The sequence below is a fragment of the Carcharodon carcharias genome, chromosome 13 (genome assembly GCF_017639515.1).
Source record: "Carcharodon carcharias isolate sCarCar2 chromosome 13, sCarCar2.pri, whole genome shotgun sequence".
Taxonomy (NCBI): Eukaryota; Metazoa; Chordata; class Chondrichthyes; order Lamniformes; family Lamnidae; genus Carcharodon; species Carcharodon carcharias.
The window spans coordinates 54,946,759-55,235,116 of NC_054479.1; the positions used below are offsets into that span (position 1 = coordinate 54,946,759).

The 288,358-nt window shown below is 42.6% G+C and overlaps 3 protein-coding genes across 5 annotated transcripts; 2 read left to right on the forward strand and 1 right to left on the reverse strand.

Moving 5' to 3' along the window:
* The first annotated feature begins 2,374 nt into the window (after positions 1 to 2,374).
* LOC121285832 (paxillin-like) lies at positions 2,375 to 175,467 on the forward strand. 3 transcript variants are annotated; one of them, XM_041202703.1, is made up of 13 exons: positions 2,375 to 2,491; positions 132,674 to 132,900; positions 138,965 to 139,015; positions 142,191 to 142,288; positions 143,603 to 143,742; positions 145,756 to 145,957; positions 148,628 to 148,763; positions 151,836 to 152,099; positions 160,393 to 160,575; positions 161,329 to 161,502; positions 163,989 to 164,070; positions 170,312 to 170,460; positions 173,612 to 175,467. In XM_041202703.1, exons 1-13 carry the CDS (start codon positions 2,479 to 2,481, stop codon positions 173,876 to 173,878), a joined length of 1,986 nt encoding a protein of 661 aa, XP_041058637.1. In that variant the 5' UTR covers positions 2,375 to 2,478; the 3' UTR covers positions 173,879 to 175,467. The 3 variants fall into 3 exon arrangements, with proteins under 3 accessions (XP_041058637.1, XP_041058638.1, XP_041058639.1); XM_041202704.1 differs by lacking the exons at positions 2,375 to 2,491; positions 151,836 to 152,099 and adding exons at positions 2,934 to 2,998; positions 22,346 to 22,419; XM_041202705.1 differs by lacking the exon at positions 2,375 to 2,491 and adding an exon at positions 121,768 to 121,914.
* Positions 175,468 to 190,164: 14,697 nt separating this feature from the next.
* rplp0 (ribosomal protein, large, P0) lies at positions 190,165 to 203,764 on the forward strand. The gene is made up of 8 exons (XM_041203219.1): positions 190,165 to 190,211; positions 192,878 to 192,982; positions 196,725 to 196,900; positions 197,008 to 197,095; positions 197,496 to 197,642; positions 199,116 to 199,301; positions 199,672 to 199,812; positions 203,563 to 203,764. The coding sequence occupies exons 2-8, from the start codon at positions 192,929 to 192,931 to the stop codon at positions 203,704 to 203,706; spliced, it is 936 nt and encodes a 311-aa protein (XP_041059153.1). The 5' UTR covers positions 190,165 to 190,211; positions 192,878 to 192,928; the 3' UTR covers positions 203,707 to 203,764.
* A 56,943-nt stretch (positions 203,765 to 260,707) lies between these two features.
* LOC121286045 lies at positions 260,708 to 269,818 on the reverse strand. The gene is made up of 5 exons (XM_041203062.1): positions 269,320 to 269,818; positions 266,586 to 266,702; positions 263,613 to 263,662; positions 262,283 to 262,417; positions 260,708 to 261,936 (listed from the first exon to the last, which is right to left on the reverse strand). The coding sequence occupies exons 1-5, from the start codon at positions 269,816 to 269,818 to the stop codon at positions 261,805 to 261,807; spliced, it is 933 nt and encodes a 310-aa protein (XP_041058996.1). The 3' UTR covers positions 260,708 to 261,804.
* Between the last annotated feature and the right edge of the window lie 18,540 nt (positions 269,819 to 288,358).

Here is a 288,358-nt window from a genome sequence, read left to right on the forward strand (position 1 = left end):
TACTTGCTCCTGCCCTCCCTCCCCCTGTTGCCTCCCCTTCCAACCCCCTTGCTCCCTCCCCTCCCGCTCGCCTGCCTGGGTGCCCCTCGCTCCCTCCCCCAGCCCCTTGCTCCCTCCTCTCCTGCACCCCACCCCCTCGCCTCCCATCCCCTTTGGTCCCATCCCTCCAATTATCCCTCCCAACCCCAAACTACCCCACTCGCATTGTATCCTCCCCTCCCTTCACACCCCACTTGTTCCCACCCTCCCCTCCCCTCCCCCACTCCCTCACTGTCTCGCTCCATCCACTCCTGCCTCACTCTCCCTCTGCCCTCCTGCTGCCTGCTCGCTCTCTCTCCCCCTCACCCCCTCTCCTTCCACTCTCACAACCTCCTGCCTCCCCTTGTTCCCTCCCACAACCTCCCTCCCACTCCCATTGCATCCTCCTCTCCTGCTCCCCCCATTCATCTCTCTATCCAGCTCCCCCCTCACCTCCTCCTTTCCAGCCTCCCCTCACTTTCTCCCCTCCCAACTGCCCCTCAATCCCTCCCCTCCTGTCTGCCCACCCACTCCTACGCTTGCCCTACGCCTCCCCTCCCTCACCCTCTACCCTCCCCTCCTGCAAACCTACCTTTCCCTTCAACTCCTGCACCTCCTCCCCCTCCTGCACCCCCTACCCCTCTGCTCCTGCAACACCTACTTCTTTCCTGCATCCCCTGCTTCACCTCTTAACACTCTCCTTCACCCCCTACCCTCTCCTTCACCCCTACGTCCCTCCTTCATCCCCTACCCTCCTCCTTCACCCCTACACGCTTATTCATCCCAACCCCTCCTTCTTCATCCCCACCCCTCCTTCTTCATCACCTACCCCCTTCCTTCACACCCTACTCCCTTCTCCTGCACCGCTAACTCCACACCCCTACCCCTCCCAGGCCCCTATCCCTCCCACGCCCCTACCCTCCTGCATCTCCAATCCCACTGCTGTACCTTCTACCCCCCCCACTTTCCATGCCCCCCAACCCCCCATCTCACGTGCCCCCTGTACCCCCACCTCCCGCGGCTCCCCCCACTCCCCTTCCCCATCCGATCCCCCTCCCCTCCCCCTCCCAGCCCCCTCTCTTCTCCCTTCCCCTCCCCCCCTCCCAGCCCCCTCTCTTCTCCCCTTCCCCTCCCCCCTCCCAGCCCCCTCTCTTCTCCCCTTCCCCTCCCCCCTCCCAGCCCCCTCTCTTCTCCCGTTCCCCTCCCCCCTCCCAGCCCCTTCTCTTCTCCCCTCTGATCCCTCTTCTCTCTGATCCCCTCCCTCCCCTCTGATCCCCCTTACCCCTCTGTTCGACCCCTTCCCCCTCCGATCCTCCTCCCCATTCTGATCCTCCCTCCCTGCCTCTGATTCCCCCTCCCCACTCGATCCCCCTTCCCGCCCTACTCTGATGCCCATCCCTCTCCGATTCCCCTCCCTGTCATCCCCCTCTGATCCCTCCCTCCCCCCGATCCCCCCTCCCTCCCCCTCATCCCCCCTCCCCCCGATCCCCCCTCCCTCCCCCGATCCCCCTCCCTCCCCCTGATCCCCCCCTCCCTCCCTCCTCCTGATCCCCCCTCCCTCCCCCCGCCCCCGATCACCCCTCCCTCCCCCTGATCTCCCCTCCCTCCTCCTGATCCCTCCTCCCTCCCCCTGCCCCTGATCCCCCCTCCCTCCCCTGCCCCCTGATCCCCCTCCCTCCCCCGATCCCCCTGATCCCCCTCCCCCTGATTCCCCCCGATCCCCCTCCCTCCCTCCCCCTGATCCCCCTCCCTCCCTCCCTCCCCCTGATCCCCCTCCCTCCCTCCCCGATCCCCCCCCCCTCCTGATCCCCCCTCCCTCCCTCCCCCTGATCCCCCCTCCCTCCCTCCCCCTGATCCCCCCTCCCTCCCTCCCTCCCCCTGATCCCCCCTCCCTCCCTCCCTCCCCCTGATCCCCCCTCCCTCCCCCTGATCCCCCCTCCCTCCCTCCCCCTGATCCCCCTCCCTCCCTCCTCCCCCGATCCCCCTCCCTCCCCCTGATCCCCCCTCCCTCCCTCCCCCTGATCCCCCCTCCCTCCCTCCCCCTGATCCCCCCCCCCGATCCCTCCCTCCCCCTGATCCCCCTCCCTCCCTCCCCCGATCCCCCTCCCTCCCCCTGATTCCCCCTCCCACCGTCCCCCTGATCCCCCCCCCCCCTCCCCCTGATCCCCCCCTCCCCTCCCCCTGATCCCCCTCCCACCTGATCCCCCCTCCCCCTGGAACCCAACACCCCGAAACCCATCCCCCCCTCCCCCTCCCCTCATGGTTTCCCCCACGTCAAGCATTTGTTGAGCGCGCGCCCTGATATGTTCCTTGTGGGCGCGCATGTGCGTTCCCGCGAGTCCCGCCCCCCCCCACCCCTCCAACCTACCGCCACCTCCTCCTCCTTCCCCCCTCCCCTCACTTGGCTGCTGCCAGTTGGACCGCGTCGGGCTCAGCAGCTCGCGCCTTCGGAGCCCGAACATGGATGACTTGGGTAAGTGAGGCCGGCGGAGAGAGTGGGGGCCTTTCCCCCTCCCCTACCCCCCAGCACTGAGCTGGGCCAGGCCAGGCCGCACAGCTAGCCCGGGCTGGCAGTGCCGGCCACGCCATCTCCCGGCGCCCGGACGGCACGAGAACCGGAGGAGGCTGGCGTGCGGTCTGATGGCGACGGCAACCTCTCGTCCCCGGCCGGACAGGCAGGCGGGCTCCGTCCTCCTTCCCCGTCTCTTGGACATAGGGCTTAGTCCCTCCCTCCTTATCCCGGAGCAGAGCCGCTGGAAGTTTGTTGGGTGGATTTGAAAAGTTTCCTGTTTGTTTGGGATTTCTGGAGCTGAAAGGATTGTTTGTCGCACAGACCGGACTCCCGGCAACAAACTTTCTCAGTCACAGGCATCAATGATCCAATCGGCAGATCATGGTTAATTGGAACCTGATTATCCCGCCACAGGGTCATGGAGTGGCCTGGGCATCGGGACCGTTGGGGCCTGGATACTTGTGCAATGTGGGTACTGGGGATCTGTGTGGTATAGACACTGGAGGTGTGTGGGGCATGGGCATATTTGGGGTATGGGCACTGGAGGTCTGTGCAGTGTGGGCACCATAGATCTGGGGTGTGTGAGTAGGAGCGATCTGTGCGGTATGGACAATGAGATCTGTAAGGAATGGACAGGTGGAATCTGCAGGATACAGCCATCAGGGATCCGAGAGGTATGGACAACAGCCAGCAGAAGTTTGAGGAGATTGGAAAACAGGAATCAGGGACACATTGGGGCATAGGGAGTATGGATCAAGGATCTGTGGGATCAGGGAATTGGGATGTATGGAGAATTGAGAATAAGGATTTGGGAAGTTATTGCTGAAAAAAGAGACATGCCGTCAAAGCTTTTCATCTTGTACTTATCAGGGAAAACATAAGAATGCCAGCTTTCAAAGAGAACAACAATTTTCTTTCAGCATCACTCAAGTCCTGTACTACCAAGCAATGAATTGGGAGTTGTGTGGGCATGGGGAATAGGGTTCTTTTTGGGGACACTGGAAATAAGGATCTGGGATATCTATGGTATGGGGTTAAAGAGGTTAAATGTCTGTGAGGACAAGAGGAATAATAAAGGGATATGCGATTGGGGGAGGTTGGGAGGGTTGCATGGGAAATAACAGTGCCAGGGATCTGTGGGGGCGTGCGAAATGATTACCTCATTAGCCTTCCATGTGGGATATGATTACAAATGGTAAAATTGACTGTCTGCTAGGTTTGTAGGGAATAACAATTTGTTTTGTTTCTTATGGCGTCACAGGGAAGAAGAATGATTTGATTGCTTGTCCATTGGAATAACAATTTGATTAACTTTTCAGAGGGATCATAGGGACTACTGGTTCAATTCTGCATTTTAGCTGGGGTGGCAGAGATCATAAGAAATAGAGATCGAAAAAATTACTTACTAGTAATAGTTGCTAGCTGGGCTGCAGGAAATGATGATTCAATTGATCTCTCATTGAATCATGAAGTGTAGTAACCTGATTTGCTATCTGTAGAGAATAGTACTTTGATTTTACATCTTTGTTAAGAGAGAATGCATGCTATGCAAAACTGTTTCTAGTTTTTGAAGATATAAGCCCTTGCAGTTTAACCTGTATCCATGCCTACTAGTATTGTTTTTCATAATCTCATTTAGATTAAAAAAGGGTGTTGGCTGATTCCCTAATGTGTTTAGTTCTCCATTCAGCAAGGCAGTATGTGTTTAGGAATTCACTGTTGCCTGTATCAGGGTGTACTGCATGTTTGTTTTAATATTTCTGTGTAATCTACCATGGTGATTATTCCATGTCTCCAGGCATCAAATACATTGCTATCACATACCAGTCATTCCCTTTGCCTCCAGTAAGGAGAAAGAGAGAGAGTTTGAAGATTACAACAGATAATTTTAGAGTCCAGCCAGGAAAAGGAAATCAAATTTTAGGTTATTCCCTACACCACCAAAACCATGTAACAATCAAGTCAGACAACATAAAAACACGTCAGTGGGATTTAAGAGAGCAGTCTTGAGTACACAGAATGCCTTTTTTAACAGCATGCCATGTAAGAAGAACCCCTTGATATTCTTAGCACAACAAAGAGCAGAATATTGTACAGTTAAAAGTTGTATTAACAGTTGTATTGATCAAGCTGTCCAGACTAACAAGTCGTTGAATGTTCTGAGCTCACTAATGACTTATCCAGGACACAGCGCCTGAATGATCCCAAGAGTCATTTACTGAGATCCACATTGTACTGTAAAGAGAAGCTGACCTAGCCTTTGTTGGAATTTATAACCTTTTCAGAAATGTGTTGTTTTTCCATTACCTTACCCATAGCCTGGAGGGATTAAGTTAACAGGAATGAGGCAAATGCATCTGAATTTGAGGTATGGATGTGTTTTCTGTGCCTACTATTTGATAACTTCCATAGTTTCCTTCCCTTATAGCAGTGATGTCCAGATTACAGGCTTTATCTGGTTCTTGGTTCCTGTGTCTGACCCAATTTTATTTGGAGTTGTTGTCAAACAGGTCTTGAGGGTGTTCTTGTCCCAAATTAAAAACATTGTGTATCTCTTATTGGAAATATTTTAATTTCAACAAGAACAATATTGCACATAGGCAGCAATTGTATAATCATATCATGATTTGTCGAGCTATGGGGAAGGAACAGCAATGTCTGACTAATTGGAAAGCCCTTCAAAGGACTGGCACGGACATGATGGGCCAAATGACTTCCTGTGCTGTTATGATTCTGTGATATTTCCTACATTACAATAGTGACTCCATTTCAAAGTACTCTGAAGCGCTTTGAGACATCCATCCGCTGGTTGTGAAAAGTGCTATATAAATGCAAATCTGGATGAGAGGGATGCATAATGTATAAGCATAGTTCATGGCATGGAGGATGCACCCATTATATTAGGAAAGTGAAGAAATAGGAGATAGACTACAGTGGTGGGATAAAATCATCAAACATTATAATATAGAAACATACCATTTGGCCCATCAAGTCTGTCCCATTTTTACCATATCATTCACCTAGTGTAACCTCATTCTTCAGCCTGTTTCTCATACCCTAACTGCTGTCTTAGGTCTAACCACATCCCTAACCCTGACTACCCCACTACCTGTACCTGGACATAACCTAAAACCCTCACTTTAAAATACCCTCATCCATGATCCTTATCATGACTATAACCTAAACCTGATGGACTCTCTTTCAAGGTGTATGCCTCAACCACCAACACTTAATGCTAAATTCACAACACTCAAATAAATGGCACGCATTGAGCAAACAAGCTGAATATGATGAAGAAGAAAACCCATCTCACTATCATAACCTAAGCTGAGAATGAAGAAGAAAAACTGCCCAAAAAAAGATAATGACAAGTAAAACAAGACAAAAAGTTATAAAAAGCATGAGGCAAACAAAAGTGACAGGCATCAGTGAAACAAAATATCGCAAGGAATGAGGAAACACTGTGGGATTTTAGCTACAAGATTGGGTTGGAGAAGCTAGGGTTGTTCTCTTGGAGCAAAGGAAATTGAGGGCAGATTTGGTTGAGGTATACACAATTATGACAGGGTTGGGGCAAGTAGGAAAGGCAAAAATTCTCATTAGCTGATGGTAAAAGGACTAGGGGGCACAGATTTAAGGTTTTGAGCAAGACATCAAGAAGGATGTGAGAAAGAACTTTTCCACGCAGCGAGTGGTAATGATCTGGAACTCGCTGCCCACCAGGGTGGTTGAAGCAGAAACGATTGATGATTTCAAAAGGGAATTGGATAGGCACTTGAAGGAAGTAAACTTGCAGGGCTATGGGACAGAGCAGGGGAATGGGACTGACTGCAGTGCTCCATGGATAGCTGATGTAGAAACTTGATGGGCTGAATGGCCTCCTTTCTGTGCCATAAATGACCCTATGGGAAGAGGGGACAACTACAATGCTGCCTGTATCTCTACTGTGGCCACATTTAGTAATCTAAGAACGTAGTGGGGTTTCTTCAATTTCTGGTTTGTAGCAACTGACTGGCTTTCGTGGCCACTTCAGAATGTACTAAGGTTTAACAGAGAACGTTGTGGCGATGGACCAGTGTAGTGGCTTAAGAATAGGAGAGGGATAGACCAGCATAGAGCCATACAGGAGGAATAGAGGTTAAACCAGTGTAAAGGAGATGGGTTAAATAGGGAAAGGGATGGAGAACAGTTTACCCGAGTCCAATGATCATGTGAGTGCATTAGTACAATTTTAAAATGTTACTATTGAACTGAGGAATTGAGGATTCTACGCAGTGGCACAGATGAGCCTAGTGAGCCATTACTGCACAGCAGAATGTGCAGGAAGAGTTGCTCAAAATATTTACAAAGCATCTCCCACCAATCTATTTTTGTGACTTCAGTACAAGGAACAGAAATCAAAATGTCCTGGTCTGAAGATTGATTTCTGGGTGCAGCAGATACCATTCTGTATATAGCAGAAACATTTGCAGTGACAGCTATATACTCTTTTCCACTATTTATAAAAAAAGAATATTCCCTCGCCAGTTCACTTAGTAACCATTTTCCACTTACAGATTGGACACTTGCATCTCTCCTCACTGATACCGTGGAAACATGCAGACAGCTCTTCGATTTCTGACCATGGTTTCCTGCACTGGAACTCACTGAACGTAAATTGCTCTTTGTAGATTATAGAGTGTGCTTCACTCACTCCGTTGGTGCTTGAAGGAGAAATTTACATGTGGATGTATAGGGACTTTCCAATTAAAAATTAACATAGAAATACTGAGAATTAGGGGGAAAGCACAGCTGAAAATGATTTTAAGCGGAACAATGTGAAAAAATCGAGTAAACGGAAAGGCCATGGATGATGGTTCCACTTTCAAAGTGGTTGGTTACTTGGAAATTAACAGTTAGCATCTTTTAGCCTTTTTACTCTCATTTACCACGTGTGGTGTGTTAAAATGGCAGTTTCTACTAAAACAGCCTCCAGTGACGAGATTAAGCTCATTTAGACATCAGTAGAAGAGGTAATCCTGAGGATGGGGTGCCTTTGGCTAAATCTGGATGGAATGCAAGGAAGGGTTTAGTTCCTACTCCTGGGACCCCAGTGGCGGAACATAAATTGAAACTGAATAGAAGAAAGAATTTGCATTTATATAGCACCTTCCATGAGCTCAACAAGATCTCTATACATCGTCATGTCCTAAAGTGCTTTATAGCAAATGAAGTACTTTTGTAATGCAGTCACTAATGTTAAGTAGGAAAATATGGTAGTCGATTTGCACACACTGTGCTCCAAACAGCAATGAAGTAAATGACCAGAGCAGGAATAAATATTGACATGGACATAGATTTTTTTTTTGAATAATACTATTGGGACTTTTACGTCCACCTGAGAGAACAGACAAGAGCTTGGTTTAACATTTTATCTGAAAGGCAGCATCTCTGACAGTACAGCACTCCAGTACTGCACTGAAATGCCAGCCTCAGTTATGTGCTCAAGTCACTGGAGTATAGCTTAAAGCTTCTGACTCCGAGGTGCGAGTATTGCCACTCAGCCAATGTAAAGAAGAGATTGTTGATTCCTACTGCTGGCTGTAGATTGCAATGTGCAGGAAGATTTGTTTGAAAAGCTAGTAATTTACTTTTAACTGCAGGTTCCATTGAATGTGCTTTTATATTTTGTGGGTGCCTATCAGAACCCTTTACTGAAAAGCTCAAGACATAGCTCTGAGCCTCTGGTGCATGTAAACATAGATGAGGAAGAGCTAATCCAAGTGCAGAAACCACTGTGGCCTGTGCTTTAGTGCTTTGTTGTTTAACACCAGATCTAGCACACTTGTAACAGCTGTTCTGTTTAATCTGTGTTAGTGCACCAAAGTAAAGCTTTATTAGTAGAGATTGGCAACTATTAGCGCTATCGATCAGCATACTGGAGCTTGTGGCTGGCTGTTCGCAGTACAGGACTCAATCATTGTAGGTGTCCATAAGGCATTTGTTAATTTCATATAGGGAGAGACTTCATTGTCCTGATGAGTTTGGCAGTATGTCTGTGAACTGCTTCATGGCCCATTTTGGGATGTTAATGTTTAGGATCTGTCTTGGTTTGGCATCTCTAAAAGAATTAAGCTTAAATGTTTATTCAACAACCTTCATAAGTCATTAAACCAATGCTTTAGACTAGGTTCAAGTACATCAACAATTATATCAGTGCAACTGGGAAATTGGTGATGCATTGTCAGGAAACTTGACAGTAAAAATCTGCCAGTGTTCTTGGTACTGTGCATGTGTTTGTGTGTCTGTCTAGCATTTTGTTATTGTCGTTGCAGTTTTGCAACAATTACACCTTAACTGTTTCAGTGTTGCATTTATTACTGCTCTATGCACATTTTGCATTTTTCAAGCAATGAATATTTGAAATAAAACAGAAAATGCTGTAAATGCTCAACAAGTCTGATGGCATTTGTGGAGAGCAAACTGAGTTAACTTTCTGTTCCATGACCTTTCACCTGAATATTTGAATATTGGTTCAAGGTGTGCATGAGACCACAGAGAATTTCTTGATTCTCAGTTTGCCCTCTAATTAAACTATTTTAAGAATGCACTTTTGAGTGAAGCTGTTCTCTTGCTCTCCGCCCCTCTAATTTCTCTGTTCTGTACTTCACACTTTTCGATCTTTATAATATAGAAAAACCTTTATCTCCGGCTAGCAAATGCAAGTAGGTGCTTGCCTCACCTTGTTTGTTGTTCGTGTTGCGTTCGGTTATAATTTGATTTTTCCCTCTAACTTTTATTTGATGAATGATATAATTCCGCTTCTTATGGTAAGTCATTGCTGGAGTTCTATCTTACATTTGTTTGATGCTCTGAAATGGTAATAGATATTCTGATTGGTTTTCAGCAGAGGAAACTGACTGTGAAAGATGACTATTATGTTAGAGAGTCTCTAAAGAGCAGAAAATTGTCCATGATATTGGAAAGAGAAACATTGGATTCTATGCAGTTGTGTTGGGTGTAAATCCTTTTGACTGACTACCACACCACTCAACCCCTTCAACCCACCAGTCTATCCAATCTTTCCTCATAGCTAAAATTATCTTTTTCTGGCAACATCTTTGTAAATCTTTGTTGTACCTGCTGTGGCTTAGCTTGTGTTTTATATAGTTCTAGCATAACCTCCCTGCTCTCATGTTTTGTGCCTTGGCTAATAAAGGTAAGCATCCTCACATACTTTCTTAGCCACTTCATCTACCTGTCCTGCTACCTTCAAGGGTCTGACAGCATGTGCTGCAAGATCTCTCTGTTCTTCTACACTTCTCAGTATGCCACCATTTATTTTGTGTTCCCTTGGTTTGTTTGTCCTCCCCAAATATATGACATCACACTGCACCTGGTTGAATTCAATTTGCCACTTTTCTGCCCACTTGACCACTCCATTGATACCTGCCTGTTGTCTGCAACTTCCTTCCACACTATGGATCACACAACCAATTTTGTATCATTTGCAAACTTTTTATTCATGCCTCCTAAATTTAAGTCTTAATCATTGATATATAACATAAAAGCATGGGACCTAGTACTAAGAGTCCTGTGCAACCACACTTCAATCAGGCTTCTGGTCACTAAAACACTCATCGACCATGACCTATTTTTCCAGTCACTAGGCCAATTTTGGATCCAACTTTCTTTCTTCCTTTGGATCCCATGGACTCTTAACTGTTTTGTCATGTAGGACCTTGTCAAAAGCTTTGCTAAAATCGATATGGACTACATTAAATACACTACCCTTATTGAGCCTCCTTGTTACCATTTGAAAAAATTCGGTCAAGTTAGTCAGAGGCAATATTTTCTTAACAAAGCCATGCTGACTGCCCATGATAAATCTATACCTTTCTAAATGCCAGTTTATATGGTCCATCAGATTTCTTTCCGAATGATTTGCCCACTATTGAGGTTAGGCTGATCGACCTGTAATTATTTGGTCTGTCCCTTCCTCCCTCTTATAATGGTACAGCGTCAGCAGTCCTCCAATTCCTCCATCATCATGCCTGTAGTCAGAATTGAAAAATGTCGGCCAGAACCTCTGCTATTTCCTCTCTTGCTTTTCTTAGAAGTCTGGGATCAATTTCATCCAGGCCTGGCAATTTATCCACTTTGAAAAACGCTAAACAGCTTAATATTTCCCCTCTCCCTATGCTTATACAATCCAATATTTCACATTTCTCTTCCTTAGCTACAATGTCTGCATTGTCTCCCTTCACTTTTGTGAAAACAGATGCAAAGTATTTAATAAGAACCAAGTCTTCTGTCTCCAAAACAAGTCACCTTTCTCTTGGTTTCTAATTGACGCTGTCTTCCCTTAGTTATCCTCTTTCCCTTTCTGCATTTATAAAACATCTTTAGCTTTTCCTTGATTTACTTGCCAATATTTTTTCATGCCCTTGTTCCTTTTTAAATTCACCTCAGTACTTTCCAAACACCCAGCCTCTTTTCAGTTCGAACTATTGGCAGCTGAAATAAGCTTCCTTTTTTCTGCCTTGCCCTGCTCTGTGTGCTCTTTGACACCTGGGAAGAGGTCTGGATTTGGGGGTTCCACCCTGTTTTTCGGAACATGTTTGTTCTGAAGCCTCACTATGTCCTTCTTGAATACATCCCACTGCTGTGGCACTAATTTACTTTCAAGTAGCTGTTTACGGTCCACTTTTACTAAATTCTGCCTCGGTTTAGTAAAATTGGCTTTTTCCCAATTTAAAACCTTTACTCTTCGTCTATCTTTGTCCTTTTCCATAAGTACTCTATCTATCTGAATTATAATTACTACCACCAAAGTGTTCTTCCACTGTGACCCCTTGCGCAGCTTCATTTCCTAAATCTAAATCCAGAATTGTCCCTTCTTATGTTGGGTTCCTTCATACTGGTAAAATAAGTGCTCCTGAATGCATTTTAATGGCCCAAAACGTCCAATCAGATTTGGAATCCTGACATCTGACTCTGATTAGACAGAAAACTACCATCTTTCTGCATATGTTGAAAAGACTCTGACTTCTGATGAAGGGTCCTGTAGAACTTGGTCAGTGAAGGAATCCCCATTGAGGGCAGTGAAAAGAATCTGCGCAGAAGCCACGTCCCCTTTTTATGGCACCAGCTGCTGTATTCTGGTAAATGTTTTAAGGTCCCCAAGCTTCTCAGTTTGTGAGTGAATGAGTGTCTCTGAGTGGGTAGGGTGGCAGCTAGGTACAGTGGTAGCTGAGTGAGGTGGGTGTGGTTAGGCTGGGGAATAGTCATGTCTGGTTGTGGGGGTCAGTGGGGTAATTGGGTGTTCGGGGCTAGTCAGGTGGAGTCGAAGGGTTGGGCGGTTGGTGTTGAACAGGGAGTCATGTGTATCAGTTGTATAGTTACCCAGGAATTAGACTAGGATTTTTCCGTCTAATGTTTCCTGGGTAACTATCCAGGTAAGTAAGTCAAAACTGTATGAAATCTCCGACTCCAGCCCAGAATCTGAGACTTTATTGGAGGGTCCTGGAGAGCAGGGGAATTGCCCAATGAAGTTCAAATTTCCTGGGCAATTCCCACAGTTATTGCATCAGGACTTTTGCAGGGTCCTCAAGCACATCTTGGTACATTACCTATACCTTCCTTCTACACTGATTTTATCCCAGTTAATGTTCGGGTATTTGAAATGCCCTATGATCACTGCGCTATTGTTTCTCAGCTTACAAATTTGCTCTACTACCTCCCTCTGACTGTTTTGAGGTCTAATATATACTCCTAGCAATGTAACTACTTTCTTTTGTTCCTCAGTTCAACCCATATGGCCTCCCTTATTTGATGATCCTTCAAGCATAGCATTCCTCCTCACAGCTGTGATTGCTTCTTCAAGCAATATTGCAACGGAACCCCCCTCCCCCACCCCCCCAAGCCGCTCCTGTCTAATCCGTTTGAAAACCCAGTAACTTGGAATATGAGCTGCCATTTTGGTTCTTCTTTAAGCCAAGTTTCTGTAATAACTATGATATCAAACTTCCATGTCTCTCTCTGTGTCGTCAGCTCATCTGCTTCTTTCACTAAACTCCTTGCATTGAAGTGTATGCCACCAAACGCTGAACAACTTCTTTGTTGTCTATTTTCCAGCCTTTGTTTCCTCAGCCTTCTAATTTACTAATTTCCTGCCTTCCATTTCCAGCTTTGCTTACCTCCCTTCTGAATCTATGCTCAGATTCCCACCCCCTGCCAAGCTAATTTAAACTTTTCCCCAACAGCCCTAGCAAACCTCCCTGCCACTTTATTGGTTTCAGTCCTACAGAGATGCTACCTATTCTCCTTCTGCAGGTCCCATTTCCTCCAGAACAGGTCCCAATATCCCAAGAATCTAAAGCCCTTCCTCCCACCCCACCTCTCCAGCCAAGCATTGATCTGCAACATTCATCTGTTTCTGTACTCACTTGTATGTGGCACTGGGAGTAATGCAGTGATTACTACTTTTGAGGTCCTTTGTTTCATTTCTTTCTTAGCTCCCTAAAATCTACCTGCAAGACCACGTCTTTCTTTCTACTTAAGTCACTGGACTATGATTGTTCAGCCACCTGCCCCGTGAGAATGCTCTGTAGCTGCTTAGTGACATCCTTGACCCTGTCAGCAGGGAAGCAATATACCTTCCTGGCTGCAAAACACTTGTTTGTTCCCCTAACCATTGAAACTCCTATAACTTCTGCTTTTCTGACTTTGCTCCTCCTTTACCTGCAGAACTGAGCCATTGATGGTACTGTGGATTTGCCTCTGGCTGTACTCTGACTTGTCCCTGATCTGGACTGACCTGCTTACCAATCACCTTGTGCTACCTTATGTCTATGCTCTCTAGTTGAAGACTGTTTATTTTAAAGAAATAAATTACATACTATTTATTCAGCCAATTTGCTAACCCTCAGAGCTGTTCCCTGTCTGAAGCCTTCTCTCTTGTGTTCTTTACATTCCTGCTGCTTCTGCTCTTGCCACTTCTGCTAAGGCCCACCCTCTGCCTTGGGCCTCCTCTCCCACTCTATTTATGTTCCTGCTGCCCCTGTTCAGGTCCATATTCTGCTTGAAATTAAGACAGTAAGTATTGACAGGATATTTTCTTAATTCTTGACTATGATTCCTCCCCCTAAAGGGAGATGTCCTCACCTGATAGCTGCACACATGTGCTTCCAGATGGGACACTGAAAAGCGAAAATCCTCCCTAGCCTGGGGAGAATAAAGTCACCGATAGTTCCTCACTGCCATTTTGGTTGCGTTCAACCTACTTTTGAATTGATTCATTGGATGTGAGCATTGCTGGATAGGCCAGCATTCATTGCCCATCCCTAATTGCGCTCAAGAAGGTGGTGGTGAACCGCCTCCTTGAACTGTTGCAGTCCATATGTTGTAGCAACACCCTCAGTGCTGTTAGGGAGGGAGTTCCAGGAGTTCCCAGCAACTGTGAAGGAATGGCAGTATAGTTCCAAGACAGGATGGTGTATTACTTGAAGGGGAACTTGCAGGTTGTGCCATTTCCATGCATCTGCTGCCCTTGTCCTTCTGGGGGTGTGGGGGGTGGCGGGGTGGAGAAGATCACAGGTTTGGAAAGTGCTGCAAAAGGAACCTTGGTGAGTTGCTGATGTGCGTGTTGTAAGTAGTACACACTGCTGCCACTATGTGTTGGTATTGGAGGGACTGAACATTTATTGAGGTGGATGGAGTGCCAATCAAGCAGTCTGCTTTGTTCTAGATGATGTTGGGCTTCTGGAGTGTTGTTGCAGCTGCATTCATCCAGGCTAGTAGAGAGTATTCCATCTCAATGCTGACTTGTGCCTGGTAGATGGGAGACAGGCTTTGGGGAATCAGGAGATGAGTTCGTCTCTGTCGAATTCCCAGCCTCTGACTTGCTCTTGTAGCCACGGTATTTATATGATTGGTCCAGTTCAGTTTCTGGTCAATGATAACCCCCTAGGATGCTGATGGTGGGGGATTCACCAATGGTAATGCTCTCTTGATGGAGATGACTGTTGCCTGGCACTTGTGTGGCATGAATGTTACTTGCCACTTATAAGCCCAAGCCTGAATATTGTCCAGGTCTTGCTGCATATCGACACGGACTGCTTTAACATCTGAAGAGTTGCGAAAGATGTTGATTATTGTGTAATTATCTGCGAACATCCCCACTTCTGACCTTAGTACACATTAGTGATGAAAGATGGAACTTTCTGATCTGCAAGGATCAGTACCATGGTTGCTGTATGTCACTCGTTTGACTCTGCATGTTTGAGGCATTGATAAGAAATCCATTTGACTCTGTTGCTATAATCCTGACAAAAAAACATGCAAATAACCAAGCCTCTATTCCTGGTCCTTTGCATCAAAATGATGAGTGTTGGCCAACTGCTCCTCACCCTCCTCAGCTGATGCTGAGCTTCACTTTTTCAAATATTAACACTCAGTATCATAGAACTCTTGGTTGACTGGGGCCCTACCTTATTACAAAAATTTTCAAAATGTGCTGTCCATGTTTCAGGGTTTAATCATATCTCCTAAATAGGGAGGAGATAAAGTTTTTGGTGTTTCAAAGGTTAGTCATCAGCATCATCACAGAAACAGGAACATAAACCAATTGGTATTCCTAGAATTATTCACATAAGTCCTACCTAAAGGGTCAATGATCATATTCACATTCCATGGATTGCAGATATGTCATAATAAAGGAGAAAATAATGATGTCTGTCTGCTGGGGTTATTTGTGTGAAACAAGCACAAGGAGAAATACTTTGAACTTGACCTTAAGAAACTTTTGCCCCAGTGGTATGAGTACTCTTAAAAATTTCATTGGAAATTCATCTTTCTTCTTTTTCCTTCTTTATTTCTCACACCCTCGCTCTCTCTTTCCCCCCTCTCTCAGAATCTTTACAGTGCAGATGGAGGTCATTCAGCCCTTTTAAATACCTCGATTGAACCTGCCTCTACCATCCCCTCAGGATGTTTGTTCCAGACTCCAAACACCCCCTGTGTGAAAACATTTTTCCTCACATCACTTTTCCTCCTTTTGCCAATTATTTTGACTCTGTGCCCTCTAGTTCTTGATGCTGTCTTGTGTGGGAACAGTTTCTCACTATTTACCCTGTCCATACCCCTCAGGATCTCTCCCACTTTATCTCCATCTCTTGCCTTGTCCCTCTCTTGCCCCCTCACTCTTGTAAGGAACGTATCTCTTTATTTCTGTTGGACTGTTGTAAAGAACATATCTTTCTATTTTCTGTTGGATTGTGGATTAAAATTACAATGGCTGCAGCTTGAAAGACATGTCCACTGGAACAGGATGAGAGATATATACAATGGAAGACCACCTCGTGTCATCAACAAGGACTGAAAGGAATTTGGAAGACAAGGATCAAACTCAATCCATCAAATCCTGTACTCTGGAATTGATGCTATTGAACTGTTTTATCCCATCCATAAAATCCATCTTTTTGTGTGTCTTATGTGTCTTGTATATGTGTGTATACGGATTTAAGAAGGAGTAGAGTTTAGGTTATAGTTAGAAATGAGCAGTTCATATTTCTTTCTTTTGTCACTAGTTAATGAAAGTTTGTTCAATAAACAGTTGTTTACTTATGAAGTTTACAAACCTGATGCTCATATTCTGTTAACCTAAATCAAACAGTTAGGTAGAATTGGGGCAATCTGGTGGTCTGATCCAACTTTTTCACATTTGTTGCAGCTCTGTGAACAGTGGGGCTTGATATTACAGCACACTTTCCCCAGTGAGTCATGATGCTCTCTTGCCCCCTGCCAACCTCGTCCCCACTGGCTTCCCCGGCCCCCCCAACCCCCTTGCCCATGCGCTTCCCCGCCCGCTCTCTTCCCCTCCCTCAGCACTCCGCCATCTTCTCCCATCACCTCTCCCCATCTCTCTCTCTCTCTCTCTCTCTTCCCCCTCAATAATTTAAGTGGAAATGGATCTTTAGTTGTTTCCCTAACAAAATGCTGTATGTGTATTTGGATGGGAGGGCTGCATCCTGTCTTGGAAGCTCCCTATTCAGCTGTTAATGAAGTGACATTACTCTGAACTTAGATTGACCATGTCTCCTAATTAGGATGACATTGCCTGTATTCATACTTGATCATTGTCTTCCCATTCTGACCCAGATGGTATTGTTCCGTAGTGTCCAATTCTGGATTCTTTTGCCATCTGCTTTTGTATTGATGAAGTCAAAGTAAATAACATGAATCAAATCCAGATTGTTGAAGAGTGGAAAGTATGTTGGGAAGTGTTAGATTTCTAACTCAATGCTGAAATGTAAATTTCAGGGACAATTGTAAGTGACTCTTATGTTTATGCATTAGCATCCTATTCTAAAAGGATGCTGATCCCTAATCATAGGATTGGCATTTAGAGATAGATTTGATAAATTTGTTGTATCAGCTTATTTTCTTTGCCACTAAACTCAACATGGCACACCTTTGGAAGGCTTTGACTTGTAAATCAATGATGGTTAATTCTGTTCTCTGTTTTGGTTAGTATAGCTTGATGATGTGCAACTCTGTAAAGATATTGTTTCCCTTGAAACAAAACGGAAATTGGGTTGGATACTAATTTCCAGTTAAATAAATTTATAAGTCTGATTTTGAAGCTCATCACTTCACCTGTTAAGTTAATTAATGTTGTGGCACAATGAAATCATCCATTCCATAAAGGCAACATTGACTTTAAGCCTCAATTCACTAAGCTAGATTTAAACAGGAGTTTTGCCCTACAAAGTTTGGCAGATCATGATTCTTTTGTCTCCTTGAGTTATTTGGACATGCTATCAAAATGGAAACCAGCTAATTTAATGTTTGTAAATAAAAATATCTTCCCTTTCGTTTACATGTTTTTTAAACTTACGGAATTTGTGAAGTGAAATGCAATGTTGATCATCAATCAGTGTGAATGAAATGAATCTGATATGTTAATATAATTACTGGAGATTCCTAAAATGAATCAAAATTAGACTTCAGAAAAGAAGCGCTGGGAGTATCTGTATTTTAGTCCATTGTGTAATCCAGACCTAATTTGAGATGCATTGTGTTAACTGTACCATTCTGGATCTACAATTCAGTTTATGAATTATTTGTTTCAAAAAATTAGTAATTTTATTATATAGCTGCCAGGGCAGGCACATTGTAATTTCAATCACAAGACTCTTAATAAATTGTGCCACAGATTGAGTTAGATGAATGCTTACTGTACGGGGCTCTATAATCACTGATATAAACCTCACTGTATTCAATCACACGTATGCATCCTGTGTATTACAAACCACGTACTTTGGCAACCTTTTTTTTCCAGCATATCAATGGCTGTTACACTCAGGAAGGCCTTAATTCATCTGGGTGATCTAGATTCAGCTGTAATTAACTTGAATATTCTATAACTAAAGAAATCTTTTTGAACAGTTACTAATATTTATGTCAGTAACATCTAATGTCATTTGTTATGTTATATTCTGGTACATAAGTGTACTTAAATGGGGCTGTTGGACTACTAAGCAGCTCATGTTCAATACACAGAATAGCACCACCATTATTCACTTCCTATCTCTCGTTAATTTTTGCTATGCCTTTAAACATTGAATGAAAGCAGGCTTCAACTTGGATATTTTCCACTTGTTGAGAACAGCCATTGATTGTTGTGGAGAGATTAACAGCTTTTTGTTTTCAGATCATGATGTCGCTCTGTTCACTGCTAGTTGGAATTGTCTGGACATCTAAGAATTCTATGACTTTAAAGCTATTTTTAAACTAGAGCACAGTGTAGCCATTAGATCATAAATCTCCTTCCTCGAGGTCAGAACTGCCCTTATTAAATCTTAAAAGCCCCTCATGTTGCTGTTTATAGGTTCTTTTAAGTATTTTAGACTGCTGTGTGACACTACGATTAAGAGATTAAAAAATGGCTAACTGCCTGCTTAACTGCCTGCATGTACTCAGTCCCAGCAAGTGGAAATATTAACTTTGAAGCTTTTTGTTATTCTCTGTTGATAAAATAATAAAGATTAATTAATAACATTGAATACTTGTTCACAGGTCCATTTGGTCCATCTCTCTCTCTTGCCTAGCAGTTATAAGTGGGGATTTCTCTTCAAGGTCAAATGGGAAAGTATTTTGCAGAGATGTAAACTACTTGCCCTTGTAATCTTCATTACTAAACTGTTCAAAGAAGGGTGATTTAAAAATTGTGTATAGTGTCAAAGTTGGTTGACGCTTGGTAAGCTTAATGTCCAATGTATTGCTGTGATATCACGGTTATAACAAGTGAAGAGGGCACTCAGCGCATACCTCCCACGGTGTGTTAACTCAGCATTATTAATAATTATGCAGCTCTTTCTTGAGGCTTTACCCTGCCTTGTTGATGCTCTGTAACTATAAAGCTGAAAAAAAGAAATATTTTTATTCAGAGCTTCCATCTCACTGAGGAGGCTTCAGGCCAATCCACATCCAACAACCTGCTCTGAAAACTCAGCTCACGTTTTGACAGCTCTGCCAAATCCACCACAGCAGCCGAGACACTCAACAACGTTCTGAAACAATCAACAACATTCTAAATAAAACAACCCAGAACATTCTTAAAGAAAAAAAGTAATTTCTCTCTATCTTCTAATGCTAATGGATATTTTAAAAAGTTCCAGGATCTGGATCTGGTTCCTCATCTTTGCCAAAAACTAATCAGCCCTTCCTTGACCCATACCCTATCTATACCAAGTTTTGTTGAAATCCATCCATTGGTTTTTGAGATCTGTTGATGACCAAACAGACTAGCAAACAGGAGTGAAAACCTTATCTTCTCTCGTCTTCCAGTAAGTTAACCTCTCCGCCCATCTCTACCCCAGAGCTCTCCAACATAGTACAGCTGAGTGACTTTTATGTTAGTGATAGATTGTAAGGTCCTTTTAAGGACGCATGTATAATCTGCAAGTCCTCTGCTAAGCAAGTGTTATAACCTGTGGTATTTGTTGCTAGGAATGTTGCTTTCTTCTGGGTTTGTGGAGCAGGCATGTGGAGTCTTGCACCACTAAGGAATTCAGCTGGGCTGCTGTGGGGTTAGGTTGTTTTCTGATATGAAACAGTGGAATGAAGTACCTAGGCCAGGTGATGCTTGTGGAGTGAATAAAATTGGAAACTTGACTGACAGAAACGGGTCAGAATGTTGGAGGAAAAAGAGACCTGAGAGACAGCTCTGAACTGAAAAAAGGGTGATTGTTTTTTCTAATTTCTCTGTATTTAGCATTCCATAACAGCACTTGGCTTGTCGTGTATTGAGAATAAAAAAACCCTAGTGCAATCTGTACGCTTTGAGATGTGAGAGATTTCATATTTGTGCCTGTTCTTTTCTAATGTTTTCCCATTATAACTTCAGCACCCTTCTCCACCTTAAAAAAAATGGAAGGAATGACCTGGAATTAACTTGAACCTTGGTTGTCATCTTGCTGATATAGATTTAACTTTTTTTCCACTAATTGCTCATTTGGACTACTACCTGTACTGCAAAATAAGTCGCTTTCCTTGCTACAATTGGCATTAAGTAAAATACGTAGATTTTAGTGTGTAAAAATGCCTGAAGATGAAAATTTTGCCACACTTATTATAGTAATTAACAGTTGAATGTAGAGGACAAATGCAGTGTATATGTGATCTTGTTGTAATCGCCTAAACATATTTCTTCAGTGTCTAGGGTGTAAACCACAAGTATTTTTATTACCTGATGACTGGGGAAAGCTCTGCTTGTCTTGGCTTCCAGTATGGTACATTGCACAATGGATTCCAGATCAGCTGCACATTTGCAAGTTTCTGCTTGCGTGTTGTTTAAAACTAGGGACTTGCAGCTTTGCTTTCTAGCTGCAGATTTTTGCTGGTGACACAGAATGTTTGTCCAGGTCAGCAATGTGAAAGCTCCTCCACCTGTCTGTGGGCAGAAAGAAAGACAGTCAGCTCACCTGGGCCAGAATGCAGCAGTTAGTATTTGTGGTGGTTCTCTGTGCTGCTGGAGGCAGTAGGGACACCTCGTTAACCTTACAGTGCTGCTGTTAGAATCAAGATGGCCAGTGTCAGCAGTATTTTGAGGTAAATGCAGCGTTCAGCTTACAGCATGAAATGAAAAAAAAACTTGTTGTTTTAGTCATCAAACCTATTCAAATTATAGCCAGTAATAGAAATCCCATGGCACTTTACTTCTGATTGGGTCTAATTAGATCAAAGGTAATTATCGATGAGGGAGGCCATTCAGCCCGTCTTAACCCATTCAACTAGACAAAGCTGCAGTCTCTCTCAAGTGCAGCATCCAGCTGTCGTTTTTATGACTCCCAAGGTTTTTTCCTCCACTGGGAAATGCATTCCAAATATTGATTAGCATTTGTGCCAAGAACTTCTCGACACCAGTCTTAAGTTTTCCTTTTTCTTAACTTGAGCCTCTGCACCCATGTTTTTCTGTCAAAGTTCACTTGAAATATATTAATATTTTCTGTATCAATATATTATATACCTGTCTGAGTTTTCCTCTAAACATCATTTGCTGATACCAGGGATCTTTTTACCTCTTGCCCACATTATAGCAAGGAAATGAATATTTTGTGTCATAGCAGCTAAAACTGGACACAGTATAGTGTTCTATAACGTACTTTCTTTTTTAACATACAGCCACATTTCCTAGGTTAGCAGTTATACTTCTTGAATTAATGTAAATTTGAAAATGTTTGATTTGTACTCCTCCCACTCCTGTACTTTCCTCTTGGTGAGTGCATTGTAATACCGGATTTATACTGTAACATATATCTTCTGCTGAATTACGGTGGAATGATCAGGTTTACACTGCAAATGTTGTGACTTCTGACTTCTAGATGACCCAGCTGCAGGGTTCTCTCCAAACGTTGCAGGCATAGAATGTAGTCATGCTTTTAAGTGTCAATGCCACTGTAAAAGGAGTGGTACTGAAATTACTTTCTGTGCTGAGATAGATGCTCGGCTGGAGCACCTGGGCTATCATATTGTAACCTGTCTAAGAGACCTTTACAATCAGTCCTCTGCATGGTTGTGCATTAGAGAGTACAGATGATAGTTTGTGCTCCACTAGATTCAAATATTGCCATTTATGTACCTGGGTCTTTGTGATGATAAATGTTGCCAATATTTTTAGTTTTTTCTAAACACTGTGGTGTTCTGGTGAAGAACCCTGGCAGCTGCCTGGTCTTGTTTGATGCTCCTTGATGTACTGAGATTGCATGTGTTAAAAGCTGAACAATACAGACCTGTTATGATTCACTATCATGATAACTGATTTATGAGCTGTTATATTCAGGAATCTGCCCAAACTACTGAGTCAGGATGGCTGCATACAGCAGGAAACCACTTTAAACTCTGAATAACACTGAAAAGAGAAACACCAAGCCACAGGCCAAACCACTTCTGGTATAGAATTTCATTGTAATAGTCCCTCGTCACAGAGAATTTAACACACTCTTGGGGTCTGGTATGATGAAGAGTAGTATTGGCAGTCTGTGTTACAGAACTGTGGGTCCTTGATAAATTAAACTCTGATTTTGTAAGAAGGGGGGAAAATGGCAATTCTATGTTGCAAGCAAAGTGCTAATTCATGAGGTTTGGGATGATTGGCGTGCTTTACTGCTTGTGGGTGATGCTGACTCTTGCTCGTCTAAGGTATCAGCAGCATTGCCTAAATTGTCAGCATGAATAATGGTAACTGTATCCTGCAGCAGACAGTGTGCTGATCAGTGCACAAACAAGAGGATCATTGTTTAAAAAAATAACTTGTGTGCTTGATTTTCCCAGGGATGTCAGGCAAAGCTGTGAGAATCTCCTTACCTATTTGCACAACTGGGCCCTGCAGCTGAATAGTGCACAAGGTTGGGCCATTGGTGTTTAACCTGCTCGTTTCTTTGAAAGCTGAATGTGGATCACAGGAAGCATTTCACAACATTTTCCTTCCTCCTTTTCCCCCAATTGTCGTGGAAAGAAACAACAAATCCAAACAGGACACATTGACAAACATAAAAGTTTAGAGGAACCTTTAATACAAGTTGTCTGTTTTATATTACTGCATGCACTTTCTAATAACTAGAGACAAAGTAACACAACTCACCATTTAGATTGTTAAGGAATCATGTAACCATTTAATTTACAGCACAGGAGGACACTCAAGCCTAATGTGCTGATGCCAGCTTTTTGTTGCAGCTGTCTGTTCTAATCTTATCTCCCTGCCCTCTTACTTTATCTCCTTTGTGTTCCTCGACCCCTCTGCAGCATTTGACATAGTTGACCACGCCAACTTCCTCCAGCTCTCATGTGGTTCCACTCTTTGTCTGAAAGTAGCCAACAGATACTTCTTCCAGAGTTCCCCAGTGATCTATCCTTAACCCCTCTTCTTAATCTATATATTGCCTATATTCACAGGCTTGAGGTCAGTTTTTTTATGTATGCTGATGACACCCAGCTCTATCTCTTTATCATTTCCTTTCATCCTGGTCTGTTCGGTCATTCTGTTTGTCGATCTGGCAGGAAATAGTGATTTAATCAAACATTACATCAGCTCAATAACGGAAAGACCCAAACCACCTTTTTTTTAATCTCATGTAAACTCTCTTCTTTTGCCATTGAAGTGTAAGGTTTTGGGTAAGAGATGCACAGAGATCTGAGGAAGAATTATTTTATGTGGCAAGTGGTAATGATCTGGAACACTCTGCCTACAAAGATGGGGTAAGCAGAGATGATCAATGATTTCAAAAGGAAATTGGGTGGGAAATTGAGGGAAATGAACTCGCAGGGTTACAGGGATAGATTGGAGTAATGCAATTGACTGGATTGCTCTACGGAGAGCCAGCACGGACTTGATAGGTTGTATGGCCTCTTCCTGTGCCATATTGGCCTATGACTTTATTCCATCCTCTTCCTTAGCCACTCATCTATGTTGAACTAGACTATGTGAAAGCTTGGCATCCTGTTGAATTCACAGATTAGCTTCAATCCCCATCACAAGACCACTTGCAACATAGAATCACATAATAAAACAGCATAGAAGAAAGCCACTCAGCCCATTGAATCTCCACCATCTCTTTCAAAGAGCAATCCAGTTACTCCCACTTCCCTGTTCTTTCCCTATATCCCTGCAATATTTTCCTCCACATAATTACTTAATTCCGCCTAAAGGCCACTATTGAACCTGTATCTGCCAATCTATCAGTCCATTCCAAATTCTAACCATTCGTTGCATAAAAACATTTTTCTTCATGTTTCCTCTGATTCTTTTTCCAAATAGTTTGAATCTGCCCTCTGGTTTTCGACCGTTCAGCCACTGGAAATACTTTGTCTTTGCTTACTCTACCTAAATCCTTCATGCTTTTAAACACCTCTATTAAATCTCCTCTTAGCCTTTGCTGTTCTAAGAAGAACAACCCCAGCTTGTCTAGTCTGCTCACATAACTGTAACCCTGGAATCCTTCTGGTAAATCTCTTTGGTACCCCCTCCAAAGCCTTTACGTTCTTCCTAAAGTATGGTGTCCAGAATTGGGCACAATACCCCAGCTGGGGGGAGAGCTGGTGTTTTATATAGATTTAGCATCACTTCCTGACTTTTCTATTCTATGCTCCTATTTATAAAACCCAGGATCCAATATGCTTTATTAACTACTTTTTTTAACCTGTATCATATAATTAGGGCTAAATTAAACTAACACAGGGCGAAGAAGAATTCAAGTGTAGGGAGATTTAGAAATCCAAAGAGTAAAATTGAGACATTAGAATAGTGTAGCAATATGGGTAAAGGCAGGCAGACTGGGACAGGAAGGGGGATATGAATGGAAATAGTGCATCAGTGAGTAAGGTTCATGCAGAGAATATTAGTAAAAAATAAAATTAAAAACTCTTTATCTGAATGCACAAAGCATCCATAATATGTTAAATGAACTATTGGTGCAAGTAAAGATAAGTAGTTTATATTAGATCTAATTGTCTTTACAGAGACATGGTTACAAAGTGACCAAGGTTGGGAGAAAAATATTCCAGGGTACACAACATTGCGCGAAGACAGACAGAATGGAAAAGGGTGAGGGGTGCCCCTGATAGGGAAGGATGACACAAGGACATTAATGAGAAAGGGTCTTGGCTCATAAATTCAGGAAGTAGAATCAATTTGGTTGGAGAGACAGTCAGAAAATGCTGGTGGGTGTAGTTTATAGCCCCCCCAACAATAGTTATACTGTTGAACAGAGCATTAAACAAGAAATTATTGGAGCTTGTCATAAAGGCAATGTGGGGGAGATGGTAGTTAGTGGAAATGTCACTGGATTAGTAATCCAGCGGCCCAGACTAATGCTCTGGGTGCATATGTTGAAAATCCACCAAGGTGGTTGGTGGAATTTAAATTCAATTAATAAATCTGGTATATAAAACCGTAATGGTGACCATGATAACTATCGTCAATTGTTGTAAAAACCTATCTGGGAAATCTGATGTCCTTACCTACTTCCATGTAACTCCAGATCCATGGTAATGTGGTTGACTTTTAACTGCTATCTGAAATGACCCAGCGAGTTACTCAGTTCAGAGGCAGTTAGGGATGGGCAACAAATGCTGGCCTCGCCAGTGATGTCCATGAAAGAATGTAGAAAAAATAATAATTGTGGGGGCTTTAAGCTTCATATAGACTGGACATGTAAAATTGGCAAAGGTGGTCTGAGAGGTGAGTTTGTAAGAATGCTTGTGACAGTTTCCTAGAGTAATATGTTGTGGAATCAAGTAAGGATAAAGCTATTTTAGATCCAGTATTCTGCAATGAGACAGGGTTAATTAGTAAAAGATCTTCTGGGAAATACTGATCATGATACAATTGAATTCCATATTAAATTTGAAAGTGACATACTCCAATCACACAAGAATCTTAAACTTAAACAAAGCCAATTACATAGGTAATAGGGGAGAACTGGCTAAGGTTGATTGGGTAAATAAACTAAAAAGTAAGGCGGTAAGTGAACAGTGTGAAACATTTAAAGAAACAACTCAAAAATGTTCAACAAAAGTACATTCCATTACAAATTCACAAACTAAAAAAGATCCATTCTTTTACTAAGATTAATAATTAGCCATAGTCCACAAAGGACCATGGGCATTTCTCCTCATTAGAGGGAGACAATTGGTTATATATAGCTTGAGACGTACCAATCCGCAAGCATGGTTGAAGGCCAGGAAGCAGGTCTTCATGAACTACCACAGTCGGTACAGGAATTGAACCTGCATGGTTGGCGCCATTCAGCATCACATTCTAGCCATCTAGCCAACTGCGCTTACCGTCTCTGCCCGAGCTAAGGTGGTTAAGAATAGCATTAGATTAAAAGAAAAGGCTTATAATGTTGCAAAGAATAATAGTCTGAGGATTGGGAGTGTTTTAGAAACCAGCAAAGGGCCGCCAAAAAGTTATTTAAAAAATAGAATGAGAGTAAATTAGTCAGGAATATAAAATCAGATTGTAAGAGCTTTTACAAGTGTATATAAAAAGGAGTGGGGCAGCTAAAATAAACATTGGCCGCTTGGAGACAGGAGACATGGGGAATGAGGAAATGGCAGAGACATTGGACACATATTTTGTGTCTGTCTTCACAGTAGAAGACATACCAGAATTAGAGGGTAACCTGGGGGGATAATAAGAGTGAGGAATTGAGGTAATTAATATCAGTAGAGAAGAAGTACTGGAGAAACTAAAAGGACTAAAATCCGACAAATCCTCAGGTAGTCTACATTCTGGGGTTCTAAAGCAGATAGCTGCCAAGATAGTGGATGTGTAAAATTCCCTAGATTCTATCTCGCCCAGTGGATTGGAAGTTAGCAAATGTAACACTGCTATTCAAGGAAGGAGGGAGAGGGAAAGTGGGAACCACAGGTCATGTGGGAATGCAAGCTGTAAGGAGGACACACCAAGTGGCTGGAAAGAGATAGAGACAGGTTAAGTGAGTGGACAACAAAGTGGCAGCTGGAATATAATATGGGGAGGTGTGAGGATATTCACTTTGGTCATAAGAATGGAAGAGCAGAATATTGTTATAATGCATGAAACTTGTAAATGTTTATGTTTAGAGGGACTTGGGTGCACTCATTCAGAAGCACAAAATTTGCATGCAGGTACAGCAAGCAATTAGGAAGGCAAATGGCATGTTGGCCTTTATTGCACCAAGGAATTGGAGTACAAAAATAAAAAAGCCTTGCTACAATTGAACATGGGCTTTGGTGAGACCAGACCTGGAATACTGGGTGCAATTTTGGCCTCCATATTTAAGGAAGGACATACGTATTGGAGGCAGTAAAGTGACAGCTCACTAGATTAGTCCCTGGGATGAGAGGGTTGTCCTATGATGAGAGGTTGAGTAAATTGGGTCTATATTTTCTGGAGTTTAAAAGACTGCGAGGTGACCTCATTGAAACATACACGATTCTGCGGGGGCTTGACAGAGTAGCCTCTGCGAGATCATCTTCCCCTGGTTAGGGAATCTAGGACATGGGCACAGTCTCAGGATAAGAGTCCAATCATTTAGGACTCAGATCAGGATAAATTTCTTATTGTGGAGTATTTTAAACCAACATTCAACACAGGGTCTTTTGTTCAAACATTGAGCAGCCATTATTTTTTACACCAGTGGGAAGACAATCTCTACTGGTAAACCAGGAGACATCTTCAACAAAGCAGAGTTTCAACCTGCTTATATACTATTCTAATTGCGTTACAATCCACAGTACCGCCTACAACAGAACTGATACCATTAAGAAGGACTGGAATTTAGGACATCACAACAATGACACAGGATAACCCCCAACATGTAATCTAATTCAGAAATGGAGAAGGCAATTGTCATAATCAAATCGCCCCAGACAGCATCCGTTCACCCCTGTCGAGGAAGGAAAGAAATCCTCCATGCAAACACCAGCCTTGGAGTCAGGGACAGCTCACCTTGGTAGGCTTCATTGTTTTCAGTTGTAGAATTAACATCAGCACTAGTGTCTGTCCAGGATAGACTTGCAGGATCAAAGTGGGTGCTATGTACCAATCTTGCAATACCAGCAGGTTGTCCGCGGGGGATGTGTCTGTGATATTGTTTCTTGAAACAAACTGTGTGACTCTCACTTCTGCAATAAAGTCACTTTGTTGCTTTTACACCTAATTAGCATTCAAGAATCATCTTAATCCCATAATTGCTTGTAAGCCCACTTCATTTCTTCACTCAGAGGGCTGTGAATCTTTGAAATTCCGTACCCCAGATGGTTGAGGATGCTTCACCATTGAATATAGTCAAGGCCGAGATAAAGATACTTGCGGTCTGTCAAGGAATCAAGGGATACGGAGTTGAGGCAGAAGATCATCTGTGATTGCCTTGAATGGTATGGCCTATTGAAGACCTCTTCTCTCCCCCCCCCCCCCCCCCAAAAACAAGTCATTATATTATAAACAGCACTGGTCCTAGTACAGAATCTTAGGGAACTCCATTGTACACCTCCCTCAAGTCTGAAAAACAGGCTTTCATGTTGCATTGGAAAGCAGTTCAGAGACCAGGCTAGTACAGAGTTGCAGATTGTCTTAGGAAAGGTTGGACAGGCTAGGCTTGTATCTGCTGGAATTTAGAAGAGTAAGAGGCAACTTTAAGAAACTGAGGGGTCTTGATAGGGTGGATGTGGAGAGGATGTGCTCTTGTGGGAGAATCTAGAACTAGGGGTCGCTGTTTAAAAATAATCACCCTTTTAAAATGGAGATGAGGCAAAATTTTTTTCTGAGGTTTCGTGAGTCTTTGGTACTCTCTTCCTCAAAAGATGGTGGAAGCAGAGTCTTTGAATATTTTTAAGGTACAGGTGGATAGATCCTTGTCTGTTAAGCAAAGGGGTTACCAGGGGTAGGTGATATGCAGATTTGAGGTTACTCAAATCAGCCATGATCTTATTAAATGATTCGAGGGGCCAAATTGTTCGTATGTTCATAACTCAATTTTCTGTCACCTAGCCAATTTTGTATTAATGCTGTTACTGTCTCTTTTATTGCATGGACTTTAGTTTATTTTATTCAGCCAGCATTTATTACCCATAGTTCATAATTTAAGAGTCATTCACATTGCTGGAGTTACACGGGGATGGCAGATTTTCTTCCCTAAAGGATATTGTGAGCCAGATGGGTTTTTACAATGGTTTCATGGTCACCATTAGACTTTTAATCCCAGATTTTTATTGGATTCAAATTCCACCATCTGCTGTGAGCATTACCCTAGATTTCTAGGTCCAGCGACAATACCACTACGCCATCGCCTCCCTTGCTAACAAGACTTAACGGACTGGATTTTGTGGTAGTAATGATAGCAAAACTATCAGTGTGCAGATGCCATAACTCCTCCAAAAACTTACAGCAACTTCTGGAGTCCACACATTTGAAATTCAGAAGTTGCTGCCTGTAGTTATGTGCTTCTCCAGAGGGTGCGCTGTTAAGGGCCCAGATTGCAATCAATTAGAAATCATTGAACTGACGAGAACTTGCGCTCTGTCTTGCTGTAAAAGCTCTTGAAAAAGTTACATCATTTTAAATGAGTTGTAACTAGGAGTTTGACAGTATACCAAGTTCGTGATTACTGTTAAGGCATTCTCACTGATCTTGAAAGAATTTTATTTTTGTTGAATGTCAAAAAAATTCTCCATTATGCTAAATTCCATATATTTTTTTTTTAAAAGTTTGTTAGCTTCCACTTTAAATGATTGGGACATACACTAGGAATTATTTCACTGTCTGTAAAATTTAGAAATTAAAATTAATGGTTAGGGTTCTGAGGTTTTTACTTCCTGGTTTGCTGTCAATGGGAATACCTCGATATGATTGGTTGCTTACTCTACCTGATGACATCATGGTAGCTGGACACCTGGAGACCCTTTTGCCTTGGCACCAGATTAAAACTGATGTCAGGAACTGGGAAGTCCACACCAGAGATCCCTAGATCTTGTGGGCAGCTTTCTTTGAGAAGCGACAATGGTGTTGCTTCACCGGTGACCACAAAATTAAACCGGCACATATGCATATGAACTGCACTGCCCTAACCCACCTTCTCTGTTACCTCATCTTAATCAAATCAGTCTAACATGATTTGACCGTAACGCATCCATGCTGGTGCTCAGTTGTTAGCCCAAGTGGCTGTTAATTTTCTTCTGCATTATTGTTTCTAAAAGCTTCCCGACCACTGGCTTTTAAACTGACTGCCCTGTAGTTGCCGTTCTTCCCTTTTTTGAAAAAGCTGTGACCTTGGCAATCTTCCATTTGTTGGTACCACCTCTATTTCTAAGGAGCACTTCTGCAATTTCTAACTTTCCTTCACTAACCAATATGGGATGAATCGCACCTGGACCAGGTAACTTATCTACCTTAAGTACTGCTAGCCTTCCTTGTATCTCCATTTTTAATCTCATCCAGTATCCCAGCAACTTCCTTGTTTAATCATTTCTTGGCAAAATCTGCTTTTTGAACAGTGTTTACTTAGGAAATACTGTTTGTGATGTGCTGGGGCAGTGGAGGGGAGCTTCAACAGCAGAGAGGTCTTAGCTGCAAAATATGGCCTGTGTTTTCTTAAGACTGCAAGTCACAAATGCAAGGTCACCATACTCAACAAATTTGCAGATCAGAATTTCCACATTACTTTGAAAAACAGTCAAATCATTTCTGACCTGTTTTAGGGTTAATGGAAAAAGTGCAGAACAACATTCACCATGATGAGAATTTGCTTTTGTCTGTAACGTCCGCTGAATGCATTTTATGCAATATAAACACTCAATGTGGCTTTCATGCCACATTTCACCAACTTCTGACTGCTTTTACTTTTCTCATTCTTTTTAAAGGAATGGCTTTGCACTGCTTGGTGTTGGGTGATAGCAAATTTGCAATTCAGACACTGAGAATTTGCCAAGGGACATATGTGTTTTTTACATGTTGAAAATAGCGTGGTATTCCTATTTCAGCATGGCTTCTGACCCAAGGAGTGTGTGAAATACAGACAGATTGGTTGAATATATCATACCTATGAGTCCAGTTCATTCCTGGTGCAGATAAGAGCCTGATTATTAAGACCTATTAAGGACCTGATTTGTGGAAAAACTTTTAAGGGAGTACCATTGTGAGGAAAAATTAAGTACAACCGGGGAATGGTTAGATAGTGCAGTGATTAGATATTAGTCTTTCATTTCTGGCTTCAAATATTGTCTGGGGCTGAAGACATGCAAGTCCCTTTCTGTAGGTTGAAAGGATCTAATATAAAACATAGTAGGATAATTTACACTCTGTTTCTGGCAAACATGGATCCAAATCACAAAACTTCCCCTAACTGGCATTTCATTGTCATTTAGTCAGAGAGCAGACTGGATTGCTGGAGTGGGTAATCCAATACACTAACTCAATACTGGGTGCAGTATGATTGGGGCTGGGGCAGAGTAGGTTAGGTGGCTTTAGGAACGCTTGATGATAATAAACATGGGAAGTGGGAAAGTTTTCCAATTTGTGCCTAATGAGAGAGTCTTACTTGTGCTGTCAGACTAACATAGCCAAGAGCTTCATGCAGTTCTGACATGGTTCATTGCTCTTGCTGTTTGATGCCAATTCCATTGTTTGAAATTGTCTTGTAGTACACCAGACTGCATCCGGCCTGCTCAGTATAGTTTGTATTGGTTGTTAATTTTGCACTGCCAATTATTTCTTTTTAAACATGCCAACCAACATCACAACCATTAATTTATCAATGGTGTGCTCACTTCTGTGAATTAATGAAACAGTACACATTGGCTATTGATGGCCACACTTGAAAACAGATCCAAAACTGATATAAAATAACACACTAGGCAGTGATTTTGGGTCGTTCATGCTGCCCTTACCCTTAAGATTATGCTGTTAGGCATATTAATGGTTGTAACTGAGAGCCTGATGTGCAATCAAATTGGGGTATACCCCTCGGCAGTGTGCGCTGAACACTGCCTCAATAAAGCACTTTTACTCGATCAATGAAATTTCTACTTCCTTCACCAGCTGTCATTGTGGGTCCTTTGACATTGTTGAGCCAGCACTAAATATTCTTTGTAAGGGGCATTACAGCTGGCAGAGTGATAATATTTGCTCCCCCATTAGTTTTGACGAGTTAAAGCCAGGTCCTAAGGTGAAAAGATAGTGTGCTAACCAGTGCACCAATCACAGTTACTGTTTTATTTACACCTAAATATTCATTTCTGTGTTATTAATTCAGTGTACAATGATTGTGTAATTAGTTCCCAGGTATCAGTTGTTACCTCTGCATTACTGACTTCTGTGTATCTATCAAGCCGTTTTTATGTAATTAGCTCTTAAGTCTCTATTAAGCCATTTTTATTTTGCTGCTGGGTGAGGTTGGATTCTGGGACACCAGCATCTACTGCTTGCTATTATGTTTGTACTAAAAGTGGCTCCCTTTTTCCTGGAGGTAGGATTGCAAACTTACAAAGAATTTGGTTGTCAATTCTGCTGCAGATTAAGAGAGCTGGGTTAAGTAATGTAACATTAAAGAGTTGGCTGACTTAAAGACATCAAAATCAGACCTCACCAAGTGCTGGCATAAAAGCAGCTTTTACCTTGTTCTTTGTAATGAGATCCTGGGTGGGGGTTGCGCTCAATGTATAACTGACTTCCAGTATCTATTACTCTGTGTCTTTAATTAGCTCCAGGGTATTTATTACTCTGTTGCTGTATGAGAAGCTCTAGTATATCTTTTATTCTGTCATTATGATTCGTTTTTGGATATTTGTTGCCCTGCCTCTGCAGTAAGGGGAGGTGGTGGCATAGTGGTAATGTCACTGGACTAGTGATCCAGAGGCCCAGGCTAATACTCTGGGGACATGGATTCAAATATTGCCACGGCAGCTGGAAGAATTTAAATTCAGTTATTAAGAATCTGGAATTGAAAGCTATTATCATGAAACCATCATTTTTTGACATAGAGACCAGGAAAGGAAGTCCTTATTTGACTCATGTGACGCCAGATCCACAGCAATGTGGTTGACTCTTAACTGCCCTCTAAAATAGCCTGTCAGGCCACTCAGTTCAAGGGCAGTTAGGGATGGCTAACAAATGCTGGCTTTGCTAGTGACGTGTACATCCCATGACTTAGACTTAGAGACTTTCCCGCGTCTAATGACACATGAGGCAGGCAAAGCATGTACTTATGCCTGTTTCCATAGCTAGTTTCACCTGGAGCGGGTCGCTCACCTGTCTCCAGAGGCTATAGCTTGAGTGTGCCGCTATGCATCAAGCAGGGCTGACCTGGAGACTCTCCCAGGCTTACTGCCTGCCATAGACTTATTGGAAGGATTTACTGATTGACAATCAACCTGTTCAGCCATGTTTTAAACTCACCTTCTGTGGCCATCAACCATCAGAGTGGGAATTAAATCTGAAGCTTCTGAGGCAGGGACGGTACCCACAGAGGCACCAAACCTCTTCCCATCCTATTTGAAATTATTAAAAAATTAGTTCCTGGATGTCTATTGCTGAGCATATACTTCATCTCTGATGTGCGCTTACAAAGGGAAGCCGAGCTGTGCACTTCTCACTTTTAAATTTGAGACTCTAAATGAAAGTCCATTGCAGTTTCATACATTTGATGACATCTGTCTTTGGAATACCACCTCTTTCTTGTCATTCTGACTTCATTTATTTTGGGGAACATGTGGTGAAAATCATAGGTGAGGCCAGGCTTGGGCATGGTGGAGCTTGCATTTGCACTGAGAGTGGCAGAAGCTTGCTTCAAATAGGATTATGAATCAAGATTATTGAGTGTATCAGTTTTATAGAATGGATCTCTGCCCCCCCACCCCCCATGTCTCTGGGCAGAGATATGCTATTAGAAAGTTGGAACAAAATTGAAGGATGCACCAAATGAGCTAAATGGCTTCCCTTCCACTTCTTAGTGAGTTAAAATTTAAGTGCTTCAGTAAGCTCTGCAGCATTATATTATATTACGTTATATTCAGGAAATTGTTCTGATCAGTTTGCATGTCCAGGCCTGACAAGTCATCCATTCCATGAATTATAGCTCGGTGTCATGTGGGGGTGGCAGGGCATGTTGAGCTGAACAGAAACATTTTCTGTCTGAAGCTGAAAGCTTGAATATTCCACCCCTGTGGCTTTGCTGTTCTGTGGAGTCTCTTAGCAAAGAAGTGCTGCTGTTTATATTTGTGTTCCAGTTATTTCTAAGGGAATGCAGTGAAGGAATGCACTGAATTAAGTTTATGTTGCACTTGAATCGCGTCTGGTCATTTTAAAATGATTTTGATAGTTCTTTTGAAGTACTACATTATATATTTACTGTCAAAGTGTGAATTTAATAGGAAGTTTTTGGGTGCAAAGTTCATGAGCTGTCAAAAACCAGGGGTTTCTTAGTTTACACCATCAGACAGGATTGTGCTTGACGTTTTGTGGAAATGGCCATTGTCATTATTTGTAACAGAGGAGTTATTTATTAGAACATTCATACTGGGGTAAACTGGAGCATCTCAAAGGTTGTTTTCATCGAAACCCTGGGGCAGTGTTTCAGAAATACAATCTAGTCTGCGTGAAAGACAGACATACTGCACATTAGCAGAGGCAAGTGAACACAGTACAAAAGAACCATTCTTTGTGGTTTCCTGATGCTAAATTCATAGATAAAATGAGAGGGTATAGATTACACTGCAAATCTGAAGATTTTGTTTGATTTAAAACATTGTATTTTCAGGTTTTCCATCTTCACTGTGCTCTAATAGTTGCAATTGTCTCACCTGGTGATTCTTTAACTTCTTGATCTTCTCTCAGAGACGAATTTTTACTTGCTGTTTTGGGAGGAGGTGTTTGTCTCACTTAAGTGACTAAAAGCGAATTTGTTGTTTCTGATTCAGGAGCCAGAGAAGAGGTTTAAAAATTAAAACCTTGTTGTGAACGGAGAGTTTGCGTACATGCTTCAACCTTTCAGGATGCATGAGTCAGTTGTGCAAGCCTGCATGTGTATTCCAGGTGTACATAGAGTGTACGTACGAGTCACTGTGTGTGTTCCTGCCCTGTAGTGTAGAGGATCAATGTGAGGTTGCTGAGTGAGCGAGTTACGGTGCTCTAGCCATGTGTGCGTGATTCAGCCTATCGACCTGCTATAAGTGGGAGGCCATTAGTCAAAATGAAGGAAACAGTGCAGTGATTTGTCTCTTCCAGTGGTTATAATCATGTTTTCTTTGGAAAATATAGCCCTGTATTTAATCACAGTGGAGTTGAATTTACTTTAGAAAATGTCCAGTTTCTGCAACTTTTCAAGAAGTAACCTTGTTTAAGTGGGTAGAGAAAGGGGTTTGTTAGAACCCACTGAAATGTGTCAGATATGTGCTGGTTACTCTGTGGGTTGGTAGCTTGGAAAACTGGTACAAGTTTTTGAGGAAGTACAAGAGTTTATCTGAGCTAGGATGCCTTTTTCATTTCTGTATTAATCATAACCTCTGATATTTCTAAAGACTCTAAAGTCAGTTTGAATTGTTAATTTAAGAACCAGTTTTGGGGGTGAGGTGTGGTGGTAATTGTACACGGGAACAGTTGCAATTTTGCTTTTAGTGAACACTTTAATGTGTGACCTGAATCACCTATTGATTGATGACTTCAGTATTTGGGGGACTATCAGTGTACTAATTTTGTCAATGCACTGCTGTCCTTACTCTATATTGAATGAGGAATAATAGATTATAGAATGCTACAGCATATAAGAATGCCATTAGTTCCCCCATGCCTCAGCTAGCTATTAGGAGAGCTGTCTAATTAATCCCATCCTTTGGTCTTTCCTCACAGCCCTGTATTTGTTTTCCCTTCAAGTATTTATCTAATTTCCATTTGAAAGTTATGGTTGAATCTGCTTCCACCACCCTTTCAGACAGTGCATTCCAGATCATAACAACTTGCGGAGTGAAAATAAATTCCCTCATGCCGCTTCTGGTTCTTTGCCAATCACCTTAAATCTATTTTTTCTGGTTACTGACTCTTCTGCCACTGAAAACAAGTTCTTATTATTTACTCCATCAAAACCATTCATGTTTTTGAACAGATCTCTTAGCTTTCCTTGTTCTACAGATAACAAACCCAGCTTTTCCATTCTCTCCGCATAACTGAAGTTCCTTATCCCTGAAAACATTTGAGGAGATCAATTCTGTACTCCCCCAGAGCCATGACACCTCCCTTGAAGTGTGGTGCCCAGAATTGAACACATTACTCCAGTTGAGGCCTAATTAGTGTTTTATAAAGATCTAGCAAAACTTAGCTTTTATACTCTATGCTTTTATTAATAAAGTCAAGGATCCTATATATTTTTAACAGCCCTCCCAACTTGGCCTGCCACCTTCAAAGACCTACAGGTTTCTCTTTCAACACATTAAAACCGTACCATTTAGTTCATATTGCCTCCCCTCATTCTTCCTACCACAGTGCATCACTTTACACCTCTCTGCATTAAATTTCATCTGCTGTTTCACCAGTCTATGTCCTGCTGGAAAATGTTCCTACCTGCTTCATTGCACAGTAAAGAAAAGACTTCCATTTTAAAGCACCTTTTACAACTTTGGGACCGGTATTCAAAATATACAGGGGTGGCAGGCGAATTCACACTTGTAAGCCCCCAAAAATCCCTGGAAAATTCAATCACAGGGACGGCCATTTAGAGAAAAGTCATCCTTCCCCACCCCGTACATGGAAGTGACAGAATTTGTGAGGAGCTGCTCCTCCAATCACAGACTGTTTCTCTCCCATGCTTGCTGCTGATAGGCTCACTAGGCGGGGGAGGCTGCCTGGCTGGGTGGTGGGAAGCTCACCAGCACCTTCTCAAGGGCATCTAGGGAAGGGCAGTAAATGATGGCCCAGCCTGTGAAGCCCACATCTCGTGAATGAATTTAAAAAAGGCCACAAGGGAGCGACAGCCTGCCGGGGGGAGAGGCCATGAGGGAGCAGCTGCCTTAAGGGGGGATGGGGAGAGGCCATGAGAGAGCAGCTGCTTGCTGGTGGGGAGAGGCCATGAGAGAGCGACTGCTTGCTGGTGGGGAGAGGCCATGAGTGAGTGGCTGCCTGCTGAGGGGACGGAGGCTGTGAGGGAGTGGCTGCCTGCCAGTGGGTAGGGGAGCACTAGAGGCTGCGAGGGAGCAGCTGCCTGTCGAAGGGGCAGAGGCTGCGAGAGAGTGGCTGCCCACTGTGGGGGGGTAGAGGTCATGGGGAAGTGGCTGCCTGCCAATGGAACAGCGGCTGTGAGGGAACGGCTGCCTACCAGAGAGGGACCGTGATGGAATAGCTGCCTGTGGAGAGTGGAAGAGAGGCTGTGAGAAAGCGACTACCTGCTGGGGGGGTGGGTGTTGTGGGGGAAGAGAGAATGCCTGCGGGTGGTGAGAGTGGTTACAGAACACTTTCTCCATCTGCAGAAGCAGTGAGCAGGAAAATTCCACCTCTCCTTACATCGCCATTTTAGGACCACAAGGGGTACTTGCATCCTCAATCTGTCAACTTGAACTGGAGCTGTGCATCATTCAGGCAATGCCAGGACAAGGTTTTGTGGGTCACATTTGCCAGGAGTCTGTTGAGCCTTCAAACTGGAGAAGGATACCTACTATATTAAAGGAGCCAAATAACTTCCGAAGAAATCTCTCCTCAAGTGATTCTTTGGACGTTGTATTATTTTCTTTTTGTATCTGTGTTATAAGCAACTTGCAGTTTTATAGTGCTTTTTATGACTTAAGGATATCTCAAAGTGCTTTACAGTTAATGGAAATACTTTGAAAGTGTAGTCATTGTTGTAGTAAAGAAAATGTAATGAGGTGCATGATAGGACTGGGAAGCATAATCTAAAAATTGGAACTAGATCTTTCAGGAGCGAGGTGGTGGAAATTTGGAAACATCTTCCGCAAGCAGCAATTGAAGCTAGATAAATATCAATGCTAGATTAATTGTTAAATTAAAATCTGAGTTTGAGATCTGAGACGCAGTACAAAGGGGAGCAATTGCCTGGTTAAAATCTTCCAGCTTTGTGCATCTGCGATGAAAACGCATTAGTTTTGACCTCATCAGTCCACGGAAGGCATGTTTAGGGTGATTGATGGCTTTTTGTTTGTAGAAATGTGTGTCAGTTATTTTGGAAAGACCTTTTGTTGCTAACTTGTGTCTGTTGTCTTGTGCCAATTTAAATACTGTCGTGTCTATAAAATTAATGCTTTCTATGCGTGATGTGGCTTTGAGTTCAATGGAGGGTATCGACCATTGAGGATATTGATGAATTCTCCTAATTCTGCTTCTGTGAGAAAAAAAAACTATCCCAAATGTCAACACAAATGCAGAACTACTAATAATAAAGGAGTGAAAATGAAAAAGGAACCTCTGAAAACCAAAAATTAGAACTTGAGCAAATCTTGAGTCCTTGGGGGGTAGAACCATAGAAAAGTTAATAGCTCAGAAAGAGGCCATTCAGCCCTCATGTCTGCACTGGCAGAAAAATAAAAAACTGGCCACCAATTCTAATGCGATGCGAGGAACAAAAATGTTTTGACCCCAGCTTGGGACATCCTAGAGCGTTTTAGAACCAATGAAGTACTTTTATTTAAAGTATAGCCACTGTTATGATATAAGAAAGGCTGCAGCTAATTTGTGCATAGCAAGCTGTTACAAATAGCAACATGATAATGACAAAATAATCTTCTTTGTGATATTGATTAAAGGATAAATATTGGCCAGGACACAGAGAGAATTCCCTTGTTCTTTGAAAAAATGTATGTCCTTTTATGTCCATCATAGAGAGCAGATGGGGCCTCAGTTTAACATCTCACCTGAAAGGTGGCAGCTCATGCAAGGCAGAACTCCCTCAGCTCTGCGTTGGATTGTCACCTTAAATTTGTGTGTTCGAGGCCTGGATTGGGACTTGAATCTGAAATCAGAGGTAAATGCGCCACTAACTGAGCCAAGGCTGATACTATAAATGTCACAACTCACTACACTAAGGTTTTGTGTTATCTGCACATTTTGAGATTATGCCGTGTATATTCAAGTCCTGATCATTTTTGCATATCAATAGGATTAGTAGTCCTAATGCTAACCTTTGGGTAATGCCACTATATACTTCCTAGTATTCTGACAAATATCCATTCTGTTTTCTGCCCCTCAGCCAATTTTGTGTCCATTCTACTGCCATTTATGCCAAGGGCTTTAATTTTACTGAAAATCTATCATCTGGTATTTTGTCAAATGCCTTTTGAAAGTCCATTTATCCAACATCAACTGCGCTGCCATCATCAACCGTCTGTTACTTTATTAAAGAACTCAATCAATTTAGTTAAGCATGATTTGCATTTAAGAAATTCATGCTGACTTTTATTTGTGAACCCATACATTTTTAAATGTCAGTTCATTTTGTCCTGAATTATTGTCTCTAAAAGTTTCCCCACCACCAGAATTAGACCGGCCTTGCTGGGTTAACCCCTCTTCCATTTTTAAATAGGTTAACATTTACAATCCTCCAGTACTCTGTCACCACTCCCATAACCTTTATTAATACATTGGCAGCATCCTCTTCTGTAGTGAAGACAGCTTCACGGTACTCATTTAATACCTCGGCTATGCCCTCTGCCTCCACAAGATGATCTCCTTTTTGGTCCCTTATTGGCTCCATCCATCCTTTCACTACTTTTTTTACTTTGAGTTCCCTTTTATGTTAATCTATTCTCATACTCTATCTTCACCCCACCTATTCTCTTTTTTTGGAGCTGCACTGTACTTGCTACTCTATAATGAACTTTATAATTGTCATAAACTAATTTTACTGGTTCATTTTTATCTATATCTTCAGTCAGCCAGGAGCTCAAGCTTTGGATGCCTCTTCCCCCCCCACCCCCCGCCGCTTCTGCATAGCTATGTATCCATTCATTGTCCGAGTTATGTTCACTTAGGAGTCCCTTCATTGTTCAATTAGTGATTTGCGAATCTGGTTTTGATTCCAATCCACATGAGCGAATTCCTTTACAACTCACTGAAGTTAACCCTCCTCCAGTGAAGTTTTTTTTTAAGCTTTCCATAACTGTTCTAGACCTGATAATATTAGTGTTGCCCAAATGCGCTCACACTGAAACCTGCTCTACTATCTCCACCTCATTCCCCAGAACTAGATCCAGTACTGCTTCCTTCCTTGTTATGCTGAAAACACACTTGTCAAAAATGCTGTTTTATACACATCTCAGGAATCCTACCCCCACTTTGCTCCTTAGACTGTTACTGTCCTTGTCTATGTTGGGATAATTGAAGTCTTCCATTATCACAAAAAGAAACACTTGCTTTTATATAGCACTTTTGCCGACCACTGATATCTTTAAGCGCTTAACAGCCAGCAAAGTGCTTTCTGAAGTGCAGTCACGATTTTAATGTGTGAGGAAATAGAGATAGTTTAAGTAAGTTGTATTTGTTGGTGTTAGGAATGGAGTTCTAGCTTTAAAGTTTAATTTTGATTTGTATTTCTGTATTTGTGGGTTAAGAAAAGATTAAGTTGAGTTTTAGTTTCACTTTAAAAGATGCCCGCATTTCTAATGAGAGTTTTATGACTGTTGCAGCTAAGTTAAACAAACAAGAGTAGAGAAACTGGGCTGTTGCCTAGCAACAAGTGTCCAGAGAGGCAGGCCCCTCTCACAGACACGCACAGAAGAAACTAGAAACAGCTATTTGAGTTCAGTTGGCTTTGAACATAGAAACATAGAAAATAGGAGCAGGAGTAGGCCATTCGGCCCTTCGAGCCTGGTCCGCCATTCATTATGACCTTAGCTGATCATCCAACTCAATGGCCTGCACCTGCTTTCTCCCCATATCCTTTGATCCCTTTCGCCCCAAGAGCTATATCTAACTCCTCCTTGAAAACATACAGTTTTTTGGCCTCAACTACTTTCTGCGGTAGTGAATTCCACAGGTTCACCACTCCCTGGGTGAAGAAAGTTCTCCTCATCTCAGTCCTAAATGGTCTACCCAGTATCCTCAGACTGTGACCCCTGGTACTGGACTCCCCCACCATTGGGAACATCCTCCCTGCATCTACCCTGTCTTGTCCTATTAGAATTTTATAGGTTTCTATGAGATCCCCCCTCATTCTTCTGAACTCCAGCGAATATAATCCTAACCGACTCAATCTCTCCTCATATGTCAGTCTCGCCATCCCAGGAATCAGTCTGGTAAACCTTCGCTGCACTCCCTCAATAGCAAGAGCATCCTTCCTCAGAAAAGAAGACCAAAACTGCACACAATATTCCAAGTGTGTTCTCACCAAGTCTCTGTATGATTGCAGCAAGACATCCCTGTTCCTGTACTCGAATCCTCTCTCTATGAAGGCCAACATACCATTTGCCTTCTTTACCGCCTGCTGCACCTGCATGCTTATCTTCAGCGACTGGTGTATAAGGACACCCAGGTCTTGTTGCACATTCCCCTCTCTTAACTTATAGCCATTCAGGTAATCTGCCTTCCTGTTTTTGCTACCAAAATGGATAACCTCACATTTATCCGCATTACATTGCATCTGCCATGCATTTGCCCACTCACTCAGCCTGTCCAAATTACCCTGAAGCATTTCTGCATCCTCCTCACAGCTTACCCTCCCACCCAGCTTTGTGTCATCTGCAAATTTGAGGATATTACATTTAGCTCCCTAATCTAAATCATTAACATATATATTGTGAATAGCTGGAGTCCCAGCACTGATCCCTGTGGTACCCCACTAGTCACTGCCTGCCATTCAGAAAAAGACCCGTTTATTCCTACTCATTGTTTCCTTTCTGCCAACCAGTTTTCTATCCATCTCAATACACTACCCTCAATCCCATGTGCTTTAATTTTACATGCTAATCTCTTATGTGGGACTTTGTCGAATGCCTTCTGAAAGACCAAATGAACCACATACACTGGCTCCCCCTCATCAACTCTACCAGTTACATTCTCTCAAAATTCCAGTAGATTTGTCAAGCATGATTTCCCTTTCGTAAATCCAGGCCAACTCTGTCTGATTCTGCCATCGTTTTCCAAGTGCTCAGCTATTAAATCTTTTATAATGGACTCTAGAATTTTCCCCACTACCGACGTCAAGCTGACTGATCTATAATTCCCTGTTTTCTCTCTACCTCCCTTTTTAAATAGCGGGGTTACATGAGCTACCCTCCAATCTGTAGGAACTGTTCCAGAGTCTATAGAATCTCCGAAGATGACCACCAATGCATCCACTATTTCTAGGGCCACTTCCTTAAGTACTCTGGGATATAGATTATCAGGCCCCGGGGATTGATCGGCCTTCAATCCCGGCAATTTCTCCAGCACCGTTTCCCTACTAATATTGATTTCTTTCAGTTTCTCCCTCTCACTAAACCCTGTGTTCCCCAACATTTCTGGTATATTATTTGTATCCTCCTTTGAAAGTAGCTGCCAGGAGAGACTGGAGCAAAGGGGACAGATAGCCCCAAGCTAAAGAAAAGACCCCAAAACCCAGGGGCGTGAAACAGGAGAAAGTCCCAAGCAGACCTACTAGTCAAAGGGAAGGACAGGGACCTGGAAAAGATCTGTTAAGTGAAGTTAAGAGTGAGGGACTGAGGGAGAGGCCCCAAGCTTCAGATTTAAAGAGACAAAAGCTCCAGAAAGCAGATTTAAAGTGAGAACAGCTTGCAAGAGGCCAGAGGGTCCAAAGAGACAACTGAAGGTCTGTAACTCTTAGCATTGGGCATGTGAAGCAGTGGTGTACTGTCGACAGCTGAGTTGGTGAGAGAGAGTGCATTGGAAGAAAGCTTGAATGCATGTACTGACCCAGGGGAGAGGAACATTGGAAGAAGAGTTCGAACCCTTGCGGAAGGCGCCTGAGAGAAACCATCGATTTGGGAGAAAATTCCAAACAGCCATTTGAGAGTGGAGATTGGAAACCCTTGTGTGAAAGAGAGTTCCATGATTAGGGCCTGAATAGAGGTTAATTACTATTTGAAGCTTAACTAATGGTGAGTCAAGTCAGCTCTATTTAAGAAAGGGACTACCTGGAAGCACGCTACAGTGTGCTTGCACACAAACAGGAGAGCGAGCACATCCTGAGTGGGGCACAGCCAGAGTGGGTATTAGGAATTTGGTGCAAAACAGGAATTCGATGCATAGGGGACGTGGTGCTCTTTGCAATTTTTTCCTTGCTATCCAATTTCTTAAATCTTCAGAGCGTGCCGCAGCAGTAGAGGCTACAAGGGAAAGAAGTCACTGGTAAGTAGTGGGTAAGGTATTTATTACTTTAATCGCTTATAGTTTTAGGTCTTTTAGTGGTTTAAAGTTTGTATACTCTATAGTAACAAGGATCAGGAAAGAATGGCCCTAGAGTAATTGACTTAAAAGGTTTAATTTGAAGGGATAAGTCATGGCATGACCGCTCAAAGCCATGGGTGCTCCTTATGGGAAGCCGGGGACATTTCCAGTGCCCGGGGCCAGCATGTGTGCAGGAAGTGTGCCCAGCTGCAGCTCCCGGAAGCTCGGGTTTCAGAGCTGGAATGGCAGCTGGGGACACTGTGGAGCATCCGCGAGTCTGTGAGTATTGTGGATAGCACGTTTAGAGAGGTGCTCACACCGCAGATGAAGGGATTTAAGGAAGGAAAGGAATGGGTGACCACCAAGCACTCCAAGAGAAGCAGGCAGGTTAGTTCAGGAGTCTCCTGGGGTCCCGCTCGCAAACCGGTATTCCGTTTTGGAGGCTGATGAGGGCGCTGGTTCATCCAGGGAGTGCGGACAGAGCCAAGCTTCTGGCACCATATGCAGCCTGTCTATACAGGAGGGGAGGAAGGGAGGAAGAGCAATTGTAATAGGGGATTCTATAGTCAGGGGAACAGATAGGTGCTACTGTGGCCGTCAACCTTACTCCAGGATGGTTTGTTGCCTAACAAAAACAAAATTACCAGGAAAAACTCAGCAGGTCTGGCAGCATCAGCAGGGAAGAGCACAGTTGACGTTTTGAGTCCTCATGACCCATCAACAGAACTAAGTAAAAATAGGAAAGGGATGAAATATAATCTGGTTTAAGGGGGGGTGGTTAGGACAAGAAGAGCTAGGTGAAGGGCCAGTGATAGGTGGAGATAACCAAAAGATGTCACAGACAAAAGGACAGAGAGGTGTTGAAGGTGGTGGTATTATCTAAAGGAATGTATTAATTAAGGGTAGACAGCAGGACAGACAAGGTACAAGTAGCTCTAGTGGGGGTGGGGTGGGGTGAAGGAATCTAAAAAGACTAAAAGGTAGAGATAAAACAATGGATGGAAATACATTTAAAAATAATGGAAATAGGTGGGAAAAGAAAAATCTATATAAATTATTGGAAAAAACAAAAAGGAGGGGGAAAAACAGAAAGGGGGTGAGGATGGAGGAGAGAGTTCATGATCTAAAATTGTTGAACTCAGTATTCAGTCCGGAAGGCTGTAAAGTGCCTAGTCGGAAGATGAGGTGCTGTTCCTCCAGTTTGCGTTGAGCTTCACTGGAACAATGCAGCAAGCCAAGGACGGACATGTGGCCAAGAGAGCAGGGTGGAGTGTTGAAATGGCAAGCGATAGGGAGGTCTGGGTAATGCTTGCAGACAGACGGAAGGTGTTCTGCAAAGCGGTCACTCAGTCTGCGCTTGGCTTCTCCAATGTAGAGGAAACTGCATTGGGAGCAACGAATGCAGTAGACTAAGTTGAGGGAAGTGCAGTGAAACGCTGCTTCACTTGAAAGGAGTGTTTGGGCCCTTGGACGGTGAGGAGAGGGGAAGTGAAGGGGCAGATGTTGCATCTTCTGCGGTTGCGTGGGAAGGTGCCATGGGAGGGGGTTGAGGAGTAGGGGGTGATGGAGGAATGGACGGAGGGAACAATGTTACGGAGGGAACAATCCCTGTGAAATGCCGCCGGGTGGGTTTGTTTGTTGCCTCCCTGGTGCAGGGTCCGGGATGTCACTGAACGGCTGCAGGGCATCCTGAAGGGGGAGGGTGATAAGGCAGAGGTCATGGTACATGTTGGTATCAATGACATGGGTAGAAAGAGGGATGAGGTCTTGCATCAAGAATTCAGGGAGTTAGGCAGTAGACTAAAAAGCAAGACCTCTCGGGTTGTAATCTCTGGATTACACCCAGTGCCACGTGCTAGCGAGCTCAGAAATAGGAAAATAGCACAGATGAATATGTGGCTTAAGAGTTGGTGCAGGAGGGAGGGTTTTAGATTCCTGGATCATTGGGACCGTTTCTGGGGAAGGTGGGACCTGTACAAGCAGGACAGTCTATATCTGAACCAGAGCAGGACTAACATCCTTGCGGGCGTGTTTGCTAGTGCTGTTGGGAGGAGTTTAAACTAATTTGGGAAGGGGAGGGGGCACAATGTTAGCAGAATAGGAACACATCATAATACAGTAAAACAATCAAGTCAGCTGCAATAAGCTTCAAGAGAGTAAGGCAAGGCTGGATGGCCTCTACTTTAATGCCAAGAGTATTACGGATAAAACGGATGAGTTAAGGGTGAGGATTGACATGTGGAATTGTGAGATAGTAGCCATCACTGAGATGCGGTTGAGGGAAGGGCAGGATTGGCAACTCAGCATTCCGGGATATAGAATCTTCAGGTGGGACAGGGGAGGGGGGTAAAAGAGGAGGAGGCGTTGCATTATTGTTACTGCAGTAAGAAGAGATGATATCTTGGAGGGGGCATCAAATGAAGCTTTGTGGGTAGAGCTTAGGAATAAAAAAGGAGCAACAACATTATTAGGTGTTTATTATAGACCCCCAGATAGTCAGCGGGAAATTGAGGAGCAAATATGTGCACAATTTGTGGGGGTGTGTAAAAACAATAATAATAGGGTAATTATATTAGGTGATTTCAACTTTCCCAACATTAATTGGGATAGACATAGTGTTAAGGGCTTGGATGGAGTGGATTTCTTGGAATGTGTACAGGAGAACTTTTTAGGTCAGTATGTAGAGGGTCCAACAAGGGATGGTGCTTTGCTGGACTTAATTCTGGGGAATGAAGCCGGACAGGTGGCTGAGGTGGTGGACGAGCATTTTAGTGATAGCAACCACAACATGGTACAGTTTAAGTTTGTTATGAACAAAGAAATCGACAATTTGCAAAAAAAAATGTTTTGGATTGGGGGAGAGTGGAATTTAGTAAAATAAGGCAGGATCTGGCCAGGGTAGACTGGGAACAGTTATTTGTGGGGAAATCTACAGAGGAACAGTGGGAGTTGTTCAAAAAGGAAATGGGGAGGGTACAGGCTCAACATGTTCCCTCGAGGGTGATATGAAGGAGTAACAAGCTCGGAGAACCATGGATGATGAGAGATATTCAGGTTACGATGAGAAGGAAAAGAGTGGCTTTTAGCAGGTACAAGGGAAGCAAATCAGCAGAGGCATTAGTGGAGTATAGACAGAGCAGGGTGGAGCTTAAGAAAGCAATTAGGAGAGCAAAGAGGGGATATGAGAAGGCTCTGGCTGGTAAAAGTAGGGAAAATCCCAAGATATTCTATAAGTATATTAGTGGGAAGAGGATAACCAGGGAAAGAGTAGGGCCCCATAAAGTACCAAGGGGACAATCTATGGGTGGAGCCAGAGGACATCGCTAGAGTGTTGAAAGAATACTTCATGTCCATCTTCACCCAAGAGAATGAGGATGAAGGTATTGAACTCGGAGAGAGACTGCAAGGTTCTTAAGCAAATTGATATAGGGAGTGACAAGGTATTGGAGGTGTTGGCAGGCTTAAAAATGGACAAATCTCCAAGTCTGGATAATTTGTGTCCCAGACTGCTAAGGGAGGCAAGGGAGGAGATAGCAAGGGCTCTGACCCAAATTTTTAATTCCTCTCTGGCCACGGGGGAGGTGCCAGAGGACTGGAGAACAACTAATGTGGTTCTGCTATTTAAGGAGGGTTGTAGAGATAAGCTAGGGAACTACAGGCCAGTGAGTCTCATGTCAGTGGTAGGGAAACTGTTGGAGAAATTTCTGAAGGAGAATATCTATCTCCACTTGGAGAGGCAAGGTTTGATCAGGGATAGTCAGCATGGCTTTGTCAGAGGGAGGTCATGCCTAACAAATTTGATTGAATTTTTTGAAGAGGTGACCAGGTGTGTAGTTGAGGGTAGTGCAGTTGATGTAGTTTATATGGATTTCAGCAAAGCCTTTGACAAGGTCCCACATGGGAGACTTATAAAGAAGGCAAAGGCACATGGGATACAGGGTAATTTGATAAGGTGGATTCAAAATTGGCTTAGTTGTAGGAGACAGAGGGTGATGGCAGAAGGATGCTTTAGTGACTGGAAGCCAGTGTCCAGTGGTGTACCACAGGGATCTGTGCTGGGTCCCCTATTATTTGTCATTTATATAAACGACATAGATGACTATGTGGGGGGTAGGATTAGTAAGTTTGTGGATGACACAAAGATTGGCCGGGTGGTTAACATTGAGGTTGAGTGTCTTGGGCTACAGGAAGATATAGACGGGATGGTCAAATGGGCAGATAAGTGACAGATGGAATTTAACCCTGAAAAGTGTGAGGTGGTACACTGGAAGGAGTAATTTGACAAGGAAGTATTCAATGAACGGCATGACACTAGGAAGTTCTGAGGCACAAAGGGACTTTGGCGTGTGTGTCCATAGATCTCTGAAGGCAGAGGGGCATGTTAGTGGGGTTGTGAAAAAGGCATATGGGACACTTGCCTTTATCAATTGAGGCATAGATTACTAAAGTAGGGAGGTCATGTTGGAATTGTATAGAACCTTGGTGAGGCCACAGCTGGAGTAGTGTGTGCAGTTCTGGCCACCACATTATAGGAAGGATGTGATTGCACTGGAGGGGGTGCAGAGGAGATTCACCAGGATGTTGCCTGGGATGAAACAATTAACTTATGAAGAGAGATTGGGTAGACTTGAGTTGTTTTCGTTGGAGCAGAGAAGACTGAGGGGTGACCTAATCGAGGTATAGAAGATTGTGGGGCATGGACAGAGTGGATAGGGAGCAACTGTTCCCCTTAGTTGAAGGGTCAGTCACAAGGGGGCATAAGTTCATGGTGAGGGGCAGGAGGTTTAGGGGGGATGTGAGGAAAAACTTTTTTACTCAGAGGGTGGTGACGGTCTGGAATGCACTGCCTGGGAGCGTGGTGGAGGCGGGTTGCCTCACATCCTGGATGAGCAGTTGGCAAATCATAACATTCAAGGAAATGGGCCAAGTGCTGGTAAATGGGATTAGGTAGGTAGGTCAGGTGTTTCTCACGTGTTGGTGCAGACTTGATGGGCCGAAGGGCCTCTTCTGCACTGTGATTCTCTGATACTGGTTGGCTCATAGTGTGACAAGTGTCTGGGGAGAGTTGAGGAGAGATCAGCGGCATCTGTCACTTGCTTTCATAGTGTGGCGTGCCTGACCACAAGTTGTCAATTGGTTTACGTGGACTGTACTTACTGTGATCATTAGAGTATAAGATAGCTTTTCTAACTTGTATTATCCTTACAAATCTGTATATATCTGTAAAGGTATAGTTGTGGGTGAAGGAGTATTGTAATATAGTTCACTTTTTTGTCATTTGATAAATGTTTTATGCCTTTGTTAAAAGTTCATTAGCTGACTTTGGTGACTGTTCAGTAGCCCCTTTCCATGTATCTAAATAAACAAATAAATATTAGGTAAAAACAAAAAAACTGCGGATGCTGGAAATCCAAAACAAAAACAAAAACAGAATTACCTGGAAAAACTTAGCAGGTCTGGCAGCATCGGCGGAGAAGAAAAGAGTTGACGTTTCGAGTCCTCATGACCCTTCAACAGAACTTGAGTTCGAGACCAAGAAAGAGTTGAAATATAAGCTGGTTTAAGGTGTGTGTGTGTGGGGGGCGGAGAGAGAGAGAGAGAGAGAGGTGGAGTGGGGGTGTGGTTGTAGGGACAAACAAGCAGTGAAAGAAGCAGATCATCAAAAGATGTCAACAACAATAATACAAAAGAACACATAGGTGTTAAAGGTAAAGTTGGTGATATTATCTAAACGAATGTGCTAATTAAGAATGGATGGTAGGGCACTCAAGGTCTAGCTCTAGTGGGGGTGGGGAGAGCATAAAAGATGTAAAAAAAAATTAAAATAAATAATTTTTTTTCTTTTTTTTTCTTTTTCTCTTTTTATAATGGAAATAGGTGGGAAAAGGAAAATCTATATAATTTATTGGAAAAAAAAGAGAAAAGGAAGGGGGAAACAGAAAGGGGGTGGGGATGGGGGAGGGAGCTCACAACCTAAAGTTGTTGAATTCAATATTCAGTCCGGATGGCTGTAAAGTGCCTAGTCGGAAGATGAGGTGTTGTTCCTCCAGTTTGCGTTGGGCTTCGCTGGAACAATGCAGCAAGCCAAGGACAGACATGTGGGCAAGAGAGCAGGGTGGAGTGTTAAAATGGCAAGCGACAGGGAGGTTTGGGTCATTCTTGCGGACAGACTGCAGGTGTTCTGCAAAGCGGTCGCCCAGTTTACGTTTGGTCTCTCCAATGTAGAGGAGACCACATTGGGAGCAACGAATGCAGTAGACTAAGTTGGGGGAAATGCAAGTGAAATGCTGCTTCACTTGAAAGGAGTGTTTGGGTCCTTGGACGGTGAGGAGAGAGGAAGTGAAAGGGCAGGTATTGCATCTTTTGCGTGGGCATGGGGTGGTGCCATAGGAGGGGGTTGAGGAGTAGGGGGTGATGGAGGAGTGGACCAGGGTGTCCCGGAGGGAGCGATCCCTACGGAATGCCGATAGGGGGGGGTGAAGGGAAGATGTGTTTGGTGGCATCATGTTGGAGTTGGCGGAAATGGCGGAGGATGATCCTTTGAATGCGGAGGCTGGTGGGGTGATAAGTGAGGACAAGGGTGCCCCTATCATGTTTCTGGGAGGAAGGAGAAGGCGTGAGGGCGGATGTGCGGGAGATGGGCCGGACACGGTTGAGGGCCCTGTCAACGACCATGGGTGGAAAACCTCGGTTAAGGAAGAAGGAGGACATGTCAGAGGAACTGTTTTTGAAGGTAGCATCATCGGAACAGATGCGACGCAGGCGAAGGAACTGAGAGAATGGGATGGAGTCCTTACAGGAAGCGGGGTGCGAGGAGCTGTAGTCGAGATAGCTGTGGGAGTCGGTGGGTTTGTAATGGATATTGGTGGACAGTCTATCACCAGAGATTGAGACAGAGAGGTCAAGGAAGGGAAGTGTCAGAGATGGACCACGTGAAAATGATGGAGGGGTGGAGATTGGAAGCAAAATTAATAAATTTTTCCAAGTCCTGACGAGAGCATGAAGCGGCACCGAAATAATCATCGATGTACCAGAGAAAGAGTTGTGGAAGGGGGCCGGAGTAGGACTGGAACACGGAATGTTCCACATACCCCATAAAGAGACAGGCATAGCTGGGGCCTGTCTCTTTATGGGGTATGTGGAACATTCCTTGTTCCAGTCCTACTCCGGCCCCCTTCCACAACTCTTTCTCCGGTACATTGATGATTACTTAGGTGCCGCTTCATGCTCTCGTCGGGACTTGGAAAAATTTTATTAATTTTGCTTCCAATCTCCACCCCTCCATCATTTTCACGTGGTCCATCTCTGACACTTCCCTTCCCTTCCTTGACCTCTCTGTCTCAATCTCTGGTGATAGACTGTCCACCAATATCCATTACAAACCCACCGAATCCCACAGCTATCTCGACTACAGCTCCTCGCACCCCGCTTCCTGTAAGGACTCCATCCCATTCTCTCAGTTCCTTCGCCTGCGTCGTATCTGTTCCGATGATGCTACCTTCAAAAACAGTTCCTCTGACATGTCCTCCTTCTTCCTTAACCGAGGTTTTCCACCCACGGTCGTTGACAGGGCCCTCAACCGTGTCCGGCCCATCTCCCACGCATCCGCCCTCACGCCTTCTCCTCCCTCCCAGAAACATGATAGGGTCCCCCTTGTCCTCACTTATCACCCCACCAGCCTCCGCATTCAAAGGATCATCCTCCGCCATTTCCGCCAACTCCAGCATGATGCCACCACCAAACACATCTTCCCTTCACCCCCCCCTATCGGCATTCCATAGGGATCGCTCCCTCCGGGACACCCTGGTCCACTCCTCCATCACCCCCTACTCCTCAACCCCCTCCTATGGCACCACCCCATGCCCACACAAAAGATGCAATACCTGCCCCTTCACTTCCTCTCTCCTCACCATCCAAGGACCCAAACACTCCTTTCAAGTGAAGCAGCATTTCACTTGCATTTCCCCCAACTTAGTCTACTGCATTCGTTGCTCCCAATGTGGTCTCCTCTACATTGGAGAGACCAAACGTAAACTGGGCGACCGCTTTGCAGAACACCTGCAGTCTGTCCGCAAGAATGACCCAAACCTCCCTGTCGCTTGCCATTTTAACATTCCACCCTGCTCTCTTGCCCACATGTCTGTCCTTGGCTTGCTGCATTGTTCCAGCGAAGCCCAACGCAAACTGGAGGAACAACACCTCATCTTCCGACTAGGCACTTTACAGCCATCCGGACTGAATATTGAATTTGAATTCAACAACTTTAGGTCGTAAGCTCCCTCCCCCATCCCCACCCCCTTTCTGTTTCCCCCTTCCTTTTCTCTTTTTTTTCCAATAAATTATATAGATTTTCCTTTTCCCACCTATTTCCATTATAAAAAGAGAAAAAGAAAAAAAAAAATTATTTATTTATTTTAATTTTTTTTACATCTTTTATGCTCTCCCCACCCCCACTAGAGCTATACCTTGAGTGCCCTACCATCCATTCTTAATTAGCACATTCATTTAGATAATATCACCAACTTTAACTTTAACACCTATGTGTTCTTTTGTATTATTGTTGTTGACATCTTTTGATGATCTGCTTCTTTCACTGCTTGTTTGTCCCTACAACCACACCCCCACTCCACCTCTCTCTCTCTCTCTTTCTCTCCGCCCCCCACACACACACCTTAAACCAGCTTATATTTCAACTCTTTCTTGGACTCGAACTCAAGTTCTGTTGAAGGGTCATGAGGACTCGAAACGTCAACTCTTTTCTTCTCCGCCGATGCTGCCAGACCTGCTGAGTTTTTCCAGGTAATTCTGTTTTTGTTTTTGTTTTGAAATAAATATTAGGATCTATCAAACTGGGTTCCACCCTGGGATCAGGCTTGTCCAGCGGTAACCTCGGCTGGGGATCATAACAAATGTAAGATGTAATGTTACTTTAAAATTACTGCATCTGTTTATAATTTGCCAGCAGAAATGCTCTTCTATCTCCTTGGTGATCTAAAGCATACACTCAATAGCATAATAACTCCTTTATTGTTCTTTGATTTTAGCCAATAGAATTCTGTCTTTGACCCTTTAACTACATCATCCCTTTTCAGTGCTATAATAGTTTCATTGATCAGTGCCGCCATCCCTCGCCCTTGACCTTCTTACCCTTTCCTTCCTTTCCTGGATACCTTAACCTTATAGCCAGGAATATTAAGTTCTCAACCTCTGTTTCTTTGAGCCAGGTTTCTGCTCTTGCCACTACATCATAGTCCCATGTGTTGACTTGTGCCTGCAGCTGACCAACCTTTTTTACCATGCCCTGTGCAATTACATATGTGTATTCCACACACTGCCTCACATCTGCCCCCTGTCTTCCCCTCCCATTTCTGAATTATTTGCCTCTTCCAGCTCTCTTGTTTCTCCTTACCATTGTTTTATCCTGGTGCTGTACCCCTCCCAGAGAAAGAACTCCAAATTGCTCAGTCTTCATTGTCCTCCTGCCAAAATTCAGGTCCAAAGCTGTTCATGTATCACAACCGTGCTGAACATGCAGCCTGTGTGTGTTTATGACATTGATCTCCAATCCTCAATTTAGTAAAACACTTGGAATTTTTACCCGCAAGGTTTGTGAGGGAATTATTTCTTGGTGCTGAATTGCCTGAACAAAACCTCAAATTTAGCTATGGAAGTCAGTAGGCACTGATTTTAATAATCTCCAGGTTTTTCTTTATATACCATATTGAAATCTTTACACAAACTGAAGTATTATATTTAAATTGCAGAAACAGTGATAGAATTAAAACAGATAATGACATTAGGGAATTGTTAATATAATCCCAGAGATATAAGCCTGCCCTACATGTGACTCCAGATCCACAGCAATAGCGTTGACTCTTAACTGCCCTCTGAAATGGCCCAGCAAGCCACTCAGTTCAAGGACAATTCAGGATGGGCAACAAATGTTGGCCTTGCCAGTGATGCCCACATCCCAAGAAAGAAACACCTTGTGTCCTAATATTGTACCTTGAACTTGAGTGTTTAGGTGTGCATTGCTACGGAAAAGATCTTTGTTCCAAACATTGACCGACTTGTATCTTATATTTGTCACTGTAGACACTCATGCATGAAACTCAGGACCTATGATGCTACTTCTGTTCCCAACTTTAAAAGATACCTCAAAACCCATATTTTGACCATTATTTTAGCCATCTCCACTTATCTTTTACTACTGCTCTCATATCCTATGGATAATGTGACTTCTGTCAATTACCTATTTTAATCAGACATTTACTATTTCACTGAACTGCTTATTGTTAATGTTGCTTCTGATGATGGCCCTGTTTTGCAATCATTGAACATCCTGCATTGAGGTATTCCACCCAGAACTCTTCCTTAAAATGTATTGTTTTTGGGATACAAACAGGGAGAAGATTAGAAAGTAATTCTGACAGTAAGAACAACTCATTTATTCATATATATATATTCAGTCTGTTTCTAAAAAGGGGATTGATGCTATGTAAATGTCTTTGACTGTCCACTCATAGCTTTTCTGGACTGTTTTGAGTTCAAATTTCTCTTGAATTCTGGTGTTGTTTTGCAGTGTGCTTTGGTGCTGCATAGTCCTTTGATTATTTTGATTGTTTTAATTTTCTTTACGAACCTTATAGACTTTGATCATCCTGGAGTGGTCACAAAATTCTTGCTCTGGTTCCAGATAGCATTGGATAACTGGCAAGCGATGTACACAGGTTTTCCAGAGATGTGGCATATTGCTCCTTAAAGCCACAGCCCTTGGTAAATGATACAACACCATGTTTAGTCAGTCATACACGTTGAAAGACAGGGTGCTTCTTACCACTTTCAAAACCGGAATTCACAGTTTCCTGAGTTTTAGACCTGCTTGCTTTAATCAGTTAGGGTGTGCAGAGCTCCAGCTGTTTCAGTAACCACTGGACAGCTGCCTCATTTCCTTTTTTCTCGAGCTGGATGACTTCTCCCTACTCTTACATTTGTCAAAATTTGTTTGGCTTTTATGGTCTCTTGAGACTTTTACAAGTGAACCTGGGTAAGTAATACCAAGACCCAGACTGCTGTGTGCCAGTCTCCTGTATTTGCATTTGCTTCTCCTGCATGCTGGCCCTTGGCGATGTTGCTTTCAGGCATGAGGTCAGTTTTTTTTTCTGTTCATGGAATGTGAGCGTTGCTGGCGGGGCCAGCATTTATTGCCCATCCCTAATTTCCTTGAGAATGTGGTGGTGAGCCACCACCTTAAATTGCTGCAGTACCGTGGTGTAGGTACACCCTGAGTGCTGTTATGGAGGGTGTTCCAGGATTTTGACGATGCACAATATTAGTTCCCCACCACCTCTGCCAACTCCTCCATTACCCCTGTTGCCAAACCACTTGTCCAACATGCAGCCTTGGCTGAGGCTCACTTTCCTCTAGCAAAGAATTAGTAAAACTGAAGCTGCCATCTTTGACTCCTGCCACAAACTTGTACCTTTACCACTAACTCCATTTCCCCTCCCCAGTGCTTTGGCCTGAACCAGACCGTTTGCAACCTTGGCATTCTATTCGACCTTGATCAGTTTCTAACTCCATATTCCCTTCATCAAAAAGACTGCCTGCTTCTGCCTCATTGTCTGTCTCCACCCATGTTTCAATTCATATGCTGCTGAAACCTTCATTCATGCCACTGTCACCTCCACGCTTGACAATTCTAATGCTTTTCTGGTCGGCTTCCATTCTCTACCCTTTAAATGGTAGCTCACCCAAATTTCTGTACCTCACATCCTGTTCTGCACCAAGTCCCCCCTCACCCTTCACTCCTGTCCTCGCTGACTTACATTGGCTGCTAGTTTCCCAATATCTCAATTTAAAAATGTTCATGTTTGCACAGAAAGGCCTTGCCTTTTCTTCTGAAGCACCTGTAACCATACAACTCTTGCCAACTCTGCATTCCTCTGACTAGCCTCTTGTGCATATCTACTCCTCCCTCACCACCCCTTCACCTCATTGTTGCTGGTCCAGCTTCAGACACTTCAGTCCTATGCTCTGGATTTTGCTCCTTAAACACTCCACCTCTCCCCATCCCTCTCCTTAAGCCCATCTTTTCAGCAAAGTTTTTGTTTGCCCTTCCTATTATCTTTCTTTGGCTTAGCATTCACTCATTCCTTTCACCTCTGTGAAGTCCATTGAAACTGTTTTTCTACACTAAAGAACAATATAAATGCAACCTGTTGTCATTGCCCTATTACTGCAGTTTAAGGCCCGAAGCCTGTGATTCTCATGGTGAAAAGGGAGGGAAACCATTCAGCTGGAACCCAGATGGCACCTTGTAAAACTCACTAAAATATGGTTCTGTAATTCTATCTGATCTCTGGAGATTGAAACATTTATTGAGTTAGTAATGGCAGGGCTACTGTGATATTGCTGTGTGGTAAATTTGAAACCGTGCTGTGATCTCTTCAACCCCCTCCCACCCAAAGTATCCTCACTGTTAACATAGCTCCCATTGCTTAAGGCTGAGCTCAGCTGTCAGCTGCTGCAGGAGTTGGCCAGAAAACTCCAGTTGAGTGTTCATGGCATTCAGTAATTTGGAACTTGGCTGCCTCACTATTGTGCCATTTGGAAGATCCGGGAACTTGGTATACAGCTAACTCAAATTTTCATCATTCATAATGTTTCAGCTACCAGTTCTGACAGCCACTCGATAGAAATCCACTTACAGTGCATTATTTAGAGGTTCTTTGCTCATTTCTGTAGTGGCTGACACACTCTGAAAATGTGTTAATAAATAGTTGCTACTCTGCAATATACTCTGCTTTATGAATCTGGCTGTTACTACAGTTGCAACACTTGAGTGAAGGTAGCAATTTTTTTGAAAGCATGGAAGGTCTTGGGAGAGTGATTCAACTTTTAATCTCTGGAATATTATCAGTATGTTTCCTTAGAGCTTTAAGATGAGTATGGAAATAATGACATTAATTAATGGCTGTGCTCTTGTTAGCACTAACAATCTCTCTACAGCTGTAATGGCTGCTAGTTGACTTTTTTTTATTCTTTCACAGATGTGGGCGTTGCTGGCTAGGCCAGCATTTGTTGCCCATCCCTAATTGCCCTTGAGAAGGTGGTGGTGAGCTACTTCTTGAACTCCTGCGGTCCATGCGGTGTCACTGAGCGAGTTCCAGAATTTTGAGTCAGCAACAATGGAGGAATGATGATATAGTTACAAGTCAAGATTGTGTGTGACTTGGAGGGGAACTTGCAGGTGGTGGTATTCCCATGCACCACCTGCCCTTGTCTTTCGAGGTTGTGGAGGTCATAGGTTTGGAAGGTTCTGTCGAAGGGGCTTTGATGAGTTGCTGCAGTGCATCTTGTGGATGATACACACTATGCATCAGTGGTGGAGGGAGTGAACGTTTAAGGTGGTGGATGGGGTGCCAGTCAAGCAGGCTGTTTTGTCCCGGATGGTGTTGAGTTTCTTGATTGTTGATGGAGCTGCACTCATCCAAGCAAGTGGAGAGTATTCCATCACACACCTGACTCATGCCTTGTAGATGGAGGACAGGCTTTGGGGATTCAGGAGGTGAGTTACTCACCACAGAATTCACAGCCTCTGACCTGCCCTTGTAGTTACAGTATTTATATGGCTGGTCCAGTTCAGTTTCTGGTCAATGTTTGTAGTGATTCAACAATGGTAATGCCATTGAATGTCAAAGTGAGATGGTTAGATTCTCTCTTGTTAGGGTTAGTCATTGCCTGACAATTGTGTGGTACGAATATTATTTACTACTTATCAGCCTATCCCAGAATGTTGTCCAGGTCTTGCTGCAAGTTGGCACAGACTACTTCAGAATCTGAGGAGTCATGAATGGTGCTGAACATTGTGCAATCATCAGTGAACATCCCCACTTCTGACCTTATGATGGAGGGAAAGTCATTGATGAAGCAGCTGAAGATGGTTGGGCTGAGAACACTATCTGGAGGAACTCCTGCAGCGATGTCCTGGGACTGAGATGATTGACCTCCAACAACCACAACCACCTTACTTTGTGCTAGGTGTGACTTCAACCAGTGGAGGGGTCCCCCCCAACCCTTGATTCCCTTTGACTCCAGTTTTGCTAGGGTTCCCAATGCCACACTCATTTAAATGTTGCCTTGATGACAAGGGCAGTCACTGTCACCTCACCTCTTGAGTCCAGCTCTTTGTCCATGTTTGTCCAAGGCTTCAATGAGGCTAGGAGCTCAGTAGCCTCATTAGCACATTCCTTTGCTAACAACACCACCATCAACACCCTTTTGTCTATGACATCTTTGGCAATCTCTTCTTTGCCTCCACCTATCACTGGCCCTCTATCCAGCTCTACCTGTACCACCCACTCAACCAGCTTATATTCCACCTTATTTCTATATTTCTTAGTTCTGATGAAGAGTCATACGGACTCGAAACTGTATTCCCCTCCGCAGATGCTGTCAGACCTGCGGAGTTTTTCCAGCTATTTTTGTTTTTGTTTTAGATTTCCAGCATCCGCAGTATTTTGCTTTTAGCTCAGTAGCCTTGTCGGAAACCAAACTGAGCATCAGTGAGCAGCTTATTGCACTGTTGACGACACCTTCCAGAGTAGACTGATGGGGCTGTAAATGGATGGGTTGGATTTCTCTTGCTTTTTGTGGACAGAACATACCTGGGAAATTTTCCAAGATGCTGGTGTTGTAGCTGTATTGGAACAGCTTGGCTAAGGACACGGCTAGTTCTGTAGCACAAGTCTGCCGTACCACTGCTGGGACGTTGTTAGGGCCAATAGCCTTTGCAGTATCCAGTGCCTTCAGCTGTTCCCGATATCACATGGAGTGTATCGAATTGGGTGAAGACTGGCACCTGTGATGCTGGGGACCTCAAGAGAGGCCGAGATGGATCATCCACTTGGCATTTCTGGCTGAAGATGCTTGCAAATGCTTCACCCCTGTCTTTTGCAGTAATGTGCTGGGCTTCCCCTAATTGAGAATGGGCACATTTGTGGAACCTCCTCCCCCGGTTAGTTGTTCAATTGTCCACCACAATTCATGACTGGGTGCAGCAGGACTGGAGAGTTTAGATTTGAACTGTTGGTTTTAGGATCGCTTAGCTCTGTCTTTGGGATGCAAGTAGTCCTGAGTTGTAGCTTCACCAGGTTGGCGCTGTATTTTTAAGTATGCATGATGCTGCTCCTGGCATGCCCTCCTGCACTCTTTATTGAACAAAAGTAGTAATGTCTCTCAACGCAGTAGAAGGTATCTGTCTCCACAGGCACTGTGTGATGGTCACTCCTACCAATACTGTCATGGACATAGCATCTACGACAGTAGATTGGTGAGGATGAGGTCAAGTTGGTTTTACCCTCTTTTTGGCATACTCACCATCTGCCGCAGACCCAGTCTAGCAGCTGTGCCTTTTAGGATTCGGCCAGTTCGATCAATAATGATGCTACCAAGCCACCTAGGTGATAGACATTAAAGTCCCCCACCCAGAATACTTGCTGTGCATCTTCCACGTGGTGTTCAACATGGAGGAATACTGATTCATCAGCTGAGGGGGTGTAGTAGGTGGTTATCAGGCAGGAGGTTTCCCTGCCCTTTTTTGACCTTTGCCATGAGGCTCCATGGGGTCCAGAGTCAATGTTGAGGTCTCCCAGAGCAACATCCTCCTAACTGTGTGCCACTGTGTCACCATCTCTGTTGGGTGTGTTCTGCCAGTGGGACAGGACATACCAAGGGATGGTGATGTTGGTGTCCAGGACATTGTAAGGTATGTTGTAGTGAGTACGACTATGTTAGGCTGTTGCTTCGCTAATCTGTGGGACAGTTTTCCCAATTTTTTGGCACAATCCCCCAGATGTTAGTAAGGTAGTAAGGGGGACTTTATAACATCAACAGGACTGGGTTTGCCATTATTGTTTCCAGTGCCTAGGTTGATGCTGGGTTTATAATAAAAACAGAAAATGCTGGAAAATCTCATCAGGTCTGGTAGCATCTGTAGAGAGGGAAACAGAGTTAAAGTTTTGAGTCCAGTATGACTTTTTTTTGAAGCCGGGTTTATCTGGTCTCATTTTCTTTTGACTTTGTAGTGGTTTTATACAACTGAGTGGCTTGCTAGGCCATTCCAGAGGACTTTAAGAGTCAACCACATTGCAATGGGTCTGGAGTCACATGTAGGCCACTCCAGGTAAGGATGGCAGATTTCCTTCCTTGAAGGGCATTATTGAGTCAGGTGGGTTTTTACGACAATTGATGGCTTTGTGGCTACCACTACTGAGACTGGCTTTTAATTTCAGACTTATTAATAATTGAATTTAAATTCCACACAATTTGAACCCCTGGTCTCAGAGCATTAGCCTGGGCCTTTGGATGACTAGGCCAGTGACATTACCACTTCAATGCCATCTCCCCATTTTGTGGTTATTTTGTGCTATGGCTTTTCAAGCGTATGTAGAACTTGTTGATTCAAAACAAAACTAAAATAGCACTACAGAAAAAGAGACCAATCTAATTTCTAAACAAATGTGCACATTTTTTTCTGAAAGAAAAGAGTAATTTCTACGTTGCAGACTTGTTCGTGGAATAATGTACTTGTTCCTTGAGACTGATTAAGGCGTTCAATTTAGGATTCTTTCAGGACTTTACATAGAAAATTCATTCTCTCTGTTTATTCCTGTTGTTAGGAACAATGTATAACTTTTTATATTTATATTTATGTGTTAAAGGTGAAATATGGTTTGTTTCATTTTGTTTTTTTGTGAGCTTGGTGCCCGTAAGTCGGAGGGTCTTCTAGCAAAAAGGTCAGGTTTTCCAGATTTGTTTGTACACATGCATTTTTAATGAGCCTTTACAACTCTTGAAGAGATGGATTACAAAGGGGTTAGTAATATAGTGATTTTGGGGAAAAAACAAAGAAAAAATGATGCTGTTGCCTAGTGAAAAGAAGTTCAGAGTGTGTATGTCAGAGAGGGAAAACAAAAGTTCTAAGCTCTCTGATAAATACTGTAAGGCTGCTCGGGCACTGAGTTTAGGGAACTAGTGTTTGCTCTGCAGTTGAAGTAATTGTGAGTTTAGTGTGTGGTTTTGGGTGTCTCGGAGTGATGCCAGTTAGGGAAAAAGCATTTAGAGAATGCTCAGAAATCCGCTGGAAGAAAATTGTTCACAACTGGGCCAGTCTAAGCAAGAAGCCTTTATGTTAAGATAGTGGTAAATCTTCACTGGGTTTGTGTCTGTCAGGGTATTGCTGGGATAAAAGGAATACTGTGAGTTTGAAGCATTTTCTGTTGTTTGTATTGAGATCTTTCCAACCTTTTTGTCTGGTGTAATATAGTTCATTTTCCCTTGGTTAATAAATGTTTTATTTTTCATGTTAGAAGTTTATCAGTAAGCCCCTGTGAAATTGTTCAGCAACTTTCCTCCATAGTTTCTAAAAAAAAAGGATCTACCAAGCCAGGTTTCACCCTGGGATCTGACTTGTCCAGTAATAACGTCAGCTGGGACCGTAACACTGTGTGTGTGTATAGATGTGAATGTTAATGTAATTCTAGCTCTAATTAGCTGTGACCAATCATCACAACATCAATGTGCATTTATATAATGTCTTTAATGCAGTAAAATGCCCATAAGGCACTTCACAGCAGCATTGTGAAACAAAATTTGACATCAGCTACATCAGGAAATATTTGGGCAGATGACAAAAGCTTGGGCAAAGGTATATATTTTAAGAACAATCTTAAAGAAAGAGTGAAATGGAGATCTAGGGATGGAATTCCAGAACTTGAGGTCGAGGCAGCTGAAGGCATGGACACCATTGGTGGGGCAATTAAAATCATGGATGCTCGAGGTCAGGATTGGAGGGTGCAGGGAAATGGCAGATAATTTAAGCCAATATTTTGCATGGGTCTTCATAGTGGAGGACACTATAAACATTCCAAAGATATCAGATAAGCAAGGAGCTAATGGGAGGAAAGATCTTGCATCTGCCTCTATCATGAGGGACAAAGTATTTGACAAACTAATGGGACGAAAGGCAGACAAGTCACCAGGACCTGATGGCTTACATCCAAGGGTTTTAAAGGAAGTGGCTGCAGAGGTGATGGAGACGTTGGTCAAAATATCCTGGAACTCATTGGATTCTCGGAGGGTTCGAGCGGTTTGGAAAACCGCTAATGTGATGCCCCTGTTCAAGAAGGGAGGGAGACAAAAAGCAGGAAACTATGGACCAGTCAACCTAACATCTGTCTTTGGCGGTGTGACATTAGTCATCTCAATTTCTCTGCTCCTCTCCCCCATTCTAACCTGTCTCTCTCTGAACTTACTGCACTCTGTTCTCTCAGTTCCAACCCTAACATTGTCATCAAACCCGCTGACAAGTGTGGTGCTGTTGTTGTCTGGTGCACTGACCTCTACCTCGTGGAGGCTGAGCATCAACTTGCAGACACTTCCTCCTACCTCTCCCTGGATCATGACCCCACCACTGAACATCAAGCCATTGTTTCCAGGACTGACACTCACCTCATCTCCTCTGGAGATCTTCCTTCCACAGCTTCCATCCTGATAGTCACCCAACATTGGACGGCCCGCTTCTACCTCCTACCCCAAATACAAACAGGACTGTCCCGGCAGACCAATCGTGTCAGCCTGTTCCTGCCCCACGGAACTCATTTCTTGCTATCTTGACTCCCTTCTCTTTCCCCTTGTCCAGTCCCTTCCCACCTGCATCTGTGATTCCTCTGACACCTTACGTCACGTCAACAATTTCCAGTTCCTTTGTCCCAATCGCCTCCTCTTCACCATGGACGTCCAATCCCTCTACACCTCCATCCCCCACTGGGATGGTCTGAGGGTTCTCTGCTTCTTCCTCGAACAGAGGCCCGAACAATCCCCATCCACCACTGCTCTTCTCCGTCTGGCTGAACTTGTTCTCACATTGAACAATTTCTCCTTAAACTCCTCTCACTTCCTCCAGATAAAAGGTGTGGCTATGGGTACCCACATGGGCCCCAGTTATGGCTGTCTCTTTATGTGGTATGTGGAACATTCCTTGTTCCAGTCCTACTCCGGCCCCCTCCCACAACACTTTCTCCGGTACATCGATGATTACTTTGGTGCTGCTTCATGCTCTCGTTGGGACCTGGAAAAATTTATTAATTTTGCTTCCAATTTCCACCCCTCCATCATTTTTACATGGTCCATCTCTGACACTTCCCTTCTCTTCCTTGTCTTCTCTGTCTTAATATCTGGTGATAGACTGTCCACCAATATCCATTACAAGCCTACCAACTCCCACAGCTACCTCAACTACAGCTCCTCACCCCGCTTGCCGTAAGGACTCCATCCCATTCTCTCAGTTCCTTTGCCTCCGTCGCATCTGTTCTGATGATGCTACCTTCAAAAATAGTTCCTTCTTCTTCCTTAACCGAGGTTTTCCACCCATGGTGGTTGACAGGGCCCTCAACCGTGTCTGGCTCATCTCCTGCGCATCCGCCCTCACGCCTTCTCCTCCCTCCCAGAAACGTGATAGGGTCCCCTTTGTCCTCACTTATCACCCCACCAGCCTCCGCATTCAAAGGATCATCCTCTGCCATTTCCGCCAACTCCAGCATGATGCCACCACCAAACACATCTTCCTTTCACCCCCCCCCGGCGGCATTCTGTAGGGATCATTCCCTCCATCACCCCCTACTCCTCAACCCCCTCCCACGTCACCTCCCCATGCAAACGCAGAAGATGCAACACCTGCCCCTTCATTTCCTCTCTCCTCACTGTCCAAGGGCCCAAACACCTTTCAAGTGAAGCAGCATTTCACTTGCACTTCTCTCAACTTAGTCTACTGCATTCGTTGCTCCCAATGCGGTTTCCTCTACATTGGAGAGACCAAACGCAGACTGGGTGACCGCTTTTCAGAATACCTTTGGTCTGTCCACAAGCATTACCCAGACCACCCTGTTGCTTGCCATTTCAACACTCCACCCTGCTCTCTTGCTTACATGTCTGTCCTTGGCTTGCTGCATTGTTCCAGTGAAGCTCAACGCAAACTGGAGGAACAGCACCTCATCTTCCAACTAGGCACTTTACAGCCTTCTGGACTGAATATTGAGTTCAACAATTTTAGATCTTGAACTCCCTCCTCCATCCCCACCCCATTTACGTTTCTTCCCCCTCCTTTATTTTTTTTCCAATAATTTATATAGATTTTTCTTTTCCCACCTATTTCCATTATTTTTAAATGTATTTCCAGCCATCGTTTATCTATACTTTTTATGCCCTTTTAGTCTTATTTCACCCCAACCCCACTAGAGCTATTTGTACCTTGCTTGTCCTGCTCTCCACTCTTAATTAGCACATTCCTTTAGATAATATCACCACCTTCAACACCTCTTTGTTCTTCTGTCTGTGACATCTTTTGGTTATCTCCTTCTATCACTGGCTGCTTGTCCCAACAACCCCCCTCCCCCTTAAACCAGTTTATATTTCATCTCTTTCCTATTTTTACTTAGTTCTGTTGAAGGGTCATGAAGATTCGAAACTTCAACTGTGCTCTTCTCCGCTGATGCTGCCAAACCTGAGTTTTTCCAGGTACTTCTGTATCTGTCTTTGGGAAAATGCTAGTCCATTATTAAAGAAGAAATAGCAGGGCATTTAGAAAAGCTTAACGCAATCAAACAAAGTCAACATGATTCTGTGAAAGCGAAATCATGTTTGACAATGTTGCTAGAATTCTTTGAGGATATAACAAGCAGAGTTGATAAAGAGCAACCGGTAGATGTAGTGTATTTGAATTTCCAGAAGGCATTCAGTGAGGTGCCACATGAAAGTTATTGCACAAGATAGGAGCTCACAGTATTGGGGGGTAATGTATTAGCATGGATTAAGGATTGGTTAACACAGAAGACAAAGAGTTGGGATTAATAGATCTTTTCCAAGTTGGAAAGACATAACTAGTGGAGTCCCACAAGGATCGGTTGAAGGGCCTTGATTATTTACTATCTATGTTAATAACTTGAAGGAGGGAGCAGTGTGTAATGTATGCAAATTTGCTGACAATACAAAAATAGGTGGAAGGGCATGTTGTGAAATGGACATAAGGAATTTGCAAGGGGATATAGACAGGTTGAATGGGCAAAAATTTGGCAGATGGAGTTTAATGTAGGAAAGTGTAAGGTCATGCACTTGGTTAGGAAAAATCAAAAGGCAAAGTTAGCATGCAGGTGCAGCAAATGATTAAGAAGGTAAATGGAATTTTTGCCTATATTGTTAGGGGGTTGGAGTTTAAAAATAGGTAAGTCTTATTACAACTATACAGGGTGTTGGTGAGGCCGCACCTGGAGTACAGTGTGCAGTTTTGGTCCCTGTTTTTAAGAAAGGATATACTGGCATTGGAGGCAGTTCAAAATAAATTCAGTAGATTGATTCCTGGGATGAAGGTGTTGACTTATCTAGAACGGCTAAACGGGTTAGGGTTTAGAAGAGTGAGGGATGGTCTTATTGAAATGTAAAGATTCTGAGGGGGCTTGACAGGGTAGATGTTCAGAAGATGTTTCCACTAGTAGGGGAATCTCGAACTAGGGGACATAGTTACAGAATAAGGAGACACTCATTTAAAACTGAGATATGAAGGAATTTCTTTTCTGAGGGTAGTAAATGTCTGGAATTCTCTACTCCAGAGAGTTGTGGAGGCTAGATCGCAAAGTATTTAAAGAGGATGTAGATAGATTTTTGAAATGTTAGGGAGTTGAGGGTTATGAGGAGCTGGCACAAAAGCAGAGTTGAGGCCTGGGCAGATCAACCATGATCTTATTGAATGGTGGGGCAGGCTTGAGGGGCCAAATGGCCTACTCCTTCTATTTCTTATGTTTGTCTGTTCTTATGTTCTTGGGAGGGTTGTAGGGGTGGAGGAAGTTACAGAGATAGGGAAGGGCAAGGTGATGGTAGGATTTGAAAATAGGGATGAGAATTTTAAAATTAGAATTTAACTTTTTTAAAATAGGAACTGGTGTAGGTCAGTGAGCACAAGTGTGATGATTGAACCTGATTTGGTTCAAGTTAAGACAGAGCAGAGTTTTGGGTGACTTCAATTTTATAAAGAGTAGAACATGAGGTGTATTAGAATGATCAAGCCTAGAGGTAACAGGCATAGATGAGGGTTTCTGCATTCGATAAACTGTGACAGGAGCAGAGTTGGACGATGTCACAGAAGTGGAAGTAGGCAGTCTTAATCATAGCACAGCTATGTGGTTGGAAGCTCATCTTAGAATCACCCAAGGTTGGGAACAGTCTAATTCAACTTCAGGAGTTTGTGGCAAGGACAAAAGACAACTGCTTTGGATTTCCTAATATTTACTTGGAGGAAATTTCTGCTCATCCAGTACCATATCCAGTATATGTTCACAGCAACCTGGCCTCAAAGAGGTCGAATATCCTTTATCTGTACATCCAAAAACAGAAGTTTTTTGAACAGCTATGCAGCTAATTTGTATGTTAATAAAACAATGTATTATTGTTTTTAGGTGTGATAAGTTTTAACAGGTGAGAAGTAGGGTGTGTGAGAGTTGGCAAATGGAGAAACAACCTAGTATTTGTAAACTATAGTTAGCCTAAGGTTAGGCTATTGTAATGTAAGTAGGCCTGGGTCTACCAAAAAAACGGTAGATCCGCAAACCAAAAATATCTGAAAACCAAAGCACAATCAGCCCCCAGGGTTTCGGATAAAGGATATTCTACCAGTAATTTGCAAATGGCATGGGCAAGTTCTGCTCACAAGCAATGCAATTAAATTGAAACCTCAGCTAGTTGCTACAGAGTGCTACTTTTAAAAAAAAAACCAAACATGTTAGCAGTGTACCTCAGTCAGTCAGTGAAAGACAAAAATAGGTTAACATTTAAATTATAACACTTCTTCAAAGCTTCATGACCAAGTATGAGAGGCTGAGAGATAAGGATAATCAAGATGAAGAACCAAGGAGGGGAATAGCATATTTACAGAGTTTAAAATGCTGGAAGAAAAAGACTAGCATTTATGTAGCACCTTTCATGACCTCTCAACATCCCAAAGCAGTTTACAGCTAATGAAGATAAAAGCAAAATAATGCGGATGCTGGAAATCTAGAACAAAAACAAAAATACCTGGAAAAACTCAGCAGGTCTGACAGCATCTGCGGAGAGAGATACAGTTAATGTTTTGAGTCCGTATGACCCTTCATCAGAACTAAGACATATAGAAATGAGATGAAATATAAGCTAGTAGAAGGGGGTGGGACAAGAGAGCTCGATAGAGGCCGGTGATGGGTGGGGGCTGAGAAGAGGCTGCCAAAGATGTCATAGACAAAAGGACAAAGGGGTGTTGATGGTGGTGATATTATCTAAAAGATGTGCTAACGGGACATTAAGGGAAGCAAGCTAGTGGCAGATGGCCCTAGTGCGGGTGGGGTGGGGGAAGGGATCGAAATAGGCTAAAAGGTGGAGATGAAATAATAGTTCGAAATAAATTTAAAAATAGGAGGGAAGAGAAAAAATAGTTGTAAAAAAAAATGATAAATTATTGGAAAAAGGGGGATCGGAAAGGGGGTGGGGATGGAGGAGAGAGTTCATAATCTAAAGTTGTTGAACTCAGTATTCAGTACGGAAGGCCGTAGAGTACCTAGTTGGAAGAAGAGGTGATATTCCTCCAGTTTGCGTTGAGCTTCATTGGAACATTGCAGCAGGCCAAGGATGGACATGTGGGCTTGAGAGCAGGGTGGTGTGTTGAAATGGCAAGCGACAGGGAGGTCTGGGTCATGCTTTGTGGAACACCTTCGGTCTGTCCGCAAGCATGACCCAGATCTCCCTGTTGCTTGCCATTTCAACACACCATCCTGCTCTCATGCCTACATGTCCATCCATGGCCTGCTGCAATGTTCCAGTGAAGTTCAATGCAAACTGGAGGAACAGCAACTCATCTTCCGACTAGGCACTCTACAGCCTTATGGACTTAATATTGAGTTCAATAATTTCAGATCATGAACTCTCCTCCATCCTCACCCCCTTTCCGATCCCTCTTTTTCCAATAATTTATAATTTTTTTACAACCATTTTTTCTCTTCCCTCCTATTTTTAAATTTATTTCAATCTATTGTTTCATCTCCACCTTTTAGCCCATTTTGATCCCTTCCCCCCCACCCCACCCACATTAGGGCCATCTGCCACTAGCTTGCTTCCCTTAATGTCTCCATTAGCACATCTATTAAATAATATCACCACAGTCAACACCCCTTTGTCCTTTTGTCCATGACATATTTGGCAGTCTCTTCTTGGTCTCAACCTATCACTGGCCCCCTATCGAGCTCTCCTGTCCCAATCCCTTCTACTAGCTTATATTTTATCTCATTTCTATATGTCTTAGTTCCGATGAAGGGTCATACTGACTCAAAACATCAACTGTATCCCTCTCCGCAGATGCTGTCAGACTTGCTGAGTTTTTCCAGCAATTTTTGTTTTTGTTACAGCTAATGAAGTGCTGTCACTGATGTTCTGTAGAAAACAAGGCAGACAATTTGGGCACAGCAAGTTTCCAGAAACAGTAATATAATAATGACCATATAACCTGTTTTTGTGGTTTTGGAGGAGGTATACTTATTGGCAGGACTGGGAAGAACTCTCCTGTTTTTCTTCGAAATTATCCCATGGGATCTTTCACATCTACCTGAAAGGACTGATGGAGCCTCAGTTTAACATCCCACCCTAAAGACAGCCCTCTTGAGAGTGCAGCATTTCCTTAGCACTGCACTGGAGAATAGCTGAGATGTTGCGCTCAAGCCTGATAACCTGCTGACTCAGCAAAAGTGCTACCCCTGTGTCATGGCTCACACCTGTGCCATAGGAAAAATCTGTAAAGTGATACACATTACATAGAAACAGTGACATTGTGACTGTTTTTAATCAGTTTTGTGGCGGGTTGGCAAGAAATCAAAATAATTTTAAACCAGATAGAAAAAGACTGCTGTGGAGAAAACTTCAAATCACAAGAGAGTTATGAAAAAATGGTTCATGTGCTTTAAGTATTTGGGTCCTTTTTGCCTTTCATACTGTTGTGTCAATAAGATGTGAAAAGAAATCAAAAACTGTATTTATCAAAACATTAATGTTTTTTGATATTTTTAAAATGGACTTTCTGTTGAACCAAAGAGATGTCTGCTACAAATCACATGACCTCCTCATCATTATAGAATCTCAAGCCCAGTTGTATGGAAATTATAATCATGAAACCAGGGGACTCACTGATCTAAACTTGTTATGCTTGCAGAGTTGTTAACAGACCCATCTGACACCTGGAATTGTCCAGGTCCATTTCAAAAGGGAACCATTGAGGTGACAATGGACGTAATTTGCATCTTGATAAGCTTACCTCTCTAGCGGAGTCAGAGGGTCAGCCTGGACAAGAACCTCATTATGGATGGTAACTCTTTCAAACTCTAATGGCTGGGACATTATCAGACCTGAAATCAAAAGCCAATTCCAGACAATAGATAAACATTCATTTTGACATCATTGTGGAGAAAGAAGGCCACACGTCTGGAGTGACCCTTTTGAAATCTCTATATTCCTTTGAGAACTAAGAAACCCTCAAACTACTGCTTTGACACCAACAGCAAAGTCAGTGAAGCTTGTTTACTTTTCTAGCTCAGTGTTTTCCCCTACCCCAACTTTACAATGATAATATGTTTAGTTGTGGTCAGCAGTGTCTACTGGGCCTCTACATTTGCGTTTCTTCCTAAACTGTTAGTTAGAAAATGCTTCTATTTACAGTGTGATTATATCTCATGGAGGGAACTCAATTTAGCACTGAAGCACCAGTATAAGAATGTACTGTTCAGGTAATTAGCCGGTGCAAATCAAGCAACTGAGTGAGCTAGAAGGAAACTTGACTCAATTCCTGAATAAGTTATTCAAATTTGTTATTGAATAGCACAGATGATATTGGTCTTTTATCCTTCACACAAATGATATCCTGTGAGATCTTTAAGCAGATTAAAACTGATTGACATCTGTGTTGCTACTTCTTTCAAGCACTAAACTTAACACTGGAGAGGCTGGGGGAAAGGACCTAACTTAATTTAATCCCTCTAAACTTTTTCATTTCCTCCAAAGGGTTCTAATGTATGCAGCAGCATGGTTCTGTAGGCTCCTATTTTATGCAGCAGCATGATTCTGTAGGCTCTGACAACCTCCTGGTGCTTTGTTACTGTGTTTGTAACCCTGGGTTAGGGGTGTTCAAACTCCTTATCTGTATGGTAGCAAAAACAGGAAGGCAAATTTTTATCTGAATGGCTATATATAAATTGAGAGAGGGGAATGTGCACCGAGACTTGGGTGTCCTTGTACACCAGTCGCTGAAGGTAAGCATGCAGGTGTAGCAGGCGGTAAAGAAGGCAAATGATATGTTGGCCTTCATAGCCAGAGGATTTGAGTACAGGAACAGGGATGTCCTGCTGCAATTGTACAGGGCCTTGGTGAGATCACACCTGGAATATTGTGTGCAGTTTTGGTCCCCTTATCTGAGGGTGTACTTGCTATAGAGGGAGTGTAGCGAAGGTTTACCCGACTGATTCCTGGGTTGGTGGGACTGACAAATGAGGAGAGATTGAGTCGCTTAGGATTATAGTTTAGAAGAATGAGGGGGGATCTCATAGAAACCTATAAAATTCTAATAGGACTAGACAGGGTAGATGCAGGAAGGCTGTTCCCGATGGTGGGGGGGAGTCCAGAACCAGGGATCACAGTCAGAGGATATGGGGTAGACAATTTAGGATTGAGATGAGGAGAAATTTCTTCACCCAGAGAGTGGTGAGCCTGTGGAATTCGTTACCACAGAAAGAAGTTGAGACCAAAACATTATATGTTTTCAAGAAGGAGTTAGATATAGCTCTTGGGGCGAAAGGGATCAAAGGGTATGGGGAGAAAGTGGGAGGAGGCTGTTGAGTTGGATGATCAGCCATGATCATAATGAAAGGTGAAGCAGGCTCGAAGGGCCTAATGGCCTTCTCCTGCTCCTAGTTTCTATGTGTGGCACACAGATGTGTACCAGGGAGCCTTGAGGGCCACCTATAAAAATTAAATCTACATTTCCATTCATTTACATTTATTTTAACTCGCTGTGCTTTTATATTTTTACCAATGAGGCAACAATGCTTAAAGACGACCCTTTTTAACTTTCCAAGCTACAAAATTCAGATAGCATAAAATAACAAATAGGAGGTAAGTGCAAATGGGACTGGATTTCCTGGATGTCAAGGGCCAGATTTTCCAGGCTTTCGGAGCTGTTAGCTGAACAAATATCAGGAGGTATTTTACAGTGGAATTCACAACATCCTATTTTTACCTATAAGAAACATGATGCAGTAATAAAGAGAAGACAGCATATTGTCTGGTATTAGGAACGAGTGTCAGTCATAGCTTAGTTGGTAGTACTCTCACTTCCGAGTCACAAGGTTCTAGGCTTAAGTCCTGTATTGGGAGCACTGCATTGTCAGAGATGCCGTCTTTCAGTTGAAACCATAAACCAAGGCCTGCTTGGGCAGATGTAAAAGATCCGTAAGGCACAATTTCAAAGAGGAGCAGGGATTTACCCTCCCCTATCTCCAGGTGTCCTAGGCCAATATTTATCCCTCAATCAACATTGTGAAAAAAAATTGGTCATTATCACATACTGTTTGTGGAAGATCGCTGTGTGCAAATTGACTGCCACCTTTCCTATGTTACAACAATGATTACACTTCAAAAGTACTTATTAGCTGAAGGGCGCTTGAGATGTCTGGTGGTTGTGAAAAATGTTATATAAATGCAAGCCTTTCTTTACAAATGCAAAAAAGTGTTTGAGAAATTAGGCACTAATTGAAAAGTAGAATATTGCGGAACTTATTACATTTCTAAATTTTCCCAGTTCTTATGAAAGGTCACCAACCTTAAACGTTAACTCTGTTTCTCCCTCCACAGATGCTGCCGGACTTGCTGAGCATTTTCAGCATTTTCTATTTCTATTTGAAAAATTGAGGCTGTTTGCAGTAGAGAGGAGAATGTGGGGTGATTTTTATATAAGTGCATTATGACAGGGTTAGACAGGGTAGTCAGAAGCAGACTGTTTCCAGTGATTGAGTCTAGAATAAGAGGATTTAGTTATGAGATTAAATGTAAGAGATTTAGTAGGAGAAACATATTTACGCTGAGGGCTTTGAAGCTGTAGAATGTACAGCCAGAGTTAGTGATTCAAACAGAGACCATGTCAACATTTAAGAATAGGTTAGAAAGTGAAAGTTGGAGTGGGTGTGGTGTGGGGGTGAAGGAATATGGTGTTAGGTGGACATATGGGAGTAGCACTGCTGCTCATGTGAATGAGAAAAAACAACATAGAATGGTTGGAATGAATGGCCAGTTTGTGTATTGTAATTTCTGTGCAATTCGATGACTATAAAAGGGTAAAGCAAAATCTGAGGATAATTAAAATAAAAATCAGCGGGATTTGGCTGGGAATAGATACTTGATAAATATGAGGGATCAAAATAATGTAAATTTCCTAACATACAGAATAGGTAGCAAATATGTTAAATAGAAATATTATGGTAGAATGAAGCTGCAGCATTTGTGTTAAACCATTAGTGAGAATTTCAGACTTGAGACTCAAGTCTCAAATCTGCTAAATCGCTCATGAAGCTGTAATCGATGTGACAGTTAGAAAAGACTGCTGGGAAGAAATTTATCTGGAGGGTATCTAGACAAACAGGTTTACACCCTAGACATTCTAAAGAAAATGAACAATACTATGATTAATACTTTTAATGCCTCCATAAATGGAAGGATTGTACCCGAGATCTGTACACTCCCAATGTGCAGAGAATGAATATGCTTTGAAACTGGGGACTTACTAATCTAACATTGGCAATGGGGAAAATGTCAAGAAAGAAAGAATTGGATTTTTGGTAGTTTTATTAAGAAGTACTGTTGTAAAGGCAAATAAAGCAGACATTTTACACATAGCTAGGTCCTATGGATTGCAATGAGATGAATAATCAGTGACTCTGAAACAAAAACAGAATTACCTGGAAAAACTCAGTAGGTCTGGCAGCATCGGCGGAGAAGAAAAGAGTTGACGGTTCGAGTCCTCATGACCCTTCGACAGTTCCGCCGATGCTGCCAGACCTGCTGAGTTTTTCCAGGTAATTCTGTTTTTGTTTTGGATTTCCAGCATCCGCAGTTTTTTTGTTTTAATCAATGACTCTGTTCTGGCGTTGTTGGTTGAATGAGGAATGTGCGTAATGACACCAGGAGAACATTCTGGCTAATCAAATAGTGCCATTAAATCTCTTAATATCTACCTAATGTCTGATATCTTACCTCTCATCTGAAGGATGACACCTCTGACACTTCTTCAGCACTATATTGGATGCCAGCTAAGATTTTATTCTTGATTCCACAACCTTGGGACTCATAAACAACAGCAGAAACAAGTTGATACATGCTGCCAAAAACAGTTTGTGGGATGGGAAGGAATGTTCGTCTAAAGAGTGCAAAGGAATAGTCAGGATAAAGGTAGCCCTTTAACAAATAGACTGACATTCCTAGAGGAGTGAATGAAAGAATTCCAGTGAGTATTACTTACTTAGATTTTCAGGGTAAGATCATGCATTTAAGATTTAAGAGTAAGTGGTCATAGATTTGAAAGCAAATTAATTACCATTATTTCTCCAATTTTGGAAGATTGCACAGAATGTGCAAATAGATTGCCACTTGGAGACCCAACATCATGGGTGTCTATTAGATTTTAGGCTTTACTTCTAATCTTTTCCTCGTTCAACACCAAAGAACAAAGTGTCTCTAAGCAAGCCATGCCTCCTGTAAACTGGACTGTGACTGTACTTGCAAACACTTCAGTGATTCTAACAAGCCCAGGGATCAAACAGAAATTGTATTTTAACTTACTGGGTATATTGCATGTCTTCGTGTGATTTCTTTGGCTTTGGAAAGCTGTAAACACTCTATTAGATAGTGATTTAAGCTAAGAACTAGCAACCAAATTAATCAGCTTTAAAGGATAAACCCAAATTGCAATATATAAACTTAACTGTTCTCTCCTAGAATATATATATATAGAATAACAGTTGTGCTTTTTAGCCTTTCATTCAGTTCAAATTGTATCTGAAGCAAGACAATAACATTAACTGGTAGTTGACTTCTAACTTTTCCTGGAATCTTCTGCCTATCTTTCTCTGGTGGCTTCAGAAGGATTACTGACTTGAAATAAATCAGCTGTGAGATGTACTTTGAATGCCCTTTGATGGTTGAACAAAGGAAATTCAAAATTCATCTCATCTCAGTTACTTTTTTTCATAGCTAAAATACTCCATCCCTGATTTTACCCTAGTAAATCTCCTCTGTACCCTCTCTAGTGGGATCATGCCCTTCCTGTAATGCAGTGACCAGAACTGTACGCAGCACTCAAGCTGTGACCTAACTAATGTTTTTAGCTAACAGTTCTAGTATAACCTCGTGTACTCTATGCCTTGGCCAATAAAGAAAAGTATTCTAGATGCCTTCTTAACCACCTTATCTACCTGTCCTGCCCAGCACAGCAGTGCAAAAGATGAGGCTGAAGCATTCACAACAATCTTCTGCCAGAACTGCCGAGTGCATGATCCATCTTGGCCTCCTCTAGAGGTCCCCAGCATCACAGAGGCCAGTCTTCAGCCAATTCAATTCACTTCATGTAATATCAAGAAATGGCTGAAGGCACTGAATACTGCAAAGGCTATGGGCCCTGACAATATTCCGGCAATAGTACTGAAGACTTGTCCTCCAGAACTTGCCATGCCCCTAGCCAAGCTGTTCCAGTACAGCTACAACACTGGCACCTACCCAGCTATGTGGAAAATTGCCCAGGTATGTCCTGTACAGAAAACGCAGGACAAATCCAACCTGGTTAATTATCGCCCCATCAGTCTACTCTCCAACAGTAAAGTAATGGAAGGGGCCATCAACAGTGCTATCAAGAGGCACTTTCTTAACAATAACCTGCTCACTGATGCCCATTTTGGGTTCCACCAGGGCCACCCAGCTCCTGACCTCCTGGCCTTGGTTCAAACACGGACAAAAGAGCTGAACTCCCGAGGTGAGGTGAGAGTGACTGCCCTTGACATCAAGGCAGCATTTGACCGAGTGTGGCATCAAGGAACCCTAGCAAAACTGGAGTCAATGAGAATCAGGGGAAAACTGCTGGTTGAAATCATACCTAGCACAAAGGAAGATGGTTGTGGTTGCTGGAGGTCAGTCATCTCAGTTCCAGGACATTACTGCATGAGTTCCTCAGGGTAGTGTCCTCAGCCCAACCATCTTCAGCTGCTTAATCAACGACCTTTCTTCCATTGTAAGGTCAGAAGCGGGGATGTTTGCTGATGATTGCATGATTTACGACTCCTCAGATACTGAAGCAGCCATATCCAAATGCAGCAAGACTTGGACAATATCCAGGCTTGGGCTGACAAGTGGCAAGTAACATTTGCGCCACACAAGTGTCAGGCAATGACCATCTCCAACAAGAGAGAATCCAACCATCACCCCTTGATGTTCAATGGCATTACTATCACTGAATCCTCCACTATCAACATTCTGGGGGTTACCATTGACCAGAAACTGGACTGGACTAGCCATATAAATACTGTGGCTACAGGAGCAGGTCAGAGGCTAGGAATCGTGTGATCAGTAAGTCACCCCCTGACTCCCCAAAGCCTGTCCACCATCTACAAGGCACAAGTCAGGAATGTGATGGAGTACTCCCCACTTGCCTGGATGAGTGCAGCACCCACAACACTCAAGAAGCTGGACACCATCCAGGACAAAACACTCCACTTGATCGGCACCACATCCACAAACATTCACTCCCTCCTCCACCGATGCACAGTATCAGTAGTGTGTACCGTTTACAAGATGCACTGCAGGAATTCACCAAGGCTTCTTAGACAGCACCTTCCAAACACACGACCACTATCACCTAAAAGGACAAGGGCAGCAGATAGTTGGAAACACCAGCACCTGGAATTTTTCCCCCCAAGTCACTCACCATCCTGACTTGGAAATATATCACCATTCCTTCACTGTCGCCGGGTCAAAACCCTGGAACTCCTTTCCTAACATCACTGTGGGTATACCTACACCACATGGACTGCGGCAGTTGAAGAAGGTAGCTCACCCCACCTTCTCAAGGGCAACTAGGGATGGGCAATAAATGCTGGCCCAGCTAATGAAGCTCACATCCCATGAATGAATAAAAAAAAACCTTCAAGGATCTGTGAATGTGCACTGTAAGGTCCCCCTGTTCCTCTACACTTCTGTGTATTCCCTTGCCTTGTATGCATTCCCCAAATGAATTACCTTACACATTCTTCTGATTTGAATTTCATTTACTGCTTTTCTGCCCACCTGACCAGTCCATTGATATCCTCCTGCAGCCTACAGATTTTTTTCCTCACTATCAACCGGATAGACAATTTTCATAATATCTGAAACCACCTTAATTATGCACTCAACAGTTAAATCTAAATGTAATCGGTGTATTATGTGTTATTATATATAGCATATAATATGTTCTCAACAATGTGACTGCTCTTTTATTGTTCCTCAGTTCAACCCATATGCCCTCATTGGATGCTCCTTCTAGCATATCATCCCACCTCACAGCTATGATTGTTTCTTTAACCATTATTGCCACCCTGCCGCCTTTTTTATCTCCTTTAGTCCATCTGAAAGCCCTGTAATCAGGACTATTGAGGCCTTGTTTCTGCTCTTTAAGCCCTGTTTCTGTAACAACAATGAGATTGTATTTCCAAGTGCTTGTCTGTGCCCTCAGCTTAACTGCCTTATTCAATGAACTTTAAACTGTCTCCTATAGCACTAGCAAACCAACCTGCCACAACATTGTTTCTAGCCTTGTTGAGGTGCAAACTGTCTGGTTTGTATAGATCCCACCTGCCCTAGAACTGGTCTCAGTGCCCCAGGAATCTACCATCTCTCCAACCACTCAGCTGCATTGTCCTCTTATTTCTGCATTCACTAGTGTGTAGCACCTGGAGTCTACTTAAAACTTACCAAATGTAAAACTTATTAGACCACTAACTGAATCTCTTAGTTTAACTCTCTGCCCTAACTTAAAATGGGAAATAAAAGGCAACATTAATCTCACCAACCAGTTGCCTACCTGCTGTTCTGTGATGACACTTCCTGTGTGCACAATGCAGATATAAAATAATTATTTGACTTGGACTTGGATGATAAGAATGAGGGGATGTATGCAAAGTTAAGACTAGTTATTTGAAGAATTTTCCCACCTATACCTCTCACCAATTCACTTTTTGTTTCAAAAGCTGCATCATTTCCATTACCTGTGGGTAAACAAACAATGTCCTTTGGTGTGGCATGGAGGTCAGGGAAGTTCCACGTTTGATCCTTAGTTTGCGATGAGTAAGCTATTTTGGCGCGAGTGGTGGTCAGTCATAATGAACAGGACAGACCATTCGGAATTGTTGTAAAGAGCATATTTGATGAGCTGAGTGGTCTGTAGTCATTTTGTATTTGTTTATTTTATCTGAAGCTTTAATTTATTCCTGAAATGTATCATCACAGGAAGGAACCCTGATGTTGATATCTGCATTCACTGTGTTTTTAATTCTTGTTTGGTTGTTTTTTCTGCCTCTTTTTCTTTTCAAAAAAATAAATGTTGCCAGTTATGCTCTTACAAATGAGATCTCCCATGCTATTGCTCATGGGCAGGCTCTGGCCAAACGTGCAGTTTCTGATTGCCATAACATTGTAACCTAAATATTACAGTAGTTTATCCACAGCAAATTGATATAATACATGATTGAGGTAAGGTGAAAGCACTTTACTGGGACTGAAGTATCCAGATACCAGATATGTTTTAATGTTATTTATTGCTGCGATGTAAGCAACTTTGTCTCTCACCCCTCCCACAAAATGCCTTCCTATGTTTACATAATCTTTTTTAGTTCCGTGATCCATTTGCAATAACTGCTTAAGATGCAAGCACTTTATTTTTTCGCCTGCTTTTCCGTCTTCCCTTTTTGGAACAATTTCTGTTTCTCTCCACAAATTTCTAAACAATTCTAAAGAGTATATTCTCTCTCCTAAGTGCCAAAGTGGATCTTGTAGCTTTGCTGAAGCTTTCTTTAAACATTGCCCAGAAAAGTTTCTTCCATTGTTGAGACTCTAGAGACCAGTGCCTGAACTCTAGACTGAACTTGGGTAACTAATGACTCCAGCCACATGTGAGGCCAGCATCAAAGTAACTCATAAACATCTCCTTTTGACCCTGTTGAGCAAACATTGGCCCCCTCAGGGATGATAAAGAATTGTTAGTTCAAAATTTGTGCTTAAGACATTAAACTACATAAAATGCTGAAAAAAAATGAGCATTTACAAATCACAATTCATTGTAAATGTTTTACCTGATTGTTGTAGTAGAACTGGGCATTGCAGTTTCATAAAAGGATGGTGAAAGCTATAACTCTCTTGCTTTCTCTCTAAGAGACACAAGATTTGCTGCAACTCCTCCATGTTTTTCTGCCTGATTGTCTTATGACATGGATTGCCCTGCTTTGACAGGAACAGTGTGAAACCTTGTTTCCATGATGCATCTGTCTGTCTTGTGCAGAATTTGTCCCGAGCAGCTGGAAATCTCCAGCATCCAAGATCCAGTTTAAATCTAAAACTAAAGCTCCAAACAGAATGGCAGACACAGTGAAGCAAGTTGCAAGCAATACAAAAGTCCAATTATATTGGTAATTTAGCGATTTATAGTTCTTGAGACTATACATTTTCATGTTTGTTTTTATTCTTTCACAGGATGTGGGCATTGCTGGCTCAGCCACCATTTACTGTCCATCCCTAATTGCCCTTGAGAAGGTATTAGTGAGCAGCCTTCTTCGAACACCACAGTCCAACTAATGTAGGTTCGTTCACAGTGCTGTTAGGAAGGGAGTTCTAGGGTTTTGATCCAGTGACAGTGAAGGCACAGCAATATAGTTCCAAGCCAGAATGATGTGTGGCTTGGAGGGAAACTTGCAAGTGGTGGTGTTCCCATGCATCTGCTACCCTTGTCCTTCTAGGTCACAGAGGTTTCAGGTTTGGGAGGTGCTCTTGAAGGAACCTTGATGAGTTGCCGCAGTGCATCTTGTAGATGGTACAAACTATTGCTGCTGTGCATTGGTGGTGGAGGGAGAGGATGTTGAAGATGGTGGGTGGAGTGCCAGTCAAGTTGGCTGCTTTCCCTTGGATGATGTCAAGCTTCTTGAGTGTTGTTGGAGCTGCACTCATCCAGGCAAGTGTGAGTATTCCTTCACATTCCTGACCTGTGCCTTGTAGTTGGTGGACAGGCTTTGGGGAGTCACAAGGCGAGTTATTTGCTGCAGAATTCCTAACCTCTGACCTGCTCTTGTTGCCACAGTATTTATGCGGCTGGTCCAGTTCAGTTTCTGGTTAACAGTAGCCCCCAGGAAATTGACAATGGGGAATTCAGTGATGATAATGCCATTGAATGTCACGGGGAGATTGTTGATTCTCTCTTGTTGGACATGGTCACTGCCTTGGCGCTTGTGTGATGTGAATGTTATTTGCCACTTGTCAGCCCAAGCCTGAATGTTGTCCAGGCCTTACTGCATATGGGCACGGACTGCTTCAGTATCTGAGGAGTCATGAATGGTGCTCAACATTGACCAGTCATCAGCGAACATCCCCATTTCAGTCATATGGTGGAGGCAAATTTATTGCTGAAACAAATGGAGATGCTGGGCCTAGGTCACTACCCTGACAAAATCCTGCAGCAATGTCCTAGGACTGAGATGATTGACCCCCAACACCCACAACCATCTTACTTTGTGTTAGAATGACTCCAACCAGTGGAGAGTTTTCCCCCGATTCTCATTGGCTCCAGCTTTGCTATGGCTGCTTGATGCCACACTCCGTCAAATGCGACCTTGATGTCTAAGGCATTCACTCTCACCTCACTTCTTGAATTCAGCTCTATTGTTCATGTTTGAACCAAGGATGTAAATGAGGTCAGAAGCTGAGTGACCCTGGCTGATCCCAAAATGGGTGTCTGTGAGGAGGGTATTGGCGGGTAAGCACTGCTTGATAGCATTGTTGATTCCTTCCATCGCTTTGCTTATGATCAACAGGGCTGTAAATGGCTGGGCTGGATTTGTCCTGCCTTTTGTGGACAGGATATACCTGGACAATTTTCCACGTTGCTAGTGCTGTAACTGTACTGGAGCAGCTGGGCACGGCTAGTTCCGGAGCACAAGCATCAGTACTATTGCCGGAATGTTTTCAGGGCTCATAGTTTTTGCAGTATCCAGCAGTTTCTTGGTATCACGTGGAGTGAATCGAATTGGCAGAATACTGGCACCTGTGATGCTGGAAACCTCGAGGATGCCAAAAATGGATCATCCACTTGGCACTTCTGGCTGAAGGTGGTTGCAAATGCGTCAGCCTTGTCTTTTACACTGATGTGCTGGGCTTCCTCATCAGTAAGGATGGGGATATTTGCAGAGCCTCTTCCTCCAGTTAGTTGTTTAATTGTCCATCACCATTCGTAACAGGCTGTGGCCAGACTGCAGAGCTTAAATCAGATCTGTTGGTTGTGGGATCACTTAACACTGTCTATCGCATGTTGCTTCTGCTATTTGGCATGCAAGTAGACCTGAGTTGTAGCTTCACCAGGTTGACACCTAATTTTTAGGTATGCCTGGTACTGCTCCTGGCATGCCCTCCTGCATTCTTCATTGAACCTCAAGGCTGATCCCTGGCTTGATGGTAATGGTAGAGTGGGGGATATGCTGGGCCATAAGATTGTAGATAAAAGCAAAATACTGCAGATGCATAAGGTTACAGATTGTGGTTGAATACAATTCAGCTGCTGCTGAGGCCCACCGTGCCTCATTTTGAGTTACTAGATCTGAAGCTATCCCATTTAACGCGGTGCCACACAACACAATGGAGTGCCTTCCCAATGTGAGTGTGGAACACTGCACAAGGCTCGTGTGGTAGTCACTCCTACCAGTACTGTCATGGACAGATGCATCGGTGACAAGTATATTTGTGAGGATGAGGCCAAGTTGGTTTTTCCCTCTTGTTGGTTCCCTCGCTACCTGCCGCAAGCCCGCTACAGCAATCATGTCCTTTAGGATTTGGCCAGTCGGGTCATTAGTGGCACTTTTGAGCCACTCTTGGTGATGGACTTTTAAGTCCCCAACCAGAGTACATGCTGTGCCCTTGCCCACCCTCAGTGCTCCTTCCACATGGTGGTATACTGATTAATCAGTTGAATGGGGATGGGGAGCTTGTGCATGTTTGACCTGAGCCAGGAAACTCATGGGGTCCAAAGTCAATGTTGAGGACTTCCAGGACAACTCCCTCTTGACTGTGTGCCACTGTGCCGCCATCTCTGGTGGGACAGGACATTCCCAGGGATGGTGATGGTGGTGTCTGGGCACTGTCTGTATGATACGAGTGTGCTGTTGTTGTTTCCAGTGAGCTTTGGGTTTCATTCCTTTTAGACTTTGTAGTGGTTTGATACAATTGAGTGATTTGCTAGGCCATTTCATAGATTCAAGATAAGTGGCAGAAGGTGTAGGGGGGACATGAGAAAGAACTTTTTAACGCAAAGGGTAGTGGGTGTCTGGAATTCGCTGCCCAAGTTGGTGGTAGAGGCAGAAACTCTAAACTCTTTTTAAAAAGTACCTGGATCTGCACTTTAAGTGCTGTTGGCTGCAGGGCAATGGGCTGGGTGCAGGAAGGTGGGATTAGAAAGGGCTCCTGGGTGTCCTCGAGCTGGCATGGACAAGATGGGCCGAATGGTGGCCTCCTCTGCTGTAACTTTTCTATGGTTCTATGGCATTTAAGAGTTAACCACATTGCTGTGGGCCTGGAATCAGATGGAGGCAAGACCGGATAAGGAAGACAAATTTCCTTCCCTAAGGGCATTCATGAACCAGATGTGTTTTTACAACAATTAACGATGGTTCATGGTTACTAACTTTTAATTCCATGTTTATTAATTGACTTTAAATTCCACCAGCTGCCGTGGTGGGATTTGAAACCATATCTCCTGGGCATTAGCCTGGGCCTCTACATTGCTAGTCTAGTGACATTACCAGTACCTCACTGCCTCCCCATAATTTGTAGCTGTATACATTGACTAGTGTGAAAAAGACAATTGAAAACTGAAGAGATTATTACCTCACACAGGATCTCCTTGCATAAGTATGGGATTGGATTCCTATAAGTGTATGAGGACATTCTGTGTGAAGGACATGCCTTTTGACTTAGAGGAGCTGAGTTTACACTGGAATTTTCTTTCAAAGGTGCTGGAGAGAAGTGACCAGGTTGATTACACCTACTGGTAATATAATCAGCATACTGGCTTATTTTAATTCATGGGGAAAAAATATTCGAACTCATCAGTCAAATGGTTATTGACCTAAAAGATTTAATGTTTCTCTCTTCATAGATGCTGCCTGACCTGACTATTTGCAGCATTTTCTGTTTTTATTTCCATTTCCAGCAACAATTACATTTATGATTGATACCTTTGGGAAAAAATATGAGACTTGATTGCTGTTTTCTGCTCGTTACTTGTGCTTTTTGAATTTTTTGCTACTTTTTGATTTGCTCACAGTTCATTTGATATTTGACGCAACTAGCTAATTACCTGTTAACGTATCAATTACAGTTCTTTGTCCCACTAACCAGCCTCCTGCCCACTGCTACTCAAGTATTCACTCCCACTGTCATGTCTCTCATGCTACTTCTTAAGGTGTACTGCTGTTTATTTTTGACCTTTGAAGTGTGCATTGTTGGCAAGACCATGTTTATTGCCCACCCCTTTGAAAGGTGTGGAGCTACAATCTTTAGAATGAGCGACCTAAAAGGAGTTAGTGTATTTGGTGACCGCTTTCGTGCCTTCGGAGACTGCATGTTTGGCCAGTTCCCCTGGCAGCATGAGGCAGACAGCGCTTTGGATCTCTCTGGCTGAGATGGTGTGGCGCTTGTTTGTAGTGAATGAGGTGCAAGACCCTGGAGGCAATACGCTCAAATGTCGACAACGTAGGAGTTCATAACACTCATGAGATCCTGGTGGAAGGGTAGACCTGGGTCAGCCCCATGTACACGTAAGTGGAATAGCTCTGCTTGTGAGATTTCATCCGTATCTTCGGCGGTGGCTTGGTGACTGCTTCGATGCCTTGCAGGACGCACCGCCCTTAGCCACAGCCGCCACCCCAGGCATTCCACTTGGTGTGGAGCTATAGGCGCCCCAGGTGATCATAGATTGGAAAAGTTTGTCACATGGGATAAAATCTGAACATACATATAGAGATATTTGCCAAGCACTATGAACTTCAACAATCTCTTACTGTCACATGCACAAGAAATATTCCTTTATGTATCAAATTACATTTCTTTAAACCCCATATCACTTTGAAATCATTTCAAGTGTACACCTGAATATTATGTAATGACTGAAGCTGGCAGTTCCTTCTGGCAGCATAGGATTGTGTGAGCTGTGTCATTGTTGGAAAGAAGTTGAGTTGCTCAATAAATTCTGACAAACTACTTGAATTGCTGAGTATGCTAAAGAAAATCTTAACACTGTAGAACAGCTTTTCTGTTCTAGATGGAGGTAGTTATTGTGTGCGTGAAGGAAGCAACAAATGGTGCATGTGAAACTGAAGTGAGTAGCAAGGTGTAATGGGACCAAATTTGTGTTTGTTAACTATTTGCTTGCTGTTGAGTTCTTGATCTCACATCACTATCAACAACAGCTGCTTAGCCATTTAGGGAGTGAGGGAGAATGGAGATCAACATCCAATGGGTGGAAGTGACTTTGGAAGATTCTCACCTACATTGTAATCAGTCTAATCAGAAGTAATTAGGTAGCTCTACCTAGTTACTGCTGTGTATATTGCTTAGCAGTGGGCAGGGCGAAGCTTCCTTCGTATAGGATAGCTTCTGTGTTCATGTACACCCAGATATTTAAAATTGGATCCTTTATGAAAGGATAGGATTCGATATTTGTATGAAGATATCTTGTGTTTAGAGTAGCTGAGTTTGCACCTGAAATGAAAGATGTTGGAGAGAGAACTAGTCTGGTTGATGATGCCTACTGGTATGTAGTCAGCGCACAGACTTATTTTGTGTAAAGTTCTTTCTGCCTGTATCATGGATGCTAGGTTCACTGATGCATGTTACCAGAGGATTTATGACGCTAGGCAGAGGAGGGTCACTGGAAGATATCTCTGTCTGATCTCTCAGAGGACTGTAGGGGAACTGAGGCAATTGGTGCACATTGTGTTGAAGGCTGTGGGTGATACAGGCTTGTGATTCACTTCCTGAATGTGTTAATACAGGCCATGAGTGCTGCAAAGACAAGTTTCTACTCCACCCAATCAAATATCTTTTCATCATGGGAGAATACAAAGCATGACACTGCTATTGCAGTGGTGATTCAGAATGTGTACTCCTCCAGTGGTATATAAGAAGCTTATAAATTCTGTTTGTTTTATGTGGATTATTCCCCTAAGACTGCATCAAGTCTGGAGACTAAAATCTTGGCAAATATTTTATAACCAGCATTGAGGAGAGATATGGGTCTTTGTCATGAATGTGTTGTGGGATGTTTATCTTTCTTATATATAGTAATGTGATAGGGGCTGCCTTGAAGGTGTTTGGGCAGGTGTTGGAAATACTGGTTTCCGGTACACAGTCGAGGAAGTTCAGCAGGAGAGGAGTCGGACCTTGGAAAAAAACAGTGTAGTCCAGAGGCTTTACCAGGTTGGATATGCTTTACCGCCAGCTGGGGCTCACTGGCTCAAGTTGGGGCAGTGAGCTGCAGACAATGGGGCAGCGTACTTCTGAGATCTTCATTCCAGGAGCCAGTACACTACAGTGTGTGCTTGAATAAGCTGGGAGTGAATACTTGAAGATTTGTATCAGTGCTGAAGTGATTTAGAGAGAATATAGTGATCAAACCTCAACTAATCACAGCTGTGCTTCATCTCTGGCTGTCTTGGGGATGGTGCATTTGGATGAGTTCCTAGTCTGCTGCTGTCTTGGAAAACTTCTTATGGAAATCAAGAATCTGTTGTAGCATGAAACTTGTTCTTGGGATATGTTGGCTGTATTTAAAGTTGCACAATGCCCGCTTTGCCTTTTATAGTATTCCCTCTCCAACAAAAGCCTGTTTCTTTACAGCTACCAGTCACCATCTGTCCTTGATAGTAATAAGGCTGTGCATGGGACAGTGGAGAGCACCGATTAAAAATGCTGCTCTGGGGTCTTGATTTTTATTGCATGCAAGTTTTCTTTCAAACAGTAGATGCGTCAAAAACAGGCAGGTCTGAGTAAAATGTATGAGTGCCTTGCTTTTCAGTTCTCTATTTTTGAAGTGACGAATACATTAGAAGCAGAGGCAGAATGTGCTCAGTGTTAGAAAAGAGGATATGGTTTTGTTTTCTTTATGATTCCTAGGTGACACATTGCAAGACGGTGAACACAATCTTTTTTAAGACAGTTTCCTGTATGTAGGAGGTGCTGTAATATAACAATCAGAGCCTGTATAAATAGCCACTTTTGCGCCTCTGGCAATACTGTAGTGGCTGGACTATGGATAGCATGTTGCATTGGAACTTTACATCTCAGTAGTCAAAACCCGCTACCTATCATTTGTGAGCTACCCATGTACATCTTGAAAATAGTCCTAGTGAGTGAGCATCGCTACTGAGATTTACAGCTGGGATCTTTGCAATCTCCAGCCACGTTATCAGATGAGCTGTGATGCAGCTCATCATCTTTGCTCTGTTGGTACATATGACAGTCATATTTTGGAATCTAGAGCAATGAAAGGCTTTAAATTCTGAAAATCATCTTCTCCTTCCCACTCTCCATCCCTGCCCTCCCCAAAAAATAGCCATTGTGTGCACACAAGGTGAAAACAGCATTTGTACCTGAGTTTGATCATTCAGTGCTGCAACTTCTTGCTTGTGTATTGAGGCTGCCACTGTCTCTGTGGTGTTTCAGTATTGCAAGTATTGGCTCTTATTCAGGACTGGCAGCAGCATTCACTCAGCACTGGTTTTCTTGTTGGTTGAGGGTAGAGAGTCAGTCCCTTCTCTCTTAACACAAGGAAATATCCTCATACAACTGTAAACAGCAGTTAAAACTAGGCTTGGGGTTAGCTGAAGTTACACACCAGCTTCTTAAATTATCAAAACTATTTCCTTGGAGCAAGGCTAATGAATTTCAAGGCTGTTGACCAGGGAAGGTCTGAGAAATGAAGTCACTTATTAATACAGGACTGCTTTCCTCTTCAGTAACAACTTACAATACAAGTTATGAAGATGGCAGGCCCTGGAATGAACACGGACTGGTACAAACCAGAATACATTTTTCAATGTAGCAGCCCTTAGCAAAAGTTGCTGTGCTGCCAGCTCAGGGTGGGAGAACTTAACTCCGTTGGCAATTATGCTATGCAGTCTGGAAGAAACGTAGAATTAATCACGTAAGCTGTATTTTACTGTAGAATATACTGTAGTGAATGACTACTCATAACACATTGGCCGTAATAATTTTCATTGCCATTTGTTCAATGCAAGTGTTGTCCGAAAGTCCTGGGACCTAAAAGAAAAAGCCACTTTACATCTCTGACTCATTTGCTATGCATCTGATATTGTACCTCAGAGTGGGAGGAAAAAATATAATTAAATTTGCCACAGAGCTTGTTTTATCTGAACTACTGACCCATGTTTGATGGTTTCAGCTTTTGGTTAGATTCTCATCAATGTGCAATTTCCTGCTGATTTGAGTGTCTTTCTAAGTGAGCTTACTGTAGCAGCTGTGTGAAAACATTCTGTTATTTTTTTTCCCTGATGTATACATTTTCATATTTAATGCTATGCGTTATTAGACAAAACAGTTGCCTCACATAACCACAAAACACACAAAATGCCTGGAATACGAATAACTCCCCATATCAGCTCATCTGGAATAGAATGTCTGCTTTCTTGCTGCAACACTGTTTTATTTATGGAGATTTCTGTTCCCTACTTTTCCCTGTTTTATGATGTAAGATTGTGGAATCTGCCTCTTTGCATGTGAACATTGCTGCGCCACTAGAACTGTTGTAGAGGGCAGTGTTCTATCACTGGAACATATGAGCTCAGTGAATTTGAGAGCAGAGAATTGTCCGAACTGTTTGAGCAGGAGGGTGGTGTCTTCCAGAATAAGATTTTACCACATATTTGAACATAAAATTTTATGGCTGCATATGAATCAGGTGATATATAAACTGAATTTAAGCTGTGATCACAGGAAGGTCCATGGTTTTATCTAAGCGTAGTTGGTATTCTTTTTTTGTAGTGGTTTTGGTTAGCAACATGTATGAATACCTCAAATCTAAACTAATAGTGGAACATACCTCTGAGTTCTTAAACTTAGAAACTGTTTTCTTTGGTCTGATGCATTATGACATTTGTTACCAAGATCAAACAATTGGATACGGTGAGAAAAATATTAACAGGTTAACCACCTGAAATGTATTCAGCTGGGTCATATTTCTTCAACAATCTACGGAGCATATACTGAAAAGGCTGAGTTGTCACAGAAACAGTAGCTGAGGTTTGGGGTGATTGACACCCAACAGGTTTATGGTGATTGGCACAGTTTCGGTGCAAGGGATGCCCATGTACGACATAACATATGCCCTGTTTATATGGTGATCTTGGTCTGCAAGGCCATCTTTTTTCTTTCTGTCATTCACTTTTTTTTTCTATTTGTCTTGTTTGTGTGGATGTTTGGCTTGTACACCCTTGTACATCCCCAATCTTAATGCCTCTCCCCTTGGGGCTCTAGGCTACATTCATTTGCTTCATATGCCCTACACATATTGACAATACATGTACAGTACTCAGGAGTGCAGCTATGGAATCTGCAGCGGGTGTGGTTCACTTGGCAGTGTATAAAATTTGATTTTTGATAAGAGAAGGATTGCAGCTGTTTGAAACGTACTGAGGGTAAGAACACCCTGCCTATAGGCATTACATTGTTAGCCATAACACAGTCCAAACATGCTTTATATGATGCTAATGGACTTCTATGTCAACAGAATAAAACTTGAACCATTGGTGAGCTCACTTCTGCAGACATGACTGATCAAGAAAGAAATTGGTTGCACCTCCATTTCAGGTTTTCTCATGTATCACAGTTAAAGGTTGAAGTTTTCAATGGAAACCGCTAATAATGTGTATGTATAACCATGCAGAGACCTTGGTGATTAGCAATCTAAGGATTACTTTAATAATGTGCAGTGTTCCTGTTTGTTGAGTGAGGTACGGATTTCTATCTGTTCAGCTGTAGGGAGTTCCCGAATATTGGGCAACAACAGAAATATGGTTGACTCTTCAGATGCCCTCTGAAATGGCCTAGCAAGCCACTCAGTTGTACCAAACAGCTACAGAAAAGTCAAAAAGTAATAAAACTGGATGGACCACTTGGCAATGAAAACGGCACACCAAAACCTGTTGATCCAGCAAACTCCTCCATCGTAACTTCTGGGGGCTTGTGCCAAAATTGGGAGGGCTAATGAGTTAAATAACAGTCTGACTTAGTCACATTCACTGAATCATACCTTACAGCCAATGTCACAGACACCATCATCACTGCCCCTGGTTATGTCCTGTCCCACCAGAAGGACTGACCAGCAGATCTGGCATCACAGTGGTATACAGTTGGAACAGAATTGCCCTGGGAGTCCTCAACATTGACTCTGGACACCATGAATCTCATGGCCTCAGGTCAAATGTGGACAAGGAAAATGCCCACTGATTACCACCTATTCCCCTCCTTTAACTGATGAATTAGTACTCCTCCATGTTGAACACCACTTAGAGGAAACATTATAGGTGGCAAGGGCACAGAATTTACTCTAGATGGGGGACTTCAATGTCCATCACCAAGAGTGGCTCGGTAGCACTGCTACTGACTGAGCTATCTGAATCCTGAAAGGCATATATGCCAGACTGGGCCCATGGCAGGTAGTGAAGGAACCAACAAGAGGGAAAAACCCGCTAGGCCTCATCCTCATCAATCCACTTTTTCTCAGATGCATCTGTCCGTTAGGTATAGGTACAAGTGATCACCATGCAGTCCTTGTGAAGACCAAGTACTACCCTCACACTAAGCATACCCTTCATCATGTTATGTGGCACTACCACTGTGCTAAATGGGATAGATTCAGGACAGATCCAACAGCTCAAAACTAGGTATCCATGAGGCACTGTGGGTCATCAGCAGCAAAATTATATTCAGCAATAATCTGTAACCTCAGCCTGGCATATCCCTCATTCTACCATTACGTCAAGCCAAAATATCAACCCTGGTTCATTGAAGAGCATGGGAGGACATGCCAGGGGTACCTAAAAAAGGCTGTTAACCTGGTGAAGCTACAACACAGGACTATTTACATGCCAAACAGCGGAACCAGCGGGCGATAGACAGAGCTAAACGATCCCACAATCAACGGATCATATCAAAGCTCTGAGATCCTGCACGTCAATAATGAATGGTGGTGGACAATTAAACAACAAACAGGAGGAGCAGGAGGCTCCACAAATATCCCAGCTCTAAATGATGGGGAGCCCAGCGCATCAGTGCAAAAGACAAAGCTGAAGCATTTGCAAACATCATCAGCCAGAAGTGCCAAGTAGGCAACCTACCTTAGCCACTTCCTGAGGTCCCCAGCATCACAGAAGCCAGCCTTTAGCTAACTTGATTCACTCCACATGATATCAAAAAAGGGCTGAAGGCACTGGATACATAACAGGCTTTGGGCCCTGGCAACATTTTAGCAGTAGTACTGAAGACTTGAGCTTCAAAACTAGCTGCACCCTGTAGCCAAGCTGTTCCAGTATCGCTACAACGCTGGCATCTACCTGACAATGTGGAAAATTGCCCAGGTATGTCCTGCCCACAAAAAGCAGGACACATTTAAACAGCCAATTACCACCCTCTCAATCATCAGCAAAGTTTGGAAAAGTCAACAATGTTATCAGGCAGCACTTAAACAGCATAGCTGCTCAGATTGGGTTCTATCAGGGACACTGGTTTCTGACCTCATTACAGTCTTCGTCCAAACATGGACAAAAGAGCTGAACTCAAAAGGGGAGTTGCAAGGTACTGCCCTTGACATCAAGGCAGCATTTGACCGAGCGTGGCATCAAGGAGTCTGAGCAAAACTGAAGTCAATGGGAATCAGGGAAAAATCTTCACTGGTTGGAGTTGTACCCAGCAAAGAAGATGGTTTCGGAGGCCTACCACCTCAGTACCAGGACATTACTGCAGGAGTTCCTCAGGGTAGTGTCCTATGCCCAACCATCGTTAGCTGCTTCACCAATGACCTTTCTACTCTTGTAAGGCCAAAATTGGGGATATTTGCAGATGTTCACTACCATTCGCAAATCCTCAGATACTGAAACAGTTTGTGCCAATATGCAGCAAAACCTGGATAACATTCAGGCTTGAGCTAAGTGGCAAGTAACATTTGCACCGCACAAGTGCCTGTCAATTATTTTCTCAATAAGAGAGATTCTAACCATCTCTCCATAACATTCAAAGGCATTATCTTCATTCAGTCCCACACTATCAACACCCTGGGTGATGGTGGGGTGGGGCAGGGTGGGGGGGTTTGTTGCAGTTACTCTTGACCAGAAACTGAACTGGACCAGCCATATAAATACTGTGGCCACAAGAGCAGATTAGAGGCTGGGAAACCTGAGGTGAATAACTCTCCTCCTGACTACCCCAAAGCCTGTCTACCACCCACAAGACACAAGTCAGGAGTGTGATGGAATACTCTCCACTTGCTTGAATGAGTGCAGTCCAGTAACACTCAAGAAGCTTAATCACCATCCCAGGACAAAGTAGCCCACTTGATCGGCACTTCATCTACCAACTGAATTGTCCACTCCCTTCATCACCGATGCACAGTGGCAGCAGTGTGTACCATCTACAAGATGCACTGCAACAACTCACCAAGGCTCCTTTGATGGCACCTTCCAAACCTGTGAACTCTGCCACCTAGAAGGACAAGGTCAGCAGAGGCATGGGAACACCACCACTGCAGGTTCCCCTCCAAGTCACACACCTTCCTAATTACATCGCTATTCCTTCACTGTTACCAGATCAAAACCCTGGAACTCACTTCCCAGCAGCACTGAGTGTACCTACACCACATGGACTGTGGCGGTTCAAAAAGGTAGCTCCCCACCACCTTCTCAAGGGCAATTAGGGATGGTCAACAAATGCTGGCCTTCAGTGATGCCCACATCCCGTGAAAGAATAAAAATAAACAACTTGCATTTAGATAACATCCTTAATGTGGTAAATACACCCAAAGCACTTCTCAGAAAGTATAAAGAAGAAAAAATAAAAGCGAAGCCTAAGTAGGGGATGTTATGAAGGATGACCAAAATCTTGGTTAGAGTGATAGATTTTAAGAAAGAGAAACCAAGAGTAATAGGGATGGAAATTCAGAGCGTAGAGTAAGGGTGGCTGAAGGCATGGCCAGCAATGGTGGGATGAAAAGTGGGGAGATGCATAAGAAGCCAGGTTCAAATGAATGGAGAGTTTGGGGTCATGGCTACTGGAGATTGTAGGGCTGGTGAGATAGGGAGGTGCAAGGCCACGAAAGGATTTAAATACAAAGATGCTGATTTAAAATTTGAGATCTCGAGGCAAGAGCTGGATAACTGGCACTTATGATAGGACATGGTAGTTGAATCTAGAGGCGGCATAGCTGTGAATGTGGCAGATGGACTGAGGCTGGGGAGAGTCTGGTGATATAGAGCTGAATAGATTGTCTAATTGCTGGAGAGTTAATGTTATTACAGGAGAAGTTGCAACCTTAGGACAGGGTCCAGTAGGATGCTAAGGTTGTGAACAGCCTGGTTCATTCTGTGACAGTGGCTGAAAAGGGGAATGGAATTAATGGCAAGGGCACTGAGTTTGCGGTGAGTGCTGAAGATAAAGGGAAAGATTAAGCATCCAAAGTTGGATGTCGAGCAAGTGATTTGACAATACTGACACAGTGAAGCAGCCAAGAGAGGTAGTGGATAGTAGAGCTAGGTGCCATCAGCAAACAGATGGAAGCTGATCATATATTTTGGGATCATATGGTCAAGAGACAACATAAAGGTGAGGACGAGGAGTGGACCAAAGGTAGATTCTTAGGGATTCCAAATAGCAATGCAAAGATTGAAAGGGAAGCTATTGCTGCAGATAGCTACAAACGGCTAGATAAGTGTTGAACCATGAGACTCAGCAAATTGGACGTCGGAGGAGAGTTGATGTAGCCGACCACGTCTGTAGCTGGAGAGAGCTTTCAGAGAGTGAAAACGGATAATGTGACAATGTCAGAGTCTCAGTGGATGCCATTTGTGACTTGGATTAGGGCTGTAGCGGCATTGTAAACCTGATTAGAGAAATTCAAACCAAGTTGTGAGAAAAATGGTCACAGATTTGGGAGGTGACAACATGTTCAAGGTATTTTGAGAGGAGAGAGATTGGAAATGGGGCTGTAGTTTGCAAGGACAAAGTAATCAAGAGTTGGATTTTTTGAGGAACAAGAGCCCTCCAAGTCTCCCTTCTCAGATTCACTATCCACCACAACTTCACAGTTAATCCACTCAACAGCTGCCTTGACCGTGCTCTTGAAGAGCACACGCCCACCCACCAAATCTCTTTCAATCATTCATTCCTGCTTAGCTCAACAGAACCGTTTGCATCCTGAGGACTGGAGACTTGAGCACACTTGGCACCTGGCTGACCTGCTATCTAGTGCCAGAACTGATTTCAGTGCCACAACCAATACCATTTCTCCCTCTCCATAACTAAGTTTTATTCCAGAATCATTCAGGATGTTAAAAGATGTTTGCCAAACTCACTTGTTTGTCCTCATCACTGATACCAGCTCTGAAGAAATCATGGATTTCTTTGGTGCTAAAACTGAGCTACCTACACACTCAAGTTTCCCCTACTGCAACCTCCAATGTTACGTAATTCTCCCTAGATGAATACAGTTCATAATGTTGCCTCTAGCCAAAGTCCTGAACTGAGGGACAAAATCTGTAATTTCACTGCTGGATATCTCAATCAGTTCAAGTAGATATAGTATTTGTATCAATGAATTTACTAGTGCACTAGAGTGCTTTACTGAAATGCTAATGATAACATTGTTTGGGGAATGAACTTAATGTGTGGTTTAAGTCTGCTTTTCTCACTACAATTTTTCACCAACACCAGAAGTGAATCAATGATCAAACAAAACTGTTCTTTTACCTTTCATTTTTAGTTGAATAATGCTTTCCTTTGGTCTCCTGCGTGAACCAAATATAATAATGGTTGGTAGAGAATGAGTTACAGGCTGTAATTGAACTGCGAGGTTCGGGTATCATGTTAAAAATACTTTGTGAATGCCCTTTGAACTCGAGTTGGGTTACAGCCTTGAAATGGCTACCTCAGATATTTATGATGTGTTCTGGATATCTCGTTAATCATTAAACCTGTCACTGTTACCAGTTTCACTCAGTCTCTGATAAAGTCTTGTACTGTCGGTGCAGGAAACTTTGAAATGCATGTCGGTCCTTGCCAATCAAGTCACCTGTTCCCTGCTTGTCATGTCTAAATCTCCACTGTTAACCTATTTAATCTGAGGTTTCCATTTTGCTTGCTGCACTGTACCTGAGCTCCAATCATTCTTCATTTTTCAGCCATCAATGGGCCACACTTTGGCTCTCTTTTTACCTTGCCATGCCTCATCTTTCTTCTCCCTCCAGCACTTTGCATCCCTGGACCACTTCTCTGACCTGTCATTGTTATTGAGCCATCTCTCTCTCTACAGTCTAGTTGTCCCACCCCCTTCCCATCACCCCCTCAGGCATGAGTTGCTCCTGAATATGTCTGTAGCCTCACTTTGCACCTCTTCTATGTTGTGGCTACTCTAGCATCTGTTGTTGGCTCCCCAGATTAACAACACCGGTTGACATCACCATCATTCCTGGTGAAAAATTCACCCAGTTGAAGGAGTTAATTATTTTAGTCTCTCCACAGCTCTTCCGCTCCCCCTCTCAAACCTGTGGTAATTCAACCACTACTGTGTTACCCTCCAGAACATTTGAATAAGATCTATTCCATGCCTCAGGTTCTGGTAATATCAATAATATAACTTATGGTAGTGCTTCCTTCCTCTCCGCTAAAGTCTCCCCACTTTTCTATACCCATTAACTGTTGCAGTGCTGGCATAGACCCTCATTACCAAGTCAGACCATGGCCTTTTTCCCCACTCCTCTGGCGTCCTCTGCACAAAGCACCTCATCCATTTCATTCATTTTGCTTTCTTTCAAAATCCTTGTCCTGTTTCTCCCAAGACCCATACCAATGTTCTCCATCGATTTGACTTTTCTTAGTCTATAAACTGGGGATTTCTTCATCCTTGCTGATTTCCACCTCCACCATAACACCTTATATTATAATTCTCTACTCATTGTGTCACTTTTCACGCAAACTCCCCACCCATATTTGCAACCAACCCTTCGACTTCACCATCTCTCATAGTCTCTCTGTCTCAACATCTCCGTCACTGACAAAGCTACCTTATGCTACTATTACCTTGTCTACCTCCCCACCTACAGAATCTAGCTTCCCTCAATCGCACTACCTTTACCTTCTGCCAATGGGAAAACTCTCCCATAGCGCCTTCACTAAATCAATTTCAGCCTCCCCATTTCCTCTCATCTGTCCTTCCACAAGAGTTAGTTTGGCTTTTCCTAACTGCTCCCTTATCTTTACATTATCCTTGACATTATTGTTCCTTCCAAATTGCATGCTGTCTCTCTTCCCGCCTTTTTTCCTGGAATCGTCCCTACCTGGGTTCTATCAAGTCAGAGGGCCATAAACTTAAATTAATGTGGCATAACTATGTCAAATATTACCCCACCTTGCTGTATTAAGGCAAAATGACTTAGATTTTCAGAATTATGAATGGCATGAAACTTCTTAAATGTTGATGTTTGATGCTTCAGTCATTAATTTCAACAGTGCATTCCACAAGCTTGCAAACCCTTTGTAAAATGGAATTCTCATACAGTCGACAGCTTTTACATTTAATCTTATATGAATGTTCCCTTATTTTCAACCTGCCAATCATTGAAAATTATATGTTTCTAACTACTTTGTCTCATAAAGATCATTAAATTGCCCCTCGATTTCCTCTGCTTTCATGACTGCTGCCCCAATATTTCAAGTCTTTGTTCATATTCATATTTATATTTCCTCATACCAGGCAGCAACCCAATGAATCTGCACTGTAACTTCTCTATTACATCAATATCCTTCCCATAATGTGAAGTCCAAAACTGCGCACAGTACTCTAATCCTGATCTTACTAAGGGTTTATTTACATATTCCTTCAAATTCTCAGCTTCTTGTATACATTTTGTGATAAAACCTAATGTTCCATTAACCTTTTTTTATGGTCTTATCTACTTGAGGTGCTGCTTTTAATGGCCTGGAATTTGTGGCCAGTAGTGAATGATGGCACTTGCCATGCATTATTCTTACAGCTACCCACATTTTTTTTTGCAAGCTTTTGAGCAACAACTTGCCATCATCAGATATCTGATGCAGCCCTGTTTCCTCTTTCCTCTGTAACATATGTGAGCAGGGCAAGCAGCAACATGGCTCATTGACTAATCCATTTGAAGAATCATTACTGAGACATGCAGAATCTAAACCAGGAAGTATAAATTAGAGTAATTACAATAATGTAAAGAAAGCATATCAAAGCAAGGGATTGAGAGAGTGGTAGGAGTAAAAGAAAATGTATGTTAAGGATATTTTTTTTAAAAATCTCCAACAATAAATAAATTCTGAAGGAATGATACTCCTCCATGCTTGTAGAATTAAATTTTCAGGGCTAGAGAGATTATTTGTCAGTAATAAATACTTATGATATCATTGTAAAAAAAAATCACCGGCACCCATATACATCAGCCCTAACTTTTACTGGCATGTTTATTGGGTAAATAGTTGTAAATATAGCAACTCCACACGCACCATGTCTTTTAATGTTGAGTTGCTTGTCTCGATACTGTTGCAGCAAAGCTTGTAGAGGAACAGGGAAAATCAGACAGCATCTTCTGGATTTCCTTTTACCTATGTATGTGCAAACTCCAGAAGTGCTATTCAGTATACCCCTAACTGTTATTCTTATCACAAAATTGAGGCATGAACACCTACCATTCCTCCATTCAAAGTATAATTCTTACTTTTTTTTTTGATTAAACAAAATAAACTATTCAATGACATTGAATTTCCATATCACTTGTTTGTCCATCATCTCTTCAGTATCCCCTTGGAGCTTCCTTTGGACACCAGTGTTATTTATTTGCCTCTTTTTTTAAGTATACCTTCTGATCTAATATCAGATGCAAATTTGGGCACCACTTTTAGCATTATACTCAAATCATTCATGTACACAGAGACAGAGGTATCAGAATAGTATTGGGACACAGCTGCTTGCTTCCAACCATTTTAAGAAAGTGCATTTGACTCCTCTCCTCTCTTTTAACCAGTTTATAATGCAATTTGATTTTCTACCAATTCCCTACCCCTTTATCTTGTCCAGTAGTTTCCTGTGTAATATGTTGTCAAAGGCTTTTTGAAATTCCATGAGCACCATGTCCATTGCCATCATATCTGCCATCCCCTCGAAGAGCTTTTATCAGTTTTGTTAAGCATAGCAGTCATTTCTGAAATATGTATTGACTGCTTCCGTTATCTTCTGTTCATCCAGATTTTCAGTGATTTCATCTTTAATTAGAGATTCCAAAATATAAACTCTCCTCCCATATGACTGGTTGCATTTTCGTTTACAGCTTCTCAGTTGCACTGAGCTAAACAGTACAAAATCCCAGATATCCTGTTTGATCCTGAGCTGATATCGGCTTTAAATCCCACATCCTAGTCACCTGAGACCCTCTTAATTCTTCAGCATAATCTATGCTGTTGTTGCCTCAAACCAATTACGTACAGACACTCCAATCAAGCCTCTAAACCTTCTCCTACCACAAATACCATGGCCAGAATTTTCTCGTTGGTGTGTGAGGGCGGGTCCTGCATGCCGATGCGTAAAATGCCGCGCGGTGACGTCGAGCAAGCATCCTGACATCAACACACACCATCGCGTTATTTCGGTGGGCAGGCGCGTGACGATCTCCAATGCACAACTGCCATTAATTAACGGGCCACTTAAGGCCCTTGAGGCAGCAATTGACACCAATTTTCCGGTGTCCGTGCAATCTTCAGGTCGTTGCATGGGTGCAACGGGCAGGCAGGTAGGACACATTTTTATAAACCTCATCCACAGGCAGGATAAGGCATGAGTGGGGTCGCGAGTGTTACTTGTCAGACATTTAATGCTTAAAGTTACTGATACTTGCCTGTGTGAGCAGGAATACTTCAAAACTCTTCACAGCTGCTTGGATAGGAGTAACAGGCTTCAGGTCAGGACCCTGGAGTAAACATAATTTCTGGGACCTTGCTGGTTTCAGAAAGCCTTCCCTTAGCCTGGGAATGGACATTGTGCTCTCCGCTGGAGGCACCTCCTCTGAGGAGGAAGGAAGGGCCAGAGGGGGAGGAGGCCAGGAGTCCACAGCCTCCAGGGGGGCCACCTTTGGGAGGAGAGGCGCAGGCACAAGGGGCGCAGGGCCAACAGGAAGTCCAAGGCAGAAGGGACAGCAGAAGACACCACTATCCTGCTGCCAGGGTTTACAGGCAGCGAAGCAGCTACCTCAATATGTCTGAGGTGCAGTGCCGAAGGAGGTCCTCTCTCTCTCAAGGGCGACAGTGACCTTCATTTGTCAGATGATAGGCCCTGACATCTGCGTCAACTGTGTGGATGGGCACCCCATGCTAGTGGTGTTGAAGGTCACAGCTGCCCTTCATTTCTATGCCTCCAGCTCTTTTCATAGGCCGATGGTGATCCTTGCGGAGTCAGCTGTCCACACTTGTGTCAAGCAGGTGACAGACTCTCTGTTCAGGTATGCATTGACTTTCATCCACTACTGCTGGGACGAGGCCAGCTTGACAGAGCGTGCCAGAGGCTTTGCAGCGATTGCTGGCTTCCCCTGTGTCCAGGGTGCAATTGACTGCACACATGTGGCCATCAGGGTGACAGCTGATGAGCCGGGTGCCTTCGTCAACAGGAAGGGATTCCACCTCTTGAACATGCAGGTAGTGTGTGATCACAAGGTGCACATTCTGCAAGTCTGTGCAAGGTACTCAGGCAGCATCCATGACCCTTACATCCTCAGACACTCCCAGGTGCCGAGGCTCTTCACTGCTCCAGCCCGGCTGGATGGATGGCTGCTGGGTGACCGGGGCTATCCCCTCAAAAGGTGGCTCATGATGCCCCTCCGCCATCCAAGAACAGAGGCTGAGCAGCGGTATGTTAGGAGCCATGCCTCCACAAGGGCTGCGGTAGAGAGAACCATCGGTCTTCTCAAGATGCGCTTCTGATGCCTGGACCGTTCAGGAGGCGCACTCCAGCACCCCCCAGATCATGATAGTGATCACTGCACACATGTGGCCATCAAGGCGACAGCTGATGAGCCGGGTGCCTTCGTCAACAGGAAGGGATTCCACCTCTTGAACATGCAGGTAGTGTGTGATCACAAGGTGCACATTCTGATAGTGGTTGCATGCTGCGTTCTCCACAATCTGGCGCTGGAAAGGGGCGATGCAGTGGAGGAAGAAGATGTAGACGCAGTTGCTCCGGCTGCACACGATGAGTCCAGTAGTGAGTCTGAGGATGAGCAAGCACAGGAGAACACTGAGGGATAGACACTGACCAAGGCATCCTCCAGAGAGGCAGGGACACCCGGGAGGCATTAATCCAGTGAACTTTCAGCTAGCCCACCACAGATGGACCTCCAAGAAGCCAGGGCTGCAGGCTCCATACTCGATACCTGAGAGCAAAATCTGCCTGGTTGGGAACATTAACTATGTGCCTTGTCAATAAAGCTCAATGACAGACAAGTCACTCATAACATTATGGGTTCCCATTCACCTGCAGAAGTAAGGAATCACCCTGAGCCATGCTAACATATCAAAATTTAATGAATTAACAAAATAAAGCAGAAAATAAAATGAATGCGAAGGTGTTATGCATTACACCAACTTGTCATCAACTAATAGCGGGACAACATAAAACCACCAGTGAGAACCCTGTGGTATGCCTAAGGTGCCTTAAGATTATGTTTCTGGGCGCAACATCCAGGTGCTCCCCCCTCGCTGGAACTGGCATCTGAGACAGCCTGCTCACTGTGCTGTCCTTTGGCCTTGATGACCTTGGCGGGTGCCCTCTGGCCCGTGGAACCTTTGATGGCCCCGCCTGGGAGGGAGCGGCCAGTTCCACGGCTGGCATCTCCCCAGTTGCCACAGCCTCATCGGACCCCACAGTCACTGGCAGTGGGGTGGAGGAGCTGCTACCCTCATCTGAAGCACCCTGAGAGGAGCCCGCAGAGACGACAGGCAGCTCCTGCACTGATGTGAGGTCACTTCGGACCTCCCTGCTCACCATTGATGGATGGGCACTGAGCTGGGATTCTTGGTGCCCAATCCATCTCCCACACTGGCACTGACCAGCTGAGGTCAATGCCGCTGTGAGGGCTTGCAGGTCCGAGTGCAACCCCAGGAAGCCCTGATTGTTCTCCTGGAGGAACCTCCCCACGAGAGTCGCCACTCTCTCCATGGTGGAAGCATGGTGCTCGGCCATGAGGCTCATTGCATCGGTGATGTTCCTCCAGCATGGGTCACGTGCCACACATTATCTGATGTATCTCTGCCAGATCCTCCCACGTACCCTGGTGGACTTCAAATGTCTGCTGCCTCATGGGCCACTCCAGAGGTACATCGTCAGCCACCAACCGAGCATGTGCCTGGTCCCCAGCTGTCCTCTGACTGCCAGCGCCATGGACACTCTTTGTCTCCACCCACACCTCAAGAGAGTGTGAAGTGCCCTCACCGCTGTGCCCCGGGACACTAGCCGACGATCTAATTTCCACCGAGGTGCTATTATCTATGCTGGTGCCTGCTTGGCAGAGATGGTGATTCCATTTGTCTACGGCCCTCAAATGTTGAGGTGCCCCCTCTGCTGCCTCCTCCCGGCCCTGCTCCAGTGATGCTGAAAGGAAGAACAAGGACATTTGATTAGTTCAAGTGGAGAAATGTCAATGTCCATGCCTGTCCCCCCGGATCAGTGTGCATTCATCCTTCCATGATCAATGGTCAGCCCATGTTGGAAGCTTCAATGACTGAACATTCAGCAGTGGCATGGCTGCTGAGACGCGCATGTGACCTCAGTGCATGGCAATCTTACCTCCCCGTGGGATCCCAGCCTCATTGCCACCGGTGGACCTGGGCGTATGGCACCTCTCCAGCTCCATCGTCTCCTGCTCAGATCTGCTTATTATGGCCAACTGGGCCTGACCTCCATCAGTTCGAATCTACTTGGCAGGGTGTGTGCGGTCTTCTCCTGAAAAGGAGAGAGGAGCATTGATTAGTCCACCCTGTATCGGGATTCCCATCGCATCCCTGCTAGCCCAGCCTGAGTGGGACATGTCAGGGCTCCAGTGAATCGTCACCCCATAGGTACCGCACACTCGCACCAAGCAGCCAGAGCTGACCACCCCCCTTTGCGCACAAGCTGCCTCCATCACATTTGCCACTACACGATCTAACCTTGCAAAGCAAGGACGCACAAGCACGTGGAACGCCAAGGGTTGCAGATGGATTGGTGCCCTGCCATCTGGAACTCCCCTCCCAGGAGCCTGACTTTGACATGTTTTGCAATTCCAGCACTGCGCCTAGGTGCAGATCCTTGAGGTTGCCCCAAAACACTGCTCTAGGTGTCAGTCTAACACATGCTGCAGGTGCAGAGCCCATCTCAGCACTTCCCTCTCAGGGTGAACTAGGCAAGGGCAATATCTGCTGGCCCACCCAGCGAGGGAAACGTGCTGTGAAGGATTCAGTGCTGTAACTGCACTCAGAGTTGGGGGGGGGGTGGTGGGTGGCTGCTGGGGGGAAAGCCAACTTGCTGTGTTAAATGACCTCTGCCAACATGGTACTCATCTTTCCCGAGCGCAAGAGGTTCTTGAATCGCTTGCGGCACTGGACCCATGTGCGTCGCACCATGTCATGGGAGCTGACTATGTCTGCCACCTCCTCCCAGGCACATTTGGTCAGCTGGGGGGCCTCCTCTTCCTGTCCCTAGGAACGAGGACCTCCTGCCATGCTGCCACCTTCTCCAGGAGCGCAGCTAGGCACTCGTCAGTAAATCGAGGGGCACAGTGCCCCGCTGCCCTACTCTCCTGCCTGGCCTGCTGTCCAGCAGTGCTCTGGGGAGTCCTTCTTTTGGCCATGATGAACAGCTTTTGCAAGGCTGCCTGCGATCTATTTGAACAGGCTGCCGGATCACCATTGGATCCGACAGTCATTGCACTCCCACTGTCTCCCACCCACTCCTATCCTCAGAAGCCGCGCTTCACACTGGGCGGGCCTTGATTGGCACGCCCACGTAAGATGGCGGTGCAGAGCTGATCGCGGGCAGCGATCAACTCCAAGCCTGCTCCCGAACGGCCCACCCAACGGGGAGAAAATTCTCCCCCATATTGTACAAAGCATAGCTGCTCATATTTTGCTATGCACTGGTTGTTTTCCCCCTTGAGCAAGACTGAAATCCTTGCTCTTCCGCACTGGCTTCATGTCCTCAAAGTAGTAAATTAAAACTCCTCCCTCCTGGTTTTGTCCACTGAGTCTCTGCAACTTCGCCAGCCTATCTACCTCAGTACATTATGATTCTGACCATTTTTGAGCATCCTCTCCTCCATTTGAACTATCATTCTTCAGTCACCTTGGCTGCACCCTCTGGAGCTGCCTTCCTAGATAATTTCCACTTTTGCCTCCTCTTGCATGTGTTTCATTCTCCCCGGTAATTACCCCTCATTAGCTTAACAACCATTTCCACGTGATTCCATTTGTAAAATACCTGGTGCTTTTTTGTTTATGTTGGAGGTGCTATATAAATGCAAATTGTTATTATTGCAAAAAGCATGATGCAAAATTGTCTTGTGTAGGATTACCCTTTACATTGCATGATTGGAATGAAGATCAAAAGTACATAAGAAATAGGAGCAGGAGTATGCCAAACATCCCCTCAAGCCTGCTCCACCATTAAACACTACAGTGGCTGATCTTTGACTTCAACTCCACTTTCCTGTCCGAGCCACATATCCATTGATTACCTTAGAATCCAAATATCTATCGCTCTCCATCTTGAATAAAATCAATGACTGGGCATTCAAAGCTCTCTGGGTGTAACAAACTTGGAGTGCAGAGCAGGTTTCTGATGAAGCTACATGCATACACTGAGATCAAGCTTAGAAAGCTCTGTCCGTAATATTGCCCACAGGTAGGGCTGATTCGTCTGTACAGTCACATGATCCCCATAACAGTATAAAAGAATTACCACTGGGGTAGAGAATTTCAAAGATTCATAATTTCCGAGAGTGAGGAAATTTCTCCTCATCTCATAAATGGGCGCCTCATTATCCTGAGACTGTGCTCCCATATTCTAAACTCTGCAGCCAGGGAAACAACCTCTCAGTGTCTTCCCTGTCATCCCAATCTTTCTGTATCAATGCAGATAAATGAACAGTTGTCACAGTCCTTGAACAATATCATTACATTTGTACACCGTCAACTTTCTAGCAACCTGTGACTACGTTGTTTGTACCTCAGTCAGTTTCTTTTACTTATGATGTTCATTCCTGTTCCCTTTTTAGGTCTGTGTCATAGTGTTCACTCCTTTCTGTAGTCTCCCTTTCATGGATGGCATTGAAATGGTTGCTTTCCATTGCTTAGTTTTGGCTAACAAAGTTTCAAACTATCTCTTCTGTATTCTGTGACTGGCAACTGCTTGCAGTGCAGAATGAAGCCAAGCAGCATGCATAATAGGAAGTTAGGAAGAAAGAACTTGCAGTAATGTAGTGCTTTTCACATTAGAATGGCCCAAAACATTTCATAACCATTCAAGTACTTTTGAATGCAGGCACTATTATGGTGTAGAGAAATGTAGCAGCAAATTTGGACACAGCAAAGCTCCACAAGCATTAATGAGATAAATAACTAGATAATCTGCTTTAGTGCTGTTGTTATTGGTCAGGGAGAACTCCCTTGCACTTCCTCGAATATCTGCCATGGAGCCTTTAACTCTGAGAAGGCATTTGGGGCCTTAATTTAAGATTCTGAAAGACAGCATCTTCAACAGTAAAGCATTCCCTTAATACTGCACTGAGTGTCAGCCTAGATTATGTGTCCAAGCCTCTGGAGGGACTTGAATCTACAACCTTCTGCTTCTGAAGCAAGAATGCTAATGCTGAACCAAGGCTGAAACTTCAAAGCAAAGTTTAATCTTTAATACATGTAAAATATATCAGGGACGTGATTTGGCATGGTTTTAGGAAGCATTGCCCTAGCAAGCAACAGGTTGTAAAATTTGGTGGGACTGGCATATGCAGACCCTTTGAAAACCTGTTCCAAAAGCAATGTCTTGTCGATGTTTGTACTTTCGGCACTCACCCTCCTGAGCTTGTTTAAGATCGTATTTCTTTCACTCGTATCATTATCAGCAGGAAAACCTGCTTATGAGATATTGGAATTGTCCTGAAGAACTTCTAACAACGAGTTACTATAAAGTATGAAGCATTGCTGAAAAAAGAGACAGGTCAAAGCTTTTCATCTTGCACTCATCAGGACACTTCACAAGAATACCAGTATAAGGGGAAAACCAATATAAGGAGAAAACAGCAATTTATACTGTATTTGAAGAGAGTGCTGATTGTTTGGCAAGTGGACTGTGATTGGTAGAGGCATTGCCATGGAGAATACAGCAGTGATGATGACTGGCAGTTAACTGCCAAGCATTGTTTGAAATTAAAACCAGACAGCTTGACCCTAATTGGTCAAGGCTTGCCCTGAGGAATGAGTCAGTGAATGAGTCACTTATTTTTAGCTGAAACAGGCACAATGTGTGTACATGTTCTTTCTGTCTGCAAAGAACAGGGCCCTATGTATTAATATATGTAGCTTCCAGTACATGAAAATGTGCCACACAGCGAACCCGCCTGATGAGTTTAAATTGGTTGTCAGCGTAATCCTTAGCACACTGAGGATTATTTAACAAATGTTTTCCAATTACAGAATCACTTCTAATGCAGGCACGGGCTGGTTAGGTACATTCTGTACCTTGCCCATTGCAAACAGTGGAATGGATATGCTGTTTGATATGATCTGCCAGTCTTTGGGACATATGGCCTACATGCCTAGCATCACACTGGCGCTGAAATTCACATACCACGTTACTGATTTGAGTGATAGTCAGAGAGTCCTTTTGGCTTGACGGCAGCATCCTGTTAGTGGCGAATACCATTCTTATTGCTGCTGCATAATAGCGTGAAACAGCTAGCTTCACCTGTTGTTCAAATTTTTGAGATACCTTGCCCTTCCAGAGTAATCTGAGGTAGACTGGGCACTTTTCAAGGCCGAAAGTGATGGCCTTAAGGCCATTCATGAGTTTGCGTGATATATAGCATGAAATGATCTGATCAGGGTAGCCATTATCCTGCACGATGCAACACAAATGTCTCACAGCATTGTGAGGCCTTAAGACCAACATGGACGTACACATCATAAACCTGACAAAGGGATGGGAAAAGTCATCCTTAACAAGTGTGACCATATCAACAAAATGCATGCCATTCTTAATGACAGGTCCAAATTCATATCCATTGGACCTGCCACTCAGCATGATCAGACAATATTGCAAAAAAAAGCTCGCTGAACTTGTGTAAGAGCGATTTGTCCTGAATGGTGTTAAGCTTCTTGAATGTTCTTGCGGCTGCACTCAGCTAGGTGAATGGCGAGTGATTAAATCACACTGCTGAGTTCAGCCCTGTACATGGTACAGAGACTTTGAGGGGTTGGGAGGTAAGCTATTTATTATAGTGTACCTAGACTCTAGCCTGCTCTTGTTGCCACTATATTGGTATGTTGATCCAGTCCAGCTTCTGGGTAGGAGTGACTCTTGAGACATTGATGATGCTGCTGTTAAAGGTGATGGGGAGCTAGCTGGGATTTCTCTTCTTTGAGATGGTCATTACCTGGCACTTATATGGCACAAATGTTAGCTGCTAGGTTTTCAATGAGTCTTTCTGTGATGCACTTTGAACATTTTGAAATGATAGCAACACTACTAACACCATGCTATAATATCTTGGCATCCGAGTGGACTAACAAATGGAATTGAACTGAATCTCAAATTAAACTGAACTGAATCTCAAATTAAATCAGAACTGCTGCAAAAAGGCAACAACATCTGTGAAGATAAAAGGCAGGTTATCAGGCAAGTTAAGAGGAAAGGACGTTTTAAAACTGAATTTATAGTCTAACCTGTACCTGACCATCCAGTCACACTGCGTAGTTATGATCAAAATGTACCATGTAAGGTCACGGACAAAATTTGCTCCCTTAGTGGTTTTCATTTACAGAATGCTATACCTGCTGATGGCATTCATTGGATTGGCAGAGAGAGTATCACCATTGACAAACTGGAGCAGAAACTCTGGCAACTAAAGTCAATATATACCAAGCTGTTGTCTTCATCACCTTTACTATATGAATTAGTGTTGTGGGACTGCTACTGCAGTCACCTAAAGCTACTTAACCATTTCCACTTGCACTGTATATCATTGGCATCAAGTGGCAGGACATGGCGCTTAACACTGCCCACCAAGTTCTGCAGTATATCTAGAATTGAGGCCACAATCAAAAAGGTCTAGATACATTGTTGTGGCTGTGTTTGTATGCCTGATTATGGGACTCCCAAAATCACTTTCTAAGATGAGCTGCAGTCAAGATAATCAGAAAAGTTAGGCAGGTGAAACTCTTTTAAAAGACACATTAAAGGCCACCTAGAAATATTGCATTAATTGACCCCAACATCTGGGATTGCACAGTACTACAGTGGCAGAATGTCCGTTGGGTCAGAATATAGGTTGCAAGATCTGAATGCCAGGCATCTGGCATGTGAGGCAACACATCTAACTGCATCATCTGGCTTTCAGTGTGATTTATGCAACTGTATATATGCACCCAGTATTGGTCTCATCTCTTTTCAGTGCACCTGTAACAACAGAGATTCATCCATTGTTTCTCCACCATAATTATCAAGGTTAGACAGCTTGTTTGCCTAAGCCTTACGTTATTTTAAAGGTTTTTTTGGTAAATAATGTGACAGTATTTCTACTCATTTCTGTTTTTTAGTTCTTGCGTACTGTAGTAACAAATTATGATTTGAAACAATTTATGCAATTTGGTTTAGGAAATTGTTTTTCTTAACCCAGTGGAATGTAACTGAAATTTTGTCACCCAGTTCTCTGAAACACCACAATCTATTCTGCACTCTCATTTCCTGACCTCTACTTTGCTCCCCTTTTCCTTTTCGGTGATTTCATGCTATCAGAAGGAGATTCCTGCGCTCCTTAGTGCAATTAATCTTCAGCCTTCTAAAGCAATTTCAGAAAACCAAGAACCTAGCCTTTCAATAAGAAGTCTAAATTTCAGTAGCCAGAGATGGTCCGGTGACTGGAGATCGTAAACAATAAGAATTAGTATGAAGAAATATGAGAAACAAAGCTTAAGGAGGAAATCCATATTGTTTCCAGGACTGCAGTTAGCTTGGGCACTGTGCCAGGAGGTAGTTGGCCGCAGTAGATCTCAGACACGCACTTGCACCATCAGCCTTCAGCACTACATGGAGCTGAGCTTCATTATAAATGAAGAACCTGTCAGTACAGTGTGTTTGCCTTTGGGCTGATGTGGGACTCAGGCTGTTCAAATTGCTGCTGCAAAGCTCTATTCTCTCTTTTTCTTATACAATAAAGAGTACAGGAGATTAAAATGTGCCATAACATACAGTTTACAACAATAGAAAATTACATTAAATTTGAGTGAGCAGGCAATGGGAACACAGAATTTTGCACTAAATCTGCATTAATTTACAGTGAAGACAATGGAACTTGCAGTGCAAATGAGATAATATTGCTGATGGCTAGTGGAGCAACTGATTCAGTGTAAACTGCCATTGCTTTTTCCTGATTATTGACACTGACATTTGCATTTTCAGAAATGGGAATATTTGGAATTTTCCTGTGTGTCCCTGGACATTGTATCAGCAGCAGAACTACTATTTACTACATCTTTTTGTTGGCCAGGCATTGCTTCTAATTCAGGCTTTAGTTTGAACTCTGCCACAGTTATTGATTTACTTCTTGATGCTATGTTAGTGCTGTAATAACAGTTGAACTGTGTAGTTTATTTATTGTTAGGTTCATCAATTACTCTTAGTCATCATATCGTGTTCCTTTTAACGTAGCAATAAAAGAAAATGAGGTTTTAAATATATTCATTTAATCTTAGGGAAATTCTTATTGCATTGGTTGCCAAAATTTGTGAAGTAAGCACTGGATTTTTGTTACCTACTCAGTTATAGTATGTCTAATAATAATGATATAATGTCTAAAAAGACATTGGCTTGTTTGCTAAAAATGAAATTGATTGGGTTCTCTTTTGAACTTTCAGGCTGAATGTTCAGGTTATAGACCATGCGCAAGGTCAGGCTGTGAAATCCCATAATTTGGCTCTCTGAAGCTTGGGCAGTATTTTTTTTAACTGAGGCAAGTCTCTTCTGTTGGTTGCAATGTTTTGAAATTTGTGGGCTTGGCACATAGGAAAAACTACTCCCTCCTTAGTGAAGGTAGAGCAACACTTTTTCCCCCAATCGTAAGCTCCTTCAATAATTTAAGCTTAGGAATTCAAACACTGTAATCAACTGTTTAAAAAAAAAAACTGCGGATGCTGGAAATCCAAAACAAAACTAAAAATACCTGGAAAAACTCAGCAGGTCTGACAGCATCTGTGGCGAGGACTAAGGACTGTTGAAGAGTCATATGGACTTGAAACGTTAACTGTGTTCCTCTCCGCAGATGCTGTCAGACCTGCTGAGTTTTTCCAGGTATTTTTATTTTTGTTTAAAGAAAAGAACTTCTTTGGAGAACAGGTAGCAGAAACATCAGGGGAACAGTGGCATGGAGTGATGCAGCCCAAATCTGCAGGCAGCAGCATTGATGGGAATGGCTAGTCACCCAATTTCAAATGGGAATTTAAGTTTGAATTTATGGGCATTTTAATTTTTCTTGGAAAAGTGCTTCCAGGGGATGGTGCACACACTTTTATAAGTTCTCTAATGCTTGGAGTAAATAAATGAGGAAAAGTTTAATAGAAAATAATGAGATTACGTTGGACATGGAGTTTAACTGCACCCCTCACACCTGCCACCCACTCACACATCACCTCACTGACTTACACACGCATCCCACCCTATTCACTCCCACACTCACTTCACCCCATTCACTCATTCACCTACCTTCCGCTCACCAACCCCTCATCCACCTCCACCTCCCCAACCTGCATCCAACTTACCCTGCTAACCCACCTCTCACTCACCCTACTTACATACCTCCCATTCATCCCATTTACCTACCCTTCCTGCCCCTAATACTTCAAAATGTTGCATGCCCCTGCACTAGATGTAAGTGTTCCATCAGCATCTGAGTTTTCAATTATAGTTATCCTTAATGTAAATGTAGTTTGTGGCTTCCTCAGTCTATTTCGAGCCTTGCTTAGTGTTGGTAATGATCTCCTTTACTACACAATCCACAGTTTATATTATACCACAATGACTGTGTAAGGTATAGTGTGCAGATGCTACTTTGTGTTGTGTTAGGGGTTGGGAATGAGGTTTGCTTAATGACGAAGCGTGGTTCAATATCACTTTGTGCGGGATAACTTAGAATTATCAAGTTGGGAAGAATAGTAAATAAATGCTGTATCAAAAGACAACAAGCATGTTAACACTCTATTGTAGATCCTGAGTTACATCTTAATGGCACACAATTAACAAGTTTCCTCATCCACCCTTTCCTATCAATAATATGTGAAGGAGCTCTGCATGAACTTAAACGAAGGGGAATGCTAATAGAGAATCATACGGTGTTTTGCTTCAGTGGCATGGAGCTTTTCTTTAAATGGGCTCATTATTAATGTTTATGTCATCAAACCCTGCTAAATGTGATTAGAGCTAATTGGACTCAAAGCCAACTAGTTGGTGTTGTCTTTGAAGAGGGATTGATGGCTTTGTGAGGTTGACAAATGTAACTTATGTTCTGCCTCTTGTCATGTGTCTCTTTCTTGATGTTGTGAACTCTGCTTGTTCCTCTGTGCATCATTTTCTGTTTTCAGGAATGTGTCTCTTTCCACCCTGTGTCCCCCTCTGCATATTTCTAAGCTTTCGTTTTCTGCATGTGTTTATATTTTTCAATATGATAATATAATTGCTTCCATATTTATGCTCTGTTGTTTGGACATATTCTACTCTGTAGTTTTTCTCTAGAAGCCTTTAATAATGTAATTCTGTCGCAGTAATTGACATCAACAAAATTTTAGTTAAAAACTAGTTGTTGCACAATTATTAATGGATTGCCTTTATCATGTGTTGTAGTTTTGCAGACATCTTTCTAGTACAATAGTAATTTTTTGAATTCTGTTCTGAGTGTAATAGAACTGCAGTGCATTCTAGCTCTAAAATCTTTGAGCTGACTAACCCCCCAACATGGCTATTATTCTACATTATTCAGTTGTTTAATTCATGGATAACCAGGGAATACAAGGTAAGTTAATAAAGTTTAATGCCCGCTTCATTGTGAATCTCAGCCATTGTGGCACTAGGGCCATTACAATTGGCCTCAGTGTCTGGGTTCTGTTAGTGTGTTGCAGTTCACTCTGGGAGTCTGGGTTGATGTGGCAACATGCACTTCTACATGCATGTTGTAGCCTAGATAGTGATGGTAGAGGTTCCATCACATGGCTGACCAGGAATCTCTCCTGCTCTTACCACCTGCCATTGGTGTGTGTTGGAAGGATTTGCACATTGATACTCAACCTGTTTGGCTGTATTTATGAACGCATCTTCCTTGGCCATCAAGTCCTGGGTTGTGACTTGAAACCAGAGTTTCCGGCTCAGAGGCAGAGACACTACCTGCTGCGCTACAAGAGCTCAACTATTTGTGTTAGGGAGAGTAAAATAAAATAAAAGGCACAATTCTAAAAGGGTTACAGGAACAAGGAGACCTGGGGGCATATATGCACAAATTATCAAAGGTGGCAGGCCAGGATGAGAAAGTGGTTGAAAAGGTGGATGGGATCTTGGGCTTTCTAAAGAGAGGCATAGAGTATGAAAGCAAGAATGTTGTGGTGAGCCTCAACTGGAGATTGTGTCCAATTCTTGGGTACCACTCTTTAGGATGTATGTGAAAGCTTTAGAGAAGTGCAGAAATTATTTATGATGGTTCCAGGGAGGAGGAACTTATGTGGATAGATTAGAGAAGCTGTTGTTCTCCTTTAGAGAAAGAAGGTTGAGATGAGATTAGATAGGAGTGTTGAAAATCTTGAGGGATCGAAACACAGTAGGTAGAGAGAATCTGTTCCCATTGGCAGAAGGATTAAGAACCAGAGGACACTGATTTTAGATGCTTGACAAAAAATTCTACAGTGACATGAAGAAGCGAGTGGTTAGGATCTGGAATACATTACCTGAGAGTGTGGTGGAGAAAGATTCAATTGGGCTTTCAAAATTGAATTGGTTAAGCATCTGAAGAGAGAAAGTTTGGGGGAGCTACAAGGAAAGTGCAGGGAAGTGGGGCTAGCTGAGTTGCACTTGCAGAGAGCTGACATGAATACAACAGGCCGAATTGCCTCCTTCTGTGCTGTAACCAATCTGTGATTCTAAAATTCACAACCCATAGATCTTTTTTTGAGCTACACACGTGTAAGATGCTAAGTAAGGACAAGGTCTGGTTTGGTTCTGATATCCTTTTTGCTCAGATGACTTCCTGATGATCGTCAATGCTCAAATAATGGTTGCTTGATGGTGATGTAGGACACTCAGTGCATGTGCAGCTGTAACTTATGTGTAACAGAACGTGCATTTATTTGTACATCCCAAAGTGTGGTACAATAAATGAATACCTTTGAAATTAAGTCATTGTTATGTAAGTAAATACTGAAGCTAGTTTGCACACAACACATTTTCCCACACAGTAAAATATGGACTAACTAATTAAATGATGGTGACTAAGGAAGTTCTACTGGGAGAACCTGCTGTTCTGAGAAGCAGAGCTGAGAGATCTTTTATGTCCATGTAGGAGGAGTCAATATCACAAGGAGAAAAGGGTACAAGAGAGAATTGATCACAATGTTCACCATTTGCAGCTTTCCTTGCTTTAAATATACATTTGAATGATGTTTACAAACCAAATCATCCAACCTGCACTCCTTTCCTTTGTACAGGACAAACACAAATGTTCGTAGTGGGTTCAATTACTGCGATTGTAGCTCCTTCTGTTGGCAGCCTTGGTTTAATTGTTACACTCTTGCATTTGAGATAGAAGGCTGTGTGTTCAAGCCCCACTTCAGAGACTTGAGGGTTAACCTTCAATGCAGTATTTTTGGATGAGACTTTAAATCTGAAGAAAGCAAAAGATCCTTGGTGCAATTTGAAGAAAATCAATGGAATTCAACTGGGGTTCTGGCCAACATTTATGCCTCGGTCAACATCACTTTAAAAAAAACAGATTAACTGGTCAGTTATCTGGATAGTGTTATGAAACCTTGTTATGTCCAATTTAGCTGTCACGCTATCTACGTTATAATAATGATTGCGCAGCAAAATCTCATTGGATTGGAAGCATTTTGAGACGTCCTGATGTCGTGAAAGGTTCTATATTAAAGGAAGTTCGCTCTTTCAGTATTTGCAGTAATCACTGAAATGGAACATTCCTTGTTGCAGTCCTACTCCGGCCCCCTTCCACAACTCTTTCTCCGGTACATCGATGATTACTTCGGTGCCGCTTCATGCTCTCGTCAGGACTTGGAAAAATTTATTAATTTTGCTTCCAATCTCCACCCCTCCATCATTTTCACGTGGTCCATCTCTGACACTTCCCTTCCCTTCCTTGACCTCTCTGTCTCAATCTCTGGTGATAGACTGTCCACCAATATCCATTACAAACCCACCGACTCCCACAGCTATCTCGACTACAGCTCCTCACACCCCGCTTCCTGTAAGGACTCCATCCCATTCTCTCAGTTCCTTCGCCTCCGTCGCATCTGTTCCGATGATGCTACATTCAAAAACAGTTCCTCTGACATGTCCTCCTTCTTCCTTAACCGAGGTTTTCCACCCACGGTCGTTGACAGGGCCCTCAACCGTGTCCGGCCCATCTCCCGCGCATCCGCCCTCAAGCCTTCTCCTCCCTCCCAGAAACATGATAGGGTCCCCCTTGTCCGCACTTATCACCCCACCAGCCTCCGCATTCAAAGGATCATCCTCCGCCATTTCCGCCAACTCCAGCATGATGCCACCACCAAACACATCTTCCCTTCACCCCCCCTTATCGGCATTCCATAGGGATCGCTCCCTCTGGGACACCCTGGTCCACTCCTCCATCACCCCCTACTCCTCAACCCCCTCCTATGGCACCACCCCATGCCCACGCAAAAGATGCAACACCTGTCCCTTCACTTCCTCTCTCCTCACCGTCCAAGGACCCAAACACTCCTTTCAAATGAAGCAGCATTTCACTTGCATTTCCCCCAACTTAGTCTACTGCATTCGTTGCTCCCAATGTGGTCTCCTCTACATTGGAGAGACCAAACGTAAACTGGGCGACCGCTTTGCAGAACACCTGCAGTCTGTCCGCAAGAATGACCCAAGCCTCCCTGTCGCTTGCCATTTCAACACTCCACCCTGATCTCTTGCCCACATGTCTGTCCTTGGCTTGCTGCATTGTTCCAGTGAAGCCCAACGCAAACTGGAGGAACAACACCTCATCTTCCGACTAGGGACTTTACAGCCTTCCGGACTGAATATTGAATTCAACAACTTTAGGTCGTAAGCTCCCTCCCCCATCCCCACCCCCTTTCTGTTTCCCCCTTCCCTTTTTTTTCCAATAAATTATAAAGATTTTCCTTTTCCCACCTATTTCCATTATATAAAAAAAAACCCCACTAGAGCTATACCTTGAGTGCCCTACCATCCATTCTTAATTAGCACATTCGTTTAGATAATATCACCAACTTTAATTTTAACACCTATGTGTTCTATTGTACTATTGTTGTTGACATCTTTTGATGATCTGCTTCTATCACTGCTTGTTTGTCCCTACAACCGCACCCCCCCCCCCCCACCTCTTTGTTTCTCTATCTCTCCGCCCCCCACACACACACCTTAAACCAGCTTATACTTCAACTCTTTCTTGGACTCGAACGCAAGTTCTGTTGAAGGGTCATGAGGACTCGAAACGTCAACTCTTTTCTTCTCCGCCGATGCTGCCAGACCTGCTGAGTTTTTCCAGGTAATTCTGTTTTTGCACTGAAATATTGCCTCCCCAGGTTCCATCTGTACATTAACTGCTCAAAATTTTTAGTAATTTTTGCCTGTCTGATGTGCAATCAGATTTCCTGCTTCTTTCAACCACTCTTCTGTTTATATTATATTCTTCCTTCTGAGCCCACTTCCATCCTTGCTTCTGTGTGTATTGAGCCTACCTTGGCGCCTCACCACTACTTCCTGTCCATATGTTCAGTGCCTCTTATGTTCCCAACCTGAAATCCCCACAGCCCTGAATCCACAGTTATCTCTGCATCTGTTTGTACAGTACCTCCCCTGAAATCTGTTGGTTTCTCTGCTTCCATCTCCACAGTATCCTTTTGCAGATTTTACTGTCATTTTCAAGCCAGTAAAAATTTGCTGTCAACAAAATTCCGGAACAGTTGAAGGAGGAAACACCAATCAGTTTTATCTGTTATCTGAGGAAACAGGCTGATGTTAGTTATGTACTGTGACATTTAGTTCCTCTCTTTACCTTTAGTGCAAATCTGTGGCAGGAGTCCTAGTATTTGAGGGTAATGTGCATCTTCAGCTTCTCTAGCAGTGTTTGGTGTCCAGGGAGGTGGGCATTTTAACTGTGAGTGGAGAATCCCAGAGGGTATTCTAGTACTTTGTGCCGGCACTCAAATTATTTCTAGTACAAAGTTTTGGTACTGTGGCTTGTAATTTGTATGATGAAAATTAACCTCTTATTTGCACAATTATGTGGTAATCCTGGTAGCCACTGTTTCTACAGATTAAGAGTCAGAAGAGTAGAATACAGTTAGCTGAAATGAAGAGTGTAACTTTTCTATGAAAGTTCTTTATGAAACAAAATTGGGTGTTTATCCAACATTTCCCAGTCTAGGCTTGGCAACATGGAAATGATCTGTGTCACTCTTCAGAATGTGCAAATTTGATTTTATAAAATTTGTTATGAGTAAAATGATGGCTTTGGCCTGAGGAAGTGCTGTTTTTGATTAGTGAAAGATATGCAGCTAACTTGTATTTGTATAACGTCCTTCATGCCTCAAAGTGTTTCATAGCCATTGAATTACCTTTGGAATACAGCCACCATTGCTGTGTCTGGGATGGTCAATTTGAGCATGGTAAACTGTACAGCAAATAAAGAATGGACTTGTATTGATATAATACCTTTCAAAACATCAAGGTAGCCCAAGTGCTTTAAGCCATTGAAGTACTTTTGAACTGTGCTCATTGTTGGGAATGTAGGGAAACCTGGCAGCCAATTTGCAAACAGCAAGCCCCCACAAACAGCAATGTGATAATGACAAGATGATCTGTTTTAGTAATTGTTTGCCATGAGGAACTTGGGGAGGCGATGGCATAGTGGTATTGTTGCTGGATTAATAATCCAGAGACCCAGGGTAATGCTCTGGGGACCTGGCATATGGTGGAATTTGAATTCAATAAAAATCTGGAAATAAAAGTCTAATGATGACCATGGAAACCATTGTCAATTGTTGTAAAGACCCATGTGGTTCATGTCCTTTAGAGAAGGAAATCTGCTCTCCTTACCCGGTCTGGCCTACATGTGACTCAAGACCCATAGCAATCAGGTTGACTCTTAAATGCCCTCTGAACAAGAGCAATTAGGGAGGGACAATAAATGCTGACCTAGCCAGCAATGCCCACATCCCATGAATGAATTAAAAAAAAACTCTGAAAGCATCTTAAAAGAAATAAATGATCGGTTTTGTCATGTTGTTTGGAGAGCACAATAACTCCCCTTCTCAACAACAATAACAGTTTCTATTTATATTGCGTCTTTTGTTTTCTTTTTCAGTTGCTGGCTTTTCTTTCTCCTGTTTTTTGGGGGGTTTATGGTATTCTTTGAAGTGGGCTTTTAGGCAGTGGAGCTGCTGAGGCCGGTGCAAGGCCAGTTAGAGTGAGGCTGGGGTTAGGTGGCGCTGGGGGGAGAGCGAGGCGACACCAGTGCTGGGGGGTGAAGCAAGGCTTTAACCGGGGCCACTTGTGGGGAGCGGGGCTTTACTGGGGCCAGTTGTGGGGAATGGGGCTTTGTCAGGGAAAAGCAAGCCTTTAACTGGGTCTAGGGGAGAGCGAGACAACACTAAGGCTGGCAGGAGCAAGGCTTTCCGGGGGACAGGGGATTGGGGCTTCACCAGGGCCAGAGAGAGTGAGGTGACACCAAGGCTGTGGTGGGAAGTGAGACATTATCAGGGGACGGGGCGCTTTACCGGGGGGCAGGGGAGGCGAAGTGATACCAGGAATGGGGGCGGGGGGGAATGAGGCATTACTGGGGCTGGGGAAGAGGGGCTTTTCCAGGGCAAGGGAAAGGGAGGCTTTAGCAGGTTGCGGGGGGTGGGGAGGAGTGAGGTGATACCAGTGCCAGCGGGGAGAGTGGGGCATTACCAGGCCCTGGGGAGTGAGGTGATACTGGGGCAGTGTAGGGACTGGGACTTTACCGGGGCCAGGGGAGCAAAGTGATACCAGGACTGCATACTGTTCCTTACTGTTGGAAATCAGCCACCATTGTCCTGGTTGCTAAGAAGTTGTGAGCTTAATGATTACCTACCAATTGCTCTTGCACTGATAGTCATGAAATGTTTCGAGTACATTGTGTCAATGTGTCTTTCAGATCCTCTTGTTCCATATATTGATCAGCTACAGCTTGCCTATCAACTTCATGAGTCAATGGACAATGTTATTCTGACCTTGGTCCATCTGATCCAACAGCACATGGATAGATTGGGCAACTATGCTCGCACTACCTTTATTGATTTCTCTTCAGCTTTTAATACCATGCAACCATTCAAGCTTACTGAAAAATCAAAAAACCTTGATGTTAATCCTACTCTCCCACTTCGGGCCAGTGATTTCCTTCACAAGGGAAGAGTTTTTTCTTCAATCAAAGGGTGGTGAATTTTTGGAATTCTCTACCCCAGAGAGCTGTGGAGGCTGGGTCATTGAGTATATTCAAGTCAGGGATCAATAGATTTCTAGTTATTAACGATACAAATGATATGGGGATAGTGTGGGAAAATGACTTTGAGGCAGAAGATCAGTCAGTTGAATGGTGGAGCAGGCTCAAGGGGCCAAATGGCCTATCCCTGCTCAAACGGGACCCAACGGGTGTTAGTTTCCAGGATCTACTTGGATCCCATGTTAACAAATACTGGATCTGTTCAGGGCTGAGCACTGTCTTACTTTTCTTTCTCTATATGAAATTGTCGATCAAAGTACAACGATGTAACGATCCTGAAGTATGTTGGTGATCCTTGTGGGTCTCATAAGGAATTACGCAGGTAGCTAGGAACTTGATGGAGAAGTTCATAAGATGGTGTGATAACAATGCTCTTAAACTGAATGAAAACAAGACAAAAGAACTAGTTATAGACTTTAGGATAAAGCCAGTTAATGATATAAAAACAAAAATTGCTGGAAAAGCTCTGACAGCATCTGTGGAGAGAAAGACAGAGTTAACGTTTCGTTAACCGTTTCTTCTGAGAAGAGTCATACTGACTCGAAGCGTTAACTCTTTCTTTCTCTCCACAGATGCTGTCGGACCTGCTGAATTTTTCCAGCAATTTTTGTTTTTGTTTCAGATTTCCAGCATCCGCGGTATTTTACATTTAGTCAGTTAATGATACTGTTCCTGTGAAGATTCATGATGTGGGCATTAAAATAGTTACTAGTATCTAGGTGTCAAAAAGTAGATGATAAATTAAATTGGCGGGAACAGTGGTGCCAAGAGACATACACGATTATATTATCTCTGAAAATTAAAATCCTTTTTGGTAGATCCTACACTCATGAAACTCTTCTATATGTCTGTAGTTGAAAGTGCTATCCTTTTTGGATGTCTCGCCTGGTACTGTTGCTAGACTCTTTAAGCATATAGAGATTATTGAACCAAACTGGAAGGGTATTTGACGTGCAGATTTTTCTTGACAAAAGAATTTTGACGGAAGTACAGTGTCATGAACAATGAGAATCACCCCCTTGTCTCAGTATTACTGTTGGTTGTATTCAGGGAAAAGGCTACAATCCCTCTGATGCAGGACAAGTTGCTTCCTGAACTCATTTGTGCTCTTCTCTATAAGAACATTTAACAGGAGTTTGATGTATGGACAAGGTTTTGCACTCATTGTGGGACTTTGATTATTTTAATGCATTGGATAATTTTTAATACATATTTTAATTAATGTTAGATCTTTGTGATAGCTTAATTTTCTTTCCTTTATTCTTATTATTCATTTATATGTAATTTTTTAATGTATGAGCAATGTAACTGAAATGAATTTCTGAATGGACAATAAAATTACATTGAATTGAGTTGATTTATGAAGTCGCAGTGTCAATGCCCCACTCTAAGAATAGTTTACTTTCTTTAAAAATACTGGTGCTGATAAGGTTGTGCATGAGTCAGGCTTTAAATAAAGGTGTCATAAGGACAGAGGATGTGGTTTATGATGAACATCGGGAATACTTTAAGACTTGGTTCAGAGACTTTTTTCATACTTACTTGGCTTTAGTTGTCGTTTGCTCAATCATACAATGACGTTACATCAGCTCCTGGTTGCTAAATGACAAATGAAGCTCAGGCCCTGCAATGCTTGCCTGAGAAGCCAAACAAGTTACATTGTGTAAAAGTAGACCCCCATTTCATGGCTGAAAAAGCTAATGCAATGTTGAGTTCCTCAGGGTAGTGCCTTTGGCCCAACCATCTTTAGGTCCTTCATCAGTGACCTGCCCTCCATTGTAAGACCAGAAGTGGGGATGTTCACTGATGATTGCACAATGTTCAGTACCATTCACGACTGAAACAGTCCCGATCCATATGCAGGAAGACCTAGACAACATTCAGGCTTGGGCTGATAAGTGGAAAGCAACATTTGTGCCACACAAGTGCTAGGCAAATGGCCATCTCTAATAAGAGAGAAACAAACCATCTACCCTTGACATTCAATGATATTACCATCGCTGAATCCAGCACTATCAACATCCTTGGGGTTACAATAACCAGAACTGGACCGGACAAATAAATACTATGTCTACAAGAGCAGGTCAGAGGCTGGGAATTCTACAGACTCCCCAGAGCCTGTACACAATCTGCCAGGCACAAGTCAGAAGTGTGATGGAATGCTTCCCACTTGCCTGATTGAGTGCAGCTCATTCAACACCACAGGAAGCTTGACACCATCCAGGACAAAGCAGCCTGCTTGATTGACAGCCCATCCACCACCTTAAACATTCACTCCCTTCACCACTGGCGCACATTGACAGCATGTACAAGATGCACTGCAGCAATTCACCAAAGCTCCTTCGACAGCACCTTCCAAACCCACGACCACTACCATCTAGAAAGACCAGGGCAGCCGGTGCATGGGAACACCAATATCTGCAAGTTCCCCTCCAAGCCACATGCTGTCCTGACTTGGAACTATATTGTTGTTCTTTTCACTGTCGCTGGGTCAAAACCCTGGAATTGCCTTCCTAATAGCACTGTGAATGTACCTCTACCACATGGACCACAGCTATTCAAGAAAGCAGCTCACCACCACCATCTCTAGGGCAATTAGGGATGGGCAATAAATTCTGGCCTAGCCAGCAACATCCACACCCCGTGAACAAATAAATAAATAAACATCTCAGATTGAATTTCTCATTGTAGGCCCCAGACCTTAAACTTTCAAATTTTCCACACCCTGCAATCCCTGCATAGCATTGCAGTGTGTATTGTATTATTTTTACTGAGGATTCAGTAAAGCATGCTATTAAGTATGCCAAAGTTTTCTCTATGTCCAGTTGATCTGTGAAAAGATACCTAACGTTACAATTGTAGACTTTGCCTTACAATTTAGGGTTATCTGGAGAGTTTTGCACTGCATACACCAAGGTTTATTACAGGTTGTTCTAGTCTTTTCACTGTGAAAGTGGTAGGACAGGTACTGGCAGTTTGAATTCGTGAAATTAATTGGTGGCAATGTTAAATCATTTTGGTACGTGCTTGATTTTTTTCTGCTGTGGTGTATTGATTGATATGAATAAGCTTAACATTAGTGATAGTACTGGTTAGTGGTATGGCACACAATAATGTGCTGATTTGGATTTTGTAGTTTTTAGGACTCCTGTACAAGAAGCTTCTGCATACCTGAACAACCTGTAATACACTGAGTCTTCAGGACTTTCAAGAGAGCTGATCCAAACCCTGAGTTACTATTCCTTTGTTTCAGTTTTCAATCTTGCTCTTGGGTTTGGGGGTGGCCAAGTGTTTAGATTGGCCCTGTTTCAGGTGTCTGCAGAGGTTCAGTGGTAGCACTCACTTCTGAGTCTGAAAGCCATGAATTCAAGCCCCGCTCCAGAGTCCTGAGGTACATAATCTTGGTTGACATTTCAATACAGTACAGTACTGTTGCTGAAGGTGTCAACTCTCGGACAATATGTTAAACCAAATGTTCCACTGTGCTCGCCCATGGATGTAAAATATCCCATGGCACCATTCAAAGAAGAGTATTGGAGTCCTTATGGTGCCCTGGCCAATGTGCATACCTCAAACAACATCAGTAAACAAATTATCATGTCGTTAGATGTTCATGGGATCTTCCTCTGTGCAAATTGATTGTTGCATTTCCCTTAATTACAATAGTGGCTACACTTCTATTGGCTATAAAGGGGTTTGAGATCTCCCAGTGTTGTGAAAGGAACTATATAAATGAAAATGATTTCTTATACCCTTTGTACAGCTTAGGTTATCTCATATTTCTTGTACTGTTGTAGTTTAATGGCTTAGGTCAGGATCAGTACAATTAAATGGCACCCAATGTATTCTGTGGCTTTTAAATAAAATGGTTATTCACATTGGCTGTGCTTATGCCAAAAAACATAAAATTGACAAGTGTGGTTTCAGAACATAGGAATGATAATAAGTGGGTAGCAGTGCAGTGAGTAACAATGTGGAGGTGCCTATTAAGGTGATGTGTTAACAATATGCTGCTTCTGAATCTAGACACAGGTTATACATAGAAAAACATAGAGTTATTGCACTTTGAGGATGAGTGCTTTTGCTCCACTAGTCTGCTCCTCTGCATAAAGCCAGATTAATAATAACTGCATTAGTCATCATTTGATGTCTACAGCAGGGTATGTGACATATCCTCTATTATTGCTTGGGATTGTTGGTTTTAGAGAAGCTCAAGATATAGTGTCAAGCAGGAGCGTAAAAGAAACGGCCTTCAGCCCACAATGGTGTGTGATTTTTATGAGCTTATAATGTGCGTTTTCAATGTGACACTGTAGACTAGGATTGAAGGGATAATATTTTTGTTATGTACACAAAGAGAAGGATTGTATAATACGAAGTGTGGAGGAATACTCGGTTTGGTTGTACGCCTGGATTAATACTTTGTACTGAATAGGAGGGAGTTTGTGTTTAATACTTTGGGATATGCCAGGCTGTACATCTACTGTATAAGTTGGAGTAGAGAATGAAAGGTTTACGAAGGACTATGTGCAGATGGTGGGGGTGTAGGATTGGGAATAGAACTGTACAAAATACCTTGGACTATTAGCATGCACTGCATTTAGAATAGGTCATTGTAACCCCCGGGATATATACATGTACTAAGTAAACATAAATATTTGCAATGTAGATTGGAGCAGCCCATGTATATAACCATACAAGGGTGTATGGTAGACTATGCAAGTACCATGTCCAAGAGAATATATTGAATTTGCAGCAGTTGAGAGTAGTTTTGTATTTTGTTGTTAGGGTATGGGATTGTTTTTGTGAATACGCTTGGTTGGAATCCTGTGTGCTGGTAAGCTCACTCGAACTTCCAGAAATATATTTATTTGATTGAGGCTTGACCTTCTGGCTCCATAAATAAAAGATGAAATGAGTGTTAGTAAACAGATGTTGGCTCATCATCTGCTTCTTGCTGCAGCCCACTAAAGCAGTGAGTTTAATGAATTGCTTCTGCTTGCTGTGGTGCTCCGTTTAATCTGGAATAGATTTGTTATGGATGGAGTCTCCCCTCAAATCAATGGATGAGTCTTAATGAAACGTGGAAATCTGTGTGTATATTGCTTGAGGAAGAGACTGTCAGCTGGAGTATCGAGCATTTCCTATGTACCCTATAACCTGAAGGAGAATATCCAACCATCATAGCAGTGTGCTATACTTCAAAACTGTAGCTGCTGAGACAGAACAAACCAGAAATATTGGTTGGCAAGAAAACCTTAAGATATAGTTGGGCAGAAATTAAGTAGACCAAGCAGTGCTTTGAAGTGGATTGCGCTTTAGAAATTTGGAACCTCTCCCAGCAGTATTTGTCAACTAGCACCCCAGCCACCCTGTCCCTTTCCATTCTACTCTTTTATGTTTATTGTGATGCCACTCAGCTTTGCTGGCCCTGCTTTGTTGATTTCTCTCTTACCATTTAAACTATGTAAACCTGACAATAACTGTTTGCATATATATATATATATATATATATATATATATATCCTCTTTAATGTAGACAAATGTCTCAAGGCATTTCATGGAGAACTAATCAGAAAAGAATGGATGTTAAGACAAAAGTAGATATTAGAAAGGGAAACCCAAAGCTTGGTCAAAGAGGTAGGTTTGAAAGAGACCTTTTTAAAATTCATTTTACGAATGTGGGTGTCGCTGGCTAGGCCAGCATTTGTTGCCCATCCCTAATTGTTCTTGGTGGGGGGTGGTGAACTGCCTTCTTAAACCGCTACAATCCCTGTGGTGTAGGTACACCCACAGTGCTGTTAGGAAGGGAGTTCCAAGATTTTGACCCAGTGACAGTGAAGGAATTTCCAAGTCAGGATGGTGAGTGGTTTGGAGGGAAACTTCATGACCTTGTCCTTCTAGATGGTAGTGGTCGTGGGTTGAAAGGTGCTGCTTAAGGGGCCATGGTGAGTTTCTGCAGTGCATTTTGTAGATGGTACACCCTGCTGCCACTGTTCATCTGTGGTGGAGGAAGTGAAGGTGGAGAGGCAGGAAGGTTGGATGGCTGAAGCTGTGACAGCCAATGATCTGGCAAAGGGAAGAGAGTTGCACAAAAGGCATGAGTCAGAGGAATGGAGCGGTCAAGAGGGAAGATTGCAGAGATAAATGGGTGAGGCTATGAAGCAATTTAAAGAGGAAGAGAATTATTCTCTTGAGGCATTGGGCAACTGGGAACCAACGTAGGCCAGCAAGGAGAGCAGTTTTAGATGAGCATAACACATTGCGTGATAGGATGCTCTCAGCAGAGTTTCGGATGTGCTGAAGTTTAAGCAGAAAGGAAGATGGGAGGCTGGGTAAGTGAACTTTGGAACAATTGAATTTGATGGTGGAAGAGGCATGCTTGAGGATTTCACTGGAAGATGGGCTTTTTTTTATTTGTTCATGGCATGTGGGTGTCCCTGGCAAAGCCAGCATTTGTTGCCCATTCCTCATTGTCCTTGAGAAAGTGGTAGTGAGTCGCCGCCTTGAACTGCTGGAGTCCATATGGTGTAGGTACACCCACAGGGCTGTTAGAAAGAGAGTTACAGGTTTTTGATCCAGCAACAGTGAAGAAACTGCAGTATAGTTCCAAGTCAGTCATGTGTAACTTGGTGGGAAACTTTCAGATTGTGGTCTTCCCATGTATCTGTTTGTCCTTCTAGGTGGTAGAGGTCACAGGTTTGGAAGGTGCTGTAGAAGGATGTTTGGTGAATTGCTGCAGTGCGTCTTCTAGATGGTACGCACTGCTGCCACTGTGCTCTAGTGGCAGAGGGAATGAATGTTTAAGGTGGTGGATGGGGTGCAAGTGGAAGGTATTCCACCAAACTGTTGAGCTGTGCCTTGTAGATTGTGGACAGACTTTGGGAGTCAGGAGGTGAGTTACTCATCGTAGAATTCCCAGCCTCTGACCTCTCTCATAGCCATAGTATTTAAATGGCTCGTGTAGTTTTGTTTCTGGTCAATGGTAACCCCCCCCCCCAAGATGTTGATGGTGGGGAATTCAGTGATGATAATGCCATTGGTCTTCAAAGGGATTTGATTAGATTTTCTCTTGTTCGAGATAGTCATTGCCTGACATTTGTGGAGTCCAAATTTTACTTGCCACTAACTAGCTGAAGCCTGAGGAAAGCAATATTACCGAGGTAGATAAAGGCAGGCTTTGTGGTGGAGAGTATATAGAGTTTGAAGATTAGGAATATAGACATAAGAGTAGACTATTCAGCCACTCAATTCTGTTCTGCCATTCAACTACATAAGACCATAAGACATAGGAGCAGAAATTAGGCCATTTGGCCCATCGAATCTGCTCCGCCATTCAGTCATGGCTGATAAGTTTCTCAACCCCATTCTCCCGCCTTCTCCCCATCATGGCTGATCTATACCTGAAACCCATTTACCTGTCTTTGTTCTGTATCCTTTGGTACCCATACCAACAAAAAGCTAATAGTCTCAAACTTGAAAATCTTAATTGACTCCATAGCCTTGTGGGAGAGCCAGTTTGAGATTTCTAATTGCCTTTGTTTGCAAACATAGTGTGTTATTCATTTGGGGTGGAATAAAACACCAGATTAGCAAACCGTTTGCTGCAGATTAAGACAATAGCCGGAGACGATGTAACTGTAACATTAAGGAGGGGGTTTCTCAGGAGTGTTGTTTTCTCAGTTTCTTTTGAGTTCTGCAATGCTGACAGGAAACAGGTAAATAGAGTAGAATTACATAATATGTACAGCACAGAAACATACCAGTTGGTGTAACTTGTCCATGCAAGCATTTCTGTTGCAATCAAGCAACCTCCTGTCTTTCATTATCTAACTATAAGCATAACTCTCTATTTCCTTCTCCCTCATGCTTATCCAGTCTTCCCTGCATCTATACAATATGCCTCAACCGCTCCCCGCAGTGGCAAGTCCCACACTTTCACCACTCTGAGTAAAGACATTTCTTCTGAATTTCCTATTTGATAGCTTGGTGACTATTTTATATTGATGACCTCTAGTTTTGCTCTCCCCGCAAATGGCACATTCATTCTCTGTCTACTCAATCAAAGCCTTTCATAACGTTAAAGATCTTCATTCTTCATTTCCTGATAGGTATAACCTCCTATTTCTGGTACCACCTTTCTAAATCTACTTTAGACCTCCCCACTGCCTCTATACCCTTTTTATAATATGGCGATCAAAATTGCACACACTACTTCAAGTGTCGTCTAAAAAGTGTTGATGCAGATTGAGCATAACTTTATTTTTCAGTTCTGTTTGTCTAGAAATAACCTTGTGCTTTGTTTTTTAATGGCCTAATTACCTGCATTGCTACTTTTAATGATTTGTATATTTGTATTCCAAAATTCCTTTATTTCTCTACCCCATTTACGTTAATATTTTCCAAGTAATATGTGACCTCTTTATTTTCCTTACCAACATGTAATGCTTCACACTGATCTGTGAAGAAATTCAGTTGCCACTTCTACCAATTTTGCTTGATTATTAATGCCTTGTTGAAATTGTTGCAGCCCTTTTCAGCATTGACTACCTATTCCTGTTGAGTTTCATCAGCAAATTTAGAAATTGTGTTTTTGAATCCAAATTTTAAAATGATATAAATTGTGAACAATACCCTTGTGGGACTGCACTTTCCACTTTCTTCCACTCTGAGTAGATACCCTTTACCCCTACTTTATGCCTTCCTATTATAGCCAATTAGCTTTTCATTCTGCTGTTTGACCTCTGATTCTGGACATTCTGACATTCTTAGTATGTTAATGTAGCATGTGTTCAAAGGCCTTTTGAACATCCTGATAAATTACATCTACTGCATTACCCTTGTCTACTCTCGGTTACCTATTCAAAGAAATCATTGAGATTGGTCTTTCCCTTTTGAAATTCATGCTGACTATTCATTGTCATATTTTTTGGTTTCTAGATATTATTTTCTCCCATAGTAGGGATTCTATTATTTTTCCTACCACCTATGCTAAGTTGATTGGTCTGTACTTTGTTCGACATGTTCGATCCTACTTCTAAACATAGGTATTACATTAGCTATCTGCCAGACCTGTGACACCACTTGTCGAACAAATTATTAAATATGTATAATAGTGCCTTTATTGCCTCTTTCCTTTGATTCTTTTATAGTTAGTGAATGACCATAAGACGTAGGAGCAGAAGTAGGCCATTCGGTCCATGAAGTCTGCTCCACCATTCAATGAGATCATGGCTGATCTGATAATCCTCAACTCCACTTTCCTGCCTTTTCCCCATAACCCTTGATTCCTTCACTGATTAAAAATCTGTCTATCTCAGCCTGGAGTAGACTTAACCACCCAGCCTCTACAGGCCTCTGCAGTAAAGAATTCTACAGATTGACTACCCTCTGAAAGGAGAAATTCCTCTTCATCTCTGTTTTAAATGGGCGCCCCCTTACTCAGGGATTATGCCCTCTGGTCCTAGACTCTCCCACAAGAGGAAACAACCACTCAGCATCTACCCTGTCAAGTCCCCTAAGAATCTTATATGTTCCAATAAGGCTGTCTCTCATTCTTCTAAACTCCAATGAGTACAGGCCCAACCGACTCAACCTCTCCTCATAAGAAAATCCCTCCATCCCTGGGATCAACCTAGTGAACCTGCTCTGGGCTGCCTTCAATGCCAGTATATCTTTCCTTAGTTAAGGGGACCAAAAGTGTTCACAGTATTCTAGGTGTGGTAAACTTATGCCTTGTATAGTTTTAGCAAGACTTCCCTCTATTTTTATACTCCAATCTCTTTGAAATAAAGGCCAACATTCATTTGCCTTCCATATTACCTGCTGAACTTGTATGCTAGCTTTTTGGAATTCATATGTGAGGACCCCCAAATCCCTCTGTGTTGCAGCTTTCTTCAGTCTATCTCCATTTAAATAATATTCAGCTCCTTCATTCTTCCTGTCAAAGTGCGTAACTTCACACTTTGCCACATTTTTGCCCACTCATTTAACCTGTCTATATCCCTCTGTAGACTCTTTGTGTCATCCTCACCACTTGCCTTCCCACCTATTTTTGTGTCATCTGCAAACTTGGCAATAGTATATTCATTTCCCTCATCCAAGTCATTAATATATATTGTAAATAATTGTGGCCCCAGCACTGATCCCTGTGGCACTCCATTTTGAAAATGCCCCCCGTATCCCAACTCTCTGTCTTCTATTAGTTAGCCAGTCCTCTATCTATGCTAACATACTACCCCCAATACCATGGACTGTTATCTTATTAAGTAACCTTATGTGTGGTACCTTATTGAACGCCTTTTGGAAATCCAAATGTATTACATCGACTGGTTCCTCTTTATCTATCCTGTTTGTTACCTCAAAGAATTCTAATAAATTTGTCAGGCATGATTTCCCCTTCATGAAACCATGCTGACTCTGCTTGATTAGATTATGCATTTCTAAATGCTCTGCTATTACATCCTTTAAAATAGATGCAACATTTTCCCAATGATAGATGTTAAGCTAACTGGCCTATAATTACCTGTTTTTGTTCCCCCTCCCCCCTTTTTGAATAAGGGTGTTACATTGGCAGTTTTCCAATCCTTTGGGACTGTTCCAGAATCTAAGGATTCTTGGAAGATTACTGCCAGTGCATCCACAATCTCTGCAGCTACTTCTTTTAATATCCTAGGATGCAACCCATCAGGTCCAATGGCCTTTAGCTGCATTAGTTTACTTACTACTTTTTCTCTAGTGATAGTTATTGTGTTGATTTCCTCCCCCTCTTTTGCCTCATGATTATTTAGTACTTTTCGTATGCTATCAGTGTCTTCTACCGTGAAGACTGATGCAAAGTACTTATTTAACTCCTTTGCCATTTCCTGATTCCCCATTATTATTTCTCCAACCTCATTCGCTAAGGGGCCTATATTGACTTTAGCCTCACTCTTCCTTTTTGCATATTTAAAGAAGTTCTAACTGTCTGTTTTTATATTATTTGCCAGTTTACCCTCAAAGTTTATTTTACCCTCTTATTTTTTTGGTCACTTTCTGTTGGTTTTTAAAACTTTCCCAATCCTCTGGCTTACTACTAATCTTTGTCACATTATATGTTTTTTCACTTTGATACTATCCTTAACTTATTTGGTTAACAATGGTTGGTTTATCCCCTTCCTAGAATCCTTCCACACTGGGATATATCTTTGTTGTGCAACTCATCTGGGCCAGGAGTTTTATCTTCCTTGACCTTGATTAGTTTATTTAGTATTTCTCATTTTTATTTTATATGGGGTTATATAATTTCTGATATCATGTCTATCTGATCTGTCTCCCTGTTAAATAGTGAAGCAAAGTTATTATGTAATAATTTTGCCTTATCATTATGGCTGCCTGTAATTTTATCCTGACCATCCTTTTAAATGTTTCCCATTGCTATTCAACACCATTGTTTTATTTTGTCAAGTTCTTATATAATCTATAGTTGGGAAGTGGAGAGGGAGTGGTGTTAAGGAAGAGATGTTCACTTTACAATAAATAGACCATAGCCCATGAACCTATTGCAATTTCTTTGAGGCAATTAGGAATGAAGGAATTTGTAATTATATAGTCCCTTTCATGGCTTCAGGAAACCCTGAAGCACTTTACAGCCAATCAAGTGTTTTGAAGTCTCATCACTGTTCAAATGTAGGGAAATACAGTTGTCAGTTTGTGCTCAAGAAAGTCCAATAAACAAGAATGAGGTATATGACCAGATAACCTGCTTTAGTGATGTTGCTTGAGGAATCAATATTTGCCTGGTCACATAAACTAGTGGATTATGCTGCTCAGTAGATAGTCATGCATTTGGAAGTCTTGCAAATCCAAGTTTTAAAGAAAATAAAGGTTCTTACAATGAAACGGCAATTAACTAGCTAGCTGAAATATTGGCTTGGCAGCAGAGAAAAGAAATGAGTCAGCTCTGTTGTTGGGAGGGAGAGGGAGGAATGACTAGCTGAATTCTCCAGCAGTCAATTAGAGATCTTGTATCATATCATGCATTAACATGGAGGACAGTACTTCTGGTAGTAATACAAAATCGGCTTATAATGCAAAGCTATGTAATGTAAAGGAAATTGAAAATATAAAATATCTAGACAAATTAAATGGATGCAGTTTGGATTGAAAATGGGATTTAATGTGGGTTATTGTAAGGTAGCATACCATTGTGTAGGGAGTGTATTTTAACTCTGCACAGCCCATTGGTAAGGCTATGTTTGAATTACAATATGCCCTATTTTGAGATGCATGGAAATGATTTGGAAACTTAAGTAGCATTGAGATAAGTCTGCTTTAGTTTGGAGTCTTGGAGGATGGTACCTGTCAACAGCTTCTGGAGTTTGCACCACTAAATCTAGGCGTTTACCACTCTGTTTGAAGTGTACAACTAAAAAAAAACTTGGTCTATGGTTCCAGCAACAGGATAAATGAGCCAGATTTAGTGGTGTAAACTTAGGGTTTGACTCATGGACAGCAATCTCCAACAATCCAAATTAAACTAGCACAAGTATAAAAGCAGTTTTAAAACTCTGTTAAAAATATCAGCTGACAAAATTGAACTTATTCTTCGCGGAGAAAATTCAGTGAAGATAAAGAACTGAAAAGGCTGAAGAGTAGGGAGGTTATGCTGGAGCTGTATAAAATGCTGGTTAGGCCACAGCTAGAGTATTACGTGCAGTTCTGGAATCCGCATTGTAGGAAGGATGTGATTGCACTAGAGAGACTGCAGAGGAGATTTACCAGGATGTTGCCTAAGCAGGAGAGCTTTAATTATGAGGAGAGATTGGATAGACTGGAGTTATTTTCCCTGGAGCAGAGGAGATTGAGGGGGGGACATGATTGAGGTGTATAATATTATGAGGGGCATAGATAGGGTAGAGAGCAAGGAACTTTTCTCCTTGGTGGAGGGATCAATAACCAAGGGGCATAGATTTAAGGTAAAGGGCAGGAGGCTTAGAGTGGATGTGAGGAAGAATTTTTTCACGTTGAGTGTGGTGGGAATCTGGAACTCACTGCCTGAAAGGGTGGTAGAGGCAGATACCCTCATAACATTTAAGAAGTATTTGGATGTGCACTTGCGATGCCATGGCATACAAGGCTATGGGCCTAGTGCTGGAAAATGGAATTAGAATAGTTAGGTATTGTTTGACCAGTGCAGACTCAATGGGCCGAAGGGCTTTTTCTATGCTGTAGACCTCTGTGATTATAAACTGAGGAAACTTAGCTTTGGGCCAAATAAATGGATAATACAAGATTGAGTTTCAGATGCTTTTGTTATGTTCAGTGCCACATAACTCTAACTTAAATTAGGATACAATACAAGGCAGGGGTGTTTAGTGATAATCAGGACAAACTTTAACTCTGGAACAAAATGATTAAAATTTCCCCAGATGCATCTGGAATTTTGATTTTGACATTAATCCCAAATTTACAATACCTCCTTACATTGATTGCTGACTTGCGTTGGACCTCTTGATGTAAGGTGACCTGGAGCAAATTTGAGGACATTTCATTTGTATAATTAAATTTGCACCAATAGTATGGAGTTTTTAACCTTCATTATTTGCAATAGCTCCCTCCACAGGTAGATGGGTAGAACTAAATGCACAGGACCAGAAAAGATTGCTGAGGTCGATTTGGTTGGATCCAGATGTGGGTTGGATTATTGCTAAAATTAAAAAGAAAAACTTGCATTTGTATAGCAACTTTCACAGCCTCAGGCTGCCGCAAAAACAGAACAAATCCAATCTGGCACAATACCACTCTGTCAGTCTACTCTCATTCATTCCTATGATGGAGTGTAGTGTAATTATACAGTAGTAACACTAAAGAAAAGTGCAAGCTCAGTGTTTGAGAATGGGAACTGGCAGAGATGAGATATTAGCCCAAAATAGATAGTATCTGATTAAAATACTGTGTGACTGGCTATAGCCTTTTTTGTACTTTATTTGTTCATGGGAAGTGGGCATCACTGGCTAGGCCAGCATTTATTGCTTGTCCCTACTTGTCCTTTATCCCTGTAAACAGTTTGCTCAGCTGTATTGGCTGAACTCAAGTTTTAAAATTATTACTCTGTTGTATTAAATTCAGCATTTTCCCCTCAGCATTAAGGCATTAGTAATGAAACTAGACTGGTTGCCATGGAAATATGAATTGCTGGTTACCAGATAGGGAGTGTAGCTGATCCTTCATGGATGTTCTAGCAAAGGCAATGCAAGTTACTGTAGCATTGAAATAAATGGAAGATCCCAGGAGCTCAACCAGCTGAAATGGTCAAACACTGACCACTATCTTAGGCTATCAATAAATATTATTTTCTTTCAGTGTTGATGGATAGGCTTGTTGAATTATCCCTCCTTGCTTACTTTTTCCTATCTCTTGTTACTTACACTTTGTTATCTGCACGAAGCGCTTTTGGAATGTGTCAAGAGTTCGCTTGCATGTGTTTGCATGGCAGCTGCAGGGCAAACTCCAGACATGTTGAGATGATTTGAGTTGGTAGCAATGGTTGAGTGATTCATAGATGCTTTCAGTGCTTTTGGTGCACAGAGTGGTTGTTGCAGAATGATTGCAAATAAACTGCAAAAGTTGAACATTTAGTGCAATTGGGAATTCGGTGTAGAGGGAGAAGGCGATACTGCTTTTTGCTTCCAATGCAACTTGTAGTTCGTGTAAGCTTGAGGCAGAAAGTATTTAAAATTCTTGTCCAGTGTTTTTTGTGCTTAGTGTAAGTTAATATAGAGAAAAAGAAAAACATTTCAGAATGAGTGAAAAATTAGGTATAAATAGTATAGACTAAGATATGGTAACACAGTTGTGTATCTGGATTCCAATATGTAGGAACTTGCAGACTATACAGTGAGACTATACAATGTTAACATATCTGCAGTAAGTGGCTCCATCTCAAATCTGTCTGGCTCAGAATCATTGAGCTGAAGTGCAGCTTGGAGACACTCCATTAAATAAGGGAGGTGGAGCATTGCCTGAATAGTTTGCCCCAGACTTCAGTCACACCTCCCAGAAAAGTATAGGTTTAGAATGGGATTGATATGATCAATAATGTACATAGTAAGGGGAACTCTGATAAAGTATAGAAAGAGGATCCACAGATCCTATTCAACTGGTACAATCTACTTCCTACACGTGAAGTTAAGGATAAAAACTGTTGGAAGGACAACCAGAATACAGACTATAGCACCTTAGAACAGGGGGAAGGGGAGGGCATCCTGTTTGAAAGTATCAGGAACTAGAGCTAAATCGAAGAACAAAGCCTCAAGATGGATCTCTAGATGGAACTTTTCATTGGAATGGGCTACACCTGCGATCAGGGTCCTAGCAGAAAAGAGTAGTTAGAAGGGCTTCCAACTGGTAAATCGGGGGGAAAGTTCAAGTGAAAAAGGTAGTATTCAAATAGTTCAAAAATAAATGAAAGGGAAGAAAGAGTAACAGTCAGAAATTGTGCTTTAGGCGATATAGGTAAACTGATTAAACTAGGAAGTACATTTTTTAAAAAATGAGCAAAGCATTAAGGCAGAAGGACAGGTTAGGGGGTGCGGCCCAAAGAAACATCCTTTGTGCAGAGTATAAGGAGCAAATTGAATGAATTGCAGATGCAAATTCAACTTAAAGGGTTTTAATGGGGGATTTCAGGATTGAGGCTCGGAAACACTTCACACAAAAGATGATAGAAGTTTGGAACTCTCTCCTAGAAATGGCAATTGACATTAATATAATGTTAATTTTAAAACTCAGATTGAGATTTTTAGAACCAAAGGTATTAAAGGGATATGGAGCAAAGGCAAGAATAGGGAGTCAGGCCGCAGATCGACCATGATCTCATTGAATGACAGAACAAGCTTGAGGGCTAAATGGCCTCCTCCTGTTGAAATGTTCCTTGAGTAGCAGAATCACTTGGAAGGGTGCACTGATAAACAACAGTAAAAAAACTCAAAGAAGCTATACCCAGTGGGATTATGACATATATCTGGGCAGCATAATATTAACAGTGATGTGTTCATTGATGTGCTATTGCACTTTATGGATAGATTTGCCTATTGGGATTTTGAAGTTTCTGCAATAACACTCAATTGGGGTTTCTCTCTGGATCCCTGTGTTAAGGATGAAGCAAATAACAGATAAAGTTGCCAGCCTGCTGTGACCTGCAGTGATTTTGGGGTGGGTTTTATTTCTCATGTGCTCCCAAAGAAACCTTAAACTCAGCTGCTGCATGTCTGGTCTGGTGAATAAAGAAGATCCTAGGGTACGATCTCAGAGATTTATTACCACACCTTCGGAGCCAAACTGCGACCAAAACTCAAACAAACGTTTTGTGCAAACCTTGTTTGTTAAACCTCATTAAATAAGAACATTTAATAGGTGAAATTGTAAAAGGATTCGGGGAGCAGAGAGATTTAGGGATTCAGAGATAACAGTTTTTAAAAGTTTGAGAATTGGTTGATTTAGCTGGGATCTAAGATTTAGTAATAAGGAGATAAAGGACAAACACAAAACAGAATATAGTAAAAAGCAAAAAATTACGGATGCTGGAAAATATAGATTGCAATTTTGAGTGCTTTACTTTAGAAAGGATATCAAGGCTTTAGCGAACATTAAGGTGGGATTCACTAAAATGATACCAGGGATGGGAATCTTTACTTAAGAGAGGAGAGTAGGGAAAATGGGGTTTTTTCCAATAGGAAATAAGGGTTAAAAGGAAAGATGGTGGAGATATTTAAATTTTGAGAGGTTTTAATATATTATATCGGGAACAACTTTATTTCCACTGGTTATCAAGTCAGTAGAAAAGGGGGATTGTTCATGTAACGGGCTGTTAGAATACCCTAACAGAGTCAACGGTGGAAAGAGAATGCATAATGTTTTTTCAAATACTTCCCTTTAAAAGTTTTATGTGAAAAATGGAACTAAGCGGAGAGTTCTTTCAGAAAGCTGACATAAGCATGGTGGGCTGAAAAGCTGCTTTTCTTGAAACTGCAATGTAAAAGCATTGTCTGGTGAATGTTTGTTGTAGCTGTAATCTATCTATAAAATAATTGCTACCCTTCCTTTTTCTTCTAGATGCCTTGTTGGCCGACCTAGAATCGACAACTTCACATATTTCAAAAAGGCCCATTTTCATCCCGGAGGAGACTCCATACTCCTACCCAACAGGAAGCCATATATGCCAGGAAGTATCTGTGCCCCCACCAGTGCCACCTCCTCCCTCTGCTGATGCTCTGAATGGAGTAATCATTGACACAGTTGAACAGTGGCAGTCTCCTGTTCCAAGATATCAACAGCAACAGGTGGGTGTAAACCAATCATTGACCCATGTTTCCACTTGATAGTTATTGTTTTTTTTTGATCCCCATTTCCCACCACTCGTGGCACTTTTACCTGAATTCTTCATCTTGAATTTGAACATTCTATTCAATTCATTGAGTTTAACTCCTCCTTTAAAGTATCAATAGAATGAGCACATGAGGGTAGCAATATCTATCACAGACTTGGATCACCCTGGGTTAAGTAGGTCTCTCCCACCAAGGCATTGAGTATAACTTCAATCTTTCAGTGAGCATAATGGGTTGTTTCAGTTTAATGCCACTGCCAGTGTCCAGGGAAGAACAATGTGCCTTTAATCCCTGCCAGTAATAACTAAGCTCCAATATCAACCATTTCATAATTGCTTTCTGAAAAATGGTAAAATCATCTTTTGTACATGCTGCTGTTTTGTATCGTCTGAAAGGATTCCATTTCTTTGATAAGGTGAGAAGGAATACTGTTTCATGTACGTCAGCTGGGGGCTAAACGTGCCATTGACATTCTATGTGCAGACGAAATGTGAATGTTCTCTGTTTCAATGATTTGAATTTGGGTGCAGAGTGGTGGCATGGGGTTGACAATGACAAACATGGGGAAGTGTGATTCATAGTGTGTACTGGGAGTATAACTTGAACCATGTGACTGGCGTAGAACAAGTGTTTGGAGTGTGACTGGAGTTCTAGTCTGAACCCCTTTCACTGTGTCCACACTTCTGATAAATGTGTAGCATTACAGGAACAAGTCCAAAGCAACTCCCAGCTTTCCAGAAGGCTTGCCTATCCCTACCACGCTAAGCTGAAATTTCCAGTGCTCTTCGAATCCCACTTATCCTGAGCGCTCCTGATTCAGTTTTCGCCAGCAAGGCCCATCTCGGTGACTCCTTGTTGCTTAAATTTCCAAAAGTCTCATTTATCCTGACCCGTCTTTCAAACAAACTCCCACAGGCATCCTGCTTGGTTGTTTTTCTTATTATGCATTCATGGGATGAGGGCATCGCTGGCTAAGCCAGCATTTATTGCCCATCCTTAATTGCCCTTGAGAAGGTAGTTGTGAGCTGCGTTCTTGAACCTCTGCAGGCCCATCCACAGTTGTAGGCCCATCCACAGTGCTGTTAGGGAAAGGGTTCTAGGATTTTGACCCAGTGACAATGAAATAACAGTGATATATGTCCAAGTCAGGGGGTTGACTGGCTTGGAGGGGAATTTGCAGGTGCTGGAGTATCTGCTGCCCTTGCCCTTCTAGATAGTAGCAGTTGTGGGTTTGGAAGGTGCTATCTAAGGAGGCTTGGTGAGTTCCTGCAGTGCATGTTGTAGATGGTACACACTGCTGACACTGTTCGTTAGTGGTGGAGGGAGTGAATGTTTGTGGATGGGGTGCTGATCAAGCAGCCTGCTTTATCCCAGATGGTGTCAAGCTTCTTGAGTGTTGTTGGAGCTGCACACATCCAGGCAAGTGGGGGAGTATTCCTTCACACTGCTGACCTGTGCATTGTAGATGGTGGACAGACAGGCTTAGGGGAGTCAGGAGGTGAGTTACTCGCCACAGGATTCCTAGTCTCTGACTTGCTCTTGTAGTCACAGTATTGATATGGCTAGCTCAGTTCAGTTTCTGGTCAATAGTAAGCCCCAGGATGATGATAGTGGGGGATTCTGCATGGTAATGTCATTGAATGTCATGGGGCGATGGTTAGATATTCTCTCCTTGGAGATGGTCATTGCTTGGCACTTGTGTGGAGCAAATGTTACTTGCCACTTGTCAGCCCAAGCTTGGATATTGTCCAGTTCTTGCTGCTTTTGGACATTGACTGCATCAGTATCTGAGGACCTCTGAATGGTGTTGAACATTGTGCGATCATCAGTGGACATCCCCACTCCTGATCTTATGATGAAAGGAAAGTCATTGATGAAGCAGCTGAAGATGGTTGGGCCTAGGGCAGTACCCTGAGGAATTCCTGCAGTGATGTCCCGGAGCTGAGATGATTGACCTCAAACAACCACAACCACCTTCCTTTGGGCTAGCTTTGACTCCAACCAGCGGAGAATTTTCCCCCTGATTCTCATTGACTCCAGTTTTTCTCGAGCTCTTTGGTCAAATGCTGCCTTGATGTCAAGGGCAGTCACTTTCACCTCACCTCGGGAGGTCAGCTCCTTTTTCTGTGTTTGAACCAAGACAGTAATGAGGTCAGGAGCTGAGTGACCTTGCCGGAACCCAAACTGAGCATTAGTGAGCAGGTTATTGCTAAGCAGGTGCTGCTTGATAGCACTATTGATGACCTCTTCCATCATGTCACTGATGATCAAGAGTAGACTGATGGGGGTGGTAATTGACAGGGTTGGATTTGACCTGTTTTTTGTGTACAGGACATACCTGGGCAGTTTTCCACATAGCCGAGTAGATAGCAGTGTTGTAGTTGTACTGGAACGGCTTGGCTAGTGTTGCGGCAAGTCCTGGAGCACAAGTCTTCAGTACTGTTGCCAGAATATGTCAGGGCCCATAGCCTTTGCAGTATCCAGTGCCTTCAGCTGTTTCTTGATATCACATGGAGTGAATTGAATTGGCTGAAGACTGGCATCTGTGATGCTGGGGACCTCTAGAGGAGACCGAGATGGATCATCCACTTGGCACTTCTGGCTGAAGATTGTTGCGAATGCTTCAGTCTCGCCTTTTGCACTGAAGTGCTGGGCTCCCCCATCATTGAGGATGGGGATATTTGTGGAGCCTTCTCCTCCAGTGATTTGTTTAATTGTCCACCAGCATTCACGACTGAATGTGGCAGGATTGCAGAGCTTAGGTCTGATCCCTTGGTTGTGGAATTGCGTAGCTCTATCTGTTGCTTGCTGCTTAGGTTATTTGGCACGCAAGTAGTCCTGTGTTGTAACTTCACCAGGTTGACACCTCATTTTTAGGTATGCCTGGTGCTGCTCTGGCATGCCCTCTCGGCATGCTTCATTGAAGCAGGGTCGATCCCCTGGCTTGGTGGTAATGGTAGAGTGGAGGATATGCCAGGCCATGAGATTACAGATTGTGGCTGGGTACAATTTTGCTGCTGCTGATGGCCCACAGCACCTCATGGTTGCCCAGTCTTGAGTTGCATGACCTGTCCGAAATCTATCCCATTTAGTACGGTGGTAGTGCCACTCAACACAGTGGAAGTTATCCTCAACGTGAAGGCAGGACTACTTCTCCACAAGGACTGTGCGGTCACTCCTACTGATATTGTCATGGCCAGATGCATCTGCAGCAGGCAGCTTTGTGAGGATGAGGTCAAGTATGTTTTTCCCTCTTGTTGGTTCCCTCACCACCTACCACAGACCCAGTCTAGCAGTTATGTCCTTTAGGACTTGGCCAGCTCAGTCAATAGTGGCGCTACCAAACCACTCTTGCTGATGTCCCCCACCCAGAGTACATTCTGCATCCTTGCCTCCCTCAGTGCTTCCCCCAAGTGGTGTTCAACAGGAGTGCAGTTTCATCAGCTGAAGAGGGAACAGTATGTGGTAATCAGCAGGAGGTTCCCTAGCCCATGTTTGAGCTGACCCCATGAGACCCCATGAGACTTCATGGGGTCCGAAGTCGATGTTGGGGACTCCCAGGGCAACTCCCTCCTGACTGTATACCACTGTGCCTGCACCTCTGCTGGGCCTGTCATGTCGGTGGGACAGGACATACCCAGGAATGGTGATGGCGGTGTCTGGAACATTATCTGTAAGGTATGATTCCATGAGTATAACTATGTCAGGCTGTTGTTTGACTAGTCTGTGAGACAGCTCTCCAAATTTTGGCACAAACTGCCAGATGTTAGTAAGGAGGACTTTGCAGGGCCGACAGGGCTGATTTTGCCGTTGTCGCTTTTGGTGCCAAGATCGAAGCCTGGTTGTCCATCCAGTTTCATTCCTTTTAGACTTTGTAGTGGTTTGATACAACTGATTGGTTTGTTCGGCCACTTCAGAGGGCATTTAAGAGCCAACCACATTGCTGTGGGTCTGGAGTCCCATGTCAGCCAGACCAGGTAAGGATGGCAGATTCACTTCTCTAAAGGACATCAGTGAGCCAGATGGGTTTTTACGACAGTCGGCAATGGTTTCGTGGTAATCATTAGACTTTTAATCCAGTCCCTGGATTACTAGTCCAGTAACAATACCACTACACCACCATTCCTCGCGCCCCCCTTCTGCACAGCAGTAGCTATTTTGCTTTTTTCATACAGCAGGATCTTATTTGTCTCTCTTGGTGTCCCAAAAAATCAATTTGCCCTTTTGCTGGGGGGTACTGTGTAAATGTGTTAAAACTGTAACTTGATTTTAGTAGGTGCCTGTTTGAGTTTCTCCCCTATGGCAACTAGATCACATGGGTCAGTCTCCAAGCAAGAGTGTTTATTTTTACCTCACCACCCCCCCAAACCTGATCTTTTCAGAATGTTCTGTTTCACTTTAAGGTAAAGAAGACATTTTAAAACATAACCATCTTGTAAAGTTCAGCTTCACTATATATAAATATCTCATGATTTCTATAGCCGTAATACCTGTTTTTCTTCCCTCCCAATTTCTCTTTTACTTTGTTTGCCACCCCCTCAATCAGTGATTTCTTACCTTCTGTCTGTCATCATGAACACCCACATGTCATCCTGAAAGGTACATGGGCTTATATAGGATCCATATGCGCTGTATCCAAGATGATAGATGTAAATAAACTATGCCTAAATTGAACTGAATGACTGATCGCCAGGTTTATTCCCTACATTGAATTGATAGGTATCAAGGAGAAGTGTAAACACAGCTTGCATTATGATTGATACCAACTATAATTTAGCCCTAGCATGCTTACAGGTAAGACAAGTGACATTAAAAGGAGGAGTGTAGCCTCATGGTGGAGAGAAGGTTCGGGAGTAGAAAGCCAAGAGTGGGAATACATAGATAGCTTTCAAATTGGTGGGATTTAGGTCATGATATGCCTTTTGACTCTGAGCTGTGATACCCTTCTGTCTTTCATTTATGCCAAGTGATTTGCACATAGGCACAAGGGATATTATATTGCAGTTGACCAAATTAGGGGACATAGCAATCCATGAGAAAGATGCAGATAAATGTAGTCAGTTTAGTTGACCAATAAATGACTGAAATAAGTCAATACAGAGAAATCTGAAATGATACATTTCAAGAAAAAGGGCAGTAAAGGGAATTGACTGTAAAGATAAGGTTTTAAACACAATGGAGGAGCACAGATCTCAGGATAGAGGTATGTTGATCTTTAAAGGATCAAGAGCAGGTGGAAAACGCCATAAAATTCAAGTATATGTCTTATACTCCGGGAAATTGAATACAAAAGGAAGGATGTGATACTAAGTTTATGCAAGACTTTGGATTCCATTAGAACATGGATATTACAGCCATAAAAACATTGCAAAGATTTGCTTGAATGATACTGGAAATGAATAATTTGAAAAAAGACTTGAAAAATTGGGATTTCTGCTCTAGAGCAGAGAAGATGAAGGGGGATTGATCAGAGGTTTTTAACACCATAAAAGGTTTTGAGAGGGAAAGTAGTGAAAGATTGTTTCCCCAGTTGGTAAATCAGTAAGACGAAAAACTCAGTTATGCCACAGGAACAAAGAAGCAATTTAGAAGCCTTTTTCTCTCCATAGCTTATTGGAACATGGACCAAAAACAAGAAATCCTGAATTATATGCAACAAGTCTGTCACCATGTGTAAGGAGAAAGGATTTTTATTGCAACTCTTTGCCAGAACTGAGCAACTTATTCCCTCTTACATATGTTGGCAAACCTACTGCATATTTGCAGCAGTTTCTGTTTTTGTTTCATAATCCTAGCATTTGCAGTTTTTCCCTTTTACTTGTAATTATTAGAATGTGGTATGTTTTATCATTTGAAATGGCTAATAAACAAGGATGCATAGAACTGGGAATGGTAGCTGTGTGCTGTTGAAGAATTAACTGCAGCAGACTTGTAGTCAGCATGGCTTCCTTTTATGCTGTAATTTTTATGATTCCATGTCTGATGCATATAGATGATGTGCTTTCTTCTGGTTTTGCAGGGTTACCAAGAGGAGATCTCCCCTTCTACTGGAGTGGCCAACTCTCCCAAGGTACAGCCTAAATGGTCATGTAACCAGGTTACAGATGATGAGATGTCTGAAAGTTATTGATTATTTTGGTCCTTTGCTTCTAATATCTTATCTCAAGATCTTACCTTCACCTCTCCCTCTCCTTTCCCTCCAGCCTCTCTTCCCACTTCTTCTCCATATCGCACAGTCCCTTCAACTATTTATGATCAATATTAATGACTTGGATGAAAGAACCAGCTATAATTGTAGTAGATTTGCTGGGCAATATGAAATAGATAGGAAGGCAAGTTGTGAGGAGGAGGCAATGGTACTGCAATAGAATATGGATAGGTTAAGGGGGTGGGCAAAAAATTTGGCAGATGAAGTATAATGTGGGAAAATGTGAGATTATCCACCCTGGCAGAAAAATGTGAGATTATCCACTCTGGCAGGAATAATAAAAAAACAGACTTTATTTAAATGGAGAGAAACTACAGAATGCTGCAGTAAAGAGGAATCTGGGTGTCCTTGTACATGAATCACAAGCAGTTTGAATGCAGGTGCAGCAAGTAATTAAGAAGGCAAATGGAAAGCTGGCCTTTATTGTAAGGGGGATGGAGTATAAAAGTAGGGATGTCTTGCTACAACTGTACAGGGTATTGTGAGACCAGATCTAGATTATTGTTTGCAGTTTGGGTCAAATTATTTAAGGAGGGATATACTTGCATTGGAGGCAGTTCAGAAAAGATTTACATAACAGAGTGGGCTCATTAGGGTAATGCGGTTGATGTGGTGTGCATACACTTCCTAAAAGTGTTTGATAAAGTGCCACATAACAGGATTGCCAGCAGAGTTGAAGCCCACGGAATAAAAGGGACAGTGGCAGAGGGATACAAAGATAAAAGCAAAATACTGTGGATGCTGCAAATCTGAAGCAAGGTCTGAAGGAGAGTCATATGGACTTGAAACATTAACTCTGTTTTTCTCTGCATAGATGCTGTTAGACCTGCTGAGTTTTTCCAGCATTTTCTGTTTTTGTTTGAGAGGGATACCAAAGTTGGCTGAGTGACTGGAGACAAGAGGTTTTTTTTTGGTGAACGGCTGTTTTTCAAACTGAAGGAAGATACATAGTGGGGGTTCCCCAGGGGTCGATATTAGAACCACTGCTTTTCTTGATCTGAATTAATGATCTAGACTTGGGTGTACAGGGCACAATTTCAAAATTTGCAAATGACACAAAACTTGGAAGTATTGTGAACTGTGAGGAGGATAGTGATAGAATTCAGGAGGACATAGACAGGATGGTGGAATGGGCAGACGAGTAACAGACAAAATTTATTGCAGTGAATACATATTTTGGGAGGAAGAATGAGGAGACATAATATAAAATAAGGGATACAATTCCAATAGGAGCGCAGGGGCAGAGGGACCTTTGGGTACACTTGAACCAAGTGTTGAAGGTAGCAGGGCAGGTTGAGAAAGTGGTTAATAAGGCTTACAGGATCATAATAGAAGAAATAAGAGCAAGAGTAGGCCATTTAACCCCTCAAGCCTTCACCATTCAATAAGATCATGGCTGATCTGATTTTAGCTTTATCTCCGCTTTCCAGACACTCCACATAAACCATGACTCCCTTGTAAATCAAGAAGCTTTGGGATCCTTGGCATAAAATACAAAAGCAAGGACGTTTTGGTGAACCTTTATAAAACACTGATTTGGCCTCAACTGGAGTATTGTGTCCACTTCTGGGCACCATACTGAGGAAGGAAGTGAAGGTGCAGAAGAGATTTATGAAAATGGTTCTGGGGATGAGACACTTCACTTAATGTGGATAGATTGGTCAGCTGGGGCTTTTTTCCTGAGAGAAGAGAACGTTGAAAGGAGATTTGATAGAGGTCTGGATAGAGTAGATAGGGAGAAACTGTTCTCCTAGGTGGAAGGATCAAGAACCAGAGGACACCAATTTAAGGTGATGAGCAAAAGAACCACAGGTGTCATGAAGAAAAATCTCATCGAGTGATTAGAATCTGGAATGCAGATTCCAGATTACCTGTGAGTGTGCTGAAGGCAGATTCAAAATTGGCTTGCAAATGTGAATTGGATAAGCACCTGAAGATAAAATATTTTTAGGCTACAGGGAAAAGGATCTAGATGAGTAGCCCTTACGGAGAGCTGGCAAAGACATGATGGGCCAAATAGCCTCTTTCTGCACTGTAACAATTCTATGATATTATTTGTTTTTTATTGGCTGTACCCAGGTGACACTTTAGCTGCAGGTGCAGGACCAGTCAGATCTATCATATACCTAATAACAAATTAAAATGATGAGATGATTTACATCAACACTTTTGTATCCCAAAGATTATAGAATCTGATTTATGTCCCTCAATCTTCAGAACATTTTGATGTCTTAATCATCCCGGAGGAAAGCTAGCCACAACCTTAAAAGCCAATAGTTGTTCAATGTTAGTACACGTTATATGCCAAAACTGAAACAGCGCAAGATGCAACTTTTTCCAATGTTGTAATGAACTGCTCAAAGCCCCAAAGTGTTTGTTTCGCATTTAGGATTACAGCTGCCTACATATTCAGATATGTTTTCTGGCTGCAATGCTGCGCCAGTAAGTCTGTGAATCATTAACTATTACCTTGCAGCAGTTTGTTTAATTCCTGTTATTTGGAGGAAGGAGTGGCACCCAGATTGGAGATAAACTATAGATTTGAGGATGGCAACAAAGAGTGGAAAGAGCATGGAGCAGAAAGGCCATTTTTATAATTGAACTGAAGGTGGAAATTTCCTACTGGACTATGAATCACTTGCGAGATTGTAAATGTATTTGGAAGTGTCAGTGTGAAGAATCAAAGTACAGTGTACACTGCTTGCTTTGATATTCAAAAGCAGCTGCCAGTCTGTATTTGAATTTAATCTCTATTCATGTAATGTTTGATAAATACAGTGATTTCAGTATTTGGAATTAATTTTTCAATTTAAGAATAAAAGGAAACTTGGGAATATAATTCTTTAAGGTGTGTGGTGGAAACTGGATGCTACCAGTTCTCTAATGCATAAAACTAGGAAATATGGAACTTGTGTGTTGTTCAATTTCAAGGTACCTGTAACTCCTATTTTCTGCATACTTGAAAACAGTTTCTCTGAACTTCATTATTACTATTTTCATTACTTAATATTCTTGGTTCTCATTTCAACCTCAACAGCAGACCTACCCGTCAAATGTGAAAGGCAGCTCCTCTCTCACACGAGACTCTGTTAGTCCACCTGCTCCACGTTCCTCCGAGGAAGACCACGTTTACAGGTACCAAACTGGGACAAGTGCCCCTTCATAAGTAGAGTGGCAGATAACATTATGCTCAATATCAGTTTCCTCTCCAAGCAGCATAAAGCGTCCAACTCAAAGACTCTTCCTGAAGCAGAGTAATGGGCATGGACTCTTTCTCTAAACAAAGTGGCAGACAGGAGCTTCCCCTCTAAGCAGATTCAGCATTTGGTTAAGACAGACGCTCTGTGTCAAAGCAGTGAGACAGTTATGTTCTTAAACAAGGATAGGTTCATTAAATGGAATGGCAGTGATAAAATGGGATTGCCTCTTTGAATAGAGTCACATTGATAGTGAAGGACTGACTGCCTTTTTAAACAGAGTGACAACTTCAGCTGAAAAAAATCCCTTTCCAGGTAATAAGGCCTACTAAAACGGAGCTGAGTGGATAATGGGTAAGTCTTGTGAGACTTACAGATAGCCTCAGAAGTGGAAACGTTTATCATACCTCTGTTCATCTTGCCTTGCTCAATTTCTGATGTTAAAAATAGCGTACTATATTATAAGCAAGTTTATTGTTTAGTGGCATGATTTGGGTTGTTAACATTTTCTTCACAATGATGGGACAGTGCAACAGTAACTTGTATTTATATGACACCATTAATGCAATGAATGTCCCAACGTGCTACACAGACGATAGCTGGTGAGCAGTATTCTGAGAATTGGAGAGATGACTAAAAGTGAAATTGGATGGGTTTTGGATTCTTCTGAAGGGGCGGAGGGAGTTAATAAAGGGATTCGATGAGGGAAGTCCAGAGGGCAGACCCATGAATATATAGCGGTCTGTCACTAATGGTGGACCTAGGGATGCATAGAAGATGAAAGTCAGGCAGACAAAAAAATAGGACTGAAGGAAGTGGTGGAGGGCAGAATAACACACGTGCCGTGATCATCAAATGTAAGGCATCAGCTGATTTATTCAATTGTTGCCTGTTATCGTAAATTGATACAGGATAGTAACTGACTTCTCCATTTGAGATTCTGGATCATTCATCTCAAAAAGAACAATACTGCCCTCCTGTGACTGTCACCTGCAGCTATGTTTTTTGACTGTTAGTTTGAAACCATGCAGGGTTACATACCTGACAAGAAACATGGCACATTGGTTTGATATGTAATTAATGACGAAGTCAAAACCACTTTAACTTTACTGCTGCTGAATAATCCAAATCTGGTAACAGTGTTGGACTGTGCCAGTGGTAATGTTTAAGCAAGGCATCTAGTAACGTACAGTGTGGCTCAGCCTGGTGAGCTTTCAAATAATAAAGCACTCGTCCTTTGTCACTTATGCAGCTTCCCCAATAAGACAAAGTCCACAGAATCTTCACCGATTGTCATGACCTCTTCACTTGGCAGCAACCTTTCAGAACTGGATCGTCTTCTGCTGGAACTGAATGTAGTGCAACACAACTCACCCAGCAGCTTTGCAACAGGCAAGTGTTTTAAGTATATATGTGGGGAACTTCTGCACTTGCTAGCAGTGTTTTGGTTTGTTTTTATCTAGTTCTTTTGAAAGATTTTTGAGAAAGAACATGCCTTTTTTTCTGTTTACTTACCTTCTTTCTCCACTCATACACTGTTCCCCTCTATTATTGTCAATATCCCAAAGAACCTGGAAAACAATATTACTTCCATGAAGATACTTAATTGTCAAGGTGGCCTATCGGTAGAAAAATGCAATTCACTTTGAGGTGTAGAATCCTAGCTACAATAGTACTAACCCAAATGGCAACAGTGGGTAGAACCAACTGTCATCTTAAAATGAATTCTCTCCTGTTTAACATAAGGCTGGGGGACAAATGGAGAATGTGGGAAGAATTTCTTTTGAGGATGGCAACAAAGAGTGGAAAGAGCATGGAGCAGAAAGGCCATTTTTATAATTGAACTGAAGGTGGAAATTTCCTAGAGGACTATGAATCACTTGCGAGATTGTAAATGTGTTTGGAAGTGTCAGTGTGAAGAATCAAAGTACAGTGTACACTGCTTGCTTTGCTATTCAAAAGCAGCTGCCAGTCTGTATTTGCATTTAATCTCTATTCATGTAATGTTTGATAAATACAGTAGAGTGTTTAACTGTAAGACTGATTGATTATTGCTGAAATAAGAAGATCCTGCCCATCACATTTCTTAATTTCTCCAGTTGTGCTGGTCTCTGTGGCCCAAGAAACGTTCTTCCACTGTGATAAGGGTGGATCAGGTGACCAGTTCCCAGACTTTTGCCGGTGTTGTGGCAGAATTCGCCAGTATGCAATGCATGAAAGTTGCCCATGAGAAAATGCCTTGCTTCTGTTTGAAATTTTTCCTGTAGCACAACTGAAGTTAACATGTAAGAAATGGTGCAACTCTGAAACCCTATTGTACTATGCTTTGGCACAATAGATTATGGAACCAGGCCACTGCACCATTGGCCTGCCCTACATCATTAGATTTTGGAGAAATTGCAATATCTTAGGGGTGAATTGCAGTTTAATTTTACCCCTCACTTTTTTTTATTCATTCAAGGGATGTGAGCTTCGCTGGCTGGGCCAGCATTTATTGCCCATCCCTAATTGCCCTTGAGAAGATGGTGGTGAGCTACTTTTTTGAACCGCTGCAGTCCATGTGGTATAGGTACACCCACAGTTTGTTAGGAAGGGAGTTCCAGGATTTTGACCCAGCATGCATGGACAGCACATTCTAAAGTAGTTGTGATTTCTGATCTTTATGAATCAATGCACTGCTCCATTGTTTGTTTGTACTCAGATCAATACCTGCAGGTTCCCAGTGTTTCAGCCATGTGATCATAGGGAGTTAGCAAGCTGAGGGCGAGCTCATGTCACAAATAGTTGTTTTTTTAAAAGCAGAAAACTACACACCGTTTGGAGCATTTAACCTCTGAATCAAAGATTTGGGGCGGGGCTTCAAGCCCTACTACAAACTCTTGTACATAATCTAAGCTGATGCTTCAGTGAATTATTAAGGATGAGCTGCACTACAAGAAGTGCCATCTACCAAATTAGACATTAAACCAATGCCCAATCTCTTAGCTCAGTTGGTTGTGAAAGATCCCACAGCATCTATTGCCATGTCCTGGCTGACACTTTTTTTTCAACCAACAACAGTAAAAACATGTTATCTGGTCATTTATTCAATTGCTATAAGTGGGACCGCCTGAGTGTGTAACTTGGCTGCTGCCTTTATCTACAATAGTAACCGTGCTTCAGAAGTAATCCACAGACTGAAGCATTGTGGGATGGCTTGAGGAATTGAAGAAGTGCTATATAAATGCAGACTTTTTCTTTATATGACAGATGGGCAAGAATAAGATATAGAGATCTCCAAGGATAACCATGAACCTAGTTTAAAAGAGCTTCTAATAAATTTTGCTCCCAAGGTAGCTTTAAATCAGGCATGAGCTATTGGCTATGGTGTGACTAAATCTTATTGTTTTATCTGTCATTCTTCAGAGGAATCCAGCCGCACCCCCCATCCTGCTCCAGTGGCTGGCTCTCAATACACTGGTCAGGAAAATGGAACTCAAATGGGGAAGAAAATACCTCCCCCAACAAAAGAAAAACCCAAGAGAAATGGGGGCCGAGGAATTGAGGATGTTCGACCTAGCGTGGAAAGCTTATTAGATGAGCTGGAGAGCTCAGTTCCTAGTCCAAGGTGTGTATATGTTGTTGTCCTTCAGTCAGTCGATTCTTATTTCACCTGTCAGTAGGCCGAGGTATAACCTCGGCTCAGCTGTATTGCTAGAAAATTGTAATTCGCACACATGCATACTAATGGTTTTTCTGTGATTTGTCATTGAGTTAGTGACTGCAATAATGAGATTGAGTGTTTGGCCATTTTGGGCTAGAGAGATTTTTTGACACTATATGCAGACCTCCATCAAGTTACACAATAACGTGGCAAAAACATTAAAAAGGGAATCCTGTCAATTTTATCATTCCTTAAGTACCACAAGGTAAAGAATGCAACTATGAAATTGAAGGGACTTCTGTCTCTAACAGACCTAATAAGCGACCACAATTTTCTTTCCTACGAGTGAGTCTTTGTTGGCAAGTGGTTCTTAGCTCTTTTGACTTTTCTGTTCCTATATAAGTACTATAAGCCACTTTTTCATGTCTCTGTTTATGTAAATACATGTGTGTGCATGTGTGTGTGTATACAAACTCATTTATTGCCCAGTAAGTTGCAACTTAGCTTGTTCAAGATAAAGTTGCAAAGAGGAACTACATGTTGCTATGTTATTCCTCAATCATTTTATTTTTTAAACTTTTTTAATGTGTGCATCATGCATTTTCAGTGATCTTGTCCATACAGCACAACTCGCACTTCATTGATTACAAGAAGGTCATATAGTAATATTCATACTTTGTAATTTTTTACAAAGCAAGAGAAAGTCAAATCAGCCAACAGGAGCCTTGCAACCATATCACAGTACCTCAAACATGTTGCATTTGGCACTTCTGTATTATGATTCAGTGTCATACAGATTCTCGAAGCCATTCATATATTTTTAAATTACAAAAAACCTCTTATTACAATATGAATCATGGCAGTAGAATAGGAAACTGAACTGAGTTTGAATCTAGATGCATATTTTCTAGTTGTCAGTCCTCAGAGATCAACAACTTATAGAAAGATATTTGAATTTCCAGTGATTGACTGGAAGGTTCACACAAGATTTCAAGTTTGAAGATTTTTACTGTAACAACATTGATTAAGCACAATTTTAGTAGGCTAGCTATTCTCTAAACTACAGAAAAGTTTCCTCATTTAACTTTTAAAACGACCGAAAATCCCCCTCCATAGTTATAGTTTACACTGTCCCTTTACTGGACACTTTATTCTCCAGTAACCAGCCAAAACTATTGTCAGTTCCTGAAAGCTTGCGTTCGTTTTCTTTTTCTAACCAGATAACTTCTAATCCCCGAACTGACTTTTATGATGAGGGTTACCCTGGAGATTCCTCCCTCCAACCAAAGTTAGATGAATCTGCCAGCCTCGTTCAAATCCTCATGACCTTGGTCTATCGTGCACAAGTTCCCATCCACATTCTGAGTAAACAATAGAGGCTGGTTGCCTCTATCTCTCTGCTGTCTCTCAGATTATTGCAGACTGACCTGTCTGTGAGGTTTATGGATTTCTTAACAAAACCCTGTTAGCCGATACACAATGGCTTTCTATGGCCTATTCCCCGCTCCAAGCCCGTTTTCATGGTAATGTGAATCATACGGGCCTTGTATTCAGGTAGAAATGCTGATTAACTATCTCCTAAACCCGCAACTCTGTTCTACCTTGGAATTAAATAGACAGTTTAAAGTTTAGCCATTTATAAAGCCTGACATTCTGAACACCTTCCTGTAAAACTTGTAGACTAATAGTCTACCCTAAGTCAGCACAAATGTTCATCGCGTTGTCTACAGATATGAACATCTTGCCTCGCCTTCCCAGTAAAATAACCTGGGCCTCGCTGTCCCCTTAGCAGCCAAGTCACACAGGCTTGTTGTCAAGCAGGATTTGGAGCAGGTCACATGACCCCCTTCTGTAGTCCATTTTGTCTTAAACATCCCAAAACATCATAAACCTATAAACTTCATATTTTAACAGCTTCTTGAGAGAATATAAACCGTTTGTATGTGGGTAAATGCAACATATATACTTAACGTTAAGCAAGTTCACCATTACCAAGAAATTGGTCCCCATTATTTAGTTACCTGCTGAGAATTATTTAGGTCTCCAGTGTCCCCAAATGAACACATTTACTGCTCGTACCATTATCAAATGATCAAAACTAAATGCTCCCAATGATCAAGATTTCAGCAGTCCACCTACCCACCCCACTCACTTCATTTCCTCTTTTACAGTAAACCCCTCAACTCACCACCCTTAGCCAATGTTCTTTCAATGGCACTCCCTCCTCCCCTCTCCATTTCTCTTACCCTCTTCCCCTTCCTCTCCTCGGTGACCTCCTTTTGCATTGCCGTCGTCTTTTAACTGCCTCCTGTCCTCTCCCACCCACTCAAATTTCTCTAATTTTCTTGTCTCATTCTTTCCCATTGTCCCTCACATTATCTCCCACCATCTAACCTTGCTGAGCATGAAAATTTCAAAGTTGGTCTTGACTACTTGTGTTCAACATCACAGGTAACAGACTAATTTATATTTAGCATTCTTTATGTTTGCTTGATTGGGAATATTTCATTTTTGTTTCAGTTTAACTTTAATGTTTCAATGCAGGCAGCAAAATGAATTTCAACTTAGGCACTGCATACCATTGTGGTGTGTTGTAGTTCCAGATGATGCTGACTAGTTTGGTCTCATTTTCAGTCCTGCAACAGCTGTGTCTCCAGTGGAAGGGCCAGCCTCTCAGCGTGACACCCCTAGCCAGCAGCAGGCACGCATTTCTGCATCCTCAGCAACTCGTGAGCTCGATGAGTTGATGGAATCCCTCTCTGTATTCAATGTGAGTGTGAACAGGTTTCTGTCCTTCCTGAGTCCAGTACTAAAGTACAAAAGCCAGGCAAAAGCATTTGTCTCCTAGGCAGCCCAGTGAGTTGTGTGAAAGCTGTGTTGAATGTTGTAAATGCAGCTGACAGGAATACGTAGCCAGCAGCAGGCACCTGTTATTTATCAAGGCAACAGGAATGTATTCAGGGAAAAAAAGTGTTTTCTGCATTTTAACTTGGGAAAGAATATCTGAAACTAATTTTTAATGAGGCTTGGGTGGTTATTTACTGGAGCAAAACTTTACCTGGGAGGAATGCAGTACTTGGAGTTCTGTTGATAAATAGACAGGAATGTGCCCCCTTCATCTTGTTGAAGGGAATATTTAAGACATGGCTGCTTCATTCAGATAATTATTACCTATATCATACCTGGAATTTATTCAGATGACGAATGCAACTTTTTTTTCAGTTATCTTAATGTTAGTATTTTGGAGGTTATATGTATGTTGCATGAACTAGGAAGAAATTGAACTGAATTGGGTTTGAATTATTCTTCACCTTTTATCTAGACTGTGTCAAAAACAATTCAGTACTCCATTTTGCATTGATTACTAGTAGGCAAGAAGAAAGAATTGGCACCAGGAAGCAGAGACAGATTATTCAAGAGGTGCCTGTAAAAAGGATATAGGAATGAGGCATGAGAAGCTGGGAGTGTGGATGCAATATAGTGGTATGTTTTGTGGGATGGGCCAGAAAGATGGGGTGTGAGGCATGGAGCCAATGTAATGTAGGATGGAGCACAAAGTATTGGCATAATGGATGGAAAGCAAGGCAGTGGGAGAGTGCATTGTGTGATATGCTTGATGTGTTAGGGGAATGGTTGGGGTATGAGATGCTGGGGAACATAGTGCAGGGTGGACCATGAAACACTTGAAGAATAGATAGAACATTGGGTGTCTTGAAGTGGTGCCGGAGATGGGGTAATAGGGTGAATGTAATGTGGTGTCCCTCAGCAGGGGATAGGTAAGGACAAGATCGGATCATTAAAATCTTCTTCATTTATTTTCTCTCTTATTCTCCAATTTACTTCACTTTTCTGTTCTTTCTGTTACTCCCCTCTCCTCGATTTTAGGCTGGTACTGTAACTCCTATAAGTTTTGAATCAGATGAAAAGCAAGAAATATCTGCTCCAAATGCCCTCCCAGTGTCTGCTGCTGCCCAATCTATCATTACTCCATCAGCAATAGGGGTGCAGTTGCCCAGGCCGTGCAATTCCCTGTTTATACTTGGTTTACTCTTGCCACTCTCACGAACACCCAGTCCGCTAGAGCTGCTGCATATTGATGAGCCTATCTCTTTACACTCAACTGCTTCCACATTACCTAATCCTGTCACTCGGTTGCTTGACCATCCAGATGTTCAATCATCTGTCTTTTTTGCATCAACTTCACCTAATGCCGATGCAAGTTCAGAACTGGACACTGATGTTTCTCTGTCAGTGATGCCAACCATTTCAGAACCTCCTGAGTCATACAAGACCACTGTCAGGGATGTGCAGATAGTGGGAAGTGAAAAAGAACCTGGGAACCAGTTCATTATCACTGAAGTGAAAAATGAAGTTACATCAAATCCTTTAAATGCCACTGAAACTGAGACGTCTGTATCCAATCCAGCATTGACCTCAGGCACTGGGCAGCAGGAGATTGCTACATCGTTGATTACTGACTTTGCTGAGATGAATGAAGCTTTAGATAAGCTGTTGTCCTTATATCCTGAGGCTGTGCCAGAAAAGCACATGGAGGCAAAACAAGAGGTCCTTGAAGCCAAGGAGGTATCAGTAGACAGAGTGTCATTGTGTCCTGATACGATGGAACTTTCCACCTTGAATATGGAGATGAGTGAGAGACCACAGTATCAACAGGGTATTGCAAATGGAGCCAAACCTGGAGGAGAAGACTCAACAAAGTTACTCAGTGTGATCAAGTCATATGAAAAACACGTACAACAGGCAGCACAACAGCCACCGAAACAAAGGGAAATGGATTTAGAACAAAGTGGCACGAATCATTGTTCACCGCATCATCAACCCAATGAGGGAGTGCAAAAGGAGCATTTTGATTTACCTCCAGTTCAAACTCTTACAGTGGAACGGATTTCTGCTTCTAGTCAGGCAGGCAGAAAGTTTGAATGTGGAATGTTTTACAGAGATTTATAGCATGAGTCCCTACTGCATGGTCAGAATAGTGCTAGACACAGAACATGTATTGTTGCAGAGTTTAATGCTCTTAACATTGTCCAAGTCGTAGCCAGTACTGACTGTGTTTAATGGCATTACTAGCGTTGGGAGTTTTTATGGATGTATGAATGAGGTGAACGTTAATTGCCTTACTTTCTAAACTCACAAAGGGTGTAGACACTGAAATTGGACTAATTGTCTGTGTGTGCAACACTGTGACAGAGCTCTGTGTGCCACCTAGATATATGGGGTACAGACAATCGAATATGCCTCAAATGTGTGGAAAATTGTTTTTGTCTCCTTGATCCAGTAAGTTCTATATTTGAAGGGCTGCCATGGAAGGCAGGCAAATAATAACCCTGGTATGCAGTGCATTATAATGAAGAGGAGCGGACCTCAGGAGATCCAATGACATCAGAGACCACTTTGTTGTGGGACTTGTGAGATGCTGTTGGCTCCTTCCCTAAAATTAATCTCTCGGAGCTGGTTTCCATGCCATTGTGCTGTAGAAATTTGCATATCTGGCCTGGGTTTGATTGGATTGGTTGTCATCAAGTAAAGTAAACAGGAAAGTGGCACACAGAGGTGAGCATCTTAATCGGAGGCTCTCTGCCTGGAGCCCTAACAGGAATAGTGCCTTAACTGCTGCCAAATGTGTACATGCATTTCTTCAAATTACTTGGTAGGAGTTTGGAGTTTTCTGTTATGTTAAGGTAAGTGCTGCACATGACAACAGCATTCATGAAAAGTCTGCACGTTAACTTGAGTGTGAGTGTAAATGCTGTGTGTGAGGAGTATATCTGTGTAACTTGCAGAATTGTAGTTTCACTATGTAATGTTCCCTGTGGTGCAGATGAAATCTCTTATTAAGAGGACAAAGCATTCTTCGAACGTACACCCGATGTACCAAGAGGACTTCCAACGTCGCAAATTTGGGCCTGTCATATTTAATAAAAACGTGTCTCAGGATAGGCTAATTGAGGAGCTGCATGGTAGACTGGGGATCGAAAAGAAGGAGCCCAAGAATAGAAAAGTGGATGACTGGCTCACAGAGGGGTTGGTCATCACTTCAAAACCTGTCAGGAAACATGAGGAGGGAACTCACGTGGTTGAGAAGGTAGCTAGAAGAATGCATGAAAAATTGTGACAAAGAAGTGCATGAAGTAAGGTTTGATGCACAAAGAAATTTGATTTTAATGCATTGTGCATGGACTGCTTAATAATTTGCTATAATCCTGATTGAGCTGTGAGCTCAGCCTACTGTACATTTGTTTGCTACAGCCAGATACAATGTAGAGAGTTTTCTGCTTGATCAGCTATTGGTTATATTGTGTATTGCAGCACAATTGGACGTGGTCATGCTGTCCATAGGAAAGTGCATAAAGCAGCTGAGGCTCAGATTGAATGAATGCAATTAATTCCTGTTAGTAACTTTCCCAAGCCCAATTTCACCTCTTTCCTTTTTTCCTACATGTGCACAGAAACTTGCAGATCATGCTTTTTTGGATTTATAATGTTCTGTGGGAGATTTGTGGGTTTGGTTTTAATGTCCAGTTTTATTTGCGTTACCTGTATCTCTCAATTCTATGATTATTCTGTTAGTGCCCCTGTGAGCTCAGTTGTTTGTAGTTGATGCTCAACAGGTGGTTGTAAATAGTATTAAACAGTTTAATCATGGTGATTTTAAATGATGTTGCTTGTTCTCAATCATGATTTCATGAAATTAAGCTATATTCTGCCATACCAAGCCCTACACGGTCTTTGACTTCAGCTGTAAGGCTAATACTAATCTGTATTTGCAAATGGCACAGCCGAAGGTTCTTTAAGATCTGCTTGCTTAAGAAAATCACTGTGACTTGGCCAAAGTGACTTGGATAATGGTAGAGGTTTCTCCAGCTGGTATGTTGAATGCTGTGGAGTTCTGCTGTTCTCCATCAACCTGTTTGTCAAATAGCTTAAAGCATGGTGCAGATTGGCCTGTATGAATGAAAATATCCCATAATCTATATCAGATTCTCAGTACTAAAGCTGCTATGTGTTTCTCTCCAGATAATAATCACCCCAGAACCCCCTTCTTCTTCGAAGGGTTCTACTCCATCACCTCATTCTGTTTCACCCTCCCCCCCAGTCAAACAATGCCAACAAAAAAGGAAAAATGAGCTTCTGAAAGTTTCACCCCTGCCTTCTCCCTTTGTGCCTTCCCCACCTCCTCCCCCTGTATCTTCCCTACTTCCTCACCCTGTACCAGCCTCACTTCACCTTCCTGTGCCTTCTCCACCTCCTCTCCCTTTGTCTTCCCAACCTTCTGCTTCTTCCCCGTTGTCTTCCATCCGCCCAAGATCTCAACCTGCACCTCAGTGGAGTAGTTCATCTGATGCATATCAGAAACCATCTGTCCTTTCAATACCACCACCTACTTGTTTAAGCCCATGCATTTGGTCACCAGAACAGCATCCATGCTCCTTCTCTCTGCCTGTGGTACAGACCACTGTTGTCCAAGCTGAGCCTTCGCCATCTCCTTCTACACCCACTAGAGCGATGGTGTCAATAGGCTGTCAGACTGATGCCAATAGCAGTGATGAAGACACTCTACAAATCCAACCACAGGCATGGAAGTATTCCATCTTTCATGATTATAGATATTTTTAAAATCACTTAATTTATGAAGTTTTTGAAGCTTCAGCTTCAGTTTCACTCCTTTTCTAGTGTACTTTGCTCGGATTGTAGGTACATAAGCTGATTTCTTAATGTGTAAATAGTCTAAGAAATGTTCTGACATATAGAATTGTTGCAGAGGTACAGTTATCATCCTGTTAATGTAACCAGTATCCAGGTATTGAAATCTATACTCTTAATCCATTTTGATGCTGTCTTATCACTATTATATAGATCACTAGTTTATGATGGTTGCAGTGGTGAGGATAATGAAGTTTGGAGTGTTGTGTATTGTCAGAAATGTTACTCTGTTATGTTTGTTCCTAACCAGGTGTTGTAGAATTATCAAAATGTTACCAATGAGGGCTACTAAGTGGAAACATGTTGGGAGAGGGGCGAGCGATTAACAAAATAGAAATTACTTGTTGGACTTCCTGATCACATATTCAGTAAATATATTGTACAGTGTGGTACTATGCTATACAATATTTGATCCACATTAATGCTGAGTTAACTGAGTTTCTAATTCACATTAATTACTTTGATTACATCAATTACATCAGAAATTAATCTGCAAATTGGTCAAATTTGCAGATACTAAAAGGGTCATAACATTAACACATGAATCTAGGCACTAACTCTGTACTAGTGTTAACTGAGGGTCACAGTAAATGGGAGAAGTGATATAGTGACATTAGAGTGAAAGTTATCAAACTGATACCAAGTTGTCAAGCTGATCTGAAAGCTTAGTGTCTATGAATAAACCTTGCACTTAGAATTCATATTTTGGCATATGGAACCATCACTTATGTAAATTTTTATTTGTATATATTATTTGATTGAGCTCCTACTTATAATCACATTATCAAGCTGTTTATTTTGTAAAGTTATTTGACACAACACCAGTAGAGACATTTAACATTGTGGAATTAAGAAAATGATTGAGCCGTGAAGTTTTGTTCTCATGAAATTATACATGTATTTGTAAACTTGGCCTCTCCCAGTTTTGTGCAATTTTCATTTTTTCTTTATAGGTGAATGCAGCCTTTGAACCTTTGTCACTCACTTCAGCTTCACCCTTTGAGAAGGCAGGGCATTCTTTTCAACTCAGCATGCTCTGTTCTATGCACGCTGCTTCAGTTGTAAATCTAGAGTCAGCTACTGGCTATGCAGTACACAATGCTGTGACCTATTAGGTATGGGCATGAGAGGTTGTAGTAGACGAATAGAGTCACCCTTCTAGGAGATCATTTGAGATTTTAAATATGTCTACATTCATGCTGTCATGTTACCTAAAGACGTAACTAACTGTACAACACTGCCAATCCACTTATTAAAAATAAACTTGAACTGGAAGGCAAACCTGTTCTATCCTTGTAAAATGCTTCAGGTTTTAGAAACTTGCTTTGTACTGTGACATAATTGCTGCACAATGCCATTGCATTTACCAGTACAAAGATGCAATGCCAGTGATATCTTCAGGAATGTTGCAACTTTCATCCAAGAAATGTGCTTCCAACATCATTTACTAACAGCTAATATAAAAACAAAAAATGCTGGAAATACTCAGCTGGTCTGGCATCTGTGGAGAGAGAAACAACGTTCCAGGTTGATGGCCTTTCATTGTTCTGATTGAAAGGTCATGAATTTAAAATGTTCTTCTCACCTTAGGCACTGCCTGACCTGCTAAGTTTTGTATGTTTTCTGTTTTTTATTTCAGATTTCCAGCATTTGCAGCATTTTGCTTTTGCATTTACTAACAGCTGCCTGAGTAACCAGTTAGCTGTCTGCATAATTAAACAGCTGTCAGTGATGAATTATTGCATAATATCTAGGAGGGTCAAAGGAATAGCATTGCACATTGTCGTTCAATAGAACTGAGAGTGTGAACTGCAAAAAGCACCATGAACAGTGATTATGGGTGCTTATATGGTTTTAGATTATGCATCACACGATGCATAAAGATGAAATTTCATATTGGGAAGTGTATCTATATCTTGTCTCTGAATCATTGAAGGAAATTAAGAGAACAACATATTACTTTCTATTATCAGTTGATTTGAAATCCAACCCAAAATTGAGTTGTATATTTTATTTTGGAGCCAATGCCATTTGTGCTGGGCTGAAGCAATTCTTGAAAATATTAAAAAAGAAAATGAGCTATATCAGAAACTGTTGAATGGGTTAAATCGAATGAGTTTTAAAATCCTGAACATTGTAGGAAAAAGGGTGCAATTCAGAACACAAGAATGCAAATACTTTTGAGGTCCTGGAAAAGATTGGCAGACTACGCAGTGTAATGATTGCAACATAGTCTGGATGTCCTGACGAAAAAAAACACCATGCATGGCAGTGAATTTGAAACTTTGAAGGAACAAAAGAGATTATACTAGTATTGATAAAGTGGAAAAAGTGAGACTGAGTTTGGATGAGAGGAAGAAATGTGAGCTTTTTCTTATATACTCCCAAGGTACAAGAAGAGCTTCTTCAAAGTGAGAACTATATTCAAATCTTGGACAGTCTTAAGCTTTAGAGAAAGTTATGAATTGCTTAGGCGAGAAGTGCTTGGGGTTAAACAGAAAACCAAGATTTTTGAAAGCTATTTTAACAATAGAGGAGATATGTCTGCATTTTGATTGATATATTGTATGGCGACATTTTTGAATCCAGCCATGCTTCTAAAGGTGAAAGTTGCTGCTTAGCGTTTAGCCCTATGTGAACAGAGTTCTGTGTTTCAGGCAAATATTAAGCAGGCCCTATCAATAATATGGTCCAGTCTCCAAATCCAGGCTCTAATCTCAGCTCACAGAAGCTGAAATTGCTCAGTTCCAGGGGAAGCCATTTCTCTCCTTCCTGCTTTCCCATCACCATGCAGCCGGCAGTATTGTACGTTGATTGCTCCATAGCTGGCAATGAAGTAACTGATTAACCAAATAACATTTCATCTAAATGTATTGTGCTGAAAATTGGGCAGCAGGAGATCCTAGTTAGTTTTTTTTGTTGTAGTGCAACTGAAATGCAGATTTAAAAAAAAGATGATAGGGCAGAATGCTGCCACTTTAAGTGGTATTGTGCCACACCTGCACCAAATAATGCTAAATGCTGTCACTGAAGCAATGTATTACATTTTCCAGCCCTAATTACCTTTATTGAATAATCTAGTAGACTTGGTTAATAAACTGATTCTGTTCTTCAGTGATAACAGCTAGCCTGGAGCTTGACTGGACCATACTATAACATTTTCTTGTGTGGCAGATGTACTGCTGGCATCTTCAATGTGTTTTGCATGTTTGAATTTCACTCTGTACCCCTTTTCATAGTTTATTTTAATTTCTTTCATTCTGTTCTGTTACATTTCTATCTCTTGATCCATTTCTAGCCAATTAATCCAGGCCGTGCTATCAACATGTTGTTTTCCCCCTTCCGTAAAGGAGACCATCTGGGACTGGTAGATCCAGTTGCCCTTCCCCCACGCCCAGCCCCTCCCTCATTGTGTGGACGGCAACAAAAACCAAACGTAAATGTGTGTATATGAGAGAATTTGATTTTTCAAATAGAGACAGTGAATGCAGTCTAACATCCACAAAGCCTAGTGTATTGGCTTGTTCTGTAGGGCTGTTATTTCCAACGATACAACCGCAGGTTACCAATGTTGACACTTGCATTAGTGTGATGTATTAATATGGCAGTTTGATTTGTTCTCATTTGTTAATACCATATGATGTTAGGATGTCAGCTGAATAAATGGTCATTAACCTCTTCAATTATTTTGCCATGGAGCCTCTTCATTTGAGGTTTTACTTTGGTTTGATTCTAGTTGGATTACTTGAATGCTTGCATTACATGATTGCATTATCTCAGAAAACCATTAACTAAGCATATTGGAAGGTGATAATTTTATAGAAAGCTGAATCATCCCTTTAGAGTTTGGAGTTGTTTGTTATGATAAATATTCAAAAAAAATGCTAGATGTCCAGTAACAAAATGTTACAAGACTGAAATAAAAAGCCACAATCCCAACCGATATCTTTCTTGAGGATAACTCATCAGAATGCTGCAATCTGTGCCTGTGACTTCCCTGAAGAATGGCTTATCTGAAATCAGATAAGTTTGGAAGGATGCTTTGTGAAAATCCAGCAAGAAAAATAAAAAAAATTACTGGGGTACTATATAGCCTCCTTTTCTATGATTAGATAGTCCTGTTTTATTAGAGCTATTTTAACTGCACTGTGGAAACTGGGATAGTGCTACCTCATAATACCATTCCTTTGCTGGAAAGCAAGAACTGCAGTAAGTCCCAGCATGGGTCAATGGGCACATAATAAATTGAGGTACATGGAGCAAGAGGTCGACTAAGAGCCACAAATGGTTTCAAAGTGCCACTGCAGTAAAATAACTGTGTGCCAATGACTTTTTTTAGTAACTTAATATTTTATTACCTCTGAAACTATACTGTCTAGCTTAATGAATGATATGGATATTTCTCTATTGCTAATGATATGATGTGCGGTTTTTCATCCACTCATTCTGTCCTACATCCACAAGGTATGGATAAGGTTATTCATGATCACTTGTCCCTCTGTAAGATTTTTTTTTTAATTGGAACTCTCTTGTCCTTCCTTATCTAATAAAATTTGTTGCAGCTTTTTGTACAATGTTTTTTCTTTGCCAGATTATACTTTGGTTAGGTTTCCCGCACTTGCTAGTATGTGGTTCAAGGCTGTCTGACATCTACTGCAGAAATGCGGTTTTGCAGCCTGTGAGCTCTATCAGAAATTTGAGGAAAAGACAAAAATATCTGCAAAGGATGCCAAATGTCATTGAGGCAACACCTTAAAAAGCTGTTCAAGACAGGCAAGAGAAAAAAGTGCTCCTTTACCTCATCTTGCTATTGTATTAATTGTGTACTCTCACCAGCATTCAAGACATAATGGGACACATTTTCCTGTTCCTGCCTCAGGGGATACTGGATCACTTGGGTGCAGGAAATGCAGAGAAATTTGGCAGGAGAGAGTAGCACATACCCTAGCTTCAAAATGGATGTAAAATTGGGCGAGAAACATTACAGTTGCATTCTCCTTGCCATCTGCTTTAACTGTTTTGACCATGCCCAAGCGATCAACTTTACCCAAGTGCAGCAAGAAAGTCTGCTCACATATTCCAACAGCTTTGATGCTGAATTCTGTAAAAATTCTGAAGATAACTGATTAATCTAACCCTCTCTACATTCTTAATTTTTAATCTGTAACTTTTTGTACCTCATTTTAATCATGTTAACTGAGTTCTTTTAACATTGAAAAATCCAGCTTTCTAAAACATATTTTAATATCTTCAAAATTGTAGATTTTGTTTCGTGTAACGTAAGAATATAGTTAAAAAACACTTATCAAAATGCCCTTCCCCACCCCATGCACCCCATGGGATACAGGCCCATCGCTGATCAATTATGGCTGGTCAATAAAATTCAGATACACCAGGTCAGCAAACTTCAGCTTTGATTGATTCATGCTAACCCAGGAAAGCTTTGATAGTAGACAGTACTTGATTGATGGCCTTTATTGATCAAACAGTGTAGTCCAGCAATCCTCTGTTCAGCATCTTACTGAGTGTTTTATGGAGCTACAAAGGCATTTAACAAGGCTACGTATCCCTTGTGCATAATTTTGTGATCTGCATGGAGTTATAGCATAAATATTACAATAAGAGACATCATTTCCATTTTTGCATAGATTAACTACACAAATAAACCTTTTGATTTTCTTGATAAGTAAAATATAGAGCTGGATTTAATTGGCCCAACAGGGGTCTTACCCACCTATTGGTGAACCAGCGGGGAACCCTTGGGAAGGCCTGATGGTATTAAATGTCCTTCAGGCACTGAAGTGTCTACCGTCAAACCTTCCATGGGATTCAGGACCCAGCAGCAGAAGTCCTGCCACAGAGAGCTGCTGGCCAATCAGAGGCTGGCAGCTCCTTATTGTCGTCACTGCCAATGGGAACAGAGCCAGCTGCTGGCATTGCACACACCAGGGGTCCAGGATTGCTGAGGGACCCCAGGCCAAAGGTGAGTGAGGATGAAATGGGGGGCATGTTGGAGGCAAGGGAAGGTGGGAGGCAGCGCCCCACCCCGAGCCACCACTGAATTGCAATGGACTTGGAGATAATCGGTGTCAGCTGGCTCATTAATAAGCCTAATTTACAACCCACCACCGGTGACTAGGAATATCCCACTAGCCCATTCCACCCTCCAACTTAATCAGGGGAGCTTTTTGCTACCGCCAGGAGATTGGTGCAAGGCCTCTCCATGATTAAGTGGGCCTGCCCGCCATGGTTCCTGCCATGAAGGGCTGCATTAAATCCAGCCCGTAATGTCTAATAGTAAAATAAACAAACAGGTATTTGAGTTTTGCAAGTATATCATTTACCATGCATATCATGAAGGTGTAAGTCCTGTTCTTGTCAAAAAAACTAAAAATCATGCCGGTATGCAATAAACAAGAATTATGTAGGAGCTGAAAAATATCACCAAAGAGAAGGTTGCATAAATCATGGTTTGTGACATAGGCTTTCTTTTGGAGAATAACGGCTCTATCTAAAGGTGAACAATAATCCATTAAAACTGCTGGTAATGATTTTACATCAGTGAATTAACATGCCTCAGAATAAAATAACCTGTTGCTTAACGGGATAGCAGTGCTGCAACCTGTTGAATATTTAACATGGCAACTGTTTTTCTCCCTTTATTCTGTTCACAGATGATGACACAGTCTGGGTCTAAAGGAAAGCATGGTGGCTCCTCCACTGTAGCAGGTCCTCAAAAAGCTGGAAGCCAACTGGATAACATGCTGGATGAATTGCATGTTGGGCTGAATAAGCTGGGCGTTGCGACTGTTGCAAAAGGAGTGTGTGCTGCATGCAAGAAGCCTATTGCTGGACAGGTGAGGAGAACTAGCTCAGGATTTGAAATGTCCCTGCAGCTTGTTTGTCTGTAGAAGTCAATAGAAACAATCTCTGGTACTAGGTAGGCACCGATGGCTTGTAGTTTGAGTCCATTCTTAATGCTATGCATATCATGAAGGTGTATATCCTGTTCTTGTGAAAAGAACTAAAGATCATGCCTATATGCAACAAATAAGAGTTATGTAGGTTCTAACTGAAAAACAAGAAGTTTGCTGTTCAAACTTATGTCTGCTGTATATAGTGAAACCCCTTTTATTGAGGCAGGTGAACAAAATACTGCTGCTGCCTGTGCTATCTTGTTGAACATATGCCCATGAAAGTCTATTCAACACAGCAATACTGATGTCAGTGTAACAGTAGAAGGCAACTTCACTCATGAGGTAGCTAATCTGTTTAATAAAGGTAGGAGACTCTGGAAATACACAGGTCAATCAGCATCTATAAAGGGAAAAAGTCAGGTTGTTGACATTTTGAGGTGTTTCTATATTGCATTCTGAAAACATGTAATATTATTCTCCCCAGAAGTGCAGCATTCTGCCTTGTGACAAACCATCTATTGTCTGGATAAATACAGGCTGTATAAGTATTTCAAGAGTCATGTAACCTTGATTAACAAACTTGCTTGCTACATAATTATAAAGGGATACTAGCTGTAAGTATTTGAAAAGGTGAGATTGTTTGCTGCCTTCCACATTTGTAAAGCATTTTAAAATGTGTTTATTTTCTGTCAGGTTGTCACTGCGATGGGCCGTACCTGGCACCCGGAGCACTTTGTTTGTACCCATTGTCAAGAGGAGATTGGTTCCCGGAATTTCTTCGAGCGAGATGGGCAGCCATACTGTGAGAAAGACTACCACAATCTATTCTCCCCCCGCTGTTATTACTGCAATGGACCCATTCTGGATGTGAGTATCTCAAATTTATTCAAAATGAAATGGTTAATCTTGTGAGAGGTTGAAAGTAAGGACTATTTACTGGGCACTTCATCTATAATAGCCAAGTGGTTATGGTACTGGGTTTGTAACCCCAAGATCAAGAGTTCAAATCTCACAATGGCAAACTATGAAACAATGTAACTTCATCTGAAACAGATGGAAACGGGTTTGTACTCGAAAGAGTTACAAGCAGTGAGAGTAAAAGGATTTATAAATGATGAATGTGAACAAATACAGTGCACTTGGAGCTAACAGCTGTTCCTATATTCCCTGGGAATAGCATTCTGTAAGAAAGGAATGCAGTAAAGTCTCGCTGTTCACAGGGGTTACATTCCCGCAAAACCTCGCAAATGGTGAAATCGTGAACGACAAGCATACTTTGCAATGGGAGTCAATTGGAGAGGTTCCGGCCATCCTAAAATTTGACTTGTATGAAGGATCAAAGGCAATAAAAACTACATTTTTAATAAATTTAAAGCAAAATTTACTGGAAAATAGTTTAATAAAACAAAATTTGTCACACTTACAGTACTGTATTTGAGAGTGGAGCGGACTGTGATCAGAAATTAAAGTGCAGCAACATTGAACACCCACATGTAAACAACGGTAGTGATGCACGCACAGTGAGCACTTCCTACTGCAGGAAATATATCATGGACACCTGTTGTTTTAACTTCATTTAGGCTTTTGTTTTCGGCACTTTCTAAAGTTGACTTCTATTTTTTATTTTCAAACTGTGGATAAGTGAACATTTGGTCCTGCAATGGGTGATCTGACGTAAAAAGACTTTGCGCAGATAAGTTGTTAGGAAATAGAGCTAGTTTAAGTAAATTATATTGGCATTTGTGGGTGTTAGGAATGAGTTTTAGTTTTAATGTTTAAGTTTGATTTGTATTTCTGTATCTGTGTGTTAAGAACAGATCAAGTTGAATTTTAAGTTCACTTTAAAAGGTGCCTGCATTTCTAATGAGAGATTACGCCAGTAAGGAAGTTAAGCAAACACGAGTAGAAAAACTGGACTGTTGCCTAGCAACAGGAGTTTAGAGAGGCAGTTCACTCCCACAGACACACAGAAGAAACTAGAAACAGCAGTTTTTGAGTTCAGTTTTGAAGACAGCTACCAGGCATAAGAGGCCTAGAAGGCTCAGATAGCCAGTTCCATGCTAAGATTGGTTGAAAGTAGCTGCCAAGGAGAGACTGGAACAAAGGGGACAGATAGCTAGTCCCAAGCTAAAGAAGAAAGTCCTTAAGAATCCAGGGGAGTGGAACAGGAGAAAGTCCCAAGTAGACCTTCTAGTCAAAGGAAAGACAGGAAACTGGAAAAGGTTTTGTTAAATGAAGTTAAGAGTGAGGGGCAGAGAAAGGCTTCAAGCTCAAAGCTCCAAGCTGCAGGAAGCAGAGTCAAAGCGACTTAAAGGCTTGTGAGAAGTCAGAAGGTCCAAAGAGGCAACTGAAGGTCTGTGACTCTTTGTATGGGCATGTGAAGCAGTAGTGTACTGTTGACAGCTGAGTTGTTGAGAGAGAGTGCATGGAAGAGAGCTTGAATGCATGTGGTGACCCAGGGGAGAGGAACCTCGGAAGAAGAGTTCGAAACACTGGAGGTGAACCCCTTATAGAAAGTGTCTGAGAGAAAGCATCGGTCTAGGAGAAGATTCCAAGGCGAGTTCTTGGAAAATGGAGATTGGCAACGCTCATGTGAAAGACGGAGTTCAGTGAGACTGGTTGGCTCAAAGGGTAACAAGTGTCTGGGGGGAGTTGAGGAGAGATCCATAGCATCTGTCTGGGGTGGCATCTGTCACTTGGCTTCAGAGTGTGGTGTGTCTGACCACAGGTTGCCAATTGGTTTACAAGGACTGTACTTACTGTGAACATTAGAGTATAAGATAGCTTTTGTAACTTGTGTTATCCTTACACATCTGCATATATCTGTAAAGGTATAGTTGGGTGAAGGAGTATTGTAATGTAGTTCATCGTTTCTTGTTCAATAAATGTATTCTTTTGTTAAAAGTTCATCAGCTGACTCCTGTGACTCTGTTCAGTAGCCACTCTCAATGTATCTAAAAAAAAAATAAAAGTTAGGATCTAGCAAGCTGGGTTCCACCCTGGGATCAGGTTTGTCCAGTGGTAACCTCAGCTGGGGATCATAACAAAGTGAATTTGTGAAAGAGGAAGTCGTGAATGGCAGGACTTTAATGTATTCAAGTTTCATTGCTTTGTTTTTAGAAATGGATTTACTCCAAGTCCATGGAATGAAGCAATGTCAGACCTAGCTGTTAGAAGGGTGACAGTATGATGGAGCCATCATTTTCCTTGTTGTGAGGAATGAGGGCAGTGCAGTGGAGCTTTATCTGGGCCACTTGTGTTCAGCTAAATATTGTAATGTAGTTGTCTATGGTGGATGCAGCTGCATTTTGCTGTGCTGTATTGATGCCTTCTCTTTGTTTTCTATATTACAGAAAGTAGTGACAGCACTGGATAAAACTTGGCATCCTGAACACTTCTTCTGTGCCCAGTGTGGAGCCTTCTTTGGACCAGATGGTATAATGCTGTCTCTAGAATGCTTTCTGTCTCATGCAATTTGGCCATTCCAGATTCTGTGTGTTAGCATTGTACAATGTAACTGCTGGCATACCATGTATTCTAGAATCAATTTTGAGCTTACATCATTTCAGAGCTGACCGTGCCATGTGTTGGCCAGACCATACAGCAGGAGAGGCTATGCTTCACCAAATTGGAAAGAGTGACAGGGACAGGGCTTCTAGTCACATTTAACCTTTATACTACCACCAGGCCTGAAGAAATTTCTCGCTATCTGGGTCAATCGCTTTTTAACAATTCAAGCATTTTTGCCAAAAATAAAAGCATGAGAATAATATTCTACTCTGTGCGAGGAAATGTACTAAACCTATAGGTTGTGAACTTCTATTTGAATCCATCAGAATAATGTTAGCCAAACATGGATTTATAGAAGGTATTCGATATGGTGCCACATTAAAGGTTATTGCATGATAGGAGCTCATGGTATTGGGGGTAATGTATTAGCATGGATTGAGGATTGGTTAACACACACAAGACAGAGTCGGGATTAATGGGTCTTTATCAGGTTGGAAAGATGTAACTAGCAGAGTGCCATAAGGATCAATCTTAAGGCCTCAATTATTTACTGTCTATATTAATGACTTGGAGGAGGGGGCAGAATGTAATGTATCCAAATTTGCTGACGATACAAAAATAGGTGGAGAAGGCATGTTGTGATGAGAACGTAAGGAATCTGCAAGGGGATATAGATAAGTTGAGTGAGTGGGCAAAAAACTTGGCAGGTGGAGTTTAATGTAGGGAAATGTGTGGTCATGCACTTTGATAGGGAAGAATCAAAAGGCAGATTATTATTTAAGTGGAGAGACTCTCCAAAAAAGTGCAGCACAGAGGGATCTGGGTGTTCTTGTGCATGAAACATATGCGGGTGCAGCAAGTAATTAAGAAGGCAAATGGAATTTTGGCCTGTATTGCCGGGGGTTTAAGTTTAAAAATAGGGAAGTCTTGTTACAACTGTATAGGGTATTGGTGAAGCCACACCTGGAGTACTGTGTACAGTTTTGGAAAAGGTTATACTGGCATTGGAGGTAGTTCAAAAGAGATTCACTAGGCGGATTCCTGGGATGAAGGAGTTGACTTATCAAGAATGGCTAAACATGTTAGGCCTTTATTCATTAGAGTTTAGAAGAATGAGGGGTGAGCTTATTGAAATGTACAAGATTCTGAGTGGGCTTGACAGGGTAGATGTTGAGAAGATGTTTCCACTAGTGGGGGAATCTCGAGTTAGGGGATATAGTTACAGAATAAGTGGACGCTCATTTAAAACTGAGATGCGAAGGAATTTCTTTTCTCAGAGGGTAGTGAATGTCTGGAATTCCCTACCCCAGAGAGTTGTGAAGGCTAGATCACTGAAAGTATTTAAAGAGGAGGTAGATAGATTTTTGAAGTATCGGGGAGTTGAGAGCTATGAAGAGCTGGCACGAAAGAGTTGAGGCCTGGTGCAAATCAGCCGTGATCTTATTGAATGGCAGGGTGGGCTTGAGGGGCTGATTGGCCTACTCCTGCTCCTTTTTCTTATGTTCCTATGTTCTTAAATGCTTGTAGGATATTTTATGTAACCTTGCTATATGAAATGGCTATGTTTTATTCAATGCTATGACATTTAATCTAGTTAATTACGGGTTTTCAAAGTAAACCCGACAGTATTGAATGGCCAGCTACCATCAGGTGTTTGCTTGATTTAGGATTTTTGATTGATGTTGAAGTTGATTATTGTGGTGAACATCTGCAAACATATGTGCATGGATTTTCATATATTGATATTGTGTATATTATGCAAGTTGATTTTTCAATCAGAGGATTGGAAAATAGTTTTGTAAGCCATCAGTCTTGAGAATGCTGATGATGAATTGGAGAAGGATATGAAAGTAGTATGCACGAATGCTGTTGCCTCTGCAGACTTTGCCTATACAATGGAATCAAATAATCATAAAATGATACATCACATAAGGAGGCTATTCAGCCCATTGTGCTTAATCACTGAAAGAAATCATGGTGGAAGAATATTGGCAACGGTTCTGAAACCTTCAACTCAGTTCTCTGGTAGACAATCTCGATTAATCTGCCGGCACCATTAAGTGACTCTAATCATGTGGTTTGCCTGCTTAACTAAAATACCATTTTAAAAAGGTTGGCTCGCATATCTTCCCTTCTTTCTTCATTTTTCTATTTTAATTACTTTTACTCATTTTCTGTTCCACTTAGCCTAATCTATATCTTTTATGTTAAAAGTTAAACATTTATTTCAGCCCCTCATCATTTTACAGACAGGAACAAAATCAAACAGAAACTGACCTATGGTTAGCAAAAGACAGCAACAAACACCTTTGCTTCATTTAATTAAATATAACGATATCATATGGAACCAGGTTAATCTCTGGTACTATTTGTCAATGCCAATTAGAGCTGCAGATTAAGTTTTATCCTCCAGTATGTCACTCTCAGTCTGTGTCGCAGGAGATTCATTTACATATACATGATATACTAATCCCTCGACAATATTTTTGTGCGATCTCTTCATTCCTTACCTGAACACAGTTGTTACATAAGGAGAAAACATGAAAAATTGTTACCTTCTCATGCTTCATGTTCCCCAAGAGCATGTTTGGAATGGGAGAATCTGGAATTCCTGCTCTTTGTATGGAATGTAAGCCTACATGGAACGTTTGTGCACTTTCTTCATAGTGAAAATTTCCTATATGCTATTTATAGTGTAATTGTAAATATGAATATAAATGTGATTGTAATTAACATTTTTACAATTTTGCTGAAAATGATTAATTCAGGAATGTTTTCCCTTATTACTATCATTTATATCTTATTGAAACATATAAAATCTTGAGGGAACTTGACAGGGTGGATGCTGAAAGGATGATTTCCCTTATGGGATAGACTAGAACAAGGGAACACATTTTAAAAATAAGGCGTCTCCCATTTAAGACAGAGATGAGAATTTTTTCTCTGAAGAGTCAGTGGAGTTCTATTCCCCAGAGAGGAGTGGAGGCAGGATCATTGAATGTTTTTGAGGCTGAATTAGATAGATTCTTGATTGACAAGGGAGTGAAAGGGTCTAGGTGATGGGAAAGAAAGAGGAGTTGAGGCCACAATCAGATCAGCTATGATCTTAAAAACAAAAAACTGCGGATGCTGGAAATCCAAAACAAAAACAGAATTACCTGGAAAAACACAGCAGGTCTGGCAGCATCAGCGGAGAAGAAAAGAGGTGACGTTTCGAGTCCTCATGACCCTTCAACAGAACTGATTGAATGTTAGAAGAGGGGTGAAATATAAGCTGGTTTAAGGTGGGGGTGGAGAGAAGTTGGGGGGTGGGGTGGTGTGGTTGTAGGGACAAGCAAGCAGTGATAGGAGCAGATAATCAAAAGATGTCACAGACAACGGAACAAAGAAGTGTTGAAGGTGGTGATATTATCTAAACGAATGTGCTAATTAAGAATAGATGGCAGGACACTCAAGGTACAGCTCTAGTGGGGGTGGGGTGGAAGGACTAGCAGGGCATACAAGATTTAAAAATAATGAAAATAGGTGGGAAAAGAAAAATCTATATAAATTATTGGAAAAAACAAAAGGAAGGGGTAAGAAACGGAAAGGGAGTGGGGATGGAGGAGAGAGTTCAAGATCTAAAGTTGTTGAATTCAATATTCAGTCCGGAAGGCTGTAAAGTGCTTAGTTGGAAGATGAGGTGCTGTTCCTCCAGTTTGCGTTGGGCTTCACTGGAACAATGCAGCAAGCCAAAGACAGACATGTGGGCAAGAGACCAGGGTGGAGTGTTAAAATGGCAAGCGACAGGGAGGTTTGGGACTTTCTTGTGGACAGAACGCAGATGTTCTGCAAAGCGGTCGCTCAGTTTACGTTTGGTCTCTCCAATGTAGAGGAGACCGCATTGGGAGCAACGAGTGCAGTAGACTAAGTTGGGGGAAATGCAAGTGAAATGCTGCTTCACTTGAAAGGAGTGTTTGGGCCCTTGGACGGTGAGGAGAGAGGAAGTGAAGGGGCAGGTGTTGCATCTTTTGCTTGGGCATGGGGAGGTGCCATAGGTAGGGATTGAGGAGTAGGGGGTGATGGAGGAGTGGACCAGGGTGTCCCAGAGGAAACAGAATGCTGCCGGGGGGTTGAAGGGAAGATGTGTTTGGTGGTGGCGTCATGATGGAGTCGGCGGAAATGGCGGAGGATGATCCTTTGAATGCGGAGGCTGATGGGGTGATTAGTGAGGACAAGGGGACCCTATTATGTTTCTGGGAGGGAGGAGAAGGCGTGAGGGCGGACGCGCGGGAGATGGGCCGGACACGGTTGAGGGCCCTGTCAACGATCGTGGGTGGAAAAAGATCGTTGACAGGGCCCTCAACCGTGTCCGGCCCATCACCCGTGCATCCACCCTCACGCCTTCTCCTCCCTCCCAGAAACATGATAGGGTCCCCCTTGTCCTCAATTATCACCCCACCAGCCTCCACATTCAAAGGATCATCCTCCGCCATTTCCGCCAACTCCAGCATGACGCCACCACCAAACACATCTTCCCTTCACCCCCCCCCCCCGGCCGCATTCCGTATGGATCGTTCCCTCCGGGACACCCTGGTCCACTCCTCCATCACCCCCTACTCCTTAACCCCTACCTATGGCACCTCCCCATGCCCACACAAAAGATGCAACACCTGCCCCTTCACTTCCTTTCTCCTCACCGTCCAAGGGCCCAAACACTCCTTTCAAGTGAAGCAGCATTTCACTTGCATTTCCCCCAACTTAGTCTACTGCACTCGTTGCTCCCAATGCGGTCTCCTCTACATTGGAGAGACCAAACGTAAATTGAGCGACCGCTTTGCAGAACATCTGCGGTCTGTCCGCAAGAAAGACCCAAACCTCCCTGTCGCTTGCCATTTTAACACTCCACCCTGGTCTCTTGCCCACATGTCTGTCCTTGGCTTGCTGCATTGTTCCAGTGAATCCCAACGCAAACTGGAGGAACAGCACCTCATCTTCCAACTAGGTACTTTATAGCCTTCCGGACTGAATATTGAATTCAACAACTTTAGATCTTGAACTCCCTCCTCCATCCCCACCCCCTTTCCGTTTCTTCCCCCTTCCTTTTGTTTTTTCCAATAATTTATGTAGATTTTTCTTTTCCCACCTAATTCCATTATTTTTAAATCTTGTATGCCCTGCTAGTCCTTCCACCCCACCCCCACTAGAGCTGTACCTTGAGTGTCCTGCCATCTATTCTTAATTAGCACATTCGTTTAGATAATATCACCACCTTCAACACTTCTTTGTTCCTTTGTCTGTGACATCTTTTGATTATCTGCTCCGAACACTGCTTGCTTGTCCCTACAACCACCCCCCCACCACCCACCTTAAACCAGCTTATATTGCACCCCTCTTCTAATATTCTATCAGTTCTATTGAAGGGTCATGAGGACCCAAAACGTCAACTCCTTTCTTCGGTGATGCTGCCAGACCTGCTGAGTTTTTCCAGGTAATTCTGTTTTTGTTTCAGCTATGATCTTATTGAATAGTGGAGCAGAATCGAGGGTGCAAATGACCTACTCCTCTTAATTCGTATATATTTTGTCCAATCAGACTGATCTAAAATGTTACCAAGTGATCATTTTATTTTATTGAGGAAAATTTGAAAAAGATATATTTGATTTTTAGCGGATAAAATAGTTAAGAATTTGCTGATCAGAGTTTATATAGTATCCATTTTCCACTTGTTCTTTAAGCACCGCTTAAATTCTTTGGTAACAAATGAAGCAACCACACTTTTTATCGCAGTGGAGCTAGATCCTTAGAATGCAAGCAGCAGCTTAGGAGTATTTATGAGGCATTAGTAACATGGGGAGTAGTAGTAGCATTATCCTTTAAGTCACTTATTTTGATATTAACTAATTATATTATTGCAGCTACACCAGAACACTAATTTTGTGTCATGTTTTCACAACGCTGCACTTAGATTTGGGAATTTTTAACAGAGACATCTTCCATTAGTCTTAACTCACTATTAATCATTTTACTAAGACACCTGCATTATGTAAAGCTTTTTTCATTGTGGGTTCAATTTGCTTGACTTCAAGAACAATGGCAATATCACTGAAGTTTTTATTGAGTTCTAGTGTGAAGTGGGATTATCTCAAATCCTTCTACTTTGACATTTCCTATTGTTCATTTACAGGATTCCATGAAAAAGATGGGAAGGCCTATTGTCGTAAAGATTACTTTGATATGTTTGCCCCGAAGTGCGGTGGTTGTGCACGGGCTATTCTGGAAAACTACATCTCAGCCCTCAATTCACTATGGCACCCAGAGTGCTTTGTCTGCCGGGTAAGAAAAGGCACAGATCCGGATTTTCTGGCCCAAAATCTATTCTTGATTATTAAAATTATGTCTTGGATGCTGTACATTGGTGACAATTTTACTTTTGAATAAAACACAATGCAACATGTTAAATAAAAACAGAAGTAGAAAATATGTTTATAATTTTACAACAATAATGTTACTGCTACACCAATAAGGCACTGAGTTTTATTGTATCTGACGAATAACTTTGAAGTACATGGTCAACATTTGCATTGCAACAGAATCCAGCTGAAGTGTAATTGTGGGCAGTAGCTGAACATGGCTGATAAATGCTGGTTGGTACTTTATATTGCTAATGTTGGAATGACACTGCTAATGCTATGCTCAGCACTTTAATGTACAGTTAGGTGTTGAGCAGTGCTTCACTCTGCTGCTTTTTGAGTGTAAGTTAAGGAAACAAAAGAAGGACTAAGATAATTAAATCACTGATCAGGAAAACAGGATGACTAGCTAAATAACAAGCTATTTATTGTTCAAAATACCAACCATAACAAGGCAGCACTGTTCATCTGTTCAACAGTGGAAATTACAGCACAAAAATATCAGTACATGGTAGGAAATCCATTTAATATAAATGTGATTTGGCAAGTGACCATACATCTGTGTGATCACTGCAAATGGTGATCACTGAAAGGAAATTCCATTGTTATATAGCTTCCAAGGTCCTGTTTCAGTTGGAAGGTCTGCTTTTTTGGAAGGTTACTGAAGAGCAGTTCAGTTATGTTCTTGAGGATCTAGGATCAGTCTTGTGATGTTGCTGGTGGCCTGACATGCCAGAAACTCTTAAATTTTATTTCTTCCGTTTTCATTTCAAGTAAGCTATGTCTCTCTTGGAGGACAAGACAAGTACTTTGAAAATAAAATACTCTTCCAGCCCCTCCCCTAGATCCTGTTCAAAATAAAGAAAAAATTGTTTAAAATATCTCTTACTTCACAGGATGTAGTCTCAACTCTAATAACTAGCAACCTAGTGAAAACATACCATGTTAAGTCTTCTGGCTGGTTTCTTGTGTGTGTTTTTTTTCTCTTCCTTCCTTTCTTGGATTTGTTGAAAGTCTGACCTGGTGATGCTATGTCCACCATTTCCCTGTATCTGATATGAGGAGTCCTATGTGTATAATCTATACCTTTAATGCGAGTTGCTAGTGGTATAGTAAACAAGGAGTAGTCCTCGTTGCCTGAATGACATTAACTGCGTAATTGCTGCCTTTACTCAGCCTCAATTTTGAAGACCTTGCAGTGGGCTAATCTGTAACATTTGGTTTGACAGAGATCCTAATCCTGACTTTGGTGTTCTTGTATTACCATGATATGGTATAATAGGAAGCTTGTTTCCATTGCTTATTATCTTTATTTAAGCCTATGTTTTAGCTACAGTTTTGTCTCCTTGGCTTGACTGTGCAAAGAGGGGCAAAGTCATAAGTCACCTTGTGATTTCTATTCTCTAAAGCGTACTTATGTGTGGCATGTGCTGTCTGTTTTTTTGATGAATTAAAAGCATTCCTCTATAATTGCTCTTAATCTGGCTTGTAACATTGCACGGCTCCATCCCTGCCTCAGCTCATCTGCTGCTGAAACCTTCATCCATGGTTTTTGTTACCTCTAGACTGAACTATTGCTGTCCATAATGACTTTCTACCATGTGTCCTCCATAGGCAAACTCATCCGAAACTCTAAGCTGAAGGCACAATACTGCGGATGCTGGAAAGCTGAAACAAAAACAAAAAATGCTGGAAACAGTCAGCAGGTCTGATAGCATCTGTGGAGAGAAAGACAGAGTTAACGTTTCAAATCTGTATGTCTGAAGAAGAGTCATACGGACTCGAAACGTTAACTATCTTTCCCTCCACAGATGCCGTCAGACATGCTGAGTTTTTCCAGCATTTTTTGTTTTTAGTTCATCCGAAACTCTACTACCTATATCCTAATTCTCACCATGTCCTGTTCACTCATCTGCTTGTTGACCTACATTGAGGTTTTCCATAACTCAGGAGCCAATTTTAATATTCTCATGCCTGTTTTCGAATCCCTCCCTTCCCACGCACCACTGTAAACTCATCCAGCCCCTACAACCCATTGAGATCTTTGTGCTAATCCAGTCTGGCCTCTTGCTTATATTTGATTTTCATTGCAGGTATCATTGGTGGCCATGCCTTCATCTCCACCTCTCTTCCTTTCATATGCTCCTTAGAACAACAACTACATAAACATGCATTTATATAGGGATTTCATGAGTTAAACATCCCAAAAACTAGAATTCAAAACCAGAAACAGAAATAACAGGGATGAGAGAAGCCCATACAACTCACCAATTGGTCGGGTTCTTTTAGAGGGAACATATTGACCTTTTTCTGTTCCCAAATTCCCAGTTTTCCTTTTCTTTTGAGTCTAATCTTTGAGCAGTTTTAGTTATGATTTTATTCTATGGTGGTTACATTGAATTTTCCAAATCCAAATACGTACCTCTGCAAAAATTACTTTTGTTTATTCTTATTAGCACTTTAATACTTGTGAGCAGAGTTTGCCTTAAAAATGATGTATGTAATTGTATTCAGTTATTCTCCTATTTATCTGTACACACTTTGTGATCTTAACAGTATTATGAAAAAAAAAATTGCTCACATTATCTTGTTTACTGAAAATCTCACTCAAATAAATGTTGTGGAATAATTTATATCTATGATGGACATAAGAGTGGAGGAGGGTTGGGAGGAGCGGTGGGGTCTAAGTGCTTTTCTACACAATGTCTCATTGGAAAACTTTTTTTATGGAATGTTGATGGCAAATTACAATCTAATGTATATTTTTTATTTGCTCACTATATTGGCACACATTGAGAATAAAATAGTTCAAAGGTGTTCAATAGCACCGGATGCCAGAAGTCTATCACAGGATGCTGTATCACTGCCATGGGGGAGAAGTTCCATGCAGAGCATATTGTCTGTGCTTTCTGCCTGAAACAACTCAACAAAGGCACCCTCAAGGACTCTCAATATTAATATGCCAAGTGGTCACTGTAAATCACTGGACAAACTGAGTGTATGATCTGCATTTGTTGATGGCAGTTTTATTCCAAAAGCACTTTTTTGAGATGTGTTTTTCTATTTGCTTACAGGAATGTTTCACCCCATTCATAAATGGCAGTTTTTTCGAACATGAGGGGCAGCCATACTGTGAGATGCATTATCACGAGCGTCGCAACTCACTTTGCTCTGGATGCCAGAAGCCTATTACAGGGCGTTGTATCACCGCCATGGGGAAGAAGTTCCACCCAGAGCATTTTGTCTGTGCTTTCTGCCTGAAACAGCTCAACAAAGGCACCTTCAAGGAGCAGAATGACAAACCCTACTGTCACAACTGCTTTGTTAAGCTCTTCTGTTAGATCCATCCCACCAACCACTTGTTCAGTTCAATCATTCCTGCAATTCCATAAATTCACACTCTCGCACATGCCAATGGAACAGCCAACTCCAGCTTTTAGGGGTAATACAGATCATGGACTGAACTAACACTTACTTTATACATAAATCACCTTTACAAAGACTGAGAAAAAGAAAGTCCTCTTAATGAGGTGGTAAGAGTGCCATAATGCGCCCCCCCCCCCCAAAAAATCCCTGCAACCCCCCAACCAAGATGTTAAACTCCAAGCCAATTGCCTTCTGTAGTAGACTTGTTGAAGAGTTGACAGATCCAGTGACTGGAATCCATCATCGGCAAGAGAACATAAATTGCAATGAAGAAAGACCATTGACCTTCATCCAGCTCAGCTCTTACTAGATTATTTTTCAAGAACTGCATTGACCATTCTAACCTCACAACATCACTGACAGCAACACAGTAAATGTCACGCAGGTGGTTTTGTGTAGTAAAGTTAAACTGAACACTGAGTACCATAACCGTAATTGAACAACCCCTGAAGGACTCTGTAAAACCAATTACACCGAAACAATCCCAAAATGAACCCAGTTAAACTGGAAGCAAGTCTCTAGAAACTACATGAAATGTGGATGAAGGCGCTGGAAAGCAGAGGTATCTTTTGAGAAAGTTCACTTTGTTGTACACCAGTGTCTCCATGATGTCAGTAATGCCTTTGACTGTAACTGAAGCAATAATATTTCTCAGCGATGGCCACAATCGCACTATCCTGTGTAGTTGCATAGGAGAGTCTCCTTCTGTAGATGTATTTGATAGAAACTTTACAGTACCGTACCTTTTTATCCTCTGGGTTCAGTTTTCAAAAAGATCTTGTAATTCTGAACTTTCATGTCAGAGCTTTGTGATTTTAAGAACATGGCAACCACTTTTGTAAACCACACATCTGATGTGTAGATGATAATGCATTACAGAAGTGGCAATTTTTGTGCTTTCTTACAATACTAATGACTGATTCTTAAGTGGAAAACCCAAAGGACTGTTAGACAGGACATTGCCTATTCAATTTTATAGCACAAAAATGGTTTTAGTCTTTTAGGCATGTCCTAACCTAATATCCGTGAACAAAACATTTTGCATTTGTGAGCCTGCTGTATTTTTATCATGTTCCTCCATTGCCTAATTTGCCAATAATTTATCTTTTTATGAAAAGTCTTAATTCCTGCTGTGGAGCTTTTTTTGGGTCTTCCCTGAAAATGTGTTGTAATATTTTGTCTTTCATCTTATGAATGATTCAATTTTTAAAAACAATGGTAACATCAGAGGTTATAGCATTGTAGTGCCATTTAGTAGGTCACAATCAATTCAATTGAAGCCTAATTAACCCATTGTTTACAGTGCATTGAATTCAATCTGCCATTAAACCAAAGGGAATCACTTGAGAATGAAAGAAACTGTTCTAAGGAAATAGTCCTGATTCCTGCCTCTGATCACTGATAATTTACCTGTGTTTAACTATATCTTTGTACGTCCTTTAATTATGGCTTGCACATATAATCTCATGGTTTTTTTTGCCAATAAAAGTTGCTTTTCACTTTATTTCAATGTTTGGGTTTATTTTCATCTGCTAAAGGATCCAAATTGATCTGCTATTAATTCCCAGCTGGAGGATAGTTGGTGCAGGTGGATTGTATACTTTTAAAATTAGAAACCCAGATGAAGGAGCAATTACTTGAGTTTTGATTTGAATCTTGACTTTTAAAAGTCTGCAGAGATTGGAAGGAAGGACTGAGGAGAGTGAAGAGTTTAGTTTACATGAATATGCAGTGGGAGACTGAGTCTTTGATTTCAACAAATAAATACATTTTCAATAAACCTAATAAAGAATTCAGGAGAAATTTCTTTACCCAAAGTGTGGTCAGAATATGGAATTTGCTAACCCATGGAGTAGTTGAAACTAACAGCATTGATGCATTTCTAGAGCACTTTCCACGACCATGGGACGTCTCTAAGTGCCTTACAGCCAATAAAGTACTGTTGAAGTTAGTCACCGTTGTAATTTAGGAAATATAGCAGCCAAGCTGTGCACAGCAATCTCCTATAGTCAACAATGTGAAAACGATCTGATAATCTGTGACGATAAAAGCAAAAAACTGCAGATGCTGGAAATCCAAAACAAAAATAAAATTACCTGGAAAAACTCAGCAGGTCTGACAGCATCTGCGGAGAGGAACACGGTTAACTTTTCGAGTCCGTATGACTCTTCAACAGAACTAAGGAAAAATAGAAAAAAGGTGAAATATAAGCTGGTTTAAAGTGGGGTGGGACAGGTAGAGCTGGATAGAGGAATAAAAGCAAAAAACTGCGGATGCGACAGAGGGCCAGTGATAGGTGGAGATAGCCAAAAGATGTCAGAGACAAAAGGACAAAGGTGTTGAAAGTGGTGATATTATCTAAGGAATGTGCTGTTAGGTGACATTTAGGGTAGAAAGCAGGATGAGCAAGGTACAGTTAGCCCGAGTGGGGGTGGCGTAGGGGAAAGGGATCGAAATAGGCTAAAAGGTAGAGATAAAACAATGGATGGAAATACATTTAAAAATAATGGAAATAGGTGGGAAAAGAAAAATCTATATAAATTATTGGAAAAAAGAGGGATTGAAAAGGGGGTGGGGATGGAGGAGATAGTTCATGATCTAAAATTGTTGAACTCAATATTCAGTCCAGAAGGCTGTAAAGTGCCTAGTCAGAAGATGATGTGCTGTTCCTCCAGTTTGCGTTGAGCTTCACTGGAACATTGCAGCAGGCCAAGGATGGACATGTGGGCATGAGAGCAGGGTGGAGTGTTGAAATGACAAGTAACAGGGAGGTCTGGGTCATGCTTGCAGACAGACGGAAGGTGTTCCGCAAAGTGGTCATCCAGTCTGCGTTTGGTCTCTCCAATGTAGAGGAAACCGCATTGGGAGCAGCGAATGCAATAGACTAAATTGAGGGAAGTGCAAGTGAAATGCTGCTTCATTTGAAAGGAGTGTTTGGGCCCTTGGACGGTGAAGAGAGGGGAAGTAAAGGGGCAGGTGCTGCACCTTCTGCAGTTGCATGGGAAGGTGCCCTGGGAGGGGGTTGAGGTGTAGGGGGTGATGGAGGAGTGGACCAGGGTGTCCCGGAGGGAACGATCCCTTCAGAATGCTGCCGGGGGGCCGGGGGGGGTGGAAGGAAGATGTGTTTGGAGGTGGCGTCATGCTGGAAATGGTGGAGGATGATCCTTTGAATGCGGAGGCTGGTGGGGTGATAAGTGAAGACAAGGGGGACCTTGTCATGTTTCTGGGAGGGAGAGGAAGGTGTGAGGGCGGATGTGCGGGAGATGGGCCAGACACGGTTGAGGGCCCTGTCAACCACCGTGGGTGGAAAACCTCAGTTAAGGAAGAAATGTCAGAGGAACTGTTTTTGAAAGTGGCATCATCAGAACAGAAGCGACGGAGACGAAGGAACTGAGAGAATGGGATGGATCCTTACAGGAAGCAGGGTGTGAGGAGCTGTAGTCGAGGTAGCTGTGGGAGTCGGTAGGCTTGTAATGAATATTGCTGGACAGTCTATCACCAGAAATTGAGACAGAGAGGTCAAGGAAGGGAACGGAAGTGTCAGAAATAGACCATGTGAAAATGATGGAGGGTGGAAATTGGAAGCAAAATTAATAAATTTTTCCAGGTCCAGACAAGAGCATGAAGCAGCACCGAAGCAATTTTCGATGTACCAGAGAAAGAGTTGTGGGAGGGGGCCAGAGTAGGACTGGAACAGGGAATGTTCCACATACCCCATAAAGAGACAGGCATAACTGGGGCCCATGCGGGTACCCATAGCCACACCATTTATTTGGAGGAAGTGAGATGAGTTTAAGGAGAAATTGTTCAGTGAGAGAACAAGTTCAGCCAGACAGAGGAAAGTAGTGGTGGATGGGGATTGTTCAGGTCTCTGTTCGAGGAAGAAGCAGAAAGCCTTCAGACCATCCTGGTGGGGGATGGAGGTGTAGAGGGATTGGATGTCCATGGTGAAGAGGAGGCGGTTGGGGCCAGGGAACTGGAAATTGTTGATATGATGTAGGGTGTCAGAGGAATCACGGGTGTAGGTGGGAAGGGACTGGACATGGGGAGAGAGAATGGAGTCAAGATAGCAAGAAATGAGTTCCGTGGGCGAGGAACAGGCTGACACGATGGGTCTGCCGGGACAGTCCTGTTTGTGGATTTTGGGTAGGAGGTAGAAGCAGGTCATCCAAGGTTGTGAGGCCAAGATGTTGGAAGCTGTGGAAGGAAGATCTCCAGAGGAGATGAGGTCAGTAACAGTCCTGGAAATAATGGCTTGATGTTCAGTGGTGGGGTCATGGTCCAGGGGTAGGTAGGAGGAAGTGTCTGCGAGTTGACGCTCAGCCTCTGCGAGGTAGAAGTCAGTGTGCCAGACAACAACAGCACCACCCTTGTCAGCAGGTTTGATGACAATGTCAGGGTTGGACCTGAGAGAATGGAGTGCAGCAAGTTCAGAGAGAGACAGGTTAGAGTGGGTGAGAGGAGCAGAGAAATTGAGATGACTGATGGCACACCGACAGTTCTCAATGAAAAGATCAAGAGAAGGTAAGAAACCAGAGGGAGGGGTCCAGATGGAGGGAGAATATTGGAGGTGGGTAAAAGGATCTGTTGAATGTTGAACACAATCTCTGACGATGATTGAAGGATAAATATTGGCTAGGACACATTGGATAACACTGCTGTCATCTTCAGAATAGTGCCTGGAGATCTTTTACGTCCACCTGAGTGGCAAATGGGGCCTCAGTTTAATGTCTCATCCAAAAGATGGAATCTCTAACAATGCAGCACTCCCTCATTAGTGCACTGGAGTGTCAGTCTTGATTTTTATGCTAAAGTCCTGCAGTGTCTTGAACCTGGAACCTTATGACTCAGGCAAGAGTGCTCCCTAATGAGCCACAAATAGCTTTAAGGGGGTGCTAGATAAGTATGTGATGGGAAAGGAATAGAAGGAAGTGCTGTAGGGGCAGGTGAAATAGACTGCGTGGAGGCCCCTGTGGACACATAAGCACTGGCATAGACCAGATGGGTTGAATAGCCAATTTCTGTGCTGAAAATTCTAGATAACACGGGAGAATTTGGCACGCTGCCATTTTACGTGGGCAGGCCAATTAAGGCCCGCCCAGTGTGACACGCCGTGGGCTCCCTGTGTGGACGGGTGAGAGTAGGTTGAGTCAGGGCCTGCACTCTTTTGTGCATGCACGCAAAAGAACGGAGAAATCTCCCTGAGGCACAGAGCTGCCTCAGGGAGATTAGTTTGATTTGTAAAAATTTTAATAAAGAAAATTTTTAAGACATGTCAACAAACTTTAATAAAAACTTTCATTCAATTTTTAAGCACTTCATGAAACCTCTTCTCGCCTGTGGATGAGGTTTCATGATAAATGCGAAGGCCGCCTGGGCTCTTTGCCTGCCCGCCAACATTAAGGTTGGACGGGCAGCTCAGTTAATCACTTTAATTAGTTTTTAAATGGCCTTAATAGGCCTTTTACAGTTCGGCGGGTGCGCAGCTGACTCTGGTGCGCGCCCACCGAACTGAGGATCAGAATGATGCGCGGTGACATCGGAACACACAGCCGGCGTCACCATGCATCATCTTATGCATTTTATGACCCGAGGATTTTGGCCACAGTTACAGACAATAAAAAGAATGTTTAATGGTATACTTTTAACTTTAATTAGATAGACGTTCAGAGAACACTAACCATAGCTGTATCAAATAGAAATGCGTTGCAACAAAGAGCAAGAGGGGTTCGAGGAAAATTATGGATTGTCTGTCAGGCAGTAAGCATTTTTTTACATCCTCTCAAGAATGTTATGTGGCAGAAGAGCTTCCCTAGAAACAGGAACATTATTTAGGTCTTGAGTAGATTTAGACATTTTGGGCTGTTTAAGAGTTGTTGAAAAGAGAAGAACTGTTTGGTATTGAAAGAGCAAACAGCGATTTCAAGGCAACTGTGGAAATGGAGATGTGGGAGTTCATTTGAGATCAACAGCTATTCAAATTTCTTTAGTGCTGCTCACGTGTAGCAGATTGTCTCAAAACATTTTACACTGGCAAAAACAATTAATGTCAAGCATGCGAGCAAATGGAAGCAAAATACAGTGGATGCTGGAAATCTGAAATAAAAACAGGAAATGCTAGAAAAACTCAGCAGGTCTGGCAACACCATCAGTGGAGGGAGAAACAGATAAAAGCAAAAAACTGAGGATGCTGGAAATCCAAAACAAAAACAAAAATAGCTGGAAAAACTCAGCAGGTCTGGCAGCATCTGCGGAGAGGAACACAGTTAATGTTTCGAATCTGTATGACTCTTCAACAGAGCTAAGTAAAAATAGAAAAGAGGTGAAATATAAGCTGGTTTAAGGGGGGGAGGGTAGAGCTGGATAGAGGGTCGGTGATAGGTGGAGATAGCCAAAAGATGTCTTTCCAGGTATTTTTGTTTTTGTGTGAGGGAGAAACAGAGTTAATGTTGAATTCATGGTTGAAGAGGAGATTTTGAAAGTAGAGAAATAGGTAACAAGACTGAGAGAAACAGCATTCCAGAAAACAGGAATATAGTGGAAGAACAAGTGATGGAAAAGAAGCATCCCAATATGAAAGGTGGTGCAGTCGCAAAAGTTAAGAGATGACGCTTGTTGATATTAATTGCAAGAGATTTGCGAAAAATGGAGAATCAATATTTTCATTGCTGTATGGAGATCAGAATGTTGTAATTTAATCATTGAAGGATTTGTGATCTCAAATTGAGGGACATAAGAGTGGAAGCATCAGTAAAAAAACAAAAAAGCAAAAAACTGCAGATGCTGGAAATCCAAAACAAAAATAAAAATACCTGGAAAAACTCGGCAGGTCCCACAGCATCTGTGGAGAGGAACACAGTCAACGCTTCGAGTCCGTATGACTCTTCAACTGTTGAAGAGTCATACGGACTCGAAGCGTTGACTGTGTTCCTCTCCGCAGATGCTGTCAGACCTGCTGAGTAAAAAAACAAAGTTGAATGATGAATGGACATGTCATTAATATGGAGAATAAAGATTAGGAGAGAGTTGAAGAATGCTAGCTGACATGAGAACCACCAACTACTGTTCAGAACAGATCGAGAGGAAACTGGATCTACCTGAAAATCAAACTTATGCAAAAGAATACAGCCTAGCTTGTACATGTTTCAAAATTTGGGCCTTACTTTTAATCTTAACATAGGAAAATTATTAGGCTTTGATACGATATTGATCCATGCTGACATATTTAAATCATGGCTGGAAGGCTCCACTTGCAAAATTGCTAATCTTTGGAAATTTGGGATGCCTATAAGCCTACATCAAATCTGGTAATTTTTTGATCATCTGTAGCCAAAACAAGTGGTTTAAATTTGGTACTTTCAAAGAGAAAATGGGGGTAAAATTCAAGTAAACTCCATCACAAAGACTAATGCAAAAGCAAAATACAATGGGCACTGGAAATCTGAAAACAAAAACAGAAAATGCTGAAAATACTCAGCAGGTTTGGCAGCCTCTGTGAAGGGAGAAACAGAGTTAAAGTTTCATGTCAATGACCTTTATTCTAATGTGGGGTGAGAAAGGGCTCCACATTAAAACGAAGCTGACCATTGTTTTCCCCACTCCTGATTGCCTCCATCGCCAACTCAATTTACATTGTTGCCCGTTGCTCCAGCCAGACATTCTGTGAGCGATGAGCTGCTTCTGAGAACGCCACTAGCAGCCGCAGCTTGTTTATTTTACTAAAGTTTACTAAAGAGACCCTTGGATGAATTTTCTGTTGCTACTAGTGGCCTTATTAGGTACAGAGTGCAATTTCTAAGCCAGTCAATCCAATTATCTCCTGGCTGGCCTCCCACCCTCTCAACTACAGTAACATCAATTTATCTAAAACTCTACAGCTTGTATCCTTAGGTCCTGTTCACCCATTCCTCTGTCCCATATGATCTCAATCCTACAGCACTTAAAATCTAAAATTCTTATTGCCTTGCATGACCTTCCAAAGCACTTTACAGCCAATAAAGTACTTTTAAATTGTAGTTACTATTGTAATGTAGGAAATGTAGCAGCAAGCTCCCACCAAACAGCAATGTGATAATGACCAGATAATCCCCCCTGCTCTTCTTTGAATAGTACCATGCTTACATCTACCTGAAAGAGCAGATGGGGGACCTGAGTTTAAGGTCTCATCCAACAGTGCAACTTTGGGACTATCAACCTGGATTTTTGTGCTTGAGTCTCTGATGTGAGACTTGAATCCATGACCTTCTGACTCAGAGGCGAGAGTGCTACCAACTGAGCCATTGTTGACTCTTCCTTAGACAGAACAAGCATAAAGGAAATAACTATGTGTGTTAATACTTAGGGCATTGATGTAAATATGTCTGAATTGGATAGAGGAGGAAGTGGCAAAACAGAGTGGGATCCAGAAGCCTAAGAAACCCAGTGCCACCCTTATTGATCCACAAAAATTGGCCAAATGTCTAAGGAGAAGTAAAGAATACCGAGTCTATACCAGAGCTGTTTCAGCTTTGAGCTCAGATTCTGATAAAGGGTCCATGGCCCATGTTCAAATCTGGTTCTGACAAAAGCTCAACAACCTGAAATGGTAACTGTTTCCCTCCCCACATATGTTGCCTGACCTACTGAGTATTTCCAACACATTCTGCTTTTATGTGAAGCCAGTTCCATCACCCCAAAAGACCCATTCCACATCATTTGCATTCCCCTTCAGAGACACTAGTTCTAAATTCAATGAGAGGGCCAGAGAGTTTAAATGTTCTCAGTAGAAATGTATTGTGCTGTACCTGAAGTTTGTAGAGTTTCATTATAGCAGTGTTGAAGGCCAGAAGACATTGTAGCCAGGAAGTTTAAGAGTTTTCTATGGCTGTTCTAGGATATGTTTCCATCCTATTTATATCAGGACTACTTTAGACAGGAGTCGGCAAACGTTTCAGCCTGAGGGCCACATCTGGGTAATGGAAATTGCATAAATGCTCAAGAAACAAGTCATTCATGTGTAAACAGGGATCTGCTAATGAACAACACAATTTTGTTTCAAAATCACTATGTTAAAATAAAATCAAACTGTTAGAAAATTTGTATAGAGTTCTCTGTTGTTTTTAACCACACAACTATACTGCTCCTGTCAGAACACAGATGTTATGATAGCCAAAACCTTTCAGTTCACTGCACTAGTTTTTTCATTTATTACTTCTTTATTTTCAAATCTGTAAATAGCTTTGTTGAATCATCAATAATTTTACATTTGACTGTGATAATAACCAAAAATATATTTAAACTATTTTAGCTTCCAAGTAAATCAGAAGTTATTAAACAATCTCTTTGCTAATCAATTTAATTCTGAAGATATATTAGAGAGAAATTTTGGTGGAAATAAATATAAAATCTTACTTATTATAATTATACCATAATAATGATGCATTAAGCAAACCTGTAATCTATGCTTAATGTGAACAATGCAGTTTGTCACCCCTCTTTTTAATGGCATCAAAGTCTGGTGTCATTCTTGTAGAAATCCGCAATGAGAAGCTGAGATGCTGGTCAGTTAACTGGGATCTGTAGTGCGGTTTGTTGCATTTCAGGAAGGAAAATGTTTGCCCACATAGGTGGAAGTGAACAACTATTTTCTGTACCATCTCGCGAGTATTTGGGAACTTAGTTTCACTCAAGAAAACATAAAACTCATCTGTTTTTTCTGAATTGTATTTTCCCTTGCAGGTAGAGATCAATGAGCTCAAGTTGTAATTCTTGCAGGGCTTTCTCATAATCAAATGATACCAGCTCCAGTCAAAGAATCAATGAGAAAGTTCTCTGTGCAGTTGACTCAAATGTTGCTGCACTTCTCTATCCACGCTAGCGACAATTCTAAGTATTTCACTGTTGGAAAGTGAGCGAATTCTTTGCTCATTTGTTTTGATAACAAGACTAATGATGTTAATAGCAACTCAGAATGCAACTCCCGCACAAATACATTCTTGTCTTGCAGCTTCATGTTAAGTTAATTTAAGTGCACTAAAAATGTCCATATCAAAATGAGGTTGTACACCCAGCTGAAATTACTTAATTCAGGGAAACAATTTTCTTTCCCCTGCATCTCCAAAAAGTGCAAGTTTCATCTCTAAGCTCCCAGACTCATTGCAATACTTTTCCCAGTCTCTGCCAGTGAATGTTTGTATGATAATGTAATTCTTGGTGTTCGGGATCAGTGTCTTCAAGAGGGGAAATGAATTGCCGATGATTAAGTCACCCTACTCTTATGTAGTTCACTATTTTCACTACTATGTGAACAATCTGATCGGTGTCCAGGGCATTTTTGCACAGGACCTCCTGATGTATAATACAATGCAGAAAAAAACGACCTTGCATCATCATCTTTTACTTTGTCCTCAGTTCCTTTTAAAAGTGGTCAAAGGTCTGTTGTCTTGAGTCAAGTAGTATGCAGAATGGAAAACTGCACAATAAGTTGCCTTTAGATGAGATACTTTCAGGTTGTCATAAATTTTTACAGCAGTGTCTCCATTTGTTTTTTCTGTGACACAGTGATGTGAACTTTCAATAGTTCGTGTTCTGCAACCTTTTATCTGAGAGATTTTAAACATGCACATCATTTGAATCCATTGTATGATAATTGGTACAAATGCCATTCATTCAAAAGTTTCAATCCCTTGGACATGAAAAGTGATAAGCTACAATATTTGCACACACTTTACACACAAGTCTTTCATCCTTATGGTCTATCCAAAGATATGTCTCTTTTTTCCTCTTCCACATTTCCTCTGCCACACATGCGCACAGGGATACAGACCTTCCACTGGATCAAGGTCAGTCTCAGTATTACACTGTGTGGTCAATGTTGAATCTGAGGCAGCTGCAGCACTGAAGCTCACCTCTCCACCATCACTCAGTTTGACAGAACTTGAATGTTCTTTACTTTCTTCACTTTTCTATGAAAGAAAGTTATGCTTTTTTGTTTCATCTTCATTAAGTTTTTATCAGGCAGTTTTAAATGTTTGATTAAACTCGGCGGCGACCCCCCCCCCACCACCCCCCCACTAATGACGCATATAACAGGCTCTCGGGCTTGGAGATTTTAGAAATTGTCCTGTTTCCTGTGGGCAGCTGCTCACAATTCTGTTTACTCTTAGTCAGATCTCACTTAGATAACTGGCCAAATATCTAGCAGTGTGGCATAAAGGTTATGGAAAACAAAAACAGAATTACCTGGTAAAACTCAGCAGGTCTGGCAGCATCGGCGGAGAAGAAAAGAGTTGACGTTTCGAGTCCTCATGACCCTTCAACAGAACTAGGTGAATCCAAGGAGAGGGGTGAAATATAAGCTGGTTTAAGGTGGGGGGTGGGGGGAGAGAAGTGGAGGGGGTGTGTGGTTGTAGGGACAAGCAAGCAGTGATAGCAGATAATCAAAAGATGTCACAGACAAAAGAACAAAAGAACACAGGGGTGTTGAAGTTGGTGATATTATCTAAACGAATGTGCTAATTAAGAATGGATGGTAGGGCACTCAAGGTACAGCTCTAGTGGGGGTGAGGGGGCATAAAAGATTTTAAAATAATGGAAATAGGTGGGAGAAGAAAAATCTATATAAATTATTGGAAAAAACAAAAGGAAGGGGGAAGAAACAGAAAGGGGGTGGGGATGGAGGAGGGAATTCAAGACCTAAAGTTGTTGAATTCAATATTCAGTCCATTCTGTTTTTGTTTTGGATTTCCAGCATCTGCAGTTTTTTGTTTTTATAAAGGTTATGGAGCTTGTTGCAGCAGAAGTGAACAGTGCTATGCAGGAGGAAATTGATTTTTGCTCAGTGAGGGTATTAACAGATATGGAGCAAAAGTGAAATTAGAATGCAGATCAAACATGTGGCAGGACAGAATTGTGAGGGTGAATGGCTTACACCTGCTCCTATGCTTGTAGAACACCACAGAATTGTTCCCATTCAACTGGGAATTATTTCACTATTTAAAAACAATTCACCATAGCTGACAGTTATAATGGTGGCTGGGTGTTTTGTCCCTGCTATGTGAAACATGAATTTCAGATCTTCAGCCGTTTCAAGCAGAACAACATTGCTCAAGACAAATTTGATTAATTTTTTTGAAGAGGTGACCAGGTGTGTAGATGAGGGTAGTGCAGTTGATGTAGTTTATATGGATTTCAGCAAAGCCTTTGACAAGGTCCCACATGGGAGACTTATAAAGAAGGCAGATGCACATGGGATACAGGGTAATTTGATAAGGTGGATTCAAAATTGGCTTAGTTGTAGGAGACAGAGGGTGATGACAGAAAACTGCTTTAGTGACTGGAAGCCAGTGTCCAGTGGCATACCACAGGGATCTGTGCTGGGTCCCCTGTTATTCGTCACTTATATAAACGACATAGATGACTATGTGGGGGGTAGGAATAGTAAGTTTGCGAATGACACAAAGATTGGTCGGGTGGTTAACAGTGAGATTAAGTGTCTTGGACTACAGGAAGATATAGACGGGATGGACAAATGGGCAGATAAGTGGCAGATGGAATTTAACCCTGAAAACTGTGGAAGGAGTAATTTGACAAGGAAGTATTCAATGAACGGCATGACACTAGGAAGTTCTGAAGAACAAAGGGACCTTGGCGTGTGTGCCCATAGATCTCTGAAGGCAGAGGGTCATGTTAGAGGGCTGGTGAAAAAGGCATATGGGACACTTGCCTTTATCAATCGATGCATAGATTACAAAAGTAGGGAGGTCATGTTGGAGTTCTATAGAACCTTGGTGAGGCCACAGCTGGAGTAGTGTATGCAGTTCTGGTCGCCACATTATATGTGATTGCACTGGAGGGGGTGCAGAGGAGATTCACCAAGATGTTGCCTGGGATGAAACATTTAAGTTACGAAGAGAGGTTGGATAGACTTGGCTTGTTTTCATTGGAGCAGAGAAGACTGAAGGGCGACCTGATCGAGGTGTAGAAGATTATGAGGGGCATGATCAGGGTGGATAGGGAGCAGCTGTTCCTCTTAGTTGAAGGGTCAGTCACGAGGGGACATAAGTTCAAGATGAGGGGCAGGAGGTTTAGGGGGGATGTGAGGAAAAATTTTTTTACCCAGAGGGTAGTGATGGTAAATGGGATTAGGTAAGTAGGTCAGGTGTTTCTCATGTGTCGGTGCAGACTCGATGGGCCGAAGGGCCTCTTCTGCACTGTGAGATTCTGTGGTTCTGTGAAAAGGCTATCAGTAAGGAGTCACCAACCTTTGCTGCCTCCTTGGATCTTCACGGCTTCTTTCAAGCTCACTTTGCTTTAAGTCTGCTCCCTGCAGCTCTTTCTTTAACTTGGAATCCTTCTATCTACTCCTGTCATTCCTCTGTGCTTTGCCTGGGATCTCTCCCTGTCCTCCTCCCTGTGCCCTGCTCCATGGGGCGCCTTCTAATTGCACTCCTATTCAGATCACCTGACCTGCACTTTTGGGCTACTTCACTTCTTTACTTCCTTTTCTTCTGTCCAGGCACGCAGGGGCGTTCCCTGACTTTTAGAACAAAGAAACACTAACTCACTTAGCAGCCAATTCCCAGCTGGCACATGCATGAAAGTCCCTAGAGTTGCCGGGAAATGTAGTCCCTGGCCTCCAAACTCTCAAACTCTGTGTTCTAGGCCAGAAATATCCCCCCATCGGCGGAGTTTGTGCGGGGGCGGGCGCGAGCCCGATCAGCGCCCCCGATCAGGGACGTGTCACCATTTTACATGGGCGGGTCAATTAAGGCCCACCCAGCGTGATGGTCACCCGGAAACGCTGAGCGCTCTCTGTGCGGGTGGGGGGTGGGGAGGGGGGTATTCCCTGACAGGTTCTCTGCGCTCTTTCGCATATGCACGGGAAAGAGTGCAGAGATCTCCCCGAGGCACGAAGGTGCCTCGAAAATTTGTTTCAGTGCTAAAGTTTTAAATAAAGGTTTTTAACACTTATAAAACATGTCCCCTCATGTGACACTATCACAAGAGCTGGGAAATGTCAAAGAATAAATGAATACATTTTTATTAGATTTTAAAACACTTCATGAAACCTCATCCCACCTGTGGATGAGGTTTCACGAAAAACGAGAAAGCCACCTGGGCTCTTCACCTGCCCGCCAACCTTAAGGTTGGATGGGCAGCTCATTAAGTTGAATTAATTAGGTTTTAAATGGCCTTAATAGGCCTTTGATAGTTTGGCGGGTGCACAGCCAAGTCAGCTGCACGCCCGCCAAACTGAAAATCTAAATGACGTGAGGTGATATTGGGATGCCAGCCCGACATTACCGCGTGTTTTACGTGTCGGCGAATGGGCCCCCACCCTCCACTCACTGACGGGAAAATTCTTCCCCTAGTTAAGGTAACTTGCTCGTTGCTTGTCACAGAAGTAAACATCCGGCAATGAGTAATAAAACCTTTAAATAGGAGGTACCCCCTGCCTTTAATAAGACCTTGTTCAAGTCTTTCAAAAACTCCCCTTCAGCTAAAGTCACAACCAACACCTCATCTCCCTCCCATGACACCTTCCTATGCAATCACAGAAGGTGCAATACCTGTCCCTTTACCTCCTCCCTCATCAATGTCCAAGGGCCCAATCACTCATTTCAGGTGAAGAAGCGCTTCACTTGCACCTCCTTCAATTTGGTCTACTGCATTCGCTGCTCCCAATGCAGTCTCCTCTACTTTGGAGAGATCAAACGCAGACTGGATGACCGCTTTGCAGAACACTTTTGGTCTGTCCACTAGCATGACCCAGACTTTCCTGTCACTTGCCATCTCAACTACCCATCCTGCTCTCATGCCCACATGTCCGTCCTTGGCCTGCTGCAATGTTCCAGTGAAGCCCAATGCAAACTGGAAGAACAGCACCTCATCTTCCGATTAACATTGAGATCAACAACTTCAGACCATAAACTCTCTCATCCATCCTCAACCCCCTTTTATCTTCTTTTTTAATTTTAATGTTTTCATTTTAATGTTTTCATTTTTTTATGTTTATTTTTTTATCCACTTATTTTTATTTGTACTTTTTTTGCAAAAATATACTTTATTCATAAACCTTCAACAACATTTCAAACCATTTCAAAATCACCATCACAAAAATACAATCAGGTTCAACTTTTACAACATGAATCACAAGCTGAATCAGTACAATCAACGAATATTACAATCATTGGCAGACATTCATTTTGAGCTGTACATCCCGAGGGGCTCTTTACAGTTCTCAGCCCCTTGGTGCCCTATGGCAGAAAGGTCTTAGACCCTTCCCCATTGCACCTTTGCGGCGGCTGCCCCAAGCTTTAGTGCGTCCCTCAGTACATAGTCCTGGACCTTGGAATGTGCCAGTCTGCAACACTCGGTCAGGGACAACTCTTTGTGTTGGAAGACCAACAAGTTACGGGCAGACCAAAGAGCGTCTTTTACCGAGTTGATGATCCTCCAGCTGCAGTTGATGTTTGTCTCGGTGTGTGTCCCTTATTTTTATTTGTACTAATTTTCTATTTTTATTCGTTGTTTTATCCCCACCTTTTATCCTATTTTCAATCTTTTTTCCCACCAGCGTCCCACCCCAACAAGGGCCATCTGTCACTTGTTCATGTTGTTCTTTCTAGAGCGCTTACCCTTGTCCTGCTATTATCACATTCTGCTTTCTGCTCTTAATGCCACCATCAGTACCTCCTTTAGCCAGTATCACCATCATTAACACCCCTTTGTCCTTTTGTCCTTGACATCTCTGGCAATCTCTGCTTTGCCTCCACCTATCACTGGCCTTCTATCCAGCTTCACCTGCTCCACCCCCAAAACAGTATAAATTTCATTACATTTTTACTTCTCTTTAGTTCTGAAGAACATAAAGACTCAAAATGTCAACTCTTTTTTCTCTCCACAGAGGCTGTTGGACCTGCTGACTTTTTCCAGCATTTTCTGTTTTTCATTCTCCAGGCGCTATTGGTTGGGCCTTCGTTCAGTGTCATTGGCTATTGAAGGAAAGCATCTAGCATTTGATTGGAAGATCGTGTCTGGCCTTCTTGCTTTTTCTGTCGTACGATTGGTCCATTGTGATGATGGTTCAGTGGCTCGTTCTGCGATTGGTTGCTCTTGCCTCGGATTCCTGTTGGAATTGGTGCTTCGTGCTATCTGATAGGTTAGTCCGAAGCGCCATGTGGACTGTGATTGGTGGGTTGCCGGCGACGCGGTGGCTATTGGGGCGGCACGGGCCATACCTCTTCCTTTCTTGCCGGAGCTCAGGAGGTGAGTGTGAGGTTTGGAAAGAGCGGCCTAGGCCCTGGGCTGGAGAGAGCGACTCGGGCCGGAGGGAGCGGCTCGTTCCGCTGAGCTCCCAGAGTGTGCGGCGTGGTAGCCGGCCTTATGATAAGGCCCCAGTAGGGCCTGGGCCGAGCCCAGGGGCCTTGGGGATGCTGCGTCGCAACTGAGCGGCCGATTTTGACTCCCCATCCCACACGTTGGCTGCTGGGCCTGGAGGCTGGTCTCCGATACGTGTCACAGTTCCTGCCGCTTCCCATCCCCCACCCCCGGTTCATGGCCATCCAGGCTATCGATGTGCCTTTCAGTGGCCCACATGGCGCCAGTCTCCTGTCTGTCCACCCGCTGCCTGTCGAAGGAGATGCTGCTTTCAGACAGATTTGTTGAGCCCATTTATTTGAGCTGCCGCGCGCCTTTTGTAGTCCCTCATTCACTGCTGATTGTCCTGAAATAATTTCTAAGGCACTATCCCTTTTCTGAATCAGAAATTTTAAAATAAAGATCTTGCATTCTGACAAACCTCTCAATTTCAGACATCTTTTTGTTGCAAGTTAACTTATTTTGAAATGAAGTCCCTATTCTAATGTACTAATTTGATAAAGGCTGAAGGCGTTACGTGATTCAGGCAGGTTGTACAAACTTTGCGTGTGGAAGAATGAGTAGTAATTTAACCAAGACCTTAGAATCTTAAGACAATTCAAAAGAATACATTAAAAACATTGTTTCTTCTCATTGCGAATTCCAGAGTAAGAGGCATAACAAAGTTAAGATAGGCAGTTTATTAATGAAGTCACTTTCTCCACACAAAAGGCGCTAGAAATTGCAATCATCCATTATCTAATTGAATGCCCTGTTTCAATAATCCAGATTAAGGGTAGATATTGACCAGGAGACTGCAGAGCACTCCCCTGCTCTTTGAACAATTTTATATGACTTCACGTCCACCTGAAAGGCTAGACTGGGCCATAGTTTAAGCTCTCAACTGAAAGAAAGTGCCTCCTGGATTGGAGCACTTGGATCAATGCTACATGTCAGTCTGGGTTATGTGGTCAACTCTTTGGACTGCTTCTTGATGCCATCACCATCTGATTCTGAGGTGAGAGTCCATCACTAAGCCAGATTGACAATGTGCACGGGAGCTATTGTCCCTGTGGTAGCTTTACAAGTATTAATTTAATCCCTGTGCTCAAACCTGTCTCAAGCTATTGTTTAAGTTTTAATTCGCTTCCTCTTTGAAAGCCGTATATTTTTGGTAGGGCATTATTTTTTAAAATCTATCTGGGTGCAAGTCTATATTAAATATAAATGTTGGCTAGAGCTTGGCTGTGGGTGTCTCTGTGTACCAATTATTGTCCTGTTGTGCATTGCCTGTTAATCATAGAATGGCTGCAGCACAGAAGGAGGCCATTTGACCTGTTGTGTCTGTGCTGGCTCTCTGAAGGTGCAATTCACCTAGGACCACTCCCTTGACTTTTCCCTGTATCCCTGCAAGTTGTTTTTTCCTTCATGATAATGATCCCATTACCTTTTGAGATCCTCAATTGAGCCTGCCTCCACTATACTCCCAGGCAGTGCATTCTAGATCCTAATCACTGCATTTTTCATCATGTCTCCATGACTTCTTTTGCCAAGTATCTTATGTCTGAACTCTCTGGTTCTCAATCCTTCCACCAATAGGAACAGTTTCTCTTTATACACTGTTCAAACCTTTCATGATTTTGAATGCCTCTATCAAATTTCCTCTCAACCTTGTCTTCTTCAAGAACAGTCCCAACTTCTCCAATCTTTCTATGTGACTGAAGTTCCTCATCCCTGAATTGAATCTTTTCTGCACCCTGCCTAACACCTTCACATCAAAAGGCTTTGCTCAATGTAATTTTGTGATATGGAAAGGGCTATTTTGAATACTTATGCTTTTCACAATAAGTCATGATACCTCCAGGGAGGCAAGAAGGATGTGTGGATCAGTGCTATGCTTAAGTAAAACCTCCCAGACACCCACCAACGTCCAGCCAGAGACACTGTCCTTTCTGACTGCTAGGCAGGGGAGGAAATTTGGCAACTCCTTCGGATCCAATTGGAGTTGGGGATTCCTTCACAATGAGCAGTGACGGGGCTGAGGATTCCCAAAGGATCAGAATTCACTGCAACTGTGTGTGATGGCCAGGAATGGAGAGAAAATAAACATAAGCTGATTCCATATGCTTCCAGCAGGACTTGCTAGTGGAAATGCTACTCTGATTCAACCAATAGTGCAGTGGCATCACTTTTGCTTTTTAGGTCAGTCCACTAGGACTGGAGCCCTCATTTCCAGACTGAGGAATAACAAAATAGTAACACTGCACTGATAAATTTTTCAAGAAGCAAGTGAATTTGAGGGGCTGCTAAAGCTGCAGGAAGGAGCTGTTCAAGCCAATCTGAGTCCCATCTTTCCCCAGCATCCCTGTACTTTCCAAAAGAAGTTGGTTTTTGAGAGGAGTTCCAATCTTGGCTAATTCGATTTGGGGTACTAGGCGTACGTGTTAAATGCTGCTATTAAAGGGACTGAAGCTTTTAAATGATAACGGATGGTACCATATTGCCTTACCTGAGGAATTTCTTCATTTTGTTGTCCTATGAATCCTCACCTCATCGTACTTTTTCTCATCCTGCAGTAAGATCTTGTCTTTAAACCAGCCTGTGGCAATCCTTGGAAGCACTTAAAGATGCCCAGGGAAGACCGAGCTACGTGGAAGTCCAACTATTTTTTGAAAATTATTGTGAGTATAACCTTCTGTTTTACCATTAGCTGTCCAAACTGCCTGTTTTCTTAGAACTGATGAAAGTGGAGTTAAATGAAAGAGTATTGTAAAACAGGCCAGGAATTCTGCCCCATCAGAAGTCAAAATTCAATAAATATTAGATTTTAAATACTCTTAAATACAGTTGCTATATTAATAATTTGATAGTAGCCTTTATGTAGCAGTGATCATAACATGATTAAATTTCACATTCAGTTTGAGAAAGAGAAGAGTGGGTCTAAAACTACTTTTTTAAACTTAAAGGCATTGGAAAGGGTATGAATTCAGAGCTGGCCAAAGTATACTGGGAAAATAGTTTAAGGGGTAGAAATGCAGTGGCGGACATTTAAGGAGATGTTTCATAATGTTCAGCAAAGATACATTCTAATGAGAAAGAAAGACTGGAAGAAGAATGCGCCATCTGTGTCTAACTATGTAAGTTAAAGGTAGTATCGAATTGAAAGAAAAGGCATACAATTCTGTGAAGATTAGTGATAGGTCAGAAAACACAACAGAATTTGAAAAACAGCAAAGAATGACTAAAAGAGAAATTAGAGTATGAGAGAAAAGAGTTTCTACAAGTATTTTAAAAGGAAGAGTTACTGAAAGGAGCGTGGGTCCTCTAGAGAACGAGTCTGGGGAATTAATAGGAAATATGGAAAGGGCAGAAACATTGAAAAGATATTGTCTGCCTTCACTGTAGAAGACACAAATAACATTCCCAGAAATATCTGTAACTCAAGAAGCAAAAGGGAGGGAGGAACTTAAAACAATTACAATCACCAGAAAAAGGATATTGAGAAAACAAGTTACCGGGACCCGATGGACCTATCCTTGTGTCCTAAAAGAATTGGCTGCAGAAATAGGTACCTTGGAAGAATTGAACACACATTTTGACTCTGTCTTCACAAAAGAGGACACAAATAATTTCCCAAAACTGTTAGGGAACCAAGGATCCAGTGAGAGGGAGGAATTGAAGAAAATTAGTATTTTAAAAATGGTGCTAGAGAAATTAATGGGATTAAAGCCGAAAAATTCTCAGGGCCTGATTATCTACATCCCAGAGTACTAAAGAAAGTGGCCGTGGAAATATTAGATGCATTGGTCATCTTCCAAACTTCTTTAGATTCTGGGGCAGTTCCTACAGATTGGAGGGTGGTACATGGAACCTCACTATTTAAAAAGGGAGGGAGAGAAAAAAACAGAATTACAGACCAGTTAGCCTAACATCAGTAGTGGGAAAAATGCTAGAGTCTATTATAAAAGACGTGGTAACAGAACACTTGGAAAGCATTAATGGGATTAGACAAAGTTAGCATGGATTTATGAAAAGGAAACCATGCTTAACTAATTTACTGAAGGTTTTTGAGGATGTAACTAGTAGAATAGATAAGGGAGAACCAGTGGATGTGGTGTATTTGGATTTCAAGAAGGCTTTTGATAAGGTCCTACAAGAGGCTAGTGGGCAAAATTGAAGTACATGGGATTGGGAGTAATATCCTGGCATGGATTGAGAATTGGTTGACAGACCTGAAATAGAGTGGGAATAAATGGACCTTTTTCCGGATGGCGGGTGGTGACTAGTGGTGTACCGCAGGGATCAGTGCTTGGGCCCCAGCTATTCACAGTATATATAAATGACTTGGATGAAGAAACCAAATGCAATATTTCCAAGTTTGCTGATGACAAAACTGGATGGGGTTGTGAGGTGGATGCAAGGAAGCTTCATGGCGATTTAGACCAATGTGTGTGTGGGCAAACACATGGCAGACACAGTATAATGTGGAAAAATGTGAAGTTATACGCTTCGGTGTGAAAAACAGAAAGGCAGTATTATTTAAAGTTGATGTATTGGGAAATAGGGATGTACAAAGGGATCTGGGTGTCCTTATACAACATTCAATGAAAGTAAACAGGCAGGTGAATAGAGCAATTAGGAAGGCAAATGGTATGCTGGTATTCATTGCAAGAGGATTTGAGTTCAGAAGTAGGGATGCCTTACTGCAGTTATACAAGGCCTTGGTGAGACCACACCTGGAGTATTGCATGCAGTTTTAGTCTCCCTACCTAAGAAAGGATATACTTGCCATGGAGAGAATGCAGCGAAGGTTCACTAGGCTGATACCAGGGATGGCAGGACTGTTGCATAAGGGGAGATTGGTTTGACTGGGCCTGTATTCATTAGAGTTTAGAAGAATGAGAGGGGATCTGATTGAAAGGTGTAAAATTCTAACAGGGCTAGATAGACTAGATGCAGGGAGGATGTTTCCCTGGGTTGGGAGCCTAGAACCAGGGGCCACAGTCTCAGGATACAGGGCAGGCCATTTAGGACTGAGATGAAAGAAATAATTCACTCAGAAGGTGGTCAACCTGTGGAGTTCTCTACCACAGAAGACTGTGGAGGCCAGGTCACTGAGTGTATTCAAGAAGGAAATTGATAATTTTTTGGATATTAGGGGCATCAAGGGGTATGGAGAGAAAGCAGGAATATGGCGTTGAGATAGAGAATCAGCCATGATTGTATTGAATGGCAGAGCAGGTTCAAAGGGCCAAATGGCCTACTCCTCCTAGTTTCTATGTTGTAACTTTCCAGAATTTCCTTGATTCTGGAAAGATCCTATCAGGTTGGAAAATTGTAAATGCAACTCCTCTATTCAAGAAAGGAAAGAGACAGAAAGCAGGAAACTACAGACCAATTACCTTAACATCTGTCATAAGTAAAATTCTAGAATCTTATTATTAAGCTGGTTATAGCAGGGCAGTTAAAAATATTAATGGTTTTGTGAAAGGGCGATCATGTTTGACTAATTTATTAGAGTTCTTTTGAGGAAGTAACAAGTAACATGGATATAGGGGAACCTGTGGATGTGGTATACTTAGATTTCCAAAAGGTGTTTGATATTGTGCCACATCAAAGGTTACTAAATAAGGCAAAGTAAGAGCTCCTGGTGTAGGGGGAACATGGATAGAGGATTGAATGGCCAGCAGGAAGCAGAGAGTAGGGATAAATGGGTCACTTTCGGGTTGGGGAGATGTAACCGGTGGTGTGCGAAAGGGATCAGTGCTGGAGCTGAACAATTTACAATCTATATCAATGACTTAGATGAAGGGACAAAAAGTATGGTTGCTAAATTTGCTGACGACACAAAGATAGGTGGAAAGTAAAATGTGAAGAGCACATGAAGAGTCTACAAAGTGACTTAGATAGGTTAAGTGAATGGGCAAAGAATTAGCAGATGGAGTATAATGTGAAAAAATGTGAACCGGTTCAATTTGGCAGGAAGGACTGACAAGCAGTTTATTATTTAAATAGAAAAAGATTGGAAATCTGCAGTGTAGAGAGATCTGAATGTTGATCATCTTTAAGACACCCTAACACCGTTCCTTCATTGTTACTGGGCCAAATTCCTGGAACTCCATCCCTAACAGCACTGTGAGTGTGCTTACACCACATGGACTGCAGCAATTCAAGAAGGTGGCTCACCACCACTTTACTGAGGACAATTAAGGATGGGCAACAAATGCTGGCGTTGCCAGTGGCACACTCATCCCATGAACAATTGAACTCTGCCTTGTAGCCCAGCAAGGAGCCAATCTCAAGAAAATTGGTAGTAGGTGCATATTTGTGCTGTAAATCTTTGTTTCATATGAAGAAACTGAGAGCTGAGTGGGACCTGGTGTGCTTATACATACTTACAATTTACCTGTGATTTCTCTTCAGCAACTATTGGATGACTATCCAAAATGTTTCATTGTTGGGGCAGACAATGTTGGGTCCAAACAGATGCAGCACATCCGTATATCACTGCGTGGCAAAGCCGTCGTGTTGATGGGAAAGAATACCATGATGCGCAAAGCCATCCGAGGCCACCTGGAGAACAATCCTGCTCTAGAAAAGTAAGCGAGGTGCCCAAGTATACGTTTTCTGGTGGTTTTGGTCATGCGTGAATTGATGCAATTGTTTTGTATGTGTGGCATTGCTCTAAAATCTCGTTTCTCGCCAGGCTTCTGCCTCATATCCGTGGCAATGTTGGCTTTGTATTCACTAAGGAGGATTTGTGCGAGATCCGTGACCTGCTGCTGTCCAACAAGGTAAAAACTCTTGGGCTGCTCCTCTGATAAATTTGATATGATAAAAAGAGTTCAATGTAGAAATCTCTTTGTATAGAATTGATTGGATTTTTCAGCCACTTTTTGATTGATTTTGATCTATATTCAAACTAAAAATATCTAGTTTTTTTTGCACTGATATGACATTCCTGTGTTAGTGGAATTACATTCTGCCATGATAGGGGCCTATAATACTGTCCAAGTGTTGCTATCTTCATCTGTGAAAGGCTTTATTTGGAGAGCTTACTTGTTGTTTTATGGAACATGAAAGATTTACGTTAACAAGTTTTATAGTTCTGCCTGTGTTGTTCAATGCCGAATTTCACACTGTCCTGCTGTGTCTTTATCCCAAGAGTGCTAATTTATTGTGTTTCTTCCACAGGTTCCAGCTGCTGCTCGTGCTGGTGCGATTGCCCCTTGTGAGGTTACTGTGCCAAGTCAAAACACAGGTTTGGGTCCTGAGAAGACCTCCTTTTTCCAGGCTTTGGGCATCACCACTAAGATCTCCAGAGGAACCATTGAAATTTTGGTGAGTGCTGATGAATGGAGGTGTGAACCTCGTGCATGTTCGTTTTATTTGCAGTTTTCCTTTCATCAACATACTGACTGAAACCTGCTTCTTACTGGTTTCAATTTCTTAGTTCTCCTACCAGTTTTACCAATTGGCTTGAAAATTGACATGCTTGCTCCTGTGATTTTCTGAAACCTTGGACAGTTTTTGTGATCGTTTTCATTGGCCCAGATCTTCCTGTCAGTGTCAGAAAGGGTGTGTCCAAAGTTGACTCTGGCTTAATCTTCCCATTTACCACTTTACGCTGGAAGATTTCCACCTTCTGATGTCGTCTTCAGCAGGGATGCAGGGACAAATTGTCAGGTGTAATTCCGAAGCAGCCACATGCCCTTTTCTCAACATGAATTGAAGACACACCCCTTAAATTCTGTCTTCAGTTCATTGATTTACATTGTTTTAAATGAAGCTGTATCATCTGAAATGCACAGCCTCCCGCCACTGACAGTTATAAACCCCCAACGATGTTCATACCCCCTCCCTCAACCCTTGTCAAAGGTTCAACCCCATTCCCCTACCCCTGACAATGTTCACCCCGTTCCCTCACCCACCAGCAGTGTTCACCCCCTTCTCTCACCTGCCAAAAATCTTCAATCTGCCACTCCCCGACTATACTGACTCTTCCAACGTTAGCCGGACAGGTGCCAGGGATTCTAGAATGTGAATCGGGGAGGGGTTGAACATTCCCAGGAGGGAGGTACACTTTGTAAGTTCTGGAGTGTTTTGACACTCAGCTGATTTACTCAAGAGATTTGCTGATTTTATATCTGCTGTGAAACACTTAATTAATTCCATGTAAAAACTGGGATAAGTATAGGACAAACAGCCCAAGTCTCCTTGGTTCTGGCCATCTGATCCACTGTCTTCGGAATCACGGAGCAGCCTGGGCAGTGTAAAACTGGCAATGGAACATTGAACTTCCTGCATAAGTGCCAAGGGTATGCACACGTCGGGACTCCCTCCCCATATTGGGAGATTTGGCCATTGAACTAATAGGTTCACTGTTCTTTGAGTCATTTAGTTTTATTGTAGAATTCTAGGATTTTTATTGCTAATCTGGGGATTCCATTATATTTGATATTATTCCTGTTGATTTATTGACCAAATATGTTTTAATGCGATTGACAGAATTTTTTTATTAGTTTGATGTTTGTGAGGTTATTTTAAGAATTTCTTCACTTTTTTCTGATAATGTCAATTGGTGGCCTTGATCAGATTTTCTTCTAGCATCCTGAATTTTTTTCCCCCCTTAATTAATTTGACCTAATCCCAGACCGATGCTGTTTCTAGAGTTGAATCAACAGCCGTAAGATTATAGCTCCTGATTTATCTTTAAAACTTGAATTAATTCTTGGCACTTTCCTTTACTGTTAGTTGCTTTTTAGTGTGGAATATTGTCTCCTTATCCTGACAAATGATTGACTTATCCTGTAGAGTGATGTGCAACTCATCAAGATTGGTGACAAGGTGGGAGCCAGTGAAGCCACTCTGCTGAACATGTTGAACATCTCTCCCTTCTCCTATGGCTTGGTGATCAAGCAGGTTTATGACAATGGCAGTGTGTACAACCCTGAGGTCCTCGATATCACTGAAGAAACTCTGCAGAAGTGTTTCCTGGAGGTACGTGAACGAATTGCTGAAGCTTGTTGCTTGGGATTTCATAAACTATGAAAATCTTGTCTGTTTTGGATTCAGCATATTGTCAGTTTTGCATCTTGTGCAAACAAATTTAACGTTCATAAGTTGAAGTTGCAAAATATTAGCTCCCAATGATCTTTCATCAGCCAAGCTGCTAAATGATGTGCCACATACTTTTGCCTTCAGGTACAAGCATCCATTGTTGTTAAATGGTCAAAGGGAACCATGCACAAATAAGACGGATTTCCAGTGGTGCCTTGAGCTGGGGTGGGGCTGCATTACATTTTCATTCAAAGCCGTAGCTTGCCCTTTCTTGCTGTGATTTTTACCCATCGGTTCATTGTTTACGCAGGGAGTTCGTAATGTGGCCAGTGTGTGCCTGCAGATTGGTTATCCAACCATTGCCTCTATACCTCACTCCATCATCAACGGCTACAAGAGGGTGCTGGCTGTCGCTGTGGAGACAGACTACTCCTTCCCATTAGCTGAAAAGGTAATGGTCAAAGTGTCTTTAAGTTGAATTCCAACTCTTCAAATGTAAATGAATCCATTGTCTTATAAATTACAAGTTCACTGCTGATGTTTATGGATGAGGATGTCCAGTCAGCCGGCTTGAATCCTGAATGAGACTGAAGTTTTCCATTGCAGCATTTAATTGTTCTTAATTCATATCTGTGCTCACTCTATTGCTGTAACTGGGATTCCATTAAATGCAGTCAGAATCTTACAACACAGAATTATTGATCATTTTGTTTTTTCAGATCATTTGCCACTTCCTCTTATCCTGGAAATTAATTTTATTTTCTGGATTTACATTTCTTCATTACTCATCTATCTACCAATGCAAGAGCAACACAAAGTTTCAATTTTTTCCTCATAATCCAGACAAGAGAACCTGACACTAAGATGGAGTCTGAGTAGAGTACTGTATATAATTTGATAACCTGAATTGTGCTCCTTCAGATCAGTATGGTTCAGCTTTGTTGATTGCTGCTCTGTTTGGACATTTTCAGTATTGAGTCTAAGACTCCAGGGTCTCATTCAATTTCAACCATAAACCTTTATCTACTGGTGACTAAAGAGAGTGTAATGGGGTGTGGTGCGGTGGGTATGAGGGGTGTTGGAGGATTTACTGCAGGCTGATATCCTAATGATACAGTGGTTAAAATAAATTTTGGTCCATCTATGAAGCAGTTCAACAGATTGATTAGTCAGTAAGCACTGCTATCTGTTTGTAAATGCACATTTGCATTCAGCAACACTTAACTGGACTTTTTAGAGGCTGCTTTCTCTTAATGCTTTTTCTCTGCAGGTATCAATGATCTAAAGTTCTTCCCTGTGGTTACCCTTTATTTCTGGTGTTTAATTTGTGTCTTCTACTGTGAAGACAAAGGCAAATTATTTTTTTAATGTCTCTTCCATTTCCAAGTTGTCCGTGATAATTTCACCTATCTTTGCCTTTAAAGAACCAACATTTGCTTTTCTACTCTCTTTTGCATACCCATAAAAGCTCTTACAACCTGTTTTTATACCCCTGTCTTTAATTTACTTGCTGAATAATTTGAATTTCAATGAAATGTATTTTTGTTGAACATTTTGAATTGTTTCTTCAAATGTTTGTTTACTGCCACAACTTTTAGTCTATTTACCCAATCAACCTTGGTGATCTATTCCCTCTTATCTCTGTAATTTACTCTATTTAAGTTTAAGATTCTTGTTTGGAACTGGAGTGTGTTGCTTTCAAACATAATATGGAATTCAAATGTATTAGGATCACATTTTCTCAGGAAATCGTTTGCTCTGAGATTACTAGCTGACCCGTCTCATTGCACAATACTAGATAGCTTTATCCATAGTTGGTTCCACAATGTATTGTTCCAGAAAACTTACAAAGCATTCTTACAAACTCATCTTTCAAACCACCTTTGCCAGTCTATATGAAAATTGAAGTCCCCCATAATTCGTACATTGCCTCATTACAAGTTCCATTTTTTTGGCATTTTGCTCTGTACACCTATCTACAGTTAAGAGGCCTATTATAAACTACACCTGACTGTCTTCTGGCCTTTGTTATTCCTAATCTCCACCATATTTAATTCTACTTTCTGAACTTGTAACCCAGATCCTTTTATCATAATTGTCCTGTCTTCCTTTACTATCAGGATTACTTCTCCTTTTCCGTTTTGTCTGTCTCTTTTTGAAATGTTGTGTACCCTGGAATACCTATTTCCAAACATTGGTCACCTTGTAACCATGTCTATAATAGCAATTAAATTTAAACTATTTATCTCTATTTGACCCACTGATTCATTTATCTTATTGTGGATGTTTCGTGCATAATTTTTAATTTTTAATTTTTAAAATTTTTTACTACTGATTTTTGAAAGGACACTATTTGCTGATGTGCTATTGTCATTAAACTTTGTTCCCATCTGTCCCACTCTGCTTGCCTTTACCCAAATCACTACGCCGTTCTTTTGTCTCTATGTTTCTCTTCGGATTTCCAAATCTTCCTTTACCTGAACCCTCACCCACTCCCCTAGTTTTAGTTTAAAGCCCTATCCATAGTCCTAGTTTGGCAATTTGCCAGGGCACTTATCTCAGTACAGTTTAATGGGAGCCCATCCCAACAAACCAGCTCCCTCTTCCCCACTACTGGTGCTCACGCCCCATGCGTTGAAATTCCTTCTTCCCACAGCACTGTTTTGAGCTGGTTGATCTAATCTGCTTGACCCTATGGCCTGTGGGTCTAGTAACAATCTGTTAGATTAACTTTGAGTTTCTGCATTTTATTTTGGGCCCTACTCATACTCTCTCAACGGAACATCTTTCTTAGTTTTACCAATGTTGTTGATCCTTACATGGACCACTTGAAGTTGTCTCAAAACACGGTGTCCTTCACCCTGGCACTAGGCAGGCAACACAGTCTTCAGAACTGTTGCAGCTATAGAGAACGCCATCCCCTGACTATACTGCCTCCTTCAGTACCACATTCCTTATCACTCTCCTCCACTTGAATGACATCCTGCACCATTGTGCCATGGGTCATTTCTCATCCACCCTACAGTCCTTGTTCTCATTCACACAGGTAACAAGTACCTTGTGCCTGTTAGCTGAGGCTTCTCCATCACTACATGCTGGATCCCCATACCTGCCCGACTCTCAGTCATGCCTTGGCCAACTCTAAAGTTCTACTTGACCTAAGGGGTGTGCCTTCCCCTGGAACAGTGCCAGGAAACTCTCCCTCTACCTGATGCCTCATATTTTCTGTAGCTTGGGCTGGAAAATCTGCAAACATTTACTTCAGAGATGGTTGCCCAGGACTGCAATATTGTACAGACTGCAATGCATTCCATAAATGCTCTTTTTCCCTTTCTGCTGAATTTCCACTTGCACCAAGTTCCCAAATCGCTGTGCAGTAGCAAGCACTGTCTACTAGAGCTTATGGCTTACATAAACTCTATATATAGTCAGTATCCTGCTACATGTAATTAACACTTGTTCAGGCAACCACTTTTGGTTGTTTGACAATTAACCACCACTGCCAGGCTGTTTCTGTTAACTGAGTATCTTAACCAGCTTGCAGTTTCTTTTGCAGTATTAAAGTTCTAAGTCAGATTCTAACTAATCTAAATTCCAGCTTGAGAATTACTTAGCAGGGAGATCCCATTTGCTCCTGACTTAATACTCGGTTCACAAAGCATTCTGTTCCTGGATCACTCTGGTGTAGAAATTGTAGACACCCTAACTAATAAATGAGCTTTTTAGATTTTAATTTTTCTTTTTAAATGCTGAAATTTGTTAAAAAAAACAATTGCAGTTTGACTTTTTAAATAGCTGTGTCTAACAGTTTATAACTCGACTTCTGGTGAATGTGATTTGTAACTGTTGCACAGATGAAAATCTGCTGTTTTTCCAATTTTTCCATTGATTCTCTTCCTGCAGCCTAGGCCCTAAGCTTTGGCATTCCATCCCTAAAACCTCCACTCCCTACTTTACTCTTCCTTTAAGGCATTCCTTAAAGCCTTCCTCCTTATCAAACTTTTGGCCACTTGTCTTGATAGCTCCTCGCCTGGCTCAGTGCCAAATTTTGATTATTCTTCTATGAGTGCATTGTGGCAGGTTTTGCTATTAATCACTATAAATGCAAGTTGTTTAAATGTATGCTAAGATGTTGGGCCACTGCCAGTATTCTAATTTTGAAGTGTATTGTTTTACAATGATTATTTCTTATTCTTAACAGGTGAAAACTTACCTGGCCGATCCGTCAGCTTTTGTGGCCCCTGTTGTCGAGGCTGCTCCAGTTGCTGTCAAGGAGGAAGTGAAGGAGGTGAAGGAAGAGTCTGAGGAATCGGATGATGACATGGGCTTTGGTCTGTTTGATTAAAACTCAGCTAGTCATGGCTAAGTGATAAGCCTGACCAAAATAAAGCATTTTATCTACAGAAGTGTGTTTGTGGGCTCACATTTATTTGTGTTTTATAGTTTGCTTAATGTTTTTTGTTCATTGGATTCTCAAGTTCATTCATCTATACTTATGGAGCTCCAATGGCTTGAGTTCATAAAATCTAAACCTGTTTCAGTTCCATATTGTGAAGACTGTGCAGCTTAAATGTTGCAAGTTTAGGAGGAGAGGTTTGGCATGAATATTTTGGATTTAATGTCAATTTTTATATGGATTTGGCCAAGAATCTAGACTGGGGAATGCACATGGAGGTTATCGTGGAAACACTTAAATTACATGAAATACACACCCACTGACAAAGTTGAAGCATGTGATGCTTCAAGTATTTCGTTGGGACACTAAATACTGAGACTAATCTAGGAACTGGAGTAGCTTCCAAATCAAAGCAGGAATTACTGAAAACACTCAGCAGCTTGAAGCTTCTGTAGAAAGAAAAGAAGTTTTGGGTGTTCATGTTTTATCTAAATTGCAACATGATATTAAACAGCATTAAAGGAACATGACCAGAAATAGGATAACCTGTAAAATGCCTCATATCTTTAATTTCACGTTGCCTCCTATTTTCTCATGTTACAATCACTTCTGCCATTGTAACTATCTCCCATTTTCCAATAAAGCCCTTTGGAGGTCTTTGACTTTGTGTGTGTGTGCATGTGCATTTCCTGCCCATTCCTTGCTATCTTTAAAGAAAAGTTAATCTAATTTCTAGTTTTGACCAAGGGTTGTCAGCCAAAACAAGTATTCGTTTCTCATGACTACTTGTTTCCCGCTTTTGTAGCAGATTTTCTGCACTAGCAGTTTTTTTTTGCTTTGTCCAAAATAATACAGGAAATATTTTAATTAGTGCAGTAACAGGAGCAATGTTAGTGTTTTGACAAATACAAATAGAGTACAGAATTATGAAGATCATTGTTTGGAATGGCCAGCCAGATGACCTTATTGGATCACCTATTGACACTTTTCTGGTTCTTGTTTCTTTCATGCTCCATCCCTCTTTGTCTCCCATATGCATTTTCCCTATTTGATTTTTTTTCTCACCCTGTTTTATTTTTCCTTGGTGCAGCAGGTCTTTATGCAGAGCTGCAGAATAGTACAGTACAGAAGGAAACTGTTTAGCCCATTGTGTTGGCTTTTTGCAAGCTGTTGTCTCCAGTGCATTCCAAATCACTCAGGTAAAAATGTTTTTCCCCCATGTAATCCCCTTGGCTGTTTGACTGTTTAGTGATCCTTCAGCCATTGGAAATAGATTGTTTTTTTACTCAACAACGGTCATGATTTTATGACCCCCTCTAACCACTTCTTGGTCTTTTATGTTCCAGGGTGACCAACTCCAGCTTCTCTAGTCTTTTTACATAACCAATCCCTGTGCTTTTAGGAGAGTTGAGAACTGGAATATTATCTTTATGGATGTTTTTTTTCCCCCCTTGAGGTGTGGTATATTTGATTCCTGTGGTGGCTTGATACATTAGCCTGCAAACATATAATCTAAACTTGGTAGCAAGAAGTCCTGGCGTCTGTTCCAAGTAGAATCACAAATTGAGCTGAGAAGACAAGGAAATTTTCCAGGCGTAACAGAAGCTCCTTATGGCTGTGGTAAATATATTTACAGAGAGCAAAGCAATGTAGAATATTTCACTGGGTTCCTGGGGAGCTGAAAATTGACAATTGGAAAAAGCAGTGGAAATAGTGCTGTCAATTGAAAGTCAGTCTGGGAAAGTGGCGGTTGCCAGGCAATCTGGTGAAATGGAGGAAAACTTAGATGTAGGAAGTCAGCCAGTTTTGAAAGGAGGAAAACATAGCTGGAACCCATGTGGGTTCCTGTAGCAACACCTTTATTTAGCAGAAGTAAATGGAGTTAAAAGGGAAATGGTTTAGCTTTAGAACCAGTCCACCCAAGTGGAAAAGAGTTAGTGGATGGGAATTAATTGAGCCACTTTTCAAACAAGAAAGTAAAAAGCCTGTAAAGTACTGGGGAAATCAAAGGAAAATACTGATGCAACTATGGTGCACAAATTTGAATCCCTGGAAAAGAATGTATTAAACGTACCTCTTGGAAATTGCACAGGGAATCTCCTGGTCTTCTACCATAACTTAAGTGGGAGATGGGAGAATCCCCAGAGAAACAGCAAACAATGAGAGGCAGGAAAAACTCCCACTGAATTTTAGGACCCCTGACTGCACTACAATCATATTTTGATTGCAAAAGGTAGCAGTTATTCTGCACTAATTCTCCTTCAACTCCATGTCCTCAAAAGACTTGGGGATGGATCTGGACAGAAAGAATATGTACACACATTACACCCATTTCAGCTAAATGAAGCAAGTGACAGCCATCTGCTGACTCAAGCTGCCTGGTTAAATTTCAAACAATGGTTGGCAGTTAACTGTCAGGCACCATTGCTGGTGCATTCTCAATGGTAACGTGTCTACCAATCACTTGCCAATCAATCCGCATTACCTCCTCATACAGTATAAATTGTTGTTTTCCCCTTATATTGGTCTTCTTGCGAAGTGTCCAGTTGAGTGCAAAATGAAAAGCTTTGATATGTTTCTTTTTTTCAGCAATACCCAAGGATCTGTTTCTGATGATGTGTGATTTTAACTCATTCAAAACCCATAATCTTTTTCAGGTAGCATCCTTGATTATTCGAGGGTCGCCAAACCATAACTTACGCAGTGATTTTTACTATCGTGCAGGGCGAGGAGGCAGAAGTCGACCTCAGACTGAACAGCATTTGAACCCCGTGCTGTGGGTGTTATTCTGAACCACATGCTAGCTGTCTAGCCAACTGGACTGACCACACCTCTCCAATCCACTTTCACAGAGTTAAAATTGGGTCCAAGATTCAGAAAGGAATGCTGGCCAGGGCACTCAAGAACCCTACTGTTCTTTGAATAGTGCCTTAGGATCTTAAAGCTCCACCTGGACATTGATAGCAAGCAGATGGAGGTGGGTTTAAGACATCATCTGAATGAGGTCCTAGCCTGCTTTTTTTCAGAAAGTTGGGGTATGCAGAAAGGTGCTTTTAGAAGTTCAGAAGGACAAGCAAGGAAAGAATAGCTGAGCATTGAGCACAGCAAAGATGTTAGGAAAAACAATTGTTTATGGTGGAAATGAAGGCTAATGGCTAGAATTGAGAAATAATACACATAGTATGTCAATTTGGCTCAGCCAGTGCTACTCATTTTTAAAAATTCATTTATGGGATGTGGTCATCGCTGGCTAGGCCAGCATTTATTGCCCATCCCTAATTGCCCTTGAGAAGTTGGTGGTGAGCTGCATTCTTGAACCTCTGCAGTCCTTGTGGTGTAAGTACACCCACAACCCGCAGTGCTGTTAGGGAGGGAGTTCCAGGATTTTGGCAATATATTTCCAAGTCAGGATGGTGAGTGACTTGGAGGAGGACTACCAGGTGGTGGTGTTCCCATCTATCTGTCAGTTATAACACTATGACTGAAGCAGATAATCAGTGCTAACATAAAGATAAAAGCAAAACACTGCGGAAGCTGGAAATCCAAAACAAAAATAAAATTACCTGGAAAAACTCAGCAGGTCTGACAGCATCTGCCGGGAGAAAAACAGTTAACATTTCGAGTCTGTATGACTCTTCAACAGAACTAAGGAAAAATAGAAAAGAGATGAAATATAAGCTGGTTTAAGGGGTGGGGGGGGGGGGGTGGGGGGGGTGGGGGGAGAGACAAGTAGAGCTGGATAGAGGAACAGTGATAGTTGGAGATAGCCAAAAGATGTCAGAGACAAAAGGACAAAGAGGTGTTGACGGTGGTGGTTATCTAAGGAATGTGCTAATCGGTGACATTAAGGGTAGAAAGGACAAGCAAGGTACAGATAGCCCTAGTGGGGGTGGCTGGGGGGAAGTGATCGAAATAGGCTAAAAGGTAGAGATAAAACAATGGATGGAAATACATTTAAAAATAATGGAAATAGGTGGGAAAAGAAAAATCTATATAAATTATTGGAAAAAGTGGGGATCACAAAGGGGGTGGGGATGGAGGAGAGAGTTCATGATCTAAAATTGTTGAACCCAACATTCAGTCCAGAAGGCTGTAAAGTGCCTAGTCGGAAGATGAGGTGCTGTTCCTCCGGTTTGCGTTGAGCTTCACTGGAAAATTGCAGCAGGCCAAGGACGGACATGTGGATATGAGAGCAGGGTGGAGTGCTGAAATGGCAAGCGACAGGGAGGTCTGGGTTATGCTTGCGGACAGACCGAAGGTGCTCCGTAAAGCGGTCACCCAATCTGCGTTTGGTCTCTCCAATGTAGAGGAAACTGCACTGGGAGCAATGAATGCAGTAGATTAAATTGAGGGAAGTGCAAGTGACATGCTGCTTCACTTGAAGGGAGTGTTTGGGCCCTTGGATAGTGAGGAGAGGGAAAGTAAAGGAGCAGGTGTTGCACTTTCTGTGGTTGCATGGGAAGGTGCCATGGGTGGGGGTTGAGGTGTAGGGGGTGATGGCAGAGTGGACCAGGGTGTCCCGGAGGGAACAATCCCAATGGAATGCCACCAGGGTGGGTGAAGGGAAGATGTGGTTGGTGGTAGCATCATGCTGGAGTTGGCAGAAATGTTGGAGGATGATCCTTTGAATGCGGAGGCTGGTGGGGTAATAAGTGAGGACGAGGGGGACCTTATCAACTTTCTGGGAGGGAGAGGGTGTGAGGGTGGATGAGCGGGAGATGGGCCAGACATGGTTGAGGACCCTGTCAACCACCGTGTGTGGGAAATCTCGGTTAAGGAAGAAGGAAGACGTGTCAGAGGAACTGTTTTTGAAAGTGGCATCATCAGAACAGATGCAACGGAGGCGAAGGAACTGAGAATGGGATGGACAGGAAGTGGGGTGTGAGAAGCTGTAGTCGAGGTAGCTGTGGGAGTCGGTAGGCTTGTAATGAATATTGCTGGACAGTCTATCACCAGAAATTGAGACAGAGAGGTCAAGAGAAGGGAAGTGTCAGAGATGGACCGTGTGAAAATGATGGAGGGGTGGAAATTGGAAGCAAAATTAATAAATTTTTCCAGTTCCAGACGAGAGCATGAAGCAGCACCGAAGCAATCATCGATGTACCGGAGAAAGAGTTGTGGGAGGGGGCCTGAGTAGGAATGTTCCACATACCCCATAAAGAGACAGGCATACCTGGGGCCCATGCAGGTACCCATAGCCACACCTTTTATTTGGAGGAAGTGAGAGGAGTTTAAGGAGAAATTGTTCAGTGAGAGAACAAATTCAGCCAGACAGAGGAGAGTAGTGGTGGTTGGAGTTTGTTTGGGCCTCTGTTCGAGGAAGAAGCAGAGAACCCTCAGACCATCCCTGTGGGGGATGGAGGTGTAGAGGGATTGGATGTCCATGGTGAAGAGGAGGCGTTGGGGCCAGGGAACTGGAAATAGTTGATATGATGTAGGGTGTCAGAGGAATCACGGAAGTAGGTGGGAAGGGACTGGACAAGGGGAGAGAGAATGGAGTCAAGATAACAAGAAATGAGTTCCATGTGGCAGGAACAGGCTGACACGATGGGTCTGCCGGGACAGTCCTGTTTGTGGATTTTGGGTAGGAGGTAGAAGCGGGCCATCCGAGGTTGGGAGGCTATGAGGTTGGAAGCTGTGAAAGGAAGATCTCCAGAGGAGATGAGGTCAGTAACAGTCCTGGAAATAATGGCTTGATGTTCAGTGGTGGGGTCATGGTCCAGGGGTAGGTAGGAGGAAGTATCTACGAGTTGACGCTCAGCATCTGTGAGGTAGAGGTCGGTGTGCCAGACAACAACAGCACCACCCTTGTCAGCAGGTTTGATGACAATGTCAGGGTTGGACCTGAGAGAACGGAGTGCAGCAAGTTCAGAGAGAGACAGGTTAGAGTGGGTGAGAGGAGCAGAGAAATTGAGATCACTGATGTCACGCCGACAGTTCTCAATGAAAAGATCAAGAGAAGGTAAGAAACCAGAGGGAGGGGTCCAGGTGGAGGGAAAATATTGGAGGTGGGTAAAAGGATCCATTGAATGGGGAGAGGACTCCTGCCCAAAGAAGTGAGCACAGAGACAAAAGCGGTGGAAGAAGAATTCAGCATTGTGCTGAGCCCGAAATTCATTGAGATGAGTCCTTTGCTGAGCACTGAACATACAGCATCAGAGAGGGGAAGGCCAGGGGGAATGGTGAATACATGGCTGGGGCTGGGATTAGAAGGCGGGATGCTGACAGAGGGACGGGCAAGGGTGGAGAGACCTGGATGGGCGTTGGTGTTGATGAGTTGTTGGAGCTTGCGTTCCTTTGCACCTGAAAGAAAGAGACAAAGTCTCTTGTTGAGGCATCGGATGAGACAAAGAATAAAATGAAACTGGGCACTGCTAACACTCTAGTGGGAGAGTAGCATACAGTTAGCCGCATCTTCATTGAATGAGATTATTCGTGTTTGCTGCTATCTCTGATAATGCATGACTTCAATCATATAATGATTTGTACTTGAAGTAATTTGAGCCCCTTCTGAGATATAGGTGCAATTTCTTTTAACCCTGACTTTTAAACCTCATGGACGGTTTCTTTGAAGAAAGTATTACCCTGATTTAGTCTGATTTATTCTGTCATGTACAATCGCATTGTTTCATTTTTCCTGATCTCCCAGCGGAAGCTTACATAAAAGAAACTACCTGGAAATACTGGAAATTGTTGATATGATATTTCTCCAAAGAAATACCTGGAAAAACTTAGCAGGTCTTGCAGCATCGGCGGAGAAGAGTACAGTTGACATTTCGAGTCCTCATGACCCTTCAACAGAATTAAATAAAAATAGGAGAGGGGTGAAATATAAGCTGGTTTAAGGGGGGGTGGGTGGGTGGGGGGGGGTTGGTTGTTGGGACAAGCAAGCAGTGATAGGAAGAGATAACCAAAAGATGTCACAGACAAAAGGACAAAGAGGTGTTGAAGGTGATGATATTATCTAAAAGAATGTGCTAATTAAGAGTGGATAGCAGGACAAGCAAGGTACAGATAGCTCTAGTGGGGGTGGGGTGAAATAGGACTAAAAGGGCATAAAAAGGTATAGATAAATGATGGGTGGAATACATTTAAAAATAATGGAAATAGGTGGGAAAAGAAAAATCTATATAAATTATTGGAAAAAACAAAAAGGAGGGGGAAGAAATGGAAAGGGGGTGGGGATGGAGGAGGGAGTTCAAGATCTAAAATTGTTGAACTTAATATTCAGTCAGGAAGGCTGTAAAGTGCCTAGTCGGAAGATGAGATGCTGTTCCTCCAGTTTGCATTGAGCTTCACTGGAACAATGCAGCAAGCCAAGGACAGACATGTGGGCAAGAGAGCAGGGTGGAGTGTTAAAATGGCAAGCGACAGGGAGCTCTGAGTGATGCTTGCGGACAGACCAAAGGTGTTCTGCAAAGCAGTCACCCAGTCTGTTTTTGATCTCTCCAATGTAGAGGAAACAACATTGGGAGCAACGAATGCAGTAGACTAAGTTGAGGGAAGTGCAAGTGAAATGCTGCTTCACTTGAAAGGAGTGTTTGGGCCCTTGGACGGTGAGGAGAGAGGAAGTGAAGGGGCAGGTGTTGCATATCTTGTGTTTGCATGAGGAGGTGCGGTAGGAGGAGATTGAGGTGTAGGGGGTGATGGAGGAGTGGACCAGGGTGTCACGGAAGGAATAATCCCTACGGAATGCCGATAAGGGGGGTGAAGGGAAGATGGGTTTGGTGGTGGCATCATGCTGGAGTTGATGGAAATGTCGGAGGATGATCCTTTGAATGCGGAGGTTGGTGGGGTGATAAGTGAGTTCAAGGAGGATCCTATCATGTTTCTGGGAGGAAGGAGAAGGCGTGAGGGCGGATGCGTGGGAGACGAGCCGGACACGGTTGAGGGCCCTGTCAACTACCGTTGGTGGAAAACCTCGGTTAAGGAAGAAGGAGGACATGTCAGAGGAACTGTTTTTGAAGGTAGCATCATCAGAACAGATGCGACGGAGGCGAAGGAACTGAGAGAATGGGATGGAGTCCTTACAGGAAGTGGGGTGTGAGGAGCTGTAGTTGAGGTAGCTGTGGGAGTCGGTCAGCTTGTAATGGATATTGATGGACAGTCTATCACCAGAAATTGAGACAGAGAGGTCAAGGAAGGGAAGGGAAGAGTTGGAGATGGACCATGTCAAAATGATGGAGGGGTGGAGATTGGAAGCAAAAACTATGGGTACCCACATGGGCCCCAGCTATGCCTGTCTCTTTATGGGGTATGTGGAACATTCCTTATTAAAGTCCTACTCCGGCCCCCTCCCACAACTCTTTCTCTGGTACATCGATGATTACTTCGGTGCTGCTTCATGCTCTCGTCGGGACTTGGAAAAATTTATTAATTTTGCTTCCAATTTCCAACCTCCATCATTTTCACATGGTCCATCTCTGACACTTCCCTTCTCTTCCTTGACCTCTCTGTCTCAATTTCTGGTGATAGACTGTCCATCAATATCCATTACAAGCTGACCGACTCCCACAGCTATCTCGACTACAGCTCCTCACACGCCACTTCCTGTAAGGACTCCATCCCATTCTCTCAGTTCCTTCGCGTCCGTTGCATCTGTTCCGATGATGCTACCTTCAAAAACAGTTCCTCTGACATGCCTTCCTTCTTCCTTAACCGAGGTTTTCCACCCACGGTCGTTGACAGGGCCCTCAACTGTGTCTGGCCCATCTCCAGCGCACCCACCCTCATGCCTTCTCCTCCCACCCACAAACATGATAGGGTCCCCCTTGTCTTCACTTATCACCCCACCAGCCTCCGCATTCAAAGGATCATCCTCCGACATTTCCGCCAACTCCAGCATGATGCCACCACCAAACACATCTTCCCTTCAACCCCCCAGCGGCATTCCGTGGGGATCATTCCTTCCGTGGTCCACTCCTCCATCACCCCCTACTCCTCAACCCCTGCCTACGGCACCTCCTCATGCAAGATATGCAACACCTGCCCCTTCACTTCCCCTGTCCTCACCGTCCAAGGGCCCAAACACTCCTTTCAAGTGAAGCAGCATTTCACTTGCACTTCCCTCAACTTAGTCTACTGCATTCGTTGCTCCCAATGTGGTTTCCTCTACATTGGAGAGATCAAGCGCAGACTGGGTGACTGCTTTACAGAACACCTTTGGTCTGTCCGCAAGCATCACCCAGACCTCCCTGTCACTTGCCATTTTAACACTCCACCCTGCTCTCTTGCCCACATGTCTGTCCTTGGCTTGCTGCATTGTTCCAGTGAAGCTCAACGCAAACTGGAGGAACAGCATCTCATCTTCCGACTAGGCACTTTACAGCCATCCGGACTGAATATTAAGTTCAACAATTTTAGATCTTGAACTCCCTCCTCCATCCCCACCCCCTTTCCATTTCTTCCCCCTCCTTTTTGTTTTTTCCAATAATTTATATAGATTTTTCTTTTCCCACCTATTTCCATTATTTTTAAATGTATTCCACCCATCATTTATCTATACCTTTTTATGCCCTTTTAGTCTTATTTCACCCCACCCCCACTAGAGCTATCTGTACCTTGCTTGTCCTGCTATCCACTCTTAATTAGCACATTCTTTTAGATAATATCACCACCTTCAATACCTCTCTGTTCTTTTGTCTGTGACATCTTTTGGTTATCTCCTCCTATCACTGCTTGCTTGTCCCAACAACCAACCCCGCACCCCCCCCTCCCCTTAAACCAGCTTATATTTCATCCCTCTCCTATTTTTACTTAGTTCTGTTGAAGGGTCATGAGGACTCGAAACGTCAACTGTACTCTTCTCTGCTGATGCTGCCAGACCTGCTGAGTTTTTCCAGGTATTTCTGTTTCTGTTTTTGTTTTGGATTTCCAGCATCTGCAGTTTTTTGTTTTTATCTTCGGATTATTGCTTCCTACCTTAGTCGTACTTTTGTTCTGGACAGTGTTTGGAGTACTTAAAAATCCTGGAATACTTTGGGCTTCTCCTGATTTTCTGCTGTAACTTCGTTAAGAGATTGGTGGAACTCTTGAGAAACAGCAGAAGTAGGTAGTTATGGCCATGTATATAGTTTTCCCAGATACTCCACTGATCTAAGGCTGAAGTTGCAGAAAGAGGAAGGGCAGAACTCTCTGGACATTCGGGCCCAGGTTTGTTTCTTAATATGTCCAAATTGCGCTCAATTTCTTAAAGGTGCATAATCTGTTCCGTTCAACCAATGTCAGTCACGTTTTATTCCTTGGTCATTGAGTCCAATCCAAAATATGTTTTGTTGAGTAATGGACTCCAGAAAGAGCTGCAAAACAAGAAAACTGTGGAGTGGATTTTGAACTTGCAGTCAGAGCATAAAACCTTGTGGCACAGATTGCCCCCTCCCCACTCCATCGATATAGAAAGCTCCCCATTTTCATTTCTAGTGAAATAATTTCCTGAAAACATGATGTGAAATTTATGAGGCAATGTAATAATACTGTGCCACATACAGGACAGAGCCTGTACCTACACAGTTACAGAAGCCAGCTTACATAATGTTTTCCGTTTTAAATATGAAATTTATAAAGCAAAAAGCTGCTGAAACAAAGATAACAAAAAAGGGTGACAACAGGAATTATAGACAATAAGTGAGCATCACTGTAAGATTTTTAAATAAGATATAGATAGATTAATGGATCAGGTATAGATATTGAATAGGTGGATGTGAATCAATCATCCACAGAATCACAGAATTTTAGCAACACAGAAGGAGGCCATTCGGCCTATCACGTCTGCACCAGCTCTCCAAATGAACATTATGATGAGTGCCATTGCCCTGCCTCTTCCCTGTACTGCTGCAAATTGTTTCTATTCAAATAATCATCTAATGCCCTCTTGAATGCCCCAATTGAACCTGCCTCTACCACACTTCCAGGCAGTGCATTCCAAACCCAAACCACTCATGTGAAAAAGCTTTTTCTCAAGTCACATTTGCTTCTTTTGCAAATCAGTTTAAATCTGTGCCCATTGTTCTTGATCCTTTTACGAGCGGGAACAACTTATCCCTATCTACTTTGTCCAATCCCCTCGTGATTTTGAATACCTCTATCAAATTTCCTGTTAGCCTTCTTCTCTCCAAGGAGACCAGTCCCAACCTCTCCAATCTATCTTCGTAACTGAAGTTTCTCATCCCTGGAACCATTCTTGTAAACCTCTTCTGCACACTCTCCAATGTGTTCATGTCCATCCCATAATATGGTGACCAGAGCTGTACACAATATTCCAGCTGAGGTCTAATGAGTGTTTTATATAAATTCAGCATAACCTCCCTCTATGCCCCTATTAATAAATCCTATTCTGGTTGCTGTTTTTCTCCTTTTGCCTATTATCCCATTACAAATATATCTGCTGTAGTCTATATGAGTCCGATTAATTATACATCATTACTAATAATTTTCAGGATTAAATTGATTGTTGTAAAAAAAATTGTGTTCACACCAATTGATAGTGCTGAAAATACTCAAATGATCAGTCTACTATTACCTCCAAATTTGGGTCAAAAAGCGATTGAGCAAATAATGCTTAAACTCACACTAACAATCCTATTCTAATGTTTAACAATTTGCCACATGTCCACATCAAAATACCACAGTAATTTTCTTGCTGCCTTTCTGGAAAAGATATATGTAATGAAGTCACTTTCTAGAGCACTGAATGATTCAATCATCTACAGAGAAATATAATTTCCTGCCCTCTTAAACTTCTTGATGGGTTTTGTAAAATACTGTCTGAAATCCAAAGTCATCTAACTTAACCATTTTATCTGCAGCTGTTACATTCTCAGATATAGGCCAGGAGAGACAATAAGTGATACAGATGGAAGCAGGAAGTTTCAAAGAGGCAGAGATAGTGAGTGTGCAAAGCTATGACAAATGGTGTTCAATGATAGACAAGTAGAAGGTCATCCACTCTGAATCCAAGAAAATCACATCAGTGTAGTTTATAAATAACTAGGAACTAGAAACTAGGGAACAAAGAGATTTGGATGCCCAAGTGCACAAATCATTAAACAATAGTAGACAGGTACAAAAAGCAATCAAGATACTAATGGAATCATGGCCTTTATATCAAGAGGCCTGGAATACAAAAGGAAGGAAGTTATGCTACAGAGTCTGGGAGTACTGCAGTCAATTTGGGAAACCCTAACCCTAACCTCATCTGTGCCCATAAGACTTGGAGAGATGCAACACAGATTCATCCTACTGGTTTCAGAGGGTTACATTATGAGGACAAGTTGCATAAACTTGGCTTGTATTTCCTTGAGTATTAGACATTAAGGGATGATCTGATTGAGGCAAATAAAATGTTAAAGGAATAAGGAATTGATAGAGCAGAGGAAGCATTTCTTCTGATGTAGGAATCAAGGTGAGGAAACATAATTTTAAAATTAGAGGTGACCATTTAGGAGTGAAAACAGAAATCCCCTTTTCACTGGAACATTGGAATTCTCTCCTGCAATAGGAGAAGTTAGGAGGCTTTGTCATGATATGGCAGGTAGTATTTGCCAGGCTGACCAAATCTCAAAGGGAAACTTGGCCAAGCTATCACAACAATTTTACAATTTGTATTTATTATGAGAAGGTTTGTGCACTGAAGTACAGAGCCCACTACCACTTTTAGAAACTATAAAAATTAAATTACAACATTTATTAACAAAAGAAAAGAGAACTTAAACACACAATACTACAGTTATACAGTTACATTTAGTCTCATAACAGTCCCTACAAGATTTCTACTTAACTAGACTCCCAACTACACACCCCTTTCAGGCCACAGTCCAAATAGATTCTTAATCTATAAGCATCCAGGAGTATTACCGCAAACACCCACTGTTGCTATAAAGGAATATATTTCACAGCTTCTCTCTCCTTCTCACTCGACAATGGAATTCTAAGGCTTCTAACAAAACCTTGCACTCTGGAAAAAGCAAGCACTTCTCTGGGGTGGCTAGAGAATGCTTCTTCACAAGTCTGTTTTGCACAGTCAAGATCTCACATGGCCACTCCCCATCCAGCGTTCCATCTTTCTTTAAATATATATATCCTCCCTTTTGATCTGTAAATCCCATTGTTTCACACTTCCTTTGGAAGGTACTTTTTCCAGAATATAAAAATCTTTCATGTCATCCTTATGGCCAGCACTTTTGGGAAAAACAAACTTAATAACCTTGCTTTGTTTATCTTGCCAGTTGTAAACCATCTTATCATGTCCCTTTGAAAATCAAACAACCTCTCAAATTCCCCAAATGCAAATTTCATTCACATTGTATCTGCTGAGTCTTCATCCTAGTGCACCCATCTCCATTTCAAAATGCCTGTTTTACACCTAACCCCTTTGATGATTTAAACCTTGCAGTCTGACTGTAGTTTAATTAAATTAATCATACACATAGCTCCCATAAGCCTGCTTTAAAGTATCTCACAGTAATATTAGGGAAAAAAATATTTCCTTTACACCTTTTTTTAAACATTCTTTCATGGGATGTGGGCATTGCTATACATCAAATTCCAGGTCATTAATATATAGCAGGAAGAGCAAGGGGAGATTGTGGTCTAGTGGTAATGTCACCATGCTAGTAATTCTGTGGCTAATTCTCTGGGAACTTGGGTTCAAATCCCATCATGGTATCAATAATGGTGACCATGTAATTCTTAGTGATTGCTGTAAAAACATACCTGGTTCCCTAATGTCCTTTAGAGAAGGAAATCTGCTCAGGCTGGTTTAGATGTGACTTCAGACAATTGCAATGTGGTTGACTCTTTACTGCCATCTGAAATGGCCTACTCAGCCACTCAGTTCAAGGGAAATTAGGAGTGGGAAACAAGTTCAAGCTTTGTGGATGATACAAAACTTGGAAGCATTGTGAACTGTGAGGAGGATAGTGTAGAACTTGAAAAGAGTGGGCAGACAAGGGACAGATGAAATTCAATGCAGAGAAACTATGGATGAAGGAACCAACTGTATTGTATCCAAACTTGCAGATGATGCAAAGATAGGTAGGAAAGCAAGTTGTGAGGAGGATACAAAGTGTCTGTAAATGGATATAGATAAAATAAGTGAGTGGACAGAAATTTGACAGATGGAGTACAATATAGGAAGATATGAGCTTGTCGACTTCGCAGGAAGAATAAAAACACAGAATATTATTTAAATGGAGAGACACTGCTGCAGTACAGAGGGATGTGGGTATCTATGTACATGAATCACAAATGTTAGCATGGGTACTGTACCTGGAGTACTTTGAACAGTTTTGGTCACCTTACTTAAGAAAGGATAGGCCTGCTTTGAAAGCAGTTCAAAGAAGGCTCAGTAGCCTGATTCCTGGGATGCAGGAGTTGTCTTATGAGAAAAAGCTGAACAGGTTGGGCCTATATTCATTGGAGCTTAGAAGATTGAGAGGTGGCCTTATTGAAACACATAAGATTTTGAAGGGTCTTGACAGGGTGGATGCTGAAAACTAAGGGGCACAGTTTAGAGATAAGAAGTCTCCCATTTAAGACAAAGGTGAGGAGAAATTTCTTCTCAGACAGCCGTTAGTCTTTGGAATTCTCTTCCACAGAAAGCATTGGAGACTGGGTAATTGAACATATATTCAAGATTGAGTTCGATAGATTTTTGCTTGACAAGGGACTCAAAAGTTATGGGGGACAGGCAAGAAGGTGGTGTTAAGTCAACAATCAGATCAGCCATGATCTGAGTGAATGGCGGAACAGGATCAATTGACCAAATAACGGCTTATTCTTGCTCCTAATTCTTATGATCCTACAATCTTATGATCTTAAGTGTGAAGTGATACATTTTGGTAGGAAGAAAGTGAAGAGACAATATAAAATAAAGGGTACAATTCTAAAGAGGGTGCAGGAGAGAGATGCCTGGGTGTATATGTGCATAAGTTATTGAAGGTGGCAGAATAAGTTGGGAGTGTGGTTAATAAAGCATATAGTATCCTAGGCTTTATTAATAGACCATAGAGTACAAGAGCAAGTACTCATATAGAACAATGGTTCAGCCAATACTGGAGTATTGCTTCCAGCCCTGGGTGCCACACTTCAGGAGAGAAGTGAAGGCAGAGAGAGAATGCGAAAAGATTCCTGAGAATCGTTTCAGGGATGAGGAACTTCAGATACATAGATAGATTGGACTGTTTTCCTTGGAGAAGAGAAGGTTGAGAGGAGAGTTCATAACAATACCATATATACTCATGTAAAAGTCAAGCTTTGAGATCAAAATTTCAGACAAAAAGTAGAGTGTCGACTTAGATCTGAGTAATATTTTCAATGGGTTAAAATTGTTTCATGCCAGGGCTGCCGGAGGTGTGCGTGACCTGATTGCAGCCATTTTGGAGTGTCCTCTCCCACTTACTGCTTCTCTCCCTGACTCACTCTCTCCACTTCCCTCCCCACCTCTCTCTCTCATTCCATTTCCACACCAACCCTCTCTCTTTCTGCTTCCCCCCCAACTCTCTCTCTCTCCACTTCCCTTTCTAACTCACTCTCTCTTACCGCTATCTCACCGACTGTCTCTCTCTCTCTCCACTTCCGTCCCTGACTCTCTCCTTTTCGCTCCCCGACTTTCTCTCCACTTCCCTCTCCGGCTCTCTCTTTCTATTTTTGTCCCAGACTCTCCATCTTGCAGCTCCTGTCACTCATTTCTCTCTCGCACCACCCCTCTCATGAGTCCACGTTCACAGTGAGGGCCCGGGAGAGAAAGTTGAAAGTCAGAAAGTCAGGTAGCGAAGAGAGAGAGTCAAGAAGGGAAGCAGAGATAGAGAGAGAGAGAGAGCTGGGAAGGGAAGCAGAGAGAGACAGTCAGGCAGGATGTGGTGAGCAAGAGAGTCAATGAGAGGGCGAGATTCAGCCTGCAGGATGAGTGGGTGGTAAGATGAAAGAGTTAGGATTTTTGGCCAAAATTCAGGGTTCGCCTTATACATGAGGTCGACTATTACTCTAGTATATAAGATATTGAAAATCATGAAGGATCTGGACAGAATAGATAGACAAAAACTGTTCCCATTTGTGGAATATTATAAGACCATAAGACCATGAGCAGAGATAAAAGCAAAAAACTGCGGATGCTGGAAATCCAAAACAAAAACAGAAACAGAAATACCTGGAAAAACTCAGCAGGTCTGGCAGCATCGGCGGAGGAGAGCACAGTTGACATTTCGAGTCCTCATGACCCTTCAACAGAACTAAGTAAAAATAGGAAATGGGTCAAATATAAGACCATGAGCAGAAGTAGGCCATTCAGCTCATCGAGTGTGCTTTGCCGTTTAATGAGATCTGATAATCCTCAACTCCACTTTCCTGCCTTTTCCCTATAACCCTGATTCCCTTACTGATTAAAAATCTGTCTATCTCAGCCTTGAATATATTTAATGACCCAGCCTCTACAGCCCTCTTTTTTTAAAAAATTCATTCATGGGATGTGGGTTTTGCTGGCTGGGCCAACATTTTTTGCCCATCCCTAGTTGCCTTTGAGAAGGTGGTGGTGAACTGCCTTCTTGAACATTGCAGTCCATGTGGTGTAGGTACACCCACAGTGCTATTAGGGAGGGAGTTCCAGGATTTTGACCAAGCGACAGTGAAGGAAGGGTGATATATTTCCAAGTCAGGACGGTGAGTGACTTAGAGGGGATCTTCCATGTGGTGGCGTACCCATCTATCTGCTGCCCTTGTCCTTCTAGGTGGTAGTGGTCGTGAGTTTGGAAGGTGCTGTCCAAGGAGCCTTGATGAATTCCTGCAGTGCATCTTGTAGATGGTACACACTGCTGCTACTGTGCGTCGGTAGTGGAGGGAGTGAATGTTTGTGGATGTGGTTCCAAGCAAGTGGACGACTTTGTCCTGGAAAGTGTCGAGCTTCTTCAGAGTTGTAGGAGCTGCACTCATCCAGGCAAGTGGGGAGTATTCCATCACACACCTGATGGTGGACAGGCTTTGGGGAGTCAGGAGGCGAGTTACTCGTTGCACGATTCTTAGCCTCTGACCTGCTCTTGTAGCAATAGTGTTTATATGGCTAGTCCAGTTCAGTTTCTGATCAATGGTAATCCCCAGGCTGTTGATAGTGAGATATTCAGGGATGGCAATGCCAGTGAACATCAAGGGGCGATGGTTGGATTCTCTCTTGTTGGAGATGTTCATTGCCTGACACGTGTGGCGCGAATGTTACTTGCCGCTTGTCAGCCGAAGTCTGGATATTGTCCAGGTCTTGCTGCATTTGGGCATGGACCACAGTAAAGAATTCCACAGATTTCCTAACCTCTGAGAGAAGAAATCCTTCCTCATCTCTGTTTTAAAGTGGCAACTCCTAACTCTGAGATTATGCCCTCTGGTCCTAGACTCTCCAACAAGGGGAAAACACTTTTCAGCATCTACCCTGTCAAGCCCCCTAAGAATCTAACATGTTTCAATAAGGTCGCCTCTGATTCTTCTAAATTCCAGTGAGTACAGGCCCAACCTACTCAACCTCTCCTCATAAGAAAATCCCTCCATACCCAGGATCAACCTAGTGAACCTCCTCTAGACTGCCTCCAATGTCCTCCCCTAGATAAGGGGACCAAAACTGTTCACAGTACTATAGGTGTGGTCTAACCAGTACCTTGTATAATTTTAGCAAGACTTCCCTATTTTTATACCCCATTCCCTTTGAAACAAAGGCCAACATTCCATTTGCCTTCCCTATTACCTGCTGAACTTGTATGTTAGCTTTTTGGGATTCATGCATGAGGACTCCCAAATCCCTCTGTGCTGCAGATTTCTGCAGCCTTTCTCCATTTAAATGGTATTCAACTCCTCAGTTCTTCCTGCCAAAGAGCATAACTTCACATTTTCCCACATTATATTCCATCTGCCAAATTTTTGCCCTGTCTATATCCCACTGTAGACTGTGTTATCCTCACCACTTGCCTTCCCACCTATTTTTGTGTCATCCACAAACTTGGTGATAGTACATTCACTTCCCTCATCCAAGCCATTAATATATTGTAAATAATTGTGGCCCCAGCACTGATCCCTGTTGCAGTCCACTAGTTACATATTGCCATCCTGAAAATGTCCCCCCTTATCCCAACTCTCTGTCTTCTTTCGTTAGTCAATCATCTACCCATGTTAATATACTACCCCCAACCCCATGGGCTTTTATCTTATTAAGTAGCCTTATGTGCAGTACCTTGTTGAACACCTTTTGGAAATCCAAAAGTGTTACATCTACTGGTCCCCCTTTATCTATCTTACTTACTACCTCCTCAAAGAATTCTAATAAATTTTTCAGGCATGATTTCCTCTTCATGAAGCCATGCTGACTCCGTTTAATTAGATTATGTATCTCTAAATGCTCTGCTATGACATCCTTTATAATAGACTCCAACATTTTCCCAATGACAGATGTTAAGCTAACTGGCCTATAGTTACCTGTTTTTTGTCTATCTCCCTTTTTGAATAAGGGTGTTACATTGGCAGTTTTCCAATCCTCTGGGACTTTTCCAGAATCTAAGGATTCTTGGGAGATTACTACCAGTGCATCCACTATCATTGCTGCTATTTCCTTTAATATCGTAGGATGCAACCCCTCAGGTCCAACTGTCTTATCGGCCATTAGCCCCATTAGTTTACTTAGTACTTTTTCTCTAGTGATAGTTATTGTGTTGATTTCTTCCACCCCTTTTGCCCCATGATTATTTAGTATTTTTGGAATGTTATTAGTGTCATCTACCGTGAAGGCTGATGCAAAGTATTTATTCAACTCCTTTGCCATTTCCTGGTTCCCCATTATTATTTCCCCAGCCTCATTCTCTAAGGGGCCTATGCTCACTTTGGCCTCTCTCTTCCTTCTTATATATTTAAAGATGCTGTTTCTGTCCATTTTTATATTACTTGCTAGTTTACCCTCAATGTTTATTTTCTCCCTCTATTTTTTTTTGGTCATCTTTTGTTGGTTTTTAAAACTTTCCCAATCCTCTGCCTTACCAATAACCTTTGCCACATTGTAAGAACTTTACCAATGAGAATTAGCATTTGTAGAATTTCTGGCATGACACTTTGTGTTTTAGTGGCACATTGTTACAGCATAAATGGCCTGGAATTTCACGCACACACCATTATTAATGTGAAAATTTGCCAGCAACTTGTGGCATAGAACAAAAAACAGAACTGTGAATCATCACAAATTGCAGGACAATTAGTGCCAGACAATGACTGTCTCCAACAAGAGAGAATCTAATAACCTCCCCTTGACATTCAATGGCATTACCATTGCTGAATCCCCCACTATCAACATCCTGGTGTTTACCATTGCCCCGAAACTGAATTGGACCAGCCATATAATTACTGCAGCCACAAGAGCAGGTCAGAGGCTGGAAATTCTTTGGCAAGTAACTCACCTCCTGACTCCTCAAATTCTGTTCACCAACTGCAAGTCACACGTCAGGTGTGTGACAATGGGGGACTTTAATTATCTTAATGTAGATTGGGGTTAATAATAGCACAAGGGGCAGAGAGATGGAAGAGTTTCTGAAGTGTGTTCAGGACAATTTTTTTGATCCACATTTTCCTGGCCCAGCGCCGAAGGAGGCATTGCTAGATTCAGTTCTGGCACGCGATGTGGGTCAAGTGGATCAAATGTCAGTCAGGGACCCTTCAGGGAATAGTGACCATAGGATCATAAAGGTTAGCGTAGGCTTGGAAAAGGACAAGGAGAAATCTGAAGTAAAAACACTTAATTGGAGGAGGGCCAATTTCATTTGGGTGTAAGGTCCTCTGATCTTAACTGAGTTCTTGGGACAAGGCAAAAAAGCAATAAACAATGATTTTGGTGCAACAAATTAACAGAATTTATTAAGTAAATGATTGAACAAAAATGCTTAACAATAGGTGATAGTGGACAATCTGCTGTTGATTTTTGCCCCCCAAATCTGCCTGGACACACGGAATGTTGGCTTTGGTTCTCTCTGATGTATTCTCTTCAATGTTTTCTCTTATCTGGCTCCTCCTTCTGTACTGAGATCCTTGAGGTCCCCAATTTTATACCCTCCCCATATCAGTCCACTTTCAGTTTTGCGCATGGTCTGCTGCCTATGTATGACCCAGCTACCTGTCCCCTTGCCTACGTGTGGTCTGGCCTTCTAACCCCACATTCATTGGCGACATTTTCGTGTTGTTTGCTGTCCAGGTGGCACCAATTTTTGCTTTTGGCGCCAAACTGCCGGGCAACAATTTTCTGTGGAAAGTGTGCTTTTTTAAACTATTAACCCTTTAGCTTCCACATAGCTGCAAACAGTACAATCAAATACTATTACAATTCAGAAGTTCTCCTGAAATAATACAAATAATGTATTATTCATCTAAGTAAGTGATGTAAGCAACATATTTATAATTTCCCACAGGGGTGAGAACAGATAAATTGGAATCAAATATTGGCAAGTAAACCTGGAATGGAACAATAGACTGCCTTTAAAGAGGAGACAGTTTGTGTACAGGTTTATTCCCACAAAGGAGAAAGCTAGGGCAACAAAAGCCAGAACTCCCTGGACGATGAGAGAGATAACGAGGATGATATAGAAGGAAAAGGCTGTGTATGACAGATTTCAGGCTGATAATGAAGTGAAAATAAGGTTGAATACAGAAAATTCAGGGGAAGTACAAAACAAAATCAGAGAGGCAAAGAAAACTGGCAGCTAACATAAAAGAGAGTCCAAAAGTCTTCCAAAAGCATATAAATAGTAAAATGGAAGGGAGAGAAGGGGTAAAGTTGATTGGGACAAAAAAGGGGATCAATGCATGGGGGCAGATGGCATGTCTGAAGTGCTACATGAATATTTAGCATCTGTCCTTACCAAAGAAGTTACTGCCCAAATCATAGTGAAAGAGAAGGCAGCTGAGATATTGAATAGCTAAAAATTGATAAGGAAAGGGTATTAGAAAGGGTGTTTAGAGTTGATAAGGCAGCAGGAACAGATGGGATGCATCAGAACATGCGAACATATCAATTAGGAGCAGGGGTAGGCTACTTGGCCCCTCAAGTCTGCTCTGCCATTCAATAAGATCATGGCTGATCTGATTGTACCTTAACTCCACATTCCCGTCTACCCTCAATAATCTTTCATCACCTTGCTCATCGAGAATCTATATAGCTCTGCTTTAAAAATATTCAAAGACTCTGCTTCCACTGCCTTTAGAGGAAGAGAGTTCCAAAGGCTCATGACCCTCTAAGAAAAAAAAATTCTCCTCATCTCTGTCTCAAATGAGCGACCCCTTATTTTTAAACAGTGACCCCTAGTTTTAGATTATCCCACAAGAGGAAACATCCTCTCCATGTCCACCCTGTCAAGAACACTCAGGATCTCATATGTTTCAATCAAGTCGCCTCTTAATCTTTTAAACTCCAGCGGATACAAACCTAGCCTATCCAACCTTTCCTTATAAGACAACCCACCCATTCCTGGTATTAGCCTAGTAACCGTTCTCTGAACTGCTTCTAACTTATTTACATCCTTCCTTAAATACGGAGACCAATACTGATTTGGTCTCACCAGTGCCCTGTACAACTGAAGCATAACTTCCCTAGTTTTGTTTTCAATTTCCCTTGCAATAAACAATAACATTCTATTAGCTTTCCTAATTACTTGCTGTACCTACAAACTAGCTTTTTGTGATTCATGCCCTAAGACACCCAGATCCCTCTGAACCTCCGAACTCTGCAATCCTTCACCATTTGGATAAAATGCTGTTAAAGTGGACAGTTTGACATTTGCCCACATTATAGTCCTTTTGCCAGATCTTTGCCCAATCACTTAACCTATCCATGTCTCTTTGTAGCCTCCTTACGTCCTCTTCACAATTCTTTTTCTACCCACCTTTGTGTCATGAGTAAATTTAGCAACCATACATTCGGTCCCATATACTGAGGAAATTAAAGGTGGAAATTGCAGAGGTTCTGGCCATAACTTTCCAATCGTCCTTAGCTACAGACAAGGTTGCTGTCCGGAGACTGGAGAATTGCAAATATTACACCATTGTTCAAATACAAGGATACACCCGGTAGCTAGAAACAGCTAGGTTAACATTGGTGATGGGAAAATGCATAGAGATGATAATCTAGGATAAACTAACAGTCACTTAGGAAAACCTATGCTGATTAGAAAAGGTCAGCACAGATTTGTTCAAGGCAAATAATGTTTACTAATTTTATTGATTTTTTTTTGATCAGGTAACAGAGATAGTTGATGAGGTTGAAGTTGTGTCCATGGGCTTCCAAAAAACATTTGATAAAGCTCCACATAATAGACTTGCCAGCAAAATTAAAGCCCATGAGACAGATGGGAAAATGTTAGGAAAGATACAAAATTGACTGAATGACAGGAAACAGAGTAGTAGTGAACAGCATCCTGGGGGTTAGCATTGACTAGAAACTGAGCTGGACAAGACATATAAATACTGTGGCTACAAGAGCAGATCAGATGTGAGTAACTCACCTTGCAACTCCCCAGAGCCTGTCCACCATCTACAAGGCAACGTCAGGGGTGTGATGGAATACTCCCCACTTGCCTGGATGAGTACAGCTCCCACAACACTCAAGAAGCTTGACACCATCCAGGAAAAAGCAGCCCATTTGATTGGCACCCCATCCCAGACATTCACTCCCTCCACCACTGGTGTGTACCATCTATAAGATGCACTACAGGAACTCACCAAGCCTTCTTAGACAGCACCTTCCAAACATAAAACCACTACCATCTAGAAGGACAGGGGCAACAGATAAATGGGAACACCACTACCTGGAAGTTCTCCTTCAAGCCAATCATCATCCTGACTTGGAAATATATCGCCATTCCTTCACTGTGGGCCAAAATCCTGGGTCTTTCTTCCTAACAGCACTGTGGGTGTACCTACACTACATGGACTGCAACGATTCAAGAAGGCAGCTCACCACCACCTTCTCAAGGGCAATTAAGGATGGGCCATAAATACTGGCCCAGCCAGTGAAGCCCACATCCCGTGAATGAATAAAAAAAAGTTGCAACTGGACAACAGTGGAGCTCCCCAGGCCCTAGTACCAGGACTACTATTTTTCTTTATAAATATATATATATATTATATATATATATATATATATATATATTGATGAACTAGTCTTGAGAATGCAGGACACTACTTCAAAATTTGCCAATGACACAAAAATTGAAAATATCATCAAGTTTGAGAGGATAGTGACAGACTTTAAGAAGACATAGGTAGGCTGGTGGAGTGGATAGGCATTTTGCAGATGACATTTAATACAGAGAAGTGTGAAATGATACACTTTTGTAGGAAAAGCAAGGAAAGGCAATGTAAAAGAAAGGCTACAATTCTAAACATGCGCCAAATCACTGAAGTGGGAGGACAGGCTGAGAACATGATTAAACAGGCGTACAGAACCCTGGTTTTTATAAATAGAAGCATAAAACACAAAAGCAAGAAATTTATGAAACCTTATAGAACTGTGGTTTCAGCATCAATTGAAGTATTGTGTCCAATTTTAGAAGGGTTGTGAAAGCTTTAGCTCAGATACAAGAAAAGATTTATGAGAATAGTTCCAGGGATGAGGGACTTCAGCTACATAAATTGGAGCAAGAGTAGGCCATTTTGCTCTTCGAGCCTGCTCTGCTGTTCAATAAGACCATGGCTGACCTGATTGTGGCCATAACTCCACTTTCCTTCCAACCTGACCCCAGCCCCATAACCCTTGACTGCCTTGTAGATCAAACATCTGTCTAACTCGCCTTGAATATGTTCAATGATTCAGCCTCCACTGCTCTCTGGGAAGGAGACTTCCAAAGATGATCAGCCCTCTGAGGGAGGAACTTCTTCCTCATGTCCATCTTAAATGGGAGACTCCTTGGTCTGGATCTTCTGAACAGCAGCAATGATGAATATATTGTTGCTGCTCTTGAAGATTCCCCTGACACAATACTGCTGCATATTTCTACTGGGATCTTCCAATCACAGCTTTCACAGAATGCGCAGCACAGTGTCCCTCGGGAAACCCCGTAGGAGCACAGTAGAGTCAGGGAAAGACAGGACACGTCCCCCTTCTGTCGAAGGGTCATGAGGACTTGAAACGTCAACTCTATTCTTCTCCGCCGATGCTGCCAGACCTGCTGAGTTTTTCCAGGTAATTCTGTTTTTGTTAGAGATATAGCAACTTTGGATTGTGTGTGACCAATGCATTCTAGTGAAACAACCAACCTATGTAAAGGATATTGACTGATGCTAAATCAAGGAAATTTAACAGATTGCATTGGATACTTGGTTGTCCTCGGAGTTTTCACACTCTGCGACTTAATATAACTAAAATCTTGTTTAAATATATAAAATCAAATTGTTTGGTCAATGCAAACAGAAAGTATATTAGAACTGGAACTAATTTTCAATTTAAGAACAATGAAAATTGAACTTCTTTCTGTTGTGGTATGTCAATATTTCTTTTATTATTATGCTGTCAAACAACATTAACAATGCAAATATGTCCCTGAACAAGATGGCCTATTAATTTCCTTGGGGGATCACCAAAAGAATGGCTTAAATGTTCACTTAATGCCTTTCATCCAGAGTTCTCACCAAACTTTCCTGTGGCCATTCTCCCCCATTATCTATAGATAGATTGTGGGGAAGAAAATTAGGTGGGTTGTGAAATAGGTCCCATGTTCATTATCACCTGTTTAGTGCTGCCGCTGAACACCAATTTCATCTTACAAAACCAAAGTACTGTTGATGCTGGAAATCTGAAATGTACACAAAAATTGCTGTAAATACTGAGCAGGTCAGGCAGCATGTGTGGAGAGAACAGCAGAGTTAATGCTTCAGGTTGAATAGAACTAGCATTGTTGCTTTTGAGTACCTGTGTCAAGAGCAAATGCATTAGCTGGGATAAAATTAATTTTTAATGCAGCGAAAAGGAAACAGATTCATCTTAAACATAGACATAGAAAATAGGAGCAGGAGTAGGCCATTCGGCCCGTCGAGCCTGCTCCATCATTCATTATGACCATGGCTGATCATCCAACTCAATAGCTTGCTCCCGCTTTCTCCCCATGTCCTTTGATCCTTTTCACCCCAAGAGCTATATCTAACACCTTCTTGAAAACATACAATGTTTTGGCCTCAACTACTTTCTGTGGTAGCGAATTCCACAGGCTCACTACTCTCTGGGTGAAGAAATTTCTCCTCATCTCAGTCCTAAATGGTCTACCCCGTATCCTCAGACTGAGAACCCTGGTTCTGGACTCCCCCACCATTGGGAACATCCTTCCTGCACCTACCTAGTCTAGTCCTGTTAGCATTTTATAGGTTTCTATGAGGTCCCCCCTCATTCTTCTGAACTCCAGCAATTATAATCCTAACTGACTCAATCTTTCTTCATGTGTCAGTCCCGTCATCCCAGGAATCAGTCTGGTAAACCTTTGATGCACTCCCTCAATAGCAAGAATATCCTTCCTCAGATAAGAAGACAATATTTCAGGTGTGGTCTCACCAAGGCCCTGAATATTGCAGCAAGACATCCCTGTTCCTGTACTCGAATCCTCTCATTATGAAGGCCAACATACCGTTTGCCTTCTTTATCGCCTGTTGCACCTGCATGCTTACCTGGTGTACGAGGACACCCAGGTCCCGTTGCACATTCCCCTGTCTCAATTTATAGCCATTCAGAAAATAATCTGCCTTCATATTTTTGCTACCAAAGTGGATAACCTCACATTTATCCACATTATACTGCATCTGCCATGCATTTGCCCGCTCACTCAGCTTGTCCAAATCACACTGAAGCATCTCTGCATCCTCCTCACAGCTCACCCTCCCACCCAGCTTTGTGTCATCTGCAAATTTGGAGATATTATGTTTAGTTCCCTCATCTAAATCATTAATATATATTGTGAATAGCTGGGGTCCCAGCACCGATCCCTGTGGTACCCCACTAGTCACTGCCTGCCATTCGGAAAAAGACCCATTTATTTCTACTGTTTGTTTCCTACTAGTTACATTCTCTCAAAATTCCAGTAGATTTGTCAAGCATGATTTCCCTTTCGTAAATCCATGCTGACTCTGTCTGATTCTGCCACTGTTTTCCAAGTGCTCAGCTATTAAATCTTTTATAATGGACTGTAGAATTTTCCCCACTACCAACTGACTCAGGCTGGTCTATAATTCCCTGTTTTCTCACTACCTCCCTTTTTTAAATAGTGGAGTTACATGAGCTACCCTCCAATCTGTAGGAAATGTTCCAGAGTCTATAGAATCTCAGAAGATGACCACCAATGCATCCACTATTTCTAGGGCCACTTCCTTAAGTACTCTGGGATGTAGATTATTAGGCCCTGGGGATTTATCAGCCTTCAATCCCATCAATTTCCGCAACACTATTTCCCTACTAATATTGATTTCTTTCAGTTCCTCCCTCTCACTAAATCTTGTGTTCCCCAAAATTTCTGGTATGTTATTTCTGTCCTCCTTTGTGAAGACAGAATGTATTTAGTTGGTCAGCCATTTCTTTGTTCCCCATTATAAATTCCCCTGTTTCTGATTGTAATGGACCTACATTTGCCTTCACCAATCTTTTTCTCTTCGCATACCTATAGAAACTTTTACAGTCAGCTTTTATGTTCCCCGCAAGCTTACTCTCGTACTCTATTTTCCCCTTTTTAATCAATCCCTTGGTCAGCTGCTGAATTCTAAAGCGCTCCCAATCCTCAGGTCTGTTGTTTTTTCTGGCCAATTTGTATGCCTTTTCCTTGGATCTAATACAATCACTAATTTCCCTTGTAAGCCGTGGTCTGGCCATCTTTCCTATTTTACTTTTGCGCCAGACAGGAATAAACAATTATTGCAGTTTGCCCATGCACTCTTTGAATGTTTGCCATTGCTTATCCACCATCACCTCTTTAAATAACATTTCCCAATCCATCATAGCCAACTTGCACCTCATACCATCATAGTTTCCTTTAGTAAGATTCAGGACCCTAGTCTCAGAATCAACTATGTGACTCTCCATCTTGATGAAGAATTCTATCATATTATGGTTGTTCATCCCCAAGGGGCCTCGCACAACTAGATTGCCAATTATTCCTTTCTGATTACACAATACCCAGTCTAGGATGGTCTGTTCTCGATTTTGGTTCCTCAACTTATTGGTCCAGAAACCCATCCCATAAACACTCCAGGAATTCCTCCTCTACGGTATTGTTACTAATTTGATTTGCCCAATCTATATGCAGATTAAAGTCACCCACAATTACAAATGTTCCTTTATTTCATGCGTCTCTAATTTCCTGTTTAATGTCATTCCCAACACCACCACCACAGTTTGGGGGTCCATTTGCAACCCCCACTAATTCTTTTTGCCCCTAAGTGTTTCTCAGCTCTACCCATACAGATTCCACATCATCGGAGCTAATATCTTTCCTCACTATTGTGTTAATTTCCTCTTTAACCAACAATGCAATTCCACCACCTTTTCCTTTTTGTCTGTCCTTCCTAAATACTGAATACCCCTGGATATTCAGTTCCCATCCCTGGTCACCCTGCAGCCATGTCTCTGAAATCCCGACTATATCATATCTGTTTACATCTATTTGCGCGATTAATTCATCCACTTTATTGCGAATGCTCCTTGCATTAAGGCACAACCATCTTACCATGGGGTATTGTATAAAAGGGAAAGAAAGTCAATATAATGAAAAGTTCTTCAAACGATCCATACACATTACATTATGGTTAATGAAATAACCAACAGAAATTGTGATTTCTACAGTGAGTCACTACAATGCTGCTTTACTACTTTACTTATTCACAACTCTCTTGAAGAAACTAGCAGTGAGTCACCATTTTTTGGGGATAAAGAGAATAGCTCATACAGCTTGATGGAAATCCCCCAATATAGTAATGAGCATTGCAGTTTTACTTTCATCATATCCTCCAACCCCTTGGTATCAGCATGATAAAGGAAGCATGCTTACTAATATCCTGACTGAGTGGTAAAGCACTATTCCTTGCCAGTGGGGTTGCTATAGCTCTACTTATTATGCTGGCTATTGTTCTTTTCTCTCAGTTTTGACAGTGGTCAGATTTCTTCCATGTCAGAGATCTGCTTTATGCAGGACATTGCTCTGTGTAATGTTTATGGTCTTTGTTTTCTTTTTACATTTGTTTAATGAAAAAGATTCTTCTATTCTGGAGATTGGTTTGTAATGAAGTTTTGTGTTTAGTCCTATTCTGATGTGATTGAAGTCTGAAGGAATTCAGGTTAACATTTGACAGAGGAAATGAGAGGAACCATATGATGTTCTTGTTCATTTAAAGTAGCTTTTAATATATTTTAATAGGATATGTCAATTGAATATAACTTTGTTTTGTAAGTATTACTTTGACTAAAGCAATATATTCCACTAAAGTACACTAATCCTGTCAATGATTTGTTATTTGACAGCATCAGCATGTTGCAAGGAAAAACTCAGCAGGTCTGGCAGCATCGGTGGAGAAGAAAAGAGTTGACGTTTCGAGTCCTCATGACCCTTCGACAGAACTTGAGTTCGAGTCCAAGAAAGAGTTGAAATATAAGCTGGTTTAAGGTGTGTGTGTGGGGGGCGGAGAGAGAGATAGAGAGAGAGGTGGAGTGGGGGTGTGGTTGTAGGGACAAACAAGCAGTGATAGAAGCAGATCATCAAAAGATGTCAACAACAATAATACAAAAGAACACATAGGTGTTAAAGTTAAAGTTGGTGATATTATCTAAACAATAGATAATATCACCAACTTTAACTTTAACACCTATGTGTTCTTTTGTATTATTGTTGTTGACATCTTTTGATGATCTGCTTCTATCACTGCTTGTTTGTCCCTACAACCACACCCCCACTCCACCTCTCTCTCTATCTCTCTCTCCACCCCCCACACACACACCTTAAACCAGCTTATATTTCAACTCTTTCTTGGACTCGAACTCAAGTTCTGTCGAAGTGTCATGAGGACTCGAAACGTCAACTCTTTTCTTCTCCGCCGATGCTGCCAGACCTGCTAAGTTTTTCCAGGTAATTCTGTTTTTGTTTTTGTTTTGGATTTCCAGCATCCGCAGTTTTTTTGTTTTTATCAGCATGTTGCAATATGTTTCTGAGGTTGGACAAACACTGCACCAAAATGGTCCAAAAATGCATTTAAGTTCTAATTTGAGAACATCACTTTGCGTCTATGCAGCATCTTTAACATAGAAAAACCTCCCAAGGCACTTCACAGAGACAAAATTAACAATAGGTGTGCAAGCAAAGTGTGAGCTAAAGGGAAGAATGATCAGAAACTTGTAGTTGAAGAGATTGGCTGTAATGCACATTATAAAGGAGAAGAGGGAGGCTGAGAAATGAAATATTTGCAACAATTTAAACTGCAGGACATGTTTAAAAGAATTACGCTAGAGCCTCAACCCTCAACTTGAGGTGGCTGTGGTGGGGAAGAGACCGTTTTTCACCTCCTTGTGGAATTTGCCTTTGCAAAGAAGGTCTGGAGAGAGATGCAGTGGTTTTTGTCGAGGTTCATCCTGAGCAGCGCAGTGACACAGGACTCTGTGCTCTGCAGGCTGTTGCCAGAGACACACACTGAGACAAATATCAACTGCAGCTGGAGTATCATCAACTTGGTGAAAGACGCTCTTTGGTCTGTCCGTAACTTGTTGGTCTTCCAGTGCAAAGAGTTGTCCCCCACTGACTGTTGCAGACTGGCACATTCCAAGGTCGAGGATGACATGCTGAGGAACACGCTAAAGTTTGGGGCAGCTGCTGCAAAGGCACAATGGGGAAAGGTTGCTGTCTAAGACCTTTCTGCCATAGTGCACCGAGGGCCTGGGAAAGGTATAGACCCCTCAGGCTGTAGGACTCACAAAGATTGTATGCAGTGAATGCTAAACGTATCATAATTGTATTGAAGCACCTCAGAGTGCAACATGAAGTATGTTGATAACTCCAATACCATTGCATTGTCTGACTGTCTGTAATGATCATATTGAAATGATTGTAATATTCATCGATTGTATTGAAGCACCTCGTGATCCATGTGTAAAAGTTGAATATGATTGCACTTTTTGTGATGGCCATTTAGAAATGTTTGTAATGTTCTTTCAGATATTTTATGAATAAAGTATATTTTTCCAAAAGAAACGTTCAACTTCCTCCGTCTGTGTCTCGACACCTGTTACCACCTTTCAGATGATGGCTCCTCTTTGGGTGAGATGTAATTTAAGAAAATAAAAAAAGTAAAATAAGAAAAGTAAATAAACCCTTTTCATTCTTTATTTTTCATACCCTGTACTTTATTTTATGCATTATAAGTACATGCTAAGCCTAGAATCCAAAACTCGTAAAATCACCAATCCGACACACATCCGGTCTCGAGCTTCCCGGATGCAGGGTATGGTTCCTGTAGAAACAAATGAAACACTTAGTAGGAGGGATACACATTAATTTATTCATTCAGTAGCAACAGCTATTTAGGTGGGCAGATTATTTATTTACCTAAGAATACATTGTTAGAAATATATTTCTTTCTGGACTGCTTGTTTTTTATTTTTTAGTTTTATCAATTAATATTGCAACAAGAGATGTTATATTATTTTTAATAATTTTTAACATTTTTATTTTTAATATCTTTAACTTTGAGCTTTTTAAGCACTGTTACTCAAGCATCAATACCTGCAGATCAACAGCACACTAATTTATTTCTGTGCCACATTTCTTACCTTTTTAAGATCCATTTTGTACTGCTATTTGAGGGACCTGAGCCACCGGTTTAATGTAAATGTGTTCATGACTGCCAAGGGCAATGAATAACATGATACAGAAAAAGCAAATAAGATATAAAGAAAGAAGGAAGGAAAGAAAGTATAGAAAAGAAATGAGAATGGCACTCAGAGAGAGTGAGAAATAACGAGATGGTGACTACAGAACATATGCGAGAGCCACATAGAGATAGAAGGAGAGAGAACCAGAAAGAGGGAAAGGCAGAATTAAAAATATGGGTGAGGGAGACATGAGGGATGAGACACACAGTGAGACACATTAACAATAAGAAAGAGACTTTTCTGTCCATTTCTCACACAAAATCAACCAGTTATTGTTTCATTAATGTCCTTTAGGGAAGGAAATCTGCTGTCCTTACCTGGTCTGAACTACATGTGACTTCAGACCCATATCAATGTTGTTGATTCTTGTCCCTTTGAAATGGCTGAGCAAGTCACTCAGCTGTGCCAACAGCTACAGAAAAATCAAATAGGAAGATGACTGGATGGGCCGTGTGGCACCAATCTAATCACAGTCTATTTTAGAATAATTGCAATCAGCCATTATCACTGCTTTAAGGTCATTGTTTCTGCAACTTGCCTGCAAATATGTTCCTCTATCTTTTTCCCACTATTTGGTGGCCTATAGCAAACATCCAGCAGTGAAATATCTCCTCTCTTATTCCTTAATTTTCACCAAATGGGACATCCATTTTCATTGTAATGGCGAATAGATGCAATAATAGGTGTAATTTCACATCTGAATTCCAGGTACCTCCACGGAGGAAATTCCAAGGGTAAAAAGGGTCAAAGAGTTGGTTCCTGGCTGTGTTGCACTGTTGGCATCTTGCCTTATTTTGACTTTCCAATAGATGGCAGTGTGGAGTTACAGCTGGCTAGTTGAAGTTGTTGGTTGTTAGATTTGTTGTTAGTTGTTGGTTGTGGATTTGCAATGAAAGTGCTTCTGTTTCCGTTTTTGCTGTGTCAGCATCACAGACTGATACCTGTATTCTGCCAACATTTATATGGATAGCACTAGCAAAACCGGGCATGACTGCTAAAATTGTAGTCCTGATTAGTGCTTGAACTATGTTTGTTAGATTGTGGTTTGCTGTTAACAAAGAAATTAACTGTGCAGTTTGGGGAAATTAAGTAAGGAACAACCCAGCTCCACGTTGTATGAACAAAAGTGTATGACCAGTGAAAATTAACCATGAGTCATGATGGACTGATTATTCTTCTCTAAAACAGAGGGGAATGTTTGGTGCGCTTTAACCCATTCTTTACTAATATCAGTCTGTGTGATCAAAAATGTCTTAAATTATTTTAAAAAGTTGTACAATTGTTAAGAGTTAGCTGGTTTGTTAAAGCAGCCCACTGAGAAAATTAACCATTCTTGGGGCGATCTTTCTGCTGTGCTCACTAGGCACCAAAACCAGACATGCATTTATAAAGAAAAGGTTTATGGTTTTGCTACACCAAGAGCAAAGAGGAATCCTCTGTTTACAGGAGCCTTGCGGCAAAAGTGAATTTGATGACGACCAGCCACATAAACGTACATCTAGATTGTGCTGTGAGGCAAAATAGTGCATAGTAAAATCTATTTGAATCATTCAGTGTTGGTAATTCTTATGAATTTTGAAAAGGAAATTAATGAATAATGAAACAAAAACAAAAATAGCTGGAGAAACTCAGCAGGCCTGACAGCATCTGTGGAGAGGAAGACAGGGTTAACGTTTCGAGTCCGTGTGACTCTTCACCAGAAAATATGGATGTACAGAGTCATACGGACTCAAAACGTTAACTCTGTCTTCCTCTCCACAGATGCCGTCAGACCTGCTGAGTTTTTCCAGCTATTTTTGTTTTTGTTTCAGATTTCCAGCATCTGCAGTATTTTGCTTTTATCTTAATGAATAATGAAATGAATCCAACTAAGGAAGCCTCCTGTCTCCCCAAAGCCTGTCCACCATCTACAAGGCACAAATCAGGAGTGTGATGGAATACTCCCCGCTTGCTTGGACTGTAGCTCCAACAACACTCAAGAAGCTCAACACCATAAAGCAACCTGCCTGGTGCCCCATCTGCCACCTTATCATTCACTCCCTCCAGCACTGACACATAGGGCTTAATTATGCCCTTGATGGGTGGGTGGGCCCGACCGACTCGGCAGCAGACGGGCAGCTGATCGCTGCTGCTGAAACGGGCTCTACTGCCATTTTACATGGGCGGGCCAATTAAGGCCCATCCAGCGTGATGCCCGACAGGAAGTGCTACGCGCTTCCTGTGTGTGGGGGGGGGTGGTTTCTCCAACTGCAAGAGTGCGCTCTTTCGCACATGTGCATGAAAGAATGCATATCTCCCTGAAGCTAAGTGCTGCCTCAGGGAGATTGCTGAAAGGTTGTGAAAGTTGAAAAATAGAAAAATTTAAAAATCATTAACATGCCCCCCTCATGTGAAAATGTCACACGAGATGGGACATGTTAATAAAGTCCACAAAAACTTAATTAAACTTTTTAAAATCCGAAATCAAACCTCATCCTGCCAATGGATGAGGTTTGTTAAAACTCACATACCTGCCTGCCTGTTGGGCCCGTGTGTCGAGCCGAAGTTTGCACGGGCCCCTCAAAATCAAAGTCAATTGCTGACTTAATGGCCTTAACAAGGCCTTTAATTAAAGGGGGGCACGCGTCGAGCTGCATAGCGTACCCACCGACCTAAACAATGCAATGCCGTGCGCTGATGTCAGGACGCTTGCGCGATGTCAGTACGCAACATTTTAAGTGCTGATGTGCGGGCTCCACCACCCGCACGTCAGCCAGAAAATTCAGCCCATAGTGGCAGCAGTGTATATATACCGTATACCAGATGCACTGCAGCAACTCGTCAAACCTCCTTCAAAAGCATTTTCCAAACCTGCAACCTCTATTACCTAGAAGGACAAGGGCAGCAGAGAGATGAGAACACCACCACCTGGAAAATCCCCTCCAAGCCACACACCATCCTGATTTGGAACCATATTGATGTTCCTTCACTGTCACTGGATCAAAATCCTGGAACTCCCTTCCTAACAGCATTGTAGGTGTACCAACACCAGATGGACTGCAGCAGCTCAAGAAGGCAAAGTATTGTCACTGGACTAACAATCTAGAGACCCAAGGTAATACACTGGTGACCCGGGTTTGACCACCAATGGCAGATGGTAGAATTTGAATTCAATTTTTAAAAATCCAATGTTGATTGTTTTTAAAAAACTTTCACTAATGTCCTTTAGGGGAGGAAATCTGCCGTCCTTACCTGGTTGGGTCTACATGTGACTCCAGACACAGAGCAATGTGGTTGACCCTTAAATGCCCACTGAACAAGGGCAATTAGGGATGGGCAATAAATGTTAGCCCAGCCAGTGACACCTACACCCTGTGAATGAATAAAAATAGCCCAACCCTCAAACTGGAAACCTAATTGCAAATGAATTGTTTTTATTGTTAAGTTGACTGCCACTTCATTTACATCAGTTGCTTGTGGGACATTAACTTTGTGGCAACTGTGAGGAGGACACATTTCATAGATTAATAGAAATGTACCCCATGGGAGGAAGCCATTCAGCCCATCGAGTCTGCTGCCCAACTGACAAGTATCCATTCAGCCTAATCCCACTTTCCATCTCTTGGACCGGGCATGAAATGACGAATGATGATGTTGGGCGAGCGTCCTGACATCATTGCACACTCGCGCAATATTTTGGTTGGTGGGCGTGCATGAGAGTCAGCAGCATGCCCTCTGACAATTAAGAGGCTGATTAAGAGCTCATTAAGTAGATTTTTTCACTGGCCGCCCAACCTTATGGTTGGTGGGTGGGCGAATAGGCCAGGTGGCCTTTGCATTTTTTGCAAAACCTCATCCAGTGGTGGCATGAGGTTTCCAACAGTGAATTAAAAAAAAGATAAAATTCTTTTGAACTCATTTTTAACATGTCCCTCTTCATGTGGCTGAATCACATGTGGGAATGTGTTTATATTATTTATGAAATCTTCATTTTTCATTTAAAACATCTTCAACACCCTGAGGCAACTATGCGCCTTCAGGGAGCTTTCAGTGAGCACACCCCGGCACCTGTGCAGTCTTCAGCCCTCGCACTCCTCCCATCCCCACCCGGCAGCACTGAGGCTCTGAACACATGTTTCACGCTGGCTGACTGTTAATGTGAAATCGCAGTTGGGACCCGATTGCGGGTGGTGGACCGTTTCGCTGCTCCTGGGCCCGCGTCCTGTCATGTCCACTTGACGAGGGGAATACTCTGCCCTTGGTCTGTAACCTTGTCTATTACTGCACTCCCAGTGCTTATCCAAGTACTTTTTCAATATTTTTCATGTTTCTGCCTCTACCTCCCTTTCAGGCAGTGAGCCCCAGATCCCCACCAGCCTCTGGACGAACAAATTTCCCTTCAAGTCCCTTCTAAACCTCTTATCTCTTACCCTAAATCTATGCCCTGGTTATGGACCCTTCAACCGAGACCCTTCCCATCCACTTAATCTAGACCCCCCTCTTAATTTTGTACATCAATTAGCTGTCCACTCAGCCTCCTCTGTTCCATGAAAATAACCCTAGTCTATCCAATCTTTCCTCATATCCAAAACTCTCCAGTCCAGGCAACATCCTTGTAAATCTCCTCTCTCGTGCAATTACATTGTTCCTATTGCACAGTGACCAGAATTGCATGCAGTACTCCATGTGGCCTAACTGGTGCTTCTTATAGTTCCAATATAGCCTCGCTTCTCCCTTATTCAATGCTTCAGCTAATAAAGGCAAGTATTCTGTACGCCTTCTTGTCCACCTTATCCAGCTGTCCAGCCACCTTCAGGGAATCTGTAGACATGCACGCTAAGGTCCCTCTGTTCCTCTATACCTCAGTATCTGAACACTTATTATGAATTATCTTACCTGGTTAGCTTTCCCCAAATCCTCTGGATGGACCTCCATTTGCACTGTTCTGCCCACCTGACTAGTCCATCGATATCTTCCTGAAGCCTGCAGTTTTCTTTTCATTAACAATCACCCAGCCAATGTTTGTATCATCTGCAAATTCCTTAATTATACCCCTGACATTCAAGTCCAAACCATTGACATTTACCATAAAAAGCAAGGGACTGAGTACTGAGCCCTTCAGAACCCTGATGGATCAGCTTACCAATCACCAAAACACCTATTGAGAATTGCACTTTGTTTCCTGTCCCTGAGACTACTTTGGATCCAATTTGTCAATTTGCATTAGATCCCATGGGCTCTTACTTTCATGACCATACTTGTCATGCAGGAACTCAGCAAAAGCCTTGCTAAAATCCATCTCGACTATCTCTAATGCACCACCCTCAATGATCCTCTTTATTACCTCTGCATAAAAATTAGTTAGGCATGACCTTCCTCAAATAAATGCATGCTGGCTGCCTTTGTTTAATCTGTGTCTTTCTAAATGAAGATTTATCCTGTCCCTCAGAATTTTTTCCAATAGCTTCCCACGAGCGAGGATAGGCTGACTGACCTGCAATTACCCAGGTCTATTCTTTTCCCCCTTATAAACAATGGCACAACATTGGTCCTCCAGTCCTCTGACATCATGCCTGTAGCCAGAAAGGAATGGAAATGATGGTCTGAACCATTGCTATTTCTTCTCTTGCTTCCCTTAACAATGTAGGACACATTTAATCTGGGCCTAGGGATCTATGACTTTCAAAAATGTTAAATCCCTTAATAGTTTCTTTCTCGGTAATTTCTGACGTTGATTTACTTATTTAATATACCTACATTTCATAAAACAAATATATGCAAAAAAGAATCACATTTAACTGAGGTAATGCATTTTCTTTAGAAAAAAGAAACATACAATGTTGCATATTTCTTAATTTATTCTTTCACAGGGTTTTGGAACATTTATTGCCCATCCCTAATTGTACTGGAGAAGGTGGTGGTGAAATGCTGCAGCCATGTGGTGAAGGTACATGTTCTGTTACCAAGGGAGTTCCAGGATTTTGACCCAACAACCGTGAAGAAACAGCTAGGATAGCATGTGGCTTGGAGGGGAACTTGCAGGTGGTGGTGTTCCAGTGCATCTGCTGCCCTTGTGCCTCTAGGTGGTAGAGGCCACAGGTTTGGAAATTGCTGTTGAAGGAGCCTTGGTGAATTGCTGCAGTGCCTCTTGTATGTAGATGGTACACACTGCTGCCACTGTGCGTCAGTGGTGGAGGGAGTGAATGTTTAGGGTGGTGGATGGGGTGCCAATCAAGTTGGCTGCTTTATCGTGAGTGGTGTTGAGTTTCTTGAGTGTTGTTGGAGCTGCACTCATCCAGGCAAGTGGAGAGCATTCCATCGCACCCCTGACTTGTGCCTTGTAAATGGTGGACAGGTTTTGGGAGTCAGGAGGTGAATTATTCGCTCCGGTATTCCCAGACCCTGACTTGTTCTTGTAGCTACAATAGCTAGCAAGTTTCTGGTGCAGTATTACTGAAATTACTGGGCTAAATTCTTGTTCATTCTAGCTGTTTTTAGCCAAACAGTTGCCCTGTAATGTTCAAAACAAACTTGCATTAGTGCCTCTTAGTAGTTTTTCTAAATAAGGAGATATTAGGACAAGTGAACAACGCTTTAGACAGAGACAGACAGAATAAAAATATATGAGGAGTAGCCCTGAGAGCAAATGATAAAATAAGGATAATAGTGAGAAAAGATTTTGGCTTCGAAAATCAGGAAATAGAATCAATATGGGTGAAGATTAGGAATAACAAGAGACAGAAAACATTGGTGGCTGTAAGTTATAGACCTCCTAACAATTGTTATACCATTGGTCAGAGCATTAAGCAAGAAATAATTGCATCTTGTAACACAGACAATGGAATAATCAAGTTAGCATACAGGTACAGCAAATAATTAGGAAGGCAAATGGAATGCTGGCCTCTATTGAAAAGGCAATGGAGAATAAAAGTAGGGAAGTCTTGCTACAACTGTACAGGGTATTAGTGAGACTGCATCTATAACACAGTGTACTGTCTTGGACTCCTTTCTCAAGAAGGAATATAATTGTATTGGAAGCAGTTCAGAGAAGGTTAACTAGGCTAATTCCTGGGATGAAGGGATTGGCTTATGAGAGAAGGTTGATCAGTTTAGGCCTGGACTTGTTGGAGTTTAAAAGAATGAGAGGTGAACTTATTGAAACACATAAGGTTCTGAGGGGGCTTGACATGGTAGATATCAAGGGGATGTTTCCCCTCAACAAAAACAGAATTACCTGGAAAAACTCAGCAGGTCTGGCAGCATCGGCGGAGAAGAAGAGTTGACGTTTCGAGTCCTCATGACCCTTCGACAGAAACTGGTGTTTCCCCTCATTGGGTAACCTAAAACTAGGAGATACCGTTTAAAAATAAAGGGCCTCCCATTTAAGGCGGAGGTGAGGAGGAATTCCTTCTCTTAGAGTGTCATTAATCTTTGGAATTCTCCTCCCCAGAGAGCAATGGAGGCTGGGCCATTGAATATATTCAAGGCTGTTTGTCAGATTTTTGATCTACTAGTGAGTCAAGGGTTTGGGAGCGCAGGTGGGAAATTGGAATTAAGGCCATAATCAGATCAGCCATGATGTCATTGAATGGTGAGGCAGATGTGAGGGGCTGAATGATCTATTCCTGCTACTATTTCTTATGATCTTATGGGGAACGAAATGTTATGTAACCAACTAGGGATCAAACTATTTTAGGCCTAATGCTGTGAAATGAGACAGGTTAATTAGTAATCTCATAGTAAAAAATCTTTTGGAAAAAAGTGATCATAATATATTTGTGTTCCATATTAAATTTGTAAGTGACATATTCCAGTCCCAAACAAGAATCTCATATTCAGATGAAACCAATTACATAAGTATTAGGGGAAAGCTGGCTAAGGTTGATTGAGTAAATAGACTAAAAGGTATGGCGGTAAATAAAGAATGGGAAATATTTAAAGAAACAATACAAAATGCTCAACAAAAATGCATTCCATTAAAAAAAACTCAGTAAGAGATATCCATCTGTGACTTAACAGGGAAGTTAAAGGTAGTATTAGGTTAAAAGAAGAGGCTCACATTGTTGCAGAGAATAGTACTAAACTAGCCAGCAATGACAACATCCCATGAATGAATAAAAAATGTATATACTATAGCAAATTTACAAAAGACAAATAGTAAATAATATTTTAACCGACAAATGATATCTCAATTTCTACAATATTCTTTTGCAACAAGAAACATATTTAACACTTTTGCTATTTGTTCATCAAAATTAAAAAATTTGTAAATCACAACACTTAGGAATGTTTTACTCTATTCCATGTGTCATAATTTCAAATTCAGAATCATTAAGTAGTGATGTTTTAGATTTGAAGTGAATAAATCACAGAATCACAAAACCATAGAATCACAGTGCAGAAGAGGCCCTTCGGTCCATCGAGTCTGCACCAACACGTGAGAAACATCTGACCTACCTACCTAATCCCATTTATCAGCACTTGGCCCATTGCCTTGAATGTTATGACATGCCCAAGTGCTCATCCAGGTACTTTTTAAAGGATGTGAGGCAACCCACCTCCACCACCCTCCCAGGCAGCACATTCCAGACTGTCACCGACCTCTGGGTAAAAAGGTTTTTCCTCACATCCCCTCTAAACCTCCTGCCCCTCACCTTGAACTTATATCCCATTGTGACTGACCCTTCAACTAAGGGGAACAGCTGGCTGCTCCCTATCCACACTGTCCATGCCCCTCATAATCTTGTACACCTCGATCAGGTCGTCCCTCAATCTTCTCTGCTCCAACAAAAACAACCCAAGTCTATCCAACTTCTCTTCATAAGTTAAATGTTTCATCCCAGGCAACAACCTGGTGAATCTCCTCTGCATCCCCTCCAGTGCAATCACATCCTTCCTATAATGTGGCGACCAGAACTGTACACAGTTCTCCAGCTGTGGCCTCACCAAGGTTCTATACAACTCCAACATGATCTCCCTACTTTTGTAATCTATGCCTCGATTGATAAAGGCAAGTGTCCAATATGTCTTTTTCACAACCCCACTAATGTGCCCCTCTGCCTTCAGAGATCTATGGACACACATGCCAAGGTCTCTTTGTTCCTCAGAACTTCCTAGTGCCATGCCGTTCATTGAGTACTTCCTTGTCAATTACTCCTTCCAAAGTGTATCACCTCACACTTTTCAGGGTTAAATTCCATCTGTCACTTATCTGCCCATTTGACCATCCCGTCTTCCTGTAGCCCAAGACACTCAACCTCAATGTTAACCACCCGGCCAATCTTTGTGTCATCCGTAAACTTATTAATCCTACCCCCCCCCACATAGTCATCTATGTCATTTATATAAATGACGAATAATAGGGGACCCAGCACAGATCCCTGTGGTACGCCACTGGACACTGGCTTCCAGTCACTAAAGCATCCTTCTGTCATCACCCTCTGACTCCGATAACTAAGCCAATTCTGAATCCACCTTATCAAATTACCCTGTATCCCATGTGCCTTTGCCTTCTTTATAAGTCTCCCATGTGGGACCTTGTCAAAGGCTTTGCTGAAATCCATATCAACTGCACTACCCTCATCTACACACCTGGTCACCTCCTCAAAAAATTCAAACTTGTTAGGCATGACCTCCCTCTGACAAAGCCATGCTGACTATCCCTATCAAACCTTACCCCTCCAAGTGGAGATACATACTCTCCTCCAGAAATTTCTCCAATAGTTTCCCTACCACTGATGTGAGACTCACTGGCCTGTAGTTCCCTGGCTTATCTCTACAGCCCTCCTTAAATAGCAGAACCACATTAGTTGTTCTCCAGTCCTCTGGCACCTCCCCTGTGGCCAGAGAGGAATTAAAAATTTGGTTCAGGGCCCCTGCGATCTCTTCCCTTGCCTCCCTTAGCAGTCTGGGACACAAATCATCCGGACCTTGAGATTTGTCCACTTTTAAGCCTGCCAACACCTCCAATACCTTGTCACTCCCTATATCAATTTGCTTAAGAACCTCACAGTCTGTCTCCCCGAGTTTGATACCTTCATCCTCATTCTCTTGGGTGAGGACGGACGTGAAGTATTCATTCAACACTCTAGCGATGTCCTCTGGCTCCACCCATAGATTGTCCCCTTGGTCCCTTATGGGCCTACTCTTTCCCTGGTTATCCTCTTCTCATTGATACAAGTGTAGAATATCTTGGGATTTTCCCTACTTTTACCAGCCAGAGCTTTCTCATATCCCCTCTTTGCTCTCCTAATTGCTTTCTTAAGCTCCACCCTGCACTGTCTGTACTCCACTAATGTCTCTGCTGTTTTGCTTCCCTTGTACATACAAATAAAATTTGTCTTTTGTAAGTGTATGGATAACCTGTTATTCTGAAACCATTAGGATAATTTTGGCAGTTCACAATTTAAAATGAAGAAAAATTCCTTGATGCTGGAATGTTCTTTAGGGCCATGCTGCTGAAGGCCAATTGTGGAGCAATTAAAATCAAGGACTGAAGGGGCCAGAATTAGATAAGCATTGATACCTCGGAAAGTTGGAGACTGGAGGAGCTGGCAGAGAAAGGGAGCGACGAGGCCATGGAGAGATTTGAAAACAAGAATGAGAATTTTAAAATCAAGCCATTGCTTAACTGGGAGTAATTCAGCCAGCATAGGGGGGATGGTTGAATGGCTTGGTATGAATAAGGACACAGGCTTCAGAATTCTCGATGACCTTAAGCTATGGAGGTAGAAGGTAGGAGGAGACTATCCAAGAGTGCACTGGAATAGTCATGTCTAGAGGTAACAAAGGCTTGGATGAGGATTTCAGCAGCCAATGAGCTGAGGCAGGTGTGGAGTCGATGATACTACAGAGGTAGAAATAGATGATCTTAGTGATGGCGTGGACATGTGATCAGAAGCTCTTCCTTTTTTCATTAATTTACAGGATGTGGGCTTCGCTGGCTGGGCCAGAATTTATTGTCCATCTCTAAATGCCCTTGAGAAGGTGCTGGTAAGCTGCCTTCTTGAGCTACTGCATCCACTGTAGTGTAGATACACCCACAATGCTGTTAGGGAGGGAGTTCCAGGATTTTGACCCAGGGACAGTGAAGGAATGGCAATATATTTCCAAGTCAGGATGATGAGTGGATTGGAGCGGAACTTCCAGTTGATGGTGTTCCCATCTATCTACTGCCCTTGTCCTTCTAGATGGTAGCGGTCGCGGGTTTGGAAGGTGCTGCCTAAGGAGTCTTGGTGAGTTTCTGCAGTGCATCTTGTAGATTGTACACACTGCTGCTACTATTCGTCAGCGATCAACTATGACACCAACATTGCAAACTGTCTGGTACAGCCTTAGACAGCTACCATGAAGAGGAATAGAGTTGGTATCCAAGGAACAGAGTTTGTATTGGGGACTGAAGACAATAGCTTCAGTCTTCCCTATATTTAATTTTGGAGAAAATTTCTGATCTTCTAGTACTGGATGTTAGACAAGTAGTCTGATAAATTAACAACCGTGGAGGGGTCAAGAAAGGTTGTGTAAGGTGGAGCTGGTTGTTGTCATCATACATGTGAAAGTGGATACAGGATTGGAATTTACTGAGCCAGCTGGTGGTGGGTGTAATAGGTGGCGTGTGCGGGAAATATGGTGCAACCTTCTTCACGATGGCGTGAAGGCAGCTCACAATTGTCTGCGCAGCCTGCTGATAGCGGGCTGCTTTTCCCGCCATCGGTCAGCAGGAAGCTAATTGTAATACATCAACATTCTATGGTTCTATGGTTCATATAATTAAAAGGCCATCCCGCCAGGCCCTTGGAATCCCGCTGCATCGTCCTTCACATCAGCGGGAAAGCACGCTGACGTATTTCGCACTTGGCGGCCTTCAATTTGGGGGAACTGAGGTGAGTGAGCAGCAGTGTTCTCCACAGCTCGCCTGTTGTTTCCAGGCCACAGGGGCGCCGGGGCCGGGGGGGGGTGGGGGGCTGATGTCTGGCCCCAGTGGCAACTGCTGAGAGGCGGAGTGTCTGGGGGCAAGGGCTGGCCAGCCTCTGAGGCAATTGCTGAGGTGGGGGGTAGGGGGGGTGGGGTTGGGGGTGGGGGAGTGGTGTTCAGGGGCAAGAACTGGCCAGCCCGGAGGTGACTGCTTGAGGTGGAAGGGTGTCTGGGGGCAAGTGTTGGCCAGCCTCGGAGGTGACTGCAACTTGGTGGAGCAAACCATCGGGATGTTGAAGATGAGGTTCTGGTGCCTGGACCGGTCTGGTGGAGCCCTGCAATACAGTCCGCAGAGGGTGTCATGCATCATCATCGCCTGCTGCACCCTTTACAACCTGGCACTCCAACAAGGAGAGGAGCTGGCTGAGGAGATGGAGGAGCTGCACATCTCCTCAGATGAGGAGGGCATTGGCAGGGATGAGGGTGAGGAGGTCCTTGGAGGCGACGATGATGGGGATGAGGCCCTTGCACTGGCCAGATGAGGCAGGTGCACTCAGGAGGCCCTCATGGCTGCTATATATGTGGAGGATGATGATGACATGCAGTGAGGTGTCCCCATAGATCCTCACATCGCAGTTGTAAACGTTTGAATCCTGTCTGGCTTATGGCAACGTGAATACCCTCTGTGAGAATGTTCCTGTCATGGGGACACAGTGGAGGCCCTAATAGTTGCTCGATTACAGGAGGATGATGACAACATTCAGTGAGGACACTCCATAGATTTTCACATAGCCTCTGAGAATGTCTGACTCCTGTTTGACAGAGGGCAGTTCACTTGTGCTCTGTGATCAAGGCCATCTCAGAGACACAGCCATGGAACTTTAGATGTGTCAGGTGCTGTGTCCACCTTCACCACCTCAGCCCTTCAGGAGCTGGTGCACAGCATCACTGGTTGCAGATGCTGGTGTGATGGGGGCCAGCCCCACCTCAAATGTCCTGAGAGACACAGAGAGAATGAGAGAGCTCTGTGGCACCCGCCCACTACATTCTGGCAGCAATGACCAGCACTGCCAAGGTGCAGGCATCAGTAATGTTTCCAGGGAGTGTGAGGCTGGACCATCACTTTGGTCTGAAGGCTGCACAGAGCACAGGGAAGAGGCCCTGGACTGAGGCACTGCCATTTATTTTGCACAGAAAGCTTTCACATCTGAGTGACAAGAACACTGCTCATCAGAACAAGGAGCCACTGACAATAGTGAACAATATGTACAAGTAATCAAAACCCGTGCCCAGGCTGTGCAACGACTTTTACCTAACTTTCCTAACCCTGCCACTATGTCTTGGTGCTCCCCGGACATCCACAGAGGAGGTGGAGGCAGCCTGTTGACTGCAAAGCACTGTCTGTGATGACTTTGGTGGGCGTCTTCTGGGGGGGTCCCAGCTTACTTCTGGGATCCTGCTGTGTAGCAGTGGCACCCTCGGCCTGTGAAGCCGGAGCTGCGAGGGTCACAGGAAGAGGGGGCTTGGATGGGCCGGACTTTCCCGGAGTCACCTGGGTGGATGGCCCTGGGGTGTGCACCTTCTGTTCCTCCTCCCTCTGGGTGCCCGAGGGCCGCTGGCTAACTCTGTGAGCAGAAGGGGTAGCTGGAGTGAGATCGAGCTACATGGCACCCCTCTTGCATAACACTGTTGGAGGCCAACTATCGCATCAGCGATGGAGTTAAGCCTGTGCAGCAGTGCAGGAATGACGTCCTGGATCAAGGTCTCCATGGTGGCTGCCATCCTGCCAGTGTTGGCCTCGGCGGGTTGCAATGCTGGCGCTATCATCTCAGCCTGGAGATGGACGGTCTCCTCCATCATGCCTTGCAATCTGAGGAGTGCAGTGGACATCCCTTCCTGTTGTTCCCTAGCTTGTCTTTGCAGTTCCAGCAACTGTGACATGGCTGAGTCCAGAGACTTGTCATCTGACGCGGACTCAGCAACGTTCTGGTTTCCAGCAATCTCAAAGTGTCAGGGACCTGGGAAGTCCCTGCCTCCGCCTGCTGTGGATCAGAAAGTGCGATGTGCTCACCAGATTGTTATCCTAAGGCTACTCTAAAGCTAGGTCCTACCAAGGTGTGTGTCTCTGCGCTGGTGGAGGGTGAGCGCTGTGCTCGGAACTTCAGGGAGGTGCCTTCAGTTTCTTCTGCAGAGGTTTCTTCAGGGCTTGATTGGAGGCCCTGGGTCATGGATTCTGTCAGTTGTTTCCCAGGTGTGTCTGTGAAAGCTAGGGGAGATCATTAGTGCATGGCAGTGGCCTGTGAAAGAGGACACATCACTCACAGCATGGTTGTCTGATGGATGTTGCACTGCTAAATCCTCACTTGGTAGACCACCTCCAACTTCACTATGAGCACAGGACTGACCCTGGTCAATCAGCCAGCTGGATGGTTCTGGTTTCGAATTCAATCTCTGGTATCCCTCCACCTGTCTGTGACCTGTTCCTCCTGTTGTGAGCCAGTTTGTCCTGCATAGATAGAGATGGGAAGAGTGTATCAGGATGCCTGCCAGGCCAGATGATAAATGTGCCTGGCCTGTCTGGGTGGTGAGTGGTCCCATGGATGAGATGAGGACAATGACGGTGTGTGTGAGAGAGTGAATGGTGATGTCCCTTGCACTGGTAGTGAGTGAGGGCCCTGTGGATGTGTGATGGGCTTGTGAGTGTGTGAGGTGGGAGTGATGAGAAGAGTGACTTATCCTGGCAGGATGGAAGAGATCATTCATCCTTTTGCGGCACTGGGGGGCTATCCTCCTCTGGATGGTGTTTGTGCTGACCACCATTGCCACCACCTTCCAAAGCTGGGTTGGTGAAATTGTTGCCCATCTTGTGGCCAGAACAGGGGTAGAACACATATTGGCGGGCCTCCACTGTATCCAGCAGTCACTCGAGGGACCGTCATTGAAGCGGGGAGGGCTGCAGTCTGTTTTCCTTTGCTGGCCGTGTCTCCCAGGCAGCGGTGGTGAGCTGGTGGTGATGAGTGCTTTGCTGGTGGCTGCTTTTTAAAGGTGGTGGCCGGCGTGATGCAACAGCCGGGTGATGGCGTGTGGGTGAATGAGAGCCCGCTCGCCATGGAAGCTGCATGTTTCCCAGGGATGAATAAATAATGAGGTGGGCTCGGAAAGACACAGCGTGAAAACCCGTCATTTTCATTGGTGGGTAGGTCCATTTAACTGACATGTTACCGCACTTAGTGCAATTCTGGGGAAACTTTGCCCATAGTGTTTTTGGAAAATGCTGCTGAGGGATAGCATGAGAAATAGGAGGAGCCCAAGATAGATCCTTGGGTGACGCCAGGGATAATGGTGCAGGAGCAGGAACTGAAGCTTTTGCTGGTGATGTTCAGACTATGATAAGAGATTGCTTAAAAGAGAGGTATGTTGTCGAAGCTTACACATTCCACTCAACAGGACAAATGCAAGAATTCCAAATTTCAATTTATATTGCAGGGGAAGAAGGGTGTTGATTGATTGGCAAGTTGACTCTGATTCGCTGAGGCTTTGCCATGGAGAAAGCAGTGTGGAACTATAGGCTCCCAAAGCCACCAGGTAATTCCAAAAATGTGCAAAGATTGAACCTTTTTTTTGTTTGCAGAGTCCAGGTCCCTGTGTGTGAATTTATGTCGCTTCTAGGTACTGTGAATTTCAATGCCAGTGAGATGCCAGGTGCATAAGCTGTACCTCCCAACGATTGACTCATTGGGCCAAACAATGTTCCTCTGGCTGTTCTTAATAGGTAGAATACAGACCGCTATCTACTAACCCATACTTGCAAAACCCCAAACAAAATGTCTACCATTAAGATATGATTCTGTGACTGGACAGCACTTGCTGAATAATCTTGAGTACACTAATAGCTACACTAACAACCAATTTAAGATAATCGATCAAGCTCTTAACGTGGCTCATTTATGCTTGCTAGAAATGATATATATTCACACACAGGGACCCGTTCTCTGCAAGCAAAAGGAATATGTTATGCATTTTTTGAATCACCTGGAAACACAGGGAGCCTCTAGTTCCCCATTCCTTTTTCCATGCCAATTATTCAGCCAATCGGAGTTGGCTTAGGGACATAGAAGCATGAGTAGGGCATTCGGCCTGTCGAGTCTGCTCCACCATTCAATTAGATCATGGCTGATCATCTACATCACTGCCACTTTTCTGCACTGCCTCCATATCCCTTCATGTTATTAGTATCCAGCAATCTGGCGATTTAAGACTTGAAGATGATCAATGATTGAACTTCCACAACCCTCTGAGGTAGAGAAATCCAAAGATTCACCACCCTCTGAGTGAAGAAATTCCTCCTCATCTCAGTCTTAAATAGCCTGCCCCTTAATATGAGACAGTGTCCCCTGGTTCTAGACTCACCAGCCAGAGGATATGTCCTATCTGCATCTACCCTGTTGAGCCCTGTAGAATTTTGTATGTTTCAATAAAATCACCTCTCATTTATTGAAACTCTAGAGAATACAGGCCAAGTTTCCTTAATCGCTCCTCATAAGACAATCCCGCCATCCCAGGGATTAGTCTGGTGAACCTCCATTGCACTCTCTCTATGGGTAAGTATCCCCTTCCTAGCTGTGTCCCCAGCACTGATCTTTGCAGTACCCCATGAGCAACAGCCTGCCATCCTGAGCATAACCCATTTATTCCTACTCTCTGTTTCCTGTCTGTTAATCAATCCTCAATCCATACCAGTATATTACCCCAATCCCATGTGCTCTAATTTTGTTTACTAACCTCTTGTGCAAGACCTTATCAAAAGCCTTTTGAAAATCCAAATACACCACACCCACTGGTTCTTTATCTCTGCTGCATGTAGTCAAAAAACTCCAACAGATTTGTCAAACATGATTTCCCTTTCATAAATCCATATTGACTCTACCCAATCATATCATTATTTTCTAAGTGTCCATTTATCACATTCTTTATAATTTTCCCCACCACTAATGTCAAACTGACAGGTCTGAAGTTCTCTGTTTCTCTTTTCCTCCCTTCTTAAATAGTGGGGTTACATTTGCTACTTTCCAGTCTACAGGAACCTTTCCAGAATCTACAGAAGTTTGAAAGTTAACCCCAATGCAGCCACTATCTCTAAAGCCACCTCCTTCAACACTCTGGGATGCAGCTCATCCAATCCAGGGGATTTATCAATCTTCAACTTAAGTAATTTTTCAAGTACTATCTCTATTTTAATACTTTTTTTCAGTTCCTCCTTTCCATAAGCCCCTTGGTTTTCTACTGTTTCTGGGACATTTTCTGTATCTCCCTCCATGAAGACAGACACAAAGTAATTATTTAGTTTCTTTGTCATTTCCCTATTCTGCATTATAAATTCTCCTGTTTCCACCTGTAAAGGGACCCACATTTGTCCTTGCTAATGTTTTCCTTTTCACATACCCTAAGAAGCTTTTACTACCCTCCTTTATGTTTCTTGCTAGCTTGCATTCATGTTCTCTTTTCCCATTCTTTTTCAGTTTTTTGGTCATCCTTTGCTGGATTCTAAATTGCCCCCAGTCCTCAGGCTTACCACTTATATTCTAAAATAGCCCAATCCCTAGTTGGTTGTTCAATGTACTGCCCTAGAAACCCATCTCATACACACTCCAGAGGATTTCTGCACTACCTGCCTGTTTTTCTTAGACTGCCTGGTGATCACCAGGCAACTTCTCTGCCTCCATGCTCCTAACCTGTGGTGTAACCACCTCCCTAAATGTGCTATCCATGTAGTTCTCTGCCTCATGGATGCACCACATTGACTCCAGCCATCACTTGAGCTCTGAAACCTGGAGCTCAAGCTTCTGCAGCCAGTGACACTTTCTGCAGATGTGTTTGTCCAGGACACATGGTACGTCTATGACTTCACATGCCATTGGTTGCACATTACGCTCGGCTGAGCTGCCCTGTCATACCTTATCATTACAAACTATTTATTACATGTAGAATAAGAAGAGTAACTTACCAATTATTCCCCAATCAGCTTCTTCCCCTGCACCCAAGTAAGAACCAAATACTGGAGGCTGAAAGGAGTAAAACAAGAAAGAAGCACCTCCTTCTTCTCTTCCTCTAGCTCTCTCACTCACCAAACTCCCAGCTGCTCACACTGTCAATTCACATTCTATCAACTTGCCAACCAATCAGCAACCTTTTTCTCCTGTAGCATAAGTTGCTGTGATCATTTGAAATTTTGCACTCTTGCATTCATCTTGATGAGTGCAAAATGAAAAGCTTTGGCAACATGTCTTTCTTTTCAGCAATATTCAAATTATGATTAGATAGTTAAGAATGGAACCAGCAAATGCAGTCCCATCCAGCTGGATGATGGTGGAGAAGAATTGGAAGAAGACAATGTGGTCCACAATGTCAAAGGCAGCAGGCAGGTGGAGCAGGACAAGAAGGGAGAATTTAGTTTTGTCAACACATTTAAGATGTCATTTGTGACTTTGATAAGAACTATTTTGGTACTGTGGCAGAGGCAGCAACCTGATTGGAGGGATTCAAAACTGGAGTTCCTGGAAAGATGGGCACATAGTTAAGAGGTGTCAACACAATCAAGGACTTTGGTAATGAAAGGGAGGTTGGAGATGAAGTAGTAGTTTGTGAGGCTGGTGGTATCAAGTTTTTTTAAGGAGAAGAGGCGATGATAGCAATTTTAAAGGAGAAAGGGGCCTTACCTGAAGAGAGAGAGAGAACCATTAACAATATCAGCTAACACCGGCAGCAGGAAGGGAAGGTGGTGGTGGTCGGGTGGGGGCGGTGGGGTCAGCAGTTTTATGGAAATAGGATCAAGGGAGCAGGATGAGAGTCTCATGGACATGATGAGTTCAGAAAAGGTATGAGGCGACATCAGGATGAAACTAGGGAAAGATGTCAGTTCAGAGCTAGGGCAGGTTACAGAGATAGGTAGCAACAAGGGCGCAGAGTTGCTTAAGCGTTAAGATGAGAATTTTAAAAATTGAGACATTACAGGACAAGGGTTATCTACTCAATTATTTCTGCAATTATTAGCATGATTGCATGGAGGAGAATTTTAAACTGGAGTTGTTGATGCGTTGGGAGTCAATGTAGGTCAGAAAGTAAAAGGGTGAACGGAACTGGGTGCAAGCTGAATAATGCGCAGCAGAATTTTGGTTGAGCTGAAGTTTCTGGAGGATGGAAGATGTGAGTCCGGCCAGAAAAGCATTGGAATAGTGAAATCTGGAGATCCCAAAATCAGGAGTGAGGGCCCAAAATCAGGAATAGGTGAGTTGAGGCAGGGATAGAGACAGGCAATAATACGGAGGTCTGAATAGGTGAACTTTGTGATGGAGGCGATGTGGGGTCTAAAACTCAGCTCGTAGTTGGGAAATGCAAACTCGACTGCAAACACTTATCTGATGCAGGACCGTGATATCGTTCATTTATTTTCGTAAATTTCATACTTTAATCTTCTGCAGACTTTTTTAAGAAGCCTCAAAGGTGGTCAGAAAGCATTCTACACATCACATTGCGGTTTTATAATTTGCAAGCAGAGGGTGTGATATAAAATAGTTCAGCAGTTGTGACCTTTAAGATCTTGCTATTACTAAGTTCCATTTGATGGTACAAATATATCTAAGTCCTGTGCAGAGGTAGCTACAATAGTAGGTCTGCTGCGGTAAGAGGTATTATCATTCCGCCAAAATTACTAAATTCTCAGCTTCGGGGGCATGTGTAACAATATATTCCCACCATGGGCCAAAAGCAACCTATCTACCCATGTATTGCATAATTCATTTGACTCATGCGTTACTTGAAGTAATCACGCGCCCCCTTCAATTATCTCCCTTTTTCTTTATCTTTGTGTCTGATTCTCTTGCGCCCATCATTTTTCCTTGCCTTTTCCATCTCTTTAATCAGCGATCAGATTGAATTACCTAGCAGATAAAAAGTATCATAGAATTATCTTGATTGCCATTTATGGAATTAGGCTTCTGGAGAATAGAAATAGTAAAGGCATTTAGATATGTTTGAGCATTAAACGAGTGGCTTAGATGTGAATGTAAAAATACATTGATTTTGTTTTGTTTTATCAACATATTTTGTTTATCAACATATTGCGAGCAATTATTTATCAGTAGCGCTTGCAAAAATTGCCTTCAAAATGTTCCTGGCCAGTTCTGTGCGTTTGGATCCAGAATAATCCAAGTTGTGTTATAATAGAATGCTCATATTTTATTGAGAGCCTTATAGCAACCGGTAATAAGATGACACTTTCATTTGTTGCACTGTCCGTGTATCTTCCTTGCAACATGTTTTAAACGCAAAATTGGTCGGGAATTTTCTCCGGTGTTCTTGTGCGGGAGACTGGCGCAATTCTTGGATAAAACAATTAAAAACGGCCTTTTACACAGATTCTTCTGGGTTTCCGCCGAAGTTATGGCGGCAGATCCGGAGCAGACCTGTCGAATTTCCGAGCTAACAGAGTCAAATTTCCATTTGGCGATCGCCGGGACGTGAGTTCTTGTTCATTCACATTAATGGGCGGAGATTCACATGGTGAGCAGCTCAGAATCGAAATTTCTGCCCAATGGAATTGTTTTTTTCCCCCAAATCAGGGCACTCCTCTATTCATTATGGAGCAAAGGCTTAGCCGTCGTTTCTCTGTTTGAATTATCCATGTTAAAATACATTTTGAATATAGAATGCATTCATACAGATCTGTAGGCCCCAGTTCATACATACACAAGTATGCACAAAGTATTTGAAACTTCTTCTTTCCACATGAAAAGTTAGTCATGAGCAGTGATCAGTATTGCTATTACTATGCAGACAGATCTGTAGGTGGTATGTGCCAGACTGCGTAGGCAATTTTGTTTCATTTCTCATCTGATAAGATATGTGGGTGCTTCACCTAGACGCGTGCGGCTCTGTTGTGCGCTGCAGTGTGCACACAAAGTAACGTGTGAAATCTATTGTAACGCTGTCCTTGTCTCAAGCGTGCCAACAATGTGTAACAATAGTTACAGCGTGAGAAAGCAGAATTAACTAGAAAAAAACGGGCTAAATATTAGAAAGGCGGTGGAGAGGAGTAGTATTTGCGTAGTGAAGTACTGCAATGTCGGAGGCTTTGGGACTGCAGCAGTTCAACGTCGGAGTTGGTGCCCCATCATAAACTGCTATCGCTTCACTTCGCCAAGTAAGCATCTGCGGTTTTCGGGCTCTGCATCTGAGTTTGGGTAGCTAAAACTATACTGTATAATGTTGCTGAATGCTTTGTTGTGAATGGTGAATCGGTGGTTGCAGTCAGGGTGCGTATGTATGGGGAGGGGATTCTTTTGCTAACGGATGAAATCGGGCGAAATGGTTGCAGTATATTAACAACCTGTTTAAAAATCGGGGTTTGGACCTAATTAATAAAAACAAAAAACCGCGGATGCTGGAAATCCAAAACAAAAACAGAATTACCTGGAAAATCTCAGCATGTCTGGCAGCATCGGCGGAGAAGAAAAGAGTTGACGTTTCGAATCCTCATGACCCGGGTCATGAGGACCCGAAACGTCAACTCTTTTCTTCTCCGCCGATGCTGCCAGACCTGCTGAGTTTTTCCAGGTAATTCTGTTTTGTTTTGGACCTAATTGTTGACTACCATAACTTGAATTTGCCTGGAGGTGTTATAATAGACATCAGCAGGTTTTGCACTTAAGTGCTGAGTAGAGATAATTTTTGTGAAGCATGTGCGTGGGCTCCTTCCAGACATTTCCACTGAAGGCGCGGAGTGTTTTGATTAGCAGACAGCCATGTCCCAGTGTGGCTCGGGGGCTGAGGGAGAGTGCGCACTGGTTCTACAACACAGTGTTAGAGATTCTAGTGGTGCAGGTCCAGAGGAGGACGAATGGGCGAATGCCCTCTAGCTCCAGGCAAACGTGCCATCTAGCCCTGCCATTTCCCATGTACCAATTTCCTGCAGCAGCTGGTGCTGTTCTCCCTTTCCTCCTCCAGACCAAAGGGCATCCTTGGAAGTGGCCGTGGCCAGGCACTCTGTCTCCTGGTGACTCCGATAAGGTGAAGTAACAAAGCACTTACAGTTCTTAAGTTGAAATCTTTAGAGAATTTAAGGAACAAATGCTGGTTAATTGTTGATGAAGTCTTGACAAAGTGTCCCAGAAAGTCTGCTGATTTATTTCAGAGGTTCACTTCACAGGACCAGCAGTGATGATCACGAAATGGTGATGACCCCTTTAAGTGGCTCTTGAAATGGATATTCTCAAATGTTTATTCACTCTCATGGCTACTCTCAAACAGACTCTTAAGAAAGGTAAGTTGAAGGGCTGTCCCATAAAATGCCATGCAGCTCTTTAATAAGTACTAACAGGTATTTAAAGTGGCATTAAACTGCATCACCAGCTTCAAAGCCAAAATTCCAATCATTGGCTTCAACTCCTTTAGCAAGATAACATCTTGTGTTAAACAAAAACAAAAATACCTGGAAAAACTCAGCAGGTCTGGCAGCATCTGCGGAGAGGAACATAGTTAATGTTTCGAGTCTGTCTCACTCTTCAACAGAACTAAGTAAAAATACAAGGGAGGTGAAATATAAGCTGGTTTAATGGGGTGGGGGATGATGGGACAGGTAGAGCTGGATAGAGGGCCAGTGATAGGTAGATATCACTAAAAGATGTCACAGACAAAAGGACAAAGAGGTGTTGAAGGTGATGATTTTATCTAAGGAATGTGCTAATTAAGGATAGAAAGCAGGACAAGCAAGGTACAGAGAGCCCTAGTGGGGGTGGGGTAGGGTGAAGGAATCGAAATAGGCTAAAAGGCAGAGATAAAACAATGGATAGAAATACATTTAAAAATAATGGAAATAGGTGGGAAAAGAAAAATCTATATAAATTATTGGAAAAAAAGAAAAAAAAGTGGGGGATTGGAAAGGGGGTGTGAATGGAGGAGAGAGTTCATGATCTAAAATTGTTGAACCCAATATTCATTATGGAAGGCTGTAAAGTGCCTAGTCGGAAGATGAGGTGCTGTTCCTCCAGTTTGCGTTGAGCTTCACTGGAACAATGCAGCAGGCCAAGGACGGACATGTGGGCATGAGAGCAGGGTGGAGTGCTGAAATTTCAAGCAACAGGGAGATCTGGGTAATGCTTGCGGACAGACCGAAGGTGTTCTGCAAAGCTGTCATCCAGTCTGCGTTTGGTCTCTCCAATATAGAGGAAACCGTATTGGGAGCAATGAATGCAATAGACTAAATTGAGGGAAGTGCAAGTGAAATGCTGCTTCACTTGAAAGGAGTGTTTGGATCCTTGGACGGTGAGGAGAGGGGAAGTAAAGGGGCAGGTGTTGCACCTTCTGCGGTTGCATGGGAAGGTGCCGTGGGAGGGGGTTGAGGTGTAGGGGTTGATGGAGGAGTGGACCAGGGTGTCCTGAAGGGAATGATCCCTGCAGAATGCCACCAGTGGGGGGTGAAGGGAAGATGTGTTTGGTGGTGGCATCATGCTGGAGTTGGTGGAAATGCCGGATGATGATTCTTTGATTGCGGAGGTTGGTGGGTTGATAAGTGAGGACAGGGGGGACCCTCTCATGTTTCTGGGAGGGAGAGGAAGGTGTGAGGGCGGATGCATGGGAGATGGGCCGGACACGGTTGAGGGCCCTCACAACCACATGGGTGGAAAACCTTGGTTAAGGAAGGAGGAAGACATGTCAGAGGAACTGTTTTTGAAACTGGCATCATCAGAACAGATGTGATGGAGGTGAAGGAACTGAGAGAATGGGATGGAGTCCTTACAGGAAGCGGGATGTGAGGAGCTGTAGACGAGGTAGGCTTGTAATGGAGATTGGTGGACAGTCTACCACCAGAAATTGAGACAGAGAGGTCAAGGAAGGGAAGGGAAGTGTCAGAGATGGACCATGTGAAAATGATGGAGAGGTGGAAATTGGAAGCAAAATGAATAAATTTTTCCAGGTCCAGACGAGAGCATGAAGCAGCACTGAAGTAATCATCGATGTACCGGAGAAAGAGTTGTGGGAGGGGGCCGGAGTAGAACTGGAACAAGGAATGTTCCGTAAACAGACAGGCATAGCTGGGGTCCATGTGGGTACCCATAGCCACACCTTTTATTTGGAGGAAGTGAGAGGAGTTTAAGGAGAAATTGTTCAGTGTGAGAACAAGTTCAGCCAGACGGAGGAGAGTAGTGGTGGATGGGGATTGTTCAGGCCTCTGTTCGAGGAAGAAGCGGAAAGCCATCAGACCATCCTGTGGGGGGTTGGAGGTGTAGAGGGATTGGACGTCCATGGTGAAGAGGAGGCGGTTGGGGCCAGGGAACTGGAAATTGTTGATATGATGTAGGGTGTCAGAGGAATCACGGAAGTAGGTGGGAAGGGACTGGACAAGGGGAGAGAGAATGGAGTCAAGATAGCAAGAAATGAGTTCTGTGGGACAGGAACAGGCTTGTCCTGCTTTCTACTCTTAATTAGCACATTCCTTAGATAGTATCATCACCTTCAACACCTCTTTGTCCTTTTGTCTGTGACATCTTTTGGTTATCTCCACCTATCACAGGCCCTCTATCCAGCTCTACCTGTCCCACCCCCTCCCCCCCCACCCCTTAAACCAGCTTATATTTCACCTCTCTTGTATTTTTACTTAGTTCTGTTGAAGAGTCATACGGAATTGAAACGTTAACTGTGTTCCTCTTCACAGATGCTGCCCAACCTGCTGAGTTTTTCCAGGTATTTTTGTTTTTGTTTTGGATTTCCAGCATCCACAGTTTTTGCTTTTTACATCTTGTGTTAAACGTGTTCCAGATTAAGAGCCCATCTTGATGATCTCATTACTTCTTTAACACTGAAAGTGTTTAACGAAAAGATATCCTCATAGGGAATGCACCACAATTGGGGAGTAATTCCCTGATGGTGTGCTTATTACCGTGTCTCTGCTTTTTCTATATATTAATTTAAACTGTCAGAAAATCAGTCATAATATCGTGTCAAGCTCCAGGCAGGAGTGTGGGACTGTGGAGTCAGCTCTTTGCATCCTCATTCCCTGAATTTAAGGTGGTGGCTAATTTACATCACTCAGTCTGATCTTTAATGTGAGTGAAATTCTTTATTTGAAACCATTAAACTGTTTTGAAAGTATTAATAAACCATTGGGCTGGATTTCTGCTGTCAATGTTGAAGCATTGACACTTGTCACTGACGTGGAAGAAAGCTGCCTACAAAGAATGAACAATTTCTGTGGTTTTGATTTCCCCTTTCCTGGCATCGGTTTGGATCTACACCAAATTAAGGAGGTCTCAGGTTTCCAGAAACAGTGATGTCATCACGTAGCTAATCAGATTCAAGTATTCTCACAGACAACAAACCAGAAATTAAAAACTGTGGAAATTCCCTCACTTCTAATTTTAAATTTTACAGGTAGCAAAATACATGACTGGGAAATACACATGAGACTATGGTAAAGTCTAAAATATTATGTACAATCTTTGAAAAATGTTGGGCTGAATCTTCTGAGGAATGGCAGTCACTGTCGGATTGCCATTCCACTCATATATTTACTTGCCCTGCCCCAGACATTGACATTTCTTGCCCAGATTTCCAAACTGGGCCTCCTCAGAAATGCGTAGTGTAGAGTCTTCCTTCATAGTGCAGGAATGTTTGGGGAAACCAAGCCATACCTGTTTTTAAAGCACTAGCTGCCATATTCCAGTAAGTTTAAATGTCTTGAAGCCACTTTAGAAGTTACAGAGAGAAGATAAGTAGCTGAGGAGGTCGGGTGGGTTGGGGGGAAAACAGGCGTTGTGAGCATTGAGGCTAGTCAGGGGGATTGGGGGGTTGTAGGATCAAGGGAGTAGCCAGGGGTTGTTGGTGGAGGTTGTTGGGTGGTTGGGGTGTAGTCAGGTCAGGAGGGGTAGGCAGGGGATCAGGTGGTAGTGGGGAGGTCAGGGATAGTCACATCAGGGGATACTTGGGTGGGGTTGGTCGTGTTGGGGGCTAGTCAGGGGGTTGTGGGGCTAGTCAGGGGGTTGTGGGGCTTGTTGAGGGAGTTGTGGGGTCAGGTGGGGGTAGTCGGGGGTCTCCAGGTTGAGGGTAGTCATGGGGTTGCGTGGCTAGCTGGGGGGGGGGGGGGGCGGGGGTGGCGGTCAGGATGAATTGGGCGTCAGAGGGTAGCCAGGAGGTAGTTGCAGGGTCGGGTGGGGTAGTTGGGTCAGGGGGTAGTCGGGTTGGGGGCTAGTCATGGGGGTTAGGGGGATAGTTGGGGGTTCCAGTGGGAGTCAGTAATGGAGCTACCAAAGAGTTAGAACTAGGTTTAACCTTTCTAATCTTTCCTGGGTAACTATTCTGGTGAGTGAGCCGGAACAATCCAAAGTCTCTGACTTTAACTTGAGTTTTGGAGGGTTCCAAACACAGGGGAATTGTCCATTGCAAGTCCAGACTTCCCAGGTAATTCCCATATTGTCAGCATATGGGGACTCCTGAGCGGTTCCCCAGCACATCTTGTGGGCTACCTGCAGGGTACGACCATCCAGAGATCAGAAGTTCTGGGCTATAATTTTTAAAGTATGTGAAATTTCATGTCACAATGGAGAAGTTTGACATTTAACATGTATAAAATTACTCTTTTGTGCTCAGTGAGGCTTTTTAGCAGTTATTATTAACAGAATTGTGTGTACCTACACCACATGGACTGCACCGGTTCAAGAAGGCAGCTCACCACCACATTCTCAAGGGCAATTAGGGACGGGCAATAAATGCTGGCCCAGCCAGAGATGCCCACATCCCATGAATGAATTAAAAAAGTGCTGTTAAAAACCTAGTTATACCTCATTCAACAAGGGTTTCAAGGATTCTACAGCGAGACTGAGAGCATTACAATGCATGCTCCCATTGGTTCAATATATTGGAATTGATTGAATTCGGGGAAACTCAACAGTTTATCGCCTGGAGAAGCAGAGAGTCACTGATAGCAACCTCCGGTATAACTGCGCATGTGTGGATTCTAAAAGTTTCTGTTATTTTCAGAATAGCGGTAATGATAAACGCTGCCAAGTTTACCATCATTACTATGCAAAAATCCAGGCCGTTTGTCTTCTGTACACAAGTATGTCAGATGACGAAATGTCTCCAATCTGCAGCAAGCCATAATCTTACTCCTCACTCAACTTTCGACTCAGCCTCCCACGTTTTCCAATTGATTGATCAACTGAACACATCTGCAGTATTTCGTTTCGTCAGAAACAGTAAAGGACTGCAAGTTGCAGTTAATGCAAGCAGGGTGTCAGAAACTGAACTTCCTTCTCTTTAAACTGCAGTTGGGAGTAAATCATTTGCTCTTCATTTCCACCTTCTGAATTGGGATCCGCTTTGCAGATGTTCACAGTTGAATAGTCCGCCTGTAAATGTAGTGCAACTCATTAGTTGTATATATTTTGATATGTAGAGAATTTAGCAAGCAGCTATTTACTGTTTAAACACATTAGTCTGCACAAGTTGCAACAAATTCGCCACGGCTTTGACTTCAATCTGACCGCAATGTAGAGATAAGTACATTCACACGATGGTAATTCACTTTTGAAACATGTCTATCAGTAACTCACTAAACAAGTACTTCATTATCTTTAATTGCCGCATCATGGTTGTTGTATTAATTTATGATCTCCATTGCAGGCTGTGCAACTAGATGCCTGGGAGGATTCTCCAGTAATTCGAAATCTACGTTCACAGTTTAAGACAACGTGCCTCAGCTGTTGACGTATTAGGCGCCGTCTTTTCTACCAATGGATTAGAATAAACAATCGCTAAATTCGGCGGAGTTTCTTTCATTCTGGCACAATACACGGTCGCATATATTGTTTTATCCAATATTGAAGTGTCCTGCAAAGAGCCAGCAGTGTTAATAAACGCATTAACTATTAGTGCTTACACATTTACTGGCGATCATAAGCAGTGTTTCCGAAGATAATACAATGTTAACTTTGTAATATTTTGCACAATTAAATGACAAAAAGCAATTCTAATTAAAATATTGTGAAATTAACTTCAGTACATGGTTAACAATTGAGAAACAAACTGTACACTTGAGGCCTCAATTCTCGCGCTTTTTTTTCGCTGACTCGCCCCTTATTTTTCTCATTTCATTTCCCCTTTCTCGTTTCCATACCATAGAGTCAAAGCTTCCTGTCTTGCATCCTCTCAGGTGCCAATGCTCCATCCCCAAGCTCAGGTTCCATTCTCACCCCCTGCCCAGTCCAGGCGAACCCGAGACAGACTCCCCCGTTTGCGCCGTTTATCAGGGGTTTGCATCGGAAGTTACGGCCGGGGATTGGGAAAAACTCTGCAAAAATTACCCCCGCAAAACTCAACTCCTTCCACTTTCACCACCCCTTTTTTAAAGCCAAATATTTTCCTAACGACGGTGGCCATCTGATCGCTCCAATTCCCTACTCGGCGAGTTAAGATAAATTACTCCCCATCATGGGGCGCAATTTTCCACCCCGCCACGGCGGAGCTGGCGAACCATGAAATCTCCGTTCACATCGGCGGACCGGAAGATCCCGCCGGCGTCAGGGGTTGGAAAATTCCGGCCCATGAAACATGTGAAACACACTTAAATCCATTGTCCATGAAGCGCTGTATGAAATTCTGACCCTTCCAAAGGCGCGATTGAAACGAACGCGATTTGCTTTCTTGTCGAGATCGTCTATCCCTATTTACTGTTTTACCTCCTCTTGCAATTTGTTTTTCTCATTCTTAGGTATTGTTTTGCATCAAGGTCCTTGATCCTGTGTGAAGTTTCTCAGTGAGAAATCTTAAACCAAAAGATTTGGGGACTTAACCCGGGACTCAATTCAGCATTAACGAAACAGGTCACGTTTCAAAGCAAAATAAAAACAGGGTTGAAAATCACCGAAGAATGGGACAAAAGATCAGTGATTACTGCCGAATCTGAACAAAAACATTCTCATGCACAGTGTGTATTTTGCTTGTACGTCAGACTAAAACCCAAGTTGCACAAAATGCAGGGCATGATACTATTGCGTTAAACATAACCTTATTCCAGGCACAGTACCTCTGGGACGGTCCCCGTAGACAGAGCGCTGTGTTCAACTAATTGCTTCTCTGGATTGAGGAAGAAAAAAACAACCGAAAATGATTACATGTGAAACTTTCGTGTCACGCCGAATCGATGCTCGAATTTTTTTTAATTCAGGGAAAAGAAACATAGCTCAATGTATTATATTGGCCTGCAATATGAGAATGGGCCTATCTTACCATTATTGCTGATAAAGCATTTTATAAACCATTTTATCTAAAATGGGAGACACCACATGGAGCAAAACTACTTTGGGACATGAATCACAGGTCAATTTTACAGAATTGTAAATGCTGCTCTGCTATCCAATAATGAGTTGAAGACTGTAATTTATGGAAGGGCAGTTTGACAGGATGAGACTAGATTTGTCTTACAGCTGTATGAGAATCAATTAGATTTCCAAGAAATTAAGAAGCAATATTTTCAAAAAACCGTTTATAAGAAAGCGATTGAATGCAGTTTTCAGGTTTTTATGCTACCGGTATAAGTCTATTTGGACTACAGCCTATAATATACACGCATATGGTCAGGCAGCTCAAAAACAAAAACAAAAATACCTGGAAAAACTCAGCAAGTCTGGCAACATCGGTGGAGAGGAGCACAGTTGACGTTTCGAGTCCGCATTGTTGAAGAGTCAAAACAAAAACAGAATTACCTGGAAAAACTCAGCAGGTCTGGCAGCATCGGCGGAGAAGAAAAGAGTTGACGTTTCGAGTCCTCATGACCCTTCGACAGAACTTGAGCTGCCAGACCTGCTGAGTTTTTCCAGGTAATTCTGTTTTTGTTTTGGATTTCCAGCATCCGCAGTTTTTTTGTTTTTATTATTATTGGAGAGTAATGTGGACTCGAAACGTCAACTGTGCTCCTCTCCACCGATGCTGCCAGACCTGCTGAGTTTTTCCAGGTAATTTTGTTTTTGTTTTTGTTTTGGATTTCCAGCATCCGCAGTTCTTTGCTTTTATGGTCAGGCAGCTTATCTACAAGATAGATAATACCATACAAAGGACAATTATAGCAGCGTTGAATCAGATTCTGCAATGGTTTCACACTGAAACACCTAACTCAGTCTTGCTGTACGGAACGCTGCAATATTATGTATATCTTGAGCATAAGGTGAATTGAAAATTCTTACAGTTGGGAACCATTGGGACAGATGGCCTAGGGACATGGTTTGGAATTCAATGTAAATAAATATAATGTATAAAAACAAAAAAAAAACTGCGGATACTGGAAATCCAAAACAAAAACAGAATTACCTGGAAAAACTCAGCAGGTCCGGCAGCATCGGCGGAGAAGAAAAGAGTTGACGTTTCGAGTCCTCATGACCCTTCGACAGAACTTGAGTTCGAGTCCAGGAAAGAGCTGAAATATATATTTCAGCTCTTTCCTGGACTCGAACTCAAGTTCTGTCGAAGGGTCATGAGGACTCGAAACGTCAACTCTTTTCTTCTCCGCCGATGCTGCCGGACCTGCTGAGTTTTTCCAGGTAATTCTGTTTTTGTTTTAAATATAATGTATATTGGAACAAAAACAAGAAATGTGTAGACCACTGATCAGCCTAATTGTATAAGAACTGTGAAAGTCGTGGAGCCAGGTAAGCGCAGCGCGCCGGATATGTGGCTCCCTTTATGGGGGCAAAAACAGTCGACTTCTAGGGAGTGACCAGGCCTGGTTTTAATTCATGTATTAAAATAACACAATTGTAAACGCGGTAAATGGGGAAATGTGTCACAAAAGGACATCCCTGTACAATCATTGAAAAGAAAAGTGCTTGAGCGTGATTATTTCCCAGTTATTAACAGGGTGAAGGCAGTACTAGGTTATATCTAGAGATGTTTTATAATTCGGAAAAACAAAGTGTTCTAACCTTGTGCACATTGCTGCACAGGGTCAGTGCATTACACCTTTATACATTGGACTCAGAGTTGAGACCACTTGGTTGATAATATCCAGTCCCAGGGTGCTAGGTTACGGACAGCTCAAGATATCTTCATTTAGGAAAGGAAGTAAGGTAAAAATCTAGCTCTTAAAATGCCAAGAGACAGGCATAATGTAAATGTAAGCGACTGTGAGTCGAGAATTAGAAGCCACGGTACAAGAGATACCACAGAGCAGCCGAACAGACTGCCCAAAAATCGATAACTTAATAAAGGACTAATCTGGGTTTAGGATAGGGGTGACGGTTACAGGAAAACTCGAGTAAGGATATAGGTAACTGTTATCCTGTGATACCCGGCAGCTGTTGTGCTTTTGTAAACAAAAAAATGTCATGATTGCTGAAATCATGGATATGACAATGGATTGATCATTGAATCCAGGGTATTTTGCTTTTAGGTGGGAGTCCAGTGAAAATTTGGAAAATAAAATTATCTCAGGATTTGTAGAAAAGGTGAACTTCATTTGCCAGGTTGGTTTTTTTCTTACTGATAAATGTGGTAAAAACTGTACAACAATTACAAACTTTGATAAATTCCAGTTACCATATTTAAGCACATATATAACAACATAAAAACAAAAACAAAAAACTGCGGATGCTGGAAATCCAAAACAAAAACAGAATTACCTGGAAAAACTCAGCAGGTCTGGCAGCATCGGCGGAGAAGAAAAGAGTTGACGTTTCGAGTTCTCATGACCCTTCGACAGAACTAGGTGAATGATTCATTCACCTAGTTCTGTCGAAGGGTCATGAGAACTCGAAACGTCAACTCTTTTCTTCTCCGCCGATGCTGCCAGACCTGCTGAGTTTTTCCAGGTAATTCTGTTTTTGTTTTATATAACAACATATTCTGGCTGAAATAATTTTATGTAGAAGAACAGTAACAGAGTCTCCGTTTGCCCTCAAGCATTTGTTAAAAGGCGTCATTATATTAATTGGAGAATATTTGCTATTTTTGATTAAAGTTGTATATCATAAACCTAACATTGCTATAATGAAAGTCTAATACTCACGTCTCGCTTTCCTGTTGCTTGCAGCTACAAGTAAAACAACGCATAAAATCACCAGCAGACACAGCAGGAAAGACCACTGGACTTTGATTTTCCTGGAATTAGGATCTTTGAAAGATTCTTTAAAAGAAATTTGTATATATTTATCACAATTGAAAGTAAAAATTTCTGCCAAACAATACGTCCTTCAACTAATGTGATTGTAAGTGAAAACACGTAAAAGAGAAATTGTCGTTATTGCACCTCTCACTGTGCGGTAACCCCAGGATGTATATGTTTTTATTGGTTCCTTTCACATTGTAACCTTTAATTACACGTCTCAAGCACAGAATAATACACCGGATTTGATATTCCGCGAGGCATTAGCCTGTATTTCTCCCGGTTGCTTCAGGGACAGAATTATCGCATCTAAAGTTAACACCTCTTCCAAAACAGCTGGTCGACGAATTCCCAGAAGTTGAGAGCTGGCCATCCAATAACGTGATTGGACGGTCAGTATTTCAAATTCTGAGTTTTCTGCCGACTGTTCACCTTCATTCCAAGAGGTACAATTGAAGAATGCTGTGCAGGATTTCGGGAATATAATTTAGTCAAAATGGTAGGTTTGGTTGGTTTGCGGCACCACTTGTTTGTGTCGGTCTTGTTTTTCCCAGGAAGAAGTTGAGCAGCAACAATCAGATAATACAGTCAAAATGACCTCAGTAAAACCCAACATTCAGAGTTGAGTTCGGAAAAGGTCAACAAAATTATGGATTAATTATATTTCTGTTTGATTACAACCATATATTTACACGTAATAAGTAAGAGTTTAAATCCAGAGATCACTACATCCTACTGACGATGTCAATTGAAATCTCAGACCTATTGGCGTGGAGTGATCAGTGTTCACCAACAACATAGTTATTCTCCAAGCAGAGAATGAAGTTCAAGCAGTCCTGACATTCCAAATTCTTACACGGACAAAGGGGGTGGTGTAAAACATTACTGAGAGGAACAGAATAATTGTTGGAAAGACGTGATCTAACTGTTTACAATTTTATGTGGAAATATTGAACAGCACTGTAATAAATATCAGAAAATAATTTTAGACTAGAATGCCTGACGCGCTACCAATTACTGAATTGATCTGAAGTAAATTTATATTTAGGTTGTCCACACTAATTCACTGGAACCAGTTGCATGTTGAACATGCCCATATTTTGTACCCATTTTCTCCACTTCCTCTGCTGAATGTCTTGTTTGTTACTGCATGAAGGTTCAATAGATGCCGAGTTCCCACCTTCACTTCTCCCAAATGACAATTCTCGGTAACCCTTCTTCCAGTCTGCTCCTGGTCCCATATACCCTAACACTTTCCAACAAGAATCATTGGCACTGAGCCATGACCAGGAGCAGCAGTCCTGATCATTCGCTTTCTTCAGACGGTGTGCTTGGCCAATTGTAGCTCCCCATCAATGGCTGCTGAAGCTCAGCCCAGTGTTCATAGAACCATAGAAAAGTTACAAAATAAAAGGAGGCCATTCGGCCCATCTTGTCCATGTCAGCCCGAGGACACCCAGGTGCCCTTTCTAATCCCACCTTGCTGCACCCAGCTCATAGCCCTGCAGCTTACAGCACTTAAGGTGCAGATCCAGGTACTTTTTAAAAGAGTTTAGAGTTTCTGCCTCTACCACCAAGTTGGGCAGTGAATTCCAGACACCCACTACCCTCTGCATAAAAAAGTTGTTCCTCATGTCCCCCCTAAACTTTCTCCCATTTATCTTGAATCTATGTCCCCTGGTTCTAGAATTGTCCACCAAGGGAAACAGTTTTATCATCTCCATTCTATCTATTCCCCTCATAATTTTGTACACCTCAATCAAGTCACCTCTCAGTCTTCTTTGTTCTAAGGAAAATAACCCCAACTTATCCAATCTCTCCTCGTGGCTACACTTTTCTAACCCTGGCAACATTCTTGTAAACCTCCTCTGCACTCTCTCCAGAGCTATTACGTCCTTCCTGTAACGTGGTGACCAGAACTGTGCACAATACTCAATTTTGGCCTCACCAGTGTTTTATACAATTCCAACATTATATCCTTACTTTTATATTCTACATCTCTGCTAATGAAGGAGAGCATTCCATATGCCTTCTTTTCAACCTTGTCTACTTGAACTGCTGCCTTCAGGGACCTGTGTATTTGTATGCCAAAGTCTCTCACTTCATCTACCCCTCTTAGTATATTCCCATTTATTTTGTAATCCCTGTAACTGTTGACCTCCCTCAATGTATGACCCTACACTTCTCTATGTTAAAATCCATCTGCCACTTTACCGCCCACTCCACCAACCCATCTATATCGTTTTGGAGATTATGGCTATCCTCTACACTATCCACTTCTCGGCCAATCTTTGTGTTATCTGCACCCCACGTTCACGTCCAAATCGTTAATATATAACACAAACAGCAAGGGTCCCAACACCGAGCCCTGTGGAACGCCACTTGAGACAACTTTCCATTCGCAAGGGCATCGACCATTACCCTTTGTTTCCTGTTACAAAGCCAACATTTTATCTAGTTTTCACATTGCCCTGAATCCGATGGGCTTTTATTTTCCTGACCAATCTGCCATATGGGACCTTGTCAACTGTTTTAACCTTCACAGCACCAATAAACACTGGGACATGAATACAATGATGTGACGGGTTGAATTACCATGAGTACCGCCACACTTTGAAACATAAATAATGGGACCTACCTGTAACTGTCAATGTGCTTCCATTGCCCCTCATACCTTCAGTGGACGGTGGATTCAGACTCATCAATTCACAATAATATGTGCCGCTGTCCCCAGGCTGGAGGCGGTTTATTGATATCTGCGATACATTTCGATCTTGGTCTTTTTTGTTTACCACTCGGATTGACTGATTACTCTTGCATCTGTCCATGTAAATAATATAGGTCGGATTATTTTGGTTTCTTGGTTGGTGAAGCCAGTTGATTACAAAGTCCTGAATTTCATCAGCAGAATAGACACAGGTCAGGTTCGCTGTCCCTCCTTCAGTCACAAGCAGAGAATCTGGAGTCTGGTATACCCGAATCCCTTCGGCAGCACTCAGTGTCCAGTCAGGGCAGAAAATAGACATCTGCATCAATATTAATATCAGGATGTTCATGTTAACCCGGCGACACCGGAGATCATCAGCTTTCAGGTTTGCTAGAGTCAGCAGAGGTTGAGACACTCGGTTACTGTTCATCTTTCACAGCTTTCGGTGCGGATGTGGGACGTGGGGAGTTTACAGATAACCACCCGCCTCTTGTTAGTTACGCGTGAGTTTCAAAGCCCAACTCTGCTGCTCAGTATTCTCAGATAAACTCGCGCTCACCACAGGGAGCAACGTGGAACCCAGCGATAACCAGCACCGGCGACTTCAGTGCAAAACAGTAATTTAAGGCTTTGATGCCTCTCTAGTTTTCACCTTTAGCCTGCTTATTGTCACATGATTAATGAGTTCCAAATTGTCCAAACGTGCCTGGAGAAAAATCGAATAAAGGGAAAAATAAATTCAGTTCAAATAAAGTTGCAATCGTCCACAACTGTTGGCAAATATAAAATCATTTTCTGCGTCGAATCAAAACTGCAAAAGGTTCCCCGTGTGAGTCGATGTTTAAATAAAACTTTGCTGATAAATACTGGTGGGAGATAAGCCCGGAGAGGCGGTTTGAAGCTTTCAGTGCAATGACAGTGCTTTCCTATTCTCGTTTTCTGCCAGTCACACAGACAGTAATGCAGGGTTAATGCCCGCAGCACGGGCACAGTGTAGCTGGTACAAGAAGTGAATTTAGAGAATATGTTTGTCTTCACGATAATTGTGAAAAAGTGACGTGTGACTGATTTGGATTCAGTGCGTCCCTCTGTTCCCCAGCTGCCTACAGGCACCATTCCTCTCTGCCTAAGTTCACGGTGTGAACAGTGATCCTTGTTCTAGATTCCTAATGTTTGGTTATAAGTCATTCAAGACACTATTGCCCCGTGGGTAATTTAACCAGTGACCCGAGGCCTGGTCTGAGAATCCATAGAACAAATTGCTCTAATTCCAGCACGGCAATTTTAGAACTTGAATTCAATGAAGCAAAATTGAAAATAAAAGAAAGTGCGATCAGTAAAAGTGTTGCGAAGCTGTCGGATTGGTTCACTATTGCCTTTCTGGAACCATATTTGTCATCTTTATCTAGTCCGGCCTACCTGTGACCCCAGTCCTACATCAACGTGGTTTGCGTTTTAATCAGCCTTGATCTTGTCAGAAACACGCTCATCCGAGAATACATCCAAAGAAATGAAGTCGAAACTTTGGGAAAAAAAGATTATTCTACAAAAGGTTCAGTTTGAGTAACATTTTTGAATGAGATATTGAACTTGGCCGTTGTAGCTATCAAGGACATGATTTTGGGTATGGACTGTAGCGGTTCAAAAAGGCGGCTCACCACCACCCTCTTAAGGACAACTAGAGATTGGCAATAAATGCTGGTCTAGCCAGCGATTCCCGCATCCCATTAAGGAATAAATAACAAAATATATAAACTTGATTCCTATTTTTAAACATGTACTATCCGTTAAATTATGGTAAACTGAAGTTTTTCTTTGCTTTGTTAGATTTGAGTTACTTTTTCGTGGAAGCCTCTTATGGGCGTTAAAACGTAGGCGAGGATAAACACCCCCGATTTCGGGTATCCCATGTCAGTGTCAAATGCTCCCAGGTCAGGGAAAGTACCTCCAGTTTCAATGTATAACTCTATCCTCTGTAATCTCTTAATCTGCATAGTCGGAAATTCAGAACCCCGAAGCATTCGCCTTTTTTCATTCTTTCATGGTGTTTGGGCGTGCCCAGCTAGGCCAACATAAAAGTCAGGATGTTATGCTTTAGTTATACAGGGCATTGGTGAGACCACATCTCAAATACTGTGTGCAGTTTTGGTCTCCTTATTTAAGGAAGGATTTAAATGCATTGGAGACTGCTCAGAGGAGGTTTACTAGATTGGTACCTGGAATGAGTGGGTTGTCTTATGAGGAAAGGTTGGACAGAGTGGGCTTGTTTCCACTGGAGCTTAGAAGAGTGAGGGGTGATTTGATTGAAGTATACAAGATCCTGAACGGCCTTGACAAGTTCAACGTCAAAAGGACATTTCCTCTTGTGGGTGAGTCCAGAACTAGGGGGCACTGTTTTAAAATTAGGGATTGCCCTTTTAGGACAGTAACGAGGAGAAAAGTTTTCTCTCAGAGGGTTGTGAGACTTTGGAACTCTCTGCCTCAGAAGGTAGTGGAGGCAGGGTCATTGAATAATTTTAAGACAGAGGTAGATAGATCCTTGTTAGGCAAGGGAATCAAAGGTTATCGGGGGTAGATGGGAATGTGGAACTCAAAACACAACAGATCAGCAATGATCTTATTGAATGATGGAGCTGGCTCGAGGAGCTGAAATGCCTAAGCCTGCTCTTACTTTGCATGTTTGTATGCATGTTTATTGCAAATTCCTAATTGCCCTTTAGAAGGTGGTGGTGAGCTATCTTCTTGAACTAGTACAGGCCATGTATTGTAGGTACATCTACAGTGCTGTTAGGAAGAGAGTTCCAGGATTTTGATCCAGCAACAGTGAAAGAACGGCGATATATTTGCAAGTCAGGATGATGAGGGGCTTGGACGGGAACTTCCAGGTGGTGGCGTTCCCTTGTGTCTGCTGCCCTTGTCCTGGATGGTAGTGGTCGTGGGTTTGGAAAGTGCTGTCGAAGAAGCCTTGGTGAGTGGCTGCAATGCATCTTGTAGATGGTACACACTGCTGCAACTGTGCATAGGTTGTGGAAAGAATGAATGTTTAAGGTGGTGGATGGGATGCCAACAAAGCAGTCTGCTTTATCCTGGATGCTGTCAAGCTTCTTGAGCATTGATGGAGCTCTTGACTGTTGCACTCATCCAGGCAAGTGGGGAGTATTCCAACACACTCCTGAACTGTGCTTTGTAGATGTTGGACAGGCTTTAGGAAGTCAGGAGGTGAGTTACTCACTGCAGGATTCCTAGCCTCTGGCCTGCTCTTGTAGCCACAGTATTCATATGGCTAGTACAGTTCAGTTGCTGGTCAATGGTAACCCCCCAAGATGTTGATAGTGGGGAATTCAGCGATGGTAATGCCATTGAATGTCAAGGGGAGATGGTTCAATTCTCTCTTGTTGAAGATGGTCATTGCCTGCCACTTGTGAGGTGCAAATGTTACTTGTGACTTATCAGCCCAAGCCTGAATTTCATCCAGGTCTTGTTGCGCATAGACACGGACTGCTTCAGTATCTGAGGAGTTGCAAATGGTGTTGAACATTGCACAATCATCAGCAAACATCCCCAATTCTGACCTAATGATGGAAGGAAGGTCACTGATGAGCAGCTGAAGATGGTTGGGTATAGGAAACTGCCCTGAGGAACTCTTGCAGTGATGCCCTGGAACTGAGATGACTGACTTCCAACAACCACAACCATCTTCCTTTGTGCTAGGTATGACTCCAAACTATGGCGAGTTTATCCCTTGATTCTCATTGACTCCAGTTTTGCTAGGGCTCCTTGATGCCACACTTGGTCAAAAGCTGCTTTAACATCAAGGACAATCACTCTCACCTCACCTCTGATGTTCAGCTCTTTTGTCCATGTTTGAACCATGACAGTAATGAAGTCAGGAGCTGAGTGGCCCTGGTGGGACCCAAACTGAGTGTCAGTGAGCAAGTTATTGTTCAATTAGTTCTGCTTGATAGCACTGTTGATGACTGCTCCCATCCGTTTGCTGGCGATTGAGTAGACTGATGGGTGTCATTTGGCAGTTGGATATGTCTGCTTTTTGTGGACAGGATGTACCTGGGCAATACTCCTCACAGCCGGATGGATGCCAGTGTTGTAGCTGTACTGGAGGAACTTGGCTAGGCACTTAGCTAATTCTGGAGCTTACATTTTCAGTGCTCTTGCCAGAATGTTTCCTGGGCCCATAGCCTTTGCAGTATTCAGTGCCTTCAGCCACTTCTTTATATTATGTGGAGTGAATTGAATTGGCTGAAGACTGGCATCTGTAATGCTGGGAATTTCAGGAAAAGGCTGAGATGGATAACCACTTGGCACATCTGGATGAAGATGCTTGCAAATGCTTCAGCTTTATCTTTTGCTCTGGGCTCTTTTGTCCTGGGCTCCACCATTATTGAGGATGGGGATATTTGTGGAGCCTCCTTCTCCTGTTAGTTGTTGAATTGTCCAAAGCCATTTACGACTGGATGTGACAGGACTGCAGAGCTTAGATCTGATCCATTAGTTGTGGGATTGCTTAGCTCTGTCTATTGCATCCTCCTCACACTGTTTGGCATGCAAGTGGCCCTGTGTTGTAGCTTCACCAGGTTGGCACCTCATCTTTAGCTATGCCTGGTGCTGCTCCTTCCATGCAGTCCTGCCCTGTTCATTAAACTAGGGTTGATCCCCTGGTTTGATAATAATAGCAAAGTGTGGAATATGCCAGGCCATGAGATTACATATTATAGTTGAGTACACAAGAACATAAGAACTAGGAACAGGAGTAGGCAATTCAGTGCATCGAGTCTGCTCTGCCACAAATTATGATCATGGCTGATCTCATTTTGGCCTCAGCTCCAATTTCCTGCACTCTCCTTATAATCTTTCAACTCATTACTACTTAAAAATCTATCCATCTCCTCCTTAAATTTTTTCAGCATCCTGGCATCCACTGCACTTTGAGGTAGTGAATTCAACAGATTCATGACCCTTTGAGAAAAGTAATTCCTCTTCATCTCTGATTTAAACCTACCACCCCTTGGCCTAAAACTACGGCGTCTCATTCTAGAATGCCTCACAAGGGGAAACATCTGCTCTACGTCTACTTTGTCTAACCCTTTTAGCATCTTATATACCTCAATTAGATCTCCTCTCATCCTTCTAAACTCTAACGAGTATAGGCCTAAACTGCTCAATCTCTCCTCATAAGACAAGCCCTGCATCTCTGGAATCAATCTAGTGAACCTCCTCTGAACCACCTCCAATGTAACTACATCCTTCCTCAAGTAAGGGGACCAAAACTGTGCACAGTACTCCAGGTGTGGTCTCAACAATGCCTTGTACAGTTGCAAAAACACTTCCTTATTTTTATACTCTATTCCTTTAGTAATAAATGTCAAAATTCCATTTGCCTTCCTTATTACCTGCTGTACCTGCATACTAGCTTTCAGCAATTCATGCACTAGGACACCCAGATCCCTCTGCACTGAAGAATTCTGAATTTTCTCTCCATTTAAATAATAAGTTACCTTTTTATTCTTCCAACCAAAATGGATAACCTCACATTTATCCACGTTAAACTCCATCTACCAAATTTTGGCCTATTCAGCTAACCTGTCCATATCAATTTGTAAATTTCTTATTTCTTCATTGCAACTTACTTTCCCACTTATTTTGGTGTCATCTGCAAATTTAGCTATAGTACCATCTATCCCTGAATCCAAGTCATTAATATAGATTGTAAATGGTTGGGGCCCAAGGACTGAACCCTGTGGCACCCCACTAGTTACAGCTTGCCATCCAGAAAAAGACCCATTTATCTCAACTCTCTGCTTTCTGTTGGTTAGCCAATCCTTTATCCAAGCTAACATATCACCCCTAACTCCGTGTGATCTTATTTTGTGTATTAATCTTTTGTGCGGTGCCTTATCAAAGGCCTTCTGGAAGTCCAGATATACTACATCTTCAGGATCCCCATTATCCATTTTGCTTGTCACATCTTCAAAGAGCTCTAGCAAATTAGTCAAACACAATTTACTCTTCATAAAACCATGCTGACTCTGATGGATTGCATTTTGATTTTCCAAATGCCCCATTACTACTTACTTAATAATGGATTCCAACAATTTCTCAACGACTGACATTAAACTAACTGGTCTATAGTTTCCTACTTTCTGCCTCCCCCTCTTTTTGAATAAGGGCATTATATTAGCATTTTTCCAATCCACTGGAACCTTTCCAGAATCCAAGGAATTTTGGAATATTGTAGCCAATGCACCCACTATCTCTGCTTCAACTTCCTTTAAGACCCTGGGATGTAGGCCATCAGGTCCTGGGGACTTGTCACCCTTTAATCCCAATAGTTTGCTCAGTACTTTTTCTCTAGTGATGGTGTTTGTTCTAAGTTCCTCCTTCTCTATACCTTCTGCACTACCTGTTACTATTGGGGTGGTACTAGTGTCCTCCACCATGAAAACAGGCAAAATATTGATCAAGCGACTCTGACATTTCTGTGTTCTCCACAATTAACTCCCCTGTCTCATCCTCCAATGGACCAACATTCACTTTAGCTAAAGCAAAAACAGAATTACTTGGAAAAACTCAGCAGGTCTGGCAGCATCGGCGGAGAAGAAAAGAGTTGACGTTTTGAGTCCTCATGACCCTTCAACAGAACTAGGTGAATCCAAGGAAGGGGTGAAATATAAGCTGGTTTAAGGTGTGTGTGTGTGTGTTGGGGGGGGGGCGGGGGGGGGGGGGGGGGCGGTGTGGTTTGGTGGGGGGAGAGAAGTGGAGGGGGGGTGTGGTTGTAGGGACAAGCAAGCAGTAATAGAAGCAGATCATTAAAAGATGTCACAGGCAACAGAACAAAAGAACAAAAAAAAACTGCGGATGCTGGAAATCCAAAACAAAAACAGAATTACCTGGAAAAACTCAGCAGGTCTGGCAGCATCGGCGGAGAAGAAAAGAGTTGACATTTCGAGTCCTCATGACCCTTCAACAGAACTGAGTTCTCTTTTTGAGTTCTGTTGAAGGGTCATGAGGACTCAAAACGTCAACTCTTTTCTTCTCCGCCGATGCTGCCAGACCTGCTGAGTTTTTCCAGAACAAAAGAACACATAGGTGTTGAAATTGGTGATATATATCTAAATGAATGTGCTAATTAAGAATGGATGGTTGGGGAATTAAGGTATAGCTCTAGTGGGGGTGGGGGAGCATAAAAGATTTAAAAATATTTTTAAATAATGGAAATAGGTGGGAAAAGAAAAATCTATGAAATATATTGGAAAAAACAGAAGGAAGGGGGAAGAAAGAGAAAGGGGGTGGGGATGGAAGAGGGAGTTTAGGACCTAAAGTTGTTGAATTCAATATTCAGTCCAGAAGGCTGTAAAGTGCCTAGCCAGAAGATGAGGTGTTGTTCCTTCAGTTTGCGTTGGGCTTCACTGGAACAATGCAGCAAGCTAAGGACAGACATGTGGGCAAGAGAGCAGGGTGGAGTGTTAAAATGGCAAGCGACAGGGAGGTTTGGGTCATTCTTGCGGACAGACCGCAAGTGTTCTGCAAAGCGGTCGCCCAGTTTACGTTTGGTCTCTCCAATGTAGAGGAGACCACACTGGGAGCAACGAATGCTCCCAAGGGCCCAAACACTCCTTTCAAGTGAAGCAGCATTTCACTTGCATTTCCCCCAACTTAGTCTACTGTATTCGTTGCTCCCAATGTGGTCTCCTCTGCATTGGAGAAACCAAACGTAACATGGGCGACCGCTTTGCAGAACACCTGCGGTCTGTCCGCAAGAAAGACCCAAACCTCCCTATCGCTTGCCATTTTAACACTCCACCCTGCTCTCTTGCCCACATGTCTGTCCTTAGCTTGCTGCATTGTTCCAGTGAAGTCCAACGCAAACTGAAGGAACAACACCTCATCTTCTGACTAGGCACTTTACAGCCTTCTGGACTGAATATTGAATTCAACAACTTTAGGTCCTGAACTCCCTCCTCCATCCCCACCCCCTCTCTGTTTCTTCCCCCTTCCTTTTGTTTTTTCCAATAAATTATATAGATTTTTCTTTTCCCATATATTTCCATTATTTTAAAATATTTTTAAATCTTTTATGCTCCCCTCACCCCCACTAAAGCTATACCTTTATTCCCCAACCATCCATTCTTAATTAGCACATTTGTTTAGATATATATCACCAACTTCAACACCTATGTGTTCTTTTATTCTGTTGTCTATGACATCTTTTGATGATTTGCTTCTATTACTGCTTGCTTGTCCCTACAACCACACCCCCCCTCCACTTCTCCCCCGCCCCCCACAACACACACACACACACCTTAAACCAACTTATATTTCACCCCTTCCTTGGATTCACCTAGTTTTGTTGAAGGGTCATGAGGACTCGAAATGTCAACTCTTTTCTTCTCCGCCGATGCTGCCAGACCTGCTGAGTTTTTCCAGGTAATTCTGTTGTTGCTTTGGATTTCCAGCATCTGCAGTTTTTTGTTTTTATTCACTTTAGCTAGTCTCTTTCCTTTTATATACTTGTAGAAGCTTTTGCTATCAGTTCATATATTTTGCGCTACTTTTCTTTGATAATTTACCTTTGCCCTTTTTATTATTTTCTTTAGTAATCCTTTGTTGAACTTTAAAACTTTCCCAATCTTCCAGTCTACCACTGACCTTTGCAATTTGGTATGCCATAGTTTTTGCCTTTATGTTATCTTTAACTTCCTTGCTTAGCCATAAATGCTTTTTCCCCCTCTTACCATCTTTCTTCCTCTTTAGAATATATTTTACTTGGGAGGAATTGAATATCTCCTCAAATATCTGCCACTGTTCATCAACTTTCCTACCTTGTAGTCTTCCTGCCCAGTCCACTAGGGCCAAATCTGCCCTCATGCCTATGCAGTTACCTTTAACTCCAGAACACTAGTGTGGGACTAAAGTTTCTCGCTCTCAAACTGAACTTGAAATTCTAGCATGCTATGATCACTCTTGCCTAGAGGATATTTTACTATGAAATCATTAATTAGTCCCATCTCATTACACAAAACCAAATCCAGAATAGCCTGGTCCCTGGTTGGTTCACAACATATTGCTCCAAGAAACAATCTCTAATACACTCTGTGAACTCTCCCTTGAGGCTATCCTTGCCAATTTGATTAGTTCAGTCTATATGCATATTTAAATTACCCATGATTATTGCTGTGCCTTTCTTACATGCTTCCAGTATTTCCTGGTTTATACCATGCCCTACTGTTGAACTACTGTTTGGGGACCTATAGATTACTCCCACCAGGGACTTCTTTCCCTTGGTATTTCTTATTTCTACCCAGGCTGGCTCTATGCCTTGCTCTCTAGTGCCTATATCATTCCTCACTATAACACTGATCTCTTCCTTTATTAACAAAGCTACACCACTGCCTTTTCCTTCCTGCCTATCCTTCCAAAATGTGAAGTATTCTTGGATATTCAACTCCCAAACCTGTTCTCAAATTTCAAGTACAATTCTACTGCTGCTAATGGCCCACAGAACCTCATGGAAGCCCAGTTTTGAGTTGTTAGATTGGTTCAAAATCTGTCCCACTTTGGACGGTTGTCGTGCCACAACACAATGGAGGGTATCCTCAACGTGAAAGCAGGACTTTGGGGTGATCATTGCTACCGATACCATCATGGACAGATGCAGCTGAGACAAGCAGGTTGATGAGAATGAGATAAAGTTTTTCCCTCTTGTTGGTTCCCTCACCACCTGCTACAGACCCAATCTAGCAGCTATGTCATTTAGGATTTGGTTGGCTTGGTTTGTTGTGGTGCAACTGAGCCAGTCTTGGTGATGGACATTGAAGTCCCCCACCCAGGGTACATTCTGTGCCATTCCACCCTCAGTGCTTTTTCAAGTGGTATTCAACATGAAGGAGTACTGATTCATCAGCTGAAGTTTGTGGATGGATGTAGGTGGTATCAACGGAGATTTCCTTGCCCATGTTTGACCTGATACCATGAGACTTCATGGGGTCTGGACTCAATGTTGAGGACTCCAAAGGCAACTCCTTCCCAACTGTATACCCCTGTGCCCCTACCTCTGGAGGGTCTGTCCTGCCGGTGGGACAGGACATATCCAGGGATGGCCATGGTGGTGTCTGGACATTGTCTGTACATTATGATTTCATGAAGATTACTATGTCAAGCTGTTGCAAATGCTTACTCTTGCAATTTTCCACTTCCTTGTTTCCACCTATTCAATATTCTCCTGAGTTCAGGGTCACCATGGATACACTTTAGCAGGCTCCACATTTACCTTTACTGCCCCACATCTAGTTACACTAGCCGTCCATAGGATGGTAACAATGAAGCCCCGATATATGTGTCCTAGATACTGATATCTCACACATATTTCTATGAGTGTTTATTGTATTTTACAGAAAGAGGAGGTCAAGCGTAAAGCAGCAGGTTGGTTTTACATATATTTATGAATGAAGAGAGCAGAATTATGGTGAAATTAAGTGCAATCCTAAACATGGTGCCTGTGCCTGATTCCTTGACCAATCCTCATCCCCTGTATTCTGCAGTGAGACCTGCTGACATCATGTATATGACACTACATTGTGTAGACCCAAACTATCAAATGTTCATTAAAAGCTTTATCCTGAAGCATTACTTGGTGCTGCCCACGATGTTCATCAAAGGTTGTACCACTGATTCACTTGTTATCCAAGAACTGAAGAATTGATGCCTGATGAACAGCTTATGCATCCCACAACTGGGTGTACGATCTGACCTTCTAGCAGATAGGACAGATAAGACTATCTAATCCTGAAGGATGTGTGGTGCTGAAGTGGTAATGTTGGGTTAACTTGTGATGCTGACAAAATTGTGACCCCCAATGCTCCCCTCATAATGTTGAACCTTTTGAACTTTAAGCTGTGAAGTGAGATATAATCTTTCTCATCCGCTTTCCTCAAACATTCATGGTTGGCCATGGGCCTCTCTTCCAGTGCTGTCCTTTATTGTTCATTGTGCCTTGGGCACTCCAGATTCTAACATTACTTACCAGCAACAACTTCACTGCCTGCTGCTGCATTGCCTCATTACTTTGTTCGAGAGGGGAGAGCCCTGACTCTTGTGCCTCTTGATTAGTGAGCTATGCAGCAGACAATAGTGAACCAAGCAGGCCGGTCCTTTACTGTATTATTCACTGAGATGGATGCTTGTACAATTCTGGATCTATATCAGCACCAGTCAATGCCTTCAATGGCATAGAGTAATTGATTCCACAGTCTCATATCTGCATAATTTAAACATTGTAGCAGAATTCTAACCCATTGTGACCTTTTAACGTACTTAAATATGAGTAACTTTATCCCTCACACAATGATTAGGCTGTAATAGTGAGTGTGTCCTCTTGTGAAGGAACAAGTGGCATTCTGAAACTCCATTCTGTGCATTCCTGCTCCATTCACTCCTCAGTTGGTGATTGTACCTCCAGCAATTAGGATTCACACTCTGAAACTCTCCTTAAAACCCAGCACCTCTCTCCTCTCCTTTAACAATTCTTGCAACTTACCTTTTTTACCATACTTATGATCACCCCTCCGAATACCTCCTTCATTAGCTCAACATCCATACTTGTCTACATGTTTCTCCTTGGCACCATCATCTGTAAACACAATATTAGATTCTGCATGTACATCGACAATAACCAGCCTTACCTCATGTAGTAAAAATCAAGTTTAATAAATAGTTGTAGTCCAGTTATGTGTAATAATCAAGCAATCTAATTATATTAATGAATTAACCTAATATTATTTTCTACTTAATTGTCAGACACTAAGTCTATGTGACTACATCTTTGTCTGTGAAGATGTAGCTGTATTCCTATCGAACAGGTGAGACATGCCTAGGCCTATGTGCAAAACTATGGTTTTGTAGTTCAATTACAGAGCTATTGCAATGAAGACAGTCAAGGTTGAATGGTCTGGTGCCTGGAGCTGGATCCGCACAAAAACTCCCTGGTCATTAAAACTTATCAGATATACTTGATATATAGAACTCAAAAGAGGAGCTTACAGTTTCCCTTTCTGTCAGCCTTCAGCCTTGAGTTCTGTGTTTTTAAATTGGCTTAGTTCTCTTAATATGGCATTAAGTTGTTAACTGCACAGTAATGCCTTAAAACAAAGCAGCTGCTTTCTTTCAAAGAGAATTTATATAACAGCCATTGTATCACTTTGGCTCTGTAAGCTTAAGAATTAAGCTCTGTATTAGTTTTGTAGCTTTGTAGTCTTTTTCCATTTGCTCTTGTTACTTAAGGGCATGTATTAATTGAGTGTATCCTGCTGTATTTTGTGTATTATCTTGCTACCTCACCTTTATACATTAATTGTCTTTATACGCTGGTTTCATGCATGCTATGCATAGAATTTATCTAGAAAGTAATTTTGTAATTTCTGTATTAATCTTAACACTGTGTGATGTGCCTTTTGTTATGTTATTCACTAATAATTCAACCATACCACTAAGCTGGCAGGTTCCTTCGAATTCCACACAAGTGATGCAGTTCCTTCAACCATAATACTAAGAAGTCCTCATTTTAATGAGAATTCCCTAAGGCATGTAATTTTGACACCTATACATCAATCAAATATTGAGGATGATGAGCTTCAAAGTGATGAATGACACCGTACATCAGATGGCTTATGTTAGGTATGTGGACAAGGAGAGTATATAATGATGGGTACAGCATATCATAAGGTATCACATTGTCTCTGTAGAAATCATTACATTTAATGAAAGAATAAAGGAATGATGTAATGAGGGGTACAATTTCACAGGTGACTGGCACCTTAAGAAACACTGCCTGAACCAATCAGAGTCTAGTAATATCACTGAAATGAGTATGGGCAGCACACCCATTTAACAGGGTTAAAAAAACAGTAGCTGCCAACAACAATTCACACGGGGTGTGAAACTGAAGGTGAGGCAAGAGGCTGCACGCCCCGCTGTGAACAGCAAAACTAGAGTTTGCTGAATGCAAAGTGACAGAGAGAGGAGACCCATGGTGGACATGTGCCGAGGACTAAATCAGGAGTCAAAGCCCTTGTTGAGCCAGTGAAGTTAATGTCTAACCTTTGATAAGTATTACTTCATTACTTAATAAATGTTTCCTGATATTACAACACCACTTATTGCCTGCTGGTTACAGACTCAAACAAATAAATTAATATAAAGTGGGTAAGGACTCACAAAGTTAGGGTTATAACATCCAGAGAACTCTGACAACTTTTTGACCCCGACCTGATTCTTTGAGATTGAAATAGTAATATCCTGTGCCCGTAAAGAAGGACCTTGGTGTTTCTGTCTGGCCACCACTCACATCAGGAAGGGCAGCAGATACACCACCACATGGAATTCCCCTCCAAACCATTTACCACCCTGATTTGGAAATATATTGCTGTTCTTTCACTGTGGCTGGGTCAAAATCCTGGAACCCCCTCCCTAACAGCACTGTGGGTGTACCTACACTACAAGGACTGCAGTGGTTCAAGAAGGCAGCTCATCACTACCTTGTCAAGGGCAATTATAGATGTGCAATGAATCCTGGTCTAGCTAGCGATGCCCACATCCTGTAAATTAATAATAAAATGAAAGGTTAAGAGTCCTAGGGATCATGGTGAGTCTGTAAGCGACTCAGGCACTTTTAAAGATGATGTCTAAAACTACATTTTCTCCGTACTAAGAAAGGTTGGACAAAGCGTCCAGTAATTATGTCCAGAAAGCACTCACTGAGTGACTGGACAAGGGGGTCAGAGTTCCTTTTGAAGAGATAGCCTGTTCAACCAAGGGGTTGGTGGAAAATTAAGTAAAGGCTATAAAGGAAAAAGACATTTTGATTAATGGAGTATATTCCTGTTATTGTATGCCTTTAAGGGGTATCAGCATGACATCACCAGAAGTGAAATGTGTCATGTGATCCAGTCTTGGTTTCACTTTTGCTTTGAGAACAGCTACACACACAGCTCTGATGTCTTCAACCTTTATACCTATGTATAACTGTTCTCATTTGCCTAGTCTTAATAAGTGAACCCACAACGTGTCTCCCAAACCCTCTTGAGCGATTGGTGCCTTGTGTCTTGTACAGTAAATAAGCCTACGGCTTTATGTCCTTATAATAACAATTTCGGTACTCAGAAAGATGATGAGGCTTTTAAACAGAAACAGGCGGAAGTTAAGAGCTTAAGGAAACAATTGCAGCAGAAAACTCAGGAGATAAATAGATTAAAGCGGCAGATCTGTTCTGTGGAATGAAGAACTGAAGAATTAGCTACCACATGACAATAGCAGAGCATATCCAGTTTGCATGCAAGAGCTGCTGTTGTCTAAGTCCAGTAGCTCAGATAGGAACTCGCCTCATGTCAGAAAAATAAGCAGAGGCTCGCACAGGAGTTCTGTAGAGCCAGAGAGGCTTTAAGGGAAGTGGTTAACCAGCCTCACGGAGAAGCGGGTCACTCCCTGTGTACTCTTAAGATACCGGCATGAAAAGGGAAATTAGGAAAACAGCAGGTACTGGTATCAACTATTACAGTCGGGTGGTTAAAGGAGTGGATGTGAAGGAATTGGGAGACGGTGTACATTGGGATCGTTTGAATGAGAAGCGACCCCGTAAGGTTACAGGAATGGCTGGTTGACGGACTATAACTCTGGGTAGAATAGTCTCAACCCTCCGGATGGTTTCTACACAGATAACATCTAACCTGCAGGGCAATGTCCAAACCACAGAACTCCAGGTACGCTCCCTCCCGCCAGTCAGTCGGAAGCTAGTGCTCATTCCACAGGGAGGCGATCCGACAGAATTTAATAGGAGGTGCGCTAACTTTCCGAGGGCTAGTCTGAAATGGGATGATCTGGATCTGAAGCCTGTGTCCCTACCATCGTGCTCAAATTCCATAAAGGTAGATTCCCAATTGACTCAAAAATGTTGATCTTTCTGGGCATATCGTTAATTCAATTGGGACCCGGAAATTGAATCTGGCGCCAGTGGTGAGTCAAACTAAACAGCAGGCAGCTGAGACCCCAGGCTCTTTGCGAGCCGCCTATATGACCTCTACCAGCGTTCACAGATCCAACCACTACCCCCACCCCACCCCCGCCCCCCATCACCCCACCCCGGCTATCTCCAAGCTAGGGAAAGATCAGAAACAGTTTAACACAACGTTTCCGGACCAACCCCAACCTTCAGTTAAGTCAGCTTTGGTTATACCAACTGGTGTCACAGGGCAGCGGATGTCCAAGAGGCATGGGGAATAGGAAACATATTCAGCCACAAGCACTTAAAAAGAGCCCACCCCAAAGAAAACAGTAGCGTTAGTACAGGGGCAAAATTGTAATTTCCCAAGGGGACAGACTGGCCCTTGTTATAACCGTGGGAAACCTGGATGCCCAGCTAGGGATTGTAGGAACCTGACGCTCTGGTCAGGAATCCCACCCCCGCAAGACTTACACCCATTCCTGAGCTTAAACCTTCTGGAGTAGAACAGGAGGTTGCCCAGTTATTCACCCTGCTGAAAACTCAAACTGTCACTGGCAGACGGGCAGTGTCTGTTGTAGCTGGAGCCATCGCCCCCTCCACTGGAAGGACCCCCAGAAGGGTCCCAATGAAGGGGTTTGGCCCCATTGTTCTGGACAGAAGTAGGAATCCGTCATGACGGTGATGGGAGGCCAGTAATTCCTGCTGTTTTACCAGGGGCCCAGCAGCAGACTATGCTGGTAGATACAGATGTCTCCTTTACCATAATTCATACCTCACACCCTTGCAGCAGCTGGCAAGGATTGTTTATCATTTAAGGGATTTAATGGAGCTTCTGCTGTCACTTTTGTAGGAAAGGCTTCTGACCACTGATTGGGAGGCCTTGCCTACAGGGTGTGGTCAGCTGTGTATATGGTTATGTCTGGAGAAGTGAAAATTGTTTTTTATTCATTCACGGGATGTGGGTTTCGCTGGCTGGGCCAGCATTTATTGCCCACCCTTGTTGCTCTTGAGAAGGTGGTGGTGAGCTGCCTTCTTGAACCGCTGCAGTCCATGTGGTGTAGGTACACCTACAGTGCTGTTAGGAAGGGGGTTCCAGGATTTTAACCCAGTGACAGTGAAGGAACGACGATATATTTCCAAGTCAAGATGGTGAGTGACTTGGAGGGGAACTTACATGTGGTGGTGTTCCCATCTATCTGCTGCCCTTGTCCTTCTAGGTGGTAGTGGTCATGGGTTTGGAAGATGCTGTCTAAGGAGCATTGGTGAATTCCTGCAGTACATCTTGTAGATGGTACAGATTGCTGCTGCTGTGCGTTGGTGGTGGAGGGAGTGAATGTTTGTGGATGTGGTGCCAATCAAGTAGACTGCTTTGTCCTGGCCGGTGTCCAGCTTCTTCAGTGCTGTTGGAGCTGCATTTATCTAGGCAAGTGGGGAGTATTCCATCATGCACCTAACTTGTGCCTTGTAGATGGTGGACAGGCTTTGGGGAGTCAGGAGATGAGTTATTTGTCACACAATTCCTAACCTCTGACCTGCTTTTGTCGCCACAGTATTTACAAGGTTAGTCCAGTTCAGATTCTGGTCAATGGTAACTCCCAGGGTGTTGATAGTAGGGGATTCAGTGATGGTAATGCCATTGAACATCAAGTGGCGATGGTTGAATTCTCTTTTGTTGGAGATGGTCGTTGCCTGACACTTGTGTGGCGTGAATGTTACTTGCCACTTGTCAGCCCAAGCCTGGATATTGTCCAGGTCTTGCTGCATTTGAACATGGACTGCTTCAGTATCTGAAGAATCACAAATGGTGCTGAACTTTGTGCAATCATCAGTGAACATCCCCATATCTGACCTTATGATGGAAGGAAGGTCATTGATGAAGCATCTGAAGATGTTTGGGCCTAGGACACTACCCTAAGGAACTCCTGCAGTGATGTCCTGGAGCTGAGATGACTGACCTCCAACAATCACAACCATCTTCCTTTGCGCTAGGTATGACTCCAACCAGTGGAGAGTTTTCCCCCTGATTCTGATTGACTCCAGATTTGCTGTGGCTCCTTGATGCCACACTCGGTCAAATGCTGCCTTGATGTCAAGGGCAGTCACTCTCACCTCGCCTTGGAAGTTCAGCTCTTTTATCCATGTTTGAACCAAGGCTGTAATGAGGTCAGGAGCTGAGTGGCTCTGGCAGAACCCAAACTGGGTGTCAGTGAGCAGGTTATTGCTAAGCAAGTGCCACTTGATAGCACTGTTGATGACCCCTTCCATTACTTTACTGATCGTCAAGAATAGAATGATGGGGCGGTAATTGGCTGGGTTAGATTTGTCCTGCTTTTTGTGTAGAGGACAAATCTGGGCAACTTTCCACATAGCTGGGTAGATGCCAGTGTTGTAGTTGTACTGGAACAGTTTGGCTAGAGGCGCGGCAAGTTCTGGAGCACAAGTCTTCAGTACTTTTGCCGGAATATTGTCAGGGCCCTTAGGCTTTGCAGTATCCAGTGCTTTCAGCCGTTTCATGATATCACATGGAGTGAATCGAATTGGCTGAAGACTGGTATCTGTGATGCTGGGGACCTCCGGAGAAGGCTGAGATGGATCAACCACTCAGCACTTCTAGCTGAAGATTGTTGCGAATGCAGGTAAGGACAGCATATTTCCTTCCCTAAAGGGCATTAACCAACCCGATAGGTTCTTACAACAATCAACAATGGTTTCATGGTCATCATTAGACTTTTAAATCCAAATTTTTATTGGATTCAAATTTTGCCATCTGCTGTGGTGTAATTTGAACGCTGGGTCCCCAGACCATTACCCCGGGTGTCTGGATTACCAGCCCAGTGACAATAACACTATGCCACTGCAAAGATTATTGGGAATTACACACAAGTTGCATTTTTCCCACCACCCTCGGTCTTCTGGTATAGTCAAAAGGGAACCAGAACCCTAAAGACGATGTCAAAAAAGTTATACAGATTACCCCACTCAGCTATTATTGTGCCTCATGGCCATAGGTCAATGCCTCACAGAATGACTGGGGTCTCCCCTTTTCAGGAAATGACAGGGAGATGCATGAAAACTCCAGGCCATCTGACACTGACTACAATTGGTCCAATGATACAGGAACCTTGCAGCTCCAAGTGGATAGAACAGAGAGTGGAACATACAGCTGGGGTACACCACCATGGGGCAAGGCATTTAGGAGCCAAAGGAGCAAGGCAAGAAATATTTTGATAAGAAAGTAAGACCATTTGAATTCCAGGTAGGGGGTCATGGTTATGGTGCTTAATTACAGCAAAAAGGAAAATGTATTTGAGCCAAAATGGAAAGTGCCATTTTCCATGGTAGACAAATTGAATCCAGCTGCATATTTGATACAGTTCCAGGAAATAGGGAAATCAAGGGCTAATGACAGGATGTGATAACATATCACTCAGTTAAAAGCTGCAAAAGAATAAATACTCCACCTTTCTCAGTTTCAGATCAGACAGGAGGATAATCATACTAATACAATTGTGAATTTATTGCCATCACTAATTGCCCTTGAGAGGATGGTGTTGAGCTGCCTTATTGAATTGCTGCAATCCACGTTCTGCAGGAATGCCCACAGTCCTGTTAGGAAAGGAGTTCCAGGATTTTGACTCAGCAGGGCAGTGAAGGTATAATCCCAAGTCAGGATGGTGTGTGGCTCAGAAGGGATATTGCAGGTGTTGGTGATCTCATGCATCTGCTGCCCTTCTAGGTAGTAGAGGTTATGGGTTTGGAAGGTGCTATTGAAGAAGCCTTGGTGAGTTGCTGCAGTGCATCTTGTAGATGGTACACACTGCTGCTACTGTGGTGAATGGAGTGAATGTTTATTCCACTGGATGGGATGCCAATCGAATGGGTTCCTGGATGGGGTAGAACTTCTTGAGTGTTGTGGGAGCTGCTCTCATCCAGGCAATCACAGAGTATTCCATCACACTC

Bases quoted from the DNA above. Each gene is read 5' to 3' on its own strand.
- LOC121285832 (XM_041202703.1), top strand. The intron at 132,901-138,964 runs GTGGGTGTAAAC...CTGGTTTTGCAG, and splicing joins CAAGATATCAACAGCAACAG to GGTTACCAAGAGGAGATCTC. The intron at 164,071-170,311 runs GTATAATGCTGT...GTTCATTTACAG, and splicing joins AGCCTTCTTTGGACCAGATG to GATTCCATGAAAAAGATGGG.
- rplp0 (XM_041203219.1), top strand. From the start codon at position 192,929: ATGCCCAGGGAAGACCGAGCTACGTGGAAGTCCAACTATTTTTTGAAA. The intron at 197,096-197,495 runs GTAAAAACTCTT...TTTCTTCCACAG, and splicing joins ACCTGCTGCTGTCCAACAAG to GTTCCAGCTGCTGCTCGTGC. The intron at 197,643-199,115 runs GTGAGTGCTGAT...CTTATCCTGTAG, and splicing joins GAGGAACCATTGAAATTTTG to AGTGATGTGCAACTCATCAA.
- LOC121286045 (XM_041203062.1), bottom strand. From the start codon at position 269,818: ATGAACAGTAACCGAGTGTCTCAACCTCTGCTGACTCTAGCAAACCTG. The intron at 266,703-269,319 runs GTAGGTCCCATT...TTTCTTTTAAAG, and splicing joins AAGCACATTGACAGTTACAG to AATCTTTCAAAGATCCTAAT. The intron at 261,937-262,282 runs GCACGTTGTCTT...CTACATTTACAG, and splicing joins CTAATACGTCAACAGCTGAG to GCGGACTATTCAACTGTGAA.